The following is a 288,358-nucleotide window of genomic DNA, read 5'->3' on the forward strand; positions in this document are numbered from 1 at the left end:
GAAACACCCTTTACGCCGGAACCACAGCCAAACTACAGAAAAAACTCCAACGCATCCAAAACGCCTCAGCCAGACTCATACTGGACATCCCCCGTCAAGCTCACATTTCCGGTCACCTGAAAGACCTCCACTGGCTCCCCGTCAACAAGAGAATAACGTTCCGTCTCCTCACCTACGCACACAAAGCCCTCTACGACCTAGGACCCGAATGCCTCAACACACGACTGTCCTTCTACACACCCACCCGCCAACTACGATCATCCAATCAAGCCCTCGCCGCAATTCCGCGCATCCACAGATCCACCATGGGAGGAAGATCCTTCTCCTACTTAGCGGCCAAAACCTGGAACTCTCTCCCCACTCACCTCCGCCTTACACAGAACCACCCCTCCTTCAGAAAGCAACTAAAAACCTGGCTTTTCGATAAGTAATGCACCCACCCTCCCTCAAGCGCCTTGAGACCCTCTGGGTGAGTAGCGCGCTATACAAATTCTTGAACTTGAACTTGAATCATTCACTTAGGGCCATCATTACCACATACATTATACCTTTCCCCATTGAAAAACATGACTAGTTCTTTTTGAGCTAAAAATTTTTTGAGTATATTTATCTTTTTTAACTTTCTCCATGATGCATGTTACCAACATGTTTCTAGGTGTGTTCTAAAACGTGGGCATGTCCGCTGTTGAGTATCCATACTCTCTTACCCAGTACTTCAAAGTGAATTATAAAAGTACAGGTACTCCATAACCTAGAGTACCTGTTTGCTACCTAAAAGTGCTGGTACTCTCCCATTAAAAGTATTGTACAAGTGATCAGAAGTGCTGGTACTCTCCCTTTCAAATTAAAGAAGTGCAGGTACTCAGTACCAGACACTATCTACCCATTTATGGCGCTGCTCTTACCAAAAACATCAGCTAAAATTCGAAGTGTTTAGTTAACACCTGGCTAGGTGTCAAAGACAATTCCAAAGATGAGTGGCAATCTACTACGACCCAGCAACATTGCTAATGTTACATTGTCTCGGAAATTAGTATCCCCTCATTAACATGTTCTACCCTCAGTTTTCTTATAGAAAAACTGTTTTGAGCTTGTCTGTTTCAATGCCATGCCATTTAACTTTTGCATCGCTGTAGCGTAGGGTGACCAGGCTTCCCGGATTTGCCAGGACGGTCCCCGTTTTTCACCAGCTGTCCGGGCAGATTTCGAGAAATTTAGCTCATTTCCTTGTTTTTGGAGAGGGTCGCCTAAAAACGGGGGGAGGTGTTTTTTTAGGTTTTACAAAGCTGGGATAGTTAGCAGTTGTTCCAAGAAAGCAATTTAATTCACAGGCAAGCTACTGGGTTTAAAAATTGCATTTTATGTACAGGGTTGGATTGGGATTGAATATCGGCCCGGGCAAACCCCCCAAAAAATCGGGCCACATTTGCATAATCACTCCTCAAATCACTGCTTTGGCTTAATCTTATAAAAAAAACTTTAGAAGTGTTTTTTTTTTTAAAATGCACGCGTTAGTTTAAACTGGTGAAACAAGTGAGGCCACTTCTACTCAGGACCCCTGCCCCGCTCAGTATGTGCACACATTAATGGCCCTGCCAGCGAGACAAAGGGAGTGATACCTCTGCCTGATGCTAAACGGAGGTAATGAGCGCCCATCTGCACCCAGAAAGGCCACTCAGACACCCACTGGGCCGCTGGCTGTATTCGAACAATAGAGACAGCGCCCAAATGGCTCCCCAGACTGCTCAAAAAAAGCAGCCCACAGCTGAACTCAGACACCGGCCCCTCGGGCATTGCCCGAATGCCCGCGTTACCAATCCGATGCTGCTTATCTATGTTCTTACTGCCTGTTTTGTAATTCTCTGCTGAGGTGTGCTGTACTTCTGTGAGCTAGCTTGATGGAACATTATAGTCCCTTTTCTATTTTTGTGAAATGTCCCGGTTTTTTGCTTTAAAATTCTGGTCACCCTACTCTAGCGTGCTGTATTTAGATGTATTTGCCAACACGAGCAATATAGTTTACAATGTGTTTTCCTGAGTAACACTCTGTGCTTTTACTACGGCAACAACACGTGTTATATGTAACGCCCTTCACAATATTCTAATGGATCTTTCTCAGTAAAACTGCCTCACTTTTCTCGGTAACATGACACTTTTTATTTAGTTTTTCTCAGAAAAGATTGCTTTTAGTTGGCTCCCCTCCATATTTTGCTAGCTTTTGTTTTCCTCACTTGAATGCTATTCTCTTTCTTTTCTGCTTTCCCTGCTCAGGTAGGCCCTGTCTGTCCCCCCTCAGCCTGCTCAGCAGCCCGTGCCCCCAGGGGAGGCAGGAAAGCTCCTCGCACTAGGCCCAGGCAGGGCACTCCCTTTCTCCCTCTATAAATATCCCTGACGTCCCCTTCGGCTGGGAGAGCAGAGCTTTTATGAAAACACCACGTGACCGGCGCCATTTCCACCCACCCTCCTCCTCCTCCCGCGCTTTTTTTTTTCTCCCTTCACTGCTATGACCTCAACCCACAGTGCCTTGCGCTGTTTGCAGGTTTACACGCGCCGTTGCCGAGGCGACAGAAGGGGCGGAGCGGCGCCGCCCGCCTATGCAAATGGCCGCGAGGAAGGGCGCACGTCATTGCGGGCCAATGGGGAGGCGGAGAAGTGACTTCATGGGCTCGCGCGGGGTAGAAAAGGAAACGGCAGCGGGCGCGAGCGGCTTCTTTTCTCTCGCACTGCGTGGCGCGTGGCTGACGGCGGTTGAGTTTTCAGTCAGGAGCCGCCCAACGGCTGACCGGGACCCTCTCAGCGCTGAAGTGAACACAGACAACCGCTGTAAACCCTTACCTAAAAGTCACCAGGAAAAAAAGGGGGCGCCCGAATCGCCTCAGAGTGACTCGTCAAATGCGGAAGCTGCCGTCCTGGTTCCTGTCAGAACTGTCAAGGCGGAAACAAAGCCCCATAAACTCCCTCACAGGGCGTTGGAAGAGCAGCAGGTGACACTGGACCGTGGGACCGACGAGGCTGAGCTTATTTACAAATGACGAGGCTCTGAGGTTGTGGCGTCTTCGGCATCCAGTGAATAGAAATGTCTCTCATTGGAGAAAAGTGAACTTTGTTAACCTGTGGAAGGAGTCCTGAAACTCTGCTGGAGGCAGCTTTCTGAAAGAACTGGCACTACAAAGGGGATTGTGCAGCTATAAAAGGCCTTATGGGGATTGTCCTTGACTTGTTTGTGACTTCGAGATAATTTCCTGGGAGTGGCCTGGAGGCTGCGAGAAAGGGAGCTCTTCCCGGGAGAGAGCTGGAGATAAAAGCTGTGGGAATAGTTTCCCATTCATTGGTGCAGGGGACTTCTGTGACAGTGGGGGGAGAGAAAGAGAAAGAAGGCAACATCCCAGGGAGTACCCCTCCCTCCAGCGCCACCCTCCCCTCCGGGGGATGATGGAAACACCCTTCTACCATGATGATGTGTTGAACCTGCACTTTGGACACAGCAGCACTGCGCTCCTCCCCCACCACCAGCACCTTGGAGGCGGCAATATGATGAAGAAGGACTTGACCCTCAACCTGAGCGAGCAGGTGGTGACTGCAGCCGCACTCAAGCATCACCAGGATGGGCTGCTCACCTCACCAGACATGGGCCTGCTCAAGCTGGCTTCGCCTGAGCTGGAGCGCCTCATCATTCAGTCCAATGGCATGGTGACCACCACCCCAACCAGCAGTCAGTTCCTCTACCCCAAGGGTGCCAGCGATGAGCAGGAGTTTGCGGAGGGGTTCGTGAAGGCTCTTGAGGATCTGCACAAGCAGAACCAGCTCAGTGGGGGCAGCACAGTTGCAGCACAGACAGGTGGCCCAGTGGCCTCTGTTACCCTTCATCAACCGCCGGCCCTCCAGCAACAGCAAGAGGCCCCAATCTATGCCAACCTAAGCACTTATCAAAACTTGGGCACCACTGTGAACTATAGCACTGAAACTGTACCCTACCCTCCACCTCCCAACCTGGGGGGGCCGCAGCAGCACCATCCTCATCACCATCCCCGGCTTCAGGCCTTGAAGGATGAGCCTCAGATCGTGCCTGACCTGCCCAGTTTTGGCGACAGTCCACCTCTCTCGCCCATTGACATGGACACGCAAGAGCGCATCAAGGCAGAGCGCAAGAGACTAAGAAACCGCATTGCTGCCTCTAAGTGCCGGAAGAGGAAGCTGGAGCGCATCTCAAGGCTGGAAGATAAGGTCAAGAGCCTTAAGAACCAGAACACAGAGCTGGCTTCCACTGCCAACCTGCTGCGAGAGCAGGTGGCCCAGCTCAAGCAGAAGGTCATGAGCCACGTGAATAGTGGCTGCCAGCTGCTGCCACACCAAGTCCAGGCCTACTGAGGGGGCAGTGAGCAAGGAACACTTGTGTGCAATAGAGTCCCTTCCCCATGGGGAAGAACATGGGGGCATCACCGGGAGGGTCCTCCAAAGAAGCTGGACACTTCGTGTGTGATGGGGAACATTGGACAAAACCTCCCTTCCACCAGAAATCTTGAGTTGCTTTACCGAACATGCCATGTGCCCTGTCCTTGACACCCCCTCCCCAACCTCCTCACATGCAGTTCATTGTCTTGTACATGGACCATTGAACACGCAAACCAAAGTTATATTTTGGGGGGAACGAAGCTGCACAGCAGTAGACAAGACTGCAAATTCACCTGCGGGGTTTTCTCGGAGTACCTTAAAAGATTACGATTTTCGTTCTGTAAAAGTACTTTTAGAAGCAGTATGTCGATGGTCAGAGAGGACAGATCGTGGTCAGGTTGAAGGAGTTGTACTCCAAAGAATAGTGGTGGCGTGTAGCTTCACATCATGGCATCCCTGGCAAATGACCCTTATTTGTTGCCTTAAATCAAAGTATTAGACTGCTTTGTAAAGAAAAGGCCTCCTTGGCCCAACAGTCCCCCGAGGTACACTTATGAAAGCATTTCAAGATGTCGAGTGCGTGTCTGTTGCTGGAGTGGAGGCCATGCAAACAACCAAAATTAATTTAATCTGTAAAGAGCGCAACATTTGCCGCATGTTCTTGACAAACTTGGCCAGGACTCGTCCTCCGATTGCTGCCGAGTGCATGACAAACTTAGATTGTGTACTGCCTTAAATGTTTACAAGCTTTTAAAGAGGAAAGGGAAAACGAGAACAAAAGAATTTCATTTTCAGGAGGCTTTCCCGGTCATGTACTAGTGTTTTTACGGCTGCGCAGCAAACCGTAAATTTCTACTTGTAAAAAATGTAAATGTGATATTTTACAGAACTTTGAGCTAAACTTGTTTGTTTTTGAAGTGTAAGTTTTGCTATATTTATGTTATACTGGGAACAATGTTTTCAACCATTTGTTATACTACACATTCCAGTATATAATGCTAAAATAATTTTCTGTAAAATAAAGTATTGTTATTGTAGATCGTCATTTTACTTGCTGTTTGTCAAAAGGGCATTCAATAATTTACAGATGCTACGCCCGTAGAATGCAATCCTAACCAATGTATGCAGCGCCACCTAGTGGAGTTGCAAAGGATTTATGCTGCTTTAGTGTAAAGGTTATGAATACAAATTGAATTCAGATTTAGGACATGCGGTACCGTTGGTTAGAGGGAAGTAAAGATGAGGCAACAGGAGCTGGGAATAACACAGGAAGGAACAGTCATTTGGGCCAAATGTATGCATAGAATTCAAGTTGTGGTGCTTTGTAGGAAAATAACTGTTGCTCTCCCCATCTTGTTCCCTGCCTCATTGATGCCAGCGGGCCATACCTTTCATTTTCCATTGTGGCAGTACAGGCTGAGGGCTGCTTTCACATGTGGACAGGGTGCTCTGATCCTGCCTCTACCCCCCCCCCCACACACACACACACAGCTCCATTCTCGTTGAAGGCCCTTGCAGTGTGGGGCTGTGTTTAACATTTTGTCTGGGCTGATTTTGGTTTCCAGTTCTACGCTGGCTCTCCACCACTGTATGTATACCACACCTTCCCGCTTGCCCACCACAGAGGCTCAGGCTCTTTCTGTGTCCTAGACGCCTCCAACTATTAATGTTTACTATTTAGGGAGTTGAATGGTGCTTCAAAACTCGCCTTGAATGTTTCATTTTTGAACCATAAAGGAATGCCATGTCTCACTGGCCATTTAGTTGTTATGACCGAGTGCTATCCTCTCTCTAGGGCATGGCTACTCGTGAACATTTCCCCAGGAGCCACAAAGTTTGGTTTGTGATGTGACTAATGGGCCTCATTGATGCTAGCACGTTTGGGGTGGTGGGTTGTGGCAGAATGATGGGTGTAGGGGAAGCGAAGCATATAGATCTATTGACTGAATTGCACAATGTGAAACCAGAAAACCTGGGATAAATCCCGGCTTCCCCACTTCAACAACTTCTGTGATCCTAGGCAATTGTTTTGTCATTTTGCCTCCTTTTTATTCATTATCGCATATAAAAGAACCTCAAAATGCATGACTTCAAGATGTGTGCTTTTCAAAACCTTCTCCTGTGTTTGATTTAATAAACTATAATATTCATGTATAATAGGCACCCAGGCCACCCAAAGAATGCACATAACAACTGACCTGCCGCTTAGTTCACTATAGACATTGCTTTCAGGATGGGGGGGAAGAATAAATGTTTTTGAATTTATGTTTGAAAACTATCACTTATAAAGAAAATACTTCTCAATGCACTGATATAATCTGATGTATTAAGGTGAAATGGTTCTTCATGTTAAAGAAATACGCTATTTTATTTCTGAAGAGACCTTATCATATTTTTACACTTTTGCTGCAATATGACTTTAAAAATGATGGTGTTTCTAAAGTTAAGCAGTCCAGGACAACCTAGTTACAACCTTTCTTTAACTTCAATTAACTTTTACATAAAGGCTTCCCTGCTTAACATCTTTTTAACCATAGTACCAAGTCAAGTAAACAGCAGACCAGTGCTCCTGCTGACCAGGGGGCCGCATGTGAAGGTCAGAAGGGCTGCATGCGACCCCTGGACCATACTTTGAGGATCACTGGTCTAGGGGATGCACTGCTCTTGCCTTTCCGGGAGAAGACACACGTACTTTAATGTGCCACTATACTGTTTGACTTGACTGCCTCGGATATTTTCACTGTTCTAATGGTGTTCTGTCCCACTCATTTAAAATCTTCAAATTTCCTGATTTATTATACAGCCTCTATTTATGACAAGATCTGACACCCATTTACACTGTGTTTGCTCAATCGAAAAACTGGGGAAAAATACCAGTGGAAAAGGGTTTTGACTGAAAGTGAATAAGAGGCAGTAGAGAAGCATAGGAAGTGAGTACCACAAAGCAGGAGAAGGAACGAGATGGATAGAATTGGAAGGGGCGGGTTGTTGGGGTAGGAGTCAAAGAATCAGGCAAAGGGGAAGATTGATAGTAAGGATGGACAGGAGGGAACAAGTTAAGGAAAGCAATATTCGCTTGCCCTGGAGGAGGGAATGAAAGTTAAGTCAGTGAAGTACGAGTTGGTCTTGGGATTGGAAGTGAGACAGTAATAGGGGTAAGAGGTGGGAACGGAAGTAAAAATGTAGAGCGCGGAGCGAAGAGTCAGGTGCAATGGAGCTACAATTTAGAAAACTGGACAAAATCAGACAAAGAAGTTACAAAAACGTCAAAAGGCTTCTTCCACTTATGTATTCTGGATCTGAAACAACATCCCTGTATGTACCAGATTGACCTCAATCCTGTGCTAATTTAGAAAAGAGCAGAAGACAAGCCTTTTTAAGTAACACAAAAAAGTTCCAATTCACCTCCACCCTCAGAATCCAGCTTCAGATCTAATGAATTGATTGCATTTTGTTTTTGCCTTTGACCATGTACAATGTTCAACTGCCTCATGGCCAGGTCCAGTGGGATTATGTGGCAGGAGAGGGCCACATTTTGCAGCAGGGTTGACTAAATTATGCGACATGTAAAGGCAAATTATGTGGCATAATGCAAAACATTTTTTAATAGCATTCATTATTTTGTACTTTTTTGCAGCACTTGTTAACACTGTTTAGGCATTGGGTTCATCTCATTAATGCCAGTTTAGCAATAAGCAACACAAAAGTGTCCAGTCAACCTTTGCAAAAGGCCTTACACTGTGTGGTAACGTGTTTTTGTTACTTTTGACCTGTTTGAGCTATAAACTATTTGTTTTGTTAAAGTCGGCAGATTATGCAGCAGTTGATGCATTTTGTGGCAAATCTATAATTATACGAAAATCGCTGCACAGTCACAAAATCCCAGTGGCCCTGATTTTGGCTAGGTTTGTGCTAGAAAAATAGCACATTGTTTTAGCATTTATATAGCGCTTAATACCTGTTGCGCCAGAACCCATAAAGGATTAGTGGTGAATTAGTACATACATGCATATGTGAATGAAGGTTAATCTGGTCAGAACAAAATAAGTGTGCTAAAATAGAATACAAGAAAAGAGGGAGAGCCAGAAGAGCAGGTTTATGGAGTGATGCACTTGGTGAACTCTACAATTAGCTTCTGATGATATGTTATGTCTTGTATAAAGAGATGCTTACTCCTTTGTTAACCTCATTGTTTGCAAAGATACATATACACTTGCTAACAAATGCAGGATGTCATTGTCATACAGGATAACCATAATAATTTAATAACTATGATCACTCCCTAAAGTTTGTTCATTTAGAAGTGTCACAATTTTTAATACATGTAAGCTTGTTTCTAAACACTAAAGAAATGGGGGCACCTGCGATAGCTCGTTACAATGCAGGTGTGGAAAGGTGCAATCCTGAGAGTAGTACAAAGGAAAATTGCCTCTTGGTACATTAAAACATTTGTGGAGGATCTACAATCGCATAACCTACATATTCAAATTATCAACACAAGAGTCCAGAAGCAGGATACACCGGGGTCTGACATTCTTCAGTCTCTCCCATCTAAATGTTCGGCTTAACTGTAAGAATTAAAGGTGTGATTTTCAACATTGAACAAAAGGAATCGTGCCTCCATTCAAAGATGGGGCTCAGGTTAGGTAATTTCAGATGCTTAAACCCCACTGATCTTTCTCCATATTTAGTGTCTTCTAGAGAGGCATGGTGTAATTAGATGTGCTGATAAATGCAAATTTCTGGTTGGAGCATAGTGGTCCTGGGACCATTAACTTTAATGTTTGAAACTTTTTAGTTGCTTTTCACTTAATATACAATGTCATTCATGTCATGGTGTCTGTTCTTAAAAAACGCACACCCACCTCATTCTAGTGGATAGCTATTTCACATTTGAGCTCAACACCACCTACTTGCATCTTTTGGGAACTGATCACACCCATAAAGAAATAAGCACAGAGTGCTCATGTGGGTGGAACAACTTTAAAACAAGCAACTGTATCTTAATGCCTCTTTCAGCAAGAATGCTATCTTTTTCTCTTAAACATAAAATCTCTACCCACACCTCTCTGTTAGAAACCTATTGAGTTTTGTATTTTTGGGCCCTCTACAAATAGCATGCTTAATGGGCATTTAAAAACGTGGGTTTGAGTTCAAAACACAGGAAGTATTCTTCATCGGTCATGTTGCTATTTTTATTGAAGCTAGAATTTTAAGTGTGCTCTAGCAATTTACTATGTTAGATTTTAAAACAAATGAGTCCTGATCTTTTTCTAAACAACTTAAATATTACTGAAGGCCAGCACACTATGTTGACCTTTGGAAAAGGTGCCATTGGCTCCCAGGTTAAATGTTCTGGAGCCTAGTCCACATTTTTGGGCGCACGTTTAAGGTTGTATTATGGAAATACATATTGCGCAGATCAATTGTGGTGCTCAGCAAACACTTCATGACGTGAAAGTTATTTAGGTCTTGACAGATGACCCTCAAAAGGCTTTGGTGGTGGAGTGATTGCTGTTGCTGGCCTGCCATATTTAAAGGAAATTGCTTTTAACCAATACAAAGGGAGCATTATTGAAAAAAAAACATTGTATCCCGGTCTCCACGCCATAGGGACTTGATGAACTGATTGGCACCCCCCACCTCAAACTCTAAATGCAGGAGATTGCTTTTTAAAAAACACCAAAGCAATGTTTGAATGTGTTGAGAGTTTTCTCCGGTAGTGACATATTGCGCATAGCCCCAGCAGCGAGCAAAAAAAAAAGACAACAGATGTGGTGTTGGTGGGCCCACCTTAAATTTTATATGCAATTCGGTGCAGTGTTAGGCAGGGGATACCTTTTAAAGAGGTTTTATTCTGACCTCTAATTGAGGAGGCTGGTAATCAAGTTTGCATAATGAAACCACATATTGGCTACAAGTGTAATGGGATGTAAGGCACTTGTATTGTGGTGGACGGGATATCTGTCAAATTTGTGATGAAGTACCAGTCCTCCAAACTAAATCAGGCCCTTATTTTCCAGTACTGTTTTATTAGGCTGGACAAGCTACTACCAGCAATTTTGAAACTTGCTGTTTTTTTGCACTGGCTTTAAAATTGACTAAAATTTCCATCAACTTCATTCAAACTGTCTGTGGGAACATTTTTCAGAACAATATTTAATGATCTAATCATCAGCCTTTGGTAGTCCGATAGCAAGCCCTGCAACCTAAACCTTTTCTTGAAATACATTTCACTTGATTATTATTTTGTGTAATTATGACATGAAGCCAGTCGGACAAAAATGTTATTTTAAAAGCTGCAACTTTCACACGTGTGTTACGTTGGAGCTATGTGCACAGCAATTTCGCACTGAATATATGTTGTGGAGCTATAGGCATAAAAGTTAAAGTTTGTGAGTTCATGGTTGTCATGATGTAAGAAAAAAATTACAAATGAAACCACAACATGTGTTATTGAATTGCTATTGACAGACTCATTAAAATATTAGTAGACTAAACGCTTTCAAAAATGAAATAAAAGTAGATAAAAGGTGTATTATTTTGATAAAACAACGAAATAGTGACCCTGGCCGAGTTTGTGTAATGCAGAAAAAGGTGCCGTCTAGTTTTCAGTGTAAGATTAACAAGAAATTGTTATAAACCACCAGGCAGCAAAAAACACTTTCCAGTAATGCATTGCAAACAAGGTCTTTAAATCCCAGCTATGGCAGCAACATTCCAATAATCAATAACCACCTCCTTTTCCTGCTCTCCAATAGGCTGCAAAGCCATGCAATGATTCATGCTACTTGTTGTGACTCCAAAGTGCATGTTTCTGCCCAACAGTTAAAACAATTATGTAATTCTTCATGGAAAAAGAGATGAGAGCCTAAAACCCATTTACATAGCCGCCCCTGTAGAAACCCTCATTCTCGTCCAATAGCACATGAGGCCTGTGTCATGACACCAAGAGGGAAACGTGGTGCATAAGGCTACTTGAATCGGGGCAGAAGGAGGTCACGGAAACCACTGACAATAACCCATGGCAGTAAGTGGATACAGCTTTCACTGCAGGAGCCCTAGTAAGACTGAAATGTATTTAAGTTGAAGGTTCACAGCAGATCCATGTCAAAGCACAAGGTGCCTAACTGTTTTCTGTCAGGAATTGTTCCCAGTCAGCATTACTATTTTAACATCACAGTGTCGGCAGAGGGTTATGCCACCAGTCTGTCCATTATGAATCCTGAATGGGTGCTGCTATTGTAAGTAGGCCATTAATTTTAATAAAACTTACAATCACCACTGGTAAAACAACAGTAGTATGTTGAGGGCTTTAATTTGGCGGCTGTTCTTTTCCTCATATTTTCTAGTGTAAGTGGTCAGCATAGTAGCACTGTTTGTTTTGTCTATGAAAAATATAAATTGTTCTCTGTTAAGAAAACAGCAAATGTCCACGATTTAAAAAAGTGCTCTCCTTCAATGTTCAATGCACGTTTTGAATATGTTGGGGAAATGGAGAATAGAATGAAACGTTGCTGCACTATCACGACAACATTTTAAAAATTGGTGGCCATCCATTTTTTAAATAGTTCAAGCTTCATTAGGTGTTCTGTGATAACAGGCAAACTGGTTCACACTCTGGAAAGCCATACCAAATTATAGCCACTCTCTAAATGGGAATGCACAGCCGAAATAGGATCAAGGACATCAAATATATCACAATATTACATAGTACTTTTCTAGCTCTGTATTTGTTGAAACAATAGGCTTTCATCTTTAGAAATACAAGAATAACAACCCACTCTTTGCATCTTATATTCATCATGTCCCCATCTTTGTACCCCATAGAATCCAAACATGGGAGGGATGGGGCCTTAAGACAGTTTTGTTTAGAATACCCTGTTTGTTCCAGTTTTCTAACTTCTATTGGTAATTCTTTCCTTGATATCCTCCCCACTTTCTCTCACTTCATTACATTTCTATGTCATTGCACATTAAGTGGATGTGCATTTGACTTCATATCATTGTTATTAATTGCTTAGATCTGATCTGCCCCAGACAAAGAATTTAAGCTGACATTTTGTAGTATTGGTCACTGCTGCCGCCAAACACTTTGGCTGCAGAGTCTTGATTTTTAACTTGTGCCTCTTCCTTCCACCGCTCTGCACCTCCTGTCTCTTTAGCTCACTTTTGCAGTTTCTTAATATTGCTGTTTTCTCCCTTTGTTAGGGTTTTGCCATCTTTCGCTTCCCCTTTCTTTGTTACTTTTCTGTCTTTACTATAGCCTTATAGCCCGCCGTAGCGGGCTATACCGGCTATTAAAAGCCCGCTCCAGCGTTCGGCTCGGGCCTTGAACAAGGGAGCGGGACTTTAATAGCGGTATAGCCCAGGGAAGAGGTGTGGTGCCGCGGCCAGGGCGACTAACTCCGGAATCTGGGGATCACGGTTCGATCCCCGGCACCGGCGGCAGGTTAGCCCAGCACCATGTGACTCTGGGCAATAGCTTGCTTAATCTTCCCAACGGCCCCCAGCGCCTAGAGACCCTTATGGGTGATTGTGCGCTTTACAAATGTGGATTAATATTATTATTAGCTACGAAGGGCTATAAGGCTATCAGAACATTCTGCCACTAGAAGGCAGATTGTTCTAACAAATAAAACAAAGGCTTCAGGGAGCACGAGGGGATTGAAATGCCCTCAGGCTCCCTGAAGCCTATGTTCACAACCACAGCTGTGAACAAAGAAACATTAGAGAATGTTGGAGCTCCGGGCTTATACCACACATTATAAGCCTGGAGCGACTCCATTGTTTTCAATGGAGCTCACAACATTCTAATTTGGATTAAAGTGTGATAATGAAAAATGCGTATTGGACCCTAAAATGTGCTTGGTGGCGACCACCTGAAATCACTAACACAAATTAAGTATTGACCGCATCACTGCCTTGCCACCCATTTCTTTTTCTTTACATTAAACATAAACATAACAATTTTGCATTTGACAGTAAATTTGTAATGATGACATTATGCAATATGGTGATACAAATGTACACATAAGGAGATAACCACTTAAAATTAAGGTGATAAAAACTATGATTGTTGAAATATATGAATTGGCCTGTATTGGCCCAAAAGAACCTACATTCAGAAAATGACAACAGAATTGCTGAAAAAAAAACTATTAAGTGTTAAAAATCAAATTAATTTCCTGTGATAAATTTAAAATTGATAAGCTAATAGATTTGTGGCAAAATATATCTTGAATATACGGACTCTTGAAATTAAAAAAACAAACCCTGCATCTTGTTCCCCCCCCAATTCAATAGGGGTCACACCCTGTAGATTTCCATAGCTGCAAACAAAAATATACCATTCTTAGACAAAAGGAGCTCTGTCAGGAGTTTCTCACTCCTCTTCTAGTGAATTATGCCCGTTTAGATTATGAGTGTTAACAGTTAGACAAATGCGTCAGAGAGCCTCTTATCTGCAGGTGAGGATACACAGAAGCTCGACCTTTGTACTTGCAAACCAGTATGCACACACAGTGAATGGTATTTTGCAGTAATTTTGCTTTTCTAGAAAAATATGTAAACCGTAATCCTGTACAGAAGTGCATGGAGGCTAATGCTACTTTTTCTGTTTAAAACGAATCTGTACGAGGTTGTCTCTCCTTGTGGCCGTAGTTAAAACATGAGTACCAATGACTAACAAAGTTTTCAGTCTCTGCCTCTTTAGTTTGGATGATGTCAGAAAGCTTGGAGTTTTAAAACATAAACCGTGGTGACCCAGAACACATTTAGTAGCATTAACTCTCAAACATTAGTCTTCTTGCTAGGCCCTATGCCTCTTAGACACATTCTTTAATATTGAATGCAGTCATGTTTACATATGCCCAGGCATGTCTTGTCCTCATATAAAAGCCCTGCCACATACAACACCTAAGAATAAAAAGCTAAACTCCCTTTGAAAAAAAAAATCTTGCAGATAAATTCCCTTAAATGACATTGTGGCCAATTAGCAGATTTGACAGATTCTTATCAAAATTTTTAACTTAAAGACCAAAAATAAAATGTTTGTCCTGCCCCCTTGAAGAATGTCATCATACATGGTGATCAGGGCCGTCGCTGTCATTGATGCAACAGGCGAAGTTTCATGAGGACTAATGATTTGAGAATCACTAAATCCCAATTATGGCTGCCTTTTGCAACTTGACCTTTGGGCCAATTTCCTTTGGTTGCATTGTGCTTTGTTTGTGAATCTTTTGGGTTTACAGCCTAATGAGGTATGTCCTCCTAGACATATTAGGTCGACAGACAAAGTAGTGGATTTTTGAGTAACAGGAGATCTAGTGCAGTTCTTACAAAGTTGGAGGAAATGTGTTTAAACTGTCTTTCGTTGGTGATTAGTCGAGCCGCTGTGTGGAAGGTGGAGTGGAAGGAGAAATAATAAAGTAGTTAAAAAAAGAGTTAAATATACTTAGGTGGCTAATCAAGGTGGAAGTGATAAACTTATTTGGCGGTGCTGTTTACTGGGGAAATCGTATTGCTGCAAAGTAATTGTTTAAGTACGTTTGGCAGGGTTCAGTATATTTCTAAACATGTTTTTTCATGTAAGCTCTACGGCTTCTTTTAGATGCTTCCAGATGTTTGTCGCACAGTGTTTTCTCACAATGGGAGGTGGCTGTTGCATGTGTTCACACCTTCTTTGTGCTACTTTCACGCTGAAATGTAACAAATAGAGTGTCTCCAGGTGGTATTAAAGACAAAGCAATGCTTGTTATGACATCACAAGAACTAACCAATATAGTCCATTTCTGGAATGGCAAGGTTGGTTAGTACAACGAATAGTTCCAAGGATGTGGTCTTGTAAAACTAGGCCTGGTTTCCCTTTTCTATATTCTTCGAACCCTAAACTCGTCCATAACCCATTTCCGATGTCATCAGGGTGCAGACCACTCACCTTCTGACCATGTTGGAATTGTTTTACATTTATCAACGCTCAGTCTTTGCATCCTAAGGACGGGCGTGTGTTTGTTGTGCCAACAGATGAAGGAGCAGCTTTCAACCGCTTGACCTGTTTGTGGTGTTGTGAATTTCAATGTCATGAGCATATGCCAAACCTTAATACACTTTTGTGTACTATAAATTTATAGGCGGTTAGAGCTGAGATCTAAACCAAAAAATAACTTAAAAACTAGGGAAACTGGCACAGTATGGTTATTGCCATCACCTTCCTACCACATGGTTCTACCTGTTGAAATATAAACGTGGCTGTGCTATGGTTCCAGAGCTCTCAATAACCACACTTCAACAATTTCACCAGTTTTTACAAATTTTATTTATATTAGCCATTCCATTCCTAATATGAGTTTTCATTGTCAATTTTCTTTTTAACTTGTATAGTTTTAAGATATAAATTTTTGTAAAGCACTACACTTGTATGAACTTATAATGATTACTTTCATTATAGCAGATCTGCAGTTAATTCGAACATCCCAAGGTTTACGCCAAGCAGAGTCCAGATAAATGTGATACTTGGTCTGAGAACTCGGGGACATCTTAAGGATTTTGGGGGCCCTGGGCCAAACATATTTTGAGGGCTCTGTTCGGAATAGCTTTGAATTTATGATTCAATTTCAGCTCTTTCATGCCCTCTTTGTCCAGGTAACAGACAGTGCACAGACATACACCTCCAAATTCTAAATGTTTTTACATCTAATATTCAGGGAGAGTGAGGTCTGTTTTCAATACTGTAACACAGTAGCAGCTCACTAATATTACTGAAAACAATCTCTAAGATACTCTCCCATTTGTCAAATGTGAGGACCTGTTTTAATCTAAAAAAAAATTATGGATGCTGCATGAAACGTAAACACAGCCTTTCTCTGCAAAATATCTGTAAAAGACTTTCACGAATCACCTACATGAAAAATAAATTAATGGAAAATGGTATTTAAAACAATCTGTTTTTAGAATTCTTCATTGTCATCAGGGCAAGACTGCAGAACAGAACTGGCTCAATTAGGGAGCCCCTTGAAATGCTGGGGCACTGTGCGAGAGCTCACATTGCCCATGCCTTAAACAGGGATATCTTAAGGGTTTTGGGGGCCCTGGGCTAGACAGATTTCGGGGGTCTCTGGTTGGCAAAGCTTTGAATTTATGATTCAATTTCACCGAGCTCATACCCCCTTTGGCGCGCTGGTGAAGTAATCCAAATGTAAATTAATATTACTTTGTAGAGTTTTATATTGCACAAACTAGACCCGAAGATATTGGGTATCATAGCACTTTACATGAGCACCAGTTTCGTTACACAAGGACAGATTCATTTTTTTAGGCACAGGGAGATTAACGTGATTTGCCCAGAATCACAGGATGTTGAGCGTCCTTGCCGAGACTCGAACCTGGTTCCCCAGCTTCGAGGTCTACTGCTCTAGCCGTAAGGCTACATACTTTTAATATTCAGGGATAGTGACTTGTGTTTTCAGTATTGTAACACAGCAATAGCTCACTAATATTACTGCAAATCATCTTTGTGATGCCCACCATTTGTCATATGTGAGGTCCTGGTTTGATCTAAAAGAATCTTTTTTATGGATGTGGCATGAAACATAAACACAACATTTCTCTGCACAATGTCTTCAGAAGACTCTCACATATTACCCACGTTACAAAATACAAGACAACAGTATTTAAAACAATTTGTTTAAAATTTTTCAAGGTCATCAGGGCAAGGCTCTATGCAGAACACCTGAGCAGGCCCTGTAAAGGGTACCCCTGAAAGGCTGGGGCCTTTGGCCAGTGCCCACTTTGCCCACGCCTTAAAACGTCTCTGTGAGGACTAATCTTAAGATTGTATTGGTATAGATAAACTAACCATCTTGCTTTTTATTCTGTAGTGAGGATTTTTATGCTGCAATATTTTCCAAAATATGCGTATGGACGTATTGAAATTCATTACCAAAAAGAAGGCATATTTGGCCTGTTCTGTGTCTTCGCACCTTGTTTTGTGGAAACATGTCAAGTAGTTTGGACTGTCTTCCACTTCATTCTTTGCTCCTGGGGCGTATTTGTACAGCAGTGGGCGGTATCTATTCCTTTAAAAAAGAGCATGGGTACTCTTCGTTTTACGAACTCCCATTCTTGCCCAATTGACCTAATTGTGCTCATTTAAAAACATCCGTGCATTGCGCATGTTGCCATATGGATTATTGGGCCACCTCTAATTGGCTGCATGTTTTGGTGTACTTGCACACAGCACCCTGCTGCCCTGTTGCTAGCCTGGTGCTGTGTAGCTGCTTAAATGTTTTAGTCCCAAATATAATTTAAATTTTTGCTCCTACTTCAAACCTCCTTTTCGATCACACTGTTAGGTGCTGCACCCTAAGAAAAGATAAGAACACTTCTCGAGCCCCTCACAGACACCACCAACACTTCTCACATAAGTCCACAACAAATATAATACTCTGCCAACAACATGCTGCCCCATGGTGTAGAGTACCACATAGAGTAGAAACCACATTACAAATGCTGCAGTACAGTGCTTTTTTGCTGAAGCTGCTAGAAGCCCATTTATATCCATATGTCCTTTTCTTCATGTATGTTAATTATTTTTTCCTCCCTCTGGCAGACACCCTTTTTCCTTCTGTCTCAGGTTTCATCCATCACCTTTTCCTCTCCGAAGCTTTGCTTTATACTCCACAAACCTTGCTGTTCCTATTCACCTCCAGTGTAGACCTTTTTTAAGCTACTGATGGTGCTGAGGCAACCTGTTTTTAGGCCTCCGCCCAATTTTACGAGCTGGAGTTCCATCTGTCATTTTTTTACTGTTTGTGCATTGTTTCTCCTCTCTACCCTGGCCACTCCTTCTCACCTCCGGTGCGAGCTTTTTAGCTCCTGGTCGCTCTGGGAGAACTTGTCTTAGTGCCGTAGCCACCATCGAGTCCAGAGAGTGTATTCTGCTTTTCAAGCTGTGGTCCAAGCTGAAACCATGAAAGCAGGGTAATTCTCCATTCACCAAAGACTCTTTTTACCATTTACTACTAATAATTGCTAAAGTTGTCTTTAATGACATTCTAGAAACGCAGGTGGATGCCTCCACACATAAAACTAGAAAGAGGAAGGGTCTTTGGGATCGAAGAAAGCATTAGGCTCCAATGGAGATGTGAAGGCAGAAGTGTAATACTTGGCTGACTAGTTCTTTTTTTGTGCTCTCAGGAGCAACCCTCTGCATGTACGGGGTTGTTGAACTGGCTAGTGTCTGAGCTGTTCCCTGACTAGGGTTCACCAAACTGGTTCTTGTCCACTTATGGCAGCATTTGGAAGAGGGTATGGGTGTGAATATCTCCTGAAAAATTTGATCTCTTTTGGCCTAGTAGTAAAGCATGAAATCTGGGTCTTTAAAACACTGTGTAGATTTTGCTGTTTTTGCCAAACTCGAACAAATGATGCATGTCTAATTTCCATGTCAGCAACTCCCTGTTTATCCATTCGGCATCGTTTTACCAATTTGACATCATCATTGCCTTGGACATGTCGCCATGTGGATTGCTGGGCCTTTTCTGATTACTCTTTCTCTTTTTTGTGTGCACACGCACAGCACACCACAACCGCTCTGGCTAGCATGGTGCTTTTGCTGTCTATTTGTTTTAATATCAAACTCATCCTAGTCATTACAGACACTGCACCTCAAGACCACGTAATAGCACTTCAATCGTCATGCTTGCCTAACACCAAAAACTTGACACACAACAATGACAACAGAACACTCGTCCAACCAAGCTCTCTCCATCAAGTAGACCAATCCTTACAAAACGTGGTATGAAGTATCATCGATTACCCGATTAAGCATGTACAAATATTGGTGCCTGATCACTAAACAGGTGAAACGTATTAACACAACAAAAAAGTGTGTTCCCTACATAACCCTCAACTAACACAAATTACAGAAATGTATATATTTATATCCACACAAGCACACACATTTTATTACCCATTTTTATACATTTTGGTTGTGCACCAAATATCATTTTCTCCTTCAGGGGTTCTCTTTTGATTTAAAATTATTGATTTGGAATCATACTCTAATTAATGTCAAATTTCTTTATCCTTTACGTTGTTTTCTGATTGCTCAAACGCCCTACCAAAAACTTGACACTTCAATAATATGCCTTGTTATCGTAATATGTTCTTAATAATTCTCACTTTCGTGGGTAGTCATGATTTAAAGTAAGTTAGGTGAACACCCATTCACAGTATTCTATACAATGCAATCTATGTCTTTCTTACCTCATCTACCATTTCCCTCCTTAATAATTCTCACTTTCATGGGTAGTCATGATTTAAAGTAAGTTAGGTGAACACCCAATCACAGTATTCTATACAGTGCAATCTATGTCTTTCTTACCTCATCTAACATTTCCCTCCTTAATTGGTTCTTTCCTTTGTTCTTCTTAAATGAGACCAAGTCATTGAATGATGCTCCACAACCTCCTCTGGAAACCTTGGAAAACTGCAGCCAGGGTCACATGATCTCACTGATGGTGATGTCAAAGGAGTTGTGAGGTCAGAGACAAAAGAGTTACAAGGTGGAAATATTTCCTCTTGTTGTCTCTTGGGAGCCACCAGCTCCGTTCCCTGCGGCGCCCTGGGTCCCCTCACAAGATGTGTACTAAAAGGGGCGTCTATGAACTCTCCACAAAGACTAATCCATTCTTTGTTGGAGCTAGAATAAGGTGAGTCTCCTCCTCCTTCATCCATGTCTTGTCCAATGGAAACCGCTTTAAGAGAATTTCCTCTTGAACACACAGAGCTTTGTAACAAATAATGAGGTTTTAGAACCAATCTACAGTGTGCTCTTTTTATATCCAAACATCACAAATCAACCTAAAAATTTGACAGAGTTGTATATTGAATTCAAGTCACCCTTGCTAGATTAAAAAAAACATATTTGTGTTTAGCATATGAGTGAATGCCAAATTAACTTTTATATCTTGGGAATCTGCCTTCTCATTGTTGAAAATTGACTTCAAGGTGTCTTATCTGTGCCTTGTGCTGACATTTTACTGTAAAAGTCTAACATGCAAACGTGTTTGTGCTGGCACTGCTAAGGTACTGGTGTGTTTGCTCTGCCAAAGGAGATGGAGTTTTCATAGATTCTTTTGCTCTGTGATGTCATATAATTCTAGAAAGTTCTATAAATAGGTACTGAAATGTTCTTGCTCCAGACAACCAGACGCTTTTATTGCCCATATAGAGACAAATATGTACATAATCCACTTTAGGCCACTTGTACCCTGAAAGGTTCAATTGTTTAACTAGGATATTCTATCAGAATGGGATACGAAAACGCCACATTAACTTACCCCGTTGGGGATGACAGTAAACAAAACCACCCTCTGACAGGCCTTGGAAGCTCTCCTGGCTGCCACTAAAGTTGAAGTTTATTGGTATGTTGAAAAGGAACATGCCTAATTTTTAAATTTTGTATATGTATCCAGCTATGAGACTTCCAACACAGTTGGAATTGCTACGACTTATGACTTCTTGCACTCGGAGTTGTATGAAACCATCTCGTACCTGCCAGTAGTTTTATCGGTTGATCTTTATGAATATTAAGAGCTAAGACATCATTGGATTAAATCTTTTTAAAGATGGCAGGATTGTCATTCAAATTGTTGTAATTTGGGTTAATCTGCTTCTGAATATCAACAAGAGTTCTTTGTAGGATCAAAGATGGTCTCCCCAATCCCCCTTGACGTAGGATGGATACTCCTGCACTATTAATGGCTCCTTGAGATTTATGTGTAGGTACACCTTGCACAATCAAAGAGACGAACCCCTCATGAAGTCCCAAAATGTTTTTTTTTTTTTTTAGGACATCCATAGAATCTGAGTTCTCCTGAGAGCTGAGTGTTCTTGTGTTAGAAGCTAATAACTTACCATTTGGAATTTGCAAGAAAAAATGTGTGGAATAAAAATCTTTGAGATGGCTGCAGTTCAGTCTCTCCTTTCCACTGCCCTACTTGAACCTAACATATTTGAAGGACTCTGGAGGTGTAGAATGCCGTTTGCTTTGCATTGCATTTCAGTAGGTCTTCAGATGAAAATGTTTAGAAGCGGAGTAGTTATGTAATACAGTGTAATGTATATGTTTAGTTGGTTGACACAATGAACCATTGTTTTTTGTCTTGATTGTCTATATTAAAGAAAATGTGTGATTGTAGACACCAATGAGTACCCAAGGTTGCTTAGACTAGAATCTTCAAAACATGTTGCTTGTAAAATCTGTGTGGCCACATTTGAAGCAAATATACAGACATCCACTTCACTAACATGTAAAATTAATTTGCATTGTAGAAATATAGAACAAATGAAAAATAGCTATAATTATGCATCATGCTGAAAGATTGATCCACTCTGTGGTAATCCTGATCATACAACCTTGTAAAATTGTGTTCTCTTAAAGTTATAGTCAAGTTCCTTAAATTTCAGTTTAACTCACATATCACACAATAAAACCTGGGGAGATAGTGAGTGATTTGTTATAGTTGCCTGTGTAGCATGGGCATTTCACTAATGTATTTACCTGTAAAGTATATGATTGAATCTCAGCTTGTTAAAAATATAGCAACAAAAATTAGTCAGGCCGTAAGCGATAAATTTTGATCACAGTTATTCAGTTTTGAGCTATCTCCTTATTTTAGCACCTAGCATGTGCAAATGTACCATAGAAAATTCCTCGTTTTTGTTTCCAGGTCATAAGGTCATACAGCCAATGGGGGGCTCCTTGGTGCAGCCAGAAAATAAGTTGAGTGAAATCAAATCGAATACAGGCTCTGGCAAAAAGTAAGTAGTTTATTCAGTGGTTTGTAGACTGTAGGCACACGGTTTAATGTTAATTTACCATGGGCATTCGCATACATTTTTCTAGGGGGGGAGCAAAATGTTAACGTCATCACAATCCAACACAACATGATGTGTGCCAGGTGGGGCACAAGAAAATCTGGGGCGCAGGAGGAGCCATGGGGGGCAGGAAGCAGGCCGCATATGATCTCATACACCATAGGGTTATTGTGCCACAGCCATCTCTTTCTTTTGTGGCCTTTGGTAGATATCATTCACACCTTCTAGCAGTTGGCAAAGACAAAAAGCAGAGCTCAGCTTCGGACAGGAGCGGCTCTTGGCCAAAAGTGTAAAAGCACAGGCATGCAAAGGGTTGAGAAACCTGATGCAAAGGCTTAATGGAAGGATCAAGCTGCCATTGTCTGATTAGCACTTTCTAATCTGTTTTTATGTCTCCACTATTGAATACACCACATTATTCATATACACATGATCAAGGCAGTGAAGGCACTATAACTGCATTATAATTAAAAAAAATGTAGTCAGTCTGCATTTGCTGTTAATGTGTACAAACGAATGAGAATTAAAATGTATGACAAATGTATTTATTTTGGAAATGTATTAACTTAAATAACTTAAAATAAATAAAATCAAATAGATAACCATAAATAAAAAAACTGCTGTTCTCTTCCAAATTGGAAAATAAAACATATAAACTTAACCTGGATAACAGTTGCAGGAACAGCAAACATGTACAGTCTTGCTGAAATTGAAGAGTCACATTTTTCAATGAGCAGTAGTTTTATACAGTTTTTGTTCACTGGTTAGTGTACTGGTCTCGAAAAAGGAACTGTAAACGTCTGTAGTCTTGTGCAAATTTATCAAAAATTTTGTCAATCAGCTGTTGTTTGTTTTCATCAATTTGTGCTCGATGTATGCTCATCATGCACAAACCCGATAAGCGATCATCTGCCATTATCGACCTCAACCAGGTTTTCACCCTTCTCATTGTGCTGAAAGACCTTTCCACTGTGCAAGTGGTCACTGGTAATGTGAGAGCAATGAGAATTGCTTGCTGGACTGATGGATATAAATCTGTGTGGTTTAGCAAATCCAGAAATCCATTGTCAAACTGCTCATCCTTCGTTGACCAGATCTGAAACCATGGGACTGCTTCGGCTTCCAGGTTTTCAATGTCGTAAATTTCTCTGATGTTTTCAATATGGCATTTGTATAGCTCAAGTGTCATTTTTGCCATATGTTTTGGGTAAAGTGAGAAATCCCTCTTGTTTTCATTGCCAAACCGGCTTTCTAATGATGATGTAAGGCACATAGACTGACTGGCATTGGTATTCTTCCACAGAAGAGGAACCAAAATTAGAACAAAATACTTGCCTGCCACACTTTCAGGGAACTCAAAGTTCGATGTTCAGTTTTTCTGCCAGGGTTTGAACTTTTGTAAAAATGTCCTTAAATTGCTCTTCTGCTTTTTGTCTGTGATCACGGAACAGAGTCAGAAGGTCTTGCACGTGATTACACACCTTGAGGATATCAAGCTGAACAGGCTGGAGAGCCTGGCTTACAGATCCCAATCTTGATGAGTAATCTGAATTTATGGACAAGCAACAGAGAAAGCACATTGTGCTGGTGGAACATTGCAATTTATATGCATCCTGATGTTTTCCCTGATGCTGTAATGCCCAATAAGCTTAATTGCTTAAAAATCTCTTCAAAGTGTGAGCTAAAAATGTGAATGCTCTTGTATTTTGCTGTCCATCGTGTTTCACTCAGCAATGGCATATTAGGAATAAGAGAGCTTCTATTTGGACTCTCACGGAAAAACTTGATGATGGCTTTCACTGTGCCAATAGAATTCCGTATATCAGGAACAGTACTCAGGTCATTAACAACCAAATTAAGTTGGTTTGTTCAATGTTTATGCGGGCGCACCAAATAGAAGTCCAAAGAAACCGTTTTATTTACTTATGTAGAAAAATTCTTTATTTATCTTTATCCAGTCTTAAAATACAGATCACCAAATGGTATACAAAAAGGTCAGCCAACGCGTTTCACTCTCTACCAGAGAGTTTCTTCAGGGCTGAAAATACAAATAAGAGAAAGAACTAACATCAGTTTCCTGTGTCATAAGTCGTGTACACATTTCCCATTTCACAGTTCATTTTTAAAAATTGAAAGACACATTTTCTCCAAAGAGGAAATGCACAAAATCCAAAAAACTAAGGGAAAGACTACTGATGAGCTATTAAAAAACTATTAAAAACATTCAACAAAGACTCACATTGTGTGATCATATTACAAAAAACAGACATTTTGTGGTTGGCCCAGAAAAACACCTCTCTAAAATGTGCCGCCATGGAAGGGGGACGGAAAATTTTCTTTACATGGAAGGCCTTCAAGAGAAATGAAGAATCAACAGCTGATTGCCAGAGCCACAGATAACTCTTGTTTGGTTTCAAACTTTCAAAATTTTAACACACTTTAAGATAAAAAAAGGTATCAAAACAAGTTTTCAAAACAAATTTTAGATCATGTATCATAAATTCATTAGCAACACATAGTTCCATATCTGCTCGTTGTCATTTCATATCCTCCTGGTACAGTTTCAATGCGTATTTTCAAAAGATAATATGCTTTCCCATCATATTCCTGTCCATTGGAGTATGGATTTTCCAAAGTAAGGGGCAAGGGGAAAGGAGGGCAGGGGCAGATAAGGAGTATTGGTTTAAAAAAGAGAGAAAGAAAGAATAGGAGAGATTGGTCTAGATCTGGAGGTTAGTTTATTGTATACATTCTTTTCCTACTAGTATGCTGATTGGTCTCACCTATACATTACAATACAATGCCTTTTAGGCTGTCCAATTCCTATTCCCATATATGTGTCTAGTATTGACATTGCCATTATAGTATCGTGATACAAGTTCTTACCACTGCGATCTTTTCTAGCAGCGTGGGGTCAAGTAATTCCCTTTTCCAGGCTATTTCTTTGTCGGATCCTGTCCACTTAGTTATTCTTATGTCGATCTATTCAAGAGAAAAGTATTTTAGGCCCACAATATTATAATGCGATCATGTGCTTATCTATTATTTCTTTTCTTGTTTGCATACCTTTTGCCAGTGTAGTTTGTATCTTCCCTTTTAAGTATCCATGCTCCCAATGTTGGTAGTTGTTGCCACAAAATAGTTCAGGAAGTCTAAGTTCTTCTTTTCCCTGGCCGTATTTATGTAAGGTCGTTGTAATTCTAAAAAGCGGAGAGACCAACAATGTCAAAAAGCCTATCTTCAATGAACAGGGTCACTTGTCCAAAAGACGGAGGAATAGATCATTTGCTATAATAAATTCGAGCGCACTCTTTATTAATAATAATACTATTGTTGTCTCCCTCCTATATGCCCAGTTAGTTAGGATGGGAACTTAGAATGCCAGCATTTTGTTGGTATCGCCCCAATCATGAATTAATTTATTTTTTATTTTTTATTTTTATTTGCCATTTTGCGACACTAAAGGGTATAGCCCAAAAATTAAAAAGTTAGCATTTTATACATTTTATACATATTGCCTAGGGCACCTAATGTTTATATCTGATGCGCGTCATTCGTTTTGTGTGGCTCAGTGTACCATAAGAGTTGCACGCTCCATGGTGCACCCGCCTACCATATGGCCACATGTGTCATACATTTCAAGTTTTTAGTAACGCGTTGTCATAGCATAGCCTTTATCTGCATAGCGCTACCCTCGATCCCCGCAAAATGGTTCTCCCTGAAATTAAAAACATTCAATAGAGCACTGCATATGTCAGTTCCCGCACCGCTTTTTTTCAAGGTTAAAAGATCGACGGAGCCCTCGCATATTTTCTTGCCACCAATAAACATATCTCAACAGGTTCCTTGCCGCATATGTTATTAACCTTCTGTATCCCAAAAAGCCGGCAGAGGACAATTAATACGTAATGGGGGATATAAACCCCCCATGTTGGGTCACTAATCCTGCATAGCCCAACATAACACAGTAAGCGGAAGGTTTCCCTTAATCATAAACCATCGCCCTTCACCCGATTTCTCACCTGTATCTTTCGGCGTTGATGTCTTTATCGTAGCGGCATGGCTGGTTCCAAGCTAGAGTCGCCATATCGGAACCCGCCTTATATTCAAAGGTGTAGATCACCTATTGGGTAGCGATTCAAAACCCGGAAGTGTGTCCCTTTTCGTTCTTGCCTGATCGCGGGCGTCATGTTGGAATGGGCATTAGTTACGTGAATATTATATAGCAGATATGTGTATGTATACAAGGGATTGAGCGCCATGTTAGAAGAGGTATTGGTTACATGAGCATCATCTAAAATATTTAGGAAACTTTATGCTTATATTTTAGGCAGTTTTATTTGCAGGCAGTTGTACTCGTGCTATCTCGAGGTCGTATACCGAGAGGCGCATTGATAAGCCCGACGTGTGTTAACTAGTGTTATGCCCTCCTTGATTAATCACATCTTATGATATTATTTTAATACAGAGTTGTGCTATATATCGGTGTACCCCCAGAGTAGGCATTTAGCGAATCATATCCTGAAGGTAGCTGGCCCAAATATAAGTCTCTCCACGGGCGCCATCTTACAGTGGCATTTCTGCCTGGCTGTAATTAAATAATTATTCTTTAATTCCTTTTATCTGGCTATTTGTGGTTTCTAACTTCTTTACACTAATAGAAGGGAGGATTCCTAATGATACGGAAAGATGCTTAATGAATAATAGCATCCCAACTACAAAGGAGAACAGTAATTCACTTAACAGGATAAAGGGAGTGTCTATGAAGAAAGAGAATACAAACTACTCCGCTTGTGAGGAATGTGGGGGAGGAGAAAAGTGCCATACCGGGAGGGGAAGACAGAAGGAAGAGGTGATAAGTAGAGTCAACTGTAATCTCCTATACAGGAATATCCAAACATGCCTAGGTCTAGCTCATATTCAGTATTTGTCCATTTTCATGGAAGGACCTTATTAGTACGTCTGGGTATCCCTTACACAGCAAAATCTTCAACATATACAAATATTAAATATTCTATATTTCTGTTATTACAACTGCAGATTACTATGGATTATGACAAAAAGTGGTGCATTTCATCATCCAAGTTCATACCGTGTTTTATGCACTGTAATCTACATATCCATCTTGCCTCCCGCTGTCTAAGCAGTAGCTCTCGGTTCCCTCCTCTTGTGAGAGGTTGTATCTGTTCCAACCCATGGAACCAAAAATCTGGTTTCCCACCATGTTTCTCCCAGAAATGTTTTGTATGAGCATATCTTTCGTCTTTGTTCAGGATCGCTCTCCTATGTTCCTGGATTCTTACCCTCAAACTGCGTTTGGAGCTGCCTACGTAGATTAAACCGCAGGTACAGCCCAAGATATAAACCACAAAAGTGGTAGCGCAGTTTATAAAGGAAAGTATCTCAAAGTTTTGTGAACCATTAAATGCAAACTGCTTGGTTTGTCATAACCATATTCACAAATATTGCAATCCCTGCATACAAAGAAACCCTTCGGTTTCTGTGACAACCAATTTGTGCCGTTGTCTTTTTTAGGTTTTAGGTAGCTAGGGCATAATTCATTGCGTAGGGTCCTGCCTCTACGGTATGTTACTGATGGGTTGGTCTTTATATGTGGTTGCAATCCAGGGACCTCCTTCAGGAGGTACCAGTAGTTTTTAAGAATTTTGAAGATATTACTGTTGTGTCTAGTATATTTTGTTACAAATCTGACATCTGTACTTGTTTTTGTTTGTGTTTTTTTACGTGATTTGGATGCTAGGGTTTCGTTCCCATGGATTTTACGTGTCCTACTCTCTGCTTTACTAATGACCTCCTTACTATACCCCCTGGCTTCAAATCTGTTCTTAAGCATTTGTAAATTCACATCAAATAGTTTTTCCTCAGTACAATTTCGCTTGAGGCGTACCATTTCGCCAAACGGTATGTTGTTTATCTTAGAGCTAGCGTGTGCACTACTTGCGTGCAATACCGCATTGCATGCGGTATCTTTGCGATAGAGAGTACTCTGGATTTTGTCATTTTTTATGTAAAATTTCAAGTCCAGGAAATTTATACTCTCTCTGCTGTATTCGATTGTCAGTTTCACATTCATGTAGTTCCTATTTAGGTAACCAAAATACTCCAAAAGATCTGTTTCAGATCCTGACCAGAGACAGATGATATCGTCAATGTACCTCCCCCAGAACACGATGTTATTGGTCCAGGGGGAGGCACTCTGGTTCCATGCATGTTCTCTCTCAAATTGTCCCATGAAGAGACAGGCATACGATGGTGCAAATTTGGTTCCCATCGCAGTACCCCTCTTTTGGTGGTACCACACTTCATCGAAGAGAAAATAGTTTTTTGTTAACACTAGTTCCATCATTTCTAAGACCATTTGGTTTCTATGTAATAGGTCGGCCCCTTCTCTGTCTAGGTAGAATTCGCTGGCCTTTAGGCCAATATCATGCTGAATAGAAGTATAAAGACTTGTAACGTCCAAAGTAACAAAATAAAGGTCATTTGACCAGTCAAAATCCTGCAGTTTGTTCAGAATGTCCTTGCTATCTTGAATAAAAGATGGTAGGTTTTGAACATGTTTATTGAGTTTGAGGTCAATATACTCTGATAGTCTCTCAGTTGGTGAGCCTATTCCCGAGATGATTGGCCTACCGGGCAGGAAAGCCTCCCCTTTGTGTACTTTTGGGAGGATATAGATACAAGGGGATTTAGGATTGGAGACTGATAGGTATTGGTACTCTTGGTCACTGAGTAGTCCCATATCTTTCCAATCCAACAACTTGGAGTTGATTTCTATGGTCAAGGGACCTATTGGGTTGTGTGTTATCCGCTCATAACACTCCTTATCTCCTAGTTGTCTCTCAATCTCACTCGTATAGTCTTTTAAGTTCATAATAACGATGTTTCCCCCCCTTATCGGCCTCCTTGATTACTATATTGGGGTCTTCTCTTAATCTCTTGAGGGCATCCCTTTCTCCCTTTGTAAGGTTAGAGTTCCTGTATCGTTGTTCCCTACTTTCCCTCTCAAGTTTATATAGGCCCGCACTGACTCGCTCATTAAATGTATCGATATTTTGATGGTATGTGTTTGGGAAAAATCTGGATTTAAGATGTAATCCACTATCCCCTGAAACATTTTCAGAGATATTGTGTTCAGATCGAATGGTGTCTAGATCCACCTCAATTTCTTCATACAGAGTAGTTAAACATTGCAAACTTTTTATCTCAGCAATAGACATAGTTACAGGTTCCACTACAACCCCTTGGTTCCCAGATATCGAATTACACATGGGTTTGTTGCAGAAAAATTCCTTTAATTTTTGCTGTCTTGTGAATCTAAATAAGCCCACATGTACATCAGAGAAGTCCCCATCCTGAGTAGGACAAAACCCCAAGCCTTTACACAGTAAGCTTTTTTCATCTGAGTCTAAGCTCCTGTCTGATAAATTGATTATTCTCAATTCTGACTGATTGTCCCTTTCTTCATTTTCACTCCCTTCACTCAGTTATTGCTTCACTTGTTCCTTGGGTTTGTTCTTCCCTCTTTCTGATCTCCTCACTTGTCCTTCGCCCTGCTCTCCCATTGGACCTTTGGTGCCTCCTGCCCCCTCTCCTTGTCTTTTTTTGTGTTGTACTTTCCTGGCCTGGTTCCCACTTATTCTTAATTTCTCCAAATTAAGTTTATGTGCAGCGCAGTGAGCAAAAGCAGCTTTAGGATATTTTCTCTTAATTCTGCCTTGAACGCCACCTTCCTTTCCTGCCATTGTAGAGCATCCATCATATCCTTGGACATACAGTTTTTCTAAGTTTAATCCAAATTTAGAACATGTATCCATAATCATATTTGCAATTGAGATAGCATCCATTTCTTTTAAGGTTGCAAATCCAAGGAATCTTCTCTGATGACAGCTACAGTGCTACTTGTTGTGTCTACAAAATGTACTCCAAGTGACATCTGTTCTTTTCCGGATATGTCAGCACTTTCATCAGCAATGATTGAAAATCCATTTGACCTATTGACTAAGGATACATAATGTAATCAGTTCATGTTCAACTCGAACAGATGTATAACGTGCATTAACTGGTGCATTTTCCAGACGGTTCTTTAGGGTGATATCTCCTGCTTCAATGCGGAATTGGTACAGACTTTGCATGTTTCCAGATGTACTTTTTTTCCCACGTAAAGCAATGTCATGTGTGCCACAAAATAGGATAGTAGACATAATTGGAAATAACTTTTTCCGATTTTCTTCAACATGCTTTTCACAGCGTTGTCTATTTGGCAAACTATACTTGTTTCTGGTTTCTTTCTGATCGCCAAAAAGTGAGTTGCATCCACTAGTGCGTTTTTATGCCAAGACGTTAAGACATGCTGGCGTGCACGTTCATGAAAGTCTTTATATTTAGTGAAAGGCATAGGTATGAATGCTCCTTGTATCCCACGATGAACTGGCTGTGGAAAAACTGTGCAGAACTTGCAAATTGCACCTTTCAGTTGTGGAGAGTAGCTAAGCCATGGTGAATATTGATTAATCCACACATGACGGAAACAGCGTGTTCCACCTGAATCTTTCTTGAAGTCATACATTTCTGGTGGAGTATACGTATTTATCAGAAGTTTGTATTTTACATAGTCTGTTAGTTTTTTTTCTGCTAAAGTAAAATACAATCCAATATCGTTAACAGGGGCATCAACATCATGACTACATTCTGTTGGAGCTGAAAGTGGACCTGCAGAACTGCTTGTGCTTGACTCTTCTGCCTCCTCCTGTTCATCATGTCTAGATTCTTTTCTTGCCTCCGTAATATCAGATTGTACATCATCCAATTTTCGTTTTGAAAAGAGTTTTCGGATGTCCATTTCTAAAAAGAAATGAGGATCATTAAATACTCTGCTCATCACCAGGCTGGCTGTATTGAATAAACCGAGTTGTAGATGAGATACAGGGAGTTGAAAATTCCCTTTGAATTTCTCCGGCAAGGGGAACCAGGTTGCCTTGCATAATTATATAGGTAAGATGAGATTTGTGAACGTTAAATAACTCACCTAAAATGCACTATTTATTGAATACATACAGCCCTGTATGCTGAAACAAAGTTGAAAAACAAAAGTGTGTAGATATATGTACACACACTGAGGCACATACACATTATATAGACAATGGCAGCAGAATTTAAGAGATGCACGCACAAAGATTCTGGTGTTTTTACAGAAATCTGACATTTGCGATGCACACAAATATATGTCCATACATGCTTGGACATGTATGGTTATGTATGCTGGCCTCCTTCTGCACACGCTCACACACACACACACACACACACACACACACACACACACACACACAACCCACATGCATGTATTAACTTATTTATGCAAACTTAAAAAAGCCACTTCTAAATTGTACATATATTTTCCATATTCCTAGACTCAGCCAGGTCTTTCTTTGTAGATATTGCTAGCTGTGTACCACTGAAAAAGACTGTAGCACAAGGCACGCTAAAGGGGATTCTAATGAACCAAGTTAAAAAATGGAAGCTTGAGGGAGGTGGGAAGAAACACACAACTCATGTCTGCCCCCCACCCCAAGGCGGGCAGGCACTCCCACACCATACAGACAAAGGTGGCAAAAGAAAAACACCACTCCAGAAATGTTCCATTTCAGACAACTTCTCCATTTGCTTCCTGCATAAGTATTTTGTATTTTGCTGTAGAACATACCCAGAGACTGATAGTAAGAGTGTCAGAGGGTATGATAAATTTACTGTTCATGACCTGTTACTCCTCGTCCATAGATTCTTTCCTATTCCAACATCCTCATGCCCACCCGTCTGTAATAGGTCAGAATCATTACACACACGATGGGACAGGCATTATCATCCTCAAAAGGATGAATGCAAGTGGTGACCCACTGGAGTTTGAATGCTATATGCAACTGACACTAAGGTCTTTGTGGTATGACCATTAATACACTCCGTTCAATATATTAGAGACAGAAACTGCTAGACTGCATTGCGCACACACACAAAATATGGTTGCACGAACCTAAATCACAGTAAAACTCAATGCTTACCCCACAAAAATCCCATAGAAGGTTCCATTTGAACCACAACTTCACTTAGTTTCACAAAGCACAGAAAGCAGCCTGCAGGATTCTGTACCCCGGCAGCAGACAACCACCAGTTTTCTCAGTCCAACACCCTCTGCAAGCATGGATGACCTATCTCCTAGAGGCAATCCACATTAAAAGTGTATGACACACGAAAGTGCACCCTGCCACTTTGTGCAGCTTTGTCCCTGCATAGAGAACCACTGGCTGCAAAATAAGCACGCATATATTAAAAAATAATAACCCTTGAAGTTCTCTTGGTGGAAGGACACTGCATCCCATACTGCACTAGGAAGTAAGGCATTCGGGACATGTATGTCACTGCAGCAGTATCCAGACGATTACCCAGTATCTACTACAGATGAGGTACCTACATCTGGCTATGTGTGGAGCACTACTAGTGCCTCCCTGACTCTTCCTGGCACTGGCTGCAGAAACAACAGAAACACAATACGATCAGGTTCTACACTTTGTTGGACTGAAGACTGTTCTCAGTGGTCAAAGTGGGGGGGGGGAGTAGGGGAACTGTGGGTGCAGAATCAGAGCGTGAATAAGCAGAGGATTAGGTCAGTGGTCAGAAGTGTGGCTAGAAAAAGCAAAACATCCCAATAATTAGTATTTGTTTGACATTTCACTGACCAGTTAGAGCTTATTATGTTATTTGACTTAACCAATGGATACACATGTTTATTTAAGGTTTAATATGAGTTCTTGACATTACAATACATTCACAATGTGGGATACGTTTCCAATCACAGAATGTCCCAAATACGCTTAAAAGTGGAATCACAAGCCATGTCATCAGCACTTCTCCCTTTTTCCACAAGAACAGTTCAAACATGAATGCCAAAATATTGTAGTTTGCAAATGTTTTCCACATAATTATGACTTTGCCTTACTTGCCCCATAATAATCATCTGTTGCATAATCTGCCAATTCTAACTAAAAATTATTTGTAGCTCAAATGCATCAAAAATTACTAAAAAGTTTGACTTATGTTGCTGTGAAGTGGAGACCCTATGCAAAGGTTTACTGATCACCTTTCTCACTGCTGCATTTGTATGTTACACTGGTACTGAGGCTAAATCTTCGCAAAGACTGTTAGTATGTGTAAGAATGTCAAACTAATAAAGCATCAGAAAACGTACCGCATTATGCTGCAGCCCTTTTTTGCTGCATAATTTAGCTAACACTGCAACATAATTTTGTCCTCCATTGCTGCATAATTGTGTGGCCCCCAAAGCAGACAGCGCATGTTAAAAGTGCTTGTGCATGAAGCAGAGAGACCCTAAAACTTAGTTTGGTGTGTGTGCAAATCCTGCATTGCCGATCCCTGGTGAGTTGCACTACTTCTGCAGAAACAAGGCCAAAGGAGGTACCAATGGGTGAGGCCGACTAGCCTCAGGGTCCTGTGACCTCTGTGACAGAGTCACTATTGCAATAGGGTGTGCTGCTACTTCGGTATGGATTATGGTGGACAGGCCTTCAAGGCTAACCTAGAGGTTGACACCGCTAGCGTCCACCTGCTTGTGCTAAGACACCAGGGGTTCTAACGTCTAGCGGGGCCTTCTAAGGTCTAGCATGGGAATGTGCTCCCTTAGGCGAGAAGGCTGAACCCGGTTCCCTAGTTCCAAATTCGGCAGCTCTGGCCATAGTGCCACATCTTCCCCCCCACTGAACACCATACTCTTCCACTAAAAGAAACTTGCACTGCATTTACATGTAATCCAATTGTGTCCTGCTATAAACGACTGGAAGCAGCTCAATTCAAATTATGCAGTAGACAAGAGTAATATTCTGTCTGAAAAAACAGCAACAACCTCCTGGAAAAAGCAAACACTCACAGGGAATGCAAGACTAAGTAAAGTATGTGAAATGTAAGCAGGAACAACATGCTTACCTTAATACTTGTTCACTCATTATTCAGAAATCAAGGAGTGTTTTTGCCTGAAAAGCTAAGGACATGACTACAGGACCCAGAAAGGACCTGTTTCAATGTCCATTGCTTAAATCCTTACAAAACATAAGGTGTATGGTTTTAAAAGACCACATTCATGAACATAAAGCTGCAGTACACTACACATTTCATAAACTACTAAAAGGAAAACAGCTGATAAGGATCACATGAAACATTTTCTACACCACGCATCAACCAGATATCGCAGTACCTCCAGGAATGGTGAAATTCCTCACCTGAGGAACAAAATGCTATTCAAAGACGTGAAAAAATGAAAGTAGTGCTGCCTTTACTGGGAAAGTCTGTTGGCGCTAAGGTGTTTGGGTGTGAATAAAACCAATCTGGCAACTTTTTGACCACTGTGTCTTGCTTTAAATTATTTACTTATTTATTTTTCGTATTTTTAATATTTTTTTTTCTCTCCATTCCGAGGCTGCACTTTGGATTAGAAAATGTCAGAAAAAGATATTTCCAAGAAAAGTATTACTTTCTTTTTAGTTCGATTTCACAGGGGAACGAATTAAGCAAAGGAGAGAAAAGAGAGGGTAATAGGCAACATGTTTTACTGAAGCCAAGTGGTGGTTTAGTGCCACGAGGGAAGTGGGGGGTGGTGGCTGCAGCCGGTATGCCTATTAGCTTTGATGCATCTTCCTGCTGAAGCAGCTTAAACATTCTGAGTGTAGTGAGCCTCATCATATGAGACGGCACTCGAGGGAATAGAGTTGCCTCAACTCTTCCAGAAAACTGCACTGCATGTTGCTAGTCCAGCACTCCCTTTGTCTGGGCACCTTAGAGCCGAATGGCTCAAGGGTCTTCTTGCCCATGCCATCATGTCTTCTAGCATGAACTTCTTGTGTTCCCGGTTTTCTTGTTTCTGTACGCACTGGCTCCTCCCTGATGAACCAGAACTCCCATGCCCCTTGCCTTCTGTGGCTTTCTTCATACTTCTATCTGATGCACTTGCGCTCAATGTCTGTGCCTCCTTGGATTTTTAACCTTGCCCTGTGCGACTCCTTGCCTTGGTACAATGTACACCCCTTCTCTTGTACCAATGCCTATACAGAAGCTTTAACCATCCTGTTACAGCTAACAAATGTCCCCTGCAACAGGGGAACATGGAATAATCCAATCTACTTTTGCGTGAAGAAACTGGACTGCTGCCTTCAGTTGACTGTGTGACACATATTCGGTGAGCGCCATCGAAGCTTGAGATACATTTTCCAGTACACACAACAGGCCACATAATGAGATGTTTCTGTAGTTCACCTTCTGATGTGACAAGGCCTAGCAGTGAAAACATCCCACTAGCTATTTTACTGTGACAGAAGACAGCGTAAATATTTAGTTGTCGAACAATGCTGCACTTTGGAAAAATACAAAATACACAACTCTACTTCAAGTATTTTGTGAATACTAGGTCCATTACTTCGCCGACATTATCTAGGATTCTAGACACAGTAATATAAAAATTAATATTCACAGTGAATCTGATTATCACAGATACATTTGCTGTGCTTGAACATATTGGTGTAAGTTCAGTATCCGACATCGGCTGCAGGGAGGAGTTCTAATGAGGGATTTGCCCATTGGCTGTATCTTGACCAGTGGAATTGACAACTTGGTAGTAATCTGACCAGCGCATCTACAGGCAATTGGCCTCACTGGAGACATGTAAACATATCGAAGACTTTCATGCACCGTCTGGTGCAGGTAGTTGTTGGATAAACTATTTTTGTCAGCTAAGCTCTAAATCAGGAACGCATCTCTATTATTAAATCTATTACTTGGTTCACCAGTAAAGACAGCACCTGCTAAGGCCAGGGCCCTGCCGCAAAATTCTCAAGCTTACTTTTTTTCTGCTTTTCCAGTAACCACCCCTAGTGCTGGGTTTTAATGTAATAGCAGATATCATTAATTTGTCCCAAGAGCATCTAAAATAAAGTATTGTTTATTTTCAACTATATATCTTTGTAATATCAACAAACAAATTGTCAAGATAAATCTTAACACAACATAACGTGACATGCCATGGCATAACTCTATGGAAAATAAAATAACATAATAGAAAATATTTTCAAAACAGTAGTTTGAAAGTATTCTTTAAGTGTATACATAAATGTACTTGTGTAAGTCAAGACAGGGCATTGCATCAGTTAACGAACAACTATGCACTGTGTGGAGCTTCTCATGCTCTCCTGCCTTTGAATACCAGCTCGTGAGAGTTATATTTGCCTTCAAAATGAGGCATGGCACGGAAAGGTTTTGTATTCACACCTTGGAAGTAAAAAATAATATTCTAGAAGGACAGGAAAAGATTGAAACAATAGCTTAGCACCTGTACGCCTCTCTACTGCTCACCCGTGTGCCAGGAACCTACACTCGGCTTCTCGTAGCAAGGCACCCTCACATTTATTGTGACTTTATTCTATGGCTGCGGCTGTGGGGACAGTGGGCCATCCACAGAGGGTACATTAGACAAGCACCACATTAGGAATGTTATTTGACACCTGGCAATTAAAGTAAATGCTTCCCTTCATGATTAATACTACGGACAGGATTTTATTTCTTAAGAAACAATGACACGGTAAGAGGCAGTTTTTGGAGTCACGGTTTTCAGTGAGTAGCTAGACAAAGGCAGTAAAAAGAGAGGTTATGACTTACTTCAACTTCAAGCTGAGGGAGCAGGCAAGCCGGACCTTCTCTTTGATTTTGCCGATCATCATCATCAGCAGTTTTACCGAATTCCCGCTCCTAATATTGACAGCCCTGGAAACAAACATCTATGTGGGAGCTGTGACCTTACGTGCGGTTCTTTTGTAAGATAGGTGGCGCAGCACTCCGTCATGATAGGGATTTGGTTCTGCTGGCCTAAAATATATAATGACGAGGCATGCTTACAAAATTAAAAGATTCGGTCATCCATCCATTCTTACAATGGAAATGAAGATAAAAATAAAAATGGAACATGCCACTCAACAATTACATTTTAAAGCACACCACCACGGCACGAGTATGGCGGGCCGGGTGATCGGGGAGGCAAGCCCTCCTCCTTGCCCTCCCATCCCCCCCCCCGCCCCCGGGGACGCCCATGTAATTTACTACATCACATGCAGAATAAAGTTTTAATGTGTTGTCTATATAGTTCACTTCTGGTTAAATGCTTGATAACATACACCTTTTATCAGGAATAAATATGAAGACCAGTTTGTACATTGCACAACAAAACGCTTAATTGTCCTGTAAAATATACATATGTTTGTGATATTTCAAAATTGATTAGCTCTAAGCTTAGCCTAATCTACCTAGTATGAAATGTTGTTTTAGCTTCCAATTGATTTAATCTCTTTTTGTAAATAATAAAAGTTGAAAGATGTATTCAAATTATGACTCATGCTCTTACTGCCTCATCATTAGGGAAATCAGTGCACCAACTTCTAGTGTGGTGCAAAAGGAACTTTGTGTTGAGAAAGACATTTGTGAGCCTTTGGGCGACCAGAACAAGAGAAGTCAGTGCAAAGACAGGTATGCATTCTTTAGGCCATTTGAGGCCTCAGAACGAAATGAGGAGAAAATGCAGTCCTCTTCATCCACTCTTACTCAATTCTTAATTTGAAAAAAAATGTTTTACGAAAATTGACTGTAGGTGCTCATAGTTTATTTTAGGAGCTTGTGGCCGGCACCACCGAATGCTGAAATTGCTGAATTGCATAGACATGATTATACCTTATGCTTCTTTTTTCCACCCACTACATTTCCTGTTTCTATATCTCTTACGGGTTCTTTTCCATCCATGCTGTCTGCCTTTCTCACTGTTTTCCTTTATTTCTCTCCCTCCTTCTTCTCCCTTCTCTGCCCCTCTCTCTGTCCACGTTTCAAAGTCTAATGATGAAAAATAAGGCCTGATGCCCAGAATGGAGTGCAGGTGTCCAGCGTCTCCAAACCACGGCACAAATTGAGCACTACCCTCACATGTTCATTTCCTTATTGTTTCCAGGCGTCTCAGCCTTCCACATTAGTAAATTCTGCTGCAATGTATTCCTATCAATCTGGACTTGACATCTCTCACAATCTCAGACGTGCTATTAATTTAACATTGTTGTCCTGGTTCTGCATAGGTATGTGCAACTGTTGTGCATAACTGCCATTTTGTACTTTTAGACCTAGTACCATTCTGCATACACCGGTCTAAGACTGATCAATTCCCTAGAAAAATTCCCCAAATTTAAGTCAGTTTAAAGATAGGTTTCAGCATGACAAGGAACCTGTGTATTTGCTGAGAAGCACACGTTGGACAGGCTGGTCCTGTTCTTGCCTCCGGGTAATTCCTATTAAAATCTTAGTAGATCCTGATTGGTTTGATATAGAAAGGCTAGAGAACTCTCACCATGAACAGTTAGAAAAGACTATGCCGGGATTCCTCGAAGACATTTTCAAAGGTTCCTTTTATGAGTTCCTTTAGGAAAGTAGTTTGCATAAGAGTATGATTTTTTTAACAAACACAAGAAAATTATGGGAAAAGTTTCAATTTAGAAAAGCTTTGAAAGGAATTACACATACAAATGTCATTGTTTTTCCTCTTATAGACAGCATATAGTGAGATTTTGTTTGTTAGTGATACACCAAGCGACCTACATTAGTATGTCGGGCAGATCGCCACCGCCCACATGGCGGTGGCGATCCACCCGACATTTTCACCCGCCCTTATGCCAAGTCCCCCCGCCTTATTACTATGGCGGGGGGTACCCCGGCGGACGGAATGACCGTCCGCTGGTTTTCCGCCCGGTTGATGAGTCGACCAGGCGGAAAAGCTTCCAATATGGTGGCGGTGTCTGTTAGACACCACCATCAATATCAGGATGCATGCGGGGTGTCAAGGATTAACTCGAATGCAATTCTTTATTGCTTTTGATTTTTCAATATAAATAACAAACACCCAAAACGTAGATGCAATGCTTTTTCTTTTTCTCTATAATAACATTTTTCCTTCATTTAAATTCTCAGTGTATAAAATAAAATATTATTACTCAGATTAATGCACATGATCGGTGAATTCCAACCTGATTTTAGACTCTTCATGCATTTTTCACCTGCGCCCCAGATTGCAGTGACCAGAGTCCAGGAAGTGGAAAGGAGACAGACTAGTGCTGTCTCTTCCCAAAACAAAAGTTGTTAAAAAAAAACGATTTTTCCTTTCTGTGATTACTATCTTTGCCTGCGGTTGTTACAGTTTAAAATTGTTATTTTAACCTGCCTGTGATTGCATATTTTATCACCTCTTTTGTGTTTCAAACTTGTGGTTTTCCCTGCCCGTGATTTCTTCCATTTAATGTGTTGAATTGTGGGATTTGCAGTCCAAACTCTGTAGTTTATCCCTCTCATTCCTGGTGACAATTCAGTTTTCCCTCCAAATTTCTCCTTTGCTCTGTGCTAAGACCTGTATGTTAAAACAGTGCACCCCAAGCCACCATTTTGTGTTCACAAGCCAGTGAAACCAGCCCCCTGCCCCCCCTCCCCCAGCAACAGGGATATTCTACATCAGAGGATGCTTCTGTGAGCTGTTTAAACTGTGTTTACTAGGGTCTGTGCACTTCATTTTTTTTTGGCCAGGAGAGGGAGTAAAGTTTTATTCAAACAGTATTGTTAGATTTCAAGTTAGTGAGGCCTTTACTGCAGAAGTCCAAAGTGTGGATTGAGCCTGTCTGTCTCCTAGGAGATTATGAACAGGAGAAGCAGCTTCCAACTCCCTGGCCAGCAAACCGTGTCTGAGGTCGCTAGGACCTTATATGGTCTGCTAGTGGTTGGTACATGTGTACACTGATAGGTGGTTGTAGCTGGTGTTTCTATTGGATTAGGGTTAGTGTCCTCATTGGTTGGGTATTTGAAGGTTCTGATTGGTTTCTGGGTCTGTGATTCAATCTATGTAGGGTTGGGACTAGGGCTAGGGTTAGGCTTTCTATTGGCAGTAGGGACTAGGGCTTCCTGTGCCATTGGATGCTTGGACTTGGGTTGGGACTACTGGTAGGGCTAGGACCACTATTGGATGTAGAGATCAGGGTTTCTGAACTGATTGGGTGCTTGGACTAGGGCTAAGATTGGCTGTAGTGTCCTGGTCTCCTATTGGTTCTAGATTTTAGGGCTAGTTTTGTGATTGGATAGTGTTAGGGCTAGGGTTCCCATTGGCTAAAGGGGTCACCTGATTATTAGGGCTATGAAAGGCCAGGGTTAGGGCATCTCAGCCCGGGCGTTGAGGCTAAGGGTGGAAAGGGCAAGGGCAGTTGCCTGTTTGATCCTGTTAAGGGCAGAGAGGACAAGGGCAGTTGCCTGTTTGAGCCTGTTCGAGACTGACCAGGGCCAGAAATGCTGCACATTAACCCATTTAGCAATACCCAGCCCACACCATCCACATCCACAAACTTATGGTACTTATGGATCTATATATTTATCATTTTCTTCTAATTTAGCATTTCCAATGCACTACCCTATTTATCAGCCTATACTTCGCTCAATATATCTTCTAGCCAAACCTTCTGACTCATCTCAAACATCTTTCTACTACTCTTTCCAATGCACTACCCTATCTCTCATCCTATACATCTATCAATATATCCTCTACATCTACTCTCATTTATCCCAAACCCCATACCACTACTATGATCCCCAAAATAACCCTTTCTAGACTCTCTCTTTCTCTACCCCTTCTTGCATCATCTGACACCTCTTTTACTATACCGATCCCCTAAAACAAAGCTTTCTAAACTCTTCCCTCTGACTCCTCCCCTCCAAAACTCCTTTTTACTCATCCAAAAGCCTCCTCCTGCTAAAAAAAATAAAAATATATTTCACTCTTTTATCCCTCCACTATCCTTTTCAATCAAAATTAACAGACTAACATGTTCACTTCTCAAATTCCATATTCAACTATACTAATTCACCACTAATCCTTTATGGGTTCCGGAGTGGCATGCTACTCGCCAGAAAAGCGCTTCAACACCCATCAAGGGTAAGAAGTGCTATATGAATGCAAACCTTTCTTCCCCTTTTATCCCTCCGCTATCCTTCTTACTCCAAATAACTGACTAATACACACCACTGAAATTACTTCATATTTCACCATATTAATTCACCACTAATCCTTTATGGGCTTCCTGAATAGCGTGCGTCAACACCCCATCAGAGGTAAAAAGCGCTATATAAATACAAACCTTTTTCCTCCTCTATCTTTCTGCTATCATTCCAAATCCAAATAACTGACTAACCTATTCACCACTTAAAATGTACTTGCATGTTTCACTATACTAATTCACCACTAATCCTCTATGTGTCCCGGAGTAGCGTGCTACTCCCCGAAAAAGCGCTTTGACGCCTCGTCAGGGGTAGTAAGCGCTATATAAATGCAATTACAATTACAATATTCATGGTCAATTATTAAAATCTCAGCTCAACTATGGAAACAATAGACTACATAAGCAGTTATGGTGGCTTGGAAAACATAAAACCAAATATATATGGATGGTCCGATACTATGTGCCTGCTTAAATGATGGCCTTTTAAAAGTCTGGGACAGAGACATTATGGTGGCAGATTCATATATATCTGTAGGATAATCAAGGCACTTTTAGTTTCACCCATACTACATGAAGTAATGAAATAGAATATTTGGATGTAGATTTGGACAGGACGAAATTGAAAGCAACATTATTTCACAAAACTGACAGCCATAAAGAATACGTTGCAAGCAAATAGTGATCACCAAAAGAGCTAAAATTGCTTATTCCCTATGGAGAACTCCTCAGTGCATGAGGAAACTGCCTTGCGGATGCAACTATTAAAGGAAGGCACATGAAATGACAGACAGATTTCAAAAGAGGGGATACCCACTGATAGTCCTCAAAGATGCAAGGCACAGAGCAACAGAAGAAAAGAGAGAGGTGCTGTTAGGGAGTATAAGAGAGAAAAACTGGAATAACAAATATAAGAATGAGGAACAAGAAGCAGTAAGATGTATTGAAATCTACAGTAAGAAAGAAAGTAGACACTGTCAAAAGAGTAGTAAAGAGATTTTGGAATGTATTGGTTTTAAATACAGATTTTCTGAATTGTCGAACAATGTCAAGCTGTTTTATCAATTGATGCATGAACTATACATTGAGTTTATACAGTTATAAACTGAACTAATTTTTTGAAGTTAGAAAGTGATTGTCCTCTAAGATTAGTTGGTGCAGTTAGTTATTCCATCAAGAAGTTAGCCAGTCATTTTTAAAAACATTTTTCTAAGGTTTCCCTCAAACTTGTAAAAGTTTTAACATTTAGCATAATTTGACTTTATACTGCTGGCGTTTTTATGACATTTTACCATAGTTCAGAAAAAGCTCAACCCACCAGAAGCCAAATGCGTGCAAAAACTTCCTCCAAAACTGATGGGCCTATACCTTTGGACTCCAAGCGTCATCCCAGGAAAGCAGAGAGCAGGTATGGCATGAGTTGATCTTTATTTCAAAGCAATTGGGGACATACGTAAACAGGGGCTTTTTCATATACCCATCAGAGGGGCTGGTGAAGCATACATTCTGCCACGGTGTCCTTCAGCTGGGCTTTGCAAGCCAAGAGGGTTGTCAAAAGAATTGCGCAAGCCAGATTTAACTCCATATACTCTCAGTACTGCGTTACAGCAACAGACAAAATGAAATCATACAGAAATAAATCATATTTAGGTTAAAATTAAAAAAGAAAAGAAAGTGAACATGCATTTCTAAAATAATTGTTAAAAAAGAAAAGTTATTGAGTAAAAAAAAAAAAAAAGCAAATATAATTCTTGTGTTCTTCCATAAACCTGCATGGTTGAATTTTTCTAAGTAAAATGAGAGTAACTCAATCCTCCATCATGAATTATGAATAATATTTATTTATCCTATAACTTGTTCTAATTTGTGAATGTCATTAAACCTTAAAAAAGGACCTCAAAAGTTAAATAAACAATTTATATTTTTGAGACATTGTCTCATTTTTTTAAATCAACATTTTATTCAAACCAACCACATTATAATATGAGATAGATTATTTACAAGGCCATGTTGCCCGTATTTCTTTTTAGCAAGAACAAGGCAAATTACAAACCCTGTAATGAGATTAAAGGCAAAGTATATAGAAAATTCTGTGGTGATATTTTTCAGTAAGAATGACACTTTAATATACATAGGCACATACAGGTATATATATATATATATATATAAGCAAATAGAGCCCTATGCTTTTGAAAATAGAGAGTCACAAATACATTTAAAAAATCTACACTTTTAGGTTTACAACTATGTTTGGGGGTAGATATTAGAATTTTGGGAATTGTTAAAAGCTTCTAGGAATACTCGAGGGAATTTGCAACAGTTGATTTGTCTGTGGAATGCTCCAAGAAAATATTTGAGAATCCCACTTCTGGGAAATGCATTCTACATGGGTTATTATACACATTTCACCATTGTCCATGTGAAAATGACTTGCGTGAATGCACTTGCATTTTATGACTTTTGATACCCATAAGGAAAATCATTTTCCAAGTAGACAGACCCCTATCCTCCAAACCCCGTAGTTTTGGAGTGCTCCCTTCTCATTCCTGCCCCTCCCGAGTCGTTGAATATCTGGCTGTTTCAACGAGGGATAGGCAAGGAAGCAATTTGTGAATGCCCACAAACAAGTATATTTGTATGTGTTTCCAAACTTGCAGAGGATTCCCTCCCAAGAACGCTCATTCATGACCCCGGTAGAAGATTAATGGACATGAAAAATGTATGTGGGAGAGGATGTGGTCCATCGGCTAGACTACAGACTTTGGTGCTGGAAACCAGTGTTCGAGCCTCGGGTTCGCATCCACATCCTGTGATTCTGGGCAAATCACTTAATTTCCCCGTGCCTCAATGTGTAATGTAAATATGGTGCTCATGTAAAGCGCTCCAATAACTTTGGGTCAAGTTTGCGCTATATACATATACAAAAAAAAAATGTGAGCAAATGTTCTAACATAGATAAACAACTTTTCGAAAATAACATTACTTGCTTTATAATTTAAGAAGAAGGGTGTTTTTGCTTATAAGTTCCAAAAAACACGAGCAAATAGATTTGTGAATTAGGCACATGATAATTTTCTTAGAAAGAAACTACACATTCAGCATAAACTGGTGCAAAATGTTATTCACCAACAATTAATGATCTTTTGGTCAAGATGCACATACACATCACTGTATTAATTTATCTCCTCTTTCTTCCAGATCAAAATATTTTGTGTTAAACATATACAGCACTGAACACAAACTAAGATGCGTACACATTTTGCAATAAAATACAAATCTTGTTTTTTTCTTGTAGTTTCTGCCAATGCAGTCTGTGTTTTACACCCTATCTACTTAAGCACAGCATTGGAATTAATCTTATTTGTTGTTCAAAGGAAGGAAGTTTCTAAGCAGGGCATTCCTTTTGTCTGTCTTAATGCTTAAGGAAATATGATGACAGCCAGGTGCAGAGAACTCATACAGCTAGATTCATCAAACACCCGTTTTGCGAGTCTTTAATAGCGATTCATAAGGAATCGCTATTAAGGACTTGCAAAACGGGATTCATGTAGGAATTGCAAAAAATATTGCGATTCCTACATCTTCCTTATTTGCGATTAGCAAATTGCTAATCGCAAATAAGGAATAACTCCCCATTCAATCCTATGGGCCTAAAGGCCCATAGAAATGAATGGAGAGTTATTCTTTATTAGCGATTAGCAATTTGCTAATCGCAAATAAGGATGCTATTTCAAGGGTGCCAGGGGTGTCCAAAGGACACCCTGTAGCACCCCTGAAATGCAAATTTACACAGGTGTTGCGCACACAAAAGTCCAAAGGACATGTGTGTGTGTAACACGCAACTGAGAAAAATGCACTAAAGTGCTTTTTTCTATTTTTTCGCTATTTACCACAAAGTCAAACTTCGTGGTAAATAGCGACCAAAAATTGCGAATTCGCAATTTAAAATTGGTTAATGAATTGCATTTAAGGAATCTCAAATAGAGATTCCTTAAATACAATTCCTCGCAAATATGCGATTTCGCAAATAGCGATTTTTGCATTTGGGATGATGAATCCCAAATGCAAAAATTGCGCTCGCAAAGGGCCAGATTCTGAGAATCTGGCCCTTTGCGAGCCGATTTTTGAATGATGAATCTAGCTGATACTTCTTTGTGCACATGTTTTCGGTACTCTTACTTGGAACCAGCCCCATTACCACCTGCTGTGAAAAACATCACTTTGCACAAAGGCTGTGTCTGGAGAGCATCTTGGAATTTACATTTGTAAGAGAACAAACACAAACCAGCTCTGAAACCTTAGACAATGGATTCACACACCGGTCTGAAAAATGTGTGTAAAATTTGGATACAAACCACCCCACTTTGTTCCAGATTGAATTTGTTATTGACCAAGGGAGGGAGTTCTCCACAGAGAAATAGAAGAGCTGCTGGGCAACCAGGGCCGTGTCTGCCTGACAGCCTTACAGAGATTAAGGTATGTCACTAAAAGTCAACACTTTCTGCTGGAGAAGCTGCCTTAAGAGTAGAGATGCCTTTCTGTCTGCTGAAAGATGGAAGGAGCATGCCTGGTCTTGGAAGAGGAGAGACTGTCCAAGAGAAGGCTGGCATTGTTCCAGGCATGAGGAGCACCAGAGATAGCTGAGGGGGCTGCAAGAGTGGACATGTCGAAAAAGGGTCCACTGGCCGCTCTGGACAGTTTCAGGAGTAGGCTATAAAAAGAGTAAGCCTGGGTGGTAAATTCCATTCTGCTAGTGAACTTTGTGGAATTTGGGTAATTTCGCGTTCCGCGTAGAAAGCGTAATTGCCTTAAATTCTGTGATTCGTGTCTTCGTGGAATTTTTTGCTTGATCGCGCTTTCAAAATGTGTGTTCGCGAGATATTTCTCCCCGAGCACGCAAACAGCATTCGCAAACGGTCAGGACAAGCAATTACGTGTGTTCGCGAAACTTTTGTGTGCTTTTGGAGATTTTTTACCATTTCGCTGAGCTTTGTGTGGCGCGACTACGCAAATTCCACCCACCCCTAAAAAAGACTTCACCAGAGCATCTAAATGTGTAGCATGGCAGTCTACTGTGGGTCATGAAATGGGTGCTGCAGCTGCCAACGAGGAGAAGACATGCTGTCAAAGTGGAGAATGCTGTTTGGCCTGGAAGTTGCAACTGTCCCCATATTCACCACTGCAAAGTACTCAATGTGCAAGCCACAACTTCCACTGCTATAAAGCGAACTGGAGCTTACCAGAAGGCCATGCTGCCAAAGTCGTGTGCTACTGCTCTAGCTGCCTCCATGAACCTGTGTAGCAAATATTTTCCTAAGAGAGGGGTCGGCTCCCTATCGAAATAAGAGTCGAACCGCGATGGCGGGTTTGCATGGTAACGTCTGCTGCACAGTCCCGAATTCTGTGAGAAAAAAAATGAAGCTGTGATGTTGGTAGTACAAGTTGTGCCTGCTGCACAGCCTGAACTGCCATCAACAAACCAGGTAAACCACAGGGCTTAGCCTGCACCAGCGGGGCAAGAAACTCAGACTTGTGGGCAAACCCACCAAGTCTGATTGAGACTATTTGAAAAAGGAATGATAAAGACAATGAACTGACTTGCTCCTCGAACCACTATGAACTTTCTGATCATCTGCAGCTGAGCCTACTCTTTACCTGGACTTGTAGTAGATTTGGGAATGCTAATTAGCAGATACTCGACAATTAAAGAAGGAAAAACAATTACTGGGAAGAGAATGGGACATAGCGCTTCCTGTCAGAATGCAGTTCAATACAATCCTGTATACAGTATTCATCTGAATGTGTGGTGTTTGGTTCTGCTGTGAGCTTAAGATACTTATTTTTTCATTAAAGAGATGCACTGGGTTGGACATTATGTCTTTGTGTCTGTTGGTTGACTGTTGAATTCTGAGCTCATGGCCCCCACACTGCCTCCCTGAGAAACCTGTAACTATTTGCCCTGGTTGCTTGCCCTTCCTACCTTGAGGGTCACGTCTAGATATGGTTATACTTGCCCTGGTTTGCATAGCCATAATAAGACTGACCTCTAGGCAACAGTTGGAAATGACTTCCACCACCCCAATTGGGGCCCATTAGCTCCTGTTTGACCCGAGACCACCATTGTCAACCCCCACTGTCAACCCCCAAGTGGGGTCTGGTAATGCTTCCTACAGGAACTGACATCAAACGTGAAAGAAAACATTTAGAAGGTCAATAATTCTTGAAGGTTAAATAAATACACCATCTGCCCGCCAGTTTGAGTAATTGCTTTGGTAAAAAAGGTTCCTACATGTCTGAGGTTTTAGTCTTCAACTCTGCAAGTTTTTGAATCTTAGTATTACGATCACAATCACAATAACTATGTGATAAAAACAATTTTCATTGCAAAGAATGGTTATGGCACTATATTGCATGCTAAGTATCACAACAAAAATATTGCATCAACTATATTGACTCAACCAGTAGATCCCTAGGTAGGTATAGTGTAAATGATTATGGATTGAAGAAAAGTAAATGTATACTTACATTGACAGTTTATCTAAGGCAATGCAGTGGATGCAAAATCTTTGTAGGTCGCTTTTAGCGACCTTGATATGGAATCATACAATCCAAAAAAATCAACTGTTCTTTGAACCCTGTTTGAAATATCTAGAAGTGTTCATGTTTTTGTTTCCTGGTAAAGGCAAAACTCAAAAGCACTTCCCACCTAATCCACTGGTACATTTTAGATATTAAGATCAACTTGGACAGATGATTCTAAGAGCTTTTATACCTTCAGTAATCAACAAGTAAAAGAGGACCAGCTAACTTCTGAAATGTTTTGGGAGCTTAACTGAATTTCAGATTCAGCCCTCCTAGCTACTTTTGAGTTGTATCAGCTAAAACAATGATCCTCTGTTACAATCTGCAGATTATGAAACAGGTGGGGAATCTTGTTGGAGTAGGCCATATCCTAACTATGTAGAATTTTCTGCGGATGCACACTTACAAAATTGAAGAAGCCCTGATTTTAATGAATTTTTCTTCATGATTGATAAACCTATTTCAGATTTATTTCTTTTTGTAGTCTATTTTCTTAATGATTTTATTTTGGGGATATTATTACGGTATGTGATATTCTCATGTAGAGAATGAACTCTTATACTTTATATCCTGTAAAACGTTTTTATACTTTTTCCAAATGTAGTGGTGTTTGCTGTCACAACACTGAAATCAAGGGTTCTTTTGGTACTCGCATTAGCAGTGAGTTCCTGTTTGCCTCGCTTTCTTCGCTTCAAGAACAGGGATTTTTTTCGAAGCAGATTTTATTGTGTGTATTCATTACATTTTCTGTTTCTCTCGTTTCATTAGGGAAAACAGTGATCTGAGCAATCAAAAGTGTGAAAAGACTGCCTCCAAACCAGACCTTTCTGTGCCTAGAGATGCCAATGATTCTAGCAGAAAAGGATCAGCCAGGTATATTTTAATTTCTGGATGATACATGGGCGACAATATGGTACACATAAGAGTAGCCGAGTTACAAGACTAATTTGGTAATGAATCTGTCAAATCTCACAGCATCATCAGCCTTTTGCCTCAGTCTGTTATATTCATCCGCTAGTTAATTTATTAAATTTGTGTTACTTATAGTCTTGCATTTTTCTGTGATGGCTGATGTGGGATTTATGGTAAGACCTTAACCTTGGCTCTCACCTCTTATTTACTCCGTTGAATGAGAACGGCAGCAGCTGGCTTCAATTATTGTACCACACTTAATGACTATACCCATTTGGCTGTGACCAACAGTTTGAAAAACTGCAAATAACTAATGTTATGTTGAGTATGTTGTGTTTCATCAGTGTTGGAATGTATAATCTAAATAGCCATGGTCAGAGTCTATTATTTAGTTAACACTATTTTGTTTTGTATCAAGTAAATACAGCATAATAACCAAACCCATGTAGTCTGGTTCCTGTGAAAATACTTGATATTTTGTATATCTCTCAAATTATCAGGGAATGCAGTTCACGGAAGATCGACCAACGAGAAGAAAAATTTAGCTCTAAAACGGAACAAACGGTGTCCAAGAACAGTGATAATCACTCCAATCAAATACACAACTGGTGGGTCTACAATGCGGAAGTTCACTACTGAAAGGGGAATGATAGCTAATCAGTAGTTCCCTCTAGAGGGTCCATAAAATGTACCTATCTCAACCACACACCCTAACCATAACAAATCACCTCCCCCAAGATTGCAAATGAAGCATGTTCACAAGATAGATAATGAAAGGGAGAATCAACGTGATTACAATCCTTGGTAAATAATATAGCCATTTCCTCTTCATCCCCTTCCTCGCTTTTCCTTCCTCAATTCGGATGTACCCAAACCAAACACAATACCTGGGAACTAGCCAGGTCAGTAGGCATTCATCAATAACTGTGAGCAGAAGAAGTTAGTGGCACTCGAAACAGGCACTGGTAATGCCGGGCAAGAGAATAAAGCCAGCAATCATCTCATGCTTCCGGGCTATATCAGTCTTGGGGTGAGACATGAGTCTGACTAGAACAGGCCTAGTAGCTGCTCTGCACCCGTCTGAAAGGAATACCCCACCACATTCTATCAAGAAGTCCACTACACTTCTTGTACTGGACCCTACATTTACTTAAAAAGGAGCAATCTGGCTTGAGCCCACGCTAGGGAAATACCAAAAGGGAAGGGCCACAATCATCAGAGCTTTTGTCCTCTGCACCTTCGCCGAGATATGGAAGTATCACCCCACTGGCCACAGACACAGAGGAGAACACACCAGCAGAAACCTCCGTTCCAGAAAGTGGACAAGAAATTAGGAAGATCTAATAAGCAAATAGGTTGATGACTGGAGAGCCAAGCTAACTGCAGGTTCCCAAAATAAAATCTGGAATACTGGATTATTCAGGAGCCCAGGGCCCACCCGAAACTGATAGCTGAGTGATGCCTTTGACAACAAATTGCCCATGCTGGCCTCCACTACTCTCCCCTGACCTCCTAGGCAAACATTTCTACACTACTGTCAACTTCCTCCAATTGGATGAATGCCCCAGTTAATGAGGAGCCCAACAACCCTGTTGTGAGCCTTTCTCCATCATCCGTCAGGGATTTCTGGAGAATATCCAGGTTTCCCTTGCCCAAAAGTAAAGATTTACAAAAAGGGGGTGGTGATGGACGGAGCATCTGAACCAATCAAACACACACACCCAGTCAACAGATCTGGGTTTAATCCATCACCGTTCTTTAGCTCACTCTACCACCCCAGTTCAGACATGGCCATATGCAAATCAGTCTGACCCTGTGCCTCATGGGAACAGTCCAGCCGAACTGCCAAGCCATGCCTTCCCTGGACCGGAAACAAGCTTCCTAGGACCGGTTTCTGGCATTTCAGCCGTCTTCAGCCAGGCTTTCTTGAATGCAGTGGCAAAGTGAACAAGGGACTCGCGTCTGAGCATACCCTGCCAATTTATGGCGAACAAAGCGGTACAAAAAGGGGGTGGTGATGGACGGAGCATCTGAACCAATCAATCACTCACACCCAGTCAACAGATCTGGGTTTAATCCATCACCATTCTTTAGCCCACTCTGCCACCCCAGTTCATACTGTTGGATTCCGTCCACTCAGCCCGCACACTGCAGGAACCAAGTATGACCCAATCCACTTCCCCTGCCCATATGCCACTCACAAGGGTTTAACTATGAGTGTGCCGATGGACCAGGAAAGAGGGTGGAATATGAGGAGACACCAAGCCTTCCACCCTTATTAGAATGAAGAAATCACTGCTCCTTCCTCCACGCTTCTGCACCTGAACAAACAAAAAGAATACACTTCACACTTCATGTCCCTTTCCAAATACCCCAGAACCAGTGACCATGTCCTGTCAAAACAATCACGTTTCTCTTACCAGTTAAGGATGCAGGCTTTGTTTCATGGAGACTTCGAACAGCAGACGATTTTGATCCAAGATAACTTCTCTCGGATTCAGGAATGTACTAGTGCGATTAAGGTGTCCCTTGTGTCGTTAGGGCATTAGGGGAAAAACATGCCTCATTACAGTCATGGACAAAAAAAACCCTATCCGTTTTCGTTCATAAAAAGGAAAGGGACAGGAAGAGTCACGGTAGGAAAGCCGGCTATCCCAGCACTCGGATCCAAAACCAACTCGCGGAATGACCTAAAACGTCATATCCGCGCATAACGACATAGAGCGGTGCAAGAAAAACCAACGCGAAAAACGAAACAAGTCGTTTCGATTAACACTGCTTCACCTCTGCACCACTCTGCTCCGAGGCAATGTACAGCATCTAACAAGGGCTTTACAAGGGGGGGAAACAGGAGCCCCTACAAACCCCCAAGTACAACAAATAACGGGGACTGGCAAAAACCGGAAGGGAAATAGGCAAAGGGAAACTAACTACACCAGGAAACAGGGAATTGGGAAGGATTTCAGGAACAGAAGGCAAGAACTCCGAAGGGGTTGCGAAAGTCCTCACGAGCCCGTGAGAAAAACGCAAACGAATCCCAGGAATCACAGGAACCAGGAACCAGGAACCCACACAATAGCAATAACAAGCAAGAAAAGAAAGGTAGGACTGACCTATAACCCTGACCTGGTAGGTCATGTGATGACAGTCCATGGTCACTGAAAGGGGACTAGACCCAATTCCTAACACAGACATGGCCATATGCAAATCAGTCTGACCCTGTGCCTCATGGGAACAGTCCAGCCCGAACTGCCAAACCATGCCTTCCCTGGACCGGAAACAAGCTTCCAAGGACCGGTTTCTGGCATTTCAGCCGTCTTCAGCCAGGCTTGCTTGAATCCAGTGGCAAAGTGAACAAGGGACTCACGTCTGAGCATACCCTGCCAACTTATGGCGAACAAAGCGGTACAAAAAGGGGGTGGTGATGGACGGAGCATCTGAACCAATCAAACACTCACACCCAGTCAACAGATCTGGGTTTAATCCATCACCGTTCTTTAGCTCACTCTGCCACCCCAGTTCAGACATGGCCATATGCAAATCAGTCTGACCCTGTGCCTCATGGTCAGTCCAGCCCGAGCTGCCAAGCCATGCCTTCCCTGGACCGGAAACAAGCTTCCTAGGACCGGTTTCTGAAATGCCTCTTTCATATCAGCCTTATGCACTTACTTGCACCTCACATATAGTACACCTCTAGGGCCCCTCATTGTTGTCACCATAATCTGGAGAAGGCCACAAGCAGGCTACAGAGGTGAGAGAGAGGAGCCTTCAAAAATGTGAGGACTCTTGGGAAGCCGCAGCGTGAGTACACACATGTTTATATTTTTCTTAAGATCCAATAAAACCTCATCAGTGTCCTACACTGGACATGAGCTAGAGTGGGCAGGGATTGACAAGGTCTCAGAAGAAATGCTCCTGCAGCTGCTGCTACTCTTGAGCCCAGGTAGAGGTGAGATCTAATGATGCTTGTGAGTGTGTCTGTCCTCACACTCCGAAGGAAACTGGTCCTGCATAGGATAATGCCACGGGAAGCCAAATGCAAACCTGCCAACACCTCCACACAGGTGGCCATCCACATGAAAGCAATGAGAGAATGCACCAATGGATCGCCAAGTCCCCGTGTTGAAAAACAGCCTATAAGCTTGCAGCAAACCCTGAGCGAAATGGGAGAGTCTAACCTGAGTCCCTTCAAACCATGCCCTGTGAGCCTGAGATGCAACAGGACAATCATACAAGGGGGAATGGATCTCTGACCTTTGGCCCACATGGATTTTGCTGCATACTTGATACTGGCATCCCAGACACGACAAATGAGAGGAGAAGGGGGCGTTTAAGGCTCTGCACAATAGTGGACCTGATTACTTCATTCAGAAATTTTGTTGGTACATTCCTTCCAGGACCCTTTGCTTCATGACCTCCAAGAATGTGATTGTCACCATCTTTAGGAAATTTCACTGGGGCAGCAAAAGTTTAGAGCGTTTGCACCACTAACATCTGGAATTCCTTTCAATCCTACAAAATTTACAAAATCTTCTACAATCCAAAAAGGCTTTGAAAACATGTCTTTACAATCTCTAGCCATGTCCTATATCCTTTCAGCTAATCGTCTCCTTTCCCAAGGCAGCGCCAAGATACCCTCGGGTGATTGAGCGCTTTATCAAATTTATTAACACAGCAATGAGTCTATGGGTCAATCACCTCCCTCACTCTGAATTCAGCCACTTAACACAACAAAGGGTTCTGAACCATAAGAGACCCAGATGTTTACCCAACGGTGGGCACATGAAGCAAATGGGGTATGCTGCGGGTGCATGCTCACTTTACTGCCCCTCAGAGAGAGGGGAAGTGATTATACAGAACTTTTATATGGCTGTACAGATCAGGAAATGCAAGGCCTCTTGTCATTGGATAAGTACTGGGATGAGGACAGGCAAGAGGCGGTAATGGCCCTTAATTTGAATTTGGTGGACAGGATTCTCAGTCACAAACATGGCAGATGTACCGTACACCATATTCTAGATGATTATAGTCCATAGCACTTGTAAAATGGCAGGTGGGACACCTGCCACATTTCGACCGAGTATCCCATCCAGCAAACTAGGATGTAGGTAGGATGGTTGCCTGCTTGTTTGTAGTTCCGTACTCAGTAGAATCACATATTATCTTGTTTGGGCTATCGCCCTATCCTGCTGAACACATTTCTGTGATGTGTTACAAATCCGCAAAATCCACAAATAAGGCAAGTTTTCACAATACCTAATGTGAACAGTCAAGCGATAAATTCACCTTCAATTAGCATTAAAGTATGTAAATGTATTCAGTGTAGGATTATGTTGAAAACTTTCCCAGTTTGCGGTCTGGAGGAGAGGAATTAGAACGACAGCCACATTAGATTGTCACAATACCTATATACTGTATTGAATCCAATATAACTTATCAGTGAAGCCCGGACATGTTGGTTTTTCGTAGGCACTGCTCCCTTCAGGTTTTTTATTTTTGACACTTTCTTTAAGTGATAGAGAACGCATGTGGATGTTATGCACCACTATACTAGGTAACTGGGAATGTTTTCTTTTCTTGCATTATCAGGGAAAGCAACAAACAGATATTAGCACTGATGCTTGAATCCGATTGCCCTAAAGAACCCTACAGTATATCTAGAGAGTTCAAGGATCATTCAAACAAAAAGGAGCGCAGGTACGCGACTGATGAAGCAGAGTGAGTATAGCTATTTGAAAGAGTAGTGAAATGACAAAGGTTTGCTACATTCTAGGTAATTTATATTATTCACTGACAGCACAGAGGTCTCATGATCCCAATTTGAATCGACAAATTTCGCGATAGCAGTGTTACGTTAGTTTTTCAGGGCTGGTCCATATACAATAGTTGGTAAGACAAAAAAGAAGCAACTAGGTCATGTATTCAGCCATAATGATTCATGTTCTGTGTCTAGGTCCCTACCAAAACTACACTGGCTACCGGTAGAGTATAGAATTCAGTTCAAGACTCTATGCGTTGCTCATAAAATCTTAACTCAACAAGCCCCCCTGTTTTTTATCAGACCTGCTAACATTGTATGTTCCAAGTCATTGCCTGCGGTCAGCAGACCAAGGGCTGGCATGCACCCCCAGAGTTTTAAGAGCCAGAGCTTGTGGTCGTTCTTTTAAAGTTCTGGCGGCTAAACTCTGGAACTCTCTTCCGGCTGCTATTAGAGGGCTTCGAGATCACCCAGCTTTCCGGAAAGCCATAAAGACCTAGCTCTTCCTAGCATTTCTCTCTTCCCTTCTCCCGGGATGTCACTACTTACGGGTATTGTTGGGGTAGCGCTGGGATGCCCCGTTGCTGGGCAGCTATGCGCTGTACAAATCTGTTAATAATAATAATAATAATAATAATAATAATAATCACCTCTAGTTTTCCCTACTTAGTAAGATCTATTGGAGGTCTTTTCTTGTGCAAATTAGCAATATTGATGATTCTTAAGGTGCCATAGTAAAATGGATTTTAATGTGTTTTGTAATTTGTCGTTTTCTTTTAAAGTTTCTAAATTTAATAGGAATATTTTTAAGGTAGATTAACAAGATGTATGGACTGAAAAATCTTAATAAACGTATTAATAAACTTGAAATATGGCTACCTTTTTCATAAAATTGCCAGAGAATGATTCCTTTCTTGACCTTCCCTCATCTCCTGCTTGGGGACTAAGCTCTATAAAAAGAACTCCATGCCACCCAATGCACAAAAGCATCTTTTTTGTAACATGTCATTAATGTTGTTGCCCCATACTCCAAACATAAAGCTCTGGGTGTGGACTGCCTCTAAGCTCTTGATGTTAGATCCTAGTTCAGCACCATTTATTTAACAGGCATTATTGGGTTCAACAAACACATTCACCTATCATCTAGTTTTTGAACACTGAGACTGATGCTGTGGACATATTATAAGAATCTGAAAGCCGGCAGCCCACACTGATTTGAGGTCAGATCTTTTTCCTCTCAGCAGACACTAATTTGAGGTCTGAAGTCTGATTTCTTTACCTGTAACACACACTCATTTGATGTTTCATTAACATGCCCATAGCAGTGTTTCCATGTCTGATCTCTTACCCGTAGCACACATTTAGTTTGGGATCTGCTCTCTTTGCCCCTTAGCAGCCATATATTTGAGGTTTAATGCCTGGGCCTGCACCAGATACAATGTTGTGGCTGTTCTTCTTTTCTTAGCAAGTTCTAGTTTGAGATCTGATCTCTTTGCCCACAGCAGACACTAATTTCTGGTTTCTGATCTGATCTTTTTGGTAAACATCACTTACAACAAAACTTTTACAATGCACTACCATTACAACGCGGTCATTACAACGCAAACTATTACAACGCATTGCGCTGGGGGGCGCTCTAGGATAGGGAATAGGTTAATTTACTATCCAATAACCTTCCCTAGTGTCCACGGGGACTGGAGTTGGAATAGTAAATTAAACTATTCACTATCCAACACCCAAAAGCGCTATGCGTTGTAATGGTATGCGATGTAAAAACCGCGTTGTAAAGGCATGCGATGTAAAAGCATGCGTTGTAACGTCATACATCCGATCTTTTTGCTTGTAGTAGACATAGTTTGAGGTCTTACTAATATACCCAAAGAAGGCAGTGCTTTGATGTTTTATCAGTTTGCTAGTAGTAGACAGTGACTTAATTTCCGACCACTTTGCTTGTAGCAGACACTCATTCAATGTTTCATTAACGTGCTCATAGCAGTGCTTTGATGTCTGATAGCTGTTCCTGCAGCAGTCATTAGCTTGAGGTCTGATTTCTATGCCTATAGCAGACCGGTTTGAGGTTTATTGTCGGTGCCCATAGCAGACACAATTTTGTGGACTGAGCTTCTTTCCTTAGCAAACACTCTTAGATCAATTTGTCTGTAGCAAACATTGATTTAAGCTCTGACCTCTTTTCCTGTGGTAGACATTTGTTTGCGTTCTGATCTCTTTGCCCATCGAAGTCACATGTTTGCGGTTTAATTTCTATGCCTATAGCAGGCACTAATTTTTAGTCTGATCTCAATTTCCCTAAGGAAACACAAGGTTGAGGTATGATCTCTTAGCTTACAGACAACACTATTTTGTGGTTTGAATTCTGTTCTCTTTATTTGTAGTTGATTGTGATTTAAGGTCTCATAGGTTTGCCTGTAGCAGACTCGAGTTGGCTGCTGTCTGATCCCTTTGCCCATGGGAGAAACAGATTTGAGTTTTGGTTTCTATGCCCGTAGGAGGCACTATTTTGCGATCTGATCTCTTTCACTTAGGAAACAATGGTTTGAGGTGTTGCACTGAACAGATACCCATTCAGTGTCTGTTGTTTTTGCTTGGAGCAGACACTGATTTGAGGTCTGATCTCTTTAACCTCCGCATTCTCCTAGCAAAACAATGTTATTGTTAGATTAGACCTTTGTGGTGAAATGCACGGTATTGTCTTATATTTTTTCCACCATTAGGGAGAACAGTCAGCAGATGATGGTGAACCAAAACCAAGAAAAGCGTTTATCCAGGCACGACCGTAGCACTTCCAGGGATGAGGTCAACCGTGGATCCAAAGATACAAACAGGTATCTCCTGGCTAATATGTTTATTTAATTTAATGAACATTATTTATTTTCTATAGGTCAAATAACTTGTGAACATTCATGAAACAGAGACAGGGCCAAATAGGTTACATTTTAAAAGTGGTTTGAGGAAATTTAAATTGGATATAGCACAGGGTGCAACCATCCCACATTATCACAAACAAAATTTCCTAGTTCCACTGCTAGAACGTTAAAGATAATTTGATTAAACAAACTGAGATAAAATTCTTCAATCTGCGAACTTCCTTTAGCCAGGGGGCCACCTGGTGAGAATTTTCATTCCCACAGTTTCTGCCTCTGACTTGTTTTTGAATAAAAAGCCTCAATAAACATTTCCAGGGGGACTATGCAATAGGAGGTTTTTGAGTGGAAGTCATGTCTGGTTTTCTACAAAATTAAAATGTGTAATTAGAAAGGAAGCACATCTTTGTACTTAGCACTTCGCCAGAAATCGCCAGATTTTCTATTACTACCCACCAATAAATGCCTTTTCTAGGTGTCCTTAGTGCAACTCAAGAGTAGAGAAGCAGCTCTTAGATCTGCTGTTTCCTCCCAAACATTATAAAAACATTTTATGTTTTACACATATATAGGGTTTCCAGCCAGCAGATAACCAATGACAAGCGACAGAGAGACGGCAGCAAAGGGGACCGTGTTGTGTCCATGGATTTTAAGTCACATGGTCCTAAAGCAGAGATCAGGTATGTGTACAGATCCCGGGTAGGAATGGGGAACTTTGCAAGATGTGTCATGTATATTTCCTTGTTCAACCTCTAGAACGTTAAAGATAATTTGTGTAAACAAACTTTGATAACATTCTTCAATCTGCAATCTTGAACGGCGGGTGCCGCCTTGTGAGAATTTTCATTCTCACAGTTTCTGCCTGTGGTGCGCTTTCGATTAAAATTATCCAATAAACATCTCCAGTGAAACTAAGTAATGTGAGGTTTTTGTGTGGAAGATATATTTGGTTTTCTACAAAAATCAAATGTTTAATTAGAAAGGAAGCACCAGTATATCAAGGGATCTACATTGTTGTGTACTTTATTAAAGTTAGAAAACTGCACCTAAAACTGTTTGTTAGTGAAGCAATTTTAGCATATAAATGTGTGAGGGTCGACAGATTGCTCTTCGCATTTAAGACAGAGTTAGATTTGAGGTGCTGATGGGAAATCTTCTGATTTCCATAGTGAGAGCTAATTACAAAACACCCTTTCAATGATGGTGGTATTTCTGTTATTCCTTGAAATTAGCACTTCCACCAGAAATCACTAGATTTTCTATTACCACCCAACAATAACACCTTTTGGGTGTCTCCAGTGCACCTTAGGTAGGGGTAGAGATGCAACTCTTCGACCTGCTGTTTCCTCTCAAACTCCAAAATAAGTTCTATCATTCACACATATACAGGGTTTGCAGCCAGCAGATGACCAGCGAAAGGCGAGAGAAAGACTGCAGCAAAGGGGACCGTGTTGTGTCCATGGATTTTAAGTCAAAGGGTCCTATACCACAGAGCAGGTATGTCTAGAAATTCTGGGTAGGAATGGGTAACTTTGCAATCAGCACTGATTACATCACTGTATATGCTTCAAAGCCCAAAAGGCCAATTTATTGGTCCTAATTTAGACCATATGTAGTTGGCACACCATGGTTCATTCTGTTGGTAGTGGACACTCATTCCAATTATGTTTTGCATGCGCACCAATAAAATCACAATACCTTGAAATGACATTAAAATGAAACCATTGTCTTGCCTCTTTCTCATAATCCTAGAATAAACTTTAACAAGCTTCTTTCTCTTTTTAAAATGTTGTTTCTTCTCTTATCCGTTCCACAAATTTAGATACTAAAGGTATAAAATATATTATCCAAGCTTTTTTTCAGTTGCCTAAAGCTCTCTGATCTTTTATATTACTTGGTCTTTTTTCTAACTCTCTCTATGTGCCGGTCTGTTTCAAGTCCTACCGGCCACCTACTTTTTGACCTCCCTGTATATCATACGCGTATTCTACCAAAACCTCTGTTGGGCATCTCCTTATCTCATCCTGTTTGAAGTTTCCTTTAACAATCTACTTGTGCTCTGGATTGTGCCTATTTCTCTATTCTTTGTTTTTGTAGTGTAACCTCAAACACAATTATTTTCTGCACATCTTTCTAGGTCCTCTGGGTCTCCCCTTGTTGCATGAGTACACCTCCTTGTTTCCAGTCATCTGTCCGTAAGGATTGACTACTCTAGTCTTGTCTGCAAAACCAGCTCATGTACCAGGGTCTCCTGCAAAGTGCTGGCTTAAGGGGAGTGCATTCTAGCACAATTCTGGCTAAAGTGGTATAACAGATAGCCTGCATGACACTGGCTGATGAAGGAAGTCTCTAGTGCATGGCTGGTTTAAGGGGTGTGTGGCCGAGCAGAATTCTGACTAAGGGGTGTAGTTTTGCATACCAATGCCTGATGAAAGAGGGTCCCCTATACAATTCTATCTTAAGGGGTACGTGCTACGATATAACAACGCTAATGATTGGTGGCTGATATGTGCAATATTTGCTAGCTGAAGATAGGCTACTGAACAGTACTTGTTGATGGTGCATACTTTTGAACAATAACACCTATGTGCATGATGGCAAAAGACGTGTTTGCTCCTGCACAATAGTGGAAATAGTGTGGTAGAGATTGAGGACAACACTGGTTTATGGTCTAGAGGATAGTTCTGAATACTGGTGGATGCGGGCGCCGTTAAACAATTTGAGCTAACAGTGTGACAGCTTATGCATCATTCATGCTGATGCACCAGCATGTTAGTGGCTAGTGGGGTGGGGTGCCTACACAGTACTGGGTAATGAGTTAGGGGTGGCTTCACCTTATTGTCAAGTAGGGCTAGAACTTCAGAATACTTTAAGTTTTACAGAAGTTCTGCCGTATGAAGGAGGAATATACGGCAATTCCAAGGGGTGTTTGTGGTCCGCAAAAAAGGCAGTATTCGATTAAGTAAATGCAACTATTGAATGCATTGAGAGAAATATTTATTATATACATTTAGACTTCATGAATAACTTTGGTGAAAACCCATTCATTTTTTGTTTTTTACTTCAGCTGGGCGCGTGGCAAGCAGATGATGAATGAGTTGAAAGAAAAACATGGCTCCAAAGCGGATTTTCCAATAAATGGGGATGTCAAGGATCGTTGTGATGAGGCAGAGCCCAGGTGAGTGATATATTGAACCTCTAACGTGGAACAAGTTTGAAAGTGGTCAGATGGATTCTAAACTTTTTTTACAGTTTTGGAGGATGATATACTTAAGAGCTCAAAAACATCACTCACCGTCTCAGAGTGGAAGTGACCAGTCCTTCTGCAGAATCCACATTTGGAAAGAAGAAGATTTCTTCTGAAGTTTCAGATCAGTTGTAATAAAATTCCAAGTCTTTGAATCTAAACATTCTCTACAACCACAGTTCCATTTTTAGCTCGGTCACTGTGATAATATTTTTAGAATATTATTTCAAATGCATATGTGTGCATACTTAGTAGGTATTAAAATTCAAGACAGAAAGCAGGAATCTGCACCGGCTGCAATGGTTAACGAACAATTAGACATAATTGCAGGAATGCAAAGCTGCATGGGCCCTGCATCTTTCCCCTTGGACCAGCCTCGGAGACACACTCTTTATTTCTGGAATGTTGTGCATGAGCTGGTTTGGTCATCCCTTGTATGGTGAATTATGAGTCACAATGGTGATGGACCTGGGTCTGCCATATTTTTAAATTCCACATGGCCTGGGAATTTGAAAGTATTGTATTTCAGATAATCATTTTTGTCAAAAGTGAACTCTTGCTTCTCGCTTGACTAATATCTGACTCAAATCTTTTTAACTATGTTGATCATTTAGAGAAGCTTGTCTGCTATCCAGGAAAGATCATCACCTAGGTCATGTCTAGTAAATGTGCCTTCAAGGACCATGGAGGGGACCCTTGTGTTGGTAGCATTCAGTTGAAGCAAAGCTCTTTTCTGTCCAATGTCTAATGATTTGGAGTTTGTTAGCATCTGTATATATAAGACAGATGCTCTTCAAGGGCATCTTGTTATATAGGACACAGCCAGAAAACTCAAACTATGATCATCCGTGTGATTTAATATTTTCCTGAAAGCGTTAAATGTAATTAAGAAGAAGGAAAGACCTTGAGTAGAATTGTGATTGACTCTTATTAGTTTCTAGTCTTGTCGTATCGTTTCTGACAATGTCCTTGTTCTTTTATATTGTCCCTATAAAAAAAGAGATTGCTTCCGTCCAATGAGTGGGAGACAAGAGAGACCTCCCTCAGTGATGGATGGTGCTTTATCCCCGAACTTCAACCAACATTTTACTTCCAGTGATAAACGGTATGTTGTGCTCTAGTAGACTTGGCTGGCAGACTTGTAGAGGAACAAAGTTTGTATTGTACCTGTTTCACCATACTAATTCAACACTAATCCTTATGGGTTTCAGAGTAGCCTGCTACACGCCAAAGAAATTATTCAAAACCCCATCAGGGGTAGCAAGCGCTATATAAATCCAAACCTCTTTCCCTCTTCTGTCCCGCCACATACCCTTCCCTTTCCAAATAACTGAATAACATATCCACCACTCAAATTACTTCATATTTCACTATACTAATTTTCAACTCTAATCCTTTATGGGTTCAGGAGTAACGTGCTACTCGCCAGAAAAGCGCTTCAACACCCATCAGGGGTAACAGGTTAATATATGAATGCAAACCTTTCTTCCCCTCCTATCCCTCCACTATCCTTCTCACTCCAAATATTCGACTAATATCCACCACTCAAATTACTTTCTTATTTCACCATAGTAATTCACCACTAATCCTTTATGGGTTTCCGGAGTAGCGTGCTTCAACACCCATCAGGGATAACACGCTCTATATAAATACAAGCCTTTTTTCCACGTCTATCCTTCTGCGATCCTTCCGAATCCATATAACTGACTAACCTATCCACCACTTAAAATTTCCTTGCATGTTTCACTATCCTCTACTGGTCCTGGAGTAGCGTGCTACTCACCAAAAAAGCGATTTGACGCCTCGTCATGGGTTGTAAGCGCTATATAAATGCAATTACAATATAATATAATACAATGCACAGCTATGTATATCTCTACAGTGCATTGCTGTGAGCAACTGAAGCCCTCTAGGGGCTGGTCCAAAATGACATCTTTCTGGAAGGTGATGTTTTATTTTTTTGCCATTACTTTAAGGTATCTGCAGCTGAAATAATCATTCCCCAGGCAACCAGGAATTTATTTTCTAACATCCGCCCCTCATCCCATTGCACTGTACGCTCACCCCTGCCACACCTTTCTATGATGATCAGTTGCTTTTTAGATAGGCCTATGCTATCTAGATCTCCATACATACATAAATATATTGTAGGCATTACAGAAATCAGAGGTGGTTCTCTTCATGACTGAAAGCGAAAGAGAGACATATTGAAAAAAAGAGAAAAAGAGTTTGAGCCCGTGTGTGTTTGTGTTTTCTGAGGCACATGTCAGTACTTTCATGGTGTTAATATGCAAAGTATTTGGGATGGGTTGCCACTATATTGAAACTCATTCCATTGCAAGTTGTAGCACATATATTAACTCTCCTCTGTGGTATACACTTGGCACTGGGCATCAAGAGCATGTTTTGGTCTACATTGACTAGTCTGAAATGTTTCTCAGAGTTCAATATATCTGCTGTTACAATGGTATGACTTAAACATTACCCATGATTACAGCAACCCAGATGGAGCTGTGAAACCAAACAGTTTATTTTGTGACAATCCCATATCCTCATCTAGGTCATAAAAAGGGCAAGACATTGCAAAATGGGGTGTACAGCTAATTATTAAAACCCATTTCGTCTGAAAATCATTTCAGAATTACTGTCCAAACCTTAGTCCTTTTGTACCTGGACGGGGCAATTCTGTGTTCCATGGTCTCCTCGACTCCTCTCTGGTCTTTGAAAGGTATCCTAACGTTTCATTACATCTGGCCGAAAGCAGTTTGTTCACCCCAACCCTTAAAACACTTCATAGGCTGCCACTCCAAGTTGTTACTAATGATAGCTGCATCTTATGCAAGGCCATCAAAACTTTCATCCTTGCTTACCCGTCGAAGAGAAATAGTACACACAACTCATAATTCCGACCCCTGTATAAACAGTGGCTTGCACATCTGTTGTAATTTCCCGACCCAGTTGTAATCAGTTTTTTATGTACCTCTCTTTGTTTTATTATGTGTTTGTTGGTTTTTACCAATGTTCTTAAAGATTTTGTCATGGTATTTATAGAAATTAAAGAGATTGGAGCAAACTCATAGGATGAGATCTTGAATTCTAAAGAAACAATAGTTTTGCTGTATTTTTGTATCCCTTGTAAAACTGACTGCTTTTTAAAAAACAAATTCACTTCATTAGAACAAGCAGTCCACAGAATGACCGGCAGCGAGAAAGGCAATCCTTCAAGAGTGACTTTTCTGCACCAAGAGACTTTAGGGATTCTTGTAACACAAGAGAAGACAGGTATGTACTGATTGGAAGTCACACAGTTGTTTTCGTCACATGGATCCATTCTATTACTTTTTCAGATAAACTCCCCACTTTTCCACTTTATATTCAATAAAATGTATTTGTATTCTTTTTATTGGAATTCCAAATTAATAAATGGCAGTCAGCAAAGCAGTATAGATTATTTTTTGTATATCAACTCAGAATAAACCAGAATTGCATGGTTTGCAAAATGGAAAGAAACAGAAAGGAAAGATGTTTTAAGGATCAAGTTATTATGACTTCTTTTTATACATAAATCATCATCATTATTTTTTTAAAGCAATATGATTTATGAAAAAGAATTACCTGAGGTTCACAATGTTGTTCTATCCTACTTGTAGCTTTCACACATAATAAGCACTTTAAAACGATCTTAAGGGAAAAAGTCCATTCATTTCAAAGCAGTCCATAACTTAAAAAAGAAAACTACCTTTTTTCTCTATTTATTGATGTAAAATCTCCTTCCTTTGAACAATGCAACACTTAAAAATGCATAACATTTCCCGACTTTTCTCATATCCTCAGGGAGTTTGGCCAACGGAATATGAACCAGAAACTAGAAATATCTTCCTCTAAAACAGACTTCACAGTTCCTATGGATGGACACGCTCTTCACAATAAAAGGTATATTCTGATTAGCTACTTTTGACTATTTGGGACAGATTGACATCAACAATGGGGATTTAAGCGAAGTTTTGTCACAGAGCAGTTGTGTTCATAAGGAAAATGGATATGCCGCTAACTTGTGAGATAACGTTAGACCTTTAAACCGTTGTAAAATGTTAAAATCATTTTCCTTGCAACATTGAAAGTACATGGCTATTGGTGAACCTTTTTTTCTTGTAACATCCCTAAAAGGGCACATATGAACAAACCTTTGCAAACGATGGATAGATCTTGTATTATTTGCCAGCATTATTGGAATAATGGAAGAAAATTTTAATTTCCCCAGTGACAATGTCTTGTAGGAAGTTGTTTAAGAGTTACAAGAACTACCCTGTTTTCCTCAGAAACACTTGTGGAGTGTGAGAATAAACAAATCCTTTACATATGTGCAAGTGCAATACCCTAGCATAGGCAGACGCTGTTGATCAGTTATTTTGCCAGAGCAATACCTAACCAGCTATTCTTGGTCCCTTCATGACACGAGCTGACTGATAGGTGAGCTGGTGATTTGGTAGTACTCAGCTATTTCCAAACCAGTGAAGTTTGTCATCACTTGCTTTCTCGAAGCATGTTGAAATAGGCACAATACCCCATTGACAAAAGATGTGTATGTGAAATATTGCATATATTCTACCTACCTTGCCATCTGCATTCGTGTACAGATTGTTATTCCAGTTTTCGTTTCTCCATTTTACTGTTACAGTTTTACTATTTAAAAGCTTTAGTAAATACAAGTAAAGTGAGAATTATTACTCATTAAGTGTATATTTAGCACATTACCCTAATCTCAAATGATTAACCACATTTGTACTCTTAATTAGAGTTGTATGAAGGTTTTCCACAGTTTTTTCAAGATTTTAAAGATTCAATTATTTCCCTTTACTAATTTTGCAAAGTTTCCAGGTTTATCTTTGACTTTGCTTGAGCAAAGACTTTGTTTCTGTGATGTGAGAATTTTTCCTCCTTAGGAGATTACTTCTACTCTAGTCAAATCCAGTCAAACTGAAAGTTTAGTGCACAATGGTTCCTATTCACAGAAATTATGAGTAATCTCCTATAGATCCTAAATGAATAGGAAATTGGATGCAAAAATTTGTATTAATGACGATTTCCACGTGATATTTCTCAATTCTAGGCCATTTTTCAAGGCAATATATCAAATTAGCGAAAATCATCTCAAGTTTCTGTAATAAAAAACAGTTGCAAGTTCATCATCTATCTCTTACAATAAAATAAAAACGTCATAACCACCTCATGCGATTTCGTAAGCAACATTCCCCAGGAGCTGTATAAAACAGTACAGTATGTCCATAAAGTCACCGTGCATAGTGCAACCAGTGCTATTGTGCAAAAAACAAGATGGCTAAAATACATGTCTGGTTGGCACAATAGTAGCATGGCTGAAAGCAGTTAACTTTAAAATGTTGCTGACTGCAAATACTATTTTTGTGGATGGATTTAGCCTCCGCCTCACACCAATGAAGGGGGAAGTCTCTGCTCGTGCAGTCCTGTAGATATATCAAGGAGAATTCTTCTGATTTACTCCAGTTAATGTGGAGACCAGATAGGGCTCCGAAACGCTATATTTCCGTTAATAGCGGTTGCAGGTTTATCTCTGGCTGTCTAACATACAGTGCTACATCGTCTGCGTATAATGTCACTAATAACCGGACCGTGCTTAAACTGGAGACCTCTATGTAAGTGGTTGTTCTGGAAATAACGAATGAATGGGTCCATTGCAGTTATGAAAAGTAAGGGGGATAGAGGACATCCCTGCCTGGTGCCTCTAGTTATGTCAAAAGGTTCTGATATTGTGCTGTTGAATCGAATGCTGGCTGAGGATGCAGTGTACAACAATTTAACCAAGTATGCAAATCCCTTCGGGATGCCCATCTTAGCCAATATCTACAGAGTCAAACGCCTTCTTGGCATCTAAAAAGCAAACACCGCTGGGTTAGCGGAGTTTATTCTATTGACTACTGAGAAAAAGGTCCTGAGATTTAAAGCAGTGGGTCTATGTATGACAAATCCAGTTTGTGAAGGTGCTATGATCTGCTCCATTAAAAGAGCAAGCCTGGTCGCCATCATCTTTGCCAGGATTTCGTAATCAAAACTGAGTAGTGAGAGCAGATGGTATGAGCCGCATTTTTCAGGATTCTTACCAGGTTTTGGCAGTAGTACCAAAACCACTTCTCTAAACGAGGCTTGAAAGGCTTCTGCATATACCTCTAGCAGGCGAGGGGCCAATAATTTCTTATAAGTATTATAGAAACCTCCGGAGAAGCCACAAGGCCAGGGGCCTTAGAGCCATCCATGACCTCAATAGCCTGTTCTATCTCCTCGGAGGAGAAAGGTTTGGTTAGAAAATTTCTGTGCGTGTCAGGAAGACAAACCATAGCAATCTCTACGAGGTATTCCTTAATCTCGTCTGTACTAGCTGCTGTCTTTGTGGTATAGAGATCAGTGAAATCTTGCAGGAAGGTCTGCCCAATGGCAGTTGTTTCCACAGTCATCTACCCGTCCATGTCTTGCAATTTGGTGATATAACTTTACGTATAATGTGGCCGGAGCAGGTGCGCTAGGGTGTGACCCGGCCCTTCCCCTTGTCTGTACCTGCAGGCTTTCACATATTTCCCTAAGTAAAAAACTTCACGGTCTGCATCTTCCATATATTCTGCTAGTAACTCCGCCTTGTGGCACATATATTGCACGGTGTCTCGGGCTCTTCTTGCATGTTCTCTCTGTCGAATGTGGTCAATTCTCCTTCTAATCTAATAAGGGGATGTCGTAAGTCCCTCAGCACTCCAGTGTGTGTAGAGATGCACACTCCCCAATATATGCTTTAAAAGCCTCCCACAGGAAATTCTGTGTAGAGACAGATCCTGTATTGTGGGCAAAATATTTCACTACTGCTGAGCGCAGTTCCTCTTTGAAAACTGTATCTCGTAACGCCATGGAGGGAACCTCCACTGCCTCTCAAGCCCACCCTCAGCCAGTAATTGTAGTGTGAGGAGCACCGAGGAATGGTCATATAATGTGCGGGGTAAGTGTCCTACTGATTTAACCCATGGGATCGCCTTTTGTGAAAACAGCCAATAGTCTAGTCTCGTCCACGTATTATATTGCTGTGCGTAGTGTGTGTATTTGGTGCTTAGGGGGTTAAAATGTTGCCACGCGTCCTCTAGCTCCCAATTCTGACAAATCTGCGATAGTACCATGCGGGACCGGGGTTTGTTAACAGGGTCCTTCGCCGAGGTGCCTAAATTAGGCTCTAACAGGATGTTCCAGTCCCCTCCCAGTAGAATGTGATTGGCCGCTAGGGTGTCTAACTGCGCCTGGAGCTGTTCATAAAAAGTTGTCTCGTCGCTATTTGGGGATACATTAGCTAGTAAGACTTTGTGTTCTGCCAGAGTCCCCATCACCAATAGGAAACAACCTCCCGGGTCTGCAATCATGTCCGTATGTATGAATGGCAATCGCCAGTTAACCAATATTGCTACCCCTCGAGCATATGAGCTGTAGTTCGAAAATTATATGTGGGTCTCCCAAGCAGATGCCAATTAGGGCAGGGGGTAGGCGATAAATGTGTTTCTTGTAGGTAAACTATGTCGACATTATGCTGGGTAACATATTGGAGTACTAATCTACATTTCTTCTGATTGTTTAGACCTCGAACATTCCAGGTCAGTAGGGTGATGTTTATACTACGACGTATTTCTACCTTATGTACAATTGTGAATGCGCTAGTGTTCTGTGCTGTTCCTGCGACATGTGAGTAATAAGTATAACTGACAACTGAAATAGTAAAACTGTATCTCGTAAAATATCAAACATTTCTATACCCTTCCTCCCTCCTCAACTCCCACCTGGTGGTTGTCTGCCAGGTGCTAACCCTATATCTCCCAGAATTAACCCTATATCTCCCAGAATTTACTGTTGATTCTTATAACACTAACGTGGCAAACTTCCCCAATTCAGTAACATTTTGCTCCTACTGGGGTGGTGGTAATGCCACATGGGCCCCCCGTGCACTAGTGCCATTTTTAAATATTAGTCCCACTTCCAAAAACCCATCTGTTAATTCAAGCTTGCTCACCGCTTCCTGAGATCTCAGTCCGTGTCTATGATGTTTGGCAATATCCACTATCAGTTCTCTTTGTTCAGTACGTATTCCGCTAGCTGAGTATATTTAGCTGGCAGTGAACAGGTCTGCACTCATTCCTGTGAAGCTCTTCCAGGGGAAGAGCCACCATGCATGTCGCCGGATCCTGTCTGTTGTTTTCCGAAATACTGGACCTCCTCAGGATTGTCAAATATTTTTGCCTTTCCATTAACATCATCTCTGAGTCGCACGGGATATAACATTCCTTAGCGCAGGCCCAGTTTCCGTACTGCAACATTCGCCCCCGCAAATTTGCGCCTGGCTTCTTGTACCAGTACAGTGAAGTACAGGTAAATAGAGATGTTCGATCCTTACCATGTCAGTGTTCCGGCTTCTCTGGCGAGACGTAGTACTAATTCCCTATCTTTGACATTTAGGAATCTTGCCATAATGGGTCATGGAGGGCATCCAGGTTTTGGCCTGGGCCCCAGTGTTTTATTTGCCCACTCCACAGCAGACGTGTTTGTGAAGTGTTCGACCCCGAACAGGTCAGTCAACAGACGTTCGACAAATTGGTCTAGTCTTCCTAGATTCGGGAAATCCCACCATATGCACATTGTTGCGCCGGTTTCTCGCTTCTAAATCTTCGTTTTTAGCAGCAACTGTCTTCATGATGCGCTCAAGGTGCTCTATGCGCTTAGTAGTTTGACCGATTTGTCCTTCAAGTCTGATATGTGCCCCTCCACTGTATCCAGCCGGGTGTCATGCCGATCTATGCATTTCCCCAATCCGTCTAGTTGTCGGTCTAATCCGTCAAATCTGGTGTCCAGTGCCTTAAATCCTGGGCGCAATCCAGCATTAGCGTGGTGTTGGCCGGGGGGGGCTGCTCCGCCCGTCGCACCAGTAGCTGTTTCAGTAGCCATGCCTGAATTTTGTCGACTTTCCTGGGTCTTGAGCGCTTCAAATTGCAATTGTCTCTGTCGGTATTCTTTGCGCAACATTCCCCAAGAACTCTGGTGCCCCATGCGATTAGGCGATGGTGTTCTGGTCCCTTGCACGTTGTCCCCACTGCAAAGCTCTTCTGCTCGCTATTTGATTTGGTAGCTAGTCTCTTTGCTGAGGGGGGGGCACAGATTAATTGTTTATTTAATTTAACAGCAGCAGTGACATTGGTCTATGCCACTGCTGGCTCTTATGGTACACAGTTCTGGATGTGTTTGATCTGATCGCGCCTGTTGCAGCCTCCGCTCTGTTATTTAAGGCAGTGTCTTTAGGGGTGAGTCTTGCCTACATCTTATGCTGCTGAATACTCATCCACCGTAACACTGATGCGAGCTCTGGGGCCTTCACCCTGTCTTGCACTTAAAATGTGCTTACTCACTGTTCCTCTAGGAGCCTAGTAGTGTGGGCCAGGCCTACAAGATCGCGCTGACAATTCTCCTTTATCATGAACAGTGTTGCCGCTGCCTATTATTGCTACAAGCAGATGTGGGTTCTGCGGCACGGGCAGCCCCTGCAATTAACTGCTGGCAGTGCTCCCGCATTGTCGCTCCTCGGGTCTCATAGTCTCATAGCTCCAGTCCCCAATATGATATCAGCGAGGGAGGAACCGCCGGACCGATACGCGAGTGTCCCTCCCGCTGGCCGTCTCTGCTGCATCACAGCGCACCATACGCTGGGACATAAAAGTTGAGGACTTGCCAGGTGTTGTGCCGGGGCGTCTCAGGAGTGTCCACTTTCGATATCGTGGCTCTGTCTGCACTGCAGCTGGGTGCAAGCTCATAACGCCCCAATCGCCATCTTAGCACTCGACAGCTGGGAAATGTAATGGCACATTTTGCAGCTCAGCAGTTGCTTGGAAGGGCGGCAATCAGCTGCTTAGCTGCTCCAAGTACTCCGACTTCAAAAATGCCGCATTTGGAGGGGATTGATTGCGGTTGAGCGCCGCTTTGGATCGGTGTGCGCGGGGTTTCCACTGAGCTTCAGCTCCGAGCGGCCATTGCAGTCGCTGGTTCGGCCACGCCCCTCCGTTTTACTCACATTTAGCTCTAGGCCCCTAGAGTTACAAAAACATAAACATTTATCAATTCAAATTTGGAGTCCCATGGGTGTTTTTGAAATAAGAGGGGAGTCGTCGGCGAAAAGAAGAATTGGTATCTTCCTAGCATTCAAGTCCGAGGATTCTTTTCTGCATTGCTCTAGGGCTTCTATGACATCATTAAGAGGGAAGAGGTGTGGCGCCGCGGCTAGGGCGACTGACTCCGGACTCCGGGATTTGGGGATCACGGTTCGATCCCCTGCACCGGCGGCAGATTAGCCCAGCACCACTTGACTCTGGGCAATAGCTTGCTTAATCTTCCCGATGGCCTCCAGCGCCTAGAGACCCTTGCGGGTGATTGTGCGCTTTACAAAATGTGGATTTATTTATTAATATACAAGGAAAGCAAAGTGGGTGCCAAGACACAGCCCTGGCAAACTCCTCTCTCAATGGGGATACGATCCGTTAATTCTACACTAGAATGCCAGCGAACTTGAGCATAATTATTTACATGCAATTTATTGATTAAGTATACAAGATTACCTGGGACCGCCATTTTCGTCAAGACTTTCCATAAATTTGGGTGTGGAATAAGATCAAACGCTGCTCTTAGGTCGATAAAAGCCACATAAAGTTTTTCATTTTGTAATGAAACATATTTCTATTATAAAATGGCAAATCAAAAAATCTGGTCAATTGTGCTAACCTTCACTCTAAAACCAGCCTGAATTGGAGACATAATTTCATTAGGATTCACCCAATCAAGGAGTTTTTCTAGAGTTTGCTTGGCGAAGTTTTTTTGGGCATTATCAATAGGGCTAATCGGTCTATAGTTTCCTGGTCCACTTCCATCGCCCTTTTTGTGAATTGTTACAATTTCTACCCCAAGCCAAGAGTCCGACACCTTGCCCCACGCTGATGTTGCATTTGACAATACATTTAGATATGCAGACCAGATCAAGGGCTCTGACTTATACAAATCTCCAGGAATTTTGTCCGGGCCAGGAGCTTTAGCAGGTTTTCGGGAGTCGATTGCTCTGCTTGTGTCATCAAGGCTAGAGATGACAGGGGCAGTGGGATCCAAAGTTGTAAAAACATCAGGATTATCTCTACTCTTAAAATCATCTAAATCCCCTGGGGCATAAAGGTTAGAGAAGTGTGTCACCCATTTGTCAGGAGAGATATTATAATGAAGTGACTTAGGCTTAACCGACTTCGTTTGGGTCACAAGTATTATGAGCAGCAAATCCGGAGGCGGTATTTCTGCAGGGTTTTGGGTGGAAATTCCTATTGTTTTTACATGGCTACTCCTAATCAAACGTAATTGTTTTATGCATAGTATATCCAATGCTAATACATTTTGTTCGAGTTAAGTATCTGAACGTTATACCTTGAGGAAGGTTTCCAGCAACAACAAAAAAGTTTCCTGGAAGGTTTTTCCTTGGAAAAATAGTTATTCTAACAATTTGTTTTTGTTGGTTGTTCTAATTCCTATAGTGACTTTTTTTTTTTTTTTTTTTCCCCAAAACCTTTATTTCACTTTGCATAGCACACAGCGGGATGCCTACAACCCATAGGGCCGGCCGCTATCTTAGGATCATTGTATACAGAGATTTTCAGCAAAAAGGATAACCAAACCACATTGTCAATAGAAGTCTTGATGTAGAGAGCTGAAACAATAAAGTGCCAATTGAGCAAATTATTCAATGCAGTAGTTTGAGGTTTTGGTGGAAATTTTTCGTTTTTCTGTTTTGGAAAACAACAAACACAGAACAACAACCGTTAGGAAGGACGGTAAGGTCAGACACGAATCAGTGCGCTACAAGTCGTTAGTGTCTCTTGGAAGTTTGGGATCGCGACAGCCCACCCAGTGCGCACATGTCTCAACTCACCCCTCCCGCCTCCACCCCCTCGGACTCATTCGTCTAGGTTCTGAGAGGCAACCCCCCGCAGCCGCCCACTCCCCCTCCACACCCCATCCCCCCGCCCGTGTTCAGCCCTCCCCGCCCTCATCGTCAGATTCATCCACCACATCCTCTCGCAAGGGTTCACAGATGTCCCCCCTGTACTCATTCCATTTTAGCCATATCTTATTCCATTTCCCGGGGCAGGCGCGGTTGACGTACACCGCTCGCTCGGTCAACATCACTCGATCCATGTTCACGCACCACTGGGACTTGGTTGGGAGTTCAGCTGCCCCCCATCGTTGTGCTATGTCGCGTTTGGCAACCATTAGCCCCGCCGTGACCCAAAGTTGCTCGTACCGGGTCAAGTCGGTAGGTTCCCAAATATTTAGCAGGCACCTCCTCGGGTCTGGCACTATGGAGTGATCTAGCGCCTGTGAAAGTGTGCGGAGTACTTGTCTCCAGTATTCCTGGATCTTGGGGCAATCCCATATAGTATGAAAGAACGTGCCTTCCTCCCCACACCCACGCAAACAGTAGGGATTGGGCGCTCTATGTATGCGATGCAACATTGTCCTTGTATAATAAACCCTGTGCAGGATCTTAAATTGCACCAGCCGCATGCGTGCCGAGATGCCTATTTCTTTAGGTGACCCAAGAGCTGCGTTCCAGTCATGGTCCTCCACGTCGCCAACCTCCCCCTCCCACTTCTCTTTCAGATGTAACGTGGGGTCAGGGCCATTATTGAGGAGCTTACGGTAAATGAGGGACGTAGCCCGTTCTAGCATGAACTCCGTGAGTAGGCGATCCTCCAAGGGCGAGGACTCTGGGAGTTGGGTGTCTGCGGGAATGGCTGCGAGTAGTGCATGACGGACCTGGATGTACCTGTATAGTTCCCTGTCATTGAGCTCGTAGAGTTCTTTTAGTCGGGCGAAGGGGACCACCTCATTCCTCTCCCACAGGTCACCCACCACGGAGATGCCTATCATGTCCCATTGCGCGAACCCCTTGGTGTTCCGCAGGTTACCTAATGCGCGAGAGTCCCACAGCGGGGTCATCTTTGTGATTTTCCCCTTCCAGCCCAGAGCCGCCGTAGCTGCATGCCATATCTGCACCGTTAACTTGGTGGGGCCGACCAGAGTACGCACCTTGCAGTGATTATATAGCGGACCCAGCAGACTGTCAGCGCCCAACTGTTCCCTGTCCGAGTGAAATGCCGGCTCGGTATGTGGTGCGTGTATCCAATGATTAATGGGCCTCAATTGCGCGGCCCAGTAATACAGTTTCAGATTCGGTAGCGCAATGCCCCCGTCATACCAGTCCCTGTGCAGCTTGGATTGTGCCACTCGTGCCGGGAGGTTGCCCCACAGCAAGTTGGAAACCAGAGCCGCTACCTTCTGGAAGAACTTGGGTGGCACCGGGTAGGGTGTATTGTCAAGGACGTAAAGGAAGCGCGGCAACGCCATCATCTTGTAAAGCGCCGCTCTGCCGAGAAGTGTTAACGGCAGGCCGGACCAGAATTCCACATCCCGCTTGAGTCTATCCAGGGGCGGCTTCAGATTCTTGTCCATGAATTCAGCCGGGTCCCTAGTGACGTGTATGCCTAGATATTTAAAGGACGTTCCTGCCAATCGCAGCGGGCAAGTATCGCCGAGGTCAGGAGCCGGACCCCGTAGGACATAAAGCTCTGATTTGGACCAATTTAACGTGTAGCCCGAGATCCTGCCGTATGTATCGCAAATGCGTAGCAAGGCCGGTATTCCCTCCCCAGGGTCTGTTAGATATAACAGCATGTCGTCCGCGTAGAGGGACAGGCGGTCCTCCCAGCCCCCGCTCCCCGGTATACCCTTGAGGAGGGGGGAGGCACGTATGAGAGTCGCGAGTGGTTCCAAGGAGATGGCAAACAACAGGGGCGACAAAGGGCACCCCTGCCGCGTGCCACGACCCAGCGGGAAAGTGCGGGAAATGTGGCCGTTCGCCACCACATGAGCCATCGGGGCCGCGTACAGCAGTCTTACCCACGCTAGAAAGCGAGGCCCGAACCCCATATGTGTCAGTGTTTCGAAAAGGTACTCCCACTCCACCAGGTCAAACGCCATTTTGGCATCAAGAGCCAGGACCACCGCCGGCGTGGTGATGGTGTCAGCTCTGGACAGGATACCATGCAGTCGCCGCAAATTTAGCGCTGTGTTCCTGTGCGGCATAAACCCGGACTGATCCGGGTGTATAATTGAGGACAGATGGGGCAGGATCCGCTGCGCCAGAAGCTTGGCCAAGATTTTCACCTCCGCGTTTAATAATGAAATTGGCCGATAGGAGGAGCAGTCCTCCGGGGGTTTACCCGGCTTGGGGATAGGTATTATGGTAGCCACCCGCTGGTCCGGTGGAAGGGAACCCCTCTCCAGGCAGTCCTGGAACATCCCCAGCAGATGCGTGCTGAGGGTGTCCGGCATCACTTGATACCATTCTATGGGTATCCCATTCGGTCCCAATGCCTTGCCCGGGTTTAGCGCCTTAATGGCCAGTTGGATCTCGTCGGCGGTGATGTCTGCCTCCAGCTCGCTCGACACCTCCGGTGAGAGGGTCCGAACCTCAATTGGCGCCAGGAGCGCCCTGGCACTCTCAGGTGTAATCGTGCTAGTCGGGGTGTACACTCGCTCAAAATGGGACGCGAATAGGTCCGCTATGCGCCTTGGATCCGTGTGCGACTCCCCTTGTTCATCTTTTAGACATCGGACCCCCCTGGAGCTACCCTCACGTTTATCGAGCCACGCCAGCATTTTCCCTGCTTTGTCCCCCACTTCATAGATCCTATTCTGAGTGTCGGTTAAGAGACCCTTGACCATCCTCCGCAGGTGATCATTGTATAGCTGCTGCTGGAGTGTGAGTGCGTGTAGGGCAGTGGGAGAAGGGTGGGACTCGTGCGTCGCTGTCCGCTCTCTCAACGTAATCTCCAGGTCGGCCAGCTCCTGAGATTGTTGTTTCTTGTGTCCGGAGATAGTGTTAATGGCCTGACCCCGTAAAACCGTTTTATAGGCCTCCCATAGTGTTGCCGGGGAGCGCACCGAATGGGTATTTTCGAGAAAGTAGTGGTTTGTGGCCTGCTTGAGTGCTTTGCGAACCTGTGGGATTTTGAAATATGTTGCGTGCATGGGGTAAAGGCGCTTACGTGCCCTCGTCTGTAGAGAGAGCGTCAGTGTGAGTGGCGAGTGGTCCGAAATGCCCCGAGGGTGAATCTCCAGGGCGTCTACAAGACAAAGGGCCTCCCCCAATGACAGGAAGTAATCGATGCGAGACAGGCTGCCATGCACTGCGGAGTGAAATGTGTATTGTTTCGTGCTCGGGTGTAAGTGTCTCCAGATGTCTGTCATGCCCATGGCTGAGGTGAATCTTCGGAAGTATGTTTCCCCCCCTGTCCGGTTGGGGGAGGGGTACCTGTCTAGGTGTGGGTCTACGACCGCATTAAAGTCCCCCCCTAGTATGGTCTCACCCTCTGGAAGAGTTAAAAGGAAGTCCCCTAGTCTCGGGAGGTGGACCGAATGTAAAGCCGGTGGCACATACACTGATACCAAATTAAAGAGTTTCCCCTCCCACTGTCCTTGCACAGCCGCGAAGCAGCCCTGATCATCCGTTTTAATTGATAGGGGCATGAAACGGGAGTTCTTCTGTACCAGAACGCCGGACCCCCTGGAGCCGGACGTGAAGGCAGAATGGGCCCACATCTTATAGCCACGCCTATCCAAGGCCTTCGTAGCCCCCCCCACTAGGTGTGTCTCTTGCAACAGGGCCACAGTAGGTCGCAGGCGCTTAATTGCCGTCAACACCAATCCCCGCTTAACTTTGTCCCCCAAACCTCTCACATTCCAGGACATCAAGGTCAGAGGTGGGCATTGTGCGTCAGAGTGAGTCACCCCTTCCGCCAGTGCGGGATTGTTAGCCATCGGGTGGCATGAGGCGCATGATGTAGACCCCCAGAGATGTAACCAGTGCCTCGGCTGCGTCGTCGCGCAGCAAAGTGTTCAGAAGCATCATGGGGGCATAGCATCACTGTTCGTTCCCAGCATCGTGGGCTGAGTCCCATAGGTACTGAAACATTGTCTGCAACCCATTATGCGCCCTCCTAACATAAACAGTTCAAAACAAACCCCCCTCCCTGCCCCCCTGCTTAACGGACCTCCAACTGCCCGCCACCCCAACTTAGCAGAGTGCCTTACCCAACCCAAAACCAGAGTACTTGCTTGTAGGGGGGAGAGCGTCTCCCCAGGCAGGCGGCTTCCCTGAAGGCTTTTGGGGTAGCCATGCCGGCGTCTACGTGCAGCTGTGGAAAGTATATGTTAGTTCGGCGTTCGGCGACTGCTTAGTGTTCTGGGTCCAGGGACGGGTTCAGTCTTCCTCGCCTCCTCCCTCGAACCCATGAGCCGGCGAGTGTCCCTCTCCTTCCGCTCGTCCCGATGTTTGCGAGCCCGTTCTGCTGTCCCCTCCACGGGCTCTATCCGGTCTGTGTGTTTTGCGCTGTCGTCCAACGGTGTGCCAACCCTCCAGCCAGTCCCGGGCCGCTTCAGGGGAGTCGAAGATCCACACTTTCTTGTCCGCTACCACCCGCAGTTTAGCCGGGAATAGCATGGAGTACGGCAGCTCTCGGTCCCTCAAGGTTTTTTTTACTTCCAGGAACGTTTTCCTTCTCCTAGCCACCTCAGCCGTATAGTCTGGGAAAAAGGCAATCTTCGAGTTCTGGATTTGGATGGCCGGTGCCACTCTAGCGGCCTGCAGAATGGCATCCCGATCTCGGAAATTGAATAACCTGGCCAGTATCGGTCGCGGTGCGGCCCCGGACTTGGGTTTTCCTCCCGGGACGCGATGCGCCCTTTCAATAGAGAAGAAGTGCGAGAGTCCCTTGGGCTTGAGCCGAGTCTTGACCAAGTCCTCCACATAGAGGTCCATTGCCCCCGTGTCTTCCGATTCAGGCACACCTAAAATTCGGACATTGTTGCGTCGGGAGCGCCCTTCCTGGTCGTCCAGCTTGTCCCTAAGCAGTTTGTTATCTGCCTGCAGCCGTTCCACCGCTATTTGCAATCCGGATACATCTTCAACCAGTGATTTGGTGACCACCTCGACCTGTTTGACCCTTTCATTCATCTTCTGCAGATCCGCCCTTATCAAGGTGACCTCCGTTGCCGTGGCCCCCACCGTCGTTTGCACTTGGGCTAGTGCAGCCAGGACATCGTCAAGCGTGGCCTTTTTCGCCCCCTCCGTCTCAGACGCTTTTCCGCCAGTCTTGCGTTGGTCCTGGGGCGGCGAGTGCCGCTCGTATGCGAATTTGTCCAATTTGGCCTGGGTGTAGGTGTTCCTGGGGCCCCTGTTGGACATGGTGCCGTCGCGAATTGAACAGGCCGGCGGGTATAGTAATCGTGCGCGGGTTGTGACGAGCTGCTCCTTTGCGCACCAGCGGTAGGCTACGTCGAGGTGTATGGCCACCACAGCAGGGGGTGGCGTCTTCCCGCCGTTGTGTAGCGGTGTGACACTGAAGGAGTGCGTGCAGGCTAGGCGCCGGGTCTCCCCCCGGCACCGGGCTCCACTGAGGGCGTCTGGCGGTGCGCTGCAGGTTGTGACTCGCACCGGCCGGGGCAGCCACGGTATGCCACTCCGCAGTGTCCCCTCGATGTGGGCGCTGCCCAGGCCCTTGTCTCGCCGGTGGCGCCACGTGAGTATGGCCCCCTGCGCACCCGCTGGAGAGTCTACAATTTCAGCAGCCCCCGTCTGCTGCGGCCGCCGCGCACCTCAGCCGGCCGTTGAATGGCTTTGCCGGCCGCTGTCAGGGTCGGGCGTCTTCCGCCGTTTGTGGCCGGGTAATGGCGGCGCTGGGTCGAGCCCTCGCCGCTCCCGTCGCGCCGCTGGTGGGTGCAGGTGAGTCCGGGGAATGCCAGCGGGCCGTCGCTGAGTGCGCCCTGTGCTTGGGCGGATGGGAGGGAAGCTTTGCGGGGCTGTCGGGGTGTCGTGTCCGGGGGGCCGGCGCTTCCTGCCACTCACCCCCGCTTGCTGGACACTTCCGGCCGGATTCAAGGGCACCGGCAATCCGCGGCTTCCCGGCCGCAGTCAGGCCCAGCTCCTCCTCCGCCTCTCGAGCGTGAGATTTCCGCCTTTCCGGCCGCCGCCGCTCACAGGAACTTCAGCGCTGCTCGCCGCACGGACCCCGGGTCCGGTCCGCCCCTTTCCGCCAGCAATGATCAGGATTATAATGCGGATTATCGCGGAAAGCCGCCTCTGCCCAGGAGCCTCCCTAAGCTGCGGCCGCCATCGTTGGCTGCTAGCCACGCCCCCTCCTATAGTGACTTTTAGTTAGTTTTTGTACCCACTTTTGTAGAAAGTAAATAAAATAACTTTGTTGACCCTTTTTCAAACAGTGAAACTGATTGATTTATAAGTTTGCAAGCAATTTGGCTATACAGAAGCGTAGCGGGCAAAGGGAAATATATGTTACTGCCATTTATATGGCTGCAGATATATTGTTCTAAACCCATTGTAAGTGACAGGGAAGTTGGATAAAAATTGCCTTGTCAGTCAGACACTCTTTTGACCCAAGTCTTTTGAAGTGTGTCAATTTTAGCCATAACATGATCTTGCAGAAGGGTTTATTTCACATTAATTTATCATAATTAATTGCTTCTAACCGCATCTAAAGCCAATGCCGGTGTGCTTTTCAAATTTTGAGCCTAATGAAGTTTTTTGATTTGGTATAGCTCAGTTTCCTGGACACATTGATTGCATTTCCTTGCTTTCTCCCATCTTCAGGGAATGGCATCAGACCAATCAGATGTGGGAAAGACCATCCTCAAAAGCGGAACTTCCTGCATCTCGAGAATACAAAGATTCCTACAAAATAAATGAGAGCAGGTATTTTTGACCAGGTGGACTACTCAATGGAGGCAAAGAGTTCAGTAAATTATCAATTTAGGTGAATTACAGACTACATGCTGACCTGCCAAAAGGAAATCCTTGGGGGCAATCGGAAAGATGTATTGAATTCCTTAAGAAATGGGTGATATGGGTCGATATTGAGTGCTAGTATTGAAAGTAAAGTATATTAGCTTTTAGTGTCACTCAGACACCTTCTTCATTTCCAAATGGTCTGAAAAGCTGTTTCACAGTATTTTTCCAGATGTATTTTTTGATCTAACTATGTATCGAAACCCACAAAACTCAGGCATTTGGGATTTGAGGAATTGTCCATGCATGCAGTTCCCAGGCCAAAGTTTTGAGAAGGAGTCTCCAAAATTGAAGTAAATAAAATAAGTTTGCTCACCCATTTTCAAACAGTGAAACTGGTTGATTTATAAGTTTGCAAGCAATTCGGCTATACAGAAGCGAAGCGGGCAAAAGGAAATATATGTTAGTGCCATTTATATGACTGCAGATGTCATTCTAAAACCATTGTAAGTGACAGGAAAGTTGGAAGAAAATTGCCCAGACAGACACTCTTTTCATCCAAGTCTTTTGAAGTGTGGTAATTTCAACCATAACATGATCTTACAGAAGTTTTTATTTAACATTAATTGATCATAACTATTTGCTTCTAACCCCATCTAAAGCCAATGCCTGTGTGCTTTTCAGCTTTTGAGCCTTATGAAGTGTTTTGATTTGGTATAGCTCAGTTTCCTGGAAACATTGGTTTTATTTTCTTATTTTCTCCCTTTTTCAGGGAATGGCATCAGACCAATCAGATGTGGGAAAGACCATCCTCAAAAGCAGAACTTCCTGCATTTCGAGAAGATAAAGATTCCTACAATATAAATGGGAGCAGGTATTTTTGACCAGGTGGACTACTCAATGAAGGCAGAGAGTTCAGTGAATGATCAGTTTAGGTGGAGTACAGACTACATGCTACATGTTTTTGTCTTCCAGAAAAGATGTATAGTTCATATAACATTACTGTTTTTGTGTATGCGTGATTATACCAAAATTTCAGATATTTTAGATTAGGGTAATTTATTTAGAAATTTGATTGCATTTCTTTGCTTTCTCCCATCTTCAGGGAATGGCATCAGACCAATCAGATGTGGGAAAGGCCATCCTCAAAAGCGGAACTTCCTGCATCTCGGGAAGACAACAATTCCTACAATATAAATGGGAGCAGGTATTTTTGACCAGGTGGACTACTCAGTGGAGGCAGAGAGTCCAGTGAATGATCAAGTTAGATGACGCACAGACTACATGCTAACCTGCCAAAAGCAGAGGCTTGGGGGCAATCGGAAAGATGTCCTGAATACCTTAAGAAGTGGGTGGTATGGGTGGATAGTGAGTTTTACTCTTGAAAGTAAAGTAAATTAGCTTTTAGTAGCACTCAGATACTTTCTTTATTTCCAAGTGGTCTGCAAAGACTATTCACAGACCTATTTGTTTAACTAACTAGGTATCGTAACCTACAAAACACTGGCATTTGGGATTTGAGACATTGTTCATGCGGTTCCGAGGCCAGCGTTTTGAGGAGGAGTATCCAAAATTCAAGTGAATAAAATAACTTTGCTCACCAATTTTCAAACAGTGAAACTTATTGATTTATATTTTTGTAAGCAATATGGCAATACAGATGTGTTAGCGGGTAAAGGGAAATATATGTTAGTGCTATTTATATGACTGCAGATAAGTCGTTTTAAAACCATTGTAAGCGATAGGGAAGTTGGATGAAAATTGCCCAGACAGACACCCCTTTGACCCAAGTATTTTGAAGTCTGGTGATTTTAACCCTAACATGATCCTGGCAGAAGTATTTATTTAACATTCATTGATATTAGCTATTTGCTTTTAACCTGATCTAAAGCCAGTTCCGGTGTGCTTTTCAGCTGTTTGGACTTATGAAGTTCTTTCATTTGATGTAGCTCAGTTTCATGGACACATTGGTTGCATTTGCTTGCTTTCTCCCGTCTTCAGGGAATGGCATCAGATCAATCAGAGGTGGGAAAGACCATCCTCAAAAACGGAACTTCCTGCATCTCGAGAATACAAAGATTCCTACGAAATTAATGGGAGCAGGTATTTTTGACCAGGTGGACTACTCAATGGAGGCAAAGAGTTCAGGGAATGATCACTTTGTGTTGAAGTACAGACTACATGCTAACCTGACAAAAGCAGAGGCTTGGGGGCAATCGGAAAGAAATCTTGAAAGAAGTGGGTGATATGGGTGGATTTTGAGTGTTACTCTTGAGAGTAAAGTAAATTAGCTTGTAGTGTCACTCAGATACCGTCTTCATTTCCAAGTGGTCTGAAAAGCTCATTCACAGTGTGTTTCCAGACGAATTATTTTATCTAGACTATTGCAATACCATGCTACTTGGGCCCCTGAATATCTGTTTGATAGACTGTACGGAGTCCAGGTGGCAGCAGCCAAAGGTGCCATAAATAAAACCTGCAGATCATCTGCAGCTATTACTTTGAAAGAATTGCACTGGCTGCCCTTGAAGCTGAGGATTCTGTTTAAGGCATTGTGCTTTGTGTTCAAGGCGCTACAAGGCTCCAGTCCAGTGCCTTTGAGACAAAAACTGAACAGGCTTCAGCCCAGGACAACATTTGCGCTCTAGCACAGCAAATTTGGTCTGTCAGTAAGGTCCCGAAGGTGAGACAAGGTGGTCAGGCCTTTTCAGATCAAGCGGCCCAAATCTGCAAAAAGATTCCACAATCCCTCTGATCCACAAAGGAATTTCTGAATTTTAGGAAAGCCTTGAAGACCTAGCTGTTACTCAAATAAGTCTGCCATACTTGGGGAAAACTATATGATCGGTAGCTCTGTACCTATATTTATGCACCAGAGCGGCAGGATGCTAGTTTTTGTGATGTTTTGCTCTCTATAAATTACATAAATAAATAAATGTAAATTGGTATCATAACCTACAAAACACTGGCATTTGGGATTTGAGCCTTTGTCCATGCCGGTTCCAGGTCAATGTTTTGAGCAGGACTATCCAATATTCTCACACAAGGGCTGGGTCTGTGCCACTTATTTGGGATGACCACATGCAACATAGCTTTATAGCCCAGTGCCGTAGGCTATACCAGATGTTAAAGGCCCTGAGCCCAAGTTATGGGCCTGAGTCACAGGCCAGGGCCTTTACCAACCAGAATAACCTGAGGCAGAAGGGCTATAAGTCTATTAGAACATTCCACCCACTGAGGATAGAAGGTTCTAGATTGAAAATCTAGAAACAGAAAGACAAACATTGGCATTTTGGAGTAGAAGACTTATACCAGCCATTATAATCCCTTAGCCACGTCATTGTGTTCAGGGGAGTTTCCAATATTTTAATGTTCTGCTAAAAAGTAAAGTTATAGATGCAAATGGGAATTATTTACCTGGTATGGTTATCCTGACAATTTTGCATGTAGCTGGTCATCCTGGTCCAATGCCGGACATCTCTAGTTTAGACAATCTGCAGATGCTAATTCACCTGAATTAGCCTCTGCAGAAAAAATTGCAATAAACACCTGTTTATAAAGACCGCGTGCTCTCTGATCAGATGTCATAATTCCTAATGTAACATGAAAGGACTAGTCTTACATTGTTAAGTAACCAAACTTAGTTGGTCGGTCACACCCTGAAGCACTTTAAAATGGCTAAAGGGTCATTTGACAAATTCACATGAAAACTTTTCCATACTCTGTCTTTGCTCCAAATCACAAGGGTAGAAAACTGTTGTGTACCTGATCTCAAAAGGAGGAGTACCTTTATTTCCAAAATAAAACCCAATGGCATTGACCAACAACTCGAGCTTACATAGAAGGTGGTCCACTACTTTCAACCGGAAGATTTGACTCATGGTAAACTGCTTAAAAACCCTGTACCTTATTCAGAAATATTGATTCTGTAAATGGAGCTTAATCCTGGAGATTCCGGGTTATGACACATCTACTCTCAGAGAATGTTTTCTGAAACAGATTCCGTTTGCCTTAAATTATACGTAAGCGTAAAATCAATAGGCGATGTAAACTGCAAAAATTCAAAACACAATTTGATTCTTCTGCCAGCCCCCATTGGGGTTCAGCAGTCATTTGCTACCTACCATATATGCTTTATATACATATTAGAACATTGGAATGCCTGGAGCTCCACTTAAGGCAAAGCAAAGGCTCGGGGGGCCTGTAATGGCGGGTATAGACCTTCTTGAACATTCCTATGCTTGTTTTTTCCGATTTATTTTAGGATAATCTACCCTGAGTGAGTGGATTGTTCTAACAGAGTTACAGCCCATCGTCTTTGGGCTACACTGGTTGTTACACGCCCTCCCCCACGGTTTAAGCCCTGTCCTGTGACCCAGGCCCATAATTCGACCTGTGGGGATTTAACAACCAATATATCCCTCACCAGCATGATATATTGCTTAACTAATGCAGACAGGGCAAAGTAATAATCAACAATAATAATTCTAAAGTTATTTGTTTAGAAACAATGGGTTTGGGGCAATGTATATCCTCCGCTGGATTGTACTGTTGTATCAAATGAAACTCCTGCCGAGAGGAGAAAGAGCTTCCAATGATATCTGTAAATTTGGATTTATTAGGCAAAGCAGCCCACAGACCATGAGTCAGATGCAAGAGAGAATGTGCACCATGGAAGAACATTCAGTTCCTGCAGACTTCAAAGACTACTGCAGCAAAAATGAAAACCGGTATGTAAAGATGATGTTACTCTCCCTGTCTTATTTATAATTATTCCAAAAACAGAAATGCAGACATGAATGGACGTCCATTGGGAGCTTTAATATAAAGTGCCTCCTGCCTTGTCCAGCAAAGTCCATTGATACACCAGCATGTTCCATGACGACAGGGGTTATAAATATGTGCCCACTGCATCTTTCAGTGTGGACATCTGAGCATGTCTGTGTGCACCTGTGACTCTGAATCTATCACTGTTAGAATGTCTGTATTTGTGTCCTGTTTTGTGTGCACTTCACTGTGTGTCTGTTCCTGTCTGTTTATATCTGACTTTGCTATATCCCTGCACAGAGGACGGATACAGACACAAAGGTTACATTATTTGAAATCATGATTTAATTATAGACAATGTGTGCCAAATAGCTGTCAGCCTGTCCATCTGCTGATCTGGTACGCAGTGAGATAAGGTTGATCAAAAGTAGGCCTGGACATAGTTTGCTGGAGTTTCGCTTCGCGGAACTTCGCGCAGTTGCCAAAAAACTCAGCGAAGTTTCGCGAGTGGCAGAGTTCAGTGCGAACTGCAGTTTGTGCTAGTATTCCTGCAGCTTGTGAAGAAATTCTACCAGAGCTGCAGCTCACGCTTGCAAACTTACCGTTCACGATCGCGAGTGGGGAAAAAACTCCGCTGCACATCGTGAAGAGGAGTTTCGGCACTCCGCGAGCTCCGCGGATTGCGAAGTGCAGAAAACTCTGCGAATTCTGCGAACGGAGTGAAGTTCACCGCCCAGGCCTAATCAAAAGACAGTGATGGTTTTGCAAATCAATTGTCCTTGGTAATTTCCTTAGAGGCAGCCAAGGACTGGCCCTCTTCAGTTAGCTGGGCTCTTCTAGTGGTCAGCTGGAGTCTCCTTGTTTGCTATTGACTAATCCCAGTGATAATAGACTACTAGCTGACCTCAACCATGACCTCTACAACCATCACAGGGATTTCATGTGTAGTATACTCTTGGTATTCTTAAAATAATTATTGTTTTCTGCACATGTCTTTAGGGAGGTCAATCAACATACTGATAATACGATGCGAATGAAACCGACTTCAAGAGTGTATTGTACTGCACCCAGTGATAGCGCAGAGCAAGACATGATAAACGAAAAGAGGTTTGTTACGAATAATTGTTTAACTCTGTAACCTGGAGAATGTGGCAGGTGTTGCATTTTAAATATAGCTATTTTTCTAGGGGATCAAAGTTTGACTTAAGTTAAGAAGTCTGCGATGTCTTGATGTCTGCTTTCAAACTCTCCTCAAGACCTTGAAAATTGTATAATTTCTCTTCCGAGTAACTTTTGTGGTGTCGTTTGAAATGAGTTAGTGGTTTAGGTCTAGATTTAGCAAAGAAAAATCCTGTGTAAAAACACTGGCAAAATTCACATGAAACAAGCCATCGGGTAAGGGACAACATGATCCTATTGACCTCCAAGACCAAACTACGCAACTACTCAAATTTCCTGAAGATGAAATTATGGAAACTGTTAATATCCGATAACGAATCTGTTAAAAGCCTTCTAAGTTCCCCAGATTTCATTGTAGTAATGTCACTTCATCAGTGCACGCTTGATAATTTCAAAGAGTAGTTTCAACATACATTACTTTTTCCACCTGAAACTTTACCTGCTCACCCCCCTTAAGAACCAACAGTTAGCGTCACTTTAATTGGCTGCTACTTTCTCCTAAATACCTCTAAAATTCTAGAAGGTAAAGTCAGGCATGGGATAGGTCAATATTCCAGACGAGAAATGGAAAAAAAGCTACATCTATGTCATAAAGAACTGGAAGAGCATTTTTAGATTAACAGTAAAGACATTGTTTCGTTTGGCCTTTGGCCACCTGGCCCTATAAGATTTCCTGCTAACCAAAATGACAGTCTCATAAACCTACATCCTACTTAAATGTTATCATTGTGAGCTCTTGACCGATGTTCTGCCTCTCAGGATAGATATAACACACTAATAAGTAATACAAACTGCTTTAAATATAACATACTTCGACATATTTTCTCTCATGGGCCTAGATACTTATACACACCTAATTCAAAGAAGAAATTTAAATATGTAAACAAACTGCTTCCAGACTCAAGGCAAAGTGGTATGAATATATAACTAGAGAAAAAAAACTTATAATAACGCAGTTCCCTCTAGCACAAAGGCACTCAGCAAGCCAACACTAAATATTGGCATTGTACATTGTGGTGCGTCAAAACTTACTGTCGGAGCTGCTTCAAAAGGTTTAAGTAAATCACACACAACTGAGGGGGAAGAGCTTAAACTCCTACACCGACCTTCCCTACACATATCCACACACACAAAAGACAAGTAGGAGTCTAAAGAAATAAGCTAATGTACTAGGTGGCACATGCTTTGTTTTTTTAAAACGGCCCTCACCCACAAATTTTGGTATGCTACATCATAGGACTTGCTGACAACACTCCCATGCTGACCAACTCCTGGGGTAGAGCAAAAGGGAGGGGAAAGACAATAGAAACATAAAATAATAGGGATCCCCCCCAAAAAATATTGGTGCAGAAAATAGAGTCTGTAAATGGCTCAGGAATGTTCGCCTTCACATTTATTCCTGGACATCCTGGTCAGGACTAAAATAAATGTAGTATGGTGGTGTCTGGGTTTATTAGTAACCCCACATCCCTCCTGTCTGCATGCTAGTCAACATGTTTCAGCCGATTCTATGTAGCCCATACACGGGTCTTAACGGCTTTCGTCAGGACCAAAGATCCCCTATATTCCCCTTCTCTCCTACCTTACTTTAGTAGGTTGATGATATACCCAATCTGGTATGGAGCTGCTAAACACATTGCGGTTGTACCTGTGAATGGGAATATAACAGTAATAACCATTATTTCACACTGAGAAGACTGCCTCTCTGTGTGGTACAGCAGACTTCCGTGCATATGTTCAATCTTATCACAATCATGCCACTCATTCATTGTATCCAGTCATGCTCCCCACTCTGGGTCTGGTTATCACATCACCCATGAAGCATGCCCATAGGTTATTCTGTTACCCCATTTGTCACCGTTCTGTTTTTCGCTTTTTTTCTCATTGTTTTAATTAGTTCATTTATAACTATGGAGAGAGACCCCCATAAATCTGCCACCCGTGACCAGTGAAAACATAGTCGATAACAGGGTGGGATACTCAGAATATGTTTGTCTTAAGAAAGTTTGACAGTAATTGTTCTTTTTGCATTTGACACCCCGAGTGGGTCGGGTATGCCCAGACGTGGGTCCTGTGTAAGGGTGGGCGCCCGATTCGGCTACGCCCACGGAGTAGGCGTAGTGTTGCCTTCTACGCATTTTGCGTAGACAGCGTAGCCGGCAACACTACGCCCACTCCGTGGGCGTAGCCGAGTCGGCCGCCGCCCGCCCGCCTCCCTCCCGCCCTCCCCTAGATACATTATTTAAGCTATTACAGTGATTAAAACAATATTAAAGCACTTACCTTGTCCGGGGCTCGTCCGGGGCTCCCTCTTTGAATAGCGTCCTTTTCCTGGAAACAAATGCGCATGCGCGGCAGCCCGCGCATGCGCATTTCTCGGGAGAAATGCGCATGCGTGGCCGCCCGCGCATGCGCATTGGTATCCAGGAAAGGAGGCTATTCAAAGAGGGAGCCCCGGACGAGCCCCGGACAAGGTAAGTGCTTTAATATTGTTTTAATCACTGTAATTCCTTAAATAATGTATGTAGGGGAGAGCGGGAGGGAGGTGCGTAGTGGGGCTACGCGGAGTGCGGGAGTGGGCGTAGCTTCTCGCCCTCTCCGCGTAGCTCCGCGGAGCCCCACTACGCCCCACTACGCCCAGGGTTAGTCCTGTGCTCTTCATGCCACTGGAGTCAAGCTCGCCTGGCTGATGAGGGCTGAAAGCCCGAAACCGGTCTTAGGATGCTTGTTTCCAGTTCAGGGAGGACCTGGTTTGGCAGTTCGGGCTGGACTGCTCCCATTGGGTGTAGGGTCAAGACTGATTTGCATATGGCGGAGTCCAAACTGAAATGGCGTGGTGAGCAAAAAACGATGGATTTAGGCCCAGATCTCTGTACTGGGGTGAATTTATGACATTGTTCTGCATTCTGTCCATCAATTGCTCTTTCAGCTCCCTGTAGTCAAACACTAGCTACATAGGAGAATAATTTACATGATTATAAGCTATGCCAAGCGGTCCTTCCGCTCGTCAGTTCATCTTTTTTAATAATCAGGGCTTTTATCCAAGGGCACTGGACCACTGAGGCCCGTATGTTTTAGATGTCTATAGTCCCCAATAGGTCTGCCCCTTTACAACCTCTCCTTACTTTGTCAAGCTGAGCCCGCTGCCTCTGCAAATCTCTCCATGCACTGTGAAGGTGCTGGTTGCTCGCTTCCGCTCTCCTAATGGACGCGTTCCTTCCCGTCATATGATCTTGCATTGCAGTCATGTGACCAAGACGCCTATGATGTTACCGCACGGAGTCTTCCCTGTCCTTGTCCTTCCACCATCTTGGGTGTAAGGGACGTAACCAGTACAATGTATTTCTACAGCAATCTGAAGATTCACATTTATATTTGGGGAAGTGTAGGTCCCAACTTCCCTATGTATGCCAATTGTAAAAATTGAAATGCTGATCAATTGGCAGAATTAAATGTTATTTTATGATAGTTTCTTATTCATCACTCAAAAGTACTTTCTTCTCTTTAATATACTTTATAATACATTTCATAATGATTATCTCCCAATATATTTTCTATATGCTGGGAAAAATGTATTCCAATCTAGAGGAGTCATATATGTATTTGGTAAGGGGGCCATTTTGTTAATGTATTTAACGTTGGAGAACCGCTAATTTTTTAGGTGGGTACTACACCTATGTATGATACAGACACTCTGCTGTGTTGATTTATTTAGGCATCCAGCTAGAACAGTACCAGGTATCGGTGTGGAAAGAAATGTTAATATTTACAATCTACTTAGTAAATTCCACGGGATGTCATTGTTCAAGCCATTTTTGTTGCTATGGACCCTATATATCCATTTATGTTCTCTGAGCAGCAGATTCCTTTTGGTGTCTCGTACTGTGCTTGGGATATAAGGTTTATCCAGCACTGTCCCATAGATGTCGTCCACCGTCTGCTTTTTCTCTAGGTAATGTGTAGTAAATTTCGTCATGGCTTTCAGGCATATGATGTTGCTCCTAGGTTCCATAATCTGTATTTTTATTTTACGTGTCGTCATCCCTATGTATAACAATCCACAAGGACATTTAATCATTACATTTTCCGAGTTGCAATTTGTGTGCTTCGTCTGCCCCCATGGATATGTCAGACCTACGTCAATATTTTTGGTGTCCTTGGTAAGGTTGCAAATATCACAAAAGCCACATCTAGTGTGGCCAGATACTGGTGAAAGGACCCAGAGTCTCTGTAGTTGCCCTTGTGTCTCCTGACAGGGTCTGGTGTGTACTAACAGATCCCTCATGTTCGCACTTCTCGTGAAAGAGAACAATGGTTTGCAAAGATTAAGGCCGTTGGAGTTCAAAAACCGCCTGTTATTCATTATGACATGTTTTATACTATTTGATGAAGTGTTAAAACTAGTAACGTAGATCGTATTTGTCGCCTCCGTTTTTTAAAATGTTTTCTAAAAGGGCATCCCTATTACAATTGGATGCTTTCTCCTGAGTTCTTTATCACTCTGTCTGGATAATCTCTCTTTTAGAGTTTGTCAGAAAGTCCAGTGGTTTCCTTTCTAAAGCTTCTTATGTCTGAGCAGTTCCACCGTAAATGGAGAAACTGTTCCACCGAGAGGTTCTCCCTCAAAGATTTGGGTGGAAACTATTGAATGATAGGAGGCTATTTATGTCCGTAGGTTTATGAAAAACCCTGCAAAGTCGGTTTTCCTTCCCTTGGTACAATCACCAAATCTAAAAAACTTAGTTTGGTTTGTGTGATAGTAGACGTAAAGTGTAGTAAGGGGTTACAATTATTCAGCCAATGTTGGAAATCAATGGTTGATTAATTATCTCTTTTCCAAATCAGCAGAACATCATCTATGAACCGGCGCCAGAGTTTTATCTGGTCCTCCCAGGGGCTATCATGGGCAAAGATATATTCCTGTTTAAAGGCTGCCACATACAGCCCGGCAAGACTCAGGCGAAAGCGCTCCCAATGGACGTCCCATGGGTTTGCAGGTAGATGGTACCCTGAAATTCAAAAAAGTTTTTGGTCAGTGCTATTTCTGCTAGGTTCAATATGAGTGATCTCTGAGTACCGTATGTCCATTCCTGTGCATACAGTAAATCCTCTACCACCCGCAGTGTTTCTCTTTGAGGGATATTTGTATAGAGCGACCTGATGTCCAAGCCTACCAGGAATTTTTTTGTAGAGTCAAATTCCATGTCTTTTACGAGATTCAGTACATCTCTCGTGTCCTGCAAGTATGCCTCCATTTTTTGTACCAACGGCTTAAAGAAGAAGTCACAAAATGTTGATATTGGTTCAAGTTTTGAACCAATACCAGCTACTGTTGTTCTCCCTAGTGGGGTCTAGTGTGTTTATATACTTTGGACAATGTATAGAAATATGGGATAACAGTGTTATCCTTACAAAGGAAGTGCCCTTCCTGTTCTGAAATCCAGTCATTGTTTACTGGTTCTTCCACTAAGGTGGCTATTTCTTTTCTTATTTTCGGTGTTGGGTCCCGAGTCAGAATTCTGTAGTTCCTTCTGTCCAATAGGAACCTTAGGCACTCTTTCTCATGGGTAATCTTGGTCTGGATGACAATGGCTCCTCTCTTGTCCGCTGGTTTAATAATCAAGTCAGTGTTTTGTTTTAGTTGTTCCAGTGCCTCCTTTTCCACTCTGGAGAGATTTCTAAATGGGTTGGCCTCCATCTTAGCTAGTTCCTCAGCCGCATGCACAACACCCTGTTCATCATGCAACTTACTAATACAACGGGTAGCTCTTCCCAAGACACTTGGATTCGTTGATGCACCTATATCTACTAAAAAGGGCAATAGATCACTGACAATTATTCACATGCATTATTGCCTCCTTCATGACCAGGCAACCTTGCCACAATTCTCCATTTTAGCCAGTAAACGTTCAGCATATACTACTTCTTTAAAAAAAACAAAGGTTTAAGATCCCATAACGAGCGTTCGATGCAGCCACAGACTGCCTTGCATGCTCGTTTGATGGGCAACTTGCCCCTAGAGTGTATTCTATAATTTTTATGTCCCAGCTGGAAGGACACATGTGCCTCTTTCTGAAAGTTGCCACCACTGCATCATTACGAAGTCCAACCCAGACACAGAAAAACAGGGAGCAGGTCGCTCCATTGGCGAGCTTCGATGAAAGAGCTAACCTCAACAATATCAATCAGTATCTGCATTAATGAATTGGAGAGTGCCCCAGGGTATCCTCTGCCGCAGAGCATATTAGACAACTCTCTTTCCCTTCCCCCTTACTCCGCATTACCTACTGTTAATCCTCGTTTGTGTAAGGCACTCGCTTTGTATCTAGATTTCCAATATACAAGTGACATACTGACATTTATAGAGCGACGATACAAGGCTTTTTAGTAGTATTGACAATAGTGAAAAGTACCTATATATTTATAGAATTCTTATGCTGAGCATAAAAACCAGCTCTCAGTTTGTACAACCAGTTAGTAAGTTTGAGTAAAAGCAATTTACCTGTAGTTGGTTATATATCCCAGGCTCTTTCAAGACATGCGGTTTCTTGTGTTACGGGATTTAAATCTGCAGATTAGATGTTCTGACATTTTTGGTGACCAGCTGTCCTTTTAATGAACAGAAACAATAGGATCAAAAATTGATAAATCCTAAGGAATATAACATTCAAACATTTCAGTTATCTCCCTTGGCACTCCCTGGGGGTATTGCTAGGTTTTGCAGCTCCCTATTTGAGAATATAGTCTCAACGATTTATTTAAATGTACTGTCAAGCCATCGTATAAAGAGCGAGAAAATGAATACATTCTACAGTCAATATCTTAAATGTGGAATACATTCATGTAACAGATTTTTTTTAAAATAAATTCTAGGAATTCACCAGGGTTCTGCTTTGTTTCTATTACAAGTTTGAAGACAAAACTTTCCATAGGATCGATTGTGTCTGACATCATACGCTCTTGTACTAACATTGTACGTCTAGTTGCATCAATTAAAATCAGCGAGAGCCACACAACTAGATAACCTAAGTCTGCATAATCATACATTTTCTGGTTGCCAAGGACCCACTGCTATAGGGCCGCTTCCCCATAAAAGGGCACATAATTGGCTGAAAAAAAACCTTCCTTGAGCTTCATTAACCCCTCCCCTGCGCCTAACGTTCCGCGCCTTGTTGCGGAACGTTCGATTGCGCGGGCGGGGCCGGAATGTTCAGCGGACGTGCGCAGCACTACCGAGGTAGTGGACGCGACGTCCGCTGAACGTGCGCCGCATGGAAGGGGTTAAAAATGGTGTTAGGACAACACTTCATGCGTTAAGACCAAGGATGTCAGCACATATGCTCACTAAGGAAAAGTGGCCCTTATTGAAAGGAATATGTGATTCTCTCATTCAATACACCTCCTTTGATATGTTATTGGTAGTGAAAACCCTTTAAACAAGTGGTACTCAGTGAAGAAAACAGTTAAGCAGAAGTAGGCATCAATGGAGCACAAGATTTAGAAGCGAAAGGAAATAGAGCAGTGCAATATTTTATTTGGAGATTTGACCCTTCCCTGTTGTCAATCCTGTTTTCCTTTTGTAAATTACTTTCAAGTGATTCTTTTGGTAATTTGTAATAGGAAAATGTGTACTTAGATTGTTTTGTTTAGATTTTGTTTGTGATTCAAAGTCCTGCCTTTTCATAGCTGACTATTTCTTTAACTTTTAGGGCACACTCGTGCAGGGTACTTGAAGAATACTTAAAGAACAGCAGCAAATTTTTCCCAGGTCCAGCCAGCATCAAATCCCCAAAAGATTGCAATATGTCAGCACAGTTCAGAAGTCCATTTGGCAACTTCCAACCTCAATCGAAGACCTTTTATGGAGAGGACTTTCAAAACAAGACTGACATGATCAGGGACGACGCTGCAACATTGATCCAGTCCCACTGGCGAGGTTACGCCGCCCGACAACAACTCTGTAGAGAGTATGATGCTGCAACCATTATACAAGCTGCCTGGAGAGGTTATATCACTAGGAAAAATATTTCTGATGACTACCAAGCATCCACTTCTCCCCAATTTAACTGTGGAGGCAACCAAGCCCGGAATGAACTGCGTGCCCCGCAGTTGCGTGCTGCCCAGATAAAAAATGAGTGGCGCGAGTTTTTGCAACAATGCGTATTTAACCAACACACATCTCCCCATGCCTTTCAAAGCCAACGTAATGAACATAAGTCACCAACTGAGCTCTCAGAGAAGAATCATGCTGCCACCATCATTCAGAAATGGTTCAGAGGAAACAAAACAAAGAAGTCTTTTGAGAACCTATATCAAGCCTCTCCCGTCACGCAGACAAACAACAGTGCTCGGTATACCTTGAGGGAACCACCTAGAAATCTCAAATTTGCTGCCATGTCTAGCTCGGATGACTCCTCACAAAATTATTCAACAGGATCCATAGATAGCTTTAACAACAATAAATCAAAACCGTCTAAAACTGCAACGCCTGAATGGAGTGATGACTTCCCACACCGGCCTGCGACTTCCTTTACTAGCCCCTACTATGGAATGAACATCAGAAAACCTCAGTCCCAACAACAGCAAATCAGAGGCAATGTCCTTGAGGGTGTGGGTCAGGGACCGGCGTTGAGCACATTTTCACCTGCAGACTCAACCGAGGAGTCAGAAAAAGCTGACACGTGTTGTCAAAATCCTTGTGTTGCCAGACAAGGGCAAGCGCGGCCCCTATATAAGTATGAAAAGATGGAAACAAATATAACTAACACAATGGGAGCTCCTGTCACAACCCAAGTTTATGGAAGACCTTATATTCCCCCAATGCCTTTGTCCATCCCTTTCTCTTGCCGCAGAGCGACTGCACGGGGCAAGTCTCCTAACTCGAAGCAGGACAGAGGACCAGGGAAGACCTTATGCAATGCTGCCAGAGCTGGAAAAGACATCTCTATGTCAAACAAACGTGACTATAAAGTCCCTGGGCCGGCATATAGCCCTGACACTTTTCGGAGAAGGCTTATGCTTGACTTTCAGACAAAACAAACCCATAGAGCAAGAGATAGGAGAAAGAACTTATATGAGCGTCAACCAAATGAGCAGGAGAAAGTCCTAAATATTACCGCAGAGCAGAAGCCAGCTGGGACTGCTTTTAGTCCTCCCTGCTATAGGAGACCCACTATGTCTGAACACTCTTCAAATCCTTCAAGCTTCAAGGGGAGAGACACCTTTAGCAACAGCAGACAGCATGAGCAGGAGAAGAATTTGCCGAACCGACAGGAGCCTGATATTCCCAAAACGCCGAACACCATCAACATGGGTAATAAACAAGCTAACTGCAACTGTTCTCATGGGTGTTCACTTTGCAAAGCAAGAGAGAAATCCAGGCCCTTGAATGACAACAAACCACATCAGTCTAAGCCATTTGTGAGGAGTTTAAAACCTGAAACATACTCAGGAAAAGTTACGGGTGGGAGACCTACTGGCAACCCAAAGGACAAAGCCAACGAGATGAAACACTCAATGCGACACAACAGAAGAGAGGACCGAGATGAGCTTCGTGTACGTGAAATAGCACATAAGCCCCCAGTGCTTCCATGCAGCTCAGACAGTAGCAAGAAAAAGACTGGATGTAGCAATTGCCATGAACCATCACTGGATCTAGGCCAAAACCAATCCAACTCTAGCAGAAGACAAGATGGCCGACAGCAGCCTGAACCAAGCGAGGCTGAGCCACCGTTCAGACAAACTTTCCAGTATGTACTGAATTCACCCCTCGAAGAAGGCTATGGGACATGGAAAAAGTTTAACACACAGAATCAAAGGGCACGTTGTGCTAGTAGAGAGTGCGAACAGGACCTGCAATGCAGCAAAGATATGGAAACACCAAGCAGGAGGACACCTGCGGCTGAATTTCCTTACACAGGAGGCAAAGGAAAAAAAGACGCAGGGTTCTGTAATACTCATATGCATGAAATTCAGGGGCACAGAATGGGTTCACATGAAACACACTCAGATTTGGAATATTCTACTTTCAGAGGTCCAAGGGAACCCTCTCCGGGAGCTGAAAGTATCTCCAACGACAACTCCATAGCCAATGAAATGACCGACAAGTGGGTATTCAAGACTGGGAATAGGTTCCAAAAAGAACGATACAAAACCTCCCCCGTCCAATCTGCTCGGAAAAGCCCACAGACTCGGATTGGGCTAAAACAGCAGCATAATGCAGCCACCAGAATCCAGGCGCTATATCGAGGCTACAAAGTCAGACAATGTTTGCAAAGAGCTGGGATAATGGACAAGTATGACAACAGGGATAAGGAACTGAGGAAAAAAGAGTCAAAATATTTGGGTGACGCCCAGCAATTTTCAATGCACTCCTGGGGGTCCCCTAAAGGAAGGACTCGCCAACACCACAGGGATAAGCAAGAGAGTCGGTTCCACTCTGAACACCAAAGCTATCGTCCTTCCCTACGAAACGTCAGCGATGGAGGAGACTTACGCTTTAACCGAAGATCCCACACGTGAAGCGCATTATGATTATGGACTAAGTAGTCCCTCTTTAACTACATTAGCACTTATCAGTCCGTCCAATTATATTGCAAATAAACTGTCCAGGTTTGTTTATACTAGTCAGTCTCTGATTTTCAATACATTTGTGCTCCACAATTAAATACAATAATGTAGGATGCATTATTCTGGTTGGAAGCCTAAAGGCAAACTTTGTGCAGTTTCATAGATCACATAGTAGTCTGCAGTCACAGGGAGTTGTGTCTCAATTGATAGAACCCTGGGCACAGTTGTGAAAATTCATATTTGCAAACTTTGAGATTTTTTTATTTTTTAAAGCTTTGAGGCTTTTTCAAGTTTTGCAAGGGTTTCTAAAGATGAGACAACAATCCCAGAAAGGTCAGTTTCGTGTGTGTGTGTGTGGGGTGGGGGTGTGGGGGGGATCCTACAAAATCTCATGTTTAGTAAGAAAATTCCCTTATAGAAAAAAAGGTTAAGTGTTTGTTAACAACTGACCTTCTTAATATTAATTATACAACATATTGTTGCATTGAATTTTCAAATCTTGATTGAAGCTGCTTACGCTGAGACTGCTTAATGGCACTTCTTGATTTTCTATTGTAGATTAGAAAAAAACTGATATTAACGTTGTAGGGGTGTTATCACTCTAAGGCACAATCATAGTCATAGTCATAGTCAAGAATCTTTATTCGGTGATTAAAAAACACCATAAAAGCACACATATATATACATAGATAAGAAAAACATTAAATCTTAGTCAAGATCCTTGTACATGAATAATACAATAAAAATCCCAACATACCGGGCCATAAATTTAAAACATAAAATCCCAGGTCGTTCATTCCTCTCCCCTCGTCATCCTTAATCGAACCGCCACCTTGATAAAATTCATGACACAACATAAGGTTAGCGGGTCGGAAGCTTGTTGCAAATAGACTAAAGCATCCCTGGCATGTTCCAATTGGGCTTTTTTTAATATATCCACTAGAAATCTACGCCTGGGCATAGAAAAATAGGGGCAAAGCAAAATAAAATGAAGGGAATCCTGCGGAGACCGATTGTCGCAGCCGCAGGGTCCCTTCTGCTCGATTGACATGGTAAAACCTGCTGGAGAAGCCAACATAAAAGGAAGTAAGTTCAATCTAAAACGACACATAAGAAATCTGTCCTGTGCGTTATGTACAAGATACAGATAGGGCTCCATACCCTCCACACTCTTCACCAAGTTATAAGCCCTCACGGACTTTTTCTCTCCTTCAACCTCCGCACGACATTGGGTTTTCCGCTCTAGGAAAATTTCCCCTACTTGTTTCTTGTGCTGTGCTAAGATGGTTGTGGGGTTCCTGAAGAGATTTCCGAACCCTAACTCTTCAAGAGTGTTTCTCACATATTTGAGCCAAGGGATGCGCATACAGTGAGTCCTACCCAAGCAGTCCAGTAGAATTTCTCTGCTTAAATATGCATCTGGGTTTGCCCAAATTTTTAGCCACGCCAGAATTGGCCTGAGTTTTAATAAGTCAACCAGGTGTGGCCTCCCTAGCTCCCTATGAGCTATATATCCAGCAGTACTAGGTGGTACCCTCAGGATAGATTTCATGTGTCTATTTTCTTCCTGTTCAATTCTAGCAGTATTCACAAAGCCCCAAACTTCTGCCCCGTAGCTTACTTTAGAACATGTTATGGAGCCGTACAGGATCATCACCTGTTCCGGGCTCCACCTGCCCAGCCTCCTGCCATAACCAGCTATAGCCCCATTGGAGGCGATCATTTTATTGCAGCGTTCTGCCACCAAGGGGTTAAATTGGAGAGCACCATCAAAGGTTACTCCGAGATAGGAGAACGTTTTAACCTCCTCTAAACGATGGGTACCTATTGTGTAAAAGGATTTAGAAGAAGGTTTTTTGCCTGCCAGGAGCACATAAGACTTACTTAAGTTGACAGATAGGTCCAGATCACTCATAAACTTGACGAACCCATCTATCAAAATTTGCAAGCTTCGGGGTGTGCGCGCAAGCAAGACCGCGTCGTCTGCATAGAGCAGGACAGGGATATGCCGCGACCCGACCCTTGGGGAATCTGTTTTTAAACCCAAGAGAAACTGTTCTAAATTATTAATGTAAAGGGAGAACAAAAAAGGGGCAAGGATACAACCCTGTCTGACTCCACTTTTACATGAAAAGGAGTCAGACAATCCCCCCTCCCTGTTAAATCTTACTTTAGCCGTGGTGTCACTATGCAGCTCTCTTAATATGGTGATTAGACCACTCTCGATCCCCAAGCCTGCCATCATGTCCCACAACTTCCCTCTATTGACGTGGTCGAATGCTGCTGCCAGGTCCATGAATCCCATATAAATTGGTTCATCACTGGCCAGAGTGTATTTGGCAGTCAGCATATATAGGTTCAGGCATTGATCGCTAGTGGACCTCCCTGCCCTAAACCCATATTGGGTGTCCGAGAAGATGTTATTCTCTTCGGTCCACTCTGACAATCTATTCAGAATTGCCCTTCCCAGAAGTTTAGCCGAAACGTCAATCAGGGAAATAGGCCGATAACACCTAGGATCGTCCTTGTTGCCCTTTTTAAAAATTGGCACAATAATCGCTTTAGACCATGATGGGGGGAGACCACAGGAGATAGCGGTGTTTAAGACCCTAGTCATCAGGGGGGCCCATAGGTCTATATTACTAAGAAAGAGGTCAGGGGGAATTCCGTCCGGACCCGGGGCTTTGTTCTTAGTTAGGCTTTCCATCCCTACAGTGATCTCCTTAAGAGTAAATACTACCGGGGGAGCCTGGCTTTGATTTGCTGGTGGCTCTACAAGGATACCCGGTTCGTGGTTATACAAACTCCTAAAGTGGGCAACCCACTGCTCCGGTAGGATATTGGCCCCTATTTCCGGAGAGTCATTTTCTAAAAAGGTCGGTTTATTAATGATTCTCCAGAACCCCGCTAGGTCCCTTCTTTCCCCTGCCTCTCTCAGGTCTGCCCAAGCTTCTGCCTGCAAGGCAAGTTTCCTCCTTTTGGTCTCTTTTCTATATTTCTCTCTGCTTGCCCTAATTTTATGTGGATCCCGTGGTTTTGACTTAAGAGAGCATTTCAATTCCCTCAGTGCTTTAGAACAATTCTGATCAAACCACCGGGGATTGACCAGGTTGCGTGTGGGCGCATTGGTCCTTAATAGTCCATCTATCAGATTTACAATATGGTCAAACGTTTCTAATAGTCTTGTGCCCTGTACTTCCAGATCCAAGCAGTCGTTTATGGCCCGCAGACCCTTGTTGCTCAGGTTTTTATAAAATTTTACCCCATCTATTCTAGACCACTTCAATCTCCTGCCTTGATCGGTGACCCTCTCCCCTATTAAGCGGTGGACATTGGGTCCTGGGCCCGCCCTATATATAAGCATTAAAACAAGCGGGTTATGGTCACTGAAGCTGTTCCAGTCTATCCCTACACTAGTTACTTTGTTAACCAGGGATCTCGAGACCAAAATGTAATCTATAATAGATGAACAACCCCTGCCTTTAAAAGTCGGTGGGAGTGTGCCGTCCGACTGTGGGCCTATCATATTGATGGTATGCTCTAGGTCATACTTAAGCCGAAGCAACCTAAGAGCACCCCCGGTAGGTGAATGAGAAAAATGAGGCCCCTTCTCAATTGGGCATTGCACCCAATCTGTATTTGCTTTAATTAATGCCGGACAGAGATGACAATTAAAATCCCCCACCACAAGCAACCCATGGGATGGGCCCTTATTCTGAGATACGATTTCTTGTCCCAGCCTTTGGTCGAGTTCAGTCAATACCGGGGTAAGGTTATTTGCTGACTCGGTGTTATACAAGTTAAAAACAGAAAATCGTAGCCCCTTTCCATGGAACCGAACTGCCTGGATCCCATGTGAGGACCAGTCTGGGAAGGACCAGGTGCCTGGGAGAACTAAATCTACATAGAGGGACAAACCACCCATTGCTCTCCCAGAACTAGATTTTCGGGCGGGAACAAAAAAACACTTGTACCCCTGCAGATGGTAATTATTCTCCACAGCCCATGTCTCCTGTACACATATAATATTAAATTTTCTAATGTAGTCAACCCATTCCTTATTATGAAATTTGCCCGCTATACCAGCTATGTTCCATGAGATAAGTCTCACCCCCTCTCCACTCCATTCTGCACCCCCCTGGTCCCTTGATCTTATTTCCAACATTGGCCTTTGCGTTGCCTGTTCATGTACCCCTCCTATATTGTTTTTAACTATTGCCTCAAGTTCAGCGCACATTGAATCCCCCACACCAATCGCCGAGGTTTGTGGAGCCTTAAAACTTTGCTCCTCCAATATTTCTGCCAGGTCGCCCTTTTCAATACAGCCCTGGGGGGTGTTATCTGTTTGTCAATCGACCCCCTCTAGTCCATACAGGCAATTGAACTGGTTGTGGGTATAAAAGGGTTGTTCCAGTCGACCAGCTGTCGGTCTGGAGTGTAAGGCCTGGTGTCTCCCCCTCCTCCCAACCCTCTCCCAGGTATCATGAGTTTGGGGTTGCTGGAATGGAACCGGGCTAATTGGAAAAAAGAACGACACATGGAGGGTTTGGATGGTGGATTCCCTAGAGCTATTTTTACCCTGACATATAAACGCCACCGTACCTGTATCCCTGAAACTCACTAGTATACAGTCCCCTTTTATGGATTTTTGTGTTCTCCCCACCCATGGTACCCTTCTTACCATTATGATTTCACTATTGAAATGTGTCGGAAGGGGTCTGTTTATATTTAACCACTTAATTACCCTACTTTTCAGGGCACAAAAGTCCTCCATTTCACCTGCCTCGAGTGGGGGGACACCCGCCATGACTACGGTAAAAGCGTTAGTCTCTGGGGGTAAGTTAGGTCTGCGTGGTCTCAGGGTGAGCTTCATTAAAGGGGTCGGGATGGTATTATCTACCAGCTGTGCCGGGGGTACAGGTCCTGGCGGTTGGTTAGGCATATTGACAGGGAGGGGTTTAAATGTGACAGGCTTTGGCCTTAAGGGTTGTTGTGAGGGTGCCACATTCGCGGCTTGCGAAGGGACTGGATTGACAACACTATTTGCCGTCGGTTGGGGCACTACGGTAGGGAGAATGGGATCTGATTGCCCTCCCTGTCGGCCAGCTTGAGTTTTCAGACTACCTAATGTCGCCTCCAAAATAGTTAGTCTGATCTCTATCTTTTTAATACTCTCGCTGATCGGCAATAGCAGGGACCTTAGCAGGAATTCTACATTTCCAAGCGGGACAACAGACAAAGGGATATTAGCAATAACAGCTCCTGTATCTTTTATCGTACCAGGAGCTGGATCCTTATAAGCAATGGGTTTTGGGTGTGAATCCTCCGGTGGTTTTTCTACTAATGTTGGGGTTTTTAGGGACTTACCAAAGTCCGAATGTAGAACCTTGGGTTGACTCTTTCCTTGATTACCCTTAGATTTCCTCCTACGTTTGTTGGGAGGGGGTCCGAAAACTACTTGAGTGTTAGATGGCTTGGATGTGGCTTTCCTAGGTTTGGGCGCTGGGGGGAGTTGGGACACTAAATCAATTGTCGCCCTAGTTGGGCTAGGACTATTGGCTGGTGCTATACTCATAACTGCCCCTGGTGAAATATTAGTGCAATCCCTCAGCAGTAATGGGACATCATCAATTCTAGACAACTCTTCCCTGGGTGTAATAACTTGATCTCCAAGGAGGGTATTTTTCATGTTATCAATTGAGCATCTCCGTTCTGCCCTTAACCTGGACAGGTTACACTCTTTATCCCCCTCCCCTACTGCCCGGGAAAAATAGTTTTCAAGAGTCCTGTTTTTAACCACGCCCGGTTTAGATGGAGTGCTCTCTCTTACCGGGGACGGCATGATGTTCGTAGTGAGTTAAACTCTGCCGGGGGATCTCAACCAGTAGTTGAGCTCAAAAGCTTTGTTCACAATCCAAGAGGGTAGGCCCAGCCCGGCCTCCTTCGGCCCCTGACGGCCACAGACGGTCCCGCCCTTGTCCCGGGCTTCTCCCGGCGCGCTCCCGCGCGCTCCCGCGTAGCGGATAGTACCCTTCACTTAAATAGGAAGTCCATTGGGTTGAAGGCGGGGCGTGGTGGTGGCCAGGGAGAGCGGCCAGCTGGTCAGAGGCGCGGTGTGCAGGGGCTTCTGGGATTGGAAGTCCTGCCCCGCACGCTCGCAGCCCTGGTCCTCCCACGCAGATGTTAAATGATTTACCCTCGGTCTCTGGGGCGCAGCGGGACCCGCAAAGCGGGTTCCGCAAGTCGTGAAGGGCTGACAGGGGTCCAACAGAGTCCGCTAAAAAGCAGCAACAAGCAGCAAACAGCAAGGGTCTCCCACGTCGGAAGGTCAATTACCGCCCTTTAAGGATGAAGGCGGGGCGTGGTGGTGGCCAGGGAGAGCGGCCAGCTGGTCAGAGGCGCGGTGTGCAGGGGCTTCTGGGATTGGAAGTCCTGCCCCGCACGCTCGCAGCCCTGGTCCTCCCACGCAGATGTTAAATGATTTACCCTCGGTCTCTGGGGCGCAGCGGGACCCGCGAAGCGGGTTCCGCAAGTCGTGAAGGGCTGACAGGGGTCCAACAGAGTCCGCTAAAAAGCAGCAACAAGCAGCAAACAGCAAGGGTCTCCCACGTCGGAAGGTCAATTACCGCCCTTTAAGGATGAAGGCGGGGCGTGGTGGTGGCCAGGGAGAGCGGCCAGCTGGTCAGAGGCGCGGTGTGCAGGGGCTTCTGGGATTGGAAGTCCTGCCCCGCACGCTCGCAGCCCTGGTCCTCCCACGCAGATGTTAAATGATTTACCCTCGGTCTCTGGGGCGCAGCGGGACCCGCGAAGCGGGTTCCGCAAGTCGTGAAGGGCTGACAGGGGTCCAACAGAGTCCGCTAAAAAGCAGCAACAAGCAGCAAACAGCAAGGGTCTCCCACGTCGGAAGGTCAATTACCGCCCTTTAAGGATGAAGGCGGGGCGTGGTGGTGGCCAGGGAGAGCGGCCAGCTGGTCAGAGGCGCGGTGTGCAGGGGCTTCTGGGATTGGAAGTCCTGCCCCGCACGCTCGCAGCCCTGGTCCTCCCACGCAGATGTTAAATGATTTACCCTCGGTCTCTGGGGCGCAGCGGGACCCGCGAAGCGGGTTCCGCAAGTCGTGAAGGGCTGACAGGGGTCCAACAGAGTCCGCTAAAAAGCAGCAACAAGCAGCAAACAGCAAGGGTCTCCCACGTCGGAAGGTCAATTACCGCCCTTTAAGGATGAAGGCGGGGCGTGGTGGTGGCCAGGGAGAGCGGCCAGCTGGTCAGAGGCGCGGTGTGCAGGGGCTTCTGGGATTGGAAGTCCTGCCCCGCACGCTCGCAGCCCTGGTCCTCCCACGCAGATGTTAAATGATTTACCCTCGGTCTCTGGGGCGCAGCGGGACCGCAAAGCGGGTTCCGCAAGTCGTGAAGGGCTGACAGGGGTCCAACAGAGTCCGCTAAAAAGCAGCAACAAGCAGCAAACAGCAAGGGTCTCCCACGTCGGAAGGTCAATTACCGCCCTTTAAGGATGAAGGCGGGGCGTGGTGGTGGCCAGGGAGAGCGGCCAGCTGGTCAGAGGCGCGGTGTGCAGGGGCTTCTGGGATTGGAAGTCCTGCCCCGCACGCTCGCAGCCCTGGTCCTCCCACGCAGATGTTAAATGATTTACCCTCGGTCTCTGGGGCGCAGCGGGACCCGCGAAGCGGGTTCCGCAAGTCGTGAAGGGCTGACAGGGGTCCAACAGAGTCCGCTAAAAAGCAGCAACAAGCAGCAAACAGCAAGGGTCTCCCACGTCGGAAGGTCAATTACCGCCCTTTAAGGATGAAGGCGGGGCGTGGTGGTGGCCAGGGAGAGCGGCCAGCTGGTCAGAGGCGCGGTGTGCAGGGGCTTCTGGGATTGGAAGTCCTGCCCCGCACGCTCGCAGCCCTGGTCCTCCCACGCAGATGTTAAATGATTTACCCTCGGTCTCTGGGGCGCAGCGGGACCCGCGAAGCGGGTTCCGCAAGTCGTGAAGGGCTGACAGGGGTCCAACAGAGTCCGCTAAAAAGCAGCAACAAGCAGCAAACAGCAAGGGTCAATAATTATCCCATCTGTAAAAAAAATATACAATTATAGGAGTATTCTTATATGCTGCAGTCCTTTTGAAAATCAAGGCAACCATACAAAGGTCTGAGAGAAAGTTATCTTAAATCACATATAAATGACCAATAATCATCACAAAGCATTAGTTGAGCTGTGACTTTGGGGGGGGGGGGAGTTTATTGCAGTTCATAGTCTGGTCTTCTTCAAGACAGCAGCAAAATACATTCGGCTTCATTTACAAAATTGATTTGCACATGCGTGTTCAACCTGACTTATGGATGTAAATGTACTTTTTAAATTCTTAAAAGGTAAATTTACATTCTTATAGAGATGTAAACATAGATAACTTCTCCACAAATTCATTCCCACGCTGAAAAGAGTCAGACGTTTGCTCTTGTCAAGTCAAGGGTAGGAGTAAATCAATTTCCAGAGTGGGGTAATGGGGCGAGGAAAAGACTCAACATTGGTGGAGTGTAAGGAAAGGAGTTTCTTAAGGGGAAAAATAGTTTCCTTGTGGAAGAAAGTGCACTCCAGTAATATGAGGGCATTTTCATGTGTTCACTTGCACACTATCTACAACTCTGTGCGCCAACTACCTGCGCACGCTTGTAATTCAGAATTCCCAAAACTGTTCCTGTGGAAACCTGAGTCTGTCACAAAATTGCACATGAAACAGTTACAGATTTACATATGTAGACTTGAAAAAAACTTTGAAGGAAAAAAAAGACATTTTCAACCATGCAAGGGAGTAAATAAATATAAATGTGCACATGTCTTTTTGTTGTTGTTTTGACTCCTTGTCTTTAGAAGGTGTGAGTGCACACACAATTTGTGGATTTAGGGAGTGCCTTTAACACATTCTGAAGAAACACGTCACGGCATAATCTAAAAAATACGGGCGATGACACCCCTGCTGATTTGCATTGTATCTTACATGTCAATTATGCCATTTTTAAAGGAAATACAGTATAGCACGAAACTAACTGGCATGATATGTGTGTGTTAAATAGAAGGGGGAAAAATAACAGTGGGCATAAGAGCGATTAAAAAAATTAAAAAAGACAAAACAAAATAATAGTTTATTGGGTGATAGCAGGAAAAAAATAACTGCGCATAAGGGCGATTAAAAAAAATAAAAAAGACAAAACACAATAATAGTTTATAGGGTGATATCTGAGTTCACCATTCAGAGCCCCTTGAGGTATTCTCCAGTCGTCCTTAAATTACGTCTGACATGAAGGTGACGTGTTACATATTACAGGTGGAAAGCAGGCATTCCTTCTCGTCACAGAAGGTTGGGTTTTTCCCTCTCTGAAAGCACATACATTCCTCTCAGGTCAGCAGCAGGTGTGAATGTTCCTCTGTTCCGCCAGCAGAGGCCGCTGTGCCCCAATGAGTCGATGTTGCATTGGGCATAAAGCACACATTTATCCGCTGTCAGAAGCAGGTTGGCGCTTTTCCCTCTTTCCCACCAGTAGGAGGCGCGGTGCCCCGTGGACTGCACGTTTTAACAGGTGGAAAGGCGCTTTCCTCCCAGTTGCAGCAGCCTGGGCTTGACCCACGCCCACAACGACGCACACATCCTCCTGTCGAGGATATACCGACGTGGTGAGTTGGAGCTCGGCTGTCTTCGAAGCGCTCTGCCACCTGCCACAATGGCTACTCAGAGGCTGCTAGCCGTGCTGTTCCTTCTGTGCGGCTGCTGCTCACGTGTCAGCGTAGCAGGTAAGCCACATGCGCGCTGTGTGATTTTAGCACTTTTTCTGAAAACTCTGTGTCAAGAAACTTGGCAGTGACCGAACTCAGTTCCTGGACTTAAGGTGACGTGGAAGGAAATGGCATATCAGGTGTTGGGACTGTATGTTAAACCAACTTTGTGTGTTGCTAAACGCTAATCAGGCGAGTTTTTGCATCGAGGCGCTGTATATTCCTGTAAACGTGAAGTGCTTGCTGTTTTTTGTCATTTCCAGAAGCCGGCAATATATTTACAATACATGGAAGCCTGCATTCCCAGTATGCAACTCGCTTCTCATGTCTTTATTACAGTCGAGTTGCGAGGTGTCTAATCTCCTGTAATACGACAGCTGCTCACACTAATAGTTTATTACAGTTAAGTTGTGACTTCATAATGCCTGCGGCCAGCAGCCCAGGTGAAAAGTAGGTCACAGAGCATCACTGCAGCTGCACTTTAAACCATGAAAACGAAAACTGGATTTTTGTTCTTCTAATCTGTTTTTCTAAATTGAACAGTGATCAGCATAATGAAGAGATTATGGCAACGTTTATTGTTTGCACAAAGTTCATTACAGGAAAGGAAGAATCACTCTGTGTGATTCCATTGAGCTAAAGCCCTTTTAAAATCTGATTTACATTAAACTGATTCAAACATTTTTGCAGGAATTTACTAACCACTTTTGGTGTGTTTAAATTTGCACTAAAGATTTATCTTCTATTCTTCGTATCTACACCTTACTATCACTTTCTTCTGAAAGGTGAAGTCCAACAATATTTTTAGAGGTTTGTGGAAAGGGTGCTGGGGTGGCCAAGTATTATAAGGAATAAAACACTCCCTACTGTTGATTAAAGGGATTTTGAAATCCCCTCAGAGTTTCATGAGTTTACAAAGGATTTGCTTTCAGTTTCATTTCTCTATATGTTCACGGACTCCAAGGTGACTTGCAACATCTTTATAATATACAAGAGGAGGTATTTTGGCCAATATTTCAAAGTCTGCCTGCACTATTCTCACCACAGCTGCAACAGTGAAAAGACACTTCTAATTTACTGTGGTAACCGTTCCCCGTTTTGGCATTACAATGGCTTTGGCCACCAGACAAAGTGAAAGTCAGCTCCGTGAGCAAAATTGCAAGGTAAACAAGGAAAGAGACAAATTGCCTATTTATTTATTAGACTGAAGGAGGTTCATTTCCGGAAAGCTGGACTCTAGTGACACAAATAGAACTACTTCTGTGTCTGAGAGCGATAGATTAACTTCCCATAAACTATTTTGCAGCCAATTGCAAACTACATATTATTGTACTATTTCCATTTTTGTATTCTACACAGCTCTTAACATTGTATCTCTTTCTCAGGAAGGGGAAAAGAACTGGTATGTGAGGTAGATCTGTGCTTTAGGAGGTGGAGGTGGAGGAGGTGGAGGAGGAGGAGGAGGAGTGTGGCTCAATGGTTAGAGCGGCAGACCCTGATGCAGAGTTCTGGCCATGGGACCAGGGTTCGATTCCCGCCTCGGCGGGGTCTCGCGCTCAATTTCCTCGGACCTGTTAATTCTCGCCTCGGTGCCTATTCTAATCATGGGCCCCACGCTGCAACTCTGGGCAATAGCTTGCTTAGCCTCCACACTGGCCCCAACAGCGCTAAGGATGCCTGGCTTCACCCTGGGGGGGCCCTGGAGTGGACACTTCACAGGGAAAGCCAGGAGGGGTTCCACAGCGGTATGAGTATCAGCGCCAGGAAGCCGAATAGGCGACACCGCAAGGTGACCGTCTGGTGACAGTGCACTCTATAAATACCATGACATTTACATTTACATTTACATTTAGACAGTTGTTGCTTGAGATTAGTGCAGAATTTCAGAACACGTGTATAAAATGTCCTTACATTCACTATAGCCAGAAGTAACGAAATGGGTATCACTACGCCCACATTTACTTCCTAAGTGTATTCGATCCTGTTGTAGTGTCTAAAGAAGTGAACCATAAAATACTCCCGAAGAGATACATGTTGATGGTAGAGTCCTTCACTACTTGCAGAGTGCTAGATTTTTATTAAACATTTAGAGGATTGCTGTAGTGCCGGCAACATTCAGAATTTCAGGGTTTTCAGGCGCTACATGCTGTCAGTAGGCCATGTGTACCCGCCATTTTGATAAGTGTTTTTTTTTGCTATGTGGGTCAGGCACTTTGTTTATGGCCTTTTAGTGTAAGGAGGCTATCCTGAAGGTGGGCTGGACTTATATGTTGTGAGCGTTTGATAGCGCTACATTTCTCCATGGGTTCTTCGGTGCGCTATTTGCAGGAATTGATTTGTTAGGGTGGAAAGAGGCAAAAAGAGTAATAAAAGGAAGGTATATTTCTTCAAGGCTGTTATGAAAACATCTGTTTCAACCGATTTTGAAAACTGAAGTGTTATTTTACGTTTAACCGCTTCGCCGCGGCGAACATTCCGCCGGGGTGCAGGCGATTCCGACACGTGCGCAGATTGGACGCACACGCCCACCGTGACGTTCGGAGGGGGGCTGTCCGATGCATCAAAAAGGTTAATAGACAATATTTTTGACCCTCTTACAGAGGGGGACTACCCTGACTGAGGCAGTAAACCAACAGAATCTATGTCAAACAGCTCATCCAATAGAGAGATGAGATTGACTGATTCCAGTTCTGCATCGCTAACGAACACAAAGATTATACATTCCGTGATGGTCCTTTGAAGATGTCGGCTTGGGCTCTGAGACCTATAGAAACATCACTCACTGGATGGACCCGTTAATGAGAATGACGAAACACTTTAGGATTGACTTTATATGTTGAGGGTGGTCACCTGGCAGTCATAAATATAGGTGCACCTTAGAATGTCACCGGAGTGGAAACGGCGGGTCTGCCGGACGTTTACCTACAGTGGCCGGTGCTCCTTTCATAATGCCTCAAGCTTTAACACTTTTGGTGTGGTTGGAATTCCCCCGCTGTGCAGGCGAAGTCCATGTGTGCGCAAATCGGACGGCCCCCGGCCATCCGACGCACACGCCCACCGTGACGTCGGACGGCCGGGGGCCATCAGACGCATGCAATGGGTTAAAAGAAATTGAAGTGCCAGTACTCGCCGCTCTGCACTTACATGCAATAGCATAGCAAGGATGCTGCGGGCTCTGTTGAAAATAAGGGCGATGCCCCCTTTGACTGCTGTTGGGCTAGTAAAATACAGCAATTATCAGGGTTCAATGGGCCACTTGTCCACCCTCCTGTTGTCGTGCTGAAGGACCCCAAATGCGGCTGCATTTCAAGTGCTGTCGTCTTCAGTTCCTCAGATCAGGCCTAAAGCTACCACTGAGAGTAAGGTTGCCAGATATCACCTTGTCATCAAGTACACTGCTCCCCACTTCTGAGTTTTATTTTCCAACGTATGCATCCTGGGAGTTGTAGTCCTAGGGGACTTTAGTTGAACTAGTACTCCTGAAAATAATGATTTTATAAAAGCAGAAGACTGGTGCACCGTGTCCTTGGTGACATGGTATCATCTCATGACCTTAAATAAACACTTCTGTTTTTGTTGCAGTTAGTGGAAAACGTAGAGCTGCACGGTGTGGCGAAGGTGCATGCCTGTGAACGGTACAGAGGGTTGGTAGAAATGATGTGTGCTTCCCGCACTGCACATGCTCATATTGCAAGGCTGCTATTGGGAGTTCTTTGCTGCCAGAGCTGCTCAAGTTAGATCCATACTATTGAGAGTTCCCTGCTGCCAGGGTTACTTTAGATAGTTCCATTCTGCCAGGCCTGTTCTAGATACTTCTTTGCTTCCAGGGCTACTATAGATAGTTCCATACTATTGGGAGCTCCTTGTTGTCAGGGCTGCTCTAGATAGTTTTATACTATTGGGAGCTCCATGCTGCCAGGGCTGCTCTAGATAGTTCTATACTATTGGGAGCTCCTTGTTGTCAGGGCTGCTCTAGATAGTTCTATACTATTGGGAGCTCCTTGTTGTCAGGTCTGCTCTAGATAGTTCTATACTATTGGGAGCTCCTTGCTGCCAGGGCTGCTCTTGATAGTTCCTTGCTGCCAGGGCTGTTCTAGAGAGTTCTATGCTGTCAATGCTGGTCTAAATAGTTCCATGCTGTTGGGAATCCCTTGCTGCCAGGGCCGCTCTAGATAGTTCCATACTATTGGGAGTTCCTTGCTGCCATGGCTGTTCTAGATAGTTCTATGCTGTCAATGCTGCTCTAGATAGTTCCATACTATTGGGAGTTCCTTGCTGCCAGGGCTGCTCTAGAATGTTCCTTACTATTGGGAGTTCCTTGCTGCCAGGGCCGCTCTAGAGAGTTCCATACTATTGGGAGTTCCTTGCTGTCAGGGCTGCACTAGATAGTTCCTTACTATTGGGAGTTCCTTGCTGCAAGGCTGTTCTAGATAGTTCTATGCTGTCAATGCTGCTCTTGATAGTTCCATACTATTGGGAGTTCCTTGCTGCCAGGGCTACTATAGATAGTTCCATACTATTGGGAGCTCCTTGCTGCCAGGGCCGCCCTAGATAGTTCCATACTATTGGGAGTTCCTTTCTGCGAGGGCGGCTCTAGATAGCTCCATACTATTGGGAGTTCTGTGCTGCCAGATCTGCTCAAGATAGATCCATACTATTGAGAGTTCCTTGCTGCCAGGGTTACTTTATATAGTTCCATTCTGCCAGGCTGCTCTAGATAGTTCCATACTATTGGGAGTTCCTTGCCGCCAGGGCTACTATAGATAGTTCCATACTATTGGGAATCCCTCGCTGCCAGGGATGCTCTAGAGAGTTCCTTGCTGCCAGGGCTACTATAGATAGTTCCATACTTTTGGGAGCTCCTTGCTGCCAGGGCTGCTCCAGATAGTTCCATACTATTGGGAGCTCCTTTCTGCCAGGGCCGCTCTAGATAGTTCCATACTATTGGGCATTCCTTGCTGCCAAGGCTGTTCTTGCTGTATGCTGCCACAGCTACTGCGAATGAAGTTCCGCGCTGCCAGAGCTGCTCTACATAATTCCATGCTGCCAGGGCAGCTTTAGATAGTTGCATAGGCAGTTCAATACTGCCAGGGCAGCTCTAGATTGTTCCATGCTGCCACAGCTACTGCGTATGCAGTTCCACGCTGCCACGGCTGCTCTACATAGTTCCACGCTGCCAGGGCTGCTCTACATAGTTCCATCGTGCCACAGCTACTGCGTATGCAGTTCCACGCTGCCAGGGCTTCTCTACATAGTTCCATCCTGCCACAGCTAATGCGTATGCAGTTCCACGCTGCCAGGGCAGGTCTAGATAGTTCCATGTTGCCACCGCTACTGCGTATGCAGTTCCACGCTGCCAGGGCAGCTCTAGATAGTTCCATGTTGCCACTGCTACTGCGTATGCAGTTCCACGCTGCCAGGGCTGCTCTAGATAGTTCCATACTATTGGGAGTTCCTTGCTGCCAGAGCTACTATAGATAGTTCCATACTATTGGGAGCTCCTTGCTGCCAGGGCCGCCCTAGATAGTTCCATGCTATTGGGAGCTCCTTTCTGCCAGGGCAGCTCTAGATAATTCCATACTATTGGGAGTTCTTTGCTGCCAAGGTTACATTAGATAGTTCCATTCAGCCAGGCCTGTTCTAGATACTTCTATGCATCTAGTGCTACTATAGATAGTTCTATACTACTGGGAGCTCCTTGCTGCCAGGGTCACTCTTGATAGTTCCTTGCTGCCAGGGTTGTTCTAGATAGTTCTATGCGGTCAATGCTGCTCTAGATAGTTCCATACTGTTGAGAGTTCCTTGCTGCCAAGGCTGTTCCAGATAGTTCTATGCTGTCAATGCTGCTCTAGATAGTTCCATACTATTGGAAGTTCCTTCTGCCAGGGCTGCTCTAGATATTTCCATACTATTGGGAGTTCCTTGCCGCCAGGGCTGCTCTAGATAGTTCCATACTATTGGGAGTTCCTTGCTTCCAGGGATGCTCTAGATAGTTCCATACTATTGGGAGATCCTTTCTGCCAGGGCCGCTCTAGATAGTTCCATGATGTTGGGAATCCCTCGCTGCCAGGGACGCTCTAGAGAGTTCCATACTATTGGGAGTTCCTTGCTGCCAGGGCTACTATAGATAGTTCCATACTTTTGGGAGCTCCTTACTGCCAGGGCTGCTCCAGATAGTTCCATACTATTGGGAGTTCCTTTCTGCCAGGGCTGTTCTTGCTGTATGCTGCCACAACTACTGCGTATGAAGTTTCGCGCTGCCAGGGCTGCTCTACATAGTTCCATGCTGCCAGGGCAGCTTTAGATAGTTGCATACGCAGTTCAATGCTGCCAGGGCAGCTCTAGATAGTTCCATGCTGCCACAGCTACTGCGTATGCAGTTCCACGCTGCCAGGGCTGCTTTACATAGTTCCATCGTGCCACAGCTACTGCGTATGCAGTTCCCCGCTGCTAGGGCAGCTCTAGATAGTTCCATGCTGCCACAGCTACTGCGTATGCAGTTCCACACTGCCAGGATTGCTCTACATCGTTCCATCCTGCCACAGCTACTGCGTATGCAGTTCCACGCTTCCAGGGCAGCTCTAGATAGTTCCATGTTGCCACCGCTACTGTGTATGCAGTTCCACGCTGCCAGGGCAGCTCTAGATAGTTTCATGTTGCCACCGCTACTGCATATGCAGTTCCACACTGCCACGGCTGCTCTAGATAGTTCCACACTATTGGGAGTTCCTTGCTGCCTGGGCTACTACAGATAGTTCCATACTGTTGGGAGCTCCTTGCTGCCAGGGCCACCCTAGATAGTTCCATACTATTGGGAGTTCCTTTCTACCAGGGCGGCTCTAGATAGTTCCATACTATTGGGAGTTCTGTGCTGCCAGAGCTGCTCAAGATAGATCCATACTATTGGGAGTTCCTTGCTGCCAGGGTTACTTTAGATAGTTCCATTCTGCCAGGCCTGTTCTAGATACTTCTATGCTTCCAGGGCTACTATAGATAGTTCTATACTACTGGGAGCTCCTTGCTGCCAGGGCCAGTCTTGATAGTTCCTTGCTGCCAGGGTTGTTCTAGATAGCTCTATGCTGTCAATGCTGCTCTAGATAGTTTCATACTGTTGGGAGTTCCTTGCTGCCAAGTTTGTTCTAGATAGTTCTATGCTGTCAATGCTGCTCTAGATAGTTCCATACTATTGGAAGTTCCATTCTGCCAGCGCTGCTCTAGATATTTCCATACTATTGGGAGTTCCTTGCTGCCAGGGCTACTATAGATAGTTCCATACTATTGGGAGTTCCTCTCTACCAGGGCCGCTCTAGATAGTTCCATGCTGTTGGGAATCCCTCGTGCCAGGGACGCTCTAGAGAGTTCCATACTATTGGGAGTTCCTTGCTGCCAGGGCTACTATAGATAGTTCCATACTTTTGGGAGCTCCTTACTACCAGGGCTGCTCCAGATAGTTCCATACTATTGGGAGTTCCTTTCTGCCAGGGCCGCTCTAGATAGTTCCATACTATTGGGCGTTCCTTGCTGCCAAGGCTGTTCTTGCTGTATGCTGCCACAACTACTGCGTATGAAGTTTCGCGCTGCCAGGGCTGCTCTACATAGTTCCATGCTGCCAGGGTAGCTTTAGATAGTTGCATACGCAGTTCAATGCTGCCAGGGCAGCTCTAGATAGTTCCATGCTGCCACAGCTACTGCGTATGCAGTTCCACGCTGCCAGGGCTGCTTTACATAGTTCCACGGTGCCAGGGCTGCTCTACATAGTTCCACACTGCCAGGGCTGCTCTACATAGTTCCATCGTGCCACAGCTACTGCGTATGCAGTTCCCCGCTGCTAGGGCAGCTCTAGATAGTTCCATGCTGCCACAGCTACTGCGTATGCAGTTCCACACTGCCAGGGTTGCTCTACATCGTTCCATCCTGCCACAGCTACTGCGTATGCAGTTCCACGCTTCCAGGGCAGCTCTAGATAGTTCCATGTTGCCACCGCTACTGTGTATGCAGTTCCACGCTGCCAGGCCAGCTCTAGATAGTTTCATGTTGCCACCGCTACTGCATATGCAGTTCCACACTGCCACGGCTGCTCTAGATAGTTCCACACTATTGGGAGTTCCTTGCTGCCTGGGCTACTACAGATAGTTCCAACTATTGGGAGCTCCTTGCTGCCAGGGCCACCCTAGATAGTTCCATACTATTGGGAGTTCCTTTCTACCAGGGCGGCTCTAGATAGTTCCATACTATTGGGAGTTCTGTGCTGCCAGAGCTGCTCAAGATAGATCCATACTATTGAGAGTTCCTTGCTGCCAGGGTTACTTTAGATAGTTCCATTCTGCCAGGCCTGTTCTAGATACTTCTATGCTTCCAGGGCTACTATAGATAGTTCTATACTACTGGGAGCTCCTTGCTGCCAGGGCCAGTCTTGATAGTTCCTTGCTGCCAGGGTTGTTCTAGATAGCTCTATGCTGTCAATGCTGCTCTAGATAGTTTCATACTGTTGGGAGTTCCTTGCTGCCAAGTTTGTTCTAGATAGTTCTATGCTGTCAATGCTGCTCTAGATAGTTCCATACTATTGGAAGTTCCATTCTGCCAGCGCTGCTCTAGATATTTCCATACTATTGGGAGTTCCTTGCTGCCAGGGCTACTATAGATAGTTCCATACTATTGGGAGTTCCTCTCTACCAGGGCCGCTCTAGATAGTTCCATGCTGTTGGGAATCCCTCGTGCCAGGGACGCTCTAGAGAGTTCCATACTATTGGGAGTTCCTTGCTGCCAGGGCTACTATAGATAGTTCCATACTTTTGGGAGCTCCTTGATGCCAGGGCTGCTCCAGATAGTTCCATACTATTGGGAGTTCCTTGCTGTCAGGGCTGCTGTAGATAGTTCCATACTATTGGGAGTTCCTTGCCGCCAGGGCTACTATAGATAGTTCCATACTATTGGGAGTTCCTTGCTTCCAGGCTGCTCTAGATAGTTCCATACTATTGGAAGTTCCTTTCTGCCAGGGCCGCTCTAGATAGTTCCATGCTGTTGGGAATCCCTCGCTGCCAGGGACGCTCTAGAGAGTTCCATACTATTGGGAGTTCCTTGCTGTCAGGGCTACTATAGATAGTTCCATACTATTGGGAGTTCCTTGCTGCCAGGGCTACTATAGATAGTTCCATACTATTGGGAGCTCCTTGCTGCCAGGGCCGCCCTAGATAGTTCCATACTATTGGGAGTTCCTTTCTGCCAGGGCGGCTCAGATAGTTCCATACTGTTGGGAGTTCTGTGCTGCCAGAGCTGCTCAAGAGAGATCCATACTATTGGGAGTTCCTTGCTGCCAGGGTTACTTTAGATAGTTCCATTCTGCCAGGCCTGTTCTAGATACTTCTATGCTTCCAGGGCTACTATAGATAGTTCTATACTACTGGGAGCTCCTTGCTGCCAGGGCCACTCTTGATAGTTCCTTGCTGCCAGGGTTGTTCTAGATAGTTCTATGCTGTCAATGCTGCTCTAGATAGTTCCATACTGTTGGGAGTTCCTTGCTGCCAAGGCTGTTCTAGATAGTTCTATGCTGTCAATGCTGCTCTAGATAGTTCCATACTATTGGAAGTTCCATTCTGCCAGGGCTGCTCTAGATTTTTCCATACTATTGGGAGTTCCTTGCTGTCAGGGCTGCTCTAGATAGTTCCATACTATTGGGAGTTCATTGCTTCCAGGCTGCTCTAGATAGTTCCATACTATTTGGAGTTCCTTTCTGCCAGGGCCGCTCTAGATAGTTCCATACTATTGGGAGTTCCTTGCCGCCAGGGCTACTATAGATAGTTCCATACTATTGGGAGTTCCTTGCTGTCAGGGCTGCTCTAGATAGTTCCATACTATTGGGAGTTCCTTGTTGCCAGGGCCGCTCTAGATAGTTCCATACTATTGGGAGTTCCTTGCTGCCAAGGCTGCTCTAGATAGTTCTACGCTGTCAATGCTGCTCTAGATAGTTCCATACTATTGGGAGTTCATTCTGCCAGGGCCGCTCTAGATAGTTCCATACTATTGGGCGTTCCTTGCTGCCAAGGCTGTTCTTGCTGTATGCTGCCACAGCTACTGCGTATGACGTTCCGCGCTGCCAGAGCTGCTCTACATAGTTCCATGCTGCCAGGGCAGCTTTAGATAGTTGCATATGCAGTTCAATGCTGCAGGGCAGCTCTAGATAGTTCCATGCTTTCACAGCTACTGCGTATGCAGTTCCACGCTGCCAGGGCTGCTCTACATGGTCCCACGCTGCCAGGGCTGCTCTACATAGTTCCATTGTGCTACAGCTACTGCGTATGCAGTTCCACGCTGCCAGGGCAGCTCTAGATAGTTCCATGTTGCCACCGCTACTGCATATGCAGTTCCACGCTGCCAGGGCAGCTCTAGATAGTTCCATGCTGCCACAGGTACTGCGTATGCAGTTCCACGCTGCCAGGGCTGCTCTACATAGTTCCACGCTGCCAGGACAGCTCTACATAGTTCCATCCTGCTACAGCTACTGCGTATGCAGTTCCACGCTGCCAGGGCTGCTCTACATAGTTCCACGCTGCCAGGGCAGCTCTACATAGTTTCATCCTGCTACAGCTACTGCGTATGCAGTTCCACGCTGCCAGGGCAGCTCTACATAGTTCCACGCTGCCAGGGCAGCTCTACATAGTTCCATCCTGCTACAGCTACTGCGTATGCAGTTCCACGCTGCCAGGGATGCTCTACATAGTTCCACGCTGCCAGGGCAGCTCTACATAGTTTCATCCTGCTACAGCTACTGCGTATGCAGTTCCACGCTGCCAGGGCTGCTTTACATAGTTCCACGCTGCCAGGGCAGCTCTACATAGTTTCATCCTGTTACAGCTACTGCGTATGCAGTTCCACGCTGCCAGGGCAGCTCTAGATAGTTCCATGTTGCCACCGCTACCGCATATGCAGTTCCACGCTGCCAGGGCAGCTCTAGATAGTTCCATGTTGTCACCGCTACTGCATATGCAGTTCCACACTGCCCAGGCTGCTCTACATAGTTCCATGCTGCCACAGCTACTGCGTATGTAGTTCCACGCTGCCAGGGCAGCTCTTCATAGTTCCATGCTGCCACAGCTACTGCGTATGTAGTTCCACGCTGCCTGGGCTACTCTACAAAGTTGCTTGCTACCAGTAATACCCTAAAGAGTTCTACATGCCACAGCTGCACTAGAAAGCCTCATGCCCCTGGACTTGCCCTTCCCTGTGGAACTGACTATCTCAGAGAGTTGCACGCTGCAGTACAAGAGTTCTGTGCTGCTCTGAATAGTCTCGAGAGATCTCTCTGCCACGGCTGTTCTACAGGGTTCCACAGAGTTGTGGCTGCTTCTGACAGTTCTTTGCTTCCTGGGCTGCTCTACGGTCCGGGCTTCCTAGACTGCTGTAGCGCTCCATGCTTCCTGGGCGTCTCTAGGGTTTCATGTTTCATGAACTGTTCTAGTGTTCCGTGCTTCTTGGACTGCTTTAGGATTCCATGCTGCCAAACTGCTCCAGGGCTCCATGATACAAGGGCTTCTCTAGGTTTCCATGCTTACTCAATCTCTACAGTTCCATTCTTCCTGGACCGCTTTAGTGATTCATGCGTCCTGGTCAGCTCTAGGGTTCCATGCTTCCTGGAGTGCTCTAGGGTTCCATGCTTCCTGGAGTGCTCTAGCGTTCCATGCTTCCTGGAGTGCTCTAGGGTTCCATGCTTCCTGGAGTGCTCTAGGGTTCCATGCTTCCTGGAGTGCTCTAGGGTTCCATGCTTCCTGGAGTGCTCTAGGGTTCCATGCTTCCTGGAGTGCTCTAGGGTTCCATGCTTCCTGGGGGGCTCTAGGGTTCCATGCTTCCTGGGGGGCTCTAGGGTTCCATGCTTCCTGGGGTGCTCTAGGGTTCCTTGCTTCCTGGAGTGCTCTAGCATTCCATGCTTCCTGGAGTGCTCTAGGGTTCCATGCTTCGAGAGGTGTCTATGCTTCCTGAGGTGCTCTAGAGTTCCATGCTTCCTTGTGTGCTCTAGAGTTCCATGCTTCCTGAGGTGCTCTAGGGTTCCGTTCTTCTTGGAGTGCACTAGCGTTCCATGCTTCCTGGTGTACTCTAGGGTTCCATGCTTCCTGGAGTGCTCTAGCGTTCCATGTTTCCTGGAGTGCTCTAGGGTTCCATGCTTCCTGGAGTGCTCTAGGGTTCCATGCTTCCTGGAGGGTTCTAGGGTTCCATACTTCCTGGGGTGCTCTAGGGTTCCATGCTTGCTGGGGTGCTCTAGGGTTCCATGCTTCCTGCAGTGATCTAGTGTTCCATGCTTCCGGAGGTGCTCTAGGGTTTCATGCTTCCTGGAGTTCATTAGGGTTCCATGCTTTGCTGGGGTGGTCTAGGGTTCCATGCTTCCTGGAGTGCACTAGGGTTTCATGCTTTCTGGAGTGCTCTGGGGTTCCATGCTTCCTGAGGTGCTCTAGAGTTCCATGCTTCCTTGTGTGCTCTAGAGTTCCATGCTTCCTGAGGTGCTCTAGGGTTCCGTTCTTCTAGGAGTGCACTAGCGTTCCATGCTTCCTGGAGTGCTCTAGGGTTCCATGCTTCCTGGAGTGCTCTAGCGTTCCATGGTTCCTGGAGTGCTCTAGGGTTCCATGCTTCCTGGAGTGCTCTAGGGTTCCATGCTTCCTGGAGTGCTCTAGAGTTCCATGCTTCCTTGTGTGCTCTAGAGTTCCATGCTTCCTGAGGTGCTCTAGGGTTCCGTTCTTCTTGGAGTGCACTAGCGTTCCATGCTTCCTGGAGTGCTCTAGGGTTCCATGCTTCCTGGAGTGCTCTAGCGTTCCATGGTTCCTGGAGTGCTCTAGGGTTCCATGCTTCCTGGAGTGCTCTAGGGTTCCATGCTTCCTGGAGTGCTCTAGGGTTCCATGCTTCCTGGAGGGTTCTAGGGTTCCATACTTCCTGGGGTGCTCTAGGGTTCCATGCTTGCTGGGGTGCTCTAGGGTTCCATGCTTCCTGGATTGCTCTAGGGTTCCATGCTTCCTGGAGGGTTCTAGGGTTCCATACTTCCTGGGGTGCTCTAGGGTTCCATGCTTGCTGGGGTGCTCTAGGGTTCCATGCTTCCTGCAGTGATCTAGTGTTCCATGCTTCCGGAGGTGCTCTAGGGTTTCATGCTTCCTGGAGTTCATTAGGGTTCCATGCTTTGCTGGGGTGGTCTAGGGTTCCATGCTTCCTGGAGTGCTCTAGGGTTTCATGCTTGTTGGAGTGCTCTAGGGTTCCATGCTTCCTGGAGTGCTCTAGGGTTCCATGCTTCCTGGAGGGTTCTAGGGTTCCATACTTCCTGGGGTGCTCTAGGGTTCCATGCTTGCTGGGGTGCTCTAGGGTTCCATGCTTCCTGGAGTGCTCTAGGGTTCCATGCTTCCTGGAGGGTTCTAGGGTTCCATACTTCCTGGGGTGCTCTAGGGTTCCATGCTTGCTGGGGTGCTCTAGGGTTCCATGCTTCCTGCAGTGATCTAGTGTTCCATGCTTCCGGAGGTGCTCTAGGGTTTCATGCTTCCTGGAGTTCATTAGGGTTCCATGCTTTGCTGGGGTTGTCTAGGGTTCCATGCTTCCTGGAGGGTTCTAGGGTTCCATACTTCCTGGGGTGCTCTAGGGTTCCATGCTTGCTGGGGTGCTCTAGGGTTCCATGCTTCCTGCAGTGATCTAGTGTTCCATGCTTCCGGAGGTGCTCTAGGGTTTCATGCTTCCTGGAGTTCATTAGGGTTCCATGCTTTGCTGGGGTGGTCTAGGGTTCCATGCTTCCTGGAGTGCACTAGGGTTTCATGCTTTCTGGAGTGCTCTGGGGTTCCATGCTTCCTGAGGTGCTCTAGAGTTCCATGCTTCCTTGTGTGCTCTAGAGTTCCATGCTTCCTGAGGTGCTCTAGGGTTCCGTTCTTCTAGGAGTGCACTAGCGTTCCATGCTTCCTGGAGTGCTCTAGGGTTCCATGCTTCCTGGAGTGCTCTAGCGTTCCATGGTTCCTGGAGTGCTCTAGGGTTCCATGCTTCCTGGAGTGCTCTAGGGTTCCATGCTTCCTGGAGTGCTCTAGAGTTCCATGCTTCCTTGTGTGCTCTAGAGTTCCATGCTTCCTGAGGTGCTCTAGGGTTCCGTTCTTCTTGGAGTGCACTAGCGTTCCATGCTTCCTGGAGTGCTCTAGGGTTCCATGCTTCCTGGAGTGCTCTAGCGTTCCATGGTTCCTGGAGTGCTCTAGGGTTCCATGCTTCCTGGAGTGCTCTAGGGTTCCATGCTTCCTGGAGTGCTCTAGGGTTCCATGCTTCCTGGAGGGTTCTAGGGTTCCATACTTCCTGGGGTGCTCTAGGGTTCCATGCTTGCTGGGGTGCTCTAGGGTTCCATGCTTCCTGGATTGCTCTAGGGTTCCATGCTTCCTGGAGGGTTCTAGGGTTCCATACTTCCTGGGGTGCTCTAGGGTTCCATGCTTGCTGGGGTGCTCTAGGGTTCCATGCTTCCTGCAGTGATCTAGTGTTCCATGCTTCCGGAGGTGCTCTAGGGTTTCATGCTTCCTGGAGTTCATTAGGGTTCCATGCTTTGCTGGGGTGGTCTAGGGTTCCATGCTTCCTGGAGTGCTCTAGGGTTTCATGCTTGTTGGAGTGCTCTAGGGTTCCATGCTTCCTGGAGTGCTCTAGGGTTCCATGCTTCCTGGAGGGTTCTAGGGTTCCATACTTCCTGGGGTGCTCTAGGGTTCCATGCTTGCTGGGGTGCTCTAGGGTTCCATGCTTCCTGGAGTGCTCTAGGGTTCCATGCTTCCTGGAGGGTTCTAGGGTTCCATACTTCCTGGGGTGCTCTAGGGTTCCATGCTTGCTGGGGTGCTCTAGGGTTCCATGCTTCCTGCAGTGATCTAGTGTTCCATGCTTCCGGAGGTGCTCTAGGGTTTCATGCTTCCTGGAGTTCATTAGGGTTCCATGCTTTGCTGGGGTTGTCTAGGGTTCCATGCTTCCTGGAGTGCTCTAGGGTTTCATGCTTTCTGGAGTGCTCTGGGGTTCCATGCTTCCTGAGTTCTCTAGGGTTCAATGCTTGCTGGGGTACTCTTGTGTTCCATGCTTCATGCAGTGCGCTAGTTTTCAATGCTTCCTGCAGTGCTCTAGGGGCCCATGTCATGCTTCCTGTAGTGCTCTAGGGCCCATGCCATGTTTCCTGTAGTGCTCTAGGGCCCATGCCATGTTTCCTGCAATGCTTTAGAGTTCCATGCTTTTTGCAGTGCTCTAGAGTTCCATGCTTCCTGGACAGCTCTTTATAGGGCCACTGTATTGAAGTCCCACATTCACACTCAATGAAATTCCCAAACATTCTACCATAAGTTCCCAGCGGCTTCCCCCCAGCAGAGACGAGGTTGTGTGCACGGTGTCCACAGAGGCCGCTGAGTCCTGAGGAAAACTTGCTGTGAAATTATAGTCGGGCCATTAACAGCATTATAGGCCCCCGGGCAAAGCAGTGAACCCGGCCATGCCTACACAGCCACTCACAGAAATGAAAATGTTTAACGGAAAATGAGTGTTAACTTCTGGTCTGCATGGGGCCCCTATGCTCGTGGAGCCCCTATGCTCGTGGGGCCCCTGTGCTCGCGGGGCCCCGTGCTTCTGCCCAGCGTGCCCATGCGTTAAGCCGTCGCTGATTATCGTATTCGGTTGAAAGTGAACTAGGGCACCAATTGTTTGGTTTGCAAAAGGGCTGTTTTCTCCCTCAACCGCTAGGTGTGAACCGGTCACGGGTACAGTTTCAAAGTATGTATTCAGTGTCTTCACCTGAACAGGTTATTCCACATTTCCTCGTGAACTTGTCGCACATGTTCGCTTACAGAACGTTCTGAGAGCGGCGCAGGTGGAAGGGAAGCCCCAGTGCACTGTCATATGCAGCATTCTTGGCCTCGCCATGGCGTCAGGCCCGCCGGTGAATGTCATATTTTTCATCTAGCGCTTAATACCTGCACGCGGTAGATTTCGAAGCACTCCAGAGAAACCAGAACTGAGAGACTGGCCAATGAAATGATGAGACGCACAGCACAGTTGTTTGTAAATGTTTGAAAGGGGTTTGATGTGGCCAAAACATTTACAGACCTTAAAACTCAAGTATCTGTGCCCCGAACTGGAGCCATGCCAAGAAATTCCCAATATTCAGGGTTGATTTGTGTAACTACAGGGAGAAAGTCGTAAATCAAAACCACAGGTTTAGTACATTGCTTGGGCGTTGAATTAAAACTTTATGGAAATACACAAACTTTTCAAAAGAATGCTCGAATTGCTGCAAAATTCGCAAGTTTCAAGCAGAACCTCTGGAAAACATAAATTATTTTTGTTTTTTACATTCATAAAACGTAAATTGTCACATGCACAAAAAAATCCCCAACTTTTTCTCTGAGGGAAAATATTTTTCTGTTTCAAGAATCCCCCTCCTCTGTGCATCACTCAGGTTTTAGGTAGGGCTGTGCGAAAATCATGTTTTTACATAATTATGAGAAATTATGGCTAAATTACGCTAAATTGAGATGAAAGTACGCTTAGCTATGTGGCTTGCAAATCCAACAATTTGCCCTATATTTTAGCACAAAATGCATTCTCACATCGATTTTTGGCATGAGGACGCATGTTAACAAGAGCACTATCAACAACAGCCACTCGAGGTCTGTTATTCCCCAGGCATTTGCACAAAATTTTCACCATGAATTGCACCACTCACCGTAAATTTTCACGGCGAGAGGCTTACAATTACACAAAGTGGCGTAAGGGTGTAATTACTCCGAGGTATTTTAAATTTCGACCAGGCCTAATTATAGGGCATGTTCCCCTTCTCCTCAACCCGGAAAGGAATTTACTCCTGCCCATGACAGACCCAAACGTCAGACATTTTCAAGGGAGGTCAGAAAATAGTTTGTGAATACCCACAAATGTGTAGGATTGTGTGTGTGCACAAACCTACAAGGCATTCTGGGTCTGCAACACCCACTCCCCATCCACTAGAATAGGTTTACTGACACAAAAACCTCTGTCTGAGTAAATCCATTCAAAAAACTGTTTTGAACTTGTGTGCTACTTGCATGTGTAAATTAAATTTACACACAGTTTTTGAGCCATGCTTGATGAAGCAAAATAAGATTCATTTGCATAATCGATGGTTATTGTGAAAGTCTTGTCTTAATTCAGCCTTGCTGGACACCTATGATGGGCGTCTTTACTCTACTCCATCCACTCCACCATTCTTTCATAATTTGGTGGTCACTTTTAAAATCTATTTCTTGGTGCTAATTATGCTTGGCTTCTTAGACTAGAAGGTGTGTGTGAGCTTCCGAAGGACCTTGTCTTCAGGTGGACTACAGAATCCAGTCCAGAGTGCAGGAACCCAAAGTCACATTCAGTTGAACCTCTGCAGAACGCAAGAGCAACTTGTCTTCCATTGGGTGGAGGATGAGCATTAGGATGTATGTTGGAAGAAGAGAGAAACAGAGCAAATAGGAAAGTTCAAACTACATGGGATTGGGATTTTCAAAACAATACATTCTACCACCTTGTTGAATTATGAAAATGCAAGTGACTTTGAAAAGGTAGGAAAATAGACCAGGCTTGCCCAGTGTTTGCTTAGGGTGGTTGGAGTGGGTGGCACCATGCCAAATGTGCAGAATACTATTTCATATGGCAATGATTCACATTTGGATTATTGAATTTAAATTTATACCAAGGACTCTGATAAAAGTTAAGTATCTAGCGGAAGTGGCACAGGCGCAAAGAAGCGAGAGCTTAGTGGGGGTGATGGGCAGAGGGACGTTGCACGGCAGCCGTGTGCACTCAAAGTGAGTATCTGCAGGATTTGCTATTCAGAATATAAGAAATCAATCAACACAGTAGAAAACAACCTGCACAGGTGTCTACGGAGCTCTGAACGGTCTACAGTAGTGGTAGGCAGATTTTTTTTAAAGTTGGCTTCTCACAAATTTGTTATTTAAAAAAAAAAAGTTGGCATATTTACTCAAAAAAATGCAAAAAAAATCTGCAGAAAATATTTTTGTTTAGAAAAAAACCCTGAAAAACTCCTGAACAGAATTCTCCTGCAAATTTGTTTTGTGTTGCAGAAATATGCCCCCTATTCTTTTGGCTGGAATAACTTACCCCCAATTTTACAAGGTGACAAACTTTGCCGAAAAGTTATATTTTTACATATATGTCCTCCATTTGTTCGTTTCCTAGAAGAGCTGGTTGCCCGGGTGACATATGAGATTATATGAGGTTACTTAGCAATGCGGAGATACTTTTAACGGAGGATCACTCTTGTATAACTGCTAAATAATCCACCGTCTAACAATGTTAGGGGAAAAAAAGTTTTCTAGTAAGCACAAAAACACTTTCCAGAATGGGATATAGAAGGACCATTGTCAGAACTGCATTGGAATCCTTGCAGCCATTGCGGCGCACGGAGGATGGTTGTTGTTATCCATGTGATGGTATTTGAGAGAGCCCAACATTCTATTCCCTGGTGGTTCTTGTTGCTCAGTGCTGGATACAAAGTATTCCTAGCTAATTTAATGTGCTAGAAAATATAACAATGCTTTAACGTTATCCTCTAGCAAAGATAGGGATTGTCTTCCACCCTGGAGCAAAGCAGGTTTGTGCACAGCCTCAAACTCTTGGTTTCAGATTTTATGGCCTGAAGAAGATTCACTAGAGTAGATGGATGGCCGCAACGTTCAAATACACCAGCCTGCTTAAAATATATTTGCTTATGATAATGGGTGGGATTGAGGCGAAGATGCTGAGCTTCAGAGGCACACACTCTAAATATAAAATCAGAGCACTTTTCAGTCAATGCCACAATGATACCATCACAAGTTTGATTACTCACCCCAAGGCTATAATGATCTATTTTCACATAATGACTCACTTACTATGTGACAAGTGCTTCAGGCATCAATAGAAAAACTCCCCGTAGAACAAATAGGAGCTATAGTGAGGTAATGCTGTGGTATGATGTATTCAAATTAAAAGCCAATCTCCTGGTCGTATATGTTCAAGGCTTGATGAGCAGAAGGACTCGGAAGACACACCTGACACGAAGATATCTAATTTCTAGCATCTCTGCGATTGGGTAGAGACCTTCTTTATAGAGCAACCATGAGGTCTTTCCTTCATAGGACATCATTTGATGTTTGTGTTGAAATTAAAGTGCCTTTTTGATATTGTCTATCATCTCCTCCCCATCTTGATTTACCAAATAAGATTTCCACGAAGATTGGGTCGATATTTTCTATTAAATATCCTGAGGCCTCAGGTTCATGACATTCAGTGGCTTTTCCGTTCAAAGTCGCCAACATAGTGGCCAGCTCCAGTGTCCCAAATTTAACATCAAATTTTTTCAGTCGTGGTCTTAAGGCTAGGGACTTTTTCCGCCATACAGTTGTGCCATATGAATAGCCTGCTGAGATATAAATTGGTATCTAAACCACCATGAACTCTTTTTACTGGTGCTAGGATCTAGCCTGTTTTTCACTTAGGAGTTTTTCCCCTTCTCACAAGTTAGTGTTTGGGTGGTGGACATGTGCACTGGGATCTTGAGCAATTGGCAGTAGGAATTGGAAGTATTACAAGGATGCATAACAAATAAAAAGAGGTGGTGATTACAACTTGTGATCCTTGATGGAGATTAAAGGAATAAAGTAAAATAAAGAGCAGGATGTCAGATAAAATCCTGAAGACGAGATTGGAAAGAGACAGCGATTAGTAGATCGTAGACACTTAATTGGTCCTGGAAAGAACAGTATATTAAAGGAAAGTAAAAGAAGCGACAGAGAAAGCCATTCAAATTTACCAAACTTGTATCCTCTCTTTTCTGAGGGGCACTCTTCCCAAAGGCAGATCTGAGGCGTCCAAAAGGAGACCACAACACAGTGAACTAGGAAATAAAAAAGATATTAGCAGATTAACAATTTATCAATCTTGAGTGGTTTTGAATAGAACTGATAGGCGTTTACTGAGTGAAGAAAGTCAGTTCTTAAACAATAAACAACTAGATACAGATCTAAAAAAAAGAACCAACAATCAAACTCTCCTCTTCAGCGGTCTGATGATTTTTATACCCGGCTGAACCTGCAACACAGCCTGTCTCAAATAACTAAAGACACCGAGTTCAGTTTACAATCTGGTGAGGAGAGTGTGTATCATTTTGTCTATGAGGTTTAATGTCTTGTCTGTTTCTTCTAAGGCCCTCACACACATCGATCAACGCGTGTCACTAGCAAGAAAAACTGTAAGCAGACGCTCTTAGTGGCCTTCAAGTAAGAAAGTTCATGTTTCCATGGCGTTCATCGTCTCACTCTTGGTTACTATTTTTTGGTCTTACCAAGAGTCTCTATGTTGAAACTTTGGTTCTCATAAAAACATCTCCTGATTCTTTAGCCTTGATCCCTGTTTCCAAGATGTGCCAACATAGCTCAAATTACTTTCATATTTCCCTATACTAATTCAACACTAAACCTTCTTGGGTTCCGGAGTAGCGTGCTACTCGCCGAAAAAGCACTTCGATGACTCGTCAGGGGTAGTAAGTGCTATATAAATGCAATTACAATACAATACAATAGCCTCCATGTTGATGCCCTTCTGCGTATGTCCCCTGTTGTGGGCTCAAGTTTATCCAAGGGCCTATCTCAGCGCTCCTTAGCTGCCGGGGTCTGCACACACTGCTTCAATGCATTGCATTGCATTGGTTGACTTCTACTCGGCAGCTCCGACGAGCACCCAGACTCACCTTCCTGCCTCTGCTTCTTACCTAGTGATATTGGTGTTGAGATCAGCATACACAAAATGGAGACCCTTGGTGGTCTCGGTTTTCTGGTTCAGATGCTATGTTTCCTTTTTCTGGTGCACAGTAAAGGCTGTCACACATTGGTTATTGAACGGTTCATCTATGTCCGGGGGCATCCGGTAAATTTTCTGCTGATGCGAAATCATATCTCCCATTCGAAGATTTTCAGATCCATTGTCGGTGTCCACTCTTCGTTGTAAATCTCATTTTGATAGGCTGTTCTGTGGAGCTGTACTAAAGGGCGGCCATCTTGATCGTAGCTAGCTCCACCCCTCCCTTCTCACGGTCCGTATGCTGTAGGATCATGGGCTCATCCCCCGGCCCCCCCTTGACAAGACAGTCTTTTTCAATTGGTTTTTCACTATTGTTGTTATGTCACAACCATAAGCCACACAAAAGCAGATGGATACTGCTGAGGTGGAAATGGTCAAGCTCTCAGACATATGGTTAGGGTTGAGTATCTAGCAGGTTGCATCCGTGATGGCTGTGCAAAGATGTACGTATGTTTCACAAGCCTTCGTCGAAAACCCAAGCTGGAGGTGCTAACCGTGACAACGAGACAGGAAGGACGGATACATATTCATGATAAAGGGTTCCACCCATTAGGTACATATTGTTCCACCCTCTGGGCACCTCTAGCCTCAAGCACCGTAGACTGCACCCTTTACAAACAGGCCAAGCTATTAACATAGTGCTTGACGTCAGGCAGCGTAAGACCACTTGTGCTGTCAGAGCTGTTTGAGTTCTAATCAAACTCTGTGGTGTAACCAGTAGCTCCTCTTTAGGGGTTTAAGCGAGCCAACTTGTGCCAAAATACCTATTTATAATACAAGAGCATGAGATCTGAGAGCCCAGTTTAGCATGCTCGGCCTATCACTCCCTTTATTCTGATACACAATAGCTTGTTATAACTTATTTTATTAATGTAAGCTCCTCTTTCAGAGATCTGAGAAGGTCATCTGTATATCCACAGAAAAGTGGTGGCTGTCCAAGATTCTCTCACACACCGTCAAGGTAGAGCGCAAACAGCAGCCGTGCAAGCTTCCCTCAGCCACAGAACACCTCGGGGGTAACAGCATCAGTGCAAGCTTCTTTCTCCCATGGAACTGGCTCCACAGGTAGACTACAAGCAAAACAGTGCATGTCTGCTTCCCTTGGCCACATGGGGCAGAGGGGCGGTGCAAACAGCAGCGGCAATGCAAGAGTCCTTTACTGGCGGATGAGGTGAGGTTGAATAAAAACAGCTGCAATGCATGTTTCCCTTGCACACAACACAAGCAATGCAGTGCAAGCTTCCCTCCCCCACAGAATGAGTACAGCACAGGCAGCAGCTGTGCAAGAATCCCTCAAATACATTGAATATGTACAGTATGAATACTTTGGGGCTGATTTAGAGTTTGGGAATGGGTTACCACATCACACAAATGACAGATATCCCTTTTGCCATATTACAAGTGCAATTTGATAGAACACACTTGTAATGCGTCGACAGGATATCCATCATGTTTGTGACAGAGTGACCCGTCCACCGAACACTAAATCAGTCCCATAGTCTGATGTTGGTGCTTTAAGTCCCAGTTCTGAAGTTGGTACCTTAAAGCTGAGTCCCTTCGAGTGATTTTGAGGGGTAAAAATACATTCCATAGTGATATGTTGTTGATTTATGACTGATATTGGTGTTTTTTTACTGGTGGCCTAATTTAAATGTTGGTGGAGAGAGACCTCCATTGCTGCTGTGAGGGAGTTCCATCCCCGTCAACATTATGGGGCATCCGCCTGATTTAGAATCTGGGGGAGTATAGATTCGACAACAGCAGAGACTACTCCATGTGCACTGTCGTTAAACCCCTCCAATGGCCTGACAGAGTAAGGGCCGTCTGAGGTTTGGCTTTATGTCTACCCACCTTATTTAGTTATGCAGACATATACCGCAGATTTTCAAAACCCATCACCACCAGGAAAAACCTGACAGTATGGGGCATTGAAAAGTGCTCAATGACCCCTCGCCATGGGAACAAACTCCCATGGAGAGGGTACCATTGTTTTTTCTCTTTCAAGCAACATTATGATTTTCTTTTTGAAAATAAAAATAAATATTGTAAATTTGCAGTATGCCGTCCGTCAAACTTACCACACGTTGACAGGAACAGCTCTGACAGTGGTCCCTGACAATGCTACAAGTGTCTGCTGGGCTGGCAGACATTTCACAATTTGCACCTGGTGGAGGAACAGGCTGATCAGTAAGATTTAAATTGAGTCATGAGGTCCTTAGTCTGATGTTGGTGCTGTAAGACTGAGTATCTTAGTTTGATATTGCTGCTTTAAGGCTAACTGAGTTCATCAGTCTGGTCTGTAAATGGCCTCCCTTCTCAGCACAGAGATTCCCGTCAAGCACGTGGAGGCTTCTCATCCAAGCCCCTCAGCCAAAGTGGTAGGGATGGCACGCTGGCCAAGTAAGCTTAAATGACCCCTTTTGGTTGCAGTCCATCACAAACCATGTTGGTGATGCAGAAAGAACGGGAGAGAAGAATCTGCATTAGTAACATGTTCAATTGATGACTCAAAGAGGTTGAAAGAGCTAGGCAGAGCCAGGCTTCTGATTATTGAAGGTTGATGGTACCGAGGTGGGCTCAGTCGCATATGACATCAAGGTTTGCACCGTGAGGTGGCTAGGAGTTGCACAAGGTTAGCCACATGGCAGGTCATTGCCTTGGATTGCTGACAGAACTTGAATACAGTCAGTTGCATTTTAGGTTGATGCCTTTGGAATGCTGGGTGTACTGAGGTGGAGTTAGTTTCATGTTAAGCCAATGTCTCTGTAAGCCGGAAGGTTTGGGGGAAGGTCACTAAAACATCAAATGAGTGCCTAGGAGAAGAGAAGGGTTTCATGGGTCATGCATAGAATGTTACTTCCATCTTTCTGAGAGTAGAGGGAAAGGAGCGGGCGTTTTTCAGTAATGCTAGGGACCAATGATGGTTCATGGCCTGTTCAGTTCACCCCTTGCGGTGATCAGTTGCATGCATTTATATTTACAAATTGTATTTTCCAACTCTCTCGAAATGTCCTCTACATTCTGCAATCTTTAACCCCTTCGCTGCGGGGCTGTTTCCCCCCGCTGTGCTGGGGGGCGGGGGGGCACGCACAGCGCCCCCATGCTCATGACGAGGTCAGCTCGTCATGGCCACACCCGTTCCAATGGAACGCTCAGCACTGCAGGGGAATCAGCTCAGCATGCGAGCGTTCCAAGTAACGGGCGCCGTCATGACGAGCTCGCAAAAAACACAGTTGATGGACAGAATGTAGAACAATGTCATACATTCACCCCAGTCCAAGGATCTGGGCCTAAATCCATCGTTTTTTTGCACTCCACACCACCCTGGGTTAGACACTGGCTATATGCAAATCAGCTCTGACCCTGTGCCTCATGGGAACAGTCCAGTCCGAACTACCAAGCCATGTCTTTCCCAGACCGGAATCAAGCATCCAAGGACCGGTTTCTGGCTATCAGCCTTCATCAGCCTGGATAGCTTGACTCCAGTGGTGTGGAGAGCCTGGGACTCACGTCTGAGCATACCCAGCCCACTCGGGGTGAAAATTGCAAAAAACACAGTTGATGGACAGAATGTAGAACAATGTCATACATTCACCCCAGTACAAGGATCTGGGCCTAAATCCATCGTTTTTTTGCACTCCACACCACCCTGGGTTAGACACTGGCTATATGCAAATCAGCTCTGACCCTGTGCCTCATGGGAACAGTCCAGTCCGAACTACCAAGCCATGTCTTTCCCAGACCGGAATCAAGCATCCAAGGACCGGTTTCTGGCTATCAGCCTTCATCAGCCTGGATAGCTTGACTCCAGTGTTGTGGAGAGCCTGAGACTCACGTCTGAGCATACCCAGCCCACTCGGGGTGAAAATTGCAAAAACACAGTTGATGGACAGAATGTAGAACAATGTCATACATTCACCCCAGTACAAGGATCTGGGCCTAAATCCATCGTTTTTTTGCACTTCACACCACCCTGGGTTAGACACTGGCTATATGCAAATCAGCTCTGACCCTGTGCCTCATGGGAACAGTCCAGTCCGAACTACCAAGCCATGTCTTTCCCAGACCGGAATCAAGCATCCAAGGACTGGTTCTGGCTATCAGCCTTCATCAGCCTGGATAGCTTGACTCCAGTGGTGTGGAGAGCCTGGGACTCACGTCTGAGCATACCCAGCCCACTTGGGGTGAAAATTGCAAAAAACACAGTTGATGGACAGAATGTAGAACAATGTCATACATTCACCTCAGTACAAGGATCTGGGCCTAAATCCATCGTTTTTTTTGCACTCCACACCACCCTGGGTTAGACACTGGCTATATGCAAATCAGCTCTGACCCTGTGCCTCATGGGAACAGTCCAGTCTGAACTACCAAGCCATGTCTTTCCCAGACCGGAATCAAGCATCCAAGGACCGGTTTCTGGCTATCAGCCTTCATCAGCCTGGATAGCTTGACTCCAGTGGTGTGGAGAGCCTGGGACTCACGTCTGAGCATACCCAGCCCACTCGGGGTGAAAATTGCAAAAAACACAGTTGATGGACAGAATGTAGAACAATGTCATACATTCACCCCAGTACAAGGATCTGGGCCTAAATCCATCGTTTTTTTGCACTCCACACCACCCTGGGTTAGACACTGGCTATATGCAAATCAGCTCTGACCCTGTGCCTCGTGGGAACAGTCCAGTCCGAACTACCTCGAGGGTCTGTGGTGGAGATTAACTCACTTATATAGTGTTTGCAGGTTTCTCAAACATACCAACAGCTGGCAGGATAGACACCATTTTTAGCATGGCATTGTCTTTTGAGACTAGGTACTTCACAGAATTCAAGTGGGGGATTTTGGTGAAGACTTCTCACAATTGTTAATCTTGCTGTAGAAAGGGTTCTATTGCATAGAGAGGACATACATAGCCTCTTTATCGTGTTACACTGCTTTCCTCACATTTTTCTTTTTAGATTTAGCCTTTAATGTTATAGCACCGTTTTCCACCTACCGCAGCTAAAAAGCTAAGCTCAGTACAGGAAGCTCTTGGGAGAAGATTGTAAAGTATGCCAATACTTCTGACTCCAGCGATACAAAACGGGATGATGGACGGAGCGCTTGAGCAAATCAAACACTCACCCCCAGTCAACTGATCTGGGTTTAATCCATCACCATTCTTTAGCCCACTCAGCCACCCCATTTTAGACATGGCTATATGCAAATCAGTCTGACCCTGTGCCTCATGGGAACAGTCCAGCCCGAACTGCCAAGCCATGTCTTCCATGGACCGGAAACAAGCATCCTGGGACCGGTTTCGGATTCATAATCCTCATCAGCCAGGCTATCTTGAATCCAGTGGCCAAGTGAGCAAGGGACTCACGTCTGAGCATACCCTGCCACACTTAGGGCGAACAAAGCGATACAAAAGGGGATGATGGACGGAGCGCTTGAGCAAATCAAACACTCACCCCCAGTCAACTGATCTGGGTTTAATCCATCACCATTCTTTAGCCCACTCAGCCACCCCATTTCAGACATGGCTATATGCAAATCAGTCTGACCCTGTGCCTCATGGGAACAGTCCAGCCCGAACTGCCAAGCCATGTCTTCCATGGACCGGAAACAAGCATCCTGGGACCGGTTTCGGATTCATAATCCTCATCAGCCAGGCTATCTTGAATCCAGTGGCCAAGTGAGCAAGTGTCAGATCCCAGTTTCAGATATGTAGGCAGATTCCCAAACCTTCTTTCAGGTTAAATTCTGTGCAAGCTTCTCCATTCCCTGTTTGGAGTTGGAGGCAGCGATGGTCAGCGGTTATCGCTAAAAGATGTTGAGTTAGTTTTTTCCTAGAGCAATACAACCATGGATCAGCTTATGTAAATACTTCCTGGTTGTGCCATCGCAAACAAAGGTCAGCATTCTAGCCTATTCAAACAGTCGGCCATTTTGTGCGCTCGCGGTTAATACGCGGCGCACTTCAACTAAACATTTCGGCGGTTTAGACGTGTTTTAGTTTCGTCGTCTGAATGCCGCTATTTCTGAGCCCTAAGTTTTAGCGCTAGTTCAGGCTTATTTCAGAGTTGGAAATTAGCGTTTTCCTGCGGACTTCGTTTGGTTTTGGCTCCGACCCTTCAGTTGCGTGCAGTGAGCAGCGCAACCCTCAGGGAGCTTCTGGTATCTCTCGGAGCTCTTCCTTTCCATGAAGAAAATACGGTAGGCAGAGCCAAGTAATTTCTGCGGTTGCAGTTCCTTAGCACTGCGGTAAGAATTTCAGTCCTAAGAAGTATCTGTTCCTACAAGAAAGTTTTGGGTTTCCAGAGCCTGCCTGCGTATGTTCAGCTCTATCCAGTCAAAGCAAGGAGTTATGCTATTTTCAGTATTGGACTCCCTTGAATTATATATATATTTTGTGGAACTTTCACGAGTGCAGTAACTCGTATTGGTAACCAATCTGCATAATTTCACTGAGGATTGTTTCAGCCAGCTTCAGCAAGTAAATTGGGGTATTATTGTATGCATATGATTATACGTTAGTTTACCACCTGTATTTCGTCTGACAACTACTAAGTTCATCTGTATTCACAGAGACAGTTTCTAGCCAAACAGCAGCAGGATAATTTAAGCTCATTAAGGAGAGAGGCTAATGTCCACACATAATAAGGTACAGGGAGTTCTGAGGTATATAGTTTAGAGAGAGAGAGTCTAGATTCAGTGAATTGGAACTGTATTAATGTGTGCTTACTGTTTCAGGTGAATTCCAGCCAGTATAGCTGAGAAGACAAAGACACCTGTGTGGCAGTCTCTCTTGTCTTTCCACTTCCCCTTTCCCCGTCACTTCTGTTCTTGGAGAAATCCGGGTCCAGGGGAGTCGGGAATTATTCAGCTGGGTGAATTCCTTCAAGCCATCAGCTCCCACGGAAACTTTGGAGTCCAGGTACACTTCTGACAGATTGAAGTGCCTTTACATCCTTCCGTCTGAGCAAAATGGCTGAAGGTTTTGATGTCAAGGCGCTAGCTTCTATCCTGGAGGGGTTGCAGAAACAACTTAGTGAAACCAGGGAAGAGGTTCGTAAGTCCAATCAAGAGGCTAGTTGTTTACGGCAAAGAATAGATGAGCTATCAGTAAGTCCAAGTCCTAATTTTGGGGGAATTAAGTCCCCAACCTTTTCTCCTACTCCCTCCTCTGCTTCAGCTTTAACTACCCAGGTGGTGCACGCAATGTCTCCCACCATCCCTTTAGCTCCACCAGAGAGATTTCAGGGGGATCCACATAAGGCTCAAATCTTTTTGACCCAATGTTCTCTACATTTCCTTTGCAAGCCCATTCTGTTTAAAGAAGACCAGTCCAAGGTGGCGTTTGTGCTGTCCTATCTTAGTGGAGATGCAGCTGCGTGGTCCATGCCCTTGGTTTCCTCTAATGATCCGGTTTTGTATAAGTTTGAAGATTTCAAACCAGAATTCCTGTGCATCTTTGACCGTCGCACAGTCTCTCAGACCACAGATAATGAGTTGTTGGATTTAAAGCAAGGCAACAGAGATCTGGTAGCCTATTTGGCACAGTACAATAAGTTAATTGTTGAGACCAACTGGCCGGCGGCTAAGATGGCGGTGATTTTTTTACCGAGGTTTAAAAGATGAACTAAAGGATGGCTTGGCTCAGATTCCAAGGAGACCAACGGAAGTATCTGAATTAATTGACCTAGTCCTGCAAATTGATCAACGACAATCAGAGCATCGAAGTTATTTAAGTTTCAATCTCATAGACGCACCGCAATTCCAGATGATTCTGGGTCTGCCTTGGCTCACAGAGCATAACCCTCGGATTGATTGGGCTAAGCGTACTGTGAAGATGAATTCCAAATTTTGTGCTGAACATTGCTTTCATGAACAGTCAGTTCCGTCTCAAACTACCTTGTCTGTAAGTCTGGCAAATCAAACACAAATGATTTGTACAGTGGAGATTCCTGAGGTTCCGGAAGAATATCTTGATTTGAAGGAAGTATTCAATGAGAAGGAGGCGTGTAAACTACCCCCTCATAGGGAGTACGATTGCAGAATTGAATTAGAGCCAGGGGCCTCCTTACCTTGTAGTCGTATTTACGCTTTATCTGAACCTGAGAATCAGCATTTGAAGGAGTATATCGAGCAGAGTCTGGCTAGTGGATTCATCCGTCCCTCGCAGTCTCCAGTTTCTTCCCCGCTCTTCTTTATACCAAAGAAGGATGGATCTTTACGAACTTGTATAGACTATTGGGCTCTAAATCTGGTCACCAAAAAGAATCGATACCCCTTACCTCTCATTTCTGAGCTTCTCGATCAAGTGAAGAATGCTAGTATATATACCAAGTTGGATTTGAGAGGAGCTTATCATTTGGTGCGAATGGCAGACGGCGAGGAATGGAAAACGGCATTTCGCACTCGACTGGGGTTGTTTGAGTATCAAGTGATGCCTTTCAGCCTTTGTAACGCCCCAGCTGCGTTTCAGCATTTTGTAAATGATGTTCTTCGGGAATGCCTAGATCAATTTGCAGTGGTGTATATAGATGATATACTCATCTTTTCCAACAGTTTAGAGGAGCATGTCCATCATGTGAGAGCCATTCTGGAGCGGTTATTGCAGAATCAACTTTTTGTCAAACTGGAGAAATGTGTCTTTCATACTTCCAGATTGGAATTTTTGGGGTTTATTCTCTCCCCTGAAGGAGTTTTTATGGATGACACCAAGCTGCAAGCAATTAAATCTTGGCCTGCTCCGAGGTCTGTCAAGGAGATACAGAGTTTCCTGGGATTCGCCAATTTCTATCGCCGGTTCATCCAGAATTTCTCAGAAAAGGTGAGTCCAATCACTCGACTGTTGAAGAAAAATGAACCATTTGCATGGGGAAAAGAGTCTGAAGAAGCCTTTCAGCAACTGAAAGCGGCCTTTGTATCTGCACCTGTTTTGCAGCATCCCAACTTGAGTGAGCCGTTTTTTGTGGAAGCTGATGCCTCTAACCTGGCAATTGGAGGGATTTTGTCCCAGCGTCACAAGCAAACTGGGCAGTTGCATCCGGTGGCATATCATTCTAGAAAATTGTCAACAGCAGAGATAAACTATTGCATTGCTGACAAGGAATTGTTGGCTGGTAAGGATGCCTTTAAGGTATGGAGATATTATTTGTTGGGTGCGAAACATGTAATCACAGTGTTTACTGATCATCGCAATTTACAGTTTTTAAAGTCAGCAAGAACTTTGACTCCACGGCAACTGCGGTGGTCTCTTTTCTTTGCTGATTATGATTTTGTCCTGACTTACAAACCTGGAGCCGCTAATGGAAAGGCAGATGCCTTATCTCGTCTAAGTCTTGGAGATACTTCGGAAAAGATGGAAGAGGGTTTTATCATTCCACAAGAGAAGATTGTCGCTACAGTTGTGGAGAATGAACTGGAATCCAGAGTCAGAAAAGAATTTCAGGCAGTTCGTTTCACCAATTGGAAATTGGAGGGTCCTGATCGTGAAGTAAGGAATGGAAAGCCTTATTTTCAAGGGAAGCTGTTTGTTCCCAGTGAAGATTTGCAGACTGAGGCCATCCAGCAGTTTCACGACCATCCGTTGGCAGGTCATAAGGGAGCTGTCAAAACTCTTGAACTGGTGAAGAGGAACTTCTTTTGGCCTGGGATGGACGCGCAGATTAGGCAGCACGTCGCCACTTGTGAACTGTGTATTAAGGGCAAGAGTTCTAGGCAATCCCCACAAGGTCTGCTTATGCCTTTACCTGTGGCCCCATCTCCTTGGCATTCTATCTCCATGGATTTTATTGTAGATTTACCCACTAGTCAAGGATTTTCTGTCATTTGGGTGGTAGTGGATCAGTTTACTAAGATGAGTCACTTCATTCCCCTAAAAGGTTTGCCCACCGCTCCTCAATTGGCTTCTCTGTTTGTTCAGCATATAGTCAGGTTGCATGGGATTCCAAGGGTGGTCATTTCTGATAGAGGGTCCCAATTTGTTTCCCGGTTCTGGAGATCTTTCTTAAAGGGATTAGGAGTTGATTCCCGTCTGTCTACCAGTTTTCATCCGGAAACCGATGGACAGACGGAGAGGGTAAACCAAGATCTCGAGCAATACCTTCGTCTGTATTTGATGGACCAAGAGGGCGAATGGCCCTCACTTTTAAGTACTGCGGAGTTTGCTTACAACAACTCAGTTCATTCTGCAACTGGTTACTCCCCGTTTTTTCTCAATTCAGGTAGACATCCAAACATGCTAGTGGGTAGAGAGGAGGTTGAGGTTCCCGCAGCTGAGGAAGTGTTACAGAACTTGCATAAAGCCTTTCAGTCCGCTTCACTGAATCTGTCTAGGGCAAAATCTGATTATAAGAAGCAGGCAGATAAGAAGCGTAGAGAGAGCCCAATTTTTGAAACTGGGGATCAGGTTTGGATTTCCACCCGTCACATGCGATTGGTGGGGAATAGAAAATTCCAGCCTCGATTTGTTGGTCCATATTCTGTGATTAGAATGGTGAATCCAGTTTGTGTGAGGGTAGCCCTCCCAAAGACCCTGAAGATTCATCCTACCTTCCATGTCTCTTTGGTAAAACGAAATCCACCAAATCTCAGACGAGAACTTCCACCAACCCCGATCCAAGTTCAATCAGCAGAAGAATTTGAGGTAAAAAGGATTTTGGACTCCAAATGGAGAAAAGACTGTTTGTACTACTTAGTAGATTGGAAAGGTTTTGGTCCTGAGGATCGATCGTGGGAGCCTAGTCAGAATGTTCATGCCCCACGATTGGTATCGGAATTTCATAAGACATATCCCCAGAAACCTAGAGAGGGGGCTTTGGTGGGGGGTACTGTCAGATCCCAGTTTCAGATATGTAGGCAGATTCCCAAACCTTCTTTCAGGTTAAATTCTGTGCAAGCTTCTCCATTCCCTGTTTGGAGTTGGAGGCAGCGATGGTCAGCGGTTATCGCTAAAAGATGTTGAGTTAGTTTTTTCCTTGAGCAATACAACCATGGATCAGCTTATGTAAATACTTCCTGGTTGTGCCATCGCAAACAAAGGTCAGCATTCTAGCCTATTCAAACAGTCGGCCATTTCGTGCGCTCGCGGTTAATACGCGGCGCACTTCAACTAAACATTTCGGCGGTTTAGACGTGTTTTAGTTTCGTCGTCTGAATGCCGCTATTTCTGAGCCCTAAGTTTTAGCGCTAGTTCAGGCTTATTTCAGAGTTGGAAATTAGCGTTTTCCTGCGGACTTCGTTTGGTTTTGGCTCCGACCCTTCAGTTGCGTGCAGTGAGCAGCGCAACCCTCAGGGAGCTTCTGGTATCTCTCGGAGCTCTTCCTTTCCATGAAGAAAATACGGTAGGCAGAGCCAAGTAATTTCTGCGGTTGCGGTTCCTTAGCACTGCGGTAAGAATTTCAGTCCTAAGAAGTATCTGTTCCTACAAGAAAGTTTTTGGTTTCCAGAGCCTGCCTGCGTATGTTCAGCTCTATCCAGTCAAAGCAAGGAGTTATGCTATTTTCAGTATTGGACTCCCTTGAATTATATATATATTTTGTGGAACTTTCACGAGTGCAGTAACTCGTATTGGTAACCAATCTGCATAATTTCACTGAGGATTGTTTCAGCCAGCTTCAGCAAGTAAATTGGGATATTATTGTATGCATATGATTATACGTTAGTTTACCACCTGTATTTCGTCTGACAACTACTAAGTTCATCTGTATTCACAGAGACAGTTTCCAGCCAAACAGCAGCAGGATAATTTAAGCTCATTAAGGAGAGAGGCTAATGTCCACACATAATAAGGTACAGGGAGTTCTGAGGTATATAGTTTAGAGAGAGAGAGTCTAGATTCAGTGAATTGGAACTGTATTAATGTGTGCTTACTGTTTCAGGTGAATACCAGCCAGTATAGCTGAGAAGACAAAGACACCTGTGTGGCAGTCTCTCTTGTCTTTCCACTTCCCCTTTCCCCGTCACTTCTGTTCTTGGAGAAATCCGGGTCCAGGGGAGTCGGGAATTATTCAGCTGGGTGAATTCCTTCAAGCCATCAGCTCCCACGGAAACTTTGGAGTCCAGGTACACTTCTGACAGCAAAGGACTCACGTCTGAGCATACCCTGCCACACTTAGGGCGAACAAAGCGATACAAAAGGGGATGATGGACGGAGCGCTTGAGCAAATCAAACACTCACCCCCAGTCAACTGATCTGGGTTTAATCCATCACCATTCTTTAGCCCACTCAGCTACCCCATTTCAGACATGGCTATATGCAAATCAGTCTGACCCTGTGCCTCATGGGAACAGTCCAGCCCGAACTGCCAAGCCATGTCTTCCATGGACCGGAAACAAGCATCCTGGGACCGGTTTCGGATTCATAATCCTCATCAACCAGGCTATCTTGAATCCAGTGGCCAAGTGAGCAAGGGACTCACGTCTGAGCATACCCTGCCACACTTAGGGCGAACAAAGCGATTCAAAAGGGGATGATGGACGGAGCGCTTGAGCAAATCAAACACTCACCCCCAGTCAACTGATCTGGGTTTAATCCATCGCCATTCTTTAGCCCACTCAGCCACCCCATTTCAGACATGGCTATATGCAAATCAGTCTGACCCTGTGCCTCATGGGAACAGTACAGCCCGAACTGCCAAGCCATGTCTTCCATGGACCGGAAACAAGCATCCTGGGACCGGTTTCGGATTCATAATCCTCATCAGCCAGGCTATCTTGAATCCAGTGGCCAAGTGATCAAGGGACTCACGTCTGAGCATACCCTGCCACACTTAGGGCGAACAAAGCGATACAAAAGGGGATGATGGATGGAGCGCTTGAGCAAATCAAACACTCACCCCCAGTCAACTGATCTGGGTTTAATCCATCACCATTCTTTAGCCCACTCAGCCACCCCATTTCAGACATGGCTATATGCAAATCAGTCTGACCCTGTGCCTCATGGGAACAGTCCAGCAAAAAAATGGTCAGGGGTTCTGCCCATTTAACCCTCCCATACCTGAGCAGGAGACATCCTAAGATGAAAAAGTAGCAACAAAGGGTACCGAAGGGATTGATCCAAATTTAATTTTCAAACAAGAAACAATTAATTCTCTTGTGAAACAGAAATTAAACATGAAAGAATAACATATATAAATTCATCAACACACATATGAGCGGACATCAAGGGGAGCACAACAACCAACAGTCTATCTACAAAATATCACATATACATATATACAAATATACATCACATTTACAATATCACGTTTCTATGTACCCCAAACGAAACAAAAAATATATATACAAAAAATATATATATATCCTAATTCGGATCGGTACCTCCACTTAATTTATAATGAGAGCACAACACAATGGTAGTCCCAAGAGTAAGGCACCTAGGGGTTACAGAATCAACCCAATCTATATTTGTATAGGTGCCAATCAGAAAAAAATCAAACAACTTATTTCGTAGTAACAAGGGACTCCAATTGAAGCAAAAGGTGTCGACGCAGTCGCGGTCGCGTTTCAGCCAGATGATGTAGGCTTCATCAGGACAATGGATACTCTATACTTGTCAGTCCTCGTAAATTCTCGGACAGGTGTTGGCAGCCCACAAACACACCCACCCACACGGGGGTGTGGGGAAGGGGCAGAAATCACTATCTGGCCCCCGGACAAGCAATCTTCCTTTATATACACGCAGTGAGTCCACTTGGATAAGGCAAGCGTAGGACAGGCGTGACTTAAATTCCACGTACTTTCTGCAGTTTACAAGACTCAGGCGACACGGACAACCGGTGTTCGCTACGGCGAGATAGAAACTCCAATTGGAACAGTCCAGCCCGAACTGCCAAGCCATGTCTTCCATGGACCGGAAACAAGCATCCTGGGACCGGTTTCGGATTCATAATCCTCATCAGCCAGGCTATCTTGAATCCAGTGGCGAAGTGAGCAAGGGACTCACGTCTGAGCATACCCTGCCACACTTAGGGCGAACAAAGCGATACAAAAGGGGATGATGGACGGAGCGCTTGAGCAAATCAAACACTCACCCCCAGTCAACTGATCTGGGTTTAATCCATCACCATTCTTTAGCCCACTCAGCCACCCCATTTCAGACATGGCTATATGCAAATCAGTCTGACCCTGTGCCTCATGGGAACAGTCCAGCCCGAACTGCCAAGCCATGTCTTCCATGGACCGGAAACAAGCATCCTGGGACCGGTTTCGAATTCATAATCCTCATTAGCCAGGCTACTTCTGACTCCAGCATGACCCCTGGCAGCATTAGTCTCATAAGAAGCACATTATGTAAGAACATTGGGTGCCAGATAGAAACAATAGATGTGCAATAGGTTAATATTTTGCCACAAGAAAAGCACTACCTGACATTATGTGCCTTACTGGAAAAATGCCATTGTTAATTGATATTGTATACTAGTTAGAAAGTTGGCCCACGCCAGACTGCTGTAAGGGTGCCCATTGTTTGATTTTCACATTACTCCATACATAAGCATATCCGAATATTGTACTTTGTGGAACTTCGGATGGCTTCAGTCTTGAACCTTGCCCTGCCTGAGGACCTTGCAAACTTAAAAGTAAACTAAGTCCCATGTTAAAACTTTGACAGGGGCAAACCTCTGGCTGTTAAATGACTTCATTTCCATCATATTATCTCGGCCCCCTGATATACCTCTGTAAATAAATTGTTGTCCAGAGATTTTCATTTTTGATTTGTATTTTTGGATCATTAGAGAAGTAATTTATCTTGGCTAGACATCGCTGATCCGGGCCGAATTCTTTTGGATGAGATTTTTAAAATGGCGATATGTTACATTGATGATGTAATATTTCAGGAACCATGAGACCTATATGTTGGTGTCAAAACGTAGGTTTTGGGAGTCAAATAATCTCACAGAGACAGAAAATAACTATTTAGCGCAACCCTTCTGCCTTTTTAAAAAACAGCTGGTATAATAGAGGAATGAAGAACTATGTATAGGATTTAGACAAATAATATTTGTTTTTAATCCTTTTATGTATACACCAAAGAATGTTAATGATCTGAATATGAAAATAAATAATATTATCAGTCCTGTTTTCAACACCTTTTCATAGTTCACTTTATTAATCTGTTTTGGCAATCACTCGTGGTACATTTGCAGACAGTTGAACATTTCAGAAGAGCATATCGATGGACATCTTTTTGTAGCACAGGTTTTGCAAGTACATGCACGTGTAAGTTCTATGGGTATAGGCTTTAGAAATTATTTAGGTTTCAGCAACACCTCATCAATATATTCCTAACCAAATTCACACGGATCTTTCTCTACACATTCATGATCCAAAACATTTACACATCTTCTGATCAAGTAGAACGCTCTTGTAATGTGTCCATTCACAGAATATGACGTCGGCGGAAGGTCACTTAGCGGGACTGATCTCTTGAACACACCATGTGACAGTCAGAACTCATTTTCCACCCAGGCACAAGGTATTTTTCCAAGTCTTTAAAGTCACATTCTTCTTTTGTCTCAGCAAATCTTTTTAGAAATTTCACAGGTTCAGAAGTTAAAGCTCCAAGCTTTGTTTCAACTTTGCTCATATTGTCAAAACCCGTAAGAATGTGCCTTGATAAGAACACTGGCATCTCTGGGTCAAGTTTCTTGTACAGAATATAAAGCAGAATTAAGTGTCTTTTTTCGACTGTTCCATGACATATCCAAAACTTTGACAATCCTTGACTTATGAACATTTCAACAAATACAAGTAGCACAAAAATACCATCTGTATCATTTGACAGTAGAATGACTTGATTGGAACCATTTTGAACAGTCCACTCAACATGTGGTTTAATACAAAGGTCAGCTTCGTCCAATTTGCTATTAAGTTCTTGAACAATGTGACTGTACCTTTTGAATATATATCTGCAGGCACCAACTCCTCATTGACAATCATTCCACTTGTAATAATTGGAATTTCAGTATTCCCTGAAGCTTCAGCAATGTTTTGGCGAGGTAACATCTCTAAGTTCATCTTCTTTAATGTTGATGAACAGAATTTATTAAGTTGCACAGGTATAGGTTGCAAATTTTTTGATGCAGGCAAGGTCAATTGTGCCCCTTGTAGATATGCGTCTGATTCTCTTGCGTTCTTTGATAGATAGTTCAAGATAACTGTCAAAGACAATGTGTAGTTCTTGCAAGGTGCACACTGACTTTGATATCTGTAGAACAGTCTGAACGACCTCTCCGAAGTTTTCCAGGGATGAAATCTTGACCATTCGCAATTGTGACATAAACTCCACAACAACAACAGTTTTCAATGAGGATACCTTTTCGAATTGAAATTCTGCAGGTGAAAGTTTTTTTCGAACTCTTGTACGAGTTTGTGCTTCAGTGGTTTGGTTGCAGCATTACCATCAAATAATGCATTTGTTGGAAGAAGATCATGCAACTGAATGTACTTGATAAATTAACACCTTTATTTTGCTAAATCCATTTCTCTGTGCTTTTGAAAGTTGGTTTTTTTGTAACCTGTTTTGTAGTGGCTGGTTGAACGAAACTCTTACAATGGCAATTAAAGCGTTGAAGGTTAGCTTTAGTGATTATGTCAAACAGTTTTTTCTGTTTCAATACAAATCTCTCCTGCTTCAGATCTGCGTATAGTTTCTATCCATGTTCCAGGACACCTAGTAGACGTGTCTTTATATCATTAGCCACATATTATTTGGTCATGAAGCTGTGTAGTCGCACATGCTTAGTCATTTCAAAGGGGTTTCCTTGTTGCTGCATGAAATTAAGAGGGCTGACAACATGTTTATTAGAACGTTATCCTCTCTTTCCCACAAGTTCGTGGTGAGGAACAGTTTCATGATGGTCCGTTAATTTTGAATTTTTCCTCTCTCTGAAATAATTGCAAATAGAAAGGACTTCATGGTAAACTAGCTGCCATTTAGCAACAAATTCACTTTTATGTGTCTGACCAACAATTCTCTTGGAGCTTTTCTGTGACATCTGAAACCACAGCATTGAACCTTACCTCTCTGTCTTCCACCACAAAATCTCTTTGGAGGTATTTTCTGTAGAGGTATGATTTTTTCACCTCTAGCTTCTTCACTCTTTCCAAATACCAGGACCCATATCTCAGGTAGTTTATGCAATCAAATTTGCGAAACACAGTAATCAGTGACTCCACAGTCTCCACGTGCAGCTCCTAATCACCTTTCCGATCAGCATATACCTTGTTTTTCACTAGAGCTATCATGTGTAAAACATTTCCCCATTACTTGCAAAGTTCTGATATTTCTTCATATTCTTTGAAAAACTCTTAGAATTTGGTTTCTGATTTTGTACTGAGTATATTGAGCATTGCCTGGTTTTTCATTATGCATTATGAATGAAATGCACCCAGTGCCTTGTTCACTTCTGAGGTAAGATATGCAAAACCTAATTTGTCAAAGATTTCAGCCGCAATAAGTTCATCTTCTATGCCACATCCACTGAGATAACTTCCTGCACTCCACAACACAACTTTTGTCATGTGGAAAATGCCCATCATTGGATAAAGATTGTGAAATTCTACTGGATTGCTCATACAAAATGTCAGCAACAATACGGAAGACACCTTCATTGCAGAAAATGGCCAGGATAGACTGGTCTTTAAGCTGAGCACACAGATTTTGGAAATGTTTCATGAGCTGCTAACAAGTTCCTGCTCCGTACTATGTCATTATATTTGTTGAAACACCAGTCCTATTCGTTGAAGTGATTAGCTCTCTACTTTTGCAATTGTCATAGATTACGTGGGCAGTCATCATGTGTAGCAGAGTTTTCTTTTTGCTGTGATGTAATTCATAAAACATGATTTGGAAAAGAAACAACATTTGCACAGCATAAGCCTGTCGGTTCATAAGATTGTCTTCCACTTCTTCGCTTATATATTCAAAGCCATCATCAATGTTGTCGGCTTCTGTTCTGAACTCAAGAACTTTAGTTTGCAACAGTTTTGCTTTGCTGATATCAAACAATGATGTAAAAAATGTTAAGACGACATTAGGCATTCTTGTTGACTTCCATGGTTTGTGGCGCTCTGGTGCATCACAAAATTTGTAAATAAGTCCAAAATCTAAATTTTTCAAGATGTTTCTTAAAATGGTTCTTACTGATTTTACTGCATCCTGTGGTCTTATTTTGACAGCAAGAACTTCAGGAGTCAAATCAGCTGAGAATTCCAATAAGTGGCTCATTCTTTTTATTAGACTGACAAAAACTAATTCTGTCGTACATTCTCACCAGAAAAATCTTAATTTCAATATTATGGATCAATACAGTTTCATCAACGTTGACCCTTATTTATCTGATCTCACTGAGTGTGAACCTGTAGCCAGCACCTAAGAGTGGCTTTAATACTTAAAAAAAAAGAGTGCAAACATAAGTGAAGGCTGGCTGTTACGTTGTCGCTGGTAGTTCATATTTTTGAATGCATGCACTCATGCAGTTCTTCTGGTGGGCTTACAAATCTGCTGCAAATACATTCACCTCACGGTTTAGATCAGCCACTCGCTGAAAACTTCACCTTGGAAGATACTAGCTGTAGATAAAAACTTGTAGGCCCTTTGAGACTCACATACTCTGTACTTTGTTCTTTCATCGTGCATTGGGTTTGGTTGTCGTCACTTTCTCAAAAGACTTGTACTCTTGTTGTGATTCACTGGTTTCTGCTATTTTTTGGCAATTTTTCTCCAGGCTTTTTTTCATTGTATACTACTTCAGGTAGTTTATTTATTTATTTATAAATGATAACATATTTGATCCTCTTCGCCCATCAGTTTCAATCTTTTGTGAAGTTTGTCTTGCCATATTTCTGCAGCATCTCGAACTCTCTTCTGTCCAGCTGCAGTTGATGTTACCTTTTCTCTTGGATTAGTTTGGCACCTAACACATTTTTCTTTGTTGAAGGAGTCCTCAGTTTTGTAGTAAGCAACACTCTGTCAGGAGGTAAAGATCCTCTGATACCACCTGCTTCGCTCATGATTAGGAATTTGAATCAATGGAAAACCCGAAATAAAAACAATGCTAAAAGAAATGACTAATATGATTGCCCAAACATACCATAGTAGAGCCGCCATTTGGGAAAATGGTGGGAGGGTTGCTCCGAGGAGTTTTCCGTCTCTATAAGACTAGTTGTCCCTAAAACCTATGTTTTGACACCAAAATGAAATATATATGTCTCATGGTCCCTGAAATATTACATCATCACATAATTACATCTGCCATTTTAAAAAATGTCATCCACAAAAATTCAACTTGGATTTGCAATGTCTACCGAAGCTAAATTACTTCTCTAATAATACAAAAACACAAATAAAAATGAAAATCTCTGGACATCAGTTTTTATTACAGAGGTATTTTTTTTATTATTTAGCTAGAAGTAAGACAAACATTACATAAATTACATTAGAAGTGTTAACAAAACATAAATATAAAATATAAAACTGTATTTTTAACTTAGACAGTAATCAAGAACAATCCTAACTAAAATTTAAGAAGCAATAAAGTTTTCCCAAAAAGAAAAAGTCAATAAAAAAGGAAAATAAGAGAAAAAAGCATTTGTCATAGGGCAGTGGCAGAACAATTCATAAGTGAACAGAGCCTGGTTACTCCCATTGCGATCGGTTGAGATCCGATTAAATTTAAGCCACGAACGCACCATCTAGCTTTAGCCAAAGTAAGTTCCATCTCATAGACCTGCCTGAGTAGAACCCAGAACTCATTAACGGTAGGAGTGACATTATCTATCCAGACTCTAGCGATGCATAAACGGGCACATGCTATGATAATAGTTGCCAACAAATTAATATATCGCCAGCCGCCTCACTTTTAATCCCCAGAATATTTATTTATCCATAAACTGAAAATTTGGGCCGAGAAGCGAGCTGAGAATACTGGAGACCCCACTCCATAACCCATTAAGCCTTGGACAGTCAGCAAACATATGCCTGAGGTTTGCAGCATAAAAATTACATTTCAGACAGAATGATATTTCGGAAGATCGAAAGGCCCACTTAGATATAATCTCTGGTGTGTAATACAACATATATACTACCCGATGCTGTTGCAGCTTTAAATTAACCGATGTTACCCCACGGTCTAATACAGCCATGGACTCCTGTATATCCTCTACCATTATTTCAGCCCGAAGGACCCGACTTAATTTAGCCACAATCTGTACGCTATCCTCACTGGCACTAGCAAGGAATTTCTGATAGGCTAGACCAATAGCCCCTTGGCCAGAGCACGTATATATTCCAACCAGTATTCCCGACGGTTTCGGCATTGTTATTAACTTTTTGCCTCATATGAAAAGGTCCCTAACCTGTAAAAACGTAAAAAAACGTGTTTTGCAGAAGACCAAACTCGTCTTTAAGCGCAGCAAAAAAGCGGAACCCCTGTCCATCATACAGTTGACCCAGCCGGGTAATACCCTTATATTGCCAGTCTTTCCCAATTAAGTCCTGGAATATATTGGGCAGCATAGGATTACCCCATGACACCGCATATTGATGCAGCACCGGAAGTGAGTATTGCTTACAGATGTCTGACCAGATCCGAATAATATCTTTAACTACCTTAAACTACACCCGCTTGTAGTAGTTAGGATTAGAAGTTTTATACAGCATAAACCCAACAGATGAGCCGCAGGCTAATTGATAACATAGCAAAGTTTGGCTGGCATCCAGCCCGCAGAGGTATGTCAAAGGGCCAGGACTAGTAATCAGCCTGAAAAATGTTCAGGTCATGGTAAACTGAAATAATTCTTGACATTAATGCTATACAATATCTAGTCACTTTTTCATGTAAACCTTATAAAATACATATCTTTAGCTCCCCTTATCTGACTTTGATCATTTTGGTGTCTTTTTGCTTAATAACCTTTGCTTTGATTTTCTAAATTGGTTTGGCAATTTCGTTTTGCTGTTTTATGTTTACCTAAAATTGTTGCTACTGCTTGCACTTATCACACTTTTATTAGGGGAATGAATTGCAAGCTGCAGATGGTTCAAAACTCTGCTGCCAGATTGCTATGCCAGGTTCCTAGAGCTGCTTCTGTCTCTGGTCATCTACGTGAACTCCACTGGCTTAGCGTAGAGAACCGAATTAAGTTCAAAGCCCTGAGCTATATGTTCAAGATCAAAACAGGAGTGGCCCCCCAGTATCTGCAATCTCTGGGTTATCCTTATGCTCCTTCTCATCTCCTTCGCTCATCTACACAAGGGAAATTCTCAGTGCCCATAGTTAGACTATCTCGGATGGGAGGTCGATCTTTCGCCTGTCTTGGCCCTTCCTTATGGAACTTGCTTCCTTTATCAATTCGTAATGAAAATGTGTACGTCCAATTCCGTAAATCCCTAAAAACTTCGCTTTTTAATCAATAATTGTTAACAGGTTTTGTTTTCTTGTTGGTTGGTGCCGGGAAACCCTTTTTGGGTAGATGTTGCGCCTTATGAATTAAAATTAACATAACATAACTGCTGCTTGTGCTTCAACTAGCAGGGGTTGAGCAGATCTTCACTGAGAAGCTGGTAAAGGTCCACATTTTTGCAAACTAATAATCCCCTTTGTGAGTCTACTTAATTTGCACATTGACAATTCCACATATGCATTTAGTGGGTGAGCAAATACTGCCCTACTTAGAATTATCTCTTAGTTGTAATCATTGTCTTCGAGTTGTGTTGCTCTTATGGCATTTCAACGACATCACACTGACTCCCTTGTACAGAGTGGAACTCGAAGAAGGCATAGTGACATCCCTGATGGATTATCAGGGCCAGATACATAAGATACCGTGGTAAAGAAACATAAAAACATAGATTCAAAGAATTATCTATGCAGGTCTATTCTGTACTCTCAGCATCACAGCTTTCTGTCTACATCAAGAATGTGAAGATTCTAGAGAAAAAAGTCTGCTTCTGGGTTAATTGTCAGTAAACATTGGCCAAGCTACATTTACTGATTTGTTTTCAAGTTAAAGTGCCCTGACCTGCCTGAGAACAAAAGTAGTGTGTGAGTTGTTACTATTGACTGATTCTCAGAATGGTTAATGCAGTATCTGGCTCATGTCTCACCATCTGCCTAATCACCTCTGGCTGACAAACGCACTCCAGACAAAAGTATTGGTTAGGCAAAAAGGAAGAGAAAGATATACCCACTGCTGTGCCAGAAGAAAATGAATAATTTTCATTGGAAACAAGTAACACAAAAGAAAGGGTGTGCAACAAACTGTTCTTGGCAGGAACTACGTTGGCTTGCACTTCGGTACTATGGGAAGGGTTCTGTTCTGATATTTGCTTATACATTGTTCAAATACACAAAAGGTAAGGTATAGCAGATAGGAAATGAGAGTCGGGGAAGCAGAGCAAAGAAGGACCATTTCTGCCAAAAGCACGTTTGACGAGTAGGCGTGTGCAAAGTTTTAAAAACAAAATGCCCGAAACATGATGACGTTTTCTCTACTCTTCAAGCTTTGGAAGCGTGCTTATGTTGCAAAGTTTAAACATCTGCAGAGGTAAGCAGACATCTGTAGAGGTAAGTATTGCTGCAATAAGACTCAGCAAATCAGGATATTTGTTCAGCCTTGTCTAGAAGGATGGAAGTGGTACTATTTCTCCTTACCTCAAGATTTATAGATTACTGTGTGTCCCCGCGGCACCTCATGGGGATATTATAATGGTTCCCCCCATCCAGGTAGAGGAAAACAGAATCTGCAGGCGGGTATTGAATGTTCCACCATCTAGTTCCACCTGTATCTTGCATTCTGAACTTAATTTGGAATATGTTACAGATACCATTAAACCCCCCTCCCCTCTCTGGGGGAGTGTGTGGTCAAACAATAAAGCTAGTTTCAATAGAGATGTTATTTCAGACTGTCTCAGTCAGGATAAGGCGCTCTCTATTCCCTGGTTGAACTATGTCAGTAAGTTCTTCGCTGACATTAGTCTTTCTGAAATGTTCACCTCATCTAAGACCATTAGTAAGTCTGATAAGAAGTTGGTTAAATCCTGTTATGCAGAGTTCACCTTTTCTCAAAGAACAACTGAAGTTTTTAGAAATTACTCTGTTCGTAATTATTTTATCACATTATCTACAGGAGCTGTATCCCTTCATTTAACTCTGAGGCTTACACGTTGGGAGATGTCCCTCCCTTTTAGATCCAGGTCGGGTACTGTGTGGCGTTTAAAATGTTTCTCTGAGGGTGGAAAAGTATCCGATAGCAACTTGCCTCCTTGTCCCTGTGATGGGATAGCAGAGCAAACCTTGCTGCATTTTCTATTTTTCCGTAAATTTTATAGTACATTTCTTCAATTTTGTCTTAAACACACTGTGAAACCCCTGGCCTTTAAGAATTGTAGAGAGGCTCTTATGTACCTCCAGATGTTAGGTAATCAACACATCTGTTTCAGTGTGTTCTGCATTCTTAAAATTTCCATACATTGCAGGAAACCCATGGAGGGGTGCTGTACTTGAAGGAAGCTTAGTATTTTACCAATGCACTTTACTAGTAGCATATTTTGCACTGATTTGCATTTTATTATGCTTTTATATTGCGGTTTCAATGAGCCTTTCTAACTATGATATGCTTTGTGCATTTGTGATGAATTGTATCTTGCACTTTGCTATGCATTGAGCTGCACACTTAGGGTATTGAATAGATGGCGGCGTTAGTCCGTGATTATGTCTTTATTTTACGATATACTTGCCTGTTTGTATAATTTGATTTGCTTTTATATATCTCTGTGTTGAATTGAATAACATTTTTTTAAAACTTGACTCAGTAAATCCTCACTTTTATGATATATATATATATATATATATATATATATATATATATATATATATATATATATATATATATATATATATACACAAATATGGCAATTTAAGAGAATTCTCTCACTGAAAAAAATGTGGGAAACTTCTGTGCATGAAGTTTACACAACTTTTCAACCTTCACCATGTGTGGAGTTTGGGAACTATGAGCAGCGAAAAGTGAAACAGTCTGAAGATTGCAAAGGGCGTAGCTTTCTGGAGTGTAAAAAATATGGCGACAAGTGTTAGCGTCCATTTGTGAGATCTATAAACTGATGACATTGCTACAAGCAACAACTCCAGGCAACGCGGGACTGCTGCTGATCAGCAGCTATCCACCCCTTCCCTGGCCGTGAGATCCTTACCCAGCACCACAACTCCTGACTGGCCTAGACATTCTGCACCGCGCCCTCCTGCACCCTGTATCGCCACCTGACCACATCCAGTATGCCGCCTCCTCACTATCCCTGGCTGCCTGGTACCATCTAGCCTGACCATCCACCTTTTCCTGCTCCTAGATCAGACCCCCCAGGATATAGCGGCATTGATTAGCAAATTTAGCGGCACAAATATGGAAACTTAGCGACACAAATATGGAAATTTAGCGGCACAAATATGGCAATTTAGCGGCATTTGTGCGGCACTTTATTTTAATCATAATCATTCATTTTCAGCCTTAAATCAATGGAAAGTGTTTTAGCAGAGTATTCCACTTTGAAGTAGGCACCCTGGGATATGGAACAGAAGAAGCAGCCCACAGGTGACGGCTGTTATCCCTTGGAAATGCAATCTTTAATTTGCTTTAGTATAGGCTCTGAGAAGACCATCAAAGATGCATTTACCAACTGCCATGCATGGGGCCTGACTACCTCATTAATTCACAATGCCATTGAGTCATTGCGCCATCACCAACTGCCAGGCCTAGCTACCTCCATGGGCCTTGGTGTCTTCAGCCTCTTCACAGCGCAGTGAAATCTTCATCAGCTGCTGAGCCAGGATCTCGCTTGGCAGAGCAAATGGCTTTAACTTAATCCGAGGTGAGACCTGTTGCCTTTTCAATGCTTGTTTTACGTTTCTTGTCAAATGTGTCCCTGTGCTTAGTTTAACCAGTACCCAGGTATTAGGTGATAAGATAGTGAGATGTGTGCTCTAATAGAGGTTCTGTGTTTTTAATGTACTGTGCATGCATTACTCCTAAGCGCTGATTTAGTGCATTCCATTACTACTACGTGTAGTCCTACATCACTGCATGCCTTCAATTTTACACCTGCCTCAGTTCAAAGCTTCACCTGCACTCCACATGCCTCACTGCATGGGTTTGCATGACCTCCTGCCCCAGTGCATAGCTTCACATGCCCTCCTGCATCAGTGCAGTGCATGGCTTCAAATGTACTCCTGCCTCAGGTCAGAGTTTCATGTGTACTCCTGCCTCACTGCATGAGTTTGTGTGACCCCCTGCCCCAGTGCATAGCTTCACATGTGATCCTGCATCCGTGCAGTGCATGGCTTTTTATGTACTCCTGCCTCAGGTCATAGTTTCACGTGTACTCCTGCCTCACTGCATGGATTTACGTTTACTCCTGCATCAGTGCATAGCTGCACATGTACTCCTGCATCAGTCCATTTCCAGTCTTCACATGAACTCCTGCTTCAGTGCAGTACATGGCTTCAAGTGTACGGCCTCAGGTCATAGCTTCACATGTACTCCTGCCTCACTGAATGGCTTCACATATACTTCTGCCTAAGTGCCAAGCTTCACATGTACTCCTGCCTCACTACATGGTTCATGTGTACTCCTGCCCCATGCATAGCTTCACATTTACTCCTGCATCAGTGCAGTGCATGGCTTTATATGTACTCCTGCCTCAGTTCATAGCGTCACATGTGCTCCTGCCTCACTGCATAGTTTCACATGTATCTTTTGCATCGGTGCAGTGCATGGCTTTAAGTGTACCCCTGCCTCAGGTCATAGCTTCTCATATACTCCTGCCTCACTGTATGGCTTCACTTGTACTCCTGCCTCACTGCATGGCTTCATGTGTACTCTTGCCTCAGTGCCCAGCTTCACATATACTCCTGCCTCACTTCATGGGTTCATGTGTACTCCTGCCCCATGCATTGCTTCACATTTACTCCTGCATCAGTGCAGTGCATGGCTTCATATGTACTCACACCGCAGTTCATAGCTTCACATTTGTTCCTGCCTCACTGCATGGGTTTACGTGTACTCCTGCCTTAGTGCATAGCTTCACATGTACTTCTGCATTGGTGCAGTGCATGGCTTCACTTGAACTCCTACTTCAGTACAGTGCATGGCTTCATGTGTACTCTTGCCTTAGTTCATAGCATCACATGTACTCCTGCCTCACTGCATGGCTATATGTGCACTCCGGCCTCAGTGCCCAGCTTCACACGTACTCCTACTTCAGTACATGGAGTCACGTGTACTCCTGCCTCACTGCATGGCTTCACTTGTACTCCTTCCTCAGTGGATGGCTGCCTAAGAGCATAGTTTCACATATACTTCTGCTCCTCTGCTTAATTTCACATGTACTCTTGGCATGGTACATCGTTTTAAATGTACTCCTGTCTCGATGCATTGCTTCATAGGTACTCATGTCTCAGTGCTTATCTTCAGCAGAGCTAAACATATGCTCCTGCCTCAGTGCATGTCTTTATGTGTATTCCTACCTTACCGCTTGTCTTCATATGTACTCCTGAGTCAGTGCACGGTTTTAAGTGTACTCCTGCCTCAGTGTATGGCCTCATGCGTACTACTAATCATGTGCATGACTTCGTGTTCAGCCCTGCCTCAGTGCATAGCTTTATTTGTAGTCCTGACAAATGCATGGCTGTAGAGGGGCTTGTCCATTTTAACCGCTTGGGTGCTCATGACGAGCTCAGCTCGTCATGAGCTACGGCGCTCCGGTGCTCATGACGAGCTGAGCTCGTCATGACGGCGCCCGTCCCGTGGAACGCTCGCATGCTGGGCTGATTCCCCTGCTGTGCTGAACGTTCCATGGGAACGGGTGTGGCCATGACGAGCTCAGCTCGTCGTGAGCACCGGAGCGCCGTAGCTCATGACGAGCTGACCTCGTCATGAGCACCGGGGCGCTGTATGCGCCCCCCCGCCCCCCAGCACAGTGGGGGAATATGACCCGCAGACAAGGGGTTAATGATCTGAAAACCCCAGCTCACATCAAACAAACATATGCGTCACCACACGCAAGCCTGTTGCTGGTGATTATTAGAGATGTGGGACTGGGAGGAAAAGAATCATGTTTTGCTCTACCATAGAAATGTACAACTTTAACCTTTGCATTCCTTCAATTTCCCTGTCACTCATGAAAAAATTGCGGCATTTTTACAAAAGTGCCGATTTTGCTGCAAACCGTGAAATCGCGAAATCCTGGAGGGTCTGCTAGATGTCCTGCGCACCAGTATCTCGAAGCAAGTTGATAGATGGAACGTTTATATTAATCTTAACCACTGATCACTTGTGGCCGCATTCAAGGCCATTGCCTTTCTCCCACTATTCTAACCTACATGATAGGCTTGGATGCAGCCATATGGAGTTATCAGCCGCTAAAATTAAGGATTAATTCAAGCATTCCACAGTTTACTTTTTTGTTTCCCTGCGTGACTGGTTACACTGGTTCCAACTTTGCCGAGTTTAAACAACTCTTGAAGACTTGGTTGTTTCAGGCTGTTGCGATGTTTCTGTGTTGGCTTAGTGCCAAGATATACCTCCGGGTATGAGTTGTTGCGCTTTATAAGGTGGAAATACCAGAACATCACATAACTGGTACGGGGAGACGTGGGTCTTGTGAACATTGTGCTCCAGAACTCAAGTTATACCTCACTGATGAGGTGTAACTAAGTTGAAAACACTGTCCCTGCTCAGGGGAGACCTGTCCCGGCAGTTCGAGCTGGACCGTTCTCCTTGGAGCAGGACAGAGGCTTTTTAGGTCTCGCTAGCAAAGACCTATTGCTGCCGCTTTGGTGGTGGAAGGGAGACAGAAGGTGGCACGCGCGGACAGGAGATGTGCACTCCGTACTCGTGCACATCTCCTGTCACCGGAGGCTGGTAGCGCTTGCATCGCGCACTTTCACATTCCCTCCCCCTCCTCCGTCGGCTACACAGAGCCAGCTTTTTTTTTTTTTAAACCTGGAAAGAAATGCTTGTTTTCGGTTGTGTGAGCAAGTTTTTTATTAGGAGGGGCAGACATCAAAGTTAAAATCAAACCATTTGTGATTTTGTAACAGCAGCAGTCGAAGGCTGGGTTGTCTGTTTCCGCTCACGGTGGTGGTGTTTGGGGTTTGAGAAACAGGCATTAAATAGCGTTGATATATAGAAAGAGATCACCATTCTGCGGCCGCTCAGGTACACCTGCATCCAATTCCTCTTCTCTGAAGAATAAAAAATCGAGGCTCTACCGAGAACGCTGCATTTTCTTTACCCTTACATTCCATTTCATGAATCTGTTTTAGACGTCTGGTGCAAAAACCAGTCAAGTACGTGTCACAAGCTTGCGCACTATCCATCACTAACAAAGAGCAGTCTCCGCATTACGCATTCTGCATAAGCCTCTCACTGTTTTTTCAAATCTTACGCCACACACTCTACCCCACTTAGTTGTTTAATAGGGATTTGTACGTATTAAGTCTGTCTCCTACCCCATGTATTTTTTTTAACATATCCTGAATGATTGACTGAGTAGATGCAGTGTGTACATCACGCACTGACCATCATGTAAACATACAAGGAAGATTTTCCAGATTCATAAAAAGGTTATTTCTTGAACATCTGTTTAACTTTAGTACATAAGATATCATCACTGCCTCCAAATATGGTATAGGTAAGATGTTAAACATGAATTTTTCCACACCCCAAAAGCCTTGACAACACCGCCACGAGCGAATCACGAGATGTCAGCTTACTAGGTGTATTGCATGAATGGCCAACAGCGCTCTTATATGTGAAGCAACTTTATTGCTTATTAAACCATATATATATATATGTATGTATGTATGTGAGTGGAAGCCGGATTGATCTCAGGGTTTCTGGTTTCACACTGTAATTTAGCTAATAAATGTACTTGTTTCACCTCCTTGATGCCCACCTTACAACCCCTCCCCCCATCCCTACCCCTTAACTGCACCCCTGTCCAACTGAAACCCTGCTGGCATCAATACGACCTCGGTCATAATGCAGACCAAACTTTCTGGCCCAGGGAGAATGTTTGCAAGGATCCATGACCTAGATTATACACCCCTCATACTACAATGGTATATTAATCTCTGACCGACACTGTGCTGTAAGTAATATTTGCTCTGTAATGTCACCAGGGAAAGCATGATCTACTCTTACATGGTGTTCTCACACCCTCCTTGGTACAGTGCTCTGAAACCAGGTTGAGTGATGGTTGTGCTTCATAAAACAACTAAAAATACGTCATTTGTCAAGTTAGTCCTTTCTCAATATTAAGCTCCTCCACTTGCAGCATGACTAGGTCCCATACTTGATCAATGTTGTCTTCTTCCAGTTTGCATTTGCTTCCCTCAGGCATAGATATTATTCTCTTTCTATATTCACGTCCTCTGCATTAGCAATGAAATTCCTATTCACAGCATGACTTTATTATGTCTGTTCATCTTTACTTATGCATCAGCTCATGTAGTGACATTAAGTCCCCCGCTTCCCAGCACAAGTGTGCTCACCCACTATTGTTTACTCACTTCATTACAAGACTTGTTGTTGCCCTCTGTTCAACGTTCGGGGCTAGCGAGGTTCCCAGAAGGGTAAAATCAAAATATCAGCTTCTGAAGTGTTGCCCTCTTGGATCAGAGACTTTAGAGATTGTCAGGTCCCAGTAACTTCTGCGACAGAGAAAAGTTCCTAAGAGCTATCCTAGGTGTCTCTGTTACCATCTGCAACCCTAGATGTCCAGAAAACGCCTGTCCAGGCCATTGAACCCTAACTCCCAACATCTGGAGATAATTGAATGTCTGTCATATGGCAACGATTATTCTGTATCTCTGTCCGTATCTTTGGGTGATGTCTTGATTTTGTGACCAAAAGTTCAAAAGAGAGCTTTCGCTGCTCGTCTAAAGAAAGGGGCCTGACGTGCTAGCGCTGCACGGGGCGCTTGGAAACAGAAAATATTTGCAGTGCTATAGGTCTCACGTTTGCGAGAATTTAAGCTATTGTCATTTACAATGCCAAGAACTCAAACTCTAATAAATGCGAGACCTATTGCATTGCAAATGCTTGTTTTGCTTACGGTGGGTTCCTGTCTGACACGATCTGGTGACAAAAAAACAATGAACTGGAAGGAAAAAGTCTCGCGAGGATGTCATTTTGCTTGCTCGCAGTCGCCAACTTGACGTTGAGGACCGCAAGCAAGCAAAAAATGACCGCTGCACTACGCTACACTATGCATGTTTGCACTGTGCTACGTGCAGTTCGCGTAGGGCGTAGTTGCGCAAATTTCGCAAACTACGTGAGCGTAGCGTAGTGCTTTGCTCAGGGTTAGTTATAATACTCAATATTTGGAAAATACATCCTGTCTCCCACTCCTCTCCACAAAGTCCCAGATCAATGCACTTGCCTTCTGTAAAATAGGCCATTCTAGAACACTCCTCCTTGCTCTACCAACCCAACAAGTTTATGCCTCTAGAAAGGCCTCCCCTTTGCCCCCAACAAACTGTTCACCATGCCAGACTATTCCTCTCCATTTATGAGGAAAGTGTCTGTCTATGTACACCGCAGGTACCAATTCATGTTCGTCACCATTCATTTATTCAATCAATATGCTATATTACGGTTAACAAGAGACAAAAAAACATTACCTACAAGATTAGCACTTAACAATACAAAATGGATATAATGTAAAAAAACATTTTAAATAAATTCTTGTCTCATCTAATATTTTATACCAGCATTGAAAGAACGTTGTAAAATTTAAATTGTGGAAACATTTTCTACCAAAGTATAGTTTGCGTAAAAATATATTACAAAATCCACGTGTAAATTGGGAGCATTTGCTCACAGAGAGTTTTTCTGTCAGTGAGAAACCAACAACATTTATGTCTCCAGGTGGTGAGTTACATATTCACCAGGGTTCAGCTATCACCATGTGATTGTGCTTTCCATAGTATAATCTGGAGAGCTGTTCGGATTCTTGCATTCAGGTGTTTAGAGGGTTCATACATTTCTGGTACGGAGAACAGGTGGTAAAATCAGGAAAATTAATAATGTGATTTAGTAAATTGGCATTACTCTTACATGAGTGAAAGGACTTAGTGGTTGGATAAGTGCATGTTCGCCTCTTGGGTTGTGATGGTTCCAGTGTAGAGTATTTGCTGTCGGCTGGTTTATGACTATAATCTCACTTTGGTGGGGAAGTTTTTTGCAGCATTTAAGCTAGCTATCATAATTTCAAATCTATGGGAGAGCCATTCTCTGGCCCACATATAACAGTTCTCTAAAACTAGTAATTCAACTCCCAAGAAGCGGAGGTTTGTCTCAAAATGAAGCTATTGAAGTCACTGATGATTACGTAAGACGTAAGATTCTGCGTAAACATATTCGCAGTGTGGAAGACAGTTCACCACTGAGTTCTAATCTCCCTGCTTGGTACCTGATCTTAATCTGAGCAAGGCTATGTCACTGTGGGTGAGGTGGTGGAGTGGCACACTACATACCACATCAATACTGTATCATTTTCACCGACCTTCAACTATATTGGAAGGTAAGCATATAATTATTGTTACTAATTTCACTTATACTTACCTATCAAAGTAATAGTCGTGGCTGGTGCAGGTAAGATCGCTATTGAGGGGGGTGAGTCAACAGACAACGAGGGAAAATAAAATTTAGATAAAGAAAACCACTTACCTTGTGCTCGCCGCATCGAGTGCAAGGTAAGTGGTTTTCTTTTTAAAAAATGTGTTTGCCATCTTTGTCTGTCATCCCCCCACCACACCACCACCCCGCCCACCACTCTTGCCTGCATCGGCCGCAACTGCAAGGTAAGTATGGGTGCAGTTAAGGATAGTTAAGATATATTGGTAACTTAAAATGTAGGGAAAGGTCGTTGTAGATGATAGACTACTTTTCACAGGTCTATGTTGTCGACGACAGTATAGTGATATAAAGCCCCCGTCTCCTGCCCCATTTCTGAAGCCGTACTCCACAATGTACTGCAGAATTTGTCATCCTCACCTTCGCTTATTAGCATTTATCCGAACCTTTTAGTAAATGCCTGGGCATTATATATTTTTACATATATGCTGACCGCACACGGATCTTGCTTAAAATTGGAATGTTCATGACCAGAAAACTGCCGGCATTGTCCGCCCAGGATCCCTCCCGACAGTGTATGATGTAAATGCCCTTATTGAGCACCGGCTAATCACAGATCATTGCCCATGGGCAACTGTCCAAATGGTCAGTGGCCCGGGGTTGTTTGTAGCCCAGCTCCTTCCCTAAAGGAGGGCATTACATCTGTGGTGAGATAATATACTGAAATCCTTTAAAATAATCCTTCATTTTTCTGACTTTCTGGATGAAATATTTATTTTTGCAGTGGTCACTGCTTAAATAGTATCATAAGCCTGCTGTCTAACTAAGATCCAGCTAGACCAAGAAGTGGCAACTAGACCACTACCCGCTGCAACCGAATACCAAAAATGACCTAACTTTGTTTGCTTCGGTTAATGAGTTTTGTAAAACTTAAACACAAGATTTCATGCACCACAAAATCCTAGGTGCTCTGTGTGCATTTGTTTTGGATACTGAGTTTGGTCAGAGTCATGGAGGTTGTTGACAGACCTCTAGCTGGTTAAGTCTCTTGTTGAGTTGTTATTAATACTCATGAGTTACCATTATAATAAAGCACAGAGCAGCACCCACCTGCCACTTTTTCATTAATTTAACCATTTCTTCATTGAGGATTTACGTTAGTCAACGCTTTTCACAACAGTCAGTTAATGTGGGCTAGTAGGTGAACTATTCCTTTTCTCAAGGACACAGGAGTGTTAATTCTAGCCTTACCACAATTAAATTTTTCACTTGAGAAATGACTTCTTTCCCTGTTCCTTTGTTTTCATATTTGTAAGTGTGTAGAAAGTTGGTAAACATTGTTACGAAGAGGGAGTACTTTTAATGACTTGATAAGGGAGAGGTGTGGCGCCGCGGCCAGGGCGACTGACGCTGGAATCTGGGGACCACGGTTCGATCCCCGGCTCCAGCGGCAGATTAGCCCAGCACCATGTGACTCTGGGCAATAGCTCGCTTAATCTTCCCGACGGCCCCCAGCCCCTAGAGACCCTTACGGGTGATTGTGCGCTTTACAAATGTGGACTTTACTTACTCGAATAATAATTGTACGTACCGGTGTTTTTCTGATCGCACTCTGGGAGGGGAGTCGTGCAGCACAGGAAGTGAGTAGGAAAGAGCCTTCTGGAGAGACAACTAAAGCTGCCATTTTTTTGGTTGTGCATGCCCTAGTGTCTCTGGGGCTTCATGCTTAAATGCGGTCACGATGCACGGGCGCGCCACTGGCACACCTAAGGCAAGCCCATCTGTGTCCGTCAGCGTCCTGGAAGTGGCCAGTGCCAGCCACACTGCCCGTGAATTCATAGACGGAAAGGTGCACATCAGCTACAGCAGAGAGACTCTGCTGGATCTCGCTCCAATGACCAAATAGAGCCTGGGGCCTTTTTTAACCCCTTCGCCGCGGGGCTAATTCCCCCGTGGCGAGGGGGGCCGCACGCGGCACCACAGTACTCATGACGAGCCCAGCTCGTCATGACTCCGCCTACTCAATGGAACGCCCCGCACAGGAGGGAAATTAGCCTCACATGGGCGTTCCACGGCCGTTATGACGAGCTCAGCTCGTCATGAGCACAGCTCCACTGTGCCTCATGACGAGCTCAGCTCGTCATGAGCCACGAAGAGGTTAATGGGGATAAGACGCACTGCCCAGATTGTCACTTTGGCTATAAGGAGGTCACTGAAACAGTTCAATGCACCTCGCTCCGCTATTCCAAAAAAAAGGCACTTTTCCAGTGCGTGCTGCCTTGATAAATGCACGTTCGATGCAAAAACACACGTACAGCAATTACAACCTTCTAGAGGAAGGTAGCCTGAATTTTCTGTGTTTCACGGAAACCTGCCTATCAGTAGAATCAAACCCCACTATCACTAATGCTGTTTCGAAGGGTTTTAAAATGTAGAAAAAAGGCAGACCAAAAGGCAGGGGAGGAGGAATAACAATTATTCTTAGAGAAGATTGGGGTTTTCAAGACACAGGGATGAAGGACCTGTTGGGTGCCAAAGCCGTGGGCTTTTGCATCTCTTTATCTCACCAACAATCAGTAGCCGGAGTGCTAGTCTCGGACTTGGTTAAAAATCTGGGAATAACCTTTGATACTAAACTATCCTTTTGCCCGCAGGTCAAAAAACTTGTGGGTACATGCTTTGGAATTTTGACGTCTCGAAAATAATTTCTGCCCCTACTCTCCTTTTCTGCTAGGAAAACAGTCATTCAGGCACTAGCCACATCTAGACTGGATTACAGTAATGCTCTTTATCTGAGCATGCCGGAATATCTTGTGGACAGATTGCAGTTTATCCAGAATGCGGCAGCTCCCCTTCTGTTGAATGTGCCAAAAAGCCAACACAGTAGCCCTTATTCGCGGGGACTTCACTTGACCATTAGGGAGAGGATTAAATTTAAGGCTGTGATACTCGTACATGATGCTCTGTTTCAGACGGGCCCTGAATACCTTAGCTCTTATGCTCCACCAATAAACTGCTAGCTTCGGTCCCGAAGGACCAGCGTCAAAGATCAGGAGGCAGATCACTAACTTTTTTTTGATGCCGCAGCATGGAACCAGCTCCCGACGGAGCTGCGCTCTGTTGGTAACTCATCGCTGTTCAGGAAGAAACTGAAAACCTGGCTCTTTGTACAAAGCTGCCACCTGCCCGACCTCTCTAAGTCTGCGCCGGGACACCCTGGGAGTAGCTGCACGCATTATATATCGCATATCGTATAACTCACATGGTAGCTTGTTGTAAATCACATCTACTCTTACAAAAGCCTGCCACTCAGATTCTCATGTATAACTCAGACCTAGGCCAGGGTATGACACAACAAATCATAAAATGTGCATTGTGAAGTGTGCTCCCAGAGTGCAAGTCCCACTTTCCAGAGCGGGTGGACCAGAGCGGGCAGCAGAAGGATGCTCCCTGCATCCTCAGACATTAATCACAGAGCATGTGTCTGACCATTCCTGAGATCAAACATATACCAAGCCCACCTTAGTGTTCAACCCTTGGTGGCAGCAGATCATGAGGGGAGCTTGGCCAGACAGGACCCTCTGAGCTGGTTGCTGTAAGAGCCTCTGGCTTGAAATTCTGTCCCACCAGACTAGATCCCAGATTTCCTTCACTGTATCGCGGGGACATATAGTCCTCCCTCCGCTGGTGACGGAAGCCGCCTTCATACCCAACCTTTGCCTGAGATGAAAGCCAGAGTGACCTCAAAGCTTGCCTCCCCCTTGCTAGCATTGAGGGGTTTTACATGGTGTACAATTCTGCTCTGGGGAAATGAAGACCAAAGTGCAAATATCCACTGTTTTACTTTCTCCTACTTCTCCTTGGAAAATATTTTTCTCTGTGGAAGAACTCTAGCACTTCACTGGAGTGAAACTCCTACCATGTGCAAGTTGGGGAAACATCTCATCTCTTGTTGCAAATTACAGCAGCTAAAAAGTCGTTTTGCACCATCAATGCCATTAGTTTGACCTCATAATTTTAACTTTTTCTTACAGATCTCGATAACAAAATCTTGACTGCAATCATAATGACATTTTCTAAATGTTAATGGAACAAATATTGATTTTAGGGACAAGTACCAACAGTGAATTTTGGAATATTGACAATAAAAACCATGTTGGAGTCAACTTTTTCATGAAGATGCTAGTGTACGTCACTTTTTGGGGTGAAATTATGAGTGATGACTCTAGAACTTAAGATCTTGTACATTAAATGCAAAGCTGGGAGCGAAGCGTGAACGTGTAAAAACATTTTCACACTCAGGACTAGTATTGCACATAAGTGTTTAATACCACGGTAGAAAATATTATTTAACTGGCAGGATCTATGTACCCTGGTTGTTTTTTTTTATAGGCTATTTTTTGTCTGGTAGTAACAGGCTTTGTGATTTAAATATATATTATCCCAGTGTTTTCTTTTGTTTCATTGATTTCAATTTTGAAAATAAATCACCTTCAGTCAGTTTTTGCCTGACTAAAGTTCTATTTTTTCTCATTTAGACCTTTATGTATGTTTATTTATTAATATATTCAATCAATAGAAGAGCGAGGCACAGCATATATGTTAACGCGCTTATATTACATCTTCACCATTTAATCTCTGTTGTTTATTATTGCACTGTTGGGAGTCAAATACAAGATATATTTACTCCAGACCTTGATTCCTTGCTTTAGACGACACAACAGCTGTGGCAATCACTGTGCCAACAGTGGAGGAAAGCGCAAAGGTTTCTGGTACGCTAGCTGCCAACACCACCACGGCCCGTGGCCAAGACCTCACGTCCCCAAGCGCAAACCTCACGTCCACGAGCGCAAACCTTACATCAACTGCAGAGGGGACTACTACACGCCATCCAACCACTGCAAGTAGTGTCTCAGAGACCCCTTCACTTCCTGCCAGGACAGAAAACGCCACCCAGGTAACAGACACCACGACCTCGCCCACCGCGTCCTCGCCCGCCACGTCCTCATCCACCACGAGCAATGCCACCAGCACGGGGGCACCATCTTCTTCTGAGTACAGCAAGAATGAAAGTAGCACCAGCTTGGCCCCATCAAACCCCAGCAAGACTAGCATCACACCAAAGCCCACCGTGACGGTCAGCTGGACGACAACCAACAGTTCAGGTACAATTACCAATGTGTACGCTAATATATGTGTGACCTTAACGGCTAATATTTGAAGATTTTAGTTTCTTCATCCTGATGGGTGTGAAACTCCTATTGTGGGGGCTGGGGGCGCGCACAGCGCCCCGGTGCTCATGACGAGCTCAGCTCATCATGAGCCACGGTGGCCGTGTGCTCATGACGAGCTGAACTCGTCACGGCCACACCCGTTTTCATAGAACGTTCAGCACAGCGGGGGAATTAGCCCCGCGTGCGAGTGTTCTGGCCGTTATGACGAGCTCAGCTCGTCATGAGCACACGACCACCGTGGCTCATGATGAGCTGAGCTCGTCATGAGCATGGGAGGGGTTAAGAAGCAAGAGATAATTGTGTCTCTTTTTAATGCTGTTGTTCCAATCACCATTTTCACATTTGTGAATCCGTGTCTCAAGATGTTCATACACAACTTTCAATAGTATAAAGCCACATCAGATTTGTGGTTGCCCAAGTCAGTTTATAATCATAAAGTAAATCTACACATGATACTTCCTAGGTACTACTTCTATTAGCCTGTCTGTGCTCCAGTGCTTAATTTGTGGCAGGGGCTGCAGGTAGTCAGCTCCAGCACTCATTTTAGTGGTCCATGGCTTATTTTTTATTATCAGAATTTGACCAAGTGAGAGAAACCAGAAAAGGGAGAAAGCAAGGATGAAAAAGAACCTGTAGATTGAGAAAAAGAGTAAGATATTGTAGGTTGGAAGAAAGAGGCATGAGGTGGAATCAAGACCAGGCAGCCTCTGTCTTCATGAGATTAAGAGACAGGAAGTGTAGGGTGGAAGAAGAAAGAGGCATGAGGTGGAATGAAGACCAGGCAGCCTCTGTATTCATGAGATTAAGAGACAGGAAGTGTAGAGGGTGGGACAAAGAGGCATGAGGTGGAATCAAGACCAGACAGCCTCGGTATTCATGAGATAAAGAGACAGGAAGTGTAGGGGGTGAAAGAAAGAGGCATGAGGTGGAATCAAGACCAGGCAGCCTCAGTATTCATGAGATAAAGTGACAGGAATGGTAGGGGGTGGAAGAAAGAGGCATGAGATGGAATCAAGACCAGGCAGAATCGGTTTTCATGAGATAAAGAGACAGGAAGTGTAGGGGGTGGAAGAAAGAGGCGTGAGGTGGAATCAAGACCAGGCAGCCTCAGTATTCATGAGATAAAGAGACAGGAATTGTAGGGGGTGGAAGAAAGAGGCATGAGGTGGAATCAAGACCAGGCAGCCTCGGTATTCATGAGATAAAGAGACAGGCAGTGTAGAGGGTGGGACAAAGAGGCATGAGGTGGAATTAAGACCAGGCAGCCCCGGTATTCATGAGATAAAGAGACAGGAATGGTAGGGGGTGGAAGAAAGAGGCATGAGGTGGAATCATGACCAGGCAGCCTCGGTATTCATGCGATAAAGAGACAGGAAGTGTATGGGGTGGAAGAAAGAGGCGTGAGGTGGAATCAAGACCAGGCATCCTCGGTATTCATTAGATAAAGAGACAGGAATGGTAGGATGGTGGAAGAAAGAGGCATGAGGTGGAATCAAGACCAGGCAGCCTCGGTATTCATGAGATAAAGAGACAGGAATGGTAGGGGGTGGAAGAAAGAGCCATGAGGTGGAATCAAGACCAGGCAGCCTCGGTATTCATGAGATAAAGAGACAGGAATGGTAGGGGGGTGGAAGAAAGGAGCATGAGGTGGAATCAAGACCAGGCAGCCTTGGTATTCATCAGATAAAGAGACAGGAAGTGTAGGGGGTCGAAGAAAGAGCCATGAGGTGGAATCGAGACCAGGCAGCCTCTGTATTCATGAGATAAAGAGACAGGAATGGTAGGGGGGTGGAAGAAAGGAGCATGAGGTGGAATTAAGACCAGGCAGCCTTGGTATTCATCAGATAAAGAGACAGGAAGTGTATGGGGTGGAAGAAAGAGGCGTGAGGTGGAATCAAGACCAGGCAGCCTCGGTATTCATTAGATAAAGAGACAGGAATGGTAGGGGGTGGAAGAAAGAGGCATGAGGTGGAATTAAGACCAGGCAGCCTCGGTATTCATGAGATAAAGAGACAGGAAGTGTAGGGGGTGGAAGAAAGAGGCGTGAGGTGGAATCAAGACCAGACAGCCTCGGTATTCATGAGATAAAGAGACAGGAAGTGTCGGGTGGTGGAAGAAAGAGGCATGAGGTGGAATCAAAGACCAGGCAGCCTCGGGATTCATGAGATAAAGAGACAGGAAGTGTAGGGGGTGGAAGAAAGAGGCATGAGGTGGAATCAAGACCAGGCGGCCTCTGTATTCATGAGATAAAGAGACAGGAAGTGAAGGGTGGTGGAAGAAAGAGGCATGAGGTGGAATCAAGACCAGGCAGCCTCGGTATTCATGAGATAAAGAGACAGGAAGAGTAGAGGGTGGGAGAAAGAGGCATGAGTTGGAATCAAGACCAGGCAGCCTCTGTATTCATGAGATAAAGAGACAGGAAGAGTAGAGGGTGGGACAAAGAGGCATGAGGTGGAATCAAGACCAGGCAGCCTCGGGATTCATGAGATAAAGAGACAGGAAGTGTAGGGCGGTGGAAGAAAGAGGCGTGAGGTGGAATCAAGACCAGGCACCCTCGGTATTCATGAGATAAAGAGACAGGAAGTGTAGGGGGTGGAAGAAAGAGGCATGAGGTGGAATCAAGACCAGACAGCCTCGGTATTCATGAGATAAAGAGACAGGAAGTGTTGGGCGGTGGAAGAAAGAGGCGTGAGGTGGAATCAAGACCAGGCACCCTCGGTATTCATGAGATAAAGAGACAGGAAGTGTAGGGGGTGGAAGAAAGAGGCATGAGGTGGAATCAAGACCAGGCAGCCTCGGTATTCATGAGATAAAGGGACAGGAAGAGTAGAGGGTGGGAGAAAGAGGCATGAGTTGGAATCAAGACCAGACAGCCCCGGTATTCATGAGATAAAGAGACAGGAAGTGTAGGGTGGTGGAAGAAAGAGGCATGAGGTGGAATCAAGACCAGGCAGCCTCGGTATTCATGAGATAAAGAGACAGGAAGTGTATGGTGGTGGAAGAAAGAGGCATGAGGTGGAATCAAGACCAGGCAGCCTCGGTATTCATGAGATAAAGAGACAGGAAGAGTAGAGGGTGGGACAAAGAGGCATGAGGTGGAATCAAGACCAGGCAGCCTCGGTATTCATGAGATAAAGAGACAGGAAGTGTAGGGTGGTGGAAGAAAGAGGCATGAGGTGGAATCAAGACCAGGCAGCCTCGGTATTCATGAGATAAAGAGACAGGAAGTGTAGGGGGTGGAAGAAAGAGGCGTGAGGTGGAATCAAGACCAGGCGGCCTCGGTATTCATGAGATAAAGAGACAGGAAGTGTAGGGTGGAAGAAAGAGGCGTGAGGTGGAATCAAGACCAGGCAGCCTCGGTATTCATGAGATAAAGAGACAGGAAGTGTAGGGGGTGGAAGAAAGAGGCATGAGGTGGAATCAAGACCAGGCAGCCTCGGTATTCATGAGATAAAGAGACAGGAAGAGTAGAGGGTGGGACAAAGAGGCGTGAGGTGGAATTAAGACCAGGCAGCCTCGGTATTCATGAGATAAAGAGACAGGAAGTGTAGGGGGTAGAAGAAAGAGGCATGAGGTGGAATCAAGACCAGGCAGCCTCGGTATTCATGAGATAAAGAGACAGGAAGAGTAGAGGGTGGGACAAAGAGGCATGAGGTGGAATCAAGACCAGGCAGACTCGGTATTCATGAGATAAAGAGACAGGAAGTGTAGGGGGTGGAACAAAGAGGCATGAGGTGGAATCAAGACCAGGCAGCCTCGGTATTCATGAGATAAAGAGACAGGAAGTGTAGGGGGTGGAAGGAAGAGGCGTGAGGTGGAATCAAGACCAGGCGGCCTCGGTATTCATGAGATAAAGAGACAGGAAGTGTAGGGTGGAAGTAAGAGGCGTGAGGTGGAATCAAGACCAGGCAGCCTCGGTATTCATGAGATAAAGAGACAGGAAGTGTAGGGGGTGGAAGAAAGAGGCATGAGGTGGAATCAAGACCAGGCAGCCTCGGTATTCATGAGATAAAGAGACAGGAAGTGTAGGGGATGGAAGAAAGAGGCATGAGGTGGAATCAAGACCAGGCAGCCTCGGTATTCATGAGATAAAGAGACAGGAAGTGAAGGTGGTGGAAGAAACAGGCATGAGGTGGAATCAAGACCAGGCAGACTCGGTATTCATGAGATAAAGAGACAGGAAGTGTAGGGGGTGGAACAAAGAGGCATGAGGTGGAATCAAGACCAGGCAGCCTCGGTATTCATGAGATAAAGAGACAGGAAGTGTAGGGGGTGGAAGGAAGAGGCGTGAGGTGGAATCAAGACCAGGCAGCCTCGGTACTCATGCGATACAGAAACAGGAAGTGTAGAGGGTGGGACAAAGAGGCATGAGGTGGAATCAAGACCAGGCAGCCTCGGTGTTCATGAGATAAAGAGACAGGAAGTGTAGGGTGGTGAAAGAAAGAGGCATGAGGTGGAATCAAGACAAGGCAGCCTCGGTATTCATGAGATAAAGAGACAGGAAGTGTAGGGGGTGGAAGAAAGAGGCGTGAGGCGGAATCAAGACCAGGCGGCCTCGGTATTCATGAGATAAAGAGACAGGAAGTGTAGGGGGTGGAAGAAAGAGGCATGAGGTGTAATCAAGACCAGGCAGCCTCGGTATTCATGAGATAAAGAGACAGGAAGTGTAGGGGGTGGAAGAAAGAGGCATGAGGTGGAATCAAGACCAGGCAGCCTCGGTATTCATGAGATAAAGAGACAGGAAGTGTAGGGGGTAGAAGAAAGAGGCATGAGGTGGAATCAAGACCAGGCAGCCTCGGTATTCATGAGATAAAGAGACAGGAAGTGAAGGTGGTGGAAGAAACAGGCATGAGGTGGAATCAAGACCAGGCAGACTCGGTATTCATGAGATAAAGAGACAGGAAGTGAAGGTGGTGGAAGAAACAGGCATGAGGTGGAATCAAGACCAGGCAGACTCGGTATTCATGAGATAAAGAGACAGGAAGTGTAGGGGGTGGAAGAAAGAGGCATGAGGTGGAATCAAGACCAGGCAGCCTCGGTATTCATGAGAGAAAGAGACAGGAAGTGTAGGGTGGAGGAAGAAAGAGGCATGAGGTGGAATCAAGACCAGGCAGCCTCGGTATTCATAGATAAAGAGACAGGAAGTGTAGGGGGGAAGAAAGAGGCATGAGGTGGAATTAAGACCAGGCCGCCTCTGTATTAAGCACCCAGGGCATTGGGTGGGCCCCTAAGAAAAACTGTGCTTTTGGACCCTGCACTTATTTTTTTTTCTTCAAATTAAACACTGCATTAATCTATGTGTTATGCAAAAAACAAGGTGGCACCTTTGTCTGACACGTCCATGCACACATCTGATCCATCTGTCCATGTCTTGCTCTTCCAAATAATGGGAAACACGTTTACACGAGTCCCAGCTTGTAAATCACTGTTGTATAAAAGCCAGGGCTATGCACAGATGTCACATACGACACTCAAAAATGTGGACACTTTGAGGTTTATTATGGGTGTACTCTTTTTCTTCACTCACAGACTTTTGCGGGGTTTTGGTTCTTTGCCCTTTGAGAAGATTCCAGAGTACCTTCCCACAAGCTGAGATTTTCACTGCTTACAAAAAAAGATGTTATGCACAGTAATGTCATTTGTACTGTAATCAAACCCACCAAGTTGGAAAATGTAGTCTGATTTCTTTTCTCTACAAGTTTCCTCTTCATGGAGTTTCTCAAGGCCTAGCGTCATTGCACAGGAGGAGGGGCCTAATTTGTGTTCAGCAAAGTATGCCTTACGCAGAAGCATATTGTCAGTGTTCATATGGATACGTGCAAGATACATTGACGTGGAAGTTGTCATCCTGATGCAGATGTAGCAAAACAAGAAACTGCAATATGTTCCCAGATGTTCTACAAAGTTGAATAAAAAATACCTTTTCAAGCCCCTAATAGTAAGTTGGAAACACCAGTTTTATTGCTTTACAGGTTAAAAATAGAGTTTTTCTTAACATGACGTCATGGTGTCAAGGAGTGATGGTTTCTACATGACAGTCTTTAAGTAGAGACCTGATCACAGACACGCTTTCCTCTCTTTCGATCATTGGTGTGACGTAGCAGACTGGCTTTTAGGGTCTGAAAGTCTGAGTGGCAGAGTGGGGCAACTCCCACGAAACAGCCCCCCTAATCACGTGATGGTAAAATGTGGAAAAACATTGGCTATAGCATGCTGTAGCCAGAAACCCCTCACAGCACCGTCCTGCGGCTCTCCAGAGAGGCCTTTCCCTCCAGAAAGAAAAGACAAGCAGAAGCTGGTTCAGCTCCCAACCCTGACATCTCTCAGAAACACTCATGAACCACGTACTTGTTTTGCCCTCTTCCGGTTCATGGGTGAGCTGCAACGCATCTCTGTTGACAGCAGTGATGGAATACCATAGCAGTCTAAGATGTGAGGCGTAAACACGTTCATAAAAATGCACAAAGGAAAAAAATGCAGTTGTGTGAAAATGTACCCGTGCGGTTCTTCATCAACCGATGTCTCTTTAGAGTCAAGGCAACTTCATAAGGCTGTGCACATTCTCACGGCGGAGCTCCGCATTTTATCTATGTATTACTGCTATATAGTTACTTTTTAGAAACTTTCTAACAACTACAGTACATTTGTAGGTGCAGTGTCTCCAGTTCTTGGCCTCGACAACACACAAAGTCTGAAAAGAAAGTGCTAGAACGTAACACACTTAACCGCATAGGCCCCGAATACAAGTCAGGCTGAGAAAATTGTCATTTCCGGCTAAGCAGGATGTCATTTCCGGTGGAGCAGAGTTGCCTTATAGAATTCCACTCTGCTTCTTCAGGACGGGCCCGTTATCCCGCCTGCCGGTTTCCCCCAAGTCCATGAAACAGAGACCGAATTTTACCCGGAAGTAATTCTGGCCCTGTCCCCCACATGAGGCTGTGGCTACAAGCAGTCAGGCTTTGTCTACCAGGCCCGACCAACTGTTTCTTTGGATAGGGGTAAGCACTAGTTTCTCATTTCCTCCCTCCCTCTTTCCACAGTGAGCAAAGCTCCCATTCCCCCCCATCCCCCGGCTCAGAGCAGTTGGTAAACAGGAATTCGCGCAATAAACAGACCACGCAGGTGTTAAGGCGTAAAAGGCCATTTATTAGACCAGGCTGCATAACTAAAGCAAGAACCAAAACATCAACATTAAATAACAGCAACCCCATATCAACACTTCATGGCTCACACTCTTTACCCTCTCTGCCTCATGCCTCCAACCACTCCATGCCCCATACCGTACCTCATCCATATCCACAAATCACCTATCATCCTACCCCGATCCATGTGACATTCCAGCCATGCCTCCAGCTCCCCACATCATTCAAACTTCCCCCCAAAGGGATGGGGGCGCCCGCTCTTGACCTCCCTATCCCTCCAAAGTACCGCCAACCAGGGAACCCCCTGTAGGGCAGTTACCTGCCCCACCCCCCACTTGGGTCCCCCCAGTGCATCTTTCAACCACATCTACCTCACTCAGACCTGCAACACCAAATCGCCTCATTCCAGAGCTTACTGACCACATCCCTCATTTCCATCCTGTAATAAGCATTGCCCAAACGTGAAAGAGGCACTCCGTCGTCCCTGTACGGTAAAGGTTCCTCAAGTCGCAGTCCAGCGTGGGATATCACCTTAATGTCCTTGTCCCCGCAAAACAGTCACATTGCTCTGTTGAGCTTCCTCCGGGCCTTCTCAATAGCCCGTGTTTCATTGCCCCCCTCCAGACTTTTCTGGGGACAAACTCAGTCCAGGCAATGCAAGTCCCTGCAAGCCTGACTTTCAGCACCTCCAAATCCCTCTGCATGAGCTGTAAGAGCGCCAAACCCGACAGCTTCACCAAATCATTCTCCCCCAAGTGTATGATCAAAAGGTCTGGGCATCCCCTCTGGGAAACCATCTTTGCGAGCCAAGGCAATAGTGCCCCCATCGCATCCCTCCTTTACCCCACCAGTGCACCTCATGTAGATGTCCTTTCAGTCCCAGGTTACGGCCGTACACCTGTTTCTCTGCGTACTTGGATGCCCAGTGCACAAAGGAATGCCCCACAATCCTGGTGACAGTCTTGGTCCCCGGTCCGCCTACGCAACCTACGAAAGAAAGAAATGTTAGAACAAACCAAAACCGCCTTCAACCAACTGCCGACCCCCGCACATCACCTTCACTTCCGCACATACCGCTCACAGCACCGTGACTTCCATCTCCCAATCTGCCGAATCCTATCCCATGACCACCCCAAACAGGCCGCAGCTGTCGCAGCCCCAATACGGAAGGAGTGAGTCCCAAAAGCAGCCGGCTCCAGCCCCAGATGCCACAAAGCCATGCGCAACACAGCCAACAACTGACCAGACGTCACCCTCGATCCGGACTGATCTCACCCTGTCTGCCCTGTGAGGCCCCCAAGAACATCCTCCATTCAGCCACCGGGCACACGCCCCCACCACCCGCTTCACACAGCCAGACCCACTTACCCCGGCCCAACTTATCCGTCTTAGAACGCCCCAACCAAATCCCCAAGCGTCCTCCATCCAAGGGTATCTCATCATATCTCCTGCCGCCCAGGGACCTAGTGCCCAACAACTCAGACACCCGAAACACACCAAAAAACATCCAAACCATGCACAACCGAAAAATGCGCGCCTCATAGAGATCATAACAGCACTCCGGCAACACCCCAACTAGCCGAACCAACAGCTCAAACGTGACTGCCTCCTGCAACATCCCAACCCCTTTCTGACGCTCTCTGCCCCAACCTCGGAGCATCCTACTCAAAATCACATCCTTTGTCGGATCAAAACCCAAAAACAAACTACAGTAAAAGGACACTCCTGCCAGTTTCCCAGATATCGTAGCCGTAGTCAAACCTTTGTCAATGCAACATAAAACAACCCGCCTGACACCCTGCTCTACTGCTGAACGGTCCCCCAGCACGGAATCCTGTCTCCAACCCATAAATGCTCCATACTCTGCCCATGCCAGTTGGTACGTCCTCCTTGTAGTGTCGGCAATAGAATGTTCCACCAGGCCTATCACTCTCACTCCCCCAAGGCCCAGATGCCGGCCGGCAGCTCGGTCTTGCACAGCTCCGCTCCCGGTGCCAAACGCCGGAACCGCTGCCACTGCGAATGAGACAATGCATCCGCAATGTCATTATTCGCTCCAGGGACATGCTTGGCTCTAAACACCACATTTAAGCACAGGCACTGCATCATGAAACTCCACAGCAGCCGCAGCACTGTCAGATCTCTGGCTCTCTGGCGGTTAACCAACTCCACCACAGTCATGTTGTCGACGTGGAAAAGAACTGACCTGTTCCGAAACTCCAGACCCCACACCTCCAGCGCCACCAGCAAAGGAAAGAAGTTCAGAAAGGCAATGCTCCTCCCTTGTTTCAACCAGTGAGCCGGCAAACTCTCAGCACACCTCCTGCCATCCCAGAATATGCCAAACCCCGCTGACCCTGCTGCATCAGAGAAAATTTGACATTGCCAAATCGCCCTTTCGTCATCAAAGTCCAGAGACACACCGTTGAATTCCGTCAAGAATGTCAGCCAAGTCCTCGAGTCAGCCCGCACCCCCATGGAGATCCGGACCCTGTGGTGTGGAAGCACTGTCCCCGACATGGCCATGCCGAGCCGCCGACAGAACGTCCGGCCCGCCCTGACAACCCTGCACGCAAAGTTCAAGAAACCAAACAGCTGCTGCACTGCCCTCAAAGCAATCCTCTTCTCTCCGATCGCCCACAGCAGACACAACTGAATTTCCCTCACCTTAGCTACGGGGAGACGAGCCCTCCACTGGACAGAATCCAACTCAATCCCCAGGAATGTCAAGCAGCAGCTGGGACCAGCCGTCTTTTCCGGTGCCTGGGGAACACCAAAACGCAAGTCCGAAGGCTGACTTGATCTCACATTTCGCCAATTCCGCCCCCGGCCCACACACCCGCACCAGGCGAATCGCATCGTCCACAGAAGCATAAAGCACCCTCGAGTCCTCCTCAGCGATGAAGTCATTCACTGATTGCCCCTCAGGCCACGAGAGATGGTGTATCATTCGAAACTCCCCTTCCTTCTTCTTCGGTACCACCCCTAGTGGAGAAATGATCAAACCCTCTGTCGGCCAATCAGTAAACGGGCCGGCTACCCTTCCTTCCTCAACCTCCTCCTTCAACTTAGCAGCCACCACTCCTGGCAATTCCTTAGCGGACTTCAAATTGTCAGCCCGCCTCCTCACTCTGGGACCCTGATAGCCCACCCTAAAGCCCTCCGTGAAACTCCAGAAAAGCCACAATGCTGCCTCCTGGTCCGGGTAACACGAGAGCCACGAGGCCATCGCCTCCACCCTAACCAGTGTAGGCACCCTTCTGACCAGGTTGGCCCCTACCTTTGGCGTTCCGCCACTGCTCCGAGGGGGTGACCAGTGTAAGGCACTGCGTGAGGGCATGCTTCCCACCACATTTGGAGCATTCGTGTTTAAACTTGCACGGGTAGCGTGAACAGTAGCCCCTGTTGTAACTCCAGCAAGCTCCCGTGTTGGAGTTCCCAGGTTTGCTGGACTGTCCCGTGGTAAGTGTGCTGGCTGCAGCACTGCCCCCCGCCCCGCTGTGGGTGGGACGCGGCGGAAAGGACCGATACGCCACGGGCAACCCACTGGCCGTATGCGTAGAAGCGGAGGAATGTGTGGACGCCATCCACTGCTTCCATAGTTCCTGATCTACTTCCCCCCAGTTCTTTTCGGGGTTGGCACTAACTCTAGCCCTGAACTCCTTATCATAACTCAACCAAGCAAATCCGCCAAACTGCATTTGTGCCTTACGTATGATGTCCATGTACTTCAACAAAGCAATGGCCCTATCCAAATACTTATCGCAGTATATGCTGGCATAAATCAAAAACGCAGAAGTACAATTTTCCATCGTAACTGGGACCCTGGGCCGCCTAGTCAGCTCCCACTCCTCCTCCTTTGAACCCTCCTTCGCCTGCACCTCTCTGTGCAACAGCTTAAAGACATCCACATACTCATGTTTCCATATCCTTCCTCTAATTTTCTCAGACAGGTGAGACCCCAAGAGCATAGCCAACTCCATGTAGGGGAGCTTCTTCTGCAGTTTAGCATCCCCTTTGTTGCCCTTGTCGTCTTTTCCGTCCCCTTTGTCCGTCTGTACCCCAGCAGTAGTCACCGACTTACCCTCCGCCTGTTTACCTTCCGCAGGCGGACCGCCCGTTGGCGCTCCCGGCTCCCGGACAGACCCATCCCCCACTCCCACCGATCTACAAGCCTTTTTCCTACCCCCTTTTGGCCCATCGTCCCAGGCTGCCCACCAGGTCCCCTCACCTGATAACGCAGTGTGTAACTCCCGTGGCCGTCCTCTGGGTGTCGAAGCCTTAGCCGCTTCCACCATGCCTTTGCCTTTCGCCGTCTTAGGAGCCTGCAAAACACCAATGCCTCTGTTGTCGTCCTCGTCATCCCTCACCTGTGGTAAATAAATAAATAATACCCTATTTTTGAATGAATAAATGAATAACAGATAGCTCAATAAATAAGAGTCAAGATTCGAGGTAGTAGGAGTTTTGCAGGTTTAATACAGCAAATACAGGAATAGGATGGCAAGGCCCAGCAGCGCTGCTGGTGTCAGGATCGGGACAAGGGGAAGTAACCTTTTAATAACAGTGCATGAGCATATATACATAACGCAAACACATAGCATTACATTGCAATAGGCGTAGCAGTGGGTGGAGCAATAGGCGTGACGCGTAGCAGTCGCGAAAGATAAGGGTAAAAAGAGGTGTAACAGGGCGTATACATAGATATGTGATGCAAACGTAACAGAATATGTCATGAATGGGGCGGAAACCATGGAGGGGGCTACCTGAGGAGCCGGGACCTCTAACCTGATGGTGCGCGCAAACTGGCAATGACGTGTTACTAGGAGAAGCTGGGGGCTATGAACTCTGTGCTAGGAGCAGAGACTGAAGTCTGGAGAGTCAGGGTGACATGTACCTAAACAGTATCTAGTATCTGATGTTTAGAGAACATGTTGATATAAACTAGAAGTCAGGAGGGGAAAGGCTAACTTGATTCTAAGACTGGACCATGCATTATTCTACATGTAGTGCGTGATGAAGAATATTAAATGACCATTAAATGCAGTATTTCTCTAACGTGGAGACGTGAAGGCTAGACAATGACGGAAACTATTGATGCGATTCAGTAGCTTTAGGAATGCAGAGAAGGAGGACTGAACTGATAACTGGAATCATAACATATTCTTGGCAGACTCAGAGGCTGAGCCAGGGTGAGCCGGGCACTGCGAGGCAGGAAGTAAGTGAAGGGTCGAGGATACAGGTGGGGCTGTATCGCTCCTCAGCGAGGCTTCAGGAGACAGGAGCTGAATCTGGTGTTCGGGCCCTTTTGAGGCCTAGAAACGGGGACTTTATAATGGAATAACGTGCACACTGAGAAACGTGGCAACGTAACTTTACATAGGCCTGATATTCGTAGTATTCACGAGAACTGGAAACTGGCATACTAGAGGTGGACACAACTGTAATTGCGTCATTAATCGAACATGGGGAATGCATATGCATATTTAATCATGCACACATAACATATGACGGATGACACGTAGGGACACAGAACATGGCAAAATTTACTTTTCCACATTCCCTCCTTGTTCCTACGTTTCCATCAGGAAACATCAATATTCATGATACCATCTATCATTTCATACAGTATCATTTGCTCGTCTCGAATTATCCTGGAACGGGATTTAGAACGGGGCTTGGGACTAGGAATACAAGAGGTAGCACAAATGCCGCAAATCGCAGGGCCACATTGTATACAGAGGCAGCAGCTGAATATGATCGCTACTGCAATACCTAGAAAGGACAAGACTTTTCATCCCCAGGCGGAAATTATATTCCAGAACCAACCGGACCATGTCCAGGTGCCTGGATCTTGGTGTAACAGATGGGCAATTTTATGGAGTCTGGTTATAGCTGAATAAACAGACGGCGCGTTATTTGGAATGAAAATGCAGCAACTAGATCCGATGACTCTACAGGCCCCGCCCCTATCGGCCAGTATGACGTCAAGGACGAGACGATTCTGTAAAACGACAAATCTCATAGCAGATTGCTCTTCAGTTAAGTTACCTAAAGCAGAGGCAGTCTCATTTACTACAGCTTCGAGGGTTCTAGTTAACCTACGGATTAGCTTACTATTCTGGATAGGTCCTATAAAGAAAAAGAAACCTCTGTTGAAATCTGTATACTGTTCTAGAGTAGTTTCAGTATAATCGACAATTGGGGACTCCCTTCTATGTCTAATGTGTACTAGATGTGTGTTTCTATGATAATCAGGTGGGGCTAGGAAAACTGGTGGCAGTAGGAAGGCAATGTAACAGGTTCCCTCCCAATCGAGGGGCAGACGAACATATGCAGTTTGACCACAAATAAAATAAGAATGACGTGAAGCTTTGAAAATAGATTTCCCACTGTCACTATACTTGACAATAGTAGTACAATCACTATGTCCTACGTGTACGGAACCATTATTTCGGACACATAATTCGCCTTTAACTGGTAGTACTGAAATAGCAGGCAAGTCTGGAGTAGTATCAGACTGAACATTCAGGACCATGAAATTCGAAGAATAGTTACCTAAATTATAAACTTCATTTTCTAGATCTAACCCGGTTCTGTGGGGAAGACCTTGCTTGTCTGGGAAACATGTACTGTTAAGAAAAGACATATCTGTTGAGGATGACGTTAACGTGGACCATGCTCCACACGAACCATTATGTGAAAATGGATAAGGAAAAAGTGGCAGAACTCCCTTCGGTGTCTGGAAAGGGGGGAGTCGACCACACACCCAACAATTAGTGGCATTGCTGGTCTGATGTGAGTAATGTAACATGCGGATGAAAGAATTATTTTTCATAGCGAGGCGGTAAGAGAGTTCATGAGGAGGCAGATCACTAAACGTGTGCTCTACTGTAGCATTAGCAGACTTATTTACATGAAGAACTGGGAAATACAAGAAAAATGCATAACTGGTGCAGGAAATCATAATGCTGAGAAATAATACGAAACATAGAAAAATGATACATCGAATTGAGTTTTGACTAACTCTCTCACTATGGGGGTCTATTTTATACATGTCAGAAACAGTCTAACCGTTTCACCTAGGGGAGGACTTAGACAATCAAACTGGCTGACTTATTTTACTAGACCGGAGTTTCAACTTATACTCCTGTTGCGGAGTTTTCTCTAACAGGGGAGGGTTTGTAGCAATGTCTTTTGCGGGACAGTCCTTGAGAACAATATTTTGGCAATCCTTCAAATCCTGGGAAATGTTCTTTGAGACGGGTTTCAGTCCATAAAACTTTTTTATATGTGAAAGGTGCACCCAGCCTTTGCGACCCTCCAACTTCACGGCTGTACGGGTGGCGAGGAGGACCTGTCGGGGCTCCTTCCAGCGTGGCTCCAGCGGACTTGAGCGGTCAAAATTGCGGACCAAGACCATGGATCCTGGAACGATTTCATGCGGTGCCACCTCGGTATTGTCTGGAAATGCGGCGGCAACCTGTGAACGACAAGAGTTGAGGGCAGACATCAAGGAAGCTAGGTAATCTGTCAGCATATTACTTGAAACATCGGTAATACTTCGGGGTCTAGGAGTACCCCACATGTTAGGGGGGCGGCCAAAAACGACCTCATACGGGGACAGACCTGATCTGGAATGTGCGACCATGCGCATATAAAATAAAGCGACTGGCAGAGCTACTAGCCAGTCCACACCTTTCTCTTTACATACTTTTGCAATACGGATTTTCAGAGTCTGGTTATGTCTCTCTACGAGACCGGCTGCTTCAGGATGGCGTACACAATGAAACTTCCACTGGTACCCTAACAACAGGGAAACGTGCTTCATTAACTCAGATGAGAATGGCTGGCCGTTGTCAGAATATACGACTCTAGGGAGTCCATAACGGGGGAAGAACTCACGAACCAACTGCTTGGCAGTGGTCGCGGCTGTGTAATCTGGGACTGGATATGCTTCTGTCCACCTGGACAAAGCGCATACAACTACAAGGACATACTTGAAACCTCGACATCGTTCCATCTGAATATAATCCATCTGGAGGACTTCAAAAGGGTGGTCAGGGGGCTGGAATCCACCTTGTTCCACCGGGACACTTTTACCTGGATTAAACTGACAACATATCATACAGGTACGGACTTTCTGCTTGGCTGCAGCTCGTAAATGCTTGTTGAACCAGATGTTCTGGATACTGTCTAACATAGCTTTTTCTCCTAAATGTGCTGGACTATGTGCGGTATTAATAATGACTTGAACCATAGAGTCGGGGAGAAACCATGTGGCTCTACCCTTCGTTAACCATCCTTGATCTGTCTGGACCCCTCCTTGTTCGGACCATTTCTTGATTTCTTCAGGAGTAGCATGTAACTGGATATCTATGACATCTTGTGTAGGGTCCTTAACTGTCATACATGTAATCGGATCTGGAGTGTGTGTCTGTGTCGGATTAACTGGAATGTCTAGAGTCTGTGCTGTAAGCTTGGCCGTGCGATCTGCTAGATCGTTACCTTGAGAAATAATGTCAGTAACTTTCGTATGTGCTTTGCACTTCATGATAGCGATAGATGTCGGTAAATGTATGGCATCTAACAGAGCTTGAATAAGGAGACCATGCTGAATCTTGGTTCCATGAGAAGTCATGAAACCTCTCTCCTGCCAGAGCACTCCGAAGTCGTGTACAACTCCAAATGCGTAGCGTGAATCTGTGTAAACATTAACTTTCAAGTTCTTGGCGTGTATGCAGGCTTGGGTCAGAGCGACTAGCTCTGCTGCTTGAGCAGACAGGGTGTCAATACGATGCGTTTCAATAACTTCGGTGTCAGTAGTCACTGCATACGCAGCGACTAGTTCTCCTGTACTTGTTCTCATACATGAACCATCCACATAAAGTGTCAGGTCGGGGTCTGGTAACGGAATATCTGTCAGATCTTGTCTTGGCTTTGTCGTAATGTTAACTACTTCCACGCAGTCATGTGTGGCAGAATTCGGAGTAACTGATGGTAACAGTGTAGCAGGATTCAGGATGTTGCAGCGTCTGATTTCTATGTGTGGCTGGAACAGTGTCAATTCATAACCTGTTAAACGTGCAATTGTCAAGTGCTGAGTTTGTGTTCGGTTTAAAAGAACTTCCACGGAATGTGGAACTTGTACTGTCAAGGAGTGTCCTAAGACTATGGAATCACTTTGTCTGATAGCTAGTGCTGTGGCTGCAACTGACTTGAGGCACGCAGGCAGAGCCTGGGCTACAGGATCTAATGTGCTCGAAAAATAAGCACAGGGCTTGTATTGTCCTGCTTGATCTTGTGTGAGAACAGATAATGCTGTACCTTCGCGTTCAGTGACGAAAAGTGTAAAAGGCTTACTGTAGTTTGGTGTAGCTAGAACTGGAGCTTGGCATAGGGCTTTCTTTAACTCATTGAAAACGAGTGTATGTTCAGATGTCCAAGGGAGGACAGTCGATACGGCTGCCTCCTGTGTCGTTAACTGTATCAGTGGCTTGGCTAGAAATGCATACTGAGGAATCCATTGTCTGCAGTAAGAAGTAAGGCCAATAAAAGCACGTACCTCCTTCTGGGTCTTGGGCTGAGGAAGACTCGCTATTATCTGGATACGGTCTGGTGTCAACTGCCTACCCCTCTTGGACAGTAAGTGTCCTAAGTAGACCACTTGCTGGACACAGAATTGAAGCTTAGAAGGGGACACCTTGTGCCCCATCTCGGCTAGGAAATACAGAACCGTCAGTGACGCTCGCTCGCAGTCACGTTCAGAACGGGCTGTGATCAGTAGATCATCGACATACTGGAGCAGGGCAGTGTCAGTTGGCATGTGAATGTTGTCTAGTTGTCTCTTAAGTGCTTGACTGTAAATGCTAGGGCTTTCTGTGAAACCTTGAGGAGCGCGTGTGAACATATAGCTCCTTCCATTTAAACAAAATCCGAAAAGGAACTGGCTGTCTGGATGAATAGGGACACTGAAAAACGCGTTCTTGAGGTCGATTACAGTAAAGAACGTGGCTTCGGAATCAATGGCTGTCAATAGGGAAGAGATATCTGGAACGACTGGGTACTGAGGAATAATACATTTATTAAGTTCTCGTAGATCAATCACTAATCGATATACTGGGGGTGCATTTGGATCAGTACGTTTCATGACTGGAATGATCGGAGAATTGCATATATTGGAGTCAGTTTCTACAACTACTCCTTGAGCCATGAGCTCGTCAATAATTTTGGATAAGGCTGCTACAGCCTCAGGTGGCAATCTGTACTGTCTGATTCGTGGTAACACTACACCTGGCTTGAGAGTCACACGATAGGGTGTGATTTGCATATAACCAACATCAGTTGGACCTTGCGCCCATAGATGCTGCGGGACATTAGACAATCTGGGATCAAAATCTCGTAATACATAGTGACCCTTAAAGTCACGTAGGAACAATCGTATTCCCTCTGGGGAACAGCATATAACTGCACCTAACTCTTTCAGTGTTTTAATGCCTAATAGGTTTTCTGGACATGACTTAGTAAGTAACAGATCAGTAGTGCGGGACAATGGACCTACTTCTAGAGTAACTGGCTTTGATATTTCATTTACAATGGGTTTTCCTGAAAATCCAAGGGAAACATTTCTTGAGCCTGAGAGCAGAGCCCCTGGAACTTCGGCGTGACTAATTGTGGTCCTACTTGCCCCTGTATCAATCAAAAACTTTCTGTCTTTCCCTAATACTTGACTGTGAACATAGGGACCTTCTTGATCTACAGGTATCTCGATGAGAGGCAAGCCTACCTCCCTCTCTAGGCTGTTTCATGAATATGGCTGGTACTCTGGATACTCAGACTGTGCATACTGGTACATCTGCTGTGTAACGTGCTGTGTTGCAGCAATAGGCTGCGGTGTTGTAACTGTCTGTGGTGCATTCTGTGGCTGAGGAGTCTGTGAAACTTGTTCTTGTCTAGGCGGACGTGGTCTTTCTTTAGTCTTACCGGTAGCTATGTTATGTTTCAGAACTGCACACTCGTTTATAAAATGACCTGGCTGTTTACAATAATTGCAGTTCCCTTTAACGGGAGCTGCAGGATGACTGGCTTGATTCGGACCCCTCTTCTGACTGTCTTGAGGAACAGATTGTGCAACTAGTACTTTCATTTTCGTATCTTTCATACGTTTTCTCTCGTGTTCTTGTTCTTCCCTGATCCTATTCTGGTGGTATTGGAGCATCTGCAGCATCTGGGACGGGGTATTAGCTTGCCAGGTACTTTCGACTTTCAAAACTCGATTTTTAATTTGTGGACTTGAATTCTCGACTAATTTAGTAACAAAAAGGTGAGGGTATGACTCACTACTTGTCTTGAGGCCACTGTTGATGCTAAAACATTTCTCAAATCTAGAATAAAAATCACTAATATCTTCGTCTTGTTTCTGTTTACAGGCTGAGATTGCATCCCAGTCTTCTTTTCTAGTTGTCAATAATCTGGGTAAAACTTGTATTAATAATTCTGGTAATTCTTTACATTTCGCTCCAAGACCGGTACCTGGTACTCGTGCCTTGTCTTCAGCTTCTAGAACTGCCCAATCGATCTTTTTCTCTCCCACCTCCCATTCTTTTTCCTTGAGCTTTTCATACACCCCTGCGGGCAGCAGAACCTTTAACATTTTAATTATATCTGGATACGTGTATTCTCCCATACGGAGCATGTCTTTTAATTCTCTATGGAACCCTGCTGGATCTTTATCATGACAGGGAATTAATTTCTTCATCTCTAGGAGTTCCATCTTTGTAATCGGAGTGTAAACAAACACTCGTTCTAGTTCGCCACCCGTTCCTCTAACTGGGTGGACTTCTCGTAACGGATTCTGTCTCTCTATGTAAAATGGTTTACTTTCTGGGGGTGAGACATGAACAAAATGCGGGTTCAAAAACGTTCTATATTTGTGACGCTGTTCTAGAAGGACACTAATTAAGTCGGTACCTAAACCTTTCCATCTATACTGGAGTAACTCGTTCAGGATATCATGTAACGGACCTGGATCAGAATGTTGACCCTCATACAAAGTAATGAGGTGCTGAATCATATACATACCCGCCAGTCGTTGTTCGGCTGGGGGCATTTTCAGAAACATTTGTGCCACTATTTCGTCTGGAAAAGTGGTAGAATCAGTAATCCATCGGACTGCTGATCGGGCTAGTTCTTGTTCATGCATGGTACTCAACTCACTGTAACCGATTCGTGATTTCAGAATGTGATCGGTAGCTTGAAACACTTGTTCTAGAGAACCTTGTTCTGGTGCTGGATGATGAAAAATAGACTTGTGTTCTAGGCGTAAATGGCGATCTGGAAATCTAGATTTTCCTACATACGCTATTCTGTCGGGATTCTCGTCGTCTAACTCTTCAGGATCAGAGTTACTTTCTTTCTCGCTTACTTGTGCTGCTTTACGCTGTTCGTGTATTCTTATTATTTCTTTACGGATTTTCTTGTACATACTCTCCATAGCACCGACGGTCTTGTGCTTACCCTCGGCTATATTATCACTCCACCTTGTCAGGGTTTTCATTTCAGCCGGATCTTTAGACGGGTAATCTTGTTCTCTTATTAGACAATTGATCAGAAACTTTAATATCATGAGCTGGGTCTCAGCTTTCCTTTGAGACATGGCCTCGCCAATGCTTTCTGGATCATCCCCTGTACGGATGAAACGATATATTCTGTCTAGATCTTCTTTCATATTCGGTAGGGTGACTAGATACTCGGCCACCTTTCTTACGCGGAATGAATATAAAACCATATTATCCTCGCCTGGGACTGGATCATAGCCGCATTCGGCAAGGGATTTTCTTATTTCTGCTACAGTCTGATGTCTGGGCGTACGCTGTGATGCTTGTATATGTAATTCGGCTGTCGTTAAACGCTTGTGTGGCGGCGGGGTTTGAGGAGTACCTCCCCCATGCGGCCCCTAAACTAGAGTCGTCTACTGAGGCTCTTCGTCCTGGCAGAGTGGGAAATGGAAATGTAGGCTGGACTTGTATGGCGGGCTGGACCGGGGGTACCGTAACAGGTACTCCGGTGTCTGGAGGAGCGGGAAGTGCCTGATTTACAGGGACTGGCGGAGCGCGAACAGGATTTGCATATTCTGGGACTGTGTCGTCCAAATAGGACGAAATAAAAATATCAGCTGCGGTCTGTTTGTGACGTAGCTTGGTCGGAACTAATGGTGGCGGGAAATTACTGGATGCCTCTGGGGTCGCTTTTGGCAAGCCCTCGGCAAGGAGAGGATACATACCCCTAATAAGGGCATGCCTCTGTCTGTCTGACTGTTCGGCTTTGACTTGTTCACCTATCTCGATTAGTTCTTTTTCTTGTGCTCGTTCTAAGGATTCTCTACTTAATTCTGACTTTCTGATTTCTTTTTCAGTTCTTTTATGAGCTTCTTTGCGCCATAACTCGATGGCATCTTTCTGTGACCGTCTGGCTTTCTTTTTCCATAATGCCTCTTCTACTCGCATGATGCACTCGGCATCCCATGTACCCGATACGGGCCATCTATACTTTTCTTCTAACTGTTTGGTATACTCTACCCATAAATCTAGATATAGTATGGCACTTATGCCATGCTTCTGATACATAAAATGACCTGGACTGTCCCTAGGCGGAACTGGAACTGCTGCTTCCAGCAGACCCTTTCTAGTTTTTAACTGACGTAACTTAGAAAACAAGGGCATGACTGGACTGTAATCTAGACACAATACAATACACAATGAACACGATACTTATTCCCCATTCATACCACGACATTAAAATACATGAAGAACATTTAAAAATAACAGTTCGAACAGAATACTACCTGGAATACGGAACACAGAATACATGAATTTTCTCGAGAACAGAACTGACTGGAACAGAAACTAGATGCACTGCTGAAACAGTACGAAACTTACCGGTCTCATAAAGAGACACGTCAGGACCCGCATCCACCGAAGTGGACACTTCGTTTGTGGGACTGTGTACCACCAACCCACGGACCAGAGTCAATTAAATTGACCCTGTCTAGATACTACCCCAGTAACGGTACTCACCGGGCAGCAAGAACGGAAGGCCTCAGACTGGACGGGACTGCTTGGACGCCGGACGGACGAACTTCGGACTTCTGTTACAGGTGGGCCTCCGGATACCTCGGACCTTGGACTCTCGGCTTGGGCTCTGGTCGGGACTCGCCGCGTTCCTCCACCGTCTCGTCTGGATGCTGGACCGCCTCCTCCGTCTCCTCCGTGGGCCTGAGGGATACTTGAAGCAGAAATATCTGCCGGTGCGCAGAAGAGTTCCGTCACGACTGCAGAGGGTCAGGGGGTCGGCGTGGCTTCACCGACGCGTGGGGAAAGGGCAAGTCCCTGTTCGGGCGCCATTATGTGGTAAATAAATAAATAATACCCTATTTTTGAATGAATAAATGAATAACAGATAGCTCAATAAATAAGAGTCAAGATTCGAGGTAGTAGGAGTTTTGCAGGTTTAATACAGCAAATACAGGAATAGGATGGCAAGGCCCAGCAGCGCTGCTGGTGTCAGGATCGGGACAAGGGGAAGTAACCTTTTAATAACAGTGCATGAGCATATATACATAACGCAAACACATAGCATTACATTGCAATAGGCGTAGCAGTGGGTGGAGCAATAGGCGTGACGCGTAGCAGTCGCGAAAGATAAGGGTAAAAAGAGGTGTAACAGGGCGTATACATAGATATGTGATGCAAACGTAACAGAATATGTCATGAATGGGGCGGAAACCATGGAGGGGGCTACCTGAGGAGCCGGGACCTCTAACCTGATGGTGCGCGCAAACTGGCAATGACGTGTTACTAGGAGAAGCTGGGGGCTATGAACTCTGTGCTAGGAGCAGAGACTGAAGTCTGGAGAGTCAGGGCGACATGTACCTAAACAGTATCTAGTATCTGATGTTTAGAGAACATGTTGATATAAACTAGAAGTCAGGAGGGGAAAGGCTAACTTGATTCTAAGACTGGACCATGCATTATTCTACATGTAGTGCGTGATGAAGAATATTAAATGACCATTAAATGCAGTATTTCTCTAACGTGGAGACGTGAAGGCTAGACAATGACGGAAACTATTGATGCGATTCAGTAGCTTTAGGAATGCAGAGAAGGAGGACTGAACTGATAACTGGAATCATAACATATTCTTGGCAGACTCAGAGGCTGAGCCAGGGTGAGCCGGGCACTGCGAGGCAGGAAGTAAGTGAAGGGTCGAGGATACAGGTGGGGCTGTATCGCTCCTCAGCGAGGCTTCAGGAGACAGGAGCTGAATCTGGTGTTCGGGCCCTTTTGAGGCCTAGAAACGGGGACTTTATAATGGAATAACGTGCACACTGAGAAACGTGGCAACGTAACTTTACATAGGCCTGATATTCGTAGTATTCACGAGAACTGGAAACTGGCATACTAGAGGTGGACACAACTGTAATTGCGTCATTAATCGAACATGGGGAATGCATATGCATATTTAATCATGCACACATAACATATGACGGATGACACGTAGGGACACAGAACATGGCAAAATTTACTTTTCCACACACCTCCCCGTCCTCAAGCTCCTCAGTCTCATCCTCATAATCCAATTCCAACTCTGCCTCCACATCCACAGGTGCACACCATTTCCATGACCGCTCTCTTCACACCTTTACTCATCCCAGCAGACGCTCTCCGCACACCAAGCGCACACGTCGCCGTTGCCCGGTCCCGCGATGGAGGGATGGCCGCCGCGGACAGACCTGCTGCTTCCGGCTGGCGTTTTGGAGCCGTCTTGCGCCCCCCCCCCCCCTGGCCACCCTGACTTCTGCCAACACCTGCCGGCTTGGAGCCCCACCCGCCCCTCAGGTCGCTCCAGTCTGAGTGGGCCCACCTGCCTGCTGACCCTTAGTACCCACAGCTCACCTTACTGCCCTTCGCCCTCCTGTCCGCCTCCTCCTGCTCTGCCAACCTCTCCTCCTCCGATGTGGGAGTCGGCAGCCCCTCCATCTCAGCCCCCCAAGCAGCTCCAACCCGGGCCGCAGTCTGTTCAGCCCACCTCGCCTCATTCAGTTGCTCCAAGAGCCTCTGCTCCCGTAACCTGTCTTCCCACACCATTGGCCCCAACTCGGGAGGGGAGGGGGCAGGCAGTAGCCCTGAAACCCCACTCCAGGCGGCAATAACCAGTCGTGGGGGCCCCCCAGAACCGGGCCCCCCGCCCACCCCTTGATCCCCCAGAAAGGCAGCCCCACTCCGCCCCTCTGACTGATTCACAACCTTCCCGCCTCTTGCTGGGGCTAGCGTGCTCGCCCTGGACCCAACAGAAAGGTCAATGGGAGCGTCCTCCCATTGCCCCCCTACCAGCTCCTCAACTGCAGGTGCAGGAACCTGCCCAACCGTATTTGCAGCCTTCCCCAGTCCCACGCTTGCCAGGCCTGTCCCCAAGTACTCCAGGGCTCCCCCACCCACCAAGGCCACATGCCCCGCCCTCTCCGCACCCAGCGCTCCACCTGTCTCCGCCGTTGCTGTTCCCCCCCCACGGGGGCCGACACCGTAAGGGCTTCACCCGGCCCTGGGGGCACAAACTGTATCTGTGAGTATTTGCGCGGGGGCAGGCTCTTCCGTTTTCCGCCCCGCGTCGAGCTCTTCATGGCCCCACCCACCCCCTCACGGCCGCCTGATCACTCAGCGGCCGCGAGTCATCCTGGCACACCAGGACCACCGCCGCGACCCCGGCCGCGCGCGGGGCCCTGACACATCCCACCCACGCTTGTGAGAGGACACCGGGCTGCAATAGGTCCTCCCGGCCCGCCCTCGCTAAAACCCCCGTCACTGGCCTGTGACCTCCGACGCAAAACACCACCTCAACTCCCTAGTCGACGTCCAACTAACACCCAAACTAACCTGCTCTCTAAGACCCCCTTTTCACTGAACCCTCCCGATGGTGCTAGGCGCAGGAAGAGGAAGTTACCTTCCTCCCCCGCGCCTTATACCCTCCCCCTAACTCCTCCCTTTCCCCCTACCTAGCCTGGTCTTGCACGAATAACCCCGGGGGAAGACTAGTCTGCGACTGTGCTTCCCCCGGGGCCCGGCAGCTAAACCCCTCAGAATAGGGAATACCGTGCAGAATTCCACATGGAAATTTAAAGTCGTCATATTTAATTTCTTAGTTTGTATATTTATATAGCGCAGCTTATCACCCGTGAGGGTATCTGAGCGCTGTCCATGGGCATGGGGAAATTAAGTGATTTGCCCAGAATCACAGGATGTTGCGCGGACACCGAGACTCGAGCCCAAATCTCCAGCTCCAGAGTTGACAGTTCTGGACATTTCCAATGCTGAAGAGTGTAATTCGAAACGGTGGAATTCCAATTGTGCAGTAACAGTGAATCCGCTGGCAGTCCTGCATGGAATTCCTTGTGTGCGATACAGCGAATCCACTGGCAGTCCTGCGTGGAACTCCATGCTTGCAGTAACAGTGAATCCGCTGGCAGCCCTGCATGGAATTCCATTTGTGCGGTAACAGTGAATTCGATGGGCAGTCCTTCATGGAATTGCATGTGTGCGGTAACAGTGAATCCGCTAGCAGTCCTGCATGGAATTCCATGTGTGCAGTAACAGTGAATCCGCTGGGCAGTCCTGCATGGAATTCCTTGTGTGCGGTAACAGTGCATCCGCTGGCAGTCCTGCATGGAATTCTATGCTTGTCGTAACAGTGAATCCACTGGCAGTCCTGCATGGAATTCCATGCTTGCGGTAACAGTGAATCTGCTGGCAGTCCTGCTTGGAATTCCATGCTTGCGGTAACAGTGAATCCACTGTCAGTCCTGCATGGAATTCCATGTGTGCGGTAACATTGAATCCACTGGCAGTCCTGCATGGAACTTCATGCTTGCAGTAACAGTGAATCCGCTGGCAGTCCTGCATGGAATTTCATGCTTGCGATGACAGTGAATCCGCTGGCAGTCCTGCATGGAATTTCCTACTTGCAGTGGCAGTGTATCTGCTGGGCAGTCCAGCATGGAATTCCATGTGTGCGGTAACAGCGAATCTGCTGGCAGTCCTGCATGGAATTCCATGCTTGCAGTAACAGCGAATCCGCTGGGCAGTCCTGCATGGAATTCCATGTGTGCAGTAACAGTGAATCCGCTGGCAGTCCTGCATGGAATTTCATGCTTGCGGTGACAGTGAATCCGCCGGCAGTCCTGCATGGAATTTCCTACTTGCAGTGCCAGTGTATCTGCTGGGCAGTCCAGCATGGAATTCCATGTGTGCGGTAACAGCGAATCTGCTGGCAGTCCTGCATGGAATTCCATGTGTGCGGTAACGGCGAATCTGCCGGCAGTCCTGCATGGAATTCAATGCTTGCAGTAACAGTGAATCCGCTGGGCAGTCCTGCATGGAATTCCATGTGTGCAGTAACAACGAATCCACTGGCAGTTCGGCATGAAATTCCATGTGTGCGGTAACAGCAAATCTGCCGGCAGTCCTGCATGGAATTCCATGTATGCGGTGACAGTGAATCCGCTGGCAGCCCTACAGGAATTCCACACAGCTCATAACCAGGGCCTTATAGGGGATCGCCTTGCTCGCAACAGCGTTTTCGAGCAGGACAGACCGGGTACGGCCATACAGCAGAGCATATTAAACGCAAACCGCGATTATCGGATAATACCAGAAACACATGCACTTCTGATGGGCAACGGGCAGGCGGTCCATCCTAGAAAATGTGCACGAGATTTGTCTCCGCCCTCCAGTCTCACTAGAGAGTGAGAACATAGAGCTGTTACTTGTTGAAGGTGACACTCAGTGCTTGATTTGTAAAATAAAAATAAAAAAAGGACCAAGGCCCGCGTCTGGAGGCCCCTGCAGCTTGCACCACACATTGCCTCCGCCAACACTGCTAATGAAAGAACCAACACAACTACTAACTATCACACTCCTACAGGTGTGACAATTCAGAACATTCCAGGCCACCGACGCAAATAGAATGGCTTGGGCGGTAGGTATTACTAATTGTGAATGTATATTAAATTAGTAAACAAGTGTGGTCATGCTCATCTCTAAATTAGACAAACAGCACCACCATGTGGCAAACTGTCAAAAGGACCAGTGTTGACAGTTAAGTGCCAGTGCTGAGCACCGGAAACAGCTGGCTCAAATTAAGCACTTGTGACACTTTCACATAACAAAAGCACATACTAAGTCACTCCACCAACAGCATATCATCACATGATGAATGAGGCTCCCAGAGACGCCAGGAAACCCCAAAAACAATTGGAAAGCTATCGCGAGCTACTGAAAGCACCACCATGCCGTTCGAAGAGCCAATTGTGTGTTTTTCAAATTCCCATAGCATAACACATCAATTTTCATTTCACAATTGACTTGATACTTGTGAAAGCATAGGTTTCATTTGTGCAGCTAATGACTTTGTATTTATCTATAGTGTGATCTATTTTGACCTCCACCTTGCTCCATGCACCGTCTTTTGACCTCTGTGCCTCTGGGCCGGTCACTCCTCCACGCACTGCGCACACTCCCCGTGGGTGTGCCCTGCTGCCCGTTCCCGCCGCTGCTCGCAGCTGTGCCCCTGACCACGAGGCGTGGTCTCTGCTTCTGAAGCGCAGCGCCGCCTCTGCTGCCTGCGTGACCTTTTCTTTTCCTGCCTCTGCCTCTGCACTCTGGTCTGTCCCCCCTGTGTTGGGACTGCTTTCCCCCGCTTTGCCCAGCTTTTTTCTTCCTGCCAGTCTCTTGCCCAGTCCGCCGCTTTTCCCGCCGTTTTTCCCGCCGTTTTTACTCCCGCTGTGCCCCCGCCACATCCCCGCTCCCCGCCGCTGATCCCCTGCGGCCCCGCCCCCCTCCACCAGGAGCCTTCCCATTCGCCGCCCCGCTCCCGCCTCCCAGCTGCCCCTCCCTCGCTCCACCCCCCCACTCTCCTCTTATGGCAGAGTGGCCAACGCGCAGCGTGCACGCCGATTGTGTGCCGAAGGCGCGCCAAAGGTAAGCCCGTCTGCGCCCGTCCGCGCCTGGACCGCGCCCAGTGCCAGGAACCCTGGCCCTCGCAGACCCCAGCCCTCCCGCCGGACCTACGACGCCGCCACCATCAACGCACTCAACACCGGCCGAATCCCAGGCTGCTACCGAGCCACCCCGAAACGGACCCACGGGCCCTTCAGCTGCCACGCCTGCAAGTTCACCTGCATCCGGACCTGCCCCGCACCAACACCCGCCAAGCCGAACAGCAGCAGCAACCACCTGAAGTGCATCCTCCTCAACACCCGCTCCGTCCACAGACACGCCATCGAACTCTGGAACCTCCTCGACACCACAGCTCCTGACGTCGCCTTCCTCACGGAAACCTGGATGAACGACTCCTCAGCGCCCGACATCGCCATCGCCATCCCAGAGGGCTACAAGATCATCCGAAGGGATCGCATCAACAACACAGGAGGAGGCATCGCCATCATCCACAGGGACACCATCCGCATCACGACCAACACCGACGACACCCTGACAACCGCCGAACACCTGCACTTCCAGATCCACACCGACCCGAAGACCACCCTCAGAGGCACCCTGATCTACCGACCCCCGGGACCACGCACACAATTCAGCGAGGACATCGCCGACTTCATCAGCCCGCAGGCCCTCCCCTCCGCTGACTACATCCTCCTGGGGGACATCAACTTCCACCTGGAGAACAACAACGACCGCAACACCATCACCCTGCTCGACAACCTAGCCAACCTCGGCCTCAAGCAGCTGGTGTCCACCCCCACCCACCTCGCCAGACACACACTCGACGCTGTCTTCTCATCCAGCAAAGACATCGCCTTCAGCCACGCCACCGGACTCCACTGGACGGACCACAGCTGCGTCCACTTCACCTTCAAAAGAACGACGATCCACCACCACCTGCAACAGGTTGCTCGAAGAAGCTGGAACAAGATCACAGCCGACCAGCTCGCCGCGTCCCTGAGCCAGCACCCTCCCTCCAGCTCAGCGAACCCCAGCCAGGCCGCCGACAACCTCACGAAGTGGATCAGCAACTGCGCAGACGAACTCGCCCCACTGAGGACCCCTCCCAGCAGACCCGGCAGCAAGAAGGCCCCATGGTTCACCGACGAACTCAAGAGCTCCAAGAAGAACTGCCGAGCCCTCGAGAAAGCCTGGAGAAGAGAACCAACACCGGACAACATGACCACCCTCAAGCTTGCCACCCGGAAGCACCACCAACTGATCCGCGCCACCAAGAAAACTGCATTCAAGGACCGGCTGGACAACAACGCACACAACAGCAAGGAACTCTTCAACATCGTGAAAGAGCTCTCCAACCCCAACGCCGGAAACAACGACATCACCCCATCGCAAGACCTCTGCAACTCCCTCGCCTCCTACTTCCACAACAAGATCGCGGACATACACAACAGCCTCAGCACCCAACCGACGCACGCCACGACCGAACCACCGCCCCCCACCACCACCCTCCGCGCCTGGACTCCGATCAGCACCGATGACACCGTCCGCATGATGAACTCTATCCACTCCGGATCTCCAACTGACCCATGCCCTCACCACGTCTTCAACAAGGCCGACGCCGTCATCGCACCCCACCTGCGGGACATCATCAACACCTCCTTCGACACGGCCACCTTCCCGGAGAGCTGGAAGCACGCCGAACTCAGCGCCCTACTCAAGAAACCTACAGCGGACCCCACCGAACTCAAGAATTACCGCCCCATCTCGCTCCTCCCGTTTCCAGCCAAAGTCATCGAGAAGACCGTCAACAAACAGCTGGCCGCCTTCCTCGAGACGAATGGATCCCTCGACCCCTCCCAGTCTGGCTTCCGAGCCAACCACAGCACCGAGACCGCCCTCATCGCTGCCACCGATGACATCCGAGCCCTGATGGACAACGGAGAAACAGCGGCCCTCATCCTCCTAGACCTCTCCGCGGCTTTCGACACTGTCTGCCATCGCACCCTGGTGCAGCGCCTCAGCAACGTCGGAATCCAGGAGAAAGCACTGGAATGGATCATCTCCTTCCTCGACGGAAGAACACAGAGAGTCCGCCTACCACCGTACAAGTCAGAGGCCACCGAAGTCATCTGCGGCGTCCCTCAAGGATCCTCGCTGAGCCCCACCCTCTTCAACGTCTACATGAGCCCCCTCGCGGCCATCGCACGCCAGCACAACCTCAACATCATCTCCTACGCGGACGACACCCAGCTGATCCTCTCCCTGACCAACGACCCCGCCGCCGCCAGAGCCAACCTTCACGAAGGGATGAAAGACGTAGCCGAGTGGATGACGACCAGCCGCCTGAAACTGAACTCAGACAAGACGGAAGTCCTCATCCTGGGCTCCTCGCCCTCCGCCTGGGACGACTCCTGGTGGCCCCCCGCCCTGGGCACCGCACCCAAACCGTCAGACCACGCACGCAACCTGGGCTTCATCCTGGACTCCTCCCTCTCCATGACCAGACAAGTCAACGCCGTCTCCTCGTCGTGCTTCAACATCCTGCGCATGCTACGGAAGATCTTCCGGTGGATCCCCACCGAGACCAGGAAGACGGTCACCCAGGCCCTCGTCACCAGCCGTCTGGACTACGGCAACGCCCTCTACGCCGGAACCACCGCCAAGCTCCAGAAGAGACTCCAGCGGATCCAGAACACCTCAGCCAGACTCATCCTCGACATCCCACGACACAGCCACATCTCCGGACATCTGAGAGACCTCCATTGGCTCCCCGTCAACAAAAGAATCACCTTCCGTCTCCTCACCCACGCACACAAAGCCCTTCACGATCAGGGCCCGAGCTACCTCAACAACCGCATCAACTTCTACGCTCCCAAACGCCACCTCCGATCAGCCAGTCACACCCTCGCCGCCGTTCCCCGCGTCCGAAGAGCGACAACAGGAGGAAGGTCCTTCTCCTACCTGGCCGCCAAGACCTGGAACTCCCTCCCGACCGACCTGCGCCTGACCCAAGACCACCTCTCCTTCAGGAAGAAGCTCAAGACCTGGCTGTTCGAGCAGTAGCAGCACCCCCCCCCTCCCCCAAGCGCCTTGAGACCCTCCGGGTAAGTAGTGCGCTCTACAAATGTCTTGATTGATTGATTGATTTATCCCACACTCCCTCATTTTCACTTTATTTTTGTAACTCTCCTGTATCTGGACTTATGGCAGTGTCAACGTAAACATAATTTTAGCAACCAAAGAGAGATCTCAGGCCTCAAACAGACATAGGCGGTGTTAGAGTGATGAAGTGGAGATGCTACCTGCATGCAGTACACTAAATGACCAGCAGATGGCAGAAAAATACCATAGAAAGCCTGGGTTCATAACCATCGCTTGATAACTTCTACACCCTCCTTTGCTCTGCAATCAGAAAGTCTGTAGCGAGTTACCAGACATCATTCAACAGCGGAATTCCATATTTTTACTCAAACATTTAGTCTATTGACTCTTACATTTTAAAAAAAATGGCTGCAGGATTTATTCTTTAAAACCTTTGTTACACAGATGCGATCATTTATGAACAAGAAATGCGTTATGTATTGATGGCTCCAAAATCGAGTTCTGTGATATGGAATTGGTCAATATTTTGTTCCAGTATTCCATGTGAGACGACCTCAAGAATAGTGTAAAATGGACTTGGGTTATTTTTATCACCGGAGCAATGTTTCGGTATTATGGCCTCTGGTGTTTTTATAAGGTTTATAAGGTCACATTCAAAGAGGCGGTACCCATAAATTAATCATCATTATTAGAGCCTCAGCCAGAAAGAGACCTCAGTGGGTTCGGCACTTGCAGCCAAGATCTATCTGCTAACTATACGTCACAGGTTCAGCATACATTAGCCTCACTTTGCATATCACAATGTTATGGCTGATAGAGAAAGGGTCCATTGAATTGAGTCATACCTGACAACCGAAGGGGGATCTTGACGATGTACTATATTAAAACAAACACCTACCAGAAGGCGTGTCAGGAGGTATGTCTTACCGCTGAGGGTTACTCTGGCACAAAGGCACAATACTCAAACCCCTGACGTCGAGTCCATCCCAGAGAAGGAGAGGCTGGTGTCCTCTCAGAGTTCAAGGCTTCACATTTGTGGAGAAGGCATTACGCAGTGATGTCCTAATGATGAACTACATTTCCCAGCAGTCCCTGAGCTTCCAGTTGCCTGGAGACGGCTGAGGCCAACTTGGATTATAGAGTACATCTTCTCTCATGTTTCATGATGTCTTTTCTAGACAACCAATATTCAATGTTGCTGAAGCCAGGAGCTTGGCACAGGATGTCCTTCTGTTAAAAACCATTGTTTTCCTTGGAGCTGTTGGAGATCATTTGGGGATACAGAGAACTATCCTGAAAGTCTAGTTGTGTTGTAAAAACAAACTTAAAAAGTATTTTGAACATTTAGCTTGAAACATTTCAAAGTTTGTGAAGATTGTTGCATTACACTTGGATTTGGTCCTGTGATGTACCAGGAAGGGTACCCTGAAAACATCAGTGTCCAGGTTCTGGGCTCTTGTGTGTTGTAGTTCCAGTAACAAGTTTCACATCAGAGCTCAGAATGTTGGTTACACAGATGTACGGCTGAATAATATCCATTCATTGTACCCATTTCTTTTTAATTTAATCTCCACCAGTCTGGAGAGTAGGTTTGGCATCTCCCCGCATGTGGATCACCATGTTTCCTATCCCTGCCATCTAAAGGACAAACTGTTGGCTTCTGGGATCTGTAGTCTTTGCTGCTTCAAGTGAACCAATTGGACTACACTCTTGATATCAATCAAAGCGAAGCATTTGTATTTGAAATGTCCTGATCTGCAAACATGGTATCTTTTTTATACTGGTCAACCCTAGCTGAGATGCCACCTGAGGTGAAACTCTAGCCGAGATGCCACCAGTGGTGATCCCTAGTCGAGATGCCACCGGTGGCCAACCCTAGCCGAGATGCCACCGGTGGTCAACCCTAGCCGAGATGCCACCGATGGTCAACCATAGCCGAGATGCCACCGGTGGCCAACCCTAGCCGAGATGCCACTGATAGTCAACTCTCGCCGAGATGCCACTTGAGGTGAACCCTAGCCAAGATGCCCCCTGTGGTCATCCCTAGCCGAGAGACCACTGGTGGTCAACCCAAGCTGAGATGCCACCAGAGGACAACCCTAGCCAAGATGCCCCCTGTGGTCATCCCTAGCCGAGATACCACTGGTGGTCAACCCAAGCTGAGATGCCACCAGAGGATAACCCTAGCCAAGATGCCACCGGTGGTCAACCCTAGCCGAGATGCCACTGATAGTCAACTCTCGCCGAGATGCCACTTGAGGTGAACCCTAGCCAAGATGCCCCCTGTGGTCATCCCTAGCCGAGATACCACTGGTGGTCAACCCTAGCTGAGATGCCACCAGAGGACAACCCTAGCCGAGATACCACTGGTGGTCAACCCAAGCTGAGATGCCACCAGAGGACAACCCTAGCCGAGATGCCACTGGTGGTCAACCCTAGCCGAGATGCCACTGGTGGTCAACCCTTGCCGAGATGCCACCGGTGGCCAACCCTAGTCGAGATGCCACTGATAGTCAACTCTCGCCGAGATGCCACTTGAGGTGAACCCTAGCCAAGATACCCCCTGTGGTCATCCCTAGCCGAGATACCACTGGTGGTCAACCCTAGCTGAGATTCCATTTTGATGCTGGCTGACTGGTCCTTAACGTCCTGCTGTTGTGACATGTCTTGATCTCTCAATGTAGGGAAGCCAAGACCCCTGCCCCTCTGACAAACCCAGCGAGATATTCTTCTCGGATATTAACTTCATGATTGGCTAGTTTTATGCATTGCTCGTGCAAAGAAAGCCTCGTGACGTCCGTGGTTCCAGCTCGGCTCCCGCTGTGTAAACAGAGCATTGGGCGGGTGACTCCTCCCTAGACACACACATTAACTTTCTCTCTGAAAGTTTACCACGCCAGGCTGGAACAGTGTGGCCCACGCCCAGTCAATAAGAGACCAGGGGTGGGTGATTACACATTTGTAGGTTGCCATGACACACGAGCGCGCACCGCGTCATGGGCTTTCACAAGGTATTAAATGCATGCGTTTTTCAAAGCATTTGAAAAATCTGCAACGTGGCAGAAAACAAGAAAAAAAGCAGTGGGTGAAATGAAACTAAACTGGTCTCGTTGCTTCATATTTCTTGATTCTGAGCAGGCCATCAAATTTTGACTGTTTGAGGGAAAACATATATATTTTTTTTGCAGTTTTCACGAGAGGCAACTTTCCGTACCTTGGGAGGTTTTTCGCTTCTGGAGATCTACGTGAAAGTCTTTACTTTTGCTGCAATTTATGTGGCCTATAAACATCCTTAAGGCTAAAACAAAAAGGTCTGTTGAACATATACTTAGAGAAAAGTTTTCTCTAGATTTACAAAGCTAATCACGTGTGTACTTTGTTTTACACGTGCAAACTGCCCTTTTAAGAGTGTAAAACAGGCTTCTCCAACGTACCAGGTACCTGGAAGTAGCTCCCTTGTGTGCAGCACAGCAAGCAAAATTAGAAACTTTTGCTTGGGTGAACTATTTTTTTTTTTTTTTTTTGGTGTAAGATATTTATTGGTCGTAAACAAACGTTACACTGCGTCGTGCCAACAACCCGGAGGCAGGCCGCGATATTCACAAATAACACACAGTGATAGGGCCCATGTAGGGACGCTCCAGCATAATTGGTGAAAACGCGTCCTGCAGTTCCTGTAAACACTGTATAAGGAGATTAAACATGCAGCACAACAGAGGCAAATCACATAATCTTACATTTTTTCTTTTCCCCCTTTAGTTCGGGAATGGTGCCGCAAACAGCCAATATCAAACGTGAGTCAGACAACGTCTCGTCATATTGGCAAGCACGGAGGTCATATCGCAGCAAAACATCAGATGAGCATAGGTAAAACTGCGGCACTCATCCACCCAACCCCCCACAACAGTGCGAGGGTAACAAAGAACTACGTGGTGCTGAGTGAAATAGGATCTATATAATCAGAATGGGACTCTCGGGGGCGTGTGCGCAGGGGTGCAGACAGCAGGAGAGTGATGTAAGCAGTTGGCAGGTTCAGTGGTAGGGACAGTCCAGGTATCTCCCATGAGGTTGGGGGGGGGGACAGTGCAGCTAGTGTTACGTTCGATCAGTTAGTGGGGCGTGACGCTAGGTACAGTAGGCGCTAAGGAAAGGGCAGCCAGGGGGCGGGGAATATATTACTCAGGTTATGGGAGCAACCCCCCATCCGTTCTCAACCCAACGTAAACAGATGTCAAGCAGTCTAAGGATTTCAACCCATGTCATCAGAGACGCCCACGTCAGGGGCACCCCCGGAGGCATCAGTGCTCGCTCTCTCCCTGGCCCATTGGAGGAAAGGTTCCCAAATGTCATTAGGTCTTGTAGCAGTGGGCATCGACTCCCAGTAATGTGTAAGTTGTGCCTGACCATAAGCCACATCATTGACCCATGCCTGGAACGCAGGTAGAGCCTTACGGCCCCAATTTATTGCCACCTGCCGTTTCGCATACAGGAGTAAGATCGCGTGCAATTTTCGGTCACAAGGCTCAGTGTCTTTGACATACCCCAGCAGGCCCACAAGCGGGGTGGGCTCGTCTGAGCGGTGTAGCATTTGGTTAATGGCAGTGAAAACGGCTGTCCAGTAATCGTGCAATTTAGGGCAGGTCCATGCCACATGTAGGAATGATGCATCCTCCCCGCCACATTTCCAGCAGGAAGCGTCTTCTTTGACGCCCATGCGGTGTAACAGTGTCGGGGTACGGTAGTACCTATGTAGGAACTTAAAGTGGACCAGTCGCAGCCTATAGTTCGGAGATAGTGCCAAGAGTTGTGCGCAGCAGTAGTCCCATGTGTCGTCAGTGAGGGGGTCAGCCAGGTCTACAGACCAAGCCCGTTTGGCCGCCGGTATAGTGATCGGGGCCTGCTCCTGCATACAATTATATAGTCTAGAGACCAGCTTCGCGGGGGACGGTCTCGTCAGCAAATTGTGGAGTGCGTCCAGGCGCGGCGGCTCCTCAGGGAATTGAGGCCACAATTTCTTACAGGACTCCCGGAGTGAGTGGTGCAGCAGTGCATCTGAGAACGAGTCAGGTGTGTCATCCTCCCGCGCCGGCACCTCAGCAAACTTCCCGTCGGGGTAGAGATCAGCAAACGTCCGTATGCGTTCCCCTCGAAGTAGAATAGTTTCACCCCTGGCGCATAGGCACGGCAGCATCGGGTTCCCACGTAGTGGGATCGATGGCGCGTAGAGTAGCGGGAGCTTCGCCCTGATCCGCAGCTCTCGCCAGGACCAGCGGATCATTTCCACCGTGTCAATATCGTTCGATGGGCGCGTCGCCCTGCCGTACAGCGCCACCTGGAGAGGCGACGGGGCGGCAGCGGCCAGTTCCACCGCCACATGTGGTTGGAATGGGGTGGGGAAAACCCAGAAATGCAGGAACTGCGCCTGCGCGCACAGCGAATAAAGTTTGAAATCCGGCGCACCAAGGCCACCCTGCCTGAGCGGGAGGGTCAGCAGGGCCCAGGAAGACCGAGCTTGGCCCCCGGCCCACACCAATTGCAGAAGTAGCGACCTCACGCGTGCATGGAAGTGCGCCGTCACTGGCACGGGAACATTTACAAATAGATATAAAAATTTTGGGAGGACTACCATTTTCACCAATGCTATCCGTGCAACCAGGGAGAGGGGAAGCCTGCTCCAGATCTCTACTTTGCTTTCAAGCCAGTCCACAGCTCTCCCGAAATTCAGGGACCATATTTCTTGCATGTCTCGACTCACCCATATACCCAAGTATTTCACCGCCTCGGTTTCCCACCGTAGGGGATATTCTGAGGGAGGCTGTGCAGTAGTGTCTGTCAGGGGGAACGCTACAGATTTCGACCAGTTGATCGATATGCCGGCCAAACCCTCGAATCGCACGAATTCTCGGAGCAGTGGGTTCATATTTTCAGTGGGATCTTTAATGTACAGAGTGACGTCATCCGCATATAAGGAGATCAGCAGACTCCGGGAGCTGAATCCTATCCCCCTCGCCGTATGATGTTGACGAACCCGGGCCGCAAGCGGCTCCATGGCAATAGCGAAAAGGAGAGGGGATAGGGGGCATCCTTGTCTGGTCCCCCTGGAGATGTGAAAGGGCTCGGATATCAATCCATTCACACTCACTCGCGCCCTGGGTGCATCATACAGCAGTTTTATCAGTGTGACGAAGTTAAGGCTAAACCCCATCCTCTCTAAAATTTTGAACAAGTAGGGCCATTCCAAGGAGTCAAACGCCTTGGTGGCGTCTAGAAACACCACCGCAGCCTGGGTAGACGGGTGTAGGTAGTGCAAGATGGAGAAAAGTGTTCTGAGGTTATGGGAAGTCGCGCGGCCTGGGATAAACCCAGATTGGTCAGGAAGCGCTATAATGGGTAGTAACGGTTGCAACTTGTCCGCAAGGACCTTAGCAAAGATCTTAGCGTCTATGTTGATGAGGGAGAGGGGACGGTAAGAGTCAAGTTCCGTGCAATCTTTATCGGGTTTCAGGAGGGTGATTATTAGGGCTTCGCGCATCGAGTCCGGGAGTGCATTCAGTTCTAGAGCTTCAGCAAACAACGAGTGTAGTTTCGGGGCCAATTCTTCCACATAAGTCTTGTAGAAAGAAGTCGTAAGCCCATCCGGGCCAGGCGCCTTGTTCGAGGGCATGTTCTTAATGACCTTTGCTATATCTTGGGCAGTTACGGGAAGGTCCATGTATGTCCTGTGATTGTCGTTGAACCAAACCAGTGCAATAGAATCAAGGAAGCTATCTAGGGAAGCAGGGATTTCCGCCTGGCGAGTTTTGTAGAGGGATGAATAAAAATCAGTGAATGCCTGTAAGACTGCCTCTTGACCCACCACCAGGGAGCCCGCGCCGTCGTGAATAGTATGTATGTGATGAGACTGCGACCTAGGGGCGATTAACCTGGCAAGGGTCCTGCTCGGTCTGTCCCCCTCTCCGTACCTCCGTGCCTCAGCCTGTTTACCTAGAAATTTAACTTCTCGCTGCGCCTCCTCATTAAATACGAGCAGTTTGGCTTTGATATTGCCGGCCAGCTCTAGGGTCGGGTCCCGGCAGAAGGCCAGGTCTAACTCTTTCAGTTCCTGTTCAAGCCTGGACAGAGAACGCCGGATGTCACGTAGCACCCCAGCTTGTCTAGCTATACACTGACCTCTTATCACCGCCTTAAAGGCGTCCCATACAATAGCCTCTGTGGAAGCCGACCTCTCATTATCCCTGAAATAGTTCTCAATGTCAGTGCGAATGTCTTCAGTGAACACTGGGTCAGTAAGGGCATGTGGGGGCAAGCGCCAACTGAACGCTCTAGTGTTAGCACCAGGAATACTCAACTCCAACGCACAGGGGGCATGATCAGACAGTGACCTAGCTTGAACATCGGCGTTCACCACCCATGTCGCCACCTCAGGCGTCACCAACCAAAAATCCAACCTGGACCAAGCAGCATGATGGCATGTGATGCATGTACCCAGTCTCACTCCAGGGTGCCGAACCCTCCATACATCTGATAGCATTCCTTCCTCCATTACATCAAGTATAGCCTGTCGCGCATTAACCTGCGTGGGTCTGGCGGCACCCTGTCTGTCTAGCTCATCATTCAATACAACATTAAAATCCCCCCCTATCACAATCGAGCTACAGTTTAGCAGAGTAATTTGCGTCCAGACCTCCCGGAAAAAGTCTGGGTCATCCACATTTGGACCATATAGAGCAGCCAGGACCAGGGGCCTGCCCTGCAGCGAACCATGCAGAATGACAAAGCGGCCATCAGTATCAAGCACACATTTATGTTCTTTCCAATCCAACCCCCTACGCATAAGGATAGCCACCCCTCTCGCATAGTTGGAATAAATGGCTGAGTACACCTGTGACCATCTAGCATGTTTCAGCCTGGGCGACGGAGTCGCATTTAGATGAGTTTCCTGCAGGAAGCACACGTCAACATTGTGCCTAGACAGTACACCATGCATCAGCTTAGCCTTTTTGTAGTCCCCAAGCCCTCTAATGTTCCAGGTCCATAGCTTAACCCCCCCCATCCCAGCAATTTCGATTAAGTGTCCGAACACTCCCCACCGTGAACACCAACATTGTCCGGGTGCTCGCGCACCCCACAACCAGCAGCCCCTCTCGCACCACGCCAGGAAAGTCTAAAACCATCATGCACCAGTTCAAAACAAAGAACCAAACATCCAACCCCCCTCTCCTCCCCCCACCCACGCCAACCCCCCAATTAGGTTGCGTTAAAACCCTTGTCGTGCTCAAAACAGCACTCCAGTGAAGTAGAAACAAGAACAGTGGGAAATACCCCATGGGGCGAGGTGCTTCCGGCATACACCCCCGATTCCTCGGGGTGGCTGCACACCACAGGAGAGTCGCAGCTCTTCAGAGACAACCCGACTCACGAAGGCTCTAGTAATGTACCAGAATGGGATATAGTAGTGTCTCAGACCCAGGGCTGCACCCTGTCCAGGTCGATCCCCAAGCATGGCACATGAAACAGGTTGTGGCAGTTTTCAATCCCGGTGCCCAATGAGCGCGAAGAGTCCAGGGCCGCCCTTCCAGGTTTCAGAGTGGGGGGCCCTCAGTCAGGTAGGATCGACGTGGTCAATCATTGTCGCTCATCCGGTCCGCGTCATCTTCCAGTCTAGGCGATTTTCGACGAGCACCAGGTCCGCATATGTGTCGTTGGGTGAACTATTAATTGCATCCAGGCCTGTATGTATCCCAAAATCAACAGGTGTGTCTTTGCAATGAAAATATCTGTTTGTAGAACTCATATGCTGACGTTTGGATAACAATGGATTTCCAGAATATATTGAAAGTTTATATTTGAGTGATAATTCATGCAATATAACTAACATTAATCTGCTGACTGTGGTATTGTAACTATTACTGCCCAGTATTACCACGTAGAAGAATTCCAAACTGAAGAAAACTTTTCACGTTAGTGCTGTCAACTCTGCAAGATGCACTGAGGTGATCACTGCTGGTAATCGTGCATGGGGTGGCCACTGACGTAATATTATCTTACATGGTCACTATTGCAACACTGATATTATTAGTAGATCAGAATCACTTTATTTGATCATAAGTGTCTCTAGTTACAGAAAAGGTTGGAAAGCCCTGGTTTATAACCACTTTTGAATTATTAATACAGGGTTTTGTACTTCTAAAAGGTTTTCCTTACCTGGAGAGTTTTGTATGGGTACATCTACCCACAGCGGCAGGCAGTCGACCAGGGCCCGACTGGTCGTAGCGGGCACCGGGTGTTTCCCCGGTGGGCCGCCAGGGTGGGGGCTGGTTTTGGGCCCCTCTGGGGCAGTTTTTGTTACCGAGGGCCGGCAATATCGGCCCCCGGTAACAAAATTGCCTGAAACTGGCCGTTGCAAACTGCTGGGCCAGCCCCCCTAGGGGTCAGGGGGGCTGCGGCCGGGCGCTTTGCAAGGTTTTCAGTCTTGCCCTGCAGTCGACCTATAATGGCGGGAATGCCCGTTGAGTCTGCGCATGCTCACAAAACCTGCACTTTCTGGGGTATTGCTTCTGCCCAACCCCTGTTCACCCTTATAAAGGTTGGACATTTATGCCTGATATTAGCATGAGCAAATCGCTTTGCAAAGTGGGAAGAGCATTGCCGCATCCCAGAATATGGGTGGAGATCAGGTGGAAGGGATATTTTCAGCAGATAGAATTATACAAATATTATTATATCATACTAATTATATATGCAAAGCTAAGGGCCTGATTACGATCTTGGCAGACAGGGTTACTCTGTTATAAACGCGAGGGATAACCCGTTCACCTAATTACATTTCCATTATATCTTATGGTACTTGTAATACGGCGGATGCAATATCCGTCACATTTGTGACTGGGCATTCCATCCGGCAAGATCGTAATCAGGCCCTTAATCAAGGCCGATTTGCGCTTGAACCAAAATAGAAGACAGGAATAGCTGAACCTACCTGCCTCGGCTCTGCATAGCAATTTTGTCTTCATGCCAGAATGCTTCCCGCTGACACGCGTAGTGCTCTGCGTCTGTTTGCTGATAGTTATGAATGATTTTTCCAATGTTTGTTTCAATGCCTCAGGTACAGCCCAACAGCAGCCTTTGTCGCAGAGGAACCCGGGCCTGATCGTGGTGCTCTGCATCTTCGCCGCCGTCCTGGCGATTGTGTTGGCGGTGGTCATTGTGAAGGTCTGCCAGAGAGGAGGACCGCGGTTCAAGAGACTGGACGAGCTGCCCATGGTAGATATTTACCCTTACACGTGCACAATATCATACATTTATTTGTTTATCACACGTGGAAGCAGAAACGCTGATACTGTTTCAAAAGATGGAGTCAGTTGTTAGATGGGGGTTGTGTGTTACAATATCGCCTGCAGAATTATCGTGCTGCAAAAATGTTGTAACAATAAAGTAGAAAAACAAAATATCCTTTGCGGTAAATATATATTAGTAATTATAGATTTACTATTCTTAACTCTAATCTATAAACCTTGAATATCTATCTATCTGTCTGTCTGTCTATCTATCTGTCTGTCTGTCTGTGCTGTCTATCTATCTATCTATCTATCTATCTATCTATCTATCTATCATCAAAGTACATGCAGGTGGCATTACGTATAGTAAAGCTATACCTACCTAGATATATTTACCTTGTAGATAATTGGGTCATCAGTTGATTAATATTTTTGTAGCACAATATTTAAAGCTGGATATTCTTCTACCATACTAGATGGCTGCCATGTCAAAGGCGCCTGACGCAGGTTTTTTAATTCTAAGAGCACCAAGGAAGGAGTGACAGCAGAGGAGCCAAGAGCATTGGAGATAACCTCAAGAATTTGAATGGAGGAGATGTGTTAAGGTTGCCCAAATATGGAAGAACACATAAACATAGGACTGCCCTAAAGTCTTTAAACTAAACCTCTTTTTAAAGTTTGTGAAAGCTAAGCACGTTTGTAAATGAGTGAGTGCTTGAATGAGTGAATAAGAAGTTTTGTTGGTGAAATTGTTGGTGTAAATTGTGTGCTTTTGGGAGTGTATGACTTTTGCTGCTGGTGAGAGGAGCAGGGTTTACAAATTGGTCTGAAATCTCAGACTTTGCATTGCTGGGCACTCAGCTTAAGGTTTTGTCTGGGTCTGGTGGCTTAGTGGACTGATGCATCCATTGTATGGTCCTCTGTTAGACCTCGTTGTCACAGGTTCGAATCCTGGTGGATTCACTCAGTCTTTCATCCTTCTGAGGTCGATAAAATGAGCACCATTGAGTTGGGTAACAATAAACATCTGTTATTCAGCACCAAGATACCCTTGGGTGACCATGCGCTTTACAAATACACGTTATGTTATGTTATGTTATGAAGTGGGTGGGACTTCCTGTGGAATGGTAACTTCTGTCCTGAAGCCACAAAGTTGACTGCACTTGTACCACAGTCCTCTCCTGACACCCTGCTTGTGTTTGTTTACAGAACAGTGTGAATGAGGAGGCGCCCTTCGCTCGGTATCCTCCAAAATAATCCGCCCATTGAAGTTTGGATGGGAAGAAGACCAGTGTGGCCACATGCGCTCGGAAGCTGCCATTTTCTTTCTTTTTGGGGATTTACGGACTAACCAACCTTCATTTGTATTTTTCCGTGTCATTTTCTTGGACTCTTCGACCGATGTTGTGATGCTCCACATGTTACCAAAACCTCCTGAGGCCATGTTCTAATCATGGACTTTCGCCTCTTGTGTAGATGTATCGAACAGCTACAGTCGTTTTTTGTCTACAACAAGTACATAGCGCTAACTTTCTATAGCGAATAGAGTTTTTCCTAACCTGAATGTGTTTTGAGTTGGAAGTCTTTAGAGTTTTGGGGGGACACCATTCTGGAGTTATTTATTTATGTCCTTGGACGTTTCTTGGCCTTACAAACAAAGGCTCTGTGTGAGCAGATTTGAGTTGCTCCTGAAGTACTTCTAAATTGTCTGAAATAAGTCCCATCCACTCATGGAAGAAAGCTTTTCTGAACCAAGTTTTTAATATTTTTTTCATTCTATTGTTTCTCAGATTGGGCCCCTTTGCCTAGCTGTAAGTCTTTTTTTCCTGTCCTGTATTTTTCTTTTTTTCCCACTTTGTAGTTCTGTTTCCCTCTTTCTTTATCTCTCTGTTTCTTTCTCTCACTTTCTCCCCATTCCTCACTCTCCTCTCAGCTCACTAGCTCTCTCAATCTGTGTTCCTCAGTCCACCCCATAGTTGTTCCAACATTGCTACACACTTGGTTCTGGTCAAGTTAATGACAAGGATGGATATCTCAACCAAAAAGCACCAAACTTGTCTTCTTTTCCCTCTACATTCCAAATCTGCAGGGAGCTGTTTGAACTACAGCTGGAGAAATGCAGCAACTCTGGAGCGAATAGAAAGGGGGGAGCAGACAGAATGGGTCATCCTAAATGTCTTTTTCATCAGCTAGTCAGTGGTGTCTGCTTGGGCTAATAGTTAGTTGGGGCCCATATCCGGCCCACTACGACCCGAACAACGCCACATTTTTAGGCTAACAATTGGCTAAATAAATGATTCCTGTCTATATTCCTTGCATAGGGACATGCATAAAGTGATGTCTAAGATTACAGACAGAATTAGGGTTTCAAGTGTCAAAGAAATGGGGAATGGCCTAAATGCTCATGTGGCCAAAGTCCTTACAAACACTTGAGCGCTTCGGCTTTGGGTGAGGCCCAGAAGTGGGACTGAAGGAAACCTACAGCCATTGCCCTATGGTGCACCAGGATGAGGCATGGCATAGCTCTGGATCTAATTACCCCTATTCTGATTTTGGTGCCTCTGCCTTATAATTCCGGAAGTGTCTGGGTGGCAGATATTCCCTATGAGGAATTTTCTGTTGATGTGTAGGGCTGGGCATAGTTCGAGGAGTTTTGCTATGTGGAGTTCTACGAAGTTACAAAAAATCTCTGCGAAGTTCCACGAGTGGTGGAGTGCAGTGCGAACTGAAGTTTGGTCTGGTATTCCTGCAGCTCGTGTAGAAATTCTACCTGAGCGGCAGTTTGCGCTTGCGAACTTACTGTTCACAATCGCAAACTTACAATTTGAGATCGCGAGCCGGGAAAAAACTCAGCTGCACATCGCAAAGCAGAGTTTTCTGTGCTCCGCGGAGTGCAGAAAACTCTGCAAACTCCACGAACGGAGCGAAATTCATCGCCCAGACCTATTGATGTGTTATCCCGTTATGTTAAAGGAAGTTGAGAAATATAAGCCTCGATGGTTAGTTGGGACAAATCATGTCTTTTTGTATGTGCCTCTTGGTGCAAGGCAACTAGAACACTCTACTTCCTCTCTGTGTGCCATAAGGCCCGGCTAATATTCTGAGGTTGTGGTCTATCATACTTGAACGGAACTAATAGGAGGTAAAGCCCGGAAGGGACCAAGATCATTGTGAAACCTTTTGGCGTTGTAGCCGAGTATATATTGTCTTACAGACTATCCCTAGTGACTTCAATGCCTCATTCTGTATATATCTGGCGAGGGGCTGTCTAGGCTGTTATTGGGCAATAAGAGAAATAGTGACCAACTGTTGTCAAATTACCCTACAACAGAAGGGGCTTTGAGATCTTGGATCTGATGGTCAATTAAATGGCTTCACAGCTGACGTTCACAGCCACACAGACTCCGGCTCCTGAGTGAAAGAATTTCTATCCCTTGAGAAGCCCCACTGTCTAGGGCCGAGCCATTTTATCATGTTCTAAAACGCGTTTTGTTGATAATTTGTTAAAAGATCAGGTTGGGAGCATAACAGGCCTATGTAAATGTAGAGGTACTTATATAGCGCACGACTACCCTGAGTCATCTCGGCGCTTGTACGAATACCGCTGAGGAACCTTTCCTGGCCTTTCCCTGTGAAGTGTCCACTCCTGGGCACCCCCAAGGTGAAGCCAGGCATCCTAGCATTGTTGGGGCCATTGTGGAGATTAAGCAAGCTATTGGCCAGAGTTGCAGAGTGGGACCCATGATTAGACTAGGCACCGAGGCGAGAATGATCAGGTCCGGGGAAATTGAGCCCAAGACCCACCGAGGCGGGCATTGAACCCTGGTCCCGGACCAGACAGCTGCATCAGGGTCTGCCGCTCTAACCATTGAGCCACACTTCTCCACCTATCAAAAGCTTTTGTGGGGCCAGGTTACAAACCTCATGCAGGGCCCTTCACAGGCTTTCTATTTCCATAAGCACTTGGTTGAAAACAGAAAGAATATTAAGGGACATATTTAGAGGATGCTCCAGCCTGCTTTTGTGATATATACATTTATTTTGGAGATAGGGACTGGAAGTGTGTGGGCTGGGGCAAACAGCCTGGGTTGACTCCCCCTGCCCCACGCGTCATAGCCCTGTTTCATCGCTTCAAAGAGCTGCATCTTGTATCCATGTGTGGATTTGGCAACTGGATTGTGTGACTAAGATGGGAGGCCCTTCAGTAGGTTCAGAAGCAGTGGAAATGTCCCAACATTGGGACATCTCAGAAGGACCCTCTTCTTAGCATCTGGATACCTGATTTAGACAAACGGGCTTGGGAGGAACTGTTTCATATAATCTAGCAGAAATTATGTGCATCTGTGCAAATAAACATGGCAACCCGCTAATGACAAACCACCAGGAGGCCATGAAACTGAGCGGTTAGTTGTAAAGAAAATAGAAAATACAGGTCAGGAGAAGTGAAATCGAAAAGCTGTGTAATAACTTTTAAAAACAATATGTATATATTTTGAAGGAAATGTGCTTGTGAATACTTTGCTGTACCGCGTATATGTTTATAGAGTGATTGGAACACACATATCCAGTTTGTGTCCTCAATGCACACTACTAACCAACTAAAGCCCTTTGCCTATGGGGTTCCCATGCTGTATGACCAATAATGTTTTTGTGTTTATCTGTTGTTGTTTAAACTCAATAAAGACACATTTTAAAATTAGAATCCTTGTAAATCAGTGTATTCTTGTCAATATCCTGATAATCTGGCAGGGATCAGGCCTGCCTAGTTCCTTCTCTGCTGGATACTTCAGAGTTTGTGTTGGGGGTGGTGGTCTGTGTTGTGGTGTTTTCTTGGGTACCCACCGGGCTGTTGTGGTCTGCTCTGAGAACACCAGCTAGTTTCAGATTGGACACCACACAGAGCGCCACATGTTACACAGTGTCAGACATATAGCGATTAGTATGAACTGCTCCTGAAACGTGATGTAAATCGCAACCATCCTGTCCCCCCACCCCCACTCCCCACCATTATTTATTTTGTCATCTGTGCGTATATATTGAAACATAAAATTCACAAAGTTATGACATACTTGAGAAATGTACACTAGTAAATAGGAGTAACTTACATTTGCTTAAGTGACATCCTCTTTAAAAAAGTTACAAAAAACTGGAGTAAGTGGGGGCCTTAAGAGTGCACAGCTTTTAAGAGTGCACAGCTTACTTGTGTGCCTCTCTTACGTACTCTTACGTTTTCTCTAAACTGATTGTATTCTCATACGGCAAAGGTGATCCTGTCACCCACAGGCAACCAAAGATGCTGAGTTCAGCTGGCTGATGAACTGATGACACATGGGGGCATATGTATCAAGCCCTTTTCCCGTTCGAAAATGGACAGATTCTCAGAATCGGTCCATATGCGAACGGGAAAAGGCCTTTTGGGATGTATCATCCCAAAAAGGCATCACAAATTAGAGAATCACAAAATTTGCGATTCCCTGTTTTGCGATTGCATTTAAGGAATCGCAAATTGAGATTCCTTAACCCCTTCGATGCTCATGACGGAACGGTTCCGTCATGAGCTACGGTTGAGCTGTGCTCATGACGGAACCGTTCCGTCATGACCACGCCCGTTTTCATTAGGGCCCAGCACCGGAGGGGGAAACGCGGTCGCGCTGAAAAGGTTAAATGCGATGTAGAAAGCACCTAAGTTGTGCGAATTTGGCATAAGAAATCGCATATTTGAGAACTCTTTGGAAAAAGCACCTTTTTGCTTTTTTCAAAGTGCCATATGGCACACATACATGGCCTTAGGGCATGTAGGTGCGCCACATGTGCACACATGCACATTTCAGGGGTGCAACAGGCTGTCTTTTTGGAACCCTTGCACCCTTGAAATTGTGTGCACAATTTGCGAATACCTATTGGGTACTCTCAATTTGCACCAAGAGGCCCATAGGAATGAATGGGAAGGGATTCCTTAATTGTGACTCGCAATTTGCGAGTTGCAATTAAGGTATATGAAGGAATTGCAAAATATTTGCGATTTTTTGATTAAATCTTGCTTTGCGATTCTTAAATACAGATTCTCTAAAAGTCGCTATTTGGAAATCGCAAAGCCTTTCATTGATACATATGCCCCATGGTCCCTTGTGTGGTAACCAAGGCCGGCCTCATGAACAGCTTCCTGAACATTTCTGCTGTCTATAGAGAGGAGACATGCACACAGAGCATTACAGTCCTCTAGGTGGCCATCAATAGTTGTATGTACCTCGAGAGCAGAGGTAGTACCAGAGGGGAGGGGAATCAAAGGGTTAATTTTGTAATCTGGTGAAATCATCTAGAGACCACTGAACTATCCTGCGGGCTAGGATGTGTTGGCAGTAAAAATACAGCAAAAAAGTTCTTGTCAACAATCTTGCGTTATTCCCAAGTAGGAAAAGTTCTTGTCAACAATCTTGCGTTATTCCCAAGTAGGAAAAGTTCTTGTCAACAATCTTGCGTTATTCCCAAGTAGGAAAAGTTCTTGTCAACAATCTTGCCTTATTCTCAAGTAGGAAAAGTTCTTGTTAACAATCTTGCCTTATTCCCAAGTAGGAAAAGTTCTTGTTAACAATCTTGCCTTATTCCCAAGTAGGAAAAGGTTGGTTTTGGAGGGATTTAGATGAGAACGGTTACCACTGATGCAGTGAAGGCGAACATTTAAGAACTTTTTCAGTTCCTGCGTATCCAGGTTTCTAGGGAGACCTGCAAACAGTGCTTGTCTGATTGCTGCACTGTGTAAGTTCTGGGTGCATCTAAGTCTTATCTGTATATGGCCAGGAATCGCTGAGATCCAGCCCCTCCAAATGAAATGACACTGGGTCCTCCCCCCGTGCACTAATCATCCCTCATTGCTAAAGACAGCACCCAACAACTTGGAAAAAAAAACTTTTGGGTTAGGGTTGTAATCCCCTGGCCATATTTATTATGATAACAGAAACTACACACATTAAAAATTGCACTCAATATCACTTTACAAAATTAATACACAGAAACCCCATAAAACCCTATACAGTACTTTATGGATCGCCAACCTTACCATAGACTCTAATACATAGCCGTTCCTAACAATATTAAGCCTTGTCCCTGCGTATCCAGCGATTGAGCCTATGAGTGAGATCGTGTATGGTGAAACAAGGGGGGGGCCTCTACTTAACCCCTTCCATGCTGATGACGGCCCCCGTCCGTCATGCATCACGGTGGGCGTGTGCTGATGACGGCTCGGGCCGTCATGAACCCGCCCACTCATTAAAACGGCCGCACAGGCGCAGAATCGCGGCCACGCCCAAGGAGTTAAGGGGAGGGGCCCATCCCCTTGCATCCCTCCCCAGAGTAAGCTTGCACAGGGGGCCATCTGCCTGTCAGGTTATCTACCTCGGGAACCCCCACCGCTCTCATTATTCCCCCAAGGGCCTGTGCTAGCTTGATGCTCATGTGCCTGAATTGGCCGTAAGGGCCTGTTGGCAGCGAACACTCCCACACCCCTGCACCCTGCAGCCTCTAGCCGACATGCTGAAGAAAAAGAGACTGCTTCACCACTCTGATGCCCCTTTTGTGGGCAGGGCCTACGGCAGACTGGATCAAAGACGGCCCGTAAGCACTTATGACCACTTCCAGGTCGCCGCACAACTGAGTGCCAATCACTGCTGCCCATATTGGCTGGTGACGGCAGCGTCACACACCGCTGTCCCCAGCCCCCTAGGCTGGTCCAGTATGCCCGCCATAGGCACGGATCCCCGATTTGGGGGCGACTTGGCAATACACCTTCTCTGTTATAGCTCCTCAGCCCAACTTGAGCTGCACATTCTCCCCTCTCACTTTCTGTTCATTCCCCTCTAACAGGAAGTGACATCAGTGTCTGGGCTGTGAAACTGGGAAGATTATGTGCTCTAGGGCCTTAGTGTTAGCATGAAGAATGAACAGGATATATAGGAACCCTGAGCAAAAATATATTTGTTTGCTTAGCAGTTTAAACATAAAACACATTCCCCTCTCTTTCTGCACATCTAAGGTATACACTGAAAGATCCAAGTATAAGTGCTGCTGAAAGTGGGAAGTGCAGCATTACAAGTGGTGCAGGAAAGAGAGTTTAGAAAAATAAAGTTAAAGAAATTCGAAGTTAATGCAAAACAAATGCGTATTGTAACCTTCACCATGCATGTTCTTCACAATTCATAGATACACACTCAGTGTTAGAAAAACAACCATAGATTAAATGTTATGATAAATGCATTTACTTAAGCCTGCTCTTACTACATGTAAATGATGCTTCTAGATGATGGAAGGTTTTAAACAGATGTAGGTTATGACCACAATATGTGGTAAAAAGGTACAAATTGACTTATTTTTGTGAAGGTGCCCCACGGTGCCCTCCTGACTTGTAGTAATCTGCCAGTTTTAATGGGATGTCCCTTGAGGAGCAGACAGTTGTTTAAGAAAGGTAAATGCGACCCTAACATTGTGGAATACTTAAAAAACAAGCATTTGCAATGCATAAGGTCTCGCATTAGGAAAGTTTGAGCTATTGGTATTTTAAATGACACATTTTTTATATATGTGTTGGTTTTGAAAATAGCAAAAATAATAGCTTTGTCGTTTACAATGCCAATAGTTATAACTTGTGACACCTATAGCATTTGTAATGCAATATGTGTTGTATTCACGTGACTTAGATGTATTGATATTACAAATAACAATGGCTTTGAATTTTTTTAATAATTAATACTTAAATAAAAGTTATTGTAATTTATAATGGCAATAGCTTAAACTTTTGTAAATAACTTTTGTGAAGAATATGTTCAGTGTATTTTATTGTGACGAAAATCCAAGAACAGAAGTGAAATACTAACCTCTTTTTGTGACATTTGTAATAAAGCTTGAAACATTGAGAGATCATATTTGACCCAGTTGTTGGTAAATGGTTGCACAGATTGATGCTGTGGTGGGGCTGAGAGATGTTGTGGTGGCGACTAGTGATGCTGTGGCATTCAATGATCCTGTGGTAGCGCATAGTGATGTTGTTGTGCCCCTTAGTGATGCTGTGGTGATGCGATAGATAGAGTGAGTGGGATAGATAGATAGAGTGAGGGCGATAGATAGATAGAGGGAGGGCGATAGATAGAGGGCGATAGAGAGATTGAGTGAGCGAGATAGATAGATAGATAGATAGATAGATAGGAGTGAGGGCGATAGATAGCTAGACAGATAGATAGAGTGCTGGCGATAGATAGATCGAGTGAGGGCGATAGATAGATAGAGTGAGGGCGATAGATAGATAGCGTGAGGGCGATAAATAGATAGATAGAGTGAGGGTGATAGATAGATTGATAGATAGATAGAGTGAGGGCGATAGATAGATTGATAGATAGAGTGAGGGCGATAGATAGATTGATAGATAGATAGAGTGAGGGCGATTAGATAGATAGAGTGAGGGCGATTGGATAGATAGAGGGAGGGCGATTGGATAGATAGAGTGAGGGCGATTAGATAGATAGAGTGAGGGCGATTAGATAGAGTGAGGGCGATAGATAGAGTGAGGGCGATAGATAGAGTGAGGGCGATAGATAGAGTGAGGGCGATAGATAGAGTGAGGGCGATAGATAGAGTGAGGGCGATAGATAGAGTGAGGGCGATAGATAGAGTGAGGGCGATAGAGTGAGGGCGATAAGATAGAGTGAAGGCGATAGATAGATAGAGTGAGGGCGATAGATAGACAGATAGAGTGAGGGCGATTAGATAGATAGACTGAGGCCGATAGATAGATAGAGTGAGGGCGATAGATAGACAGAGTGAGGGCGATAGATCGATAGACAGATAGAGTGAGGGCGATAGATAGATAGATAGTTGTGTGTGTGGTTGTGTGTGGTTGTGGTTGTGTGTGTGGTTGTGGTTATGTGTGCGTGGTTGTGTGTGTGTGGTTGTGTGTGGTTGTGTGTGTTATGCTTTGTTTTTCTATGTTTTGTTATGCTATGTTTTGTTGTGTTTGGTATGCTATGTTTTGCTAGGCTATGATATGTTTTGTTTTGTTATGCTATGCTATGTTTTGTTATGTTATGCTATGTTTTGTTATGCTATGCAATGTTTTGTTTTGCTATTCTATGCTTTGTTTCGTTATGCTATGCTATGTTTCTTTGCTATCCTATGCTTTGTTTTGTTATGCTATGCAATGCTTTGTTGTGTTTGTTATGCTATGCTTTGTTAAGCTATGCTATGTTGTGTTGTGTTGTGTTGTGTTGTGTTTTGCTATGCTATGCTATGTTTTGTTATGCTATGTTTTGTTATGCTATGTTTTGTTTTGCTATGCTATGTTTTGGTATGCTATGCTTTGTTATGCTATGTTTTGTTGTGTTTGATATGCTATGTTTTGCTATGCTATTATATGTTTTGCTATGCCATGTTTTGTTATGCCATGTTTTGTTATGCCATGTTTTGTTATGCCATGTTTTGTTAGGCTATGTTTTGTTTTGCTATCCTATGTTTTGTTTTGTTATGCTATGCTCTGTTTAGTTTTGCTATCCTATGCTATGTTGTGTTTTGTTATGCTATGCTATGTTGTGTTTTGTTATGCTATGCTGTGTTTTGTTATGCTATGTTTTGTTATGCTATGCTATGTTTTGTTGTGATTTGTTATGCTATTTTTTGTTATGCTATTTTTTGTTATGCTATGTTTTGTTGTGCTTTATTACGCTATGCTTGGTTATGCTATGCTTGGTTATGCTATGCTTGGTTATGCTATGCTTGGTTATGCTGTGCTTGGTTATGCTGTGCTTGGTTATGCTGTGCTTGGTTATGCTGTGCTTGGTTATGCTGTGCTTGGTTATGCTGTGCTTGGTTGTGCTGTGCTTGGTTGTGCTGTGCTTGGTTGTGATGTGCTTGGTTGTGCTGTGCTTGGTTGTGCTGTGCTGTGCTGTGCTGTGCTGTGCTGTGTTTTGCTGTGCTGTGTTTTGCTGTGCTGTGTTTTGCTGTGCTGTGTTTTGCTGTGCTGTGTTGTGCTGTGTTTTGCTGTGCTGTGCTGTGTTTTGCTGTGCTGTGTTTTGCTGTGCTGTGTTTTGCTGTGCTGTGTTTTGCTGTGTTGTGCTGTGTTTTGCTGTGCTGTGCTGTGTTTTGCTGTGCTGTGCTTTGCTGTGCTGTGCTGTGTTTTGCTGTGCTGTGCTGTGTTTTGCTGTGCTGTGCTGTGCTGTGTTTTGCTGTGCTGTGTTTTGCTGTGCTGTGTTTTGCTGTGCTGTGTTTTGCTGTGCTGTGTTTTGCTGTGCTGTGTTTTGCTGTGCTGTGCTGTGTTTTGCTGTGCTTTGCTGTGCTGTGTTTTGCTGTGCTGTGCTGTGTTTTGCTGTGCTGTGTTTTGCTGTGCTGTGTTTTGCTGTGCTGTGCTGTGTTTTGCTGTGCTGTGCTGTGTTTTGCTGTGCTGTGTTGTGCTGTGCTGTGTTTTGCTGTGCTGTGTTTTGCTGTGCTGTGTTTTGCTGTGCTGTGTTTTGCTGTGCTGTGCTGTGCTGTGTTTTGCTGTGCTGTGCTGTGTTTTGCTATGCTGTGCTGTGTTTTGCTGTGCTGTGCTGTGTTTTGCTGTGTTTTGCTGTGCTGTGTTTTGCTGTGCTGTGTTTTGCTGTGCTGTGTTGTGCTGTGTTTTGCTGTGCTGTGCTGTGTTTTGCTGTGCTGTGCTGTGTTTTGCTGTGCTGTGCTGTGTTTTGCTGTGTTTTGCTGTGCTGTGTTTTGCTGTGCTGTGTTTTGCTGTGCTGTGTTTTGCTGTGCTGTGTTGTGCTGTGTTTTGCTGTGCTGTGCTGTGTTTTGCTGTGCTGTGTTTTGCTGTGCTGTGTTTTGCTGTGCTGTGTTTTGCTATGCTGTGTTTTGCTGTGCTGTGTTGTGCTGTGTTTTGCTGTGCTGTGCTGTGTTTTGCTGTGCTGTGTTTTGCTGTGCTGTGTTGTGTTGTACTGTGCTGTGCTGTGTTTTGCTGTGCTGTGTTTTGCTGTGCTGTGTTTTGCTGTGCTGTGCTGTGTTTTGCTGTGCTGTGTTTTGCTGTGCTGTGTTTTGCTGTGCTGTGCTGTGCTGTGCTGTGTTTTGCTGTGCTGTGTTTTGCTGTGCTGTGCTGTTTTGCTGTGCTGTGTTTTGCTGTGCTGTGCTGTGTTTTGCTGTGCTGTGCTTTGCTGTGCTGTGTTTTGCTGTGTTTTGCTGTGCTGTGCTGTGTTTTTCTGTGCTGTGCTGTGTTTTTCTGTGCTGTGCTGTGTTTTGCTGTGCTGTGCTGTGTTTTGCTGTGCTGTGTTTTGCTGTGCTGTGCTATGTTTTGCTGTGCTGTGTTTTGCTGTGCTGTGCTGTGTTTTGCTGTGCTGTGTTTTGCTGTGCTTTGTTTTGCTGTGCTGTGTTTTGCTGTGCTGTGCTGTGTTTTGCTGTGCTGTGCTTTGCTGTGCTGTGTTTTGCTGTGCTGTGCTGTGTTTTGCTGTGCTGTGTTGTGCTGTGCTGTGCTGTGTTTTGCTGTGCTGTGCTTTGCTGTGCTGTGCTGTGTTTTGCCGTGCTGTGTTTTGCTGTGCTGTGTTTTGCTGTGCTGTGCTGTGTTTTGCTGTGCTGTGCTGTGCTGTGTTTTGCCGTGCTGTGTTTTGCTGTGCTGTGCTGTGTTTTGCTGTGCTGTGCTGTGTTTTGCTGTGCTGTGCTGTGTTTTGCTGTGCTGTGTTTTGCTGTGCTGTGTTTTGCTGTGCTGTGCTGTGCTGTGCTGTGCTGTGTTTTGCTGTGCTGTGTTTTGCTGTGCTGTGCTGTTTTGCTGTGCTGTGTTTTGCTGTGCTGTGCTGTGTTTTGCTGTGCTGTGCTTTGCTGTGCTGTGTTTTGCTGTGTTTTGCTGTGCTGTGCTGTGTTTTTCTGTGCTGTGCTGTGTTTTTCTGTGCTGTGCTGTGTTTTGCTGTGCTGTGCTGTGTTTTGCTGTGCTGTGTTTTGCTGTGCTGTGCTATGTTTTGCTGTGCTGTGTTTTGCTGTGCTGTGCTGTGTTTTGCTGTGCTGTGTTTTGCTGTGCTGTGTTTTGCTGTGCTGTGCTGGGTTTTGCTGTGCTGTGCTTTGCTGTGCTGTGTTTTGCTGTGCTGTGTTTTGCTGTGCTGTGCTGTGTTTTGCTGTGCTGTGTTGTGCTGTGCTGTGCTGTGTTTTGCTGTGCTGTGCTCTGCTGTGCTGTGCTGTGTTTTGCCGTGCTGTGTTTTGCTGTGCTGTGCTGTGTTTTGCTATGCTGTGTTTTGCTGTGCTGTGCTGTGTTTTGCTGTGCTGTGCTGTGTTTTGCTGTGCTGTGCTTTGCTGTGCTGTGTTTTGCTGTGCTGTGCTGTGTTTTGCTGTGCTGTGCTATGTTTTGCTGTGCTGTGCTGTGTTGTGCTGTGCTGTGTTTTGCTGGGCTGTGTTTTGCTGTGCTGTGTTTTGCTGTGCTGTGCTGTGTTTTGCTATGCTGTGCTGTGTTTTGCTGTGCTGTGCTTTGCTGTGCTGATTTTTGCTGTGTTTTGCTGTGTTGTGCTGTGCTGTGTTTTGCTGTGCTGTGCTGTGTTTTGCTGTGTTGTGTTGTGCTGTGCTGTGCTGTGTTGTGCTGTGCTGTGTTGTGTTGTGCTGTGCTGTGTTTTGCTGTGCTGTGCTGTGTTTTGCTGTGCTGTGCTGTGTTTTGCTGTGCTGTGCTTTGCTGTGTTTTGCTGTGTTTTGCTGTGCTGTGCTGTCCTGTGCTGTGTTTTGCTGTGCTGTGCTGTGTTGTGTTGTGCTGTGCTGTGTTGTGTTGTGCTGTGTTGTCTTGTGCTGTGTTTTGCTGTGCTGTGCTGTGTTTTGCTGTGCTGTGCTGTGTTTTGCTGTGTTTTGCTGTGCTGTGCTTTGCTGTGCTTTGCTGTGTTTTGCTGTGCTGTGCTGTGTTGTGTTGTGTTGTGCTGTGCTGTGCTGTCCTGTGCTGTGTTTTGCTGTGCTGTGCTGTGTTGTGTTGTGCTGTGCTGTGTTGTGTTGTGCTGTGTTGTGTTGTGCTGTGTTTTGCTGTGCTGTGTTTTGCTGTGCTGTGTTGTGTTGTGCTGTGTTTTGCTGTGCTGTGCTTTGCTGTGCTGTGTTTTGCTGTGTTTTGCTGTGCTGTGCCGTCCTGTGCTGTGTTTTGCTGTGCTGTGTTGTATTGTGTTTTGCTGTGCTGTGTTGTGTTGTGCTGTGCTGTGTTTTGCTGTGCTGTGCTTTGCTGTGCTGTGCTGTGTTGTGTTTTGCTGTGCTGTGCTGTTGTGTTTTGCTGTGCTGTGCTGTGTTTTGCTGTGCTGTGCTGTGTTTTGCTGTGCTGTGTTTTGCTGTGCTGTGTTGTGTTTAGCTGTGCTGTGCTGTGTTGTGTTTTGCTGTGCTGTGTTTTGCTGTGCTGTGTTGTGTTTTGCTGTGCTGTGCTGTGTTGTGTTTTGTTTTGCTGTTCTGTGCTGTGTTTTGCTGTGCTGTGTTGTGCTGTGTTGTGTTTTGCTGTGTTGTGCTGTGTTGTGTTTTGCTGTGCTGTGTTGTGTTTTGCTGTGCTGTGCTTTGCTGTGCTGTGTTGTGTTTTGCTGTGCTGTGCTGTGCTGTGCTGTGTTGTGTTGTGTTTTGCTGTGCTGTGTTGTGTTTTGCTGTGCTGTGTTGTGTTGTGTTTTGCGGTGCTGGTAAGGGTATGTGAGGCTGTGTGTGAGGGGGTGTGAAGGTGAAGGTGAGGGTGTGAGGGTGAGGAGGTGTGTGAGGGTGAGGAGGTGTGTGAGGGGTGAGGGCGTGAGGGTGAGTGTCTCCAATGAATGTCACTGCTTCACCTTCTTTGAAAATGTTCAGTGCTGCAAATAGAGCATGCCGCCCTAATTATCACAGCATGAGGCCCCAAAGTGATCATTATCACAGCATGCAGAGAGCCACCCCACGCTGCTGGAGCACTCAACTGCACATTAATTATAGTTGAGTGCTCCAGCAGCCTGGGGCGCCTGTTGACATGCTGTGATAAGTGGGTCTCATGCTGTGATAATTGTTGCGGTGCCTGAGGAAGTGGAGACTCCTGCTGGGATAATTGGTCTTGTGGCGCCTCCGGAAGTAGAGTTTCATGCTGGGATAGTTGGTCTGGCGGGCTTGCAGCGCCTGACGTCCAACAAACGTGCACAAGCTGCTCAACCTTGAAGCGCGTTCACAGACCTGGGTCGGCTCGTACCCAGGTCTGTATCGGCTCGTTCACAGCTGTTACTCCCTTGACAGGGAGGAAGGTGACTATAGTCTCGCTGGCGGGAGCGCTTCGCGCTCCAACGCCAGCTCGACCTAAAAATCTTGTAGTCCATACTATTGGAAACGGACTGGCCAGAGAGAGATTTAGGGCTAAGGATGCATATTGATGCAACTGAAGATTGCTATTGTAGTTGTCTATTGCAAGAGGCCACTGGAGGGCGCCAGATTGCAACAAATGGCATCATGATGGTCATGTTGCTATGAAAGAAGGAGCACCCGAATGGAAAAATGAAATTTTGCCTAGTGCCCGAAACAAACTTTGTTCGGAGCCGAGGAATTTCAAAGGTCCTCAGCAGGCCTGTGCCTCTGGAAGGGCCACCGCGTGGGGTGAAGGGAGGCAGGGTGGCGGGGTAGGGAGGATTGGGTTTGGGGGTCACTGTCAGTTGCTGTTGAACTTTAGTGTGGTCATTTACCTGCAGGCCAGTTAAGCAGTTTGTGGTGGTCTGTTGCAAGTCACGTGCTGGCTGCTCAGATACTAGGGAATGGCGATTCTCCGATTCATATAAACAGAGATTCAAGATTTCATTAAAGACATAGAGGCTAACATTTCAACATCAACCGAAATTAGCTAAGTACTATTAATAAAGTCAACTTATCGCTCTCAGGTGCAGCATTTAAAGGAAGAGGAACATTCTATGTGGAGAGTACTTATGGGTTTATGGATTTCCTGTTCTGGGTTGTCGTAGTGTTGTAGTGTTGAAGTTGTTTAAGGGCGCCACAGCAGTGGCAATTAAAAGATATAATGCATAATGATAGCCTCCGGTCTTGTAATGAAATCCGACTGTTAGCAGAACACCCAGAGCCGCAAAATAACCGTAATATTTGTCAAAGCTGTGTAACTGAAAACAAACATATGACTATTTGGAGAAGTTTAGTGTGCTATTAATTTTTGTACTGACTGAAAATAATATACTACCCTTGACATTAAAGAACAGCAGCCCATTTGGCTAACACTCTTTTGTTTACTAATAACATACTGCTTCGTTTTGCGGCTGGTTTATCTTATTTACTTTTCCTTTGGAACTATTCATGTGAAATGTTGTCTTAGGCCAGCCAAGGGCATGTGTTTGCTTTCATAATCTGAATGTTGTGCTTGTCAGGCTTAATTGTGGAAATTCTGTTCTACTTTCTGAGCCTGTCGCAACCTTTTTAGGACGATTAGCTGATGAGATGGTGTGTAGATGTCTACAGCTCAGTGGGTAATGCTCCTGTTGCGAAGATCTGTGGCTGCTCTGAAGACAAGAGCCCCCCCAACACGTGTACCCCATTTCTGGGACTTGCTCAGGTTTATATCAACTGAACGGTGTGCTCATGGGTGGAGATGTGGCCTAGTGGCTGCATTGTGGGTTGTGGAACCAAGAGACCAGTAGGAAAGGTCTACTCTCTGGTTCCCCAGCTGCCCGCATTGTGTGATCCTGGACGATTTGTAATATGCGCATGCATCTGTTCCTTTGCCATAATTCTCTTTCAACAGACCAACTCTTTTAACAACATCCACAGCAGAATAACTTCTAATGAGAAGAGAAAGTTTATTACCTACAAGAAACCAAGGGGCGTATTATCAAGAACTGCATTAAAATTATCACTGCTTTAGCAGCGGGAAACTGCCGCTAAAGCAGCGATAATGGGCTTGAAAATATGCCCTTGAGAATTCCCATAGAAGCCCAGGTTAACACCACAACCTGGGCTTCTATGGGAATTCACAAGGGCATATTATCAAGCCCATTATCGCCGCTAAAGCGGCAATAAGTTTAACGCCGTTCTTGATAATATGCCTCCAAGTCACCCAGATCCTGCCTCTGACAGAAGAACTGGAAGCTCTCAGGGGACTGGAACTTTCCACTCCAACATTCTATAGGGGGAATCGTAGAGAGAAAGGGAATCTACCAATTGGGAAGAATGAAAGGACACAGGGGAAACTGACAAATATTTAATTGCAAAGAAATCTAAGCAACTTGTAAGACATTTCTAAAAAGAACGAGATCGTGGCTCAGATAAGTTGCATATATATTTTAGGGGCGTGCCCTTATGCAAATGAGGGAATGCCTCTTTGGATTTGTCCCGCGCTACATGTGCAATGGTAAACCGGATTTTGGGTTACCTTTAGATGGTCTCTTGTGTAATGCAGATCAGAAAGGTCCTTTGCAAAGTGTGAACGTGAGCCACATGAGCACGGAACAGCTCTTAGTAAATGTAATCCCCACTTGCATGTTCCAATATTTGGTGGTAAACGAGTTGCGTCATGTGTTGCTTAATTGTTTTCTTTGTTTGCTTTTTGTTTTTTCAATCAATTTTATTGAAATTTTAAGCATTTTAAAGATTTGCACGGTACAAGTTGACATGGGGTAGCAACACATTGTCTAGGTAAAATCATCATACGAACTGGAGCGGATACAAGTCAAAGGTGAGAAAGTACCGGTGTGTGGGGGCATAGGACGACAGTAAAAGCATTCCATGATATATAATGCAAATTCCCCCCGAGGGGTAACTTAATATAATGTCCCCAACGAAACGCACATCCATGCCAAGGTAGACAAGAGAAAGACAGACAGCTGCAGCATGCGGAACCAATGTGTAGAAAAGGGATAGTAAGTAAGCCTGGGCAGTGAACTCCGTTCGCGGAGCTTATCATGCTCCGCGGAGCTCACGGAGTTCCGATAACTACCTCGAGGAAAATCCAATGCTAGACTACTTCCCAGTGAGATTAATCAATGCAGGCGATCGTGGATGGCCGCAATCGCTCGTGTTGAGAATCCTTCTGTTCGCGTTGAGGACGCTGCCGCTCGAATAGAACTTCTACTCGAGACACAGAAATAACCGGGAAACATCCCTTACAACGCAACTTTTACCACGCAGTGCCTTTACGACACAACTTTTACAACACAAACCATTACAACGCATTGCGCTGGGGGGCACTCTAGGATAGGGAATAGGTTTAATTTACTATCCAACACCTTCCCTACTATCCACGGGGACTGGAGTTGGAATAGTAAATTAAACAATTCACTATCCAGCGCCCCAAAGCTCTATGCGTTGTAAAGGCATGCATTGTAAATACCGCGTTGTAAAGGCATGCGTGGTAAAAGCATGCGTTGTAATGTCATACATCCGAAATAACCAGCACCCTCGTACGCTACCCATGGTGCCTTTCACGCTGATTTTACAGTACGGGACAAACACCTGGCGCTAAAAATCAGTGTGAGCGGTGCGAGGTAACCCACTCCGGCACTCGCGGAACTCCACGTAGCTTAGCAGAGTTTTTTTGTCACTTCACGGAGTGCGGAACTTCGCGAACTCCGCCCAGGCTTAATAGTAAGAGGTGGGGAAGGGACATCTAAGAATGATGCAAGTCTGGCAGCATAAGTAATGGCCGATCTGACATAAAAACACCATCAGAGTAAGACTGCTTGGGTTAACTACACCTTCTGTTCATGGGGGTTTTGCTTTTTGTAGATAGTTGTCAAAGGAGGCCCAAAGTCGTCTTGTGCTGGATGTATTGTGAAGCTTTCTGTGCTTCTGGTGGAGCATAGCGTATTCCACTCTTCGGAAGTCGACTTCCACTCTAATAACTTTTGACATCCAGCGCCAACATCAACGTCAGGCAGTGCTTGAAATGGAAAAACAGAAGTGCAGGAACTCTGTTACAGTGTACCTGCTTGTTTCTGAGAAGTACAGGTACTATCCCTCTCAACATAAAAAAATGACGGTACTCAGTACCAGCCCATTTAAAGCACTGACATCGAGTCAAAAATATTGTTGCTTGTTTTTACAATCCACGGAAAGTGGCTGTTCGATAAAATGTGCCTTTGTGATTTAATATGTAATGGCCTTGCAATATCTGAAGTGGCCACTAGATGGCGCTCGAGATATGCCGCAAGGCATGAAAGGAATCCTGCTCAGCAGTAAATATGTTTCCCCGAGATTTAGGGTATAGATTTCAGCTGGGCAGCAAAGCGACAATTCCATAGTTAATAACATTTCAAAAAGGTATCACCTGCTAATTTCAGATGGAAGGAATAAGATATTTGTTCCCTTTAATCACTAAACCACCTGGGAGGGGTCTCACCTTACAAGCAAGTGGTCTGGCACTCTTGAACTCGCTGATCCAAACTCATCAAAGTGTGTTTCTTTCATAATCTCTATACTGTTGTATCTGTGGCTCAGCTATGGGCCCTAGAGCAAGCAATCAAAACGGGCCCCTAACTTCTGAATGGGCAGGTAAATACTACAATGATCAGAGCTCGGTGGGCCCCACAAGCCTCTAGGCAGCGGTGCCGCTGCACCTGCTGAACAATCGATAACCAAGTCCCTGTGTTACATTTTCAGGCCTCTTAAGATCACACCCATTTTTCAGCATCTTCTTGCTTCCCAGCTGGGTTTGCTCTGTTCTATATAAAACCTTTACATACACGAGACACTCTTACGAACATAAAACGTTTAGGGGCTGTGTTGCAACGTAAAGTTAGAAAGCACAGATTCCCCCCCCCCCTCTCTCTCTCTCTCTCTCTCCTCCTCTCTCTCTCTCTCTTCCCCTCTCTCTCTCTTCCCCTCTCTCTCTCTACCCCCTCTCTCTCTCTTACCCTCTCTCTCTCTTCCCCTCTCTCTCTCTACCCCCTCTCTCTCTCTCTCCTCCTCTCTCTCTCTCTCTTCCCCTCTCTCTCTCTTCCCCTCTCTCTCTCTACCCCCTCTCTCTCTCCCTTCCACTCACTCTCTCTCTACCCCCTCTCTCTCTCTCTCTCTTACCCTCTCTCTCTCTCTCTCTCTCTCCCTCCTCCCCTCTCTTTTCCCTTCTCTCTCTCTCTTCCCCTCTCTCTCCCTCTCTCTCTTCACCTCTCTCCCTCTTCACCTCTCTCCCTCTCCCCGCATGAACCCACCAAACTATTGCTTGACACTGGAGTCCTTGACTTGCATGCAACAGACACATCTCACTTGAGCAGTTACTCAACCTCCTGAGCTGTCCCTGGGAGTGTAACTTGCAGGCGGCTTGGCTTCCATTTTATGTGCTCAAATTTTCAGATCTGTGTTTTTCGACAGCATTTCTTGGGCGTTTGACTTTACAACACAGAGAAAAAGCTATTGTTTGCTTATATTTCAAGGGATATAAGAATTTTATTTACTTTTTATATGATTTCCTTCCTCTTTCTGGCTGTCAGTAACACCCCCAACTCTCTCGGGACCGGACTGGGGAACTAAATGCAGCAAAAAAACATACGTTCAAAGCAGCTCCATTTTGTTCATGTCCTCGTGTAATATCTCTCTCTCTGTCCATCCATCCAGCATCTCTCTCCTTCTCTTCTGTCTCTCTTCTACCTCTCTGATCGCTCTTTCTCCACTCCCTTTCTTTCTCTCTCTTTTGAAGCACCCCCTCTCTTTCTCTCCCTGGGGAAGTGAATGAGGCACCAGGAGTGGCTCTAGGCTTTCAAAACCGGCTTCCAAGGGCCCCAGCCCACCGGGGAAATGCCCAGTGGACTCAAAGGCCTGTCCGGCCCTGAACTCCCTACCAACTCAGCTACTTCACTAGGCCTCTCCTTTCACCCCCAGTCGCTCCTGGCTCATTGTACCAGTGTTGTCTTTTTCATTTGGGTCCACCCCAGTGAACCCTGGGAAGCCAGACTGCAACTCCTAGAATCCACTTCCTCATGTCTCACAGACTAAGATAGGCCCCTGCAAGCTCAAGCATTCTCACCACTGTTTGAGGAAAAAGAAGGGCTGGCTGAAAGTCACCCTTCTGGCATGGGGCCAGTAAAGACACTAGTGGGTCCCTGAACTGTGGCCTGGCCTAACCTTCCATGCCACCTCCAGCTTCAGAAATAAGCAAGCACTGGCAAAGACAATGGGGTTCTCTTTAATCTGGAAACACGTGCAAATACAGGCATGCGCAAATAGTTTGCAATGTGCTACATGTACTATTGCTACAAAAGTCAGAGCTATTGGCTTTGCTAATACTCAGAAAAAGTAGCAAAACAAGATTTCTTTCTGCATAGACTGCACATAGGAGAAACATAATGTGCAAAACAGTGTGACTGTTTAGTATACTTTTCAGTTGTAAAATGGTCCCTCATTTATTCCAATGGAAGCTCTTCCTGTAAGGTGGAATACAACAGCAAACAGCCAATCGCATTAGGTGAGAGGGGAATACTCCTGGCCAGAGCCAAATTCAACTCTTTGTATAATCTTGAAGCATTGGTAACAACAAGGCTCACATACAGCTGCGCTTTCAAGCCGGACCAAAAAAAAACCCTTCTCGCTTGGTAAGAACTTCCCATAAGAGAGATCCATTCTAACAGAGGCAAAATCAATTTTCCATTTCCACCCATGTCGCTTTTCACTGAGGATCCACTAAAGAAGGAGCTGTCCGGGGCATTCCCCGGGTGCTGATGGCTGCACCTCACATGGCTCGAGAACAGGGCTACCTGTGGTGTGTGCCTGGTGAAAGGGCCCTTTTACAAGGACCTGTTTTATCCAAGTGGCCCCTGTTCCTAGCTCGCGACACCTGTCACCAGCAGCTGCAGAAAGTGCAGTATTCACCATTGGCCTCGAGTAGCCTCACTTCACTTCAGATCAGGACAGGGATAACCACCTGTCAGGGTTTGATGGTTGATAAACAAGATTACTGATGGCAGAGAATGTGTTTAAACAAACAGAATAAAAGGATATTGGTTCCGCAGTGACCTGCACTTCAGGTGATACCAGGTTTTTAATGGTACAATAAAAATCTGTCAACACAAATATGAGTCTGGGTTACCTGCCCAGGTGTGCTCATGGCACAAAGGATGGTGTGCTTCTCAATCAGATTGCATCTGTTGCACCAGAAAAGGGGCAGTTTTGCACTGGTGAACAGACAATTTTGCACGAACAATCGCATTGAGCGACCAGTGCAAAATGACATCTGAAGTCACCGAGTAAAGACCAAGGAAAACATCTGTATTGACTAATTACCGGCTGCCACTGCATGGGGATTCACTGTCAGCCTTGATGAGCAGCTCATTGAACTCATGCTACATCAGCCACACTTTTAGAAACCACAAATGATGCTCTATTGACTGCTACAACCTCTGTAGAGCTAAATAGATGTTACAGAACCCATCTTGTTTGCTCATGCCTGCAAAGTCCTAACTCAACTACTGCCTCACATTACCTATCTTTTAAGACTCAATTACAAAAAGCTCTGGTTGCACAGGACCTACGTCTGGGCATACCCGTCCCACTCGGGGTAACAAAATGGCTGGGTCCAAACTGGGGTGGTGTGGTGAGCAAAAGAATGATGGATTAAACCCAGATCCTTGTGACTGGGGGTGAATATTTACATTGTCCAGCATTCCATCTATCAAATGTTTCTTTTGCATATGTCATCCTAAGTGGGAAGTATATGCCAAGACCTGGGTCCCGTGCTCACGACACCACTAGATTCAAGCTAGCCTGGCTGATGAAGAGTGATGCCCTGAAACCGGTCCCAGGATGCTTGTTTCCGGGCCAGGGAGGACCTGGCTTGGCAGTTGGGGCTGGAGTGTTCCCACAAGGAACAGGGTCAAGCCTGATTTGCATATGGCTGGGTCCAAACTGGGGTGGTGTGGTGAGCCAAAGAATGATGGATTTAACACCGTCAAACATGAGAATTTACTCGAACTGTTAAACACAAGAGTGGGTCTATCTGGAACTGTGCTCAAGTCGTTTACGTCCTTTCTACACAACAGGTCGCAGAAATTCAAGAGTAACAACTTGATGTCCTCGCCAATACCTGTATCGCTAGGCGTACCACAAGGATCCTCCCTATCCCCAACTTTGTTCAACCTAGTTATGGAACCTCTCACCACCTTGCTACAAGATTCCAATGTACACTTCCACATGTACGCTGATGACACCCAACTTTATCTCAAACTACAATCACCCAAAGACGACATGCTCTTGAATTCTACGATCAGAAGCACCCAATCCTGGCTGGCCGCTAATCATCTCAAACTCAATGCTCTTAAAACAGAGTTCCTTCTGATCTCACCTCCTGCGAAGATCACTACCGCACAAATTTGGCTTAAACACCTAACGACACTCAATGTTCAACCCACCATCGTGGACTCAGCAAAATCTTTAGGCATAACACTTGACACAAATCTCAGCATGCAGGAACACATCAACAAAGCAACTAAGGGAGCAAACTACCAAATCAACACCCTAAGGAAACTTAAACCCTTCCTTCCAGCCAAAGACTTCCAAACTGCGGTACTATCACTAGTCATACCTCGAATAGAATACGGCAGCATCGCCCTCTGCGGTCTCCCCCTAGCTACTACGGCACCCATAAGAGCTTCTCTAAACGCCGCAGCGAGACTCATCACTGGATCAAAAAAACACTCACACATTTCCCCTGGCTTCAAATCCCTGAACTGGCTGCCTTTTGAAGCCAGACTACAACTGAAAATCGCTTGCTTGACACACAAGGCTGTCCACCTGAGCTCACCTAGATACCTCGCTCAGAAGCTGACGATTTCTGGAGGCTCCAGAAACACAAGAGGCACAAACAATCTTTTGCTAAAGCCCAGAAGATTCCGCAAGGAAAAAACCTATAAACGCTCCTTCTCAGGAATGGCACCCATGATTTGGAACTCACTCCCTCCTGAAACCAGGCTCATCCCCTCTACCATACTTTTTAAGAAAGAAGTAAAAGCTATCCTCATGGCTAAATGCACTTGAATTATTACTGGGGATTAACTTCAAAGACTCGATTTTGAGCTGTACTACTTGTTCAAACCTTTTGCATTTTTGTATGACTTGTGATATTGACTTACCTGATTGTTTATGTTACCACTTATTTGTATTTTTATCATTATTGATGTATCTGTCTGTCTATGCTCCCTCGTATACCACCCCCACCCCAATGGTTATTCACTCACATGCTCGTACCCCCCATATGTAAAGCGCTCTGATATCTGCAAAGATCTTGTTCGCGCTATATAAAACTTTCAAAATAAATAAATAAATAAAATGACAAGTTGTTTCAGTTGGTGAGTGCAAATACTTGAGAAAACTGTCTGGTCACTAGTAAAGAATTGTTCAGTCACTGGTGCAATGCATGTAATCTGGATCTAGGTGAGTTTGTATTATTTGTTTATTTATTTGCAAAGTTTTATATAGCGCTGGCTAGACCCGGAGGTATCAGAGCGCTTTACATGAGGATCAGCAAGTTACAGGATACATAGTTACAACAGTTTGAATCAAAGAGTCACAGAGGGAGGGGGAGTGAAGGAGACACGAACGGGGAGAAGAGGAAAACAATATCAGATGACCGGCTGGGTAGGTAAGGGCCAAGGGGCCAGATCTTTTATTGCTGTGTAGGACAGCTCCACCGGGCATCGCCCAAGGTTGCTCGGGCTCTGCAGTAGGTAAGAACAGTTTTGGTATCCGCCCAGGGGGCGTTGTCATAGTTTCATCGAAGGGGGAGGGAAAGAGACATAGATGGGAAGACAAGGAAAAAAACAATGTCAGATGACCGGCTGGGTAGGTGACGGCCAAGGGGCGAGACTTCTCTACAGCTGCATAGGACAGCTCAACCGGACATCGGCCAAGGTTGCTCGGTCTCCGCCGTGGGTACAAACAGTTTTGGTATCCACCCAGGGGGCGTCGTCATTGTTCCATCGAAGGGGGAGAGAAGGAGACACATAACGGGGAGACGAGGAAAAACAATGTCAGATGACCGGCTGGGTAGGTGACGGCCAAGGGGCCAGATTCCTCTACAGCTGTATAGGACAGCTCCACCGGACATCAGCCAAGGTTGCTCAGGCTCCATGGTAGGTACAAACAGTTTTGTTATTTACATCAGTTGAATCAGCGAGTTACGGGTTACATAGTTACAGCAGTTTGAATCAAAGGATCAACAGATGGAGGAGGAGGGAGAGGGAAGGAGACACAAACAGGGAGACGAGGAAAAGAATGTCAAATGACCAGTTGGGTAGGTGAAGGCCAGGGGGCCAGACTCCTCTATAGCTGCATAGGACAGCTCCACCGGGCATCGGCCAAGGTTGCTCGGGCTTCACGATAGGTAAAAACAGTTTCTGGATCCATTCATGGGGCATCATCATAGTTCCATCGAAAGCATGCGGTGTTCCTGACTGCTGGGTTGGAGTGTGAGATGAGCAGTGGGAGCTGAGACCGATCTACAAATCACTGAGCTCCAGCGCTCGGAATGGGAGGCCATCTAGGAGTTAATTGATGTTAATTCAAGTTGATTAAAGTTGCCTTTTGCTGTTCTCAGGTACCACTCCGCGGTGTGGCTCCCTTTAATGCCAGCAACCACAGACCCAAAGCCTCTTCAGGGGCGGGCGCCATGTTAAGGATAGGCATGGTAACATCAATGACTCACAGGGGCCTCTTCGGGGCGGCCGCCATCTTAGGATCAGGCATTGTGAAAAACTTAATGACATGTATTGTAGATCAGTGCCTCACAACCGCCCCCCTTGGTTCCAGTATTATATAGTTATTATGTGGAGTTGATTCTTTGGGGTCTCCAATCGTCGCGCCCCGCCCTCTTCTCACCCGTCTAGTTCCCAAGATTGTGGCATCCCCGACTACGGAGTCAGGAAAGGCAGCCAGCTGTGTTGAGCTCTCGTGGCAGCTTGTATCGCCATTTTTCTCAGCCTGCTGGTTCCAAGTGCGCCTCAATGTCATTCCGGGCTCTTTCTTGGTCTTTACGTGGACGGCGCTGTTCCTCCAATTATCACCGCCATCTTGCGGAACCGCCAAGTGTAAGAAAGGGACAGGGAGTGCCCGGAAGTGAATTAAAAGGCAAGAAGTCGATTTAGGACTGTGCAGCCTTGATGTTCTTCATGTCAACCTTTAACTTACCGGCAGCCAGCTTCTGAGCAGTTTTAGGCACTGGCCTTATCCATTCTTTATTACTCCTGCTCTTTAAGTCCTGTCCACTCCTCAGACACTCATATCTTTTATCACCACTTCAGTACTCTTTATTTAAAAGTATTGAAAACATTGTCCATATTCTTGTGAACTTTCCTGGAAATCTTTTCTTTTCAACTTATAATTATACACCGTGACATTTTTTTAGGATTTTCATGCACCTGCCCATTTCCCATCATCCAAATTCATTTTTTGGAGAGGTAATCACATACCTCCATTTGTCACATTATTTTTGATTTACACTTATGGCTCCATCACTGGTAAAGTGGTCAGGGTTAGAAAGAAACCCAGTGATCACACCAGAAGCAATTCTGTGGTGTCTGCCAAAGAAATGCAAGATGATGAGCACACATAATTTTCTGTTGTTGTAAATGTTAGCTCTGGTTTTTGGTTTCTTCCAGCCACCCAGTGCTGCAGTCAAGAAGCTGGCTCAGACAATTGAGAAAAAATCCGATGAAGAGGTTAGTGTATTAAGTCTGTTAATTTTCTTTTGTGAAACGCTGAAGAATATCCTGTTTGCCACTGAGTTGGTAATGCTTATCATGCTAAGAGATGGTGTGATATCATCATATCTTACTATGAGCGTGTGATGGGGATATGATTACTGGTACCTTACTACCAGCGTGTGACGGGGACATGATTACTGGTACCTTACTACGAGTGTATGACGGGAACATGATTACTGGTATCTTACTACGAGCGTGGGATGGGGACATGATTACTGGTATATTACTACGAACGTGTGACGGGGACATGATTACTGGTATCTTACTACGAGCGTGTGACGGGGACATGATTACTGGTATCTTACTACGAGCGTGTGACGGGGACATGATTACTGGTATCTTACTACGAGCGTGTGACGGGGACATGATTACTGGTATCTTACTACGAGCGTGTGACGGGGACATGATTAATGGTATCTTACTATGAGCGTGTTACGGGGACATGATTACTGGTATCTTACTACGAGCGTGTGACGGGGACATGATTACTGGTATCTTACTACGAGCGTGTGATGGGGATATGATTACTCGTATCTTACTACGAGGGTGGGACGGGAAATGATTACTGGTATCTTACTACGAGCGTGGGATGGGGACATGATTACTGTTAGTGTATTAAGTCTGTTAATTTTCTTTTGTGAAACGCTGAAGAATATCCTGTTTGCCACTGAGTTGGTAATGCTTATCATGCTAAGAGAGAACACTAGAGATACACTTTCACTTTTATACAGAAAAGATCAGGACCTGCTACTTAGCTTAGGTTCTCCACCCTCTGGAACATCTTGGTTTTACTGATGTACATATTTCAGAACCTATTGAGGCTAAAGTCTTGGGCAATGGCATAGCAGCAACTGTTCCAGCCTATTCTCTTCACGCTATTCACATATCCGTTCTATGATTATTAGTGCTTCATTTGAGTTGGTGGGGGCCACTGACACTCATTTTTGAGGACCAATGCTTATTTTTCTTCATCACACATTCACTAATTAAGTCGGGTTGTAAATGTTAGGGGTATTTCTTTTTTGTTTCCTCCAGCCACCTCCTTCTGATATTGCCTTCCAGATGCCAGATCAGGAAATTTCAGATGTCTTCTTTTTTTTTCAACTCAATGGAACTGCGAAATATTCCTTGAGTCATCATGAGTCAACAACTCCTATCACCACGATCTTTTCCCAAGTCTTTTTTTTTCTTACGCAAAGAAAACTCACCAAATAATCAATTTTTTCAATCAAAAAATTCCAAAATCCAGGAAATTTTTATAAATAGGCAACTACATTAGCCTCAATCCATTGCATAACTGGATTCTCCTTTTATCCAGCATATATTTTGCAATGATCAGTTCCAATAAATTGCATTTTTTTCGCCTTAATCCATAAGGAGAATGCTTTTGGATATAAATGTTTTAAATATTTTGAGAAACGCCAAAAACAAAAGAGTAATAACAGAATGCAACTATATTAATCTAAATCCAGAGAATTTCCAAAACGAACGTTAATATTCACTTTTATAAAAAAACGATTAAATGTGCAGTACAAAAAAAAGTTGTTCACAAACAATAGGAACAGCTGTACTTCTCCAATTTTTCATAATTTTAGAAATACTCTGAAAGCACATTTAATACCATCTCTCGAATCCCTGTCTGATTAGAACATGATTACCCATAACTAGGAAATGATGGGGACATGATTTCTGGTATCCTACAACGAGCGTGTGACGGGGACATGATTACTGGTATCTTACTACGAGTGTGTGATGGGGACATGATTAATGGTATCTTACTATGAGCGTGTTACGGGGACATGATTGCTGGTATCTTACTATGAGCGTGTGACTGGGACATGATTGCTGGAATCTTACTACGAGCGTGTGACGGGGCCATGATTGCGGGTATCTTACTATGAGTGTGTGACGTGGACATGATTGCTCGTATCTTACTACGAGCGTGTGACATGATTACTGGTATCTTACTACGAGCGTGTGATGGGGATATGATTACTGGTATCTTACTACGAGCTTGTGACAGGGACATGATTTCTGGTATCCTACAACGAGCGTGTGACGGGGACATGATTACTGGTATCTTACTACGAGCGTGTGATGGGGACATGATTACTGGTATCCTACTATGTGCGTGTGACGGGGACATGATTACTGGTATCTTACTGCGAGCGTGTGACGGGGACATGATTGCTGGTATCTTACTACGAGCGTGTGACAGGGCCACGATTGCTAGTATCTTACTATGAGAGTGTGACAGGGCCATGATTGCTGTTATCTTACTACGAGCGTGTGACGGGGACATGATTGCTGGTATCTTAATAGGAGCGTGTGACATGATTACTGGTATCTTACTATGAGCGTGTGATGGGGCCATGATTGCTAGTATCTTACTATGAGCGTGTGACGGGGACATGCGTGCCGGTATCTTACTACGAGCGTGTGACGGGGACATGATTGCTGGTATCTTTCTACGAGCTTGTGACAGGGACATGATTGCTGGTATCTTACTACGAGCTTGTGACATGATTACTGGTATCTTTCTACGAGCGTGTGACAGGGACATGATTGCTGGTATCTTACTATGAGCGTGTGACAGGGCCATGATTGCTATTATCTTACTACGAGCGTGTGACAGGGACATGATTGCTGGTATCTTAATAGGAGCGTGTGACATGATTACTGGTATCTTACTACGAGCTTGTGACAGTGCCATGATTGCTAGTATCTTACTATGAGCGTGTGACGGGGACATGATTGCTGGTATCTTTCCACGAGCTTGTGACGGGAACATGATTGCTGGTATCTTTCTACTAGCGTGTGACGGAGACATGATTGCTAGTATCTTACTACGAGCTTGTGACATGATTACTGGTATCATTCTACGAGCGTCTGATGGGGATATGATTACTGGTATCTTACTATGAGCGTGGGAAGGGAACATGATTACGGGTATCTTACTACGAGCATGTGATGGGGACATGATTACTGGTATCTTACTACAAGCGTGTGATGGGGATATGATTGCTGGTATCTTACTACGAGCGTGTGACGGGGACCTGATTACTGGTATCTTACTATGAGCATGTGATGGGGACATGATTACTGGTATCTTACTACAAGCTTGTGACTGGGACATGATTGCTGGTTTCTTACTACGAGCGTGTGATTGGGACATTATCACTATTATCTTACTAAGAGCATGTGATGGGGACATGATTGCTGGTATTTTACTAAGAGCGTGTGACGGGGACATGATTGCTGGTATCTTACTACGAGCGTGCGACGGGGCCATGATTGCTGGTATCTTACTATGAGTGTGTGACGGGGACATGATTGCTCGTATCTTACTACGAGTGTGTGATGGGGACATGATTGCTGGTATCTTTCTACAAGCGTGTGACGGGGACATGATTGCTGGTATCTTACTACGAGCTTGTGACATGATTACTGGTATCTTTCCACGAGCGTTTGATGGGGATATGGTTACTGGTATCTTACTATGAGCGTGGGACGGGAACATGATTACTGGTATCTTACTACGAGCTGGTGACGGGGACATGATTACTGGTATCATACTACAAGCGTGTGATGGGGACATGATTGCTGGTATCTTACTACGAGCGTGTGATGGGGACCTGATTACTGGTATCTTACTACGAGCATGTGATGGGACATGATTACTGGTATCTTACTACAAGCTTGTGACGGGGACATGATTGCTGATATTTTACTACGAGCGTGTGATTGGGACATGATCACTATTATCTTACTACGAGCATGTGATGGGGACATGATTACTGGTATCTTACTACGAGCGTGTGATGGGGACAAGATCTTCGGTGTTAGTTGAACAGCCAGGTCTTCAGATTCTTGCAGAATTCGAGCAGTGAAGAAGAGTTCCTGAGGTGTTGGGGAGGTTGTTCCAGTTCTTCGCTGCGATGTAGGAAAAAGCGCGACTCTAGCTCTGCTTCTGTTGATGCGTGGGATGTGAATGCGAGAGAGAGAGGTAGATCACAGTTATCCGGTGGGTTGGTAGAAGTGAAGGCGGTGGTTGATGTAGGCTGGTCCTCTCTTGTGGAGGGCCTTGAATGCTTGGTTGAGCAGATTGAAATGGCAGTGTTTCTGGATGAGGAGCCAGTGGCGTTCTCTGTGGTGAGGCAAGATATAGGTGCAGCGAGGGTGGTCGAGGATGAGTCTGGCGGTGGCATTCTGAAGGCTCAAATTAAGCACTGGGTCCTTCAGACGTGGTCATTCTCTGTCAAACATTGCTGTAAACTCACACTGAGCAGGCTCAGGAGTTAAGGAAAACCTAATGTGAAGCTGCCGCGACTACAACCGCGACACTGACAATGTATAGTTACACTTAGATGCAACATTTAAGGATATTCTGTTGTCACAAAGTCACTTTAGTGCAGTCACTAAGCTACAAAGTTTGTATAACAATGCAGTTAAAATGCACATAGTCACAGACCTATATAGGATGAATAGAGATAGTGACTCGGTTATTGTGGCTGCACCATTTCTCCCAATGTAATACTGATTGTTAAAACAAAGCACTTATCTTTTAACTTCTGCTTTCATTTACTTGGAACTCAGAACAAACACAGAATAATTCCAGTTGTAAATATAAAACAAATCAAGCCTATCAATACACAAAAAATTAGCCAATCTGAGGCCTTAAACCTTAAAGTAGAAACTTGTGTACATCAAATTATACAACCTTTAACAGTGTAATGTTTTTAAAAAAAAGTATTTGCTCCCTCATTCATGTACTACAAACCTGTCAACAATGGTGATAATCCCCGCAGCTCCACTATAGTTCAAAGGTTACTTGACACATTCACATGGTCACATGGAATGATTCTACAGAATGTCTAATAATTCAGCTATTCAGCTGCACAGCTAGGATCTCTCTAAATTCACAAGCTCTTCAACACTCTGTAATGTCCAATCATCCTCGCCTGTGCTACAGATCACACATACATACAAGGTAGAGTAACACAGCTATAGAATTGCTCTGGCTGTGTGTATCCCCTTATGTCTCCTTTTGCAGTCCTGAATATAGCAAAGTGACACAGTTGCTAAGGCAGGATTGTTACTTAGTTTGTCTCAGTACTTAGTATTGTTACCTCCTGCAGTTACATTGTTAGTGCAGTTGTAGGACAGTCTGGACAAATGACTACAAAGTAAACATGCCTATATATAGATTGTGTATTCAAAGATCTACTCTATTGTCCCTTCAGTGCTGCCGTCGGCCAACGGTCATCGCGAGCACTACCTTGGTAGTGCTGCGCACGTCCGTTGGCCAACGCGGCCGCACCCGTTTCTTTGAACGTTCAGCACTGGCGCAGAACGTTCGAAGCAACAAACGGGTTAATATATCTATATATTGTTTTGGTTGTACAGTTTCACTTATGTTACACCTCAGTTGGAACTGAATCACAGTTTTGATGGCTTTTAGAATTAAAGGCTCAGATAAAATTGTTTATGAGTAACCTTCCTACATAGCAAAGAAAGTGCATTTGTAGGGGCTGTCTTTGAGTACCTACTGACACTAGAAGAGGGGATTACGTTGCTCTCTCAAAAGGCATGCAGTTGAAACAGCAAAGCCTCAAAATCTAAACCACTACTTATGTGAGGTCACTACAGTGTCCTGAAAATGGGGAAATCAGATGTTCTCCTTGCAGGGCCAAGGTTTGGTGGTTGCCTTCGCCCTCCTAAACCATGCAGTGACCTCTATCCTGAGTCTAAATACAATCGCTGAGAACCCCACATCTCATTAGGTTTTTGTTGTTGTTGTTGTTATCCCTTGGATAACTGTGGGAAAGACCAGCCCTCATTTCTGAAAACTTCTGTGCACCAAAGTAATTTTCCAGATGCCCAGATATGCATCAGATTGCGAGCGCGGACCATGTTCCCAGGTTACGCTTCTGTTGCGTAGTTACAGGTTCTCGTAGGTTTAGTTTTGAAGTTTTACTACGCGCTCCACCAGGGTTTTCCCTCAATATTTGCGTGGTGGAGTGTGCACAAGGCCCAGAAAGGCGCATTATGAGTGTTTCAACCTTATTTGCACTTGTGTAAACTAAGCTGCAACTTATGCTTTGCGTCTGTATGAAGGACATGCACACGTTCTGCTATGAGGTCGCGATCTGGGGTAGGATCGCGTGTCCAAGCAGGTGTGGCCTGTCCTACACGAAGAATTTGAGACTTGACTAGAGTTCCTCTTGCAGGAAGTTGGTCTTAGGGCCGCCCGTGTGCACCTGTTCAGCAACCCACATAAAGTGACCTAGACTTAGACGTCACCCACACTTGGGTCAGGGACATCCAACCTGCAGAGGTGTTACAGGAAGAACTTCAGATGAGCCAGGTAAGCTGATTGGCCAGACCAAAGGTCACGGTTCATCTAATTGGCTGATATAAAATCCAGCCTTCCGTGGCTGGCATTGAGTATCAGGACAGCAGGGGGCAGCACAGGGCACCTTTGTCTTTCACTGCTTTCCAGTGGGACCCTACCCTTCCATTTTCGTGTATCTCTTCTGGGCAGAATGCCACCTATAGGGAAGCCAGATGCCCCATTCCACTCTGCCCACCCCTAATCTAGCATGCAGCCGGCAGGATGTAGCTATTGCACAGTCTTGTGGGCAACAGGGGTGAACCTTTAGTCATTATCTGCATATCTCATTGACCTACATTAAACTCTCTTCATGTGAAGAAGAACAAATGCACCCCCTCCTACTGCCTGTGGAAGTGGCCATATTTACCTGCTTGTCATGTTGATGCTGTAGCCCTCACAATATGAAGTCCCGGCTGCTGTTTTCACCACATCTTGTATTTCAAAGGAAGACACACTACAAATCCGATATTAGGATAGCTGTAATCCAGCTGTGAGGGTCACCCTGTCCTGCAAACATCACTTTGTTGCTAAGAGATGAAGTGGATATGGAAGTAACAGAGAATTCTGCTTAATCAAGTGTAAGTTGTTTTGCAAAATGTCATTCCTTCAATGGAGAAATATGTTAGCATCATGCTGTCCTCATGGCCCCTCCACAGAGTACTTGGGAAAGTAATCTTGTACTGGGTGTGATGTCATGGTATTAGTTCAAGCGCTATACTTAACACACTGTGGTGAGATGGGACACAGGAATTAAGATGTGTTGGTGCGGGTCCGACATGTATGGGTTAATATTGGAGAACACGTTTGGTTTCTGACTATTTACATTCCATATATTTTCGAATAAGAGGCAAACAAAGTTTTATTTATGGGCAGAGGATCACACACTTTGTTGTCCAAGTGCCAGCGCCGAGATTAGAAGTGCATGTGTTTTTCAACTCAAGCCACAATTACCTAAATACACAATCGTCCAGATCATACCAAATGCATGTATTTGCCAACTCACGCCTCATTTTCTACAATTATCTGAATACACAACTGTCCATGAAATATAAATACATTTACCATCTTTCTAGCATGCTTTACATCCACTTTCAATGCTTTCTGAATATGGGGTTATACTCGCGTAGATTCCTAAACTCATCGAGCATGACTTCCACGTTTCAGAGACTCACTGTTAACAAGCAATCACGGATCTTCCTATCTCTAATAATATATTCCCATGTTATCCTCTCCTTCCCTCCCCTTCCCCATTTCTTCTTTCAGACTCTAACAGGCATCTGTCTCAGGCACTAATTGTCTTGTCCTGGAGAAGATCCCAGTATTGTGGTAAAGGGATCGAAACGTTGTCGACTTTTTGCACTCTGCACAACCATATATCCCTCATTATTATGTGCTAAAGTGCTGCAATGTTTTTTAGTTGGCCTAACTGTTTAATTGTTTTTTGGCCATGCTTCTTCTAATGCCGGAGTTCTCCCCTTTTTAATGTTGTGCATGTTCCCACTTGTATGTTGTTCTTATAATTCCTTACATTAAACAATCATGTCCAGTTGGACAACTAAATATAGACATCACTGTATTTCTATATGAGCTTTAAATTTGGCCTGGACATGAAATTCGGCTCCGCTTGTGGAGTTTGCAGAGTTTTCATGAAAATCGCCGCCCCGCGGAGCAGAGTTTTTTTCATCGCTCGCAGACGTTAAGTAGGGGAGTGAGGAAAATCTTACTCCAGACCACCTCTCAATGAGATTTCTCAACGTGGGTGGTCGCGGGTAACGGCTACTGCTCGCGTTGGGAAACCTTCCATTCGCATTGAGGAAGCTGCCGCTCAAGTAGAACATCTCAGTTAGCAGAAAGAAGTGGCGCCTTTGTGCGCTGCACATGGTGCTGTTCGTGCTGAGATAAACACCCAGTGCTAAAAGATAGCGCGAACAGTGCGACCGTATGCAGTTGGCCACTTGCAGAAGCCCACGTAGTGCGGTAGAATTTTTGGGTCCCTTCGCGGAGTTCTGCTTAGCAGAACTCCACGAGAACTCCTCCCAGGCTTGCTTAAATTAGGCCCGAAGTTTGGATGGATGTATCCACAAAGGCACATACATGGCGCACTTTTGTCAATACACGTCTTGGCCAACCTAACAACACAACTCAACACAATCCTGCCAAGGAAAAGGCAACCTGTAGAAGAGACAGCCACAGCAAAGTCCTGCAGTTCGCTTCACATACCCAAATAATAGGTCCACCTTTCAAACAAGTAGGAATCGTCACTGAGCAATACACAAAAGATTTGTTACACAGACCGGTCACAAAAATGATGTATGGTGACCCCAATCATGGTGATAGCAAAAACAGGTCGTAAAAGGACCATTTCGATTGCAAGAGCGCCGCGATGGTATAATGGCAACAGGAAAGCACTAGGCACAGGTTACTAACATATCATAAGACAACTTGAGAAATCTGGGCTTCCCAGCATGCAGCAGTGTGTCAGTGGTTAACTTCTTATTTCCAGGATTGTAATTGGCTGGGGTCTGCGTGGTTACCCCAGGTAACCTCCCTTCGCTGGCTCCTCCCATTTACCCTTTTCACAATGCAAGAGAGAAATCCCAGCGTGATCCAATGAGATTAAGAGCTGAACGCTGTCGGAGTCGCGCAGTGATATGGCGCATATTAATTAGTTTAGGCTTACTGGCTGATCTGGAAATCACAGCACTCGCCGTCCTCTTCCGCGCGCCAAAAAATGTCAACCTGCGCAGATTTCTGAAATTTGAGGCGTATTTATGTCCTCGAGCCCAGCTTTAGGCATTTAAGCACATTTTCCATGACTTGGTTCTATTTTAGGAAACAGGCTGAAGGAAAAGGTAGCTGGATGAAGGGAAACAATTTATTTTGCATTTAGTGGCTCAAGAAGCCACGAGGACGCGGAAGTGTCAATCATAAAACATTTATTGCTGATAAATGTATTATCCCCTGTGTTTTGGATAATGCTGCCCTCCCATCCTATGGCCACTTTAGAGAACTTTGGAACATCAGTAATTCGGCACAGAATGTAAATTGTACAGTGTAGCAGTGTAAAGTTTACAACTTTTATACTTTGTGTAGATTCGAATTTTGTGAACTTTGCACCACTTCTACTATTTTTGAATGTCTGGTAAAAATGTAAAAGAGAATATCCAGGCATTTTGCTAGAGTTTTCCAACAGAATCAGATATCTCAATTTTCTCAAAAAATACTGTTATTGTTTTTTCATTTTGTTTTTAATTTGTCCAACTCTGTGAAGTACTTTTATGACCTCGTTGGAAATGCTGTAGTAACTTTTCTTTCAGGTGCAGACAGTGCTTGTGTAGGTTTCACACAAATTATTCATGCACTTAGGGGGTTTGTAAACACTATTTTGTGTATAAAATACAGGAAGAGATTCTAAGACCCTTATGTATCACCACATTTCCTGGTAGACATAGAAAGGGTAAGTACAGATTACCGGTCTCACACCACATCTACTTACTTTGATGATATTTTGGAGTTAATACTGTTGCAGATCAATATTTTTGAACTCGCGCTTTGGTAGAACATGTTGACAACTTTTTTTTCCTGCAAATTATTCCATCATTTACAATGTTTACAATGGGAAAACGTGGGATCAGTCGAAAGAACTGCCCAGGCACAATACGATACAGTGTGGTAACATTGTTTTCTCCCAGGAGATTTTAGTTCCAGATGCTGCCACCACACTGGTAATGAGTTTGCAGAGTTAAAAGAAAACACTTACAAAACACTTAAAAGATATATTACACAAAGGGATAACCATGGTGTATAATACAAGACGTCCAGGTGTCTGGAGGATCAACAGGTTTCGACTCAGTGCCGAGACATTCCGATGGTCTTCACCATGCGGTTCAAATGCTGTATGAACTCAGCTGAGCCATGAGTCTTTTTTCCTATTTGGGGCAAAAATTGAACATTAAACAAACCTAAAGGCATCTTTAGAGCTTGGGACAACACTAAATATAGGTGCATGCAGCTTTTACGCAATTTATCGCACTGCACCAATTAGTAGGTAAGTGATATTTGTGCTTACAGAGATTCTGTGATCAGTGTTACCCCATTTATTTAGCTGGTGGTAACATTCAGCTGAAAAAAGGCAACTATATGCACACAATTCACCTATTCTTGTGTTTCTGTGAAAAATTAGAACAAGCACTTGGAAAAGACTTGGAGCGATTATAACATATTTTTGAGCAAGGATCTTAGAGATCACTTTCATATCTGAACACTGTATTAAGTTACACCACGTCTGGCATGGTCTAATTTGTGTCTTTGAACATTACATAGAGATTTCTAAAATATTTGCACTCATTTTCATTATCAGAAAACTGGCCTGGAATTCGCAAACACTAGTGGCCACCAACCAAGTTGCAGCTTTGGGTACTGCTTCCACATGAACCAGGAGTCAATGGTGCACATAGTGCATAACCTGCTCTAATCAGTGCAAGGCAATGAGGGTGTGTGAAGGAGGATGTGCTGAATGCAAATATGAGATAAAGAAAGGAAAATCATTTCCCTTACCTTAGAAGTGTGTGTCGATGTAGAGATTATGTACTTGCAGAGTTGAGAAAATAGGTGTAAATTTACTATGTGAGTACTAGTATGTTACACACCCAGGCTATGACAAATGTAAGTTTATATATGGGTCTAAAGAAAATACCTGAGAATAGCAAAACAGCTGTAAATTATGCACAAGCTTCTTGTAATTTACTATGGTAAATTGAACCCTGGAAAGATAGCCGGAGAACTAGTTGGAACAACTTGATTACTTTATGTTTTCCAAATTAGTTGGTGTTTGTACAGGGTTTTTCACCATTGATAGTGTCTCGTTGCTAATGCTTAATTTGTAGGAATTGATGTGCCCGGGCCCAAAATATTTCTTGGGAGTCCACTGCGGCTGGTGCCGCCCCAGCTGCTGCCGCTTCTGCGAAATTCCAAACAGCAGTAATTATCTGCTAGTTTAAAAAATATATATTAAATTGCTAATGAGGGATTGTGCTACAAAACACAACAGATGCACAGAGCCACCATGTGGTGAATTAATATGTGCCAGTGTTACAGAAAAAGTAGTGGTGCTGAGAACTGGCAAACACTGCCACAAATTAAGCACCGCTCGTATAGAGACATTTATCAGTAAAACTGAGTGTGATTAATTATGTGCTAGCCTGACACAAAGAAGCCACCAGAATTTGGAGTATCCTTCAACACCAGTTTAACCTGACCGGTTGCGAATATATTCTACTTAATCAAGTAACCTTTCCTTTCATGTGTGGGGTTATTCCACTCCCATTTGCACCCTGGAATGGATTTACACCTACCTTTGACAGGAGGAAATTTCCAACCTTTTCTATGGTGGGGGAACGTTTTTGAATGCCACAAACTTGCATGTGTGCAGCAAACACCCACTGCCTGCATCTCACAGTAGATTTGCTCACATGGCAGGGCGTGTGGAAATATATCAACTTTGAGGTGGGCCGCCACTTTTCGACTGTAGCCCTTCAGCCTTGGCCTTTCTGTCCAGGAGCAGCAATCAATCAATACCAGACACACCATCTATAGAACTGAGTCATGACTGGTCTTTGAAAAAAATAGTTCAGAAAAGAATCCGTCAAGACTAGAACAATCAATGCCCGATCCACAATCCAGATATATAGGGTCATGAATTCTGTATATCAAAGCCGACGGAAGCCGAAAAATGCAAGAAGTCTTCTATAGGTAAAGCGAGCATGTCACATACAGGCCGAATGGCCCTTTATGGAGTGTAGAGCTTTCAGCCATGTCTGGCTCTTCAGCTAACAGTGATATGCATTTTTGTGACTTGTAGTTTTGCGTTTAACATTGTAACCATGGGCTCTAAAGTGCCTGTAGCAATTGAAGCTTCGAAGCATATGTGGAGCTTCAGACAATGTTCGCTTTTTTAGGGGCTGCAGACCAGCTTCAGGCTATATTTTCTTGGGGAGGTGCTGCAGGGGTGGGCTACACCTTCAAACTACGTTTGATTGCTTATCAGTCGCACATTTGTTTTTGACAATGCTTCGCTGCTAATGCGGTGGTCTTTTTCCGCATACTGTGGTTTGTTGCTGGTGGAGTGAGGAGCACCTTCAGACCATGTTTGCTCGCTCAGAGGGTGCACTTCTGTTGTAGGCAATGACTCACGACAGAAAAGGTAGAGTCAGGGCTTTAAGTGGGCCGGGTCTCACCGGTGCTGAGCACCGGCAGTTTTTTAAAGGCGTCCTCGAAACGAGTCTCTATCAGGCTCTGTTTGGTGCCCTGGCACAGGTGGTTCGTTTTTTTCCAGACTGTAGTGACAGCCGCAGGCACATCGCTGTGCGCGTGCTCACACTACTTACTTGTCACTAGTGGAGAAGTAACGGCATGACGTCATGCCAGGGGAGTGTTGTAGGGGAAGGGAAATCCTTTAAAGAGAGTCATTTTTAGGTCTCGCTAGACGAAAGCAAAAGCAAAGCTTTTGCTGTCTATGCGAGACAACTTATGTTGTTACTTTTGGGGGAATGTGGACAGCAGACTGCCACGCGCTTTTTGAGGCAGAGATTTGACCTCGTGGGCGCGCACGCCCAGCCCGGCGCCGTGCACGTCCCCTGCCACAGATTCCCTGAACACACACATGCACACGCAGGCAGGAAGGCACACACACACACGCGCGCACCCCCCTACTTCCCCCCACTCACCGGCACCCCCTGCCGCACACACACAGGAGCGCACCTACACACACGCACGCACACACACACATACAGAGACACCCCCCCCGCCGCCGCAGCCACCGCATACATATAAGCGCCCCCCCCGGCCGCCGCCACATACATACAAGCGCCCTCCCCCCCCAAGCCCCACTTACCGCCATTCTAAACTCTTGCAGCCTCCGCGGGGCTCTCCCTCGGGCATGGGAGCCCCGCGTCACCAGCACTGCTTCTCTCCGTGGGCGCGTGCGCGGGCTTCCGAAGACGGAAGTCCCGCCCCATGGAAGGCGGCAGCGGTCTCCGCACACATCACTCCTGAGGCAATGTGTCTTTTCTCTCTTGCTGTCCTCGCTCTCTGCCCCAATCGCCTACTATGTCTGCCCATCTTTTTCTGGTTGACGTGTTTTTTATTTACGAAGCATTTCAAATTGAACATTTGTAAATGTTGGCAGTTCGAAATAAAGGTCTGTTATAACTTGTGTTTGGTTTGCCCTGGTTGAAATGGACAAACCAATGGAAGGGGATAAACGTGTAAATGTCGGGTTTACTTGCATGTTAGTTAACCGTGAGATTCGTTTTTTGTGTGCATGACTGTGTTGGGCGTTTTATGACAAAATCAAACCCCCTGTCTGCTCACCTTGCACAGGGCAGATACCTGTATCTCACATTTTAGGTTAAAAAAAAGGCATGTTTATAAGTGTAGGGTCACTACCTGATTTATCATTTCTGGTTTCCTGCAGATTTCTGAGTTTCTAGCCGAGAAATGCAGCGAGTTCAGCCCTGTGGGTCTGTCATATGTTCAGAAGTGAAATGTTTACCCTGCCTCTGATTTACACCTTCCAGGTGTTTCGAATCGTCCATCCCCGGTCAAGACTTCGGAAACCTGAACCATCACTACGGCCTCCGTTAGATAACAAGCATTTGCAATGCAATAGGTCTCGCATTTGCGAAACTTTCAGCTACTGGCATTGTAAATGAAAAAGCTTTTATGTATGTGTTGATTTTAAAAACAGATAAATAAAAGTCATTGTCATTTACAATGGCAATAGCTTAAAATTTCGCAAATGCAAGACCTATTGCATTGCAAATGCTTGTTTCTCTGGATTTCCCTTCTCTGTTCGAAACTCCGGTTCAGCAACATTGTTGTGGTGTCACCAGGGCTGGAAGTGGAAGCTTTTTCAATATTATATACAATCCATAGTTGCTGCTTATTTATCATATGCAACTAACAACCATTGGCAAAGCCAATAGTCCTAACTTGTTGTAGCTTTGACGTTACTTGTTGTATCATATATCTGGATGCAATGACAGAAACAGTAAAATACAAGTCGGGCGGTACACTATGCTAAGCACAGGTTTCTAGCTTACGTGTTTTTAAGCCATGCCCTTAATTACATTTGTAACGCCTCTTTGAGAGACCCTCCAGTTTTGTCATCCCACTTAAAGCCCTGGGTAGAGTACAGAATCATACCATGGTGTCTCACTTTAGCTTTAAGGGCAAAATAACTTTTCTACGCAAAACGTCATTGGCGTGGCCATTCGTGTGCTTTGAATCACAATGTGTAGCTGACTGACACTCTACCCACCGGTTAGAGTACAAAATGTTAGACAATCTGAATCTACGTTTGGTGGCTGGGCAGCACCCACATATACAAATAACAAGACACTTTTTGGCCAGTTTACAATAAACTGTTGCCCCTTTATAGGGTACCTCTTAGGTTGCCGCCTTACTTCACTTTAAGGAAGGCCCTGTCACTGGGGACACTGCACCTAAATCATATAGGGCAAGAAAATAAATATAGAAAAGCAGATGCATAATAAAGAAATCCACTCAGCGGTTGAAAAGTTGTTCTTAAAGTCTATTTTTATTTATTTTTGGGTCAGACTTTTTGGGGTGGTGAGCACTGCTGAAAATCGTTTTTTGATCTCTACTGATGACGGATAAAATCCAGAAACACATATGTCTAGAGATGTACAGCACTAACCTGCACCAAGTTTGGTGGAACACTCCAGCAAAATACAAGTAAGCATGCACTACAAACTACATTAACCATAATGCTAAGGGGCGAACTGTGCTGGGAGGTCAACAGTGTGCTCCCACCCCTTCCAGCATTGCATGTTGGTTCACTTGCAGCTCCAGTATACTAAGGCAAAGCAGGATGTGTTGAACATCAGAGCCTGATGTTTTGGAAAAATTATAAAATGTTCTTTTCAGTCGCGTGCCATGCTCATGAAATCAAGAAGTTTAAAAGGCAGAAATGGTAAACAGTCTCCCACTGCATGTTTTTCAATCAGATAAACATATCTTGCTGGATATAGAGGGGAGTGTTCTTTGACTGTGGCCTTTTTCATCTCAGATTCCCAAACAAGATATGCTTTTTAGTTTGCTTTTCCATAGTTAATTTCTCTGACATCAAGTTGAAAGCAATGATTATGCCTGACCCATTCTGGAGGAAATTCAGTTAACTTAATAAATCATGTCCTGGAAGAGAGTTCTGTAGTAACTTGTAGCAGTCACATTTCCAGTCGAAGACATTTAAAATTTTCAGGATGCTTGACCATGGTTTAACTAAGTTACTTGAAGCATTTCAGGTTGGTCAGTCCTTAGTATGTAATAGCTCTTGATATTATTAATGGCATTTTTCAATTTATACAACCACATCGCAAAACCTACAGAAAATGAAGACTTCAATTTGCAGCATTTTAGGGAATATTCAACAATCATTTCAAATTTCCCCAAAAATCTAATTTAATTTTTGAGCCAGACTTCCATCCTGGCCCTTGTAATGAGATACGGTTTTCCATAGTCATATCTTTGTCAATCACAAGACATGAATTTTAATAAACGAAATTAATACGATAGTAAATTTGGTGTGGACAAAACTTGCAAAGACAGTTCATAATGATGTTGTTTTAACATCTAGGACATGAATTTGAAACACTAATATTATTATTTTTTTGTGATCTAAGACTGGTAAGATATGATACATTTATGATATATCTATTTATGCAAAAAAGAAGCAGAGAACTCTGTAGGTGGAGAGCAGCTCCTGTGTAGGGCACCTTACAACACCAGAATTTGCTCACCTCAAATGTCTGCATTTTTATCAAAGTTTTTAAAAATAGGATTAGCAAAGTGCCATCCACACCGAGATAGAAAGGGACAGCACCTTTGGCCATTACTACAGCAAAGTCTTTAAGCATAGGTTCAGCACAGAGCCATCCATTCTGAGCTGTAATATGACAAAAGCCTTTTACCACTACAGGCCCCTGTATTAAAAATTGATACTTGTATAGCACACTACTCACCCGCAAGGGTCTCAAGGCGCTTGTACGAATACCGCTGTGGAACCCATCCTGGCTTTCCGTGTGAGGTGTCCACTCCTGGGCATCCCCACGGTGGAGGCCAGGCATCCTTAGCGTTGTGGGGGCCGTTGTGGAGATTAAGCAAGCTATTGCCCAGAGTTGGACTCCATGATTAGAACAGGCACCGAGGCGAGAATTATCAGGTCCGTGGAATTTTGAGCCCAAGACCCGCTGAGCCGGGGACTTGAACCCTGGTCCCGGGCTAGACCTCTGCATCAGGGTCTGCCGCTCTAACCATTGAGCCACACGTCTCCACTATTACAGCTTTGGATTGGTAAAATACCATCCAAGCCAACCTTGAATGAGTAAAAGAAACCCCTGACACACGTTTCGCTATCATCATAGCTCTTCGGAGAGGTTTAGCTTTGTTTAGACACAAGGGAGCACCCAGTATAAGTCAAAACATTACCCTTTCAGGCTTAAAGTGCCACATAAATTTTGCAAAAACAGAAGCAGAGCACTCTGAGTAGTTCCCAAGTTAAGTGGAGAGCAGGTCCGGTGTAGAGCACCCAACAACGACAGCGACACTCAAAGTCTACTTACCTCAAATGTCTGTTTTCTAGCAACGTTTTTAAGCATAGGATTAGCACAGTGACATCCATGCCAAGCTAGAAAGGAACAAAGGGCCTGATTTAGATGTTGGCGGACGGGTTACTCTGTCACAGCGGTGATGGATATCTCGTCCGCTGAAAAATAAACCTTATTATATCCTATATTTCAGCAAATGGGACTTCGAGCTGTAAAATTACTAAAGACTTTTACCAGTCCAGGCACAGTATTTCGGCTTTGGATTGGTAAAATACCATCTAAGCCAACCTGAAATCAATAAAAGCAACCCCTGACACATGTTACGCTATCATTATTGCCCTGTTGAGAGGTTTAGCTTTTACCAGACACAAGGGAGCACCCAGTATAAGTCAAAAGAATACCCTTTCAGGCTTAGAGTGCCACATAATGTATGCAAAAAAGAAGCAGAGAACTCTGGGTAGTTCCCAAGTTTAGGTGGAGAGCAGAACACAGTACAACAAAACAGTGACACTCAGAATCTGCTCACCTCAAATGTCTGTTTCTCTAGCAAAGTTTTTAAGCATAGAATTAGTAAAGTGATATCCACTCAGTCCTAGGTACTTTTAGATTTCACAGAATGTTAGAAAACTACTGTAGAGGCAGAAATTCACCAACAATGAACTGATTTCTGACCTTTTAAAGTTAGCTTTCAGAATCTTCTCTTTAAGGAACAAACTTCTGGTCAGTATTCTGGATCCAATCTGTATTTTCTATTAGCCCGATCTAATTTCATTAAATCTCCTGATGATTTCTATTTTTTCTCCAATGTAAATAATAAAATTAAAAGTAAGTTTATGGAAAGTTTTTAAAGAGACTGCATATTATCTTGAAATCCTGTCCACGATCACACAACCAGTGAGAAGCAGAGGCAGGCATCAGACCTACGTTCCCTTGTGTTTGCCGAGTGCTTCACTTACATCGAGTAACACAGGCCCATAGGTTAGAGGCGGTTTGCGAATAGTGGGTGGGAAAACTTCTCCAGCCCTAACAATCAAAGCTCTGCTGGATTAATAGTCACAGGCTGTCACTAACTCCCACATGGGTGTGTGAATAATAAATTAAAAAGTGAAATAAACTATGCTGAAAATGTTTGCAAGCTAGAACACTTGAAATGCAATTTACCCTCCGGCAACGTGGACTGTGGGAACGCTGGGTAGAAAATAGCTTTATTTTCTTGAGTGCCACCATTTAACAAATCACATCTTTCAAAACAGCAGCCCCGGAAAGTGGTAACACAAAAACCACTGGAATTGGCCAACAGTGGAAGACTAAATTATGCAGCATTGTTGACTAAATTATACAACAACAAAAGGCAAATTATGCAGAGTAGTGTGCCACATTTTGTAGGAGTATTACTTCATTATTTTGTCATTTTTATACATGTTAACACTGTCTGGGCAGATGTTTTACCTCATTAGTACCAGCCTAATAGCCAAATACGGAGAACAGCCATAACAACGCGGGGATTACCATTACAACGAATTAGAATGAACGTCGTTAAAACGACTTTCGCTGGAGGGCGCCGTTGGATAGGGAATAGTTTAATTTTCTATCCTTCACCTTCCCTACTGTCAACGTGGGCTGGAGTTGGAATAGAAAATTAAACTATTCCACTATCCGGCGCCCTCCAGCGAAAATCGTTGTAACGACTTTCGTTGTAATCCCTGCGTTGTAATGGCATGCGGGGTAAAAGCCCGCGTTGTATTGACATACAACCGCCAAATACAGAAGTGAGCAACAGAAAAGAGACCAATTAACCTTTGCAAAGAGCCTTCATCTGTGCGGCAACACGTGTTGCTGCATTTTTTGTAACTTTTGATCCATTTGTGCTGGAAACAAATTTTTTTGTTGTTAAAATCTTCAGATTATGCAGTAGCGGAAATGCTATTGGGCTGCATGTTATGGAGCAGCATTGTATTTCCGTCTCATGATACTGTGATGTCATTATGGCAGTTTGATACATTATTATAAACTTTTGTCTTGTTATTAGGACAAACTGTGTAATTATAGAACCCCGATGTGATGTCATTACAAACTATTGTGATTCATTTGAGTCAACCTGTGGTGTCACACAGTTGACCGTGATGCCATCACAACTGAACGTGATGTGGTTGAGGACCATTTGCAACAAATGTAACTATATTTTGATATTGCTGAGACGCCTGTTGATGTCACTGAGTTACGTTGCGCACCCAAGCAGCGTTTTTATGCCGTCACACCCTATTGAGACACAGTGTGGGCGTGATTATGACGTTTTAGAACATCATGTTGGTCTGTCTTAGTTTATTTTATCACTCAAACAACCACTGTGACTGTCGCCTTAGATTATGAGCAATGTTTTAAACTTGATAATTCCTGGAATTGTACAGTTCAAGAGCTTGAGGGCAAAACCACGTGCTCGCGTGGCTTAATTATACAAGTTATTAAGGCTTGAATATACCTCTTCTCTCATAAGCGAGGTTCTCATCAAACCGCGAATCAAGGCTGTTTTTAATTTTATTTGTAATTGGACTATCTGGTAATTTCAAGATGTAGCGGTAATTATTATGGCTTCTTTTTCAAACACTCACCCTTGTCAAAGGGGCGGTGAATAACTGATTGAGCTGCTCTTGAAAGTCCCATCAGGGGATGAAAAACACAGCAAAAGCCTTTGGGATGCATAAATTATTTAAATTTTTTGGCCTTCTGAAGTAAATATTGCAACCTCGATTGTTACTCAGTTGAGTACTCTTCGGATTGTTAAACGCAGCCGCCGCCCCCACCCGGCCTATCCTGATTCCCCGTCATTTACATTTGTGGGTGAGCCATTAGAATTTATGAATGGCATGCCTGTTGTGTGACCTCATCTCCACGCTTTTGTGACATCATCATGGGATGGGTGCCTGCAGGGCTCACAGAACAGTCAAAGGTTTCTGGGGTGGATCCCTAAGGTTTGGAGTATATTACAAATATGCGCCCACATCTGTTACATGGTGTAGTTGCTGCTCAGGACAACTTTATAGTGAAAAGTTATTTTTTTAATTTCCTACAATTCTGGTCCACGTAGTGCTATCTGCATAATAGTACTGCTGCAATAATTAATTCACGTAAATACTGCAATATTACACTTTGCTTTGCCCTTAAAGATGCCTCCTGGAAAACAGCCCTAAGCTTATTAGGTCTCGCCTGTCGATGCGCATGCGCATCGAGCAAGGCGAGAGTATTGCGAGTTATCCACTCTTTATCCACACTGCAAGGAATCGTGGCGATTCCTTGCAGTGCCCGTGACTTTTAAGCTCAATGCGCATGTGCATTGAGCTTAAAAGCGCGTGCACAGCCGCCCGCATTCCTCCGACACCTTTGAAGTGAAGCTTAGCTTCACTTCAAAGGCCCGGCTTCTTCACACCCACATGCCGCTCTGCCCCGCTCCGCCCCCTCCCCTGAGTCATCCTGCCTGCCCCTTCCCGCCGTGTCGCATTTCTCCTCCCCCCTCCCCTCTCTTCCCTCCGTCTTGTTGTCATTTGGGGCTATCTGCTGCTTCTTGCGCTTTACCTTTGTGGGTATGGGTTGTTTCGTTACCGTTTTTGCTTTAACATGCTTGATGCATGTATGAGAGAGGCTTGTAATGAAATTACAGAAAATGGGCTTCCGTGTGTGTGTAGTGGGGGCGTGAGATTGGTGCACTGCTGATGCTGTTGAAACTCCACTTTTTAAACGTCTTTTACATGGAAAATGCTGTCAAAGCAATTTGAAAAGGAAGTCGGGAGAGTTCCGTTTTAAAATAAGTTAAAGCTCTATAGAAACTGATAATTATTCCAATAACGTATGTTATCTAGCGCTTGATACCGCACTTCGGTTTTTTTCCGCACTGCGACTGGGAGATGCCACTATTCTTCTTTTTATTGGAACCTACATGGTCCCGTACTTTCTCGAGTCCTTTAAACGGGGCTAACAAGTTATGGTGTAACTGGTTTGTTTGCAGTAACTATTACACATGTTAATTAGCACGCTAGCCCCTTTCATCTCGTGCCTTCTCACTAATTTGCACAACGCTGTCACAGTCGGTCAGTCTAGGAGTGAATACTTTCTTTTGATTTCGCTGACCCTTTTAAACCGCTTCAGCCTGGTGAGCTGCTCGCTGCAGAAAAGGCTGCGGCCCAGGGTAACCCGACGTGTCATTTGTAATCTCCCCATGTGTGAAGTCAGTGGAGCTGCAGCTGGTTAGAGGCTTGGGCAGGGCCTGGCATTGGTGGTTAATGAAGGCTGATGATGCCTTTGCAAGCAGAATCAGCCCGCAACGCCGGCTTGTTATGACTTGAAGCTGTGTTCCTAGTTCATTTGTTTTCATTTGTTGCTCTCAAAGAGACCGCGCCCTGATCTGGAAACTGCCACCAGAATGAGTACGAACAAGAGGGCTTTAGTCCCTTGTGATTTAGGAAAGTAACAACGGGTACTAATAACTCGAATGAGCGAAAAACACAAAGGCTACAAAGCATGTGTGTGATATGGACACCAGCCAGCGCCTTTCATGTCTTTACTTTCGTCCCTTTACTCTACACAAATACACATGCCCCCATGTGCTGGCACTACGACCATGTACGGTAATCGGTGCAAAATCAAAAAATGTATATTAAAAAAAACGGCCCATCTTTCCAATCCAGCCTTTGTAACAGTAGGCCCTGCTGCAACAATGTGTAGAATATCATACTATTGAAATGTACAATTTTTATGCAATTAGAATACGCCTACTTAACAATAAAAGCTCATCTCTTAGCTGCAGAATTGCAAAAGACAAAATACGATTTTGGCACAGAATGCAGAAATCAAATGCTCCTTGGCTGCGAACCGAGTCAGGTGTGCGGGCACCCTAAGAGGGAGGGTCTACATCTGCTCCGAATGCCTAAACACGCCATTTAGTAATCCTTCGTAATTCGCTGGCAGGTAAGGACTTGCGGGCCTTTTAGAAATGTTTATGGCTTTTTTTTTTAATTCTTTAGCATTGGCTACAGGAAACAAAAATGCTAAAGATTTACAAAAAACCCATAAACAATTCTAAAAGCACTAACTCTAATGCTGCGAGACCTATTGCATTTCCAATGCTTGTTTTTAACAAAAGCATTATTTGTATTTTCAAGGAAAAATTGAGTGTGGTCTGGTAGTTGAAATATAGGATAAGACAACCTTTGGTGTAGATTTCTATGAGAATTGATGGTCTGGGATTGTGTTTGCCATCACTTGCGCCATTGTAAAAACTCTGCATGAAAAGCCTTGATGGTTAGCCGTTTGGTTCGACTACTCAGGGTCTACTAAAGAATTCTTTCTTGCACGCCAAGACAAAGGCAACGGGTAGAAATGGAGTCATCCTGACCGGCCCGTAAATCAAGCAGGTGAAACAGGGTGCAGAAGGCGGAACACTCCGTAATTAATGAGTTGGGAAAGTAGTGCCTTGGGCGTCCATCAAGCACAATAAAAAGTCATATATTAAACCAGCAAGTAAATGTAACTGAGTTCACACGTAACGGAAAATCCATTTAGCCTGAGAGGTGACCAACCATGCCGGATTGAAGGGACATTCCTCAACGTTTTACCATTAAAAGGTTTGACTTGAGCCGTAAAATGTCTGTGATTATCAACTGCGTTGAGTATCTAGGCGCCTTCTTAGGTTGTTGGAAGTTTTAAATGTGAATTACTAAATTGTGATGGTCCATTTTTACCACCGGCAAAATATCGAACACAAATATTGTTAGTAAATGTCATGCATTTAAGCATAATGACATATACATTTATGTTGCCTAACATTATATTATTGTGTGGTTTATACATACCATATAAATGTATAAAATGTAGCCTACATACCAAAAATATCACTACACATGTAGCCCTAATTCTAACCATAACTGCGAACATAACCCTAGCCATGAACTTAATTAGCACTGAACCTAAACTTAGTCCCCAATCTAACCCTGAACGTAACCCATCCCTAAAGCTAAAACTTACTCCAAACCTAACCATAGCCCTAAACCTAACCATAACCCTAAATTTAAACTTAGCCCTAAACTAAACCCAAACCTAATCCTAACTATAGCCGTAGTCCTAACCCTACCTGCGTACATAATCCTAGCCATGAATTTAATCCTAGAGCGGCACCTCACCATTCCCGTAACCCCATTCCTTAACCTAACTCCTACCCCAAACCTAACATTAGCCCTGAAATTAACCCTAAACTTCAACCTAGCACTAAACTTAACCATAACCCTAGTCCTAACTGTAAAACTAACCCTAGCACTGAACCAAACTGTAGCCCTGAGTCTAATCCTTCAGCTAAAGCGAACCCTAGCCCCGATCCTAACCATAGCCTGAATTTACACCTAGGCCGAAACATAACACTAACCGGAATCTCGCCTTAACCATAGCGCTAGTCCTAACCCAAACTGCAAACTTAAGCTTAGCATTGAATCAAACACTGGCCCTGCAACTATCCCTAGTCCTGAACCTAACCATAACCCTAAACTTAAACCGAGGCCGAAGCTTAACACTAACCGGAATCTAGCCCTAACCGTAGCGCTAGTCCTTACCCTAACTGCAAACCTAAGCTTAGCATTGAATCAAACACTGGCCCGCAACTAACTCTAGTCCTGAACCTAACCATAACCCTAAACTTAAACCCAGGCCGAATCTTAACACTAACCGGAATCTCGCCCTAACCGTAGCGCTAGTCCTTACCCTAACTGCAAACCTAAGCTTAGCATTGAATCAAACACTGGCCCGCAACTAACTCCAGCCCTGAAACTAACCCTAGTCCTGAACCTAACCATAACCATACATTTGTTGGCTGGTGGCTCAGTGGACTAATGCATCCACTGCAGGGGCCTGTGTACGACCTCTTGGTCACAGGTTCAAATCCCGGTGGGTCCACTCAGCCTTTCATCCATCCGAGGTCGATAAAATGAGTACTATTGAGTTGGGTAACAATACACATCTGTTATTCAGCGCCTTGAGACCCACGGGTGATAAGTGTGCTTTACAAATACACATGTTATGTTATGTTAAACCCAGTCTAAAACTAACCCTATGTCTTGAAACTAATCCTAACTCTGTACCTAACCATAGCCCTGAACCTAAACATAACACTGAAGTTAACTGAAGCCTGAACCTGACACTAGCCTCATAAATAAATAAATAGATCCTTACCTTATTACTCACGATATAAGTACAGATTGTATCGCAACCCCGGATATCTGTGCCCTGACGTCATTATGTTCATGATATTTTTGAACGTAATGTTTTCAGCTCTATATTTTGGTAGTATGTATCTGGGACCTGTGGGCCCCTTCCTCCCTATTGGTTCACCACACGGTTAATGCCTCTTTTTTTTTTTTATTCATTTAATTGAGGAATAAACCAAGCTCTTCCAGAACCAGACAAATTGGTGAAGTGATGAGGCTGAGATTAGAACCCATGGTCTCATGGTACAGTTTGTTAGTTTAGACACTGGATGAAGCCCCCCCCCCCCCCCCCAAAAAAAAGCATATCTCAGAATTCCAATGAACTATGGTCTGTTGTGAAGTGTATTTGTGTCTCAAAACTCCTGGGTGCACCCGCGGTCTCCACAAGCAGGTTTATTCATTTAAATATTGACTGAGTCTGTCCTTAACTCTTTTGAGGGACAAATGTATGGGCACTCGCATAGCTAGCTGTTACACAGGGAGGTTTGTTGTCTGAAATCACTCATTGTGTCAAAGAGAGTTAGGGATTTGAACCCCGAACTTTCCAGATTCTAAAACTCTATGCCTAGCAGTTGGTAGGGCCGGAAGCTCCATCTCTCGTTTGGTGATGACTCAATTCAAATTTCCCGGTTATATCACAATCAGCCTCAGAAACAGTACAATGAGCTACTGCCCTCTGTTTTTCTTGCGTTTTTTTTTCGTTTCCTAGCTTTCATTGGTGAAAGAGAAGACTGAATCTCATTCTGAATTATTGTGGCTACAATCTTTCTTGTGCCCCAAGCAGGAATGGCGCTTCTGGAATAATAGTTTAAGGCCGGAAGTTAGTCGGAGCCATTTAAAAGGGGCACAGGAAGAGTGACGTCAGCACGGTGTAATTGGACAGACTTGTGGGTGAGAGAAAACAAGCTCAATTCCACATGCAGTGAGTGTCTCAAGGGTAGTAGCTCTTTATAATAAAACATAAAAGAACCCGTGCCCTACCCAAATTTTTGGGTGAACTTTATGAAGGTTGTGAAGTAAAATAGCAAATTGAAAGACTGCTAACATTAAGTTTGCAGGAGTAGCAAGCCCTCACAAAAGCAATAGGTTTGTGTTGGCTGTCAGCCTTTTGTCGTTGTAAATGCTTGTTATGTTTAGTGCTGATTTTATTGATGGGGAAGCTGCTTGGCCCTTTCCAATATAAGGAGAAAAAGCATGAGCTAAATGCAAAAATAAATGTTTTAATTAAAAAAGAACACATTGCCATAGTAGTCCATGGCACCGAATGGAACTACAGTGTGTGCGGATAAGCTCCTTTTGAAAGGGAAGAAAGATTTTACTCACAGTGAAGTTAGCCAATGACTGAAGTGGGCTGACCCATTGCCCCATGCTCTGTGCTGTAATGAGTGGAAGAAAAAAGTAAATGTCACACAAAGGACCAATAGATGAAGAGTGACAGCTGAAACCCCCTATAAGTAAAATCAAAGGCTACCATCAGGCCTAAAAACCAGCAAAGCACTATTTTACAAACATTTCTTGGACACAGTTGGTAGGCTTGGCACAAAATGCAACCTACCAGCTACTAGAAGCGTAAAGCTACCATTATTACCCAGCTTTGAGTGTGACCAATGAAACCTAATTTGAACTTTTATCTCTCTAACTGTTAACACATCCCACCTAGTCTTCAGCCGTGGTCCCCTAAACTCCTTACCTAGAATCGATAAATGCTAACATTTTTCAAATGAAGCACTCATTTTCTTATGGCCCCACTTTCTTCAACAAGGAAACAAAACAAGTCAAGAAAGAGCGAATATGTCAGCCATCTTGAAATCAGGCAAAGCTACCTACGATTGGCCAACACAGTCTCACAAGATTAGAGATGCCAATTAGAAAGCAGACAATTTCAAGGCAAAGAAAGCATAGTAGTGACAATGATGAGGTCCTGCTTACATCCTAGCCTGGAAACAAACCAGGAAATAAGCAAATTACAATCGCTTATACCTGAGACATAACTTCTCCCCCGCGAGACTACAAAAATATGATCACGGTGAAAGAGAACAAGGGAATGTGCTCAAAACACATAAAAATGGACACAACTTCAGTAGGAATGCTGAACTGGACTAACATTAAAAAAGAGGAGAAGCCGCATTGAGAGCTTTGTGGCCATCTTGGATTGAGAAGCCATTGAGGAACATAATTAAAGAATGCATAAAAGACAAGAGGAAAAAAACAACATAGCAGCTAAACGCTGTTCCTGGTAATCCATCTGGGTTCATAGAGCTAACTATCCACGCAGCACCCCTTAATGTGGCGAGATACTGAAGCAAACTGGTGAAATGCCGTCCAAATAAGTCACAAGTAGAAAGTCACAAACAAGGAAAGGAAAAACGAACTAAAAAAAATAAGGGATGAAGTGCGGCAGCCATTTTGGAATAGGTCGACTTTGATTAGAAATATGTAAAAAAGAAGAATTGCAGTTGAAATGACCACAAAAGGAGTGGAGAAGAGAAATCAGAAATAAAATGACTCCAAGGAGAAGACCACTGTTGCCAAGGAACGCTTGGTAAGTGAAGCTATGCACAAGCACAGAAAGAACAGCAATGAATGAAAGATCAATGCTCAGACACAAAACCAAGGCAACGAATCGCCAATTTACAAAGTCACAGAACACAAAGAAAAGTCCGGGACAGCAAAAAAAGGTGCGAGAACCATTACCAGTTACCAGTGCATTGCCATTCTCAGCACGTACCAATATTGGTAAAGAGCGGGGGCGGCAGAAGTGTAAAGTTTAACGAAATGTACAGCACTTGTATGTATGCAGGATTTAAGAGACTGCAAGGGTGTGTCACAGACCACATATAGAGGTATGGATAAAGGAAGTCTGAGTAAGAGTTAACACATATCCCAGCCAGACTGCGGCAGAGTCAACTTATAAAACACAAGCATTTGCAATGCAATCAGTCTCGCCTTTGGGACCTTATATGTATTTAGCTATGCAGCACATTAGCCTGGGTGCTGAAACAACTACCGTTCTTTAACATGGAAGGAAAGTAAGCACCAAACTGCATGACACGCCAGGTATGGGAACACATGAAGAGAAATATTGCCTTTCAGCAGGAAATGGTATAGTCCAAAGCTCTGTTTTTAATATAAAATCAGGGCCTTCGGTGGTCATATCACTGAAAATACAAGTTTAAAAAAAAATATTATTGTCTACGGGTGCTCGTGGAAGACCATTGCTATGGGCTGGAATTTAGAGAATGCTAAAGTGATTCTGGTATTTTACTGACCTCTGCTGGTCGTTTTCTATCAAGACAGTTAAATAGAGGCAGTTGAACAGAAAAAAAGTCCCTGGGTGGAAGCAGACAAGCCTAGGGCTGATCTCCAGAGCCCACAAAGTACATACACATATAAGTATATAATAAGTATATACTAAAGTATATACAAGAGTTCTCGAATGCTCGACCTCAAAACACACACACACATACACATCATGAAACATAATCAGCAGCGGCCCGTGCAGGTAGGAGCGGTGGGGCCGGGTTGGATTTCGACAGATGACGACACGGTAACATTTATTATTGATTTGATTTTCCCTTGTGGTCGTCTGTCGAATCTCCTCCCCAACTCGGCCCCTATGCTCTTACCTGCATGGTTCACTCCTGAACATAGTTAAAGAATGTTACGAGTCAAGCCATCATGCCTGCAGAGAGAGGGTAGCGAACTGCAACCCCCTATGCTTAGAGGTGCCACCCGCAGTCCACAAAGAGCTTTGGCAGAGACTGAAGAAAGGACATGAGTCGTTGGATGACTTTCTTGAAGCAGCGGGTGAATGGAGGGACAAGCGGAAGCAGCAGCTTGGGATGTATCTAGTAGGGAATAATGATTGTCGTTTAATTAGGTAGTTCTCTAAAAAAGAAGGGAGACCTTAAGATACAACTTAAAGACGCACTTTGTGCAAAATTTTACTCAAAAAGACATGTGGACCAAGATGGCCACATTTTCAGCTCGGTACGTCAGGAGCAGGGTAATCATTGGTGACCTCTGTAGCAAAAGCTAGAAATCCTGGCAGAACTCTGTGGGCCGATTCACAAAGAACCTCTTCGCCGAGGCCCCATCACGTGTTTACCGCACGGGTCCGGCGCTCTGGATGAGACCTGCGTACTGCAGTTACCCATTGTAGAGATCCCACCATGAGTGCGGGCCCCTGTCATGTCTACGGGACCTCAGGCATGAGTGTGGAGGCCCTTTGTTAATCCGCCCCTGTGCGTTCAACACACTCACAACTAAGGACGCCATTGGACCACAGATCCTTGAGGGTTGCCTCTTATATGGTCTTACATGATACAAACTCCTAAAAAAAAAAACACTCAAAATAAAAACCAGGACATCTTCAAAACGGCAAACCTGGTATTGTTTTTCCCTTGAACATCTTGCCAAGTACTGGGTAGCATAGCTGCAACAACACAGCTCCAGGATAATACCTCGAAGATCTCCAGCATAACATTAGGAATTATAAAACGGCACTGACGTAACTGCAACACTGTCTTGCTGAAGAAGATGACGAGACAGTGAAAGAAAGAATAGATTTGCCGATTAACTGATCACTCAGTTAGACGTAGAGGCGGGTGGCAGAACAGGGTAAAAGCGGCAGGGCGCTGCGCGAGGAGAAGGCTGGGCTCGCGACACCACCAACGAACGCAAAGAGAGTAAGTGACCGTTGCCGGTTGACAGTTGTAAAGCATGAGGCATGGGGTTTAGCCTGAGGGAAAAAACAAAAATCTCAAGCGAAAGGAGCAAAAAAACATTCACCAGAGAAGAACTTGTAGCTCCGCCTGATGTGGGCACAGGGGACTCTTGAACCCTAACACACCTCCAAAACGCGGAGTCTGAACCCCACGGACAGCGGGGAGTCCTCCTTTTGGCTGCACCACTCGAGTGGCTCATCCTCAAATGGAAAGCGGGGAATCTGCCTCCTTGCCGCCCTCCATGACACACAACTTAAGGTTTCCACTTTGGCGTAGCACTGTTGAACACAAACTCTTGGGTCTCTTTCCAGATGCAATTCCACACGCGGGCTCTGTGGAGTGATTGCTCTTCTTGACACAGACTGTGTGAACTCCTCTTCCTCAACGCCTCCCATGATACAGACAATAGAAACCCCTCCACTTGCTGCTCCTCATGATAACACAGCACAGTGGGCCAAATCCAACACACTGGTGGAGAGACACAGTCCGAGTAGTGAGGGGAACACCGCTAGATCACTCAAATAGCGGGTGCAAGAGACAGGCAACAGATGAACAAAGACACTGCAGCCCCAGTACAGTTGAAACAGATACAGCAAGAACTGGCACACTTGGGTTGGGGGCGACCGATGTAAAGGTTACTGTAAGTAAGTATTTTATTTGCATAATTAATTAAAATCATTGCAATTTGTACAGACAATAGTTACGAATTAAAAGAAACACATTAATCAAAAGTTAAAAAAAGAACTGTGAGCACATAAAACAAGGGGGAGTTAATTTTGGGAATTAGAGTTCATTCTTGGGATAATAAATGATTAATTCCTAACATAAATTTTACAAAACGAGTGGTCATCTGAGGTGAGTCTCCCCTTATACACAGTTCTAATGCTTCATGACATGTCCTAATGTTGAAAGAAAGCCAGATCGGACGAAGCCAGAAGACTCGTAAGGCAAACAAGGGTCTACAGATGCACAGGATGTGAATTAGATTTTCTTCCTCTAGATTGCAAAAACGGCATTGTGTAGAAATTCCTTTCTTATATCCTTGTCCATACTTGTACGCCGTTAGTGGAATTAGGCCAAAGCGAAACCGCATTAACTGGTGCTTGATGTGTGGTTTCATTGATGATGAGAGGTAGAGCGGTAATGTTTTGGGAGCATGGAGTTTAGAAGCCCAACTGCCGTGAAAGAGCTTTAGTACTGATTGGGCATCGTTTTCGTAAGACAGAATTTTTGCTTGTGTGGTCAAGAGTTTAGATGTCGTCTCTATGGGTAGCGAAGCTAGCCATATATCTTGGGCCTTTAGCGATTCCAAGCACTATGACAAATATGTGTTCCAAGATGTATCCGGATTGCAGAGTAATGACCATATAATGCTCTTTAGAGTATGGGGGCGAGCTAGTTTTGTCTTTAGACTATAAGCAATAAATCTTGCGCTCATGACCCAGTGTTGGGAGGACAAAGAAAATTCCATGCGGATTTGAGCATGAGAGGTCGAGGTTGGTAGTAGAAACACTCTACGAAAACATGCTGACTGAGCTCTATCTAGCCAGTAGGACTTTTTGTCACTGGTGGGGGCTCAGGGTTGCCAGGTTGCTGTGCAAGAAAAGCTCCCTCAAATTCTTCTTCTTTAATTTCCAGTTACACAAATCTTGATGCTTAAAGACCATTCAGGTAGCAAATACAGGTTCTTGCCAATAAAATTGTCGCCAACATTTGGTGAATAAAGGATAGTCCAGTTCCAGGTAGTTTCTTCATGTAGATTTATTTAAGATTGATGTTACAGCATATAGACCCACCGGGAGCAGCCTTCCTGCTGCTCAGCCCATCCACCACCTGGCTCACACACACACCAACATTCCACTCACCAAGATTCTCTCACCACAGTCACACTGGCTGTGCAGCAGGTATAACACCAATCCAAGCAGAAAAGACCAATGTCAAGCACAGCACAGGGTGAAAAGGCATATGAGTGGAGTTGAGGCGTGTCGGCCACACAATTACCCAAAGACTCATTGAGCATTTCATTATGTTTCCTGACCTGCCTGAATCAGAGTTAGAGAAGAGAGAATGTCATCACAGCCTGGGGGGGAACCATACTGTCATCATTCGAAAGAAGTCAATGTGGGTAAAACAACCTAGGCCATCTGTAAAATAAGTGACCAAAACGTCTAGGACCAGTGGACAAAGTAATTGTCATAAACTAATGTATATGTAAAAAATATATATATTTTTATTTCCACATCAATAAAAATCATATAGAGACTCAAAGACACAAGTCAAACTATATGAGACAATAAAATAATGACATAAAATGATCATAAAAAAGGAGAGAATTTATCTCAGTAAATTAAAAACAAATACATCATAATAACATCATAAATCATACACATTTGCAATTAATTATACACACAGAAAAAATTACGATTACAAATACTACAGATTCATAGGGACTCGACGCGCGTTTCGGCAGAGAAAAAAACGCCTTCCTCAGGAGTCATAGGTGAAACTATTTATAAAGTTGTATATCATTCCATAAGTAAAAAGGATTCCATGATAACTTCCTTTTTATTAACAAAATTGTTGACAAACATCATACATGGAGCCACTTGATAAAGGCTAGTACCTAATATCTTTCCGACGTGTATATTAGGGCTCACAGGGTGTCACGGATATTTCACCTCGTGTGAGTGTCCAGATATTTATACGTAATCGTTACTTGAAGCGTGTAGCAGATAATATCTTCAATCCCAAGTCTTGTTTATTTCCTTATTGTTAACATGAGTCCGGTTACCGGAGATGATAAAAAGGCTTTGCCGAAGCAGCTGAAAGCCGACAGCAAGGAGGTGCTGCACCACTGATAAAATTAGTTAACAAATCATGAAAGGGCTCAATTTAATGCTGTTCCCGATTCTCGATAATAACTGTGTTTGTCGAAATGTCTCGTGGGCTGCAGGATGGTGCAGTTCCAAGGGCTACAGCGTAGCGATGCAGCCTCGCCGGTCAACAGGGATCCCAAATCATTCGAAAGAAGTCCAAGTAAAATCCATGCAAACAAACACCAACGCAAAGAAAACAACCCAACAGACAAACACTGGAAAAGACATCAGTCTCACAGACCATGATGTCATCACATGGTATGTGATGGTATCACCTCTTAGCAAGTCTGAGAAATATCCCTGGCGCCAAACACCGAGGTCAAGGAAATACCTTGTCAGAAAATCACAGAAAAAGACATCTGAACCAGACATACCGGACTAGAAAACACCCTGGCAGACAACGACTGAAAACGACATCTAGCTCGGAGAACGTCTCCCAATCAGAGAACAGCGCGACCACCAGCACTAGGGATCAACATGCCATGTCAGTTGAAGCCACCTGGAAAAATGAACATCACACCAGCCAAGCAACAGAAGCAACAGAAGCCATCTCAACCCAACTGAATGAACAAACCAAAGCGCATGAGCAGGTCCGAGAAAAGACAATGAGGGGCTTTTTCTGCAAATGTGGGGAGATATCATGTCAGAGATGTATCATTTTCCTCTAAGGAGGGGGGAGATCAATGGTGTAGGGACTCTAGGACCCTGCAGGACAGAGTCCCCCCCCCCCCCCCCCGGTCCACAGGACGCTGGACGCCACTTCCTGTGGCGATGCAGGAAGCAAGGGGAACATAGAACATACCAGCATATGCAAAGCATGCATGAACAGCATGGAAGGAGACAGGATCCCCCTGCAGTAGAGAACAATATAATAGTGAGGGTGAACATAATATAGGGTAGAAAGAATGACCCCCTGATTTGATGTCCTTTATTCCCTGAACACTAGCACCTCTGTCTGGGATCAAGGAGAGCGCAATATTTACGTGTTCCAGAACAGTTGCATCCTTGCGTGTGACTGCATGGTGCATCTGAGGTTACCCTGGCAGGATCAGACCCCTGACAACACTTACAGCTGTGGAAGTGTCGGACACTTGACTGGCTAATCTGAAATGTGATTGGCTCCCCCAGAACCTATCAGCTTTGCAGAAACAGTCACTCGTCAGAAACCCCCCATGTTTGTCTTTGGATCAGTCTGTTTCAGGCGACAGTAGCTTGTCCCCCTCAGTTTGTAATCAGGGAGCTTCAGAAAAACCCACAATCTAAGCCCTTGTCGTGAGCGGCCAGGATAATTCCGGCTCTCGCGCAAACCGTTTGCACAGGGATCAGAATTATAAGTTATGTGAATGTTAAATGTTGCATCCAATAATTTCAGGATCTGATAAATCCCCTGTTAAACTTTTGGAGCTTAAATCCTCTGAGATCTAACAGAAGAAATGCCCAAGTAATTAGTGGAACATGTAGATTTTAGGGCATAAGGTACTGTAATCAATATATTATTCCCCAAAATGTGCAATAAGTGCATTTTCTCACACCCAACCAAAACAGATTTCGTTGGGTGCTTTAAACTTTGGACCCCTCTCTGAGCCCCTCATAAAGTATATTCCACATCCTGATCCACAGAGCCAGGATTGGTGGGATATTACAATCGTAACTATATTTAAGAGCTAAGAAATTGTCAAATCTAGTGGTTTCTCAGCATTGACTAATTTAAGGGCAATAATTCAAGCTTTCCAGGAGCTGAATTCTGCAAATTGGACTAATCTTGGAAAAAGGGAATAATCCGGGATTATTTGAGATCCTACAAAGGCAGACATCTACTCAAATTGTAGGAGTGACCCCTGAAAGCAAATTTTATTTTTTAAATCTAAGCTTTGTGAATTGGTCCCATACATCCTGCCCTCCTAAGGGATTTTCTATTTTTAATGCACAGAAATACTGTTTTAGAAAACCCAAAGTGTGTACGGTATGTGAGAAGCAGTAAACTGATTTTACACACTTCCTCCATGAAAACCACGACACGAGATTTCAGGTAGAAAACTTCTAGAAAACTTCTTGAAGTTTGGAAATAGTCCATGCTTTGTTTCTCCGTGCTGTTTTTTGCAAAATAAGCCCGTGCCATACTGAAAGGCATTTAGGTGTTTATAGCTTTTTATGAAGGTATGCATGCAAAAATATTTAAAATTAGGAACATTGCCTGGCTTGGGTTCTTTTTGCAAATCATTGAAATAAACTGTCTTTATGAAGGCTAGATCAGATTAGCATTTTGTTAAGGTCTGGGCATATAACAGTAACATCTTTTTATTGTTTTGCAAGAAAGCGGATTTGGAAGTTAAGGCCAGAAACATTTGAACAGCTTGTTTATACAGCCACGTCTAAACTTAAGAAAATAAATCTTGCCCTCTCCTGAAGCGGCCCCCGCCACAAATATTTGGCGCGGTATCTGCGCCTTCATCTGACAGGCGAGGCTATCAGATGCACTCTCTGGCCGCCACAGGAAGCTGGAGGAAGGACTGTCCCACTCTCGGAGAGGGGGTGCGGGCTTATCTTTGAAGAACATCTGCCGGTTCATGCTATGAGCATGAGTGAGGGGAAGCTGTGGGCACGGAGGGCGCCCTCTCCAGTCCAGCCTTGACGTCACCCACCCCTTCAGCCTGGCAGTGATGGAAAACCGTGGGCACTACAACAGACGCGGGACCCATAGCTACGTGCCATTGAGGTGGTACGCGCCAGCAAGATGGCGGCGATCCACCATGGAAAGGCACGGGGTCTAGGCCTCCTACACGTACCCAACATGTACAGGAATTTATATAGCGCAAATCACCGAGCGGTTTCTAAGCGCTTGCTTAGGGAACCCGTCCTGGTATTCCCCTGTGAGATAACCCCGGCAGGGTATCCGCAAGGTGAAAGCCAGGCATCCCGCCGCGAGGGGCCGTTGTGGAGATTAAGCAAGCTATTGCCCAGAGTCGCAGAGTGTGAACCCGTGAATCGAGTAGGCACCGGAGCGAGAATTGTCAAGTCCATGGACATTTTAGGACTCAAGACCCCGCCGAGCCGGGAATTGAACCCTGGTCCCGGGCTGACCTCTGCTTCCAGGTCTGCCTCCTCTAACCAGTGAGCCACACTTCTCCTACACGTACCCAACAATGTATGACACATCCTCTCCGCGGGCGACTGCCTAGACAGATGTTTGATTTCCTCAAATGGGTGCTCTACATGCAATTGGTATGTCCCAGATGTGGGTCCTGTGCTCGCTGTGTTATCGCGCTCAGCTGCCATGTCTGCCAGAAGTTTTTGCAGGACCGGGTCAAAAATCTAATATGTGGCCCCACTGGCTGGTTCCTTATGAGTATAAAGCAAGCATTGGCAAAGCCAACAGTTCTCATCTTTCAATGGCGTTACTTAGTCGTAACCTGTTTGTCAATGGTACACGTCCACACGTGATGGCCATTTGTTTCTTTTTTTTTTCTTTTTAATTTACAAATCCTAGGTGCAGACATCAATACTGGAGGGATAAACTGAAATAAAATGCACAAAACATATTAAAGAGAACGGAGCAGTCTGACAGTACATTGCAGCTGTCCGACTCGTCAAAAACAGACTTTGGGGCCGATTTCGATGTCAGGTGGAATTGCTTCCGCCCGACACCGAACCGGCCCTGGGACCGACCAACACCGGTCGGCGGTCCCGACCTCCTAATTAGGATGCAACGCATTCTTACATTTCCCTATGGTAGCATACCGTAATGCATGGTCCCATTTGGGAAATGGGAGGTGTGGTTTATCCCTGCACCCCTTGGCAGGCACCTTGTGCTTGGTCCCCAACCAGAGGCCACACACACAAGGGGGCCCTGCTGGGGGCCCGAAACACTCTTTTCAACATGGTTTCCATGTCCGACAGGCTGGCATGGAAACCATGCTGGAAACTGTGCATCATTATCTCAAGGGCGGAAATACCCGCCCTTGAGATTACTTGCCGGCTTCCGACGGGCCCCTGGAGTCGACAAACCAAACCCGCCACCAAAAAAACAATACCTGAATCGACGGTAACCGTGCTTGACAATGACCTGTAAATGACACCAACAGTATGACAACCCAACCTCCAATAAAAGTATGCAGCGAGACCGCATTGAAAAATGGACTTGTTCTTACCTGCACTGGACACAGGCTTGTTGCCAACAACTAAACCAGAGTGTGGAGAAACCACAAGCTGCGAAAAGAATCTTATTTAAATATCACCGGACGCGCCAAACCAGTGGTGGGTTACATGGGTTGAATATGACTCGAGTAACTGAACGTACTGGGTGAAATATGCCAAAAGTGCAGCCATATTGAAAAGAGTGTGAAGCAGCAAAAGAATACCTAAATACAGCTGTAATAAATAGAAATGTTAATATAGTGCAACAAACGCTGTAGGTACTGAGACTAAACAAAATACTGATGATGTACACCCTTCGAACAAATCAAATTACAATCTAAGACAACAAAAAACACATCAGTAACATGACTGCCAAACGTAAACCAGAGTCAAGAAAAAGAGAACCAAGGACTGATCGAGCTAAAGAAATAAAAATACCAATGAAACAACACTAAAAGGTGCTGTCAAGGAAGCACGAAGGCTCAACCAGCAGTAACTAAACACAGAAGAAGGACACATACAAAAAGGATGGAATGAACTCTGGTGCAAAATACACTGTACTGAATGGATGTGGGCTGGTACCTCATGATTAAATAGCATTTAAAGGGGAAAAAAGAAGGGGGAAAAAAGGAAACAGAGGTTCTAACACTTCCAGATACAACACAATACAAACCATGTTCGGTAAACTTACAGTGATTCTACATGCCAGACAAAGCATATCTGTATACATTGAATGTAAATTCTAAGCTGAAAAGTAGTGACATGCCGTAGTGCACAGGCAAAAATACATTCAAGCCCTGAACACAACTTGTTCGAAAACATTTTTTTTCCAGAATGCAAAAATGGGCACATAATCCAGAGACAATGCTCGCACATAATGCAATTACTTGATATTAAACGTGTCAAACAATTATCGTGATTGAATGAAAGAATGGAGAAAAAAAACAATTGCAGTGCCTGAATTATAGCATGGGGAAAAAAAACATGAGTTGTAACTGCTAGTGGTGAGATGAGAACCTGAACTATGTCCAATGTAAAAGTTTATAAAAAAACTGCTTAAATCTAATTTGTCATTGAGGCCAAATGGTATCATCCTGTTGACATTTTTTATCCAGAAAACTTCTTTCTGAGATAGAATTTGACTGGGGTCTATGCCCTCTCTGGGATGTACTTTCTTTCTTTCTTCTTAACCATTTGTGGTATGCCATGTTAGCTGCCACATCATTAATAAACACTTGCTTTAAAAATCTGCAAATGCTGCAAGAGCATAGGCCAGCCTTCAAAACCTGAAAAGTGTAGACTATAGTGGACAAGGCCTCCTCTGCCCTAACCTTGTTGTGATGGCCATGCCAGCTACATGTCACTGCTTTAGCCCAATAGGGCATGAACATATCCGGGGTTGCAGAAGTTCTCGTGAAGAGGGTCCCTGGCCAGCGGATCAGACTGGACTCTCTCCGTTGGGGCAGGGCCAAGACGGATTTTTATATGGTCGGTCCTTGTTTGTAGCGGCACATTGAGCAAAAAGGTCTACGGGTCTTGAATGGAGCCCACGTTATGTATTAGTGGTTTAGGTTTAATTCAAGCATTTCAATCCAAAACTATTTTGTTGTTTCTCAAATGGCCATAAAGCTTCACCAGAACTCTAATAATAAAGTTCAGAAATTCTCTGTGAAGTAGCTCTTGCCATCAGTTCTCGTGACAGTTCAGCTATCTAGGAGGAAGTGATGTCAGGAGCCTTGACCTTGGCAAAGTCACTGTATGGCATATTTCACATATAAACATGGTGGCTTTGTCAGCACTACACCATTTAAAATGTTGGGGTTTGAAAAGTTATAATATTGGACAGCAAAATTTAGTGAAGTTGATACATTTCTCACTTCTTTAAGTGTCCAATATTTATTTTCTTGGCAGAACCTTACCCCTGGACACAAATTCCTGCAAAAAGGCTTCTTACACCCTAAATGTTTTTGCTAAAGTTGGTAAAGATTTTATAGGATTCACAAAAAGGGCCATTAGGTCTCACATGCGACAAATCCTGGTTAGCTGCTGTATAATTTGGCTAAAACATATTGACAAAGCCAATAGCTCTTGCACAGGAGAGACCAGTTGGTTTTTCCAATGCCTGTTTTCAGCAGCAAGTGTTCCGCTCGTTCAGCTCTTCCTCTGGATAGCAAATGACTCCATGCCAACACTGGAGCTGTGCTCTAGTCCTGGGTTTTTATTTATCAACCTAAAGGATTATGGGAGTGGTAGTCCTAGTTTACTCCAGTTCATCCAATAGAATTAACACAGAATAAAACAATAACTTTTCAAAGAAAAGGGATGAAGTTTTAGACCATTCTGTCCTTGCTGACATGACGCCCTCTGGCAACTTGAACCCTGCACCCCCTGTAATGCTGCCGATTCCTGAGGCCGGATGTAAACACCCAGCCTCTGGCTTCAGCACAGGACTGGAAGGGCCTGTTCAAAGGGCACTGTAAGTGCAAACGGATGACGTAGAGGATGACGTAGATGCTAGGGATCCCTTGCTGGCATGCAGACAGGATGTGTGTGGGCAGTGTGTACTCCTCTGCTCTCAGAGTTAACTATTAACCAGAAGATAACAGGGCCAGGAATACCAGACTCATAGCCAGCTATAGATTTACTTAGGGGCTGTACATGCCATTGGCAGATAACTGCGTGATGTGACCTCACCTGTAAATCATTACTTTTAGGTGACTTAATTCAGCTGAAATTAAACAAAACTGCAACTCCCAGGATACACCATGTTGTGAAAGGAAAAACTACAACCATATCACTCAGTCCTGTATGCCATTGTGCCATCTAGTGAATAGTGACTTTATGGGTGCAGTTTATTTCCCTCACCATTACCAGTGCGTGTTAACCCTATGTGCACCTACAACACCCTACTCTCTGACTCCATGACTTTGAGCTTCAAGAACTTTTTAGAGTTTCAAGAGTTGCACATTCCATTCATGCTCTTCCAGTCTGTGTTTTTTGCTGCAGTGCATTCTGGTACTTGTAGTCCTATGGATGCTGTTATGTCTCTATGTGTGACTACTCTGCGCGATACATGTGTGGGCAGCTAGGTTGTCCTCTGTCAGGGCATATAGTAATTCTCTACGCCCTCACCTATACTGGCAGTAGCAGAGACATCAGTCTAATAAGAGAATCGAAGGCAACACTTCTCGTTCAGTCATTTACAAGAGGTAGAAAGAAACAAAGGACTAAATTGCTTAATAAATATTTCCCTGGACTTGGTCAACAGGTACTCTAGAAAGAAGGAGGCTTTTATTGTTTCTGAGGCTTACAAGGAGGAGATATAATTTTAACAAATGCCATTTTAAATTCTTGCCTACAAGCACCAGTATGGACCGAGAAAAAAAACACAACAGTTTACCCACCTAGGCATGAATGGCTAACCTTGATATTTTCAAGCCAAGGCGTAGATATTTGATAGAAACCTGTCGCAGCTTGGTGACGTTTTTGTAAACGTCTCCAGCTTCACAGCTGGCAATGCTTGTCAAAGAAAAATTGAGCGTAAAAAGTCATACAGCAAACAGATCTAAGCCTGAAATTTCCATGTTTTATGTTAGAGAAGCATATTTTTTGCAGGGCAATTTCTCGGCATTTTTTAAAGAGAATTTTCCGCAAAACAATTTTTTTTGCAATAAATTCCACCAGTATACAAATTATTGAGAATGACAATCTTTTCCATCTTTGTGAAGTTGAAAGCTTTGATGGCTTTCCATAAACATTGCCACTGGATTTATAATTTCTCTCGCTGCTTTACAGAACAGCTCTTCTTGCTGGCCACAGTTTGCACAGAAACATGAACAAGCTCTGGGGCAGTCAAAACAAAACCCTTTCAGGCATAGAGTGACGCATAAATTATGCAAAAAAGAAGGATAGAACTCTGGGTAGTTCTCAAGTTTAGGTGGAAAGCAGCCCCTGTAAGAGCACTCTCAACACCAGCGACACTCTAGATCTGCTCACCTCAAATGTCTGTTTTTCTATCAAAGTTTTGGGGCAGGCATGTTTTTCCACTCTTAATTCGTACATAAATCTCTAATGAGCTGCACCAGATTTGTTTTTTTACTTACTGTGAGTTGACATATTCATTCCTACATATTTTCTATACTCACCAGACTGATGTATAACAAAATGCCATTACCCCTTTTAGCATGATGTACACAAGACTTCCTCAAGGGAGGCTTTGCTGTCTTAAATTAGTTTGCCCTTGTAGAATGCATCTATCTGTAATCAGGCTATCGATGGGCCGGACTCCAATTTCCGCCAGCCTCGCTTTCAAAGATCTAGGTCCACATGCAGCCTCTGTACTGCTGCAAATTTTTTGGCTACTCCAACAGGCACCGAGAAAGCAAAATGGCCTGCTTTGCCAAGCGTCCAAAGTTAGTTTTATTTCTTTATAGTTTTTTTAACAAACATATGCAAAAAGGAAATTGGCAAACATAAATAAAAAAGCATTGACAGAGCCAATGAGTCTTTGTTGGCTACAAGCCTTTTGGCTTTGTCAATGCTTGTTTTTGTTTATGTCATGCATTTTGGATAACTTAAATACTGTGGAAGCTATTGGGCTCTCTATACCCAAAGAAATTGGTTAAAAGTTGAAAAAAACTTTTCGTCTCAAACAGCACACATTGCTATATTGTCCTAGTAGTCCTTGGAACTCACGAAAATGACTAAGGGCCTAATTACGAGACTGGCGGTCCCCCTGGTGCCTCACGCTATGTGGACGCATGCTGGAGGACACAACATGTGCAACCCTGTATGCATGCACCCCAGTTCCTGCACAGCATGGACTTTACAGTTAGAGGCACCGCCGTGGTATTGCTAAAAAATAGCCCGCCAGACAGGAGGAAACTCCTAAACTGGCGGGCGGCCTGACCATGGCTTTGGCCAGCGGGAGCGTGGCGGTGGCGTACCACCCGCTCTTCCAAAAGTTGTAATCGGGCCCTTAGTGTATGTGCATGCATGATGTGAGAAAAATTTGAATGCCGTCATTCACAGTGAAGTTAGCCAATGGATGTTGTGGGCTGCGCTGATTGCACCATGCTGTACGCTTCAGTGGGCGGGAGTAAAATGTGCGTGGCACAACAGCAGACCCCTATGTCTATGTAAATATGTAGCAAAACAAACAAGATGATGGATGGAATGTTGCACAATGGCAAAAACATGAGGCACAGGGTCAAGGCTGATTTGCATATGGCCATGTCCGAACTGGGGTGGTGTGGAGTGCAAAAAAACGATGGATTTAGGCCCAGATCTCTGTACTGGGGTGAATGTATGACATTGTTCTGCATTCTGTCCATCAATTGTCGTTTTTGCATATGTAAATATGTAAGAATATTTATTATGATTATTTGGGAAAACAGTCTGGCAAGACAGCTAAATGCCGGATGCAAAAATGAGGCGCCCTTGCAATGCCAGAAGAACATTTTCCATTTCTGTCCAAATAGACTGGTCACTTTTTCATAGCATGCTACAAATGTTTTTATGAGCATCATGAAAAAATAAAAACTGTATAAAGAACATACTAGAGGTAATCAGTAGTATTTTGTTAAGTGGTTATAAATTATGCCAAATTTTCTAAGAAATGTATTTTTATTGAATTATATATTTCTGACATAGTTGGCGATGTGATGTGGAAAATAAAAAACACTTTACACTAAAAAAGGCTTTTATACTTGTATACTTTGCGGCTTCTATTAATCTTTATTGTATAAGTCTCCTTCTGTTTCTAGCTCTCAGATTCCCTTCTGTATCACTGTGCACTCAAAATGTTTCAGAGCATCAATATAAACTTTCTGCATACTTATATTGGTCCTGCGTCTAGCCACTTACCGTTACATATATGAGGAGAAGGGGCTTGTTGAGGACTTGCACATTTCATGGAGCTGTACCTAAAAATGCTACCATTGTGGGGACCACTCACAATTCTTGCTCAACATCAACAGTGTTGATAATATCTTCATAGGATGTTAAGGCGTAGACTTGCGGTGTCACCAGTAGGGGGCCCCAGAGTACACTGCATTGCATCTAGAGTCTGAAAATATGTCCCTTTTTGCTGGGGTGGAGGAGGCGCCCAATACATGTTTGCATTATTGCCTGTGGTGCCCACCATCCTTGCATCCCTCCTGCCCATCACAGTGTCTCTTCTCTGCTGGCACCAGGGTCATTCAGTTGGTCATCTGCTGACCACAGGTCTGAAGGCTGCCACCAGCTGTGCATGTTTGCATTCCAGCTTCCTCAAGCGTCATTCCTAAGTCTACAGAAAGGAATGTGGTTGTTGTTTTTAATTAAAGTTAGTTGCTTGGTGGGACAGTTAGTGGAGGACACTTTTTCAGCATTTTAACTATTTAATTTGTTTCATGGATGTAAATATATTCTTTTTTGTGCAAGCTCTGGTTTTGGTTAAGAGGCAGGACGCCAACAGTTCGATTTAATACTAGGCCCAGCTAAAATTTTCATTTTGCCCGTGTGATCTCACGTAAATGTCTCGAAATTTAGTGTAATTATCCAAATGCAAATTTGAACATCCCTATTTAATATCTGATTCCTAGCACAGGGAAATACCCCATTTTTACAAACAGGTAAAACTCTCTATTTTAGTGCTTCCAAAACTTTTAGAATGACAATAAACTTTTGCCACCAACCTAGCTTTAATGGATATTGGACATGGGCGATTATTTAATGTAAAAGCAGAAATAGTTTGTAGACGTCACAACCTTTTTTATGCCCATCAATATGGACTTGGGCAAGATTCTGATCAGCCATAAAAGTGTCAGACGGTGAACTGCACTGGAGTCTAGAGCTGAAACACTTATCAGAGTGGGATGCTGGCCTGTGGCATCCTTTCACTAAAATCACAAGGCTTCTGAAAAATCTTGGCGTTGATACCAGTTATCATAGCAATTTTGGAAAACCCTTCTGCAGCAAAGTATGGGGTAAGGCCTCGTAGATATTTGATGTTTCTGTTGAAACAAGACCCAGTGATTTACTGCTGAATATATATAGATATAGATATAGATATAGATATAGATATATAGAGCTTGTAGTTTATTTTATATACTGACATTACTTGTATGTAGTAAGAACTGAAATGTATAATACAATTGAGGCGCCAAAGAACAAACATATATAAAAGTAAGCTAAAAATAAATGAAAAGGTTTAATACAATTATAGCTTATTTGTTTATATAAAATTGCACAGCCATAAAAATGTCAAAGTGAGATTATGATAGCAAGAAAAGTGTATATGTTTTATCAATTGTTAGCTGTTCAAACTTAACATGAAGTCCCATAACGTGTGTGTGTGCTGAAGTGTAGTGGTGTAAGGGGTACTGAAGATGGAAAAGAAGTAGATTGTGTACAGACACAAATTAAATGTGGGAGGAAAATTGTCCAAAATTTGAAATTGCTAAAACTCTAATTTTAGAAAAAAGTTCACTTTTCTTTGAAGTCTCTGGAAAGTGCATTCATTTCATTGTGATAACTATGAGTTTGCTTATTATCCTTAATTATTCGAATGTTATTATTCATATCACTATTTTTTGTTATAAAACCCCTGAGCAACATAATATTCAAATATCAATACAAAAACTGTTCTTGCTCTTTTAGTTGTTTTCCTCTGTCTTTGTATTCTTCCACCTTCATAGAAAGTTTGTCACTTCTGGAACTCAGTATTCATTCCAGTCAAAACTGTAGCCAACACGTGTTTCGTCATTGGTACATAAACCAAACAGACTTCCTCAGGACTGTACAAAAAAAAGATTTGAAAGTCAGAAATGTTGTATTCAGTCTCATCCAAAGAAATGGTCCTCATTCACCAATCATGTCAAACTTGTAAGAATACCCAATCTTCTTATAGGTGTCCGAACTCCAATTACAGTTGTAGTCTCACCCTTTTTCCAAATTTTCGAGAAGCTCCAAGAGTACTCCTATGATCCGTGTTCGCCTGAGTTAATTTTTTTGCTACTATTTTATTGCAGTTAAGACTACTGTTTTGCTATTGTTTTATTGTTGTTATCATATTAGTATTATTTTATATGATAGCATGTTAAATCAGTATTATAATACACTATATTAGTTTTTATTTTCTTATTGTCTGCCAGATTTACTATAATTTTTTTCATTATAATTGTTGTTACTTTTTGTCTTATTCCTTTACGATTTCTTCTCCTCCACAAATGCATGATAGTCGACGCCCATTTGGCTTCTCCGGGGTGATTCCTTCTGGGAAACGCTTGGATTGCACTTCAATTTGTTAAAATCCAAGCAAAGCTACAAAACCCTAGAGGTGAAGAGCCGCTTTACTTAATCATAAGCATAGACCGCGTAATCTTCATTTACACCCAGGTATCTAACCAGTTTACACTACTACCATTTTTATTTGCATTGCTTGAAAAAATTCATTGAAACAATATTTTGTGAATTAAACAAAGTTGTGAGTGTTTGACTAACGAAACAGGAGTTGGTTTATGTCCAATCAGTTTATGATAATCAAGCGTCCTTTCACACAATTTAAGGCATCGTAGGTATGAAATATACCTCTAAATACCTAGGTCTGGACAAGAGTTTGAAATTTTGGGATTTTTTTTCAACTTCCCTGGGAGACCTCTTAGGTTTCCGGGGTTCTCATGCAGATTTCCCAACAGGGGCAGCAGTAAGTCTAGAGGAAGAGTGCAATTCCACTTTTACCTCTGTATCCGGGTGAAAAACATTATTTTCCCTATGGAAACCCACGTCACTCAAGCTCCAAGACATCTGGGGGTGCTCATTGGAAATCCCCAGTCTGGAAACAGGCTTACTTATTTTTGGGGGATTTTGTGATTCTGAGAATTACTCAAGGTGTGTCATGGCCATCAATTAGGATGGAGCAAGCGATAGAGCCTATTGCCTCCCATGTGCATTTTAGTACCCCTGGCAACTACCCTGACTCCCACTAGTGGCAGGTGTCAAGAATGCAACAGCAGAAACTAAATGTAAAACGAGCTCCTATTGGCAGAGGAAAACCTTCGTTATGTCCAAGAAATCTTTCCAAAAGTGCACATTTTGCATTACATACATTTCCAAAAATGTTAAATTTTCGCCTATAATCGGATTTGAGCAGAAGATATCTCGAGTAAACCGTAAAATCATGACTCTGACACATTTTCTGAAACCAGTCTGCACATCTCCTGTGACTGGTGAGCGGGAGATATACCTTGGTCAGCTTTACTTCAAGTACTGCAGCAATACCAGCTAGGCAGAAACGAGAATGTTTGTTTTAGGTGCAGGAATCCTTTATTTCTAGGCCTGGGCGGTAAATTCCGTTCCGTTCTCAGAATTTGGGTAATTTTGCGTTCTGCGTTGAACGCGAAATTGGCCAAAATTCTGCATTCCGCGACTTCGTGAAATTTTTTGCTTGTTTGCGTTCTCAAATGCGTGTTCGCGAGATATTTCCCCCGAGCATGCAAACAACGATTGCGAACAGAAAAAAAGCATTGCGAACAAGTAATTCCGTGTGCTCACGGAATTTCTGCGTGTTCGCTGAGATTTTTTGCCATTTCACGGAAATTTGCGTAACGCGATTACACAAATTCCGCCCACCCCTATTTATTTGCATAACACTTTGTTGTGTGTGGAAGTAAAAAGTTGAGAATTAGACCCCATGTAATTTATAGCGCCTCTCTGGTGTTAGGTGGAGTAAAGTTTCGGATTCTGTCTGTTATTCGTCACCCTGAGGTCTTGAAGATGGAATGGCCCTGCGTGTCCCTCAGCCAGTCATTTCTGATTGGTTGGTTAGTAAAGCAATGTTTGGAGTGCAGAAGTGAACGGCTAATTACTGACCCCATGTCACCAGGGTCACTTTCAGTCAGTCATTGGCAGGTCTGCTGTAAGTAACTGCTCGCCTGTGTTGTTGCATGACTTACAATTACGAGTTCTAACCAGCGAAAACTGGAAAACTAAAAAAATACGTTTTTTACTTTTTGTGTAATGAAAAACTTTGGAACACCAGGAATTTAACGTATATTATAACCCATCATTTAAAAATGAATATATGTCTTTCACTCTTTCCGGTTGTAATAACTGGATGTTTCTGCCAATTATCTTATCAATCAAAATTTGCAAATACACTTCAAGCTCGAGTTTTTCACTAAACAGCAAACCAGTTCGTCATCCTGGTCAGAGGTCAGGTTTCGTCACTTCCTTTAATCTCATGGCTCTTGGGAAGGTGTGTAAAGGTGTTTCATATGATGTCTACATCTCACTGAAATTGGTGAAATGGCTCCACCGATATCTCGACTGGGTTTGTTGTTCGGGTCTTTGTATTTTGGCGTTCTGTATTGTCCACTTGCAGACCACGCCACCCGGCTTTCCCGTGCCAATCGTACCCAAGTCATGTTCTCTAGGTCTTCCAGCTGGAGACCAGGTGAGCCAGCCATACCAGTGCCAGCATTTGACACGTCTTCTTTCCATTTAGTCCAGTTGAAGACCCAACCAACCAGCCTTACCCGCGCTAGCCGAAACGTTTCCTTTTCCATGTCATCCAGTTGAAGACCGGCCACCCCGCCTTACCTGTGTCCACCCAGCCCAAGTCTGTGGAAACGAGAGTCGAAACAAACTGAACAAGAAAAACTGTCCATCATCAGGAGTCAATGATAAAAGGTTATTTGTCAAGCGATACATCCCTCTATGTCAAGTTTTAGTTGTCCAGCATTCCGTGTTCCTTAACAATGTAACATTCAATTAGGGACCTACAATTAAATCTCTAAAAAAAAATCCCCTGTCACCTATTATTACTTTTTGCCTCGTGTGTTTTGAGTTGCCTTCCTGGAATGGAGGAAGTCCAATGAAAATTGATACTTAAAAAATTACAAATGTACCTCTTTGAATTTAAAGGAACAGTACTTCCTGGGCCCTCAAACTATTAGGGAAAAAAGGCTACTTCTAGCTTTCAGACCCCTACTCTTGTCTTCCTACCCTTGGCAAATGCCAAAGAAATGAACAAGTGTGTATTTCTGTAGCTTTCCTTGAGCTCAAGGCTGAAGTTGAGGTGCATTTTTTGAGCTGGACTGACAGTCTACAACTAGGCGGAAGTAGGGATCCGTCGGGCACAGAAGCGTCACCTGACTGAGAGTGTAGTGTAGCAGCACTAGTGTCAGTGCTCTTCCTACATGCACAATTTCCGACACATGCGTGGTTATGTGCCGAAGCCGTGTGCACGGTTCGGAGCCTCACACTTGACTTCAACTACTTCCGGTTTAGGCCACATCTACACCACACACTCTTCCAACCACATATGTAAGCCACGCCCCCCAACCAATCAGGCAAGACAAAAGCGTGCTGTGACCATTATAGTGGTGAATGCGCGCTACATAAATGCCGACAAACAATCACAACTTTAGTACTCGGCAGCAGCCACCCCGCAACCGTTGCGTCACAAATGCCAGTAAATAGAATTTAGCAATATGTGTCTGAATCTTGGCTTCTCTAACGAATCCACATTGTGTGATTCTAAGCACATTACTGTTTGTGTCTTTAAATCAAAATTTGGAGCGCTAAATACAGTGTGAACAATTCTCTCACACATCCGTATAATAGAGGTGTGTGTGAAGGTCGTTATTAGCTATTTGAACCTTGTCAAATGCGGCAACAGCTTCACAGCTTGCAAAGCCAATAAAATCCATTTGCTGGGCTTTAAGTGGGCCAGGTCTCTCCAGATCTCAGATCCCGTAGTATTTTAGTATGGATATTGAATGTCGATATCGAGTCATGCTCTTAACTTTACTGGGAAAGCACGGCTGATTTCTGAATAATTAAAAATTATTACTACTAAACACATTTCTATGGAGGGGAAAGAAGCCCAGAATCAGCCTTCAGAAACTCAGACTTCCCAAGGTTCTAGGAGGTCTGAACATAACGAACTTCAGAACCTTCCAAACAGCCTGCCTGGCAGCACAGGGCCTACACTGGATATCACCAAAGAGTGATTACACCCCGGCCTGGCTCTCCCTAGAGCGGAGACTTCTAGGAGGAATGGAACCCGTGGCACTACTCACAGCGACAAAACACCCCGCGATTAAACAGAACACAATCCTCAGAAACACGCGACTGGCCCTACTAAAATTAGACAAACTGCTAGACATCAGCGTCAGACAATCTCAGCTAGAGTCGCTATGGCACAACCCAAGAATTAAGTACAGGAATAAAACACTGGATATGCACACCTGGTACAGGCAGGGCATAACGACGGTGAGCCAGCTGAAGGAGACAGAGTACCAGACATCATTTGACGAACTCAGACAACAATACAACTTCGACAACATAGAGCTCTATAATTTCCTTAAAATAAGAGTAGCAATAGCCAAAGCCAACATAAACACGCTCGCCCCATCAATAACACAATACGCCAATAGCCTGAACATTACAGGACACCAGGTAGCACACATATACAGAGCCATGACCCCCAAAACGTCCAAATTGAACAACAGAACTGTAAGCCAATGGGAAGAAGCAGCAGGGAGAGAGCTAAGCGAGAAGGATAGGGCAGATTTATGGTCCTCCACATCAAGGAGGAAAGTGACAACGACCCTGGATCAGACAAAATTCTGGCTAGTACACAGGGCCTACTGGACCCCAGCTCGTCTTGCCAACATAGGCATCAGAGAGACTGACTCCTGCTGGAACTGCAACAGGCAGAAGGGAGACCTAGCACACCTCCTATTCAACTGCGCCAAAACAAAGAAGTTCTGGCACTCCATAATCACTCTAATCAATGATATGACAGGAGCCACACTATCAATGGACTTCCACCACCTAATACTGGGATACACGGACCCTTCCATAACAACCGAAAATGACAGAGACCTGATTGACCTCCTGCTTACAGCAGCGGTCAAGACGGTGTTGAATAACTGGAAAGACACAGCAAAAGCCACCTTTAAGGCCTGGTTCAACTGGGTCATTTTCCTAAGGGGAGCCGACACCATAACGTCCAACTGCCAAAGTGACTCAGGGAAAAAGAGCGAGTTATGGCTGTCATTAGACAACTACTTGTCCTCTCACAAGCCACCCTAGACACTCAGACCAGACAATACTACCGAACGCACACATGCACCCTACTCAACAACATAATATGCCTACGTCTCTCTTCATCTTTTGATCTTCTATCTCCTCACATCACCAGGGGGGCGGAAAGATAACCATGCCGGTGGCAAAGGACACGGGGGAAACTGGAATTGCAAGAACGGAGAGAAGAAGATGTAACAAATTGCAGGATGAACTGTCAAGAGCCAAACTAATTAAAGCCAATGTATACAATGCTTGACACCCCCCCCCCCCCCCGGTGCGTTTTTTCTTCTTTCTCTTCCCCCATGTGTTCTCCACCCAGTACCATGTAAATATGCTCTTTATTTTCAATAAAAATTACAGAAATAAAAAAAAAAAAATTATTATTATTTTTTTTTATTTATAAAGTTTTATATGTTCAGGTAATTCATATCAAGGATTTAGTTACTGTTTATATTTCGCATTTTACTGTATTTTGCACTCCATTCGAGGGTTCGCTATTTCTGTGAGGTTGTGTTTTTTGTTCAGCAGATTACTCTTGTACAGTGCATATTTTCAGCTGGGTCGCCTCTACGTGGTTATAACGGCAAGGATAGAGAGCGCTGCTGTACAGGTTCAAGGCAGCACGAATTTCTTAGTGCCCCTCCGTGGGTCAAAAAGGTGTTCAGAATACATAGCCATCCAATCTTTGGCCTCTCTGCTGAGCGCACACAGACAAACACTGACAGAGCAGGAGGGTGTTGGGTACAAGTGAGTTGGTTTATTATATCTGAATGAATAACAGAAAACTCAGAGGAATCAAAATGCAGCTATCAGAATCCCAGAAGTGTACTTTACTTTTTTAAGCCACGCCCATAAATAACTACATTGGTCACGCCCCCTTTAGAGAACCGGCACTTTTTTCCCATCCCATCTAAAGCCCTGTCCATTTGACCTTGAATGTTTACAGACAGGAAAGCGCCTAGAGGCGAATCCGTTTTCTGAGCGCGGCGCTCGGCACGTTCCCCCAGGCCCCGGCGGGCGCTGAGCTGACTCCGTGCCAGCCCTAGTGACGTCCGCGCCGGGTGATGCCTGCGGGTCTGAGCGCTCCCGCGGGAGCTGAAAGGGTTAAGGCGCCCTGGTCCGAGGAAGTGTAACTGGATGCTGAAGCCGATTGAGCGCCGGAGCCCAGCGCCTCCATCACAGGCACGCCACCATGGCAGGGTGAGGAGCTATGCCGCCCCCCTGCGCCCGCAGAGCCCCCCAGAGACCCTCAGCTGCAGGAGCCGGATTCTGTGAGTACCACCCGCCCCCCAGATCTGTCTGACTGGAGCTGGCATTGTGTACATCGGGCTAGCTAAGAGAGGTGTACCCAGGTGGCACTGTGCAGGGGGCATGGGCTAGTGAGAGCAGTGTACCCAGGTGGCACAGTGCAGGGGGCATTGGCCCTGCGCACCCACCCACCACCTGGGCACGTTATGTAATGCCACCCAGATGTGTGGGCATTCGCCCTGGGCATGGGCTGTTTGCCAGTTTGCAACTCTTTTACGCAGCAAACTTTGTCTGTCCTTAAGTGCGTGTGGAGTTGGACTCGGGGTGCCCCGAAGGTGCCTTTGGGGGGTGCGGGGTGGGGAGTTCTCTCAGACAGCGTCACACTGCCAGGGGTCGAGCCCCCGCCGGCGGCTTTGGTGTTCACAGGGCAGTGTTTGCGGTCGTGGGTATGAACTTTGTGTCCTGGCTGTGTGTGTCTCTCTGTGTGATCTGGGGCACGCTTCCCTGGGTGGGAGGCGGCGTGAAGTTAACGGGTGTCTTGTTACAGGAGGTGAGGTGCTCCGGGCCGTGTGTCTGTATCTTATCAGTCAGACCGGACATTATCACCCCGCACCCCCCCCCCCCCCCCCACACGTTTTCAAAACACACAGAGGGAGGTGGGGGTGGCTGCGATTTCTCTTCTCTGACGCAGACGTGCATATATGAATTGTTCTTTTAGGTGTGGATTTCTGTGTTCATGCCACCCTCCAGTGCTTTAAATGGGCCGGTGCTGTCCGGTACTGAGTTCCCACATTTCTTTAATTGGAAAGGGGGAGTACCTGCACTTCTCGGCACTCCTGCAATATATTGAATGGAAGAGTACCGGCACTTCTCAGCACTGCTGCAATACATTTAACAGGAGAGTACTGGCACTTCTCAGCATTGCTGCAACACATTTTACGGGAGAGTACTGGCACTTCTCAGCACGGCTGCAACACATTTAACAGGAGATTACCGGCACTTCTCGGCCCTCCTGCAGTACATTTAACAGGAGAGTACCGGCACTTCTCAGCACTGCTGCATACATTTAACAGGAGAGTACCGGCACTTCTCTGCCTTCCTGCAATACATTTAATGGGAGAGTTCCGGCACTTCTCTGCCCTCCTGCAATACATTTAATGGGAGAGTTCTGACACTTCTCAGCACTGCTGCAATACATTTAACAGGAGAGTACCAGCACTTCTCGGCCCTCCTGCAATACATTTAACGGGAGAGTACCGGCACTTCTCAGCACTGCTGCATACATTTAACAGGAGAGTACCGGCACTTCTCAGCACTGCTGCATACATTTAACAGGAGAGTACCGGCACTTCTCTGCCCTCCTGCAATACATTTAATGGGAGAGTTCCGACACTTCTCTGCCCTCCTGCAATACATTTAATGGGAGAGTTCTGGCACTTCTCTGCCCTCCTGCAATACATTTAATGGGAGAGTACTGGCACTTCTCAGCACTGCTGCAATACATTTAACAGGAGAGTACCAGCACTTCTCGGCCCTCCTGCAATACATTTAACGGGAGAGTACCGGCACTTCTCAGCACTGCTGCAATACATTTAACAGGAGATTACCGGCACTTCTCGGCCCTCCTGCAGTACATTTAACGGGAGAGTACCGGCACTTCTCAGCACTGCTGCATACATTTAACTGGAGAGTACCAGCACTTCTCAGGAGCACACCATTACTCTAAATAGTGCACTTCTATCTTTCCATTTAAAGCTCTGCCACCCTCCAAAGCACAAAATACACATAAAACACTTGACCAACTTCAAACTAATGGCATTTGGACCACCCATGGGGCGCATTACTATACACACACACAAACCCATTCCACGGCTTTGTATAGTGCCACTAGCTGTGGTGGTCGCTTCAGAGAGCTAAGTGCCATTGCACAGTCGGAGCTATACTCTTCTGTACATGTGATGCCTGTGGAAATAGTAAAGACGGTTCCTAGTTGCGTTTTGTTGAATAGGTGGTCAGGTGGTAGCATGTCGGCTCTCGAACTGGGAGACCCAGTTTCGCTCCTTACTTGACTTAACTGTGACCTTGGGCAGATTGGTGCGCGCACGCTGGCTACAAGGTGGTTGTCAGTCTGTCTGAAGGAGACAGACGGAGGGAGTTTTTAGTGTGAACTATGCTGGAAAGAGTGCCTTCTACAAGCTCTCGACAATTGTTTTCAAAGTGGTTCGTGGAATTTCTCTCTGTTATGTGTATTTGTAAAGTGCTTTGTCACCCGCGAGGGTGTCCAGGCGCTGAGGAGGTGCGCGTGCCAAGCCCGGCCTAGGGGAGGTTGGTTAGTCACCCATTAGGGTAATCTCTATTCTGGCACAGAGCAGGAGTGTGTGTGCCTAGCCCTGCCTAGGGTAGGTTGGTTAATCACCCGTAAGGCTATCCTGGCGCTGACGAGGTGTGGGTGCCTAGCTTTGTCTAGGGTAGGCTGGTTAATTACCTGCAAAGGTATCCTGGCGTTGAGCAGGTGTGTGTGCCTAGTCCTGCCTAGGGTAGGTTGGTTAATCAGTTAATCACCCTCAAGTGTATCCTGGTGTTCAGCAGATGTGTTCCCTAGCCCTGCCTGTGGTAGGTTGGTTAATTGAAAAGCCGGGCCTTGAGCTTCTTGCAGAGTTGAAGAACAAGCTCTTGTGTGGGGTGCGAGGCCGTTCCGTGCTATATGACCGATGTAAGAGAACGCACGCGGTATCCCTACTCACTAGGCCTCGCGAGGGTTCTTGAAAGCGCCATGTAAATAACCCTACTTATTACCTCACTGCCATTGGCACCTGCTGACCTCTACAAAGAACTAGTGATGTGCCAGCCCGAGCCCCCAGGCCACATCACAACCTCTGTGTGAGCCAGCCCTCTGCCATCGTCCAGTTCCCCATCACTGGCACTCCCTGCCTCCTGCCCGCTGAGCCGCCCTCACTCAAGCAGTTGAACCCCAGCATCAAGGGCCTTCTCATGAGATCAGAGAGAAGCAACATACAGAGAGCGCATGATAACTGAGAATTGGACTCTTTTTTATCTTGTAATTGTTAATTCATCACAAAGTAGCATCTTTGTTTACGAAAAGTGAACTATTTGCCATGACTCAACCCTTGGCGTCCAGGCCACTGGACATCTGGGGGCCACTTAAGTGTTATTTGCTGGAAATTGGTTTGTCCCCCCTTTTGCAGCAGCCCGGGTGGGTTAGACCTCCGCAGCTGTTTCTGATGCAAGCGGCAGTGCTGTAAGGTGTGGAGAACCACCACCCTCCACAGAAAGAAGCCAAGGCTAACAAGAACTAGAATTTACTCCCCAGCACACGTCATTCGTAGATAATGTTTCCCAGTTACACTAAAACAACCAGTTCACAGTATATAACAAAATAAGACACAAATATGATCCTCTAATTCTTCCTTGATGTTTATTCACGTAGGCCTTCACAACAGCTTCCAACAGCCAACACGTGTTTCGTCCCACATAGGGATGTTGTCCCGCGACTTCCTCAAGGCTAATTCTTCCGTATAAAATCCTTTATTCTGTGATGATAATTCCGGACCACAATGGGTTTCTGTGCATGCGGCGTCTCTCTCAACAGTGTTAGCGTCGCGCTCATTAACCCCTTCACTGCGGCGGCTATTCCGCCGCAGTGCTAAAGGGGCGGGGCGGCCGCGCGGCGGCCGCATGCTGGTGACGGAACCGCTCCGTCACCAGCGTCGGTTGAGCTGTGCTCGTGACGGAGCGGTTCCGTCACGGCCCGCCCCGCTCAATAGAACGCTCAGCGCAGGCGCGGAATTCGCGCTGCGCATGAGCGTTCTATCGAGCTGGGCGGGCCATGACGGAACCGCTCCGTCATCAGCACAGCTCAACCGCGGCTGATGACGGAGCGGTTCCGTCATCAGCATGGGAGGGGTTAAATCACTTTCTGGCCAGTATTCAACAAGCTTGAGAGCGTCTCCTCAAAGCTTCAGGCGACACCGCCACCATGTAAGCCGAGTACGGCGGATGTATGACAGTACAACGCGGTTGTTTTCAACGCGGTACATTACATCGCAGAGATTACAACGCAAGTCGTTACAACGACTTGCGTTGGAGGGCGCAGATTTAGGAATCTTATAATTTTATATTCCAACGCCAGTCCCCGTAACAGTAGGGAAGGTGTTGGAATATAAAATTACAAGATTCCTTATCCCACAGCGCCATCCAGCGCAAGTCGTAGTAACGACTTGCGTTGTAATAGCAGCGTGGTGAAGGTCGTGCGGTGTAAACACCGCGTTGAAAACAACGTTTCCCGAGTACGGCAACTAAAAGACAGGAGGTGGGCCATGACCCTTCACATAAAGGAACGTTTACAGGTTGACTAATCGTTGATTTAGTGACAAAATGTGTATGTTGCCCCAGACAACTGTGTTTGTTATGTACTAGTCCATTTCTCTAAACAGTGTACTTTGTACTGTTGCAATGAGTAATTAATATGCAGTTTTTGTTGTATATCACTGTAAAAATGGAAATTAAATAAAAAAAAAAAAGTAGCATCTTTTTTCAGGGGATGTGGCCTAACTGCTAGGGCGGTCATCCTCGAAGCTGGGGAACCGGGTTCGAGTCTCGGCAGGGACACTCAACATCCTGTGATTCTGGGCAAATCACTTAATCTCCCAGTGTCAAACAAAAGGAATGTGTCCGGCTGTAACACAACAGGTGCTCATGTAAAGCGCTCTGATACCTTCGGGTCGAGTTTGTGTTATGTAAAACGCAAATTAAAAAAAAATGTCTCGGTCACCTACAACATGCAATGAACCGACTTTAGTGACTGGGATTTTGTTAGGCCTGCTGTTAACCAAGGCCTTTCTTCTTTAATAAAAAAATATATACTATACATACTTACTCACTTACTCGAGCAGTTCGATCACATACAGCAGAAACCACATAAAATGTCTGACATCTGTCTGTATTTCTTCTTCACATGAAGCCCAGATTTGAATGATTTTATGAGTTTTATTTTTGTTTGCAAGTGGATTAAACCACCACTGGCAAAGCCAACAGGTTTTGGCCATCAAAGGTTAATTGCATGAACCAAACCTTGGTGGCACACGAGCGTAGTATATAATGAAATGCATGAAATGGTTTACAGAACTTGGAGAAATGGACATTTTAACACATGACTTCACTAAACCCTTCCCCCAGAAATATAGGAGTAAGTTGGAGAAAGAGCATGTTGAATGAATTCACTTTACACACTGCAGGAGCAGGAGCCCCTTCGCTGTGCACGTCGGCCAACGGCCGTCGCGAGCACTACCTCTGTAGTGCTGTGCACGTTCGTTGGCCGACGCGGTCCCTCCCACACGTTAAACCACCGCACAGCAGCGGAATTCGCGCCACGGTTAAGCGATTAACCAGGTGCTCAGCTAAGCGCGAGCCAGCTCAGCCCCTCACGATACAGCTCCAGAAACTCGCATTCAAACTTTTTATTACTCGTCAGTATCTCACCTCCACATATACTCCTCTTGTGGAGCAAGTGCTCCGCAAAATTAAGGCATCAACCGAGCCAGCAGGTTTCCGAATGGTCGCCCAGAATAGTCACCTAATCTGATACCAGGACGGGGGAGAGCCAAGGCAGACATCTCTCATTGACAGTCAACAATCACAAATGCTATTTGCCCTTCTTGAAGTGTAGAAAAGTGACGCAATTGATCAGCCCTGAAAGTAAGCACTTCAGAGAGGCGAGTAACTTGGCATTGACATTTCTGCTACAGGCACCTCACCCCAAAACAATTGATGTTTCACTGGATGCTAGTGACGTGTAATAATTTATTTTTTAGGAGTTTTATATAGCGCTAGCTGGACCCGAGGGCATCAGAGCACTTTACAACAAGTGGCTTATATGCAATCAAGCAAGGCAGAGATCATAGTAGGACATAGAGATTCATGACGAGTAGAGTTCAAACATAAGGACTAGCAAATAGAACAAATAAAAACATGATGCGTACAGGTCATACAAAACGAGTAGCCAATAATATTTCTTCTTCGCGGTGGGGGGAAGGGGTAGGGAATCGCGAGAAAGGCTCATGGGGTGGGCACTGGTTGAGAACTGTCATTGAAAATATTTATTTGCCTTTCAAAACATTAAGGATCCTCTTTAGAGGAAAGAAAGGATAGAGTGCAATGTAGTTTATTATGCTAGCTCAGTGGGTTTATGTACCTGCTGCTATTAGTTGCGATCTATTGCCGGTTAAGACAACTAGAAATCATGTATTTTGGAGGTCATTAAAATGAGTGTATTCTATGGTTTTGTATTGTCAGCGCTCAGAGGCTTCAATCTTTTAGTGCAATATAAAATGTAGGTATTGCTTTCTTTTGTTTGTTTTGCACACAACCAGGAGTTGCATGGGGAATTTTGAAGATGGGTTAAGATTTACCTTTAAGTGAGTCGGATATATCAGGATATTTGGCCATCAAAAGTTTTGAAGACACATCTTTGGTAACAATGTGCATTAAGATCTATATATAATGCATTGTATGTCACCAGAGATATGTTTATTGTGATATTGTGATTGTGATGCAATACAATGCAAAACAATACATTGACCTGTTTAATAGAACACACAACAAAAAAGTAGTGTCTTCTCATTCACATATCACAGTGTTTACCCAATGAAAGTTCACTAAACTAAATGCCTGGCTCAGAAACACATAAGAATTCAATCATTTATATACATGCAATTCATTATTTCAGAAAAACAAGTACAGGAGTGTGACAACAAGGTGCAATGATTATTTTTAGAATGTATATATATGGTGCTGTCACAAATGTGAAATAAATGATCAACTTGTTTGATAGCACAGCGTTCCTCAATTGAATTTTATGATGGAATGGTTTTCTCCATTAACTTGCGTAATAGAATGATATGTCCCCATTAACTTGTATATAGAATGTTGTTAGTGCATTGACTTGTATGAATGAAAGTTGCTTCTACATCGACTAACACAACAGTGTGTGAGAAAGGTGCATCTTATTCTTTGAAACCTTTGTCTAGAGATTCTTCAAATTTACAGTTCACCTCTTGTGAGTGTGGAATGAAAGACAGAAATGTTTACAACTGATTAACTAAGTGTTTTTCTGAACCAAGAGCTGGTATTGT

At 44.8% G+C, this 288,358-nt stretch overlaps 4 protein-coding genes across 5 annotated transcripts in view; all 4 read left to right on the top strand.

Moving 5' to 3' along the window:
* Positions 1 to 2,630: 2,630 nt before the first annotated feature.
* On the top strand, positions 2,631 to 5,429 carry LOC144799126 (transcription factor JunD-like). The gene has a single exon (XM_078670325.1). The coding sequence runs from the start codon at positions 3,430 to 3,432 to the stop codon at positions 4,366 to 4,368; it is 939 nt and encodes a 312-aa protein (XP_078526451.1). The 5' UTR covers positions 2,631 to 3,429; the 3' UTR covers positions 4,369 to 5,429.
* Positions 5,430 to 42,481: 37,052 nt separating this feature from the next.
* Positions 42,482 to 96,297, top strand: LOC144799125 (uncharacterized). The gene is made up of 17 exons (XM_078670323.1): positions 42,482 to 42,813; positions 48,756 to 48,860; positions 49,400 to 49,507; positions 54,489 to 54,596; positions 57,390 to 57,500; positions 58,112 to 58,219; positions 58,929 to 59,036; positions 60,607 to 60,717; positions 61,787 to 61,891; positions 63,964 to 64,068; positions 64,621 to 64,719; positions 79,595 to 79,696; positions 80,502 to 80,603; positions 80,835 to 80,936; positions 84,352 to 84,459; positions 85,496 to 85,603; positions 93,385 to 96,297. The coding sequence occupies exons 1-17, from the start codon at positions 42,686 to 42,688 to the stop codon at positions 96,194 to 96,196; spliced, it is 4,530 nt and encodes a 1,509-aa protein (XP_078526449.1). The 5' UTR covers positions 42,482 to 42,685; the 3' UTR covers positions 96,197 to 96,297.
* A 9,564-nt stretch (positions 96,298 to 105,861) lies between these two features.
* Positions 105,862 to 206,016, top strand: CIST1 (colon, intestine and stomach enriched 1). Its single transcript, XM_078668401.1, has 4 exons — positions 105,862 to 106,027; positions 163,213 to 163,665; positions 204,093 to 204,250; positions 205,474 to 206,016. Exons 1-4 carry the CDS (start codon positions 105,958 to 105,960, stop codon positions 205,519 to 205,521), a joined length of 729 nt encoding a protein of 242 aa, XP_078524527.1. The 5' UTR covers positions 105,862 to 105,957; the 3' UTR covers positions 205,522 to 206,016.
* Positions 206,017 to 280,957: 74,941 nt separating this feature from the next.
* Positions 280,958 to 288,358, top strand: part of PDE4C (phosphodiesterase 4C) — a 1,009,779-nt gene continuing 1,002,378 nt past the window's right edge. Inside the window, exon 1 of one of the 2 annotated variants that reach the window (XM_078670885.1) lies at positions 280,958 to 281,230. The gene's annotated coding sequence lies outside the window, so the exon portion shown is untranslated. The remainder of the gene's footprint in view (positions 281,231 to 288,358) is intronic. The other variant, XM_078670887.1, reaches the window with a different exon arrangement.

Source organism: Lissotriton helveticus, chromosome 12, assembly GCF_964261635.1.
Source record: "Lissotriton helveticus chromosome 12, aLisHel1.1, whole genome shotgun sequence".
Lineage (NCBI taxonomy): Eukaryota > Metazoa > Chordata > Amphibia > Caudata > Salamandridae > Lissotriton > Lissotriton helveticus.

Coding starts and splice junctions, on each gene's coding strand:
- LOC144799126 (XM_078670325.1), top strand. CDS start 3,430: ATGATGGAAACACCCTTCTACCATGATGATGTGTTGAACCTGCACTTT.
- LOC144799125 (XM_078670323.1), top strand. CDS start 42,686: ATGACATTTTACCATAGTTCAGAAAAAGCTCAACCCACCAGAAGCCAA. Junction 60,718..61,786: donor TGTGATGAGGCAGAGCCCAG/GTGAGTGATATA, acceptor CTATAAAAAAAG/AGATTGCTTCCGTCCAATGA. Junction 85,604..93,384: donor GACATGATAAACGAAAAGAG/GTTTGTTACGAA, acceptor TTTAACTTTTAG/GGCACACTCGTGCAGGGTAC.
- CIST1 (XM_078668401.1), top strand. CDS start 105,958: ATGGCTACTCAGAGGCTGCTAGCCGTGCTGTTCCTTCTGTGCGGCTGC. Junction 106,028..163,212: donor CTCACGTGTCAGCGTAGCAG/GTAAGCCACATG, acceptor TCCTTGCTTTAG/ACGACACAACAGCTGTGGCA. Junction 204,251..205,473: donor GACTGGACGAGCTGCCCATG/GTAGATATTTAC, acceptor GTTTGTTTACAG/AACAGTGTGAATGAGGAGGC.